Below are 260221 nucleotides of genomic sequence, written 5' to 3'. Positions count from 1 at the left end.
TTTATATATATTTCAAGTATGCTCATCACTGATATTCGAACACAACTCTCCCAGGTTATCCCCACATCCTCAACTTATTAAAAAACATCTTCACTTGATTAGAAAGTAACAGTTTTATAAAGGACCAAATCTAAGGGCTGGTTTACATGAGAACATGGTACCAGTTTAAACAGTGGTACCAATTTAAACAGTGTGAAACCTGATTATAGAGTTGCAAAACCCCTTCATTTTCAGAGTGATTTAACATTTATTTAGTCAATTCCATACTATACTCACTTGAGCTAAATCCAAACAAGCCACTCTTAAACCAAAATATAGCATCTCCACATGACTTTGCACCAACTAGTCTAAAACATCTGTGCCATTAGTTAAACCAGAAAAGTTTGTTTCCAAACAAGGCCTTGTACTTAAAAAGCACTGTGATTCTATCCACAGAGAATTAAATCAGATGTTTCCTGCTGGAAAGCTACAAGTACAAGAACCAAGAAGAAAAGTTCTGAAAATTACTATGTACCACACTTTAGAGAATTTGTAAGAAGCTTAGGCTAAAACTCAATCAGTATTCAGAGAGAAATACCCTCTCTGGAATTAGAAATTGAATCCTTAGTAAATATTCTTTCTTTATCCTCCTACACAGTCAGGTGTATAGGGCAATTACCAGTTTCTGACATTTATTTTGGTCTCATGCTGGATAGTTCAGGTTTCTAGGTTACCTTCTATTTCTCTTCCCAGGTAGTGTCCATATTATTAGTCATGGAAATCATGCTGATGGCATTCTTAAAGCATATCCTAAATGCGTCCATCTTATATTTGATGCTCTTCATTAGTTTACTTAGAGTGTCTGATATTGTGAGAAAATCTTCAGTGGATTCTGAAGATCTTTCACAGACATTTATGAGTACAGTATCCTACTTCAGAATTATTTGATCTTATTTGATGCTCCTACACTTCAGTTAGTCTATAAGGTGCCACAGGACTCCTCGTCACTTTTGCAGATTCAGACTAACACGGCTACCCCTCTGATACTTGATCTTATCAGTTTTTGCTTCACAAAGGACAGCCATAATGACAATGTCGGGGCTGTTCCCCACTCTAGCACGAGTGCAAAAGGTGAGGGCCTGCAAAAGACCTTCAATACCTTGCTTTATAGACTCTGCTTAAAAAAAAAAATTCTCCAGAGTCACAGATGCACTGAGTCTGGAAGATAGGCTGCCACCATCAACTGATTTTAAAGAACCCTGAACAAACCAGGAAGAAACACTTGAATTCCTTCCCATGGGGTACTCCAGGCTCTTTTGCCACAAGAGAGCTTGAAAAAGAAAAAAAAACAGAAAACAAATTGTCTCTGATAGCTGGCCTCCCAGGCTAAGCAGGCACACACATAGACCCCCTGTTACCTTCCAGGACACAAGAATCAAATCATTGCCTTAAAAAAGGTAATTTTATTTAACAAAACAAAAAGGTATACTTGCTAAAGCACACTTGGTTGCTAGGTGTTAGAGAGCAACTAGGAAAAGAACAGATCAAAACACAAAGAAACATAGTCTCTTTGGGCTGTAGCTTAAATATGGTGGGTGGGGGAGGGAAGACATGCATTTTACACAGAGACGTTTAACCGAACACAAAACAAAACAAAAATACCCTAATTGCAACTAAATATACATTTCCACCTTATTTACTCACAATCCCTTCATAGTCCAATCCATTTCCATGCCCCAAATTCCTTGGAGGCATAGTATGTAGCCCTGGAGTTTTGTAACTAGTAAGTCAGTTAGGGTATTCATTATCCTCATTTCACAAGGAGTAACGGTAGTTTGAATTAGGAAGCCTAGTTCGAACTACCTAGTTCGTGCCCCATGTAGCCGCGCTGCACGGGGTTCGAACCAGCGGGATTTTAAAAATGGCGGCTCCCCGCTTATGCAAATGAAGCCCGGGAAATTCAAATCCCGGGCTTCATTTGCAAGTGCGGTATGCCTACATTACCCCACTAGTTTGAACTAGCGGGGTAGTGTAGACATACCCTTAGTTATAATGAATGTATGGTACAGTAAAAGATTTGGATTAAACTTAAATACAAGATGTAGGTCTCAGACAGGCCAGGCAGCTTTGTTAACTTAGTTCCAGCTCTATTTGATGTTAGCATATTGAAGTGAAGAGGCAGAACATTGTAATGCATAGTGATATTAGTGTTAGATAAAGCCTTGTAATAGAGAGAAGGATGTTAGCATGTTGAAGGACCTTGCTAAAGTGACTAGAAGTACCCTTTTCTGTCCCACGCTGCAGTTATGCTAAATGTATTGTTTGGGTGAATGAGAGAAAGAATGTTTGAGAAGAGATAAGAGTGAAGGTTATTGAATGCCCAAATGGTCAGAGAAGGAGCCGGGAATTTAGTCCGGCACCAAATGAGTCGTCAATTAAGCTAAACACTTTGAACACAGAGATTGGACTGGGGCAGATTGACAGACCCTGAATTTAGTGGCAAGCACCCCTTGATAGGGAACTGATAACTTTCACCAAACACCCCCCCCCCTCCCCGAGGGTCATCAATATACGGATATCAAATGACTGTGAGAACAACTTTCTCCTGATAAGAAGATTGATTGTGATGCTGAGTGACTGATTAAGACCTGATAAGGCAAAATACATAGACTTGCATGGAAGGAAAATTCTATAAAGGACGGGGTGTCTTATATGGTTCTTCTGGTTCCTGTCCTGCCAAGTGGAGCATCAGTCCGGACTGACAAGGACCCAGCTCCTTCCTCGCACCTGACCTATCTGGCCAGTAGGTTGGGCTGAGCAACATTCTGGTAACTATTTCATCAGCAGGGCTTGTGTGTGCGTGTGCGTGTAAATACACATGCTACTTTGTTATATTGTCAATAAATGTAGCGTGTTGCCTTATCACCCTGAAAAAGATCACATGTGCCTCTTTTAAGCGTAAACAGGTAGTCCTGTCTAGATTTAAAAAATCACGTCCCCTCAGCTTCTGATTCAAAAAACTCACACAGAGAAATGGCAGCAGGTAAATATTTACTATTTAAATTTTAACACTGTATTCCATTGATTCTTCTGGCCCTCTGACAACATCCTTAACTAACTGAGTTTAATCCTTTAGTCACCGAGTGCTGACAGTGTTAAACAGTCGTGTATGTGTGTGTGTGTGTGTGTGTGTGTGTGTCAGTGCCAGCCAAACAACTTTTTCAAATCTTTTCAGGTTTATGGGTTTTGATATTCATTGCTTAACATCTAGCATTGTGTCACCATCATTGCACTTCTCAAGCAAAATGATCTACTTCTTCTAGAGTTTCTCCATTTACTTTGATGTTTGCTTATGGGACAATAAAAGCCATATATTTTGTCTTCCTCTTTTGATAACTAATCCAACTTGTTTGCTTTGTTGGTTAACTGGGTCTTTTCCTCCACTAAATTATGTATTGAAGTAAGAAGGACAATATCATAAGAAAAAAAACAAGGTCATGCAATTGTGCTTTGTCATTTGTCCATAAAATTCTTTGGTTGCCTTCTGTGATTACTTTCCTTATAACTAGTCAATGACTGGTGCAAACAATAATAGGGACATAATACAATTATCAGTGCTGTATATGGATTAACACCAGGGTGCATGATAATTTTCTAGCCAGAGCCTGCTGAAATCTTATTGTTGACTCAGCCAGAATGGCCTTCAGGAATATGGGGGAGTGAACAACAGAGTAGACAACCTTGAAAGGAAACAACATACATCCTCCACTGTGCCAGCCTAGCTTTTTTGAAGCATGGGACTATGGGTATGGAATGAGAAGTCGCCAGTATCTGTGCACCACATGCTGAATTCAACACCCACTCAAGTGAATGGAGAAATTCCAGTTGACTTCAATGGGTTCAGCAAACACTAAGACAGTGGCTAGTTGGCTAGTTTCCAAGCAAATAAGCATGAGGTGAAATGGCAAGACAGCATATTACTTCCTCCTCCACTTTTTGCCCCCCAAGGCAGACGGAGCTGGAATACAGATGCACAAACCTGTAGTGCCTGTACCAGCATTTGTCTCATCCCAGTGGGTAGTAATTTAAAACAAACCACTTTATGTTGATAGAGAATGGATAGCTGTTCAATGGGTACAGTTCTAATAGGTGTGTTTCATATTCACCAAGTATTCCTGCGACTGCCTCTTTGTGACTCAGCCCTCCAGCCAGGTCAATATTACGTTTTCTCCCTCCACAGCACTAAAGTCTTTCTCCTTAGCTGTTCCATTGGCTGGCAGGGATGTAAATATCATAATGGATAATTTCAAGTGTAGACACACATCTTGGTTGAGAAATGGGGATTGTAGAAGCTTGTGATGAAAAAAGACTACTGACTACTCAGACCATCTCACTCAAGGAATATACCAGACACAGGTCAACACCCATTAACCAAACCCCAGTTCACTGAAACTTAGAATGGCCAACATTTGGTTATGGCACCTAGCACCTGACCTGTGGTTTGGGGCAGGGCAAAGACAGCAAGCAGGAAGTCTGTGAGCACAAGACAGGATGCTGGTAAAGGAAGGTGCCAGCCAGCCAGGCAGGAAGCACAGTGGTGTCTGAACAGGGGTCAGGAGATAAGAGGACTGTGCTGTCTATGAGGCAGCTAAAGTTGCCAGCATCTATGTCTCCACTTGGCTTCACCAAGTCTAGAACAGAGCACCATTTCTTCACGGCCTAGAAGCTTTTCAGTCTGACATAAAAGTTCTTCAGAGCAAAAGCTCTCCAGTGCCTAAGCTCCAGTTATCCAAAGGTTTCAGATGTTCCCTAAGAGCTCTAGATAAGGTTTTACCTTGACTGAAATCATACAATACTTGATCTTAAAAATAAAACAAAATTCAAAACCACTGACTTCCCAATCCATAATTTAAGGACACATGTATTCACACACCAATGACAATCACTCCACCTTTGGGTTTGCAGAGACAGCAGACTACTGGTAACATGCAGGTTTATAGACTCTCTCTCTCAAAAAGCTTTTCCTGCTGGGCGACAGAATGACGTCATCACGCTCCTACACGCTCTGGCTGTGAAAGTAAAAGCAGCTGGGGGGGGAGGGAGGGAGGGAGAAGAGGAGTGTTGGCGAGTGCAGCGAGCAGGGGGCACAGCCCACTAGTTATAATTGAAAAATGGACACATGAAAGGAGTTTACATAATGCAGACAAACAATGTAAAGCCCTAGCTCACACACATTCACGTCACATTCATTGATTTATGCATCAGACCCAAATCTCAAGTAAACTGTTAGCTTGGAGACTATAAGATCCATTTTTCATGCCATGCATTGACTAAGAAGCTAAACTGTCAGCAGATGCAACATCACAGACCGCTCCATTCAGCTGACTTGGTATTCTTAGCATAGTCTCCTGCTGTACAGCTGTTTTGTTTTGAAATGTACAGTGCACTAGAAAGAAAGCACACCTGGGCATTTCTATTACACCGGGCAGAGTCTCTAGATTTACTAGGTTTGGGAAGGAAGCCAGAATGTATCTGAAATAAGGGAATTAGAGTTTCCAGAAATTGAGAAGTTCACATTTTCCTTTTGCTAAAGAGTGCTTGAAACTGGCTAGCTGGTTACCCCCCATGTAAATTATATGGAAGGAGGGGCTTGTGGTTAAGACACTGGAATGGGATTCAGTTCCCAGCTCTGTCACACACTCCCTGTTTGACCCAGGACCAATCAGAATTCTTGTGCTTCCTTTCCCCATCTATAGAATGGGGATGGATAATACTTCCTTTCTCCATCCCTTCACTTGTCTTGGTTATTGACACTATACGTTCTCAAGGGAAGGAACCTCAAGAGGTCATCAAGTCCAGTCACCTGCACTCATGGCAGGACCAAGCACCATCTAGACCAGGGCTACTCAGCTTTGGAATCCCTAGGGGCCACAATGATACTCACAGCACATGCTGAGGGCCACAACTTAAGTGTGGTTGCATATACATGCAAATATATATGCAAATATATGCAAATATATTTTCACAAAATGCCTTGGTGTTCCAGGCACCTCCTCCCTGGCTAGAAACACGACACCCTGTACCCATCTGTTCCAGCCAGCCCGTCCTCTTGTGTCTTTTAAATGCTCACCCCACTTGGGAGATGCCTCGCCATTGTGGAACGTGTTCCCAGTGGAGGCCATGTTCAAAGGATCCCACCCGCAGGCTGCATGTTGAACCATGGGTAAACCCAAACCACACTGTGGACCACAAACAAATGGGCTGCAGGCCACATGCGGGCTACCGACCGCGTGTTGAATAGTCCTGATCGAGACCAATGTTTTTCAAAGTGGGGTGTGGGCCTGCTTTGGGAAAGCTGCTAGCAGGCCCACACTACTTTATTTATCTAAAGCGTCTGTAGCCAGGGAGCCCCTTTCTTAATGTCCAACCATGTTGCAATTTAAGCCAATTGTTTCTTGTTCTGTCATCATAGGTGATGGAGAATAATTTTTCTCCCTTCTCCTTGAAACAACCTTTTAGGTACCTGAAAGCTGTTATGTCTCCTCTCAGTCTTCTCTTTTCTAGACTAAAGAAATCCAATTCCTTCAATCTTCCCTCCTGGGTTATGATTTCATGTTTATCATTTTGTTGCTCTTCTCTGTTTCTCCATTTTCTCCACCTCTTTCCTGAAACATGGTGCCCAGAACTGAATACAATACTTCAACTGAAGCCTAATCAGTGCAGAGTAGAACAAAAGAATCACTTCTCATGTCTTGCTCACATTAACATTCCTGTTAATGCATCCCAGACTTCACAAGCCCTTCCAGGATAAGTAGTACACCAAGATAGGTAAACTGAGGCAGAAAGGCAAGTAACTTACTAAGCACTTTTACTTGGTTTGGAGACAAAAACTGAGCGTGCATTGTCCCAAGAATGAGAACAAGTTCCTTAAAGCACAGAACAAAGCAGGTTGGGAATCTGAGCTGGAAGAGCTTTCTACACAACGGCTGTGTCTACGCTGCACCCCTTTTCCGGAAAAGGGATGCAGATTAGACAAGTCGGAATTGCAAATGCTGCGGGGGATTTAAATATCCCCCGCGGCATTTGCATTTACATGGCTGCCGCTTTTTTCCGGCTCGGGGTTTTGCCGGAGACAAGCGCCAGTCTAGACGCGATTTTTCCGGAAAATAAACCCTTTTCCGGAAGATCCCTTATTCCTACTGCAGTCTAGACTGGCGCTTTTCTCCGGCAAAACCCCGAGCCGGAAAAAAGCGGCAGCCATGTAAATGCAAATGCCGCAGGGATATTTAAATCCCCCGCGGCATTTGCAATTCTGACTTGTCTAATCTGCATCCCTTTTCCGGAAAAGGGGTGCAGTGTAGACACAGCCAACTTGTCTCCTATCCCGATCCCTACACTGGAGATGACTAGCAATAGACAAATATTCCCAGATATTTGTGTAGACCTGCCCCTGGAGTCAATAAAAGCTTCAAATTCCAAGAGCCCTTATATCCTCCCCAGTCCTTCAGGGCTGAGGGTGGAGTGTTGCACGGATGTCCGAGAAGCAAAGAGCTGACTTCACAATTATACTGCATATGCTGCTTGGTGTTAAAGCTAAGAGCGGGAGCCACTCTCTGTAATACTGCCCCCTCATCAGAGCAGCAGCTTTTGTGATTCAGCCACAAGAACAGTTACACCACCACAATCTGAGGAAAAAATGGCTAAGATTTCATCATTAGTCAGACCCCCAAAGGACCTGACTCTCAGACGTTCTGAGCTCACTAATGTGTTTGAGTTTAATAGAAGCTGGAAGTACAAAGCCTTCTTAAAATGTGGGCCCTTTATTTTACCTACGCACACCAAAGTCTGATGAGGTTTCTTTCCTAGGCTCTTCATCCTGAGAAGGATTGGGTGTGTCTCACTATTAGGGTAAGAAACACAGAAACTCTAAGTTCTGTCTCCAAGATGCTGGTGGAAGTTCCCCTTTGAACATAATCTCTTTTTTAGGGCTCAGGAAAGGAATGTGCACAAGTGTAATGAAGCTTATAGAATGAGCACACTTACCATTCATTCATTTTTTTCCCTCTCTTTCAAGTCACTGCAACTATCCCTGCTTGCAGGGTTTTCCTGGTTTTGATTTACACTCATTGCTGTATCAGAAGAGCTCAAGGAGACAATACAGGTTCGTCGGCCCCTACCTCAAAGGTATCTCTGGGACGGACAAATTCCCAACACCTTCTAGCAAAAAGCAGAAGTTAGTTAGTTAGTCTAGGCTCCCCTCTAGTAAACAAGAGCAGGCTTGCTTAGGGTAAGGTGTGTTTTGGTGACGGAGACATAAAAGGGCTAGCACACCCCACAAGGGCTAGCCAGCTACTTCCAGCTCTCAGGAGGGAATGCTAGAGGGTCCACATGTGTGCCTAGCGCTCCAAGTTTGGGTCATGGGTGGACTCCAGATGCTTAAACATACTTAACAGCAGGGGTAAAAGTAATTTAAATGTCCTACAGGAACTGTCCTATCACAACCTGCATCCCTTGTGGTGGGGTACTCAGGGCAGAGTGGGGGATTTGTGATATGACAACACTGGTGAGAAATTTAAGTGTGGGGTGGAGTGCAGGGAGCTCAGAGCAGAGGGTTGGGGTGGGAGGGTGCAGGAGTTAGGGTTGGAGTGTGAGAGGGGCTCAGGGAAAGGGACTGGAGGTATGTGGGGTGGGGTACAGAAGTCGGGGCAGGGAGCTGGTGTGGATGTGGGGTGGAAGGCTCCAGGCTGGGACACTTCACATTGGTGACCCTGACCTGCTCCTATTCCCAGTCAAATGGGAGCTGTGGGGGAAGCACTCATAGGCTCAGGAAGGGAACTAGTGGAGAGCCCTGAGGCCTGCTGCCAGCCTCAGCAGGGAGGGGGGGAGAGGAGGATGACAGAATTGAGGCCCTGCCCGCCACTTTCTCAGCAGGATGAGGGCTTTGACTGGGGGTGTGGGTTCCAGGCTGGGGCTGAGGTTGAGGGGTTTGGGTGCAGAAGGTGGCTCTCACCTGAGGGGTTTGGAGTGTGGGAGGGGCTCCCAGTTGGGGGGCTGGGGTGCAGGAAGGGAATAGGCCCTGGACTGGAAGTGAAGGCTCTGGGATGAGGCCAGGAATGAAAGGGTCAGGACTGGGAGAGGTATGCTGGGCTGTGGCAGAGGGTTTGTATGCAGGACAGAATGTGGGTTTTCGGATGGAGTTTAAGTATGGGTTTTGTGTGGTGCTTATCTCAAGTGGTGCTGGTCTCAGGCAGTTTCCAGGAAGAGGCAACATGTTCCTCCAGCTCTTAGGTGCTGTCCCCAGAGTCAGATGCTGCCCCCGCAGCTTCCATTGGCCACCATTCCAGACCAATGGGAGCTGCAGTGTGAGTGCTCAGAGCAGCACCTGCAGGTGGGGCCAGCACACAGAGCCCTCTGGCCACACCTGTGCCTAGTTGCTGGATATGCCAGCAACTTACCAGAAACAGCACGGAGCCTGCCAGCCCCTCTGCACTGCCAACCGAACTTTTAACAGCTTGGTCAGTGTTGCTGACTGGAATTACCAGGGTCCTTTTTCAACCATGTGTTTTGGTCAAACACCGGTCACCTGGCAACCCTACTCAAAACCAGGCACCCAAAAGCAAAACTCTCTTTGCAATGTTTTGGTCTCTCTCTCTCTCTCTCTCTCTGTGTGTGTGTAGATAGATAGATCTCCATCCTCTTATCACAGATAAGATTTAAATTGTTACTTTAGTATTGCCATTGTTATCTATTGGACTGGCACGAGTGTGCCTATAAGTTTCACTCTGGGGTTAGTGGGCAGGCGATGGCTTACTCATTCTTCCACCTCTCACAGTACTGGGGATGGATGAAAGCTGGGGGACCCAGGCCTACCATCTCCATTGGATCCTAGCCCAGGACTGAAGTGGGAGAGACATGGAACGTCTCTATTACCTCCTCCTGGTGCCCAGACCAGCCTCCCTCAGTCCACTTCTATCTGGCCCACCCTCTCTTTTGTTTGAGGCATGGTCACAGTCAGTGTTCACCATAAAATGAGTGCTTGTGAGTGCAGCCACACAGGAGAAATTCAAATGCCACCCAGATGATTAGCAGAGTGCCCACAGCTGGCAGCAAGATTTTCTACTGGTTGTGCACATCCCCACATGCCTTGGTGCACATAACAGAATTTATTCTGCAAATGGATGATAAAAAATAGAGAGAACATTGGTCACATCCCCCTTCCTCCTCCAGTGGAGAGTTCCCAATCAGTCCCAGTAGCTGCTGGTCAAACAAGCGTTCTCCTGCTCTCTTCCCAGAGTCCAGTTATTTTTCCTCAGCAGGGACAGGCGGATGGGTAAAGGGTCAGGCCCCTTTGTATAGGGTGGGTTTTACCCCTGCTCAAACTCTCTTGTGGATTGCTTTTCCCAGCTATAAACTTTCTCTCTGAGGACGGGACAGGACAAGACGGGGTGTCCTTTATCCCTGCCTAACTTGACTATCAGTGTTGCCTTTTAAGGAGATCTTCCATTTGGAACATGCTTGGCAGCTACTGATGGCTGCCTTAAGGGCTTATTGGCCCAGCCCGTTCTGCTCCTTTCTTTCCTTCATCTCCACGTGAAGGTTGCAACCCACACCACGCTGTCTAGTGTGGAAAAACGCATAAATTCAGAGAAAAAGTTGTTCATGCTTGAAAAGGAGACATTACTTAAAGATGACAAGTAAAAGGAAAACAGATAACTGCAAGTGAATTGCTGGGCAATGTAACAAACACAGAAAAAGGATTGTCTAAAAATGAGACAAAATCCTTTCTTGGTTTATTCTTGTTTTGGAAAAATAAAACAGAGTTCACATTTTGTTAACATTTTAATTTTACCTTTGACTATATAATAATTCAAGATGTAAAAAGGAAGTCAAATTCTATAACCCCAACGGAAATGATTCATGTTTTTAAATAAAAAGACAGTTTGCAATTTCCAGAATTAATTTCATCTCCAAAAGTGGATGAAACAAGAGTGCCATTATTAAAACTCTTTTCATCCTACAACATGCACCGAGGAAAAAAATCAGCTGATGGACAGATAAATCATTTTTGATAAATCAGGTACTGTAGCTTGCTTCTCTGCTTTGCATATGATATGGAAAATCATTTAGTATTTAAATTAGGTTATTATACACACAATCTCGCCATGTATTTTCTACAAAAGAATAATCTTTAATGTTAAAATATTAGTTCCAATCCTCAGAAAATCTGTGTATATATATATATAGAGATATATAATGAGAATAAGAATGTTGGTGATTCTTTTTTTGCTTATGAAATATGTCAGTTTGATACCACTAAAATGAACATCTCTACTTATCAACAGCATATTGTTACAGTCAGTCCACTCAAATTCTACCCCCTACATGAGGCTTTTAAGGGATATGGAGAAGACAGGGTCCTCACACTAAAAACCTTACAATCTAAATGAACGACAAATAGAAAATGAAGTATAATGAAAAAAATATGATTCATCAGGGAAGTTTATTACAGAGGGACCCCCCTGAACAGCTGTTCCTCTGCTCCTGCAGCTGGTTTGCCTACCTCCTAGAGGGACAGCAAAGCTTCTGCAGTGCTTGCTTTGAGTGACCTGCATTCTGGGACACCACAGCAGTTTGTTTCCTGGTTGATTTTTGTGCTTTTAATTTTTATTTTTTTTTGCCATGGAGACAGAGCTGCTCCTGGGCAGCGATGGCCCCACACTGTAATGCTTCAAGTTCTGCTGCATCTACATGAGACCTTCATGATGCTCATGCCAGGTCTGGATTCTGAACCCAGCCAGAGTCCCTTGCTCAGGCTGCAGCAGCACTGTTCTTGCCCTCGAACTTCTTCCAGGAGAGGCGATTTTGGAGGCTGGAGACAAGTTCAGACTGGTGGGATTGGCTCGTCACGGAGCAGTGGGACGACCAGGCTTGGCTTCAAAACTTCAGAATGCATAAGGCCTCCTTCCAGGAGCTGTGTACCTGGCTCACCCCTGCCCTGCAACAACAGGACACCCACCTGCGCCCTGCCATCCCCTTGGAGAAGAGGGTGGCTATCGCCCTCTGGAAGCTGGCCACCCCCGACAGCTACCGCTCCATGGGACACCAATTTGGCATGGGGAGATCTACTGTTGGTGCTGTGTTGATGGATGTAAAAACCTCTCGGGAGACTGTCCATGCGGGATAGGGGGAGTGTAACAGTAAAGGGGGGGGGCAATGGAGTGGGAGTGGGGGAGGGCTCCTGGCCTCTCCCTGTCCTACTGCTGTGAAGGGGCTGCCGAGGGGTCTGACTCCTGGGGTCTTTGGGGGAGAGAGGATGGGGAGGCACCTCCCAAGGTCTCGGGCAACCCCTCTAACTTCCTATTCTGTGTGTTTGTATGTGTCTATTTCTGCAGGTGGTGAGGGCCATCAACTTGGAGCTGCTGAACAGTATTGTCCACCTCGCTGACCCTGATGCAGCACTTAGGGAATAAATTGCCAGCCTCCAGCTTCTGGAAAGGCTGGAGTTTCTGAACACACGGGTGTCATGCATCTTACCCGACCAGCTGACGAAGATGTCCAAAAACTGGCCGTAGTAGTCAACCGGGGCCTGAAGGACCATTGAAAACTCTCTCTTCTGGTTGATGTACTGAGATGCCCAGTGGTTGAGGGCCCAGACGGGGATGTAGGTGCCATCAATATGCTCCCACCCACAGATGGGGTCCACGTCGCCCAGGCAGATGACCCTGTGCAGTAGGAAGGTGTTGATGGCCTTCACCACCTGCAGGAGACAAACAAATAAAAGAGAGAATCAAAGGGGTACCAGAGCCCTTGAGAGGTCTCCGAGTCCCTGCCTTCCTCCCAAATACCCCATGAGCTGCCCCCATGTAGCTCATTCCCCTGGCAGGGCTGTGTGAGGGGGGGACTGGAGAACCACCTGGGGACGGGGGCTTCCTCCGCACCCCCTCCACTCCCAACTCCTCCTTTCCCTAGGGTCTCTCTTTCCAGTACTTCCCCTCCGCTCTCCCTCTCCCCCCGGGGACTACAGCCCAAGAGCGCCATACCTGTATGACAAAGGTGGGCCCCAATGGTCGACTTCTCCATGTTGAACTGACAGATCGGTAACAGTCTGGTGTGGCAAGCTTCCAAATGGCAATTGTGACCCACTTCTCCAGGGGGATGGTGGGTCGCATCTGGGTGTCCTGTCGTGTGAGGGCAGAGACAAGCCACACATAGAGCTCCAGAAATGTGGAGCCATGGATGGTCGTCCCACTGCTCCACCACTAGCTGGTCCTACTAGTCAGAATTGGTGTCCAGCCGCCCAAAGCAGCGCTCCACAGTGGGGTGAATCTGAAAGAGCTGCACTCCCAGACACGTTGAGGATCTCCTCGAACAGTTTGGGGTCATATTCTTGCTGGGCCTGGAGGGAAGCCTGCAGAAACTGCAGCAGAAACTGCAGCATGACAGTCAGGTGCCGTCGCATGCCCAGAGGCAGCTCCAGCTTCATAACAGGGAGTGCTGTGGTGTCCAAACACAGGGCAATGAAAGCATGCAGTGGAAATGCTTTGCTGTCCCTCAGAGAGGTAGGCAAGCAGATGATGAAAAATGGCTATACAAGGGGCGGGGGGGGGGGGGTCCCTTTAAGCACACATCTCAGGTAGCAGCTCCAGGAAGTCACTGCTGAACTAATGCCCTGCCTGAACTGGTTCCAGGTGGCCTTAAATGTGAAATAGCATCGACACTGATTGGATGCTCTATTTCAAAATAGCAAATTGCTATTTCAATGCGTTTTATGTGTAGATGCGTTATTTCAAAATAAACAATTCCAGAAGATATCTTCCGGAATAGCTTATTTCGAAAAAAGCGTGCAGTGTAGATGTTCCCCGTCAACACAGAATGCCAGTGATCCTCACTACCCTGGAAAGTGCAATTTGAGACTAAAGCATTTTTCTCTGGCCATTTGGCCTAATCTGTCTGCTGAATTTAATGGAGAACACAATGGACTCTAACCTATGATCTATTTGTAAAAGGCCTCATCTGTCATTACCAAATATCCTAACTAATCAATCTTTCTTAAATATTTTGTCGGACAAGTAGCTCATTAGGATAGCCTTTCCGATTTGGTGAGGTTCCGATTGGGGGCCATGGAAATAACATCTTTTCACTTTAGTTGAAAAACAAAATTCTCTCTTCTAACCTATAAGTTTTCCTTTTTTGAAATGATAAAGTTGTTTCTTCTCCTTATGAAGTTTTTAGAACAACATTTTTTAGGGAATCCTATAAGGCTTTTAAAACTGGTTAGGGATCAAGATTTAACCTTTTTCCAGTTTTAGTAGTATGATAATAATCTCGGGCCTTGTTAGCTACGTTGTGATGCTGCACAGGCTTGTTGGGAGTGAGGATGTTGAGAGGTAGGTAACTGACTAATCATGTAGTTGATACAATTTGTCCCAACTACAGGATTAGTCAAAGCAGAAGGCGCTCTGTAATTGGCTCGTACGGGGTTCAGGAGCTACCCCCACTGCGGTTCTGCAGTTTAAATGCAGGAGCCAGGTGTGCAGGCAGCCCAGTTCCCACTACATTTTAAACTGCAGAGCTGCAGTGGGGGTAGGTCCCCAACCGGTGTGAACCGGGACAGAGCTGGGCCCCCTTTAGCTCTGCATCTCAAATGTAATAAGATCCACCCAGATCTTACTACATTTAGAATGCAGAGGTGCAGCATCCCCGGACTGGCATGAGACTGGGCCAACTGTGGGTAGAGGCTGTTTTGTGGCAGCCTTCCCTATATCTCCCCTGCCCTCCTCCCCCCCTCCCGCTGCTGCCTCTATCTATCAGAAGCAGCAGCGGGGGGTGAGGGAGGCAGGCATCACCGGAGAGATGAAGCTGGGGGGGAACTGGCTTTTAAGCCGGCTCCTCCCCGAACCAGCTCCTGTCTACCCCCACTCCCTTTGATACAGAGGCAGCAAGTAGGAGAGAAGCAAGTAGTTGACTCTACTCGTTTATAGCCCTAGTTGGGAGCACTGTCTGGGAACTGGAAGTGTTTATATCTTCCCTGTAACATGATTTGACCCCTAGTGTAGATGCAGCCATACATATTACACTTTAAAAAATAACCAGCTAAATCACATTTCAAAATCTAAATATTCCAATCAATTGTACTCATGTGAAAGCACAAATTAGCACAAGTCAATTTCTGGTCCACTCACAATCATGTAAGGAGAAGGCACTTTCATTTTTCTATCTACTAATTTTAAAAAGCACAGTTGGGAGACTACTCATATAGGCAAAATTCCCAACAATTCTAATCGGAGTTTTAAGTATAGAATCAAGCCTATTTCCATAATGTTCATAAGGCAGTGTCCTTTTTTTCATTAATACGTTCTCATGCCCTATCTTAACACTTGCACGTTGTATATGCTAAAATATCAATATGTTTCCAAAGCTATATTCAACATTAAATTTGTAACAGCAGTAAAATCTTATTCTACTTTATGGAACCCTAGAGCATTCACTGTGGAGATGGATGGACCAGGGAGTTTGGGAAGCTATTTGACTTATTCCTACAGACTTCCTGATTAGTTAAGATAGTCCAAGTTTGGGAGGATCGGGAAAGGAAATACATTTGGTAGGTGTAAACACTACATAGAGGAAAGACAGGGCTAAAGACAACTGCGACTCCAAAATATTGATTTAAAGCGATGCATTTGACTAGAAGATACATCTTTTTTTTTTAATTCCAAGTTGTCAAATTCTCCAAGGTTTTTTTTGTTTTAATTAAATCTGCTTTTAAAAGAAATATCTCCCACCACAATTAAAAGTTACTGCTTTTCCTGCAGGGTTCTTCTTTTCATCTTTTTGCTGCCAGTAGATACGTGTATACATTATATTGCACTGTTGCGAACATTCAGTGTATGTCTACACATCATGGCAAAAGTCGAATTAAGCTACACAACTTCAGCTATGTCAGTTGCGTAGCTTCAGTCAAAATAGCTTTACTCGGCTTTTGGCACTGTCTACACAGGAGGAAGTCGAAGGAAGAGCACTCTTCTTGAAATGAGGGTTACCGTGCGTTGGAGTAAGAAATCCTCCAGCTCAGCATTATTTAAAAATAATGGCTTGCAGTGTAGACACGCTCTTTGTTATTTTGGAATAATGTCAGTTGTTCTGAAATAATGCTCCTTTGTAGACATAGCCTCAGGGTGGTCCAAATCCAAGACCCTTTGAAGTTAGCAGTTTTTTCACTTACTTTGGGGGGGGCATCAGGATGTGCCCTGAAAAGTGAGCAGGTGAGTCTCCACTGTTGTAGCAAGCATACAATGGGTTCTCTCTAAACCAATGATTCTTTGCCTGAGGCTTTTAAGCCGTAAGCGACGTTTTAACATGTCTCTGCTGCTCTTTGAAAAGCATATTAACCAATCAGGGTGCTTTTACTGTTATTAATCAATTGTAGTAGATAAAATACTTGGTCAGTCATTTTGCTGTGAAACTATATATGTAAACAAAATAATGAATTCACACTATAGTAGGTCTTCTGGGAAACGCTGATTACTAATTTGGTTCTGGAATCCCTGGAGACTAAGAATCACTGCTCAAGACATTGAATAAGAGACTTATTACTGCCACAAAATGTAATATAATGTAATTAAGCTTGATAAATAAACTCCCCATTAAAGACACCTACATTAAAAACTTGAAGAGGTTACTAATCTCTTGTATATTTGAAGATGAACTTGTATATTTGAAGATGAACTTGCCATGCCATTCCAAACAAAAACTTTCAGCATGTAGCGACTCTATGCTTACTTAAAACAAACCAACAAAACAACGGTTTTGTACAGACATTTATTGTATAAAGAAGAATATGATTTTCATGCTAATTTACAATGGGATATTTGGGTCTGACAGAATATTTACATTCAAGTTTATACATTTATTCAAGTTTCATATTAGATACAGTCAACATATATCATGAACATGTCTTCAAAGCTAAAAAGTCATCTTTATATTATTTTACCAAAGTCTTCAAAGGATTTGCTGGAAATGGATTGTTTCCTTTTCCTGCAGTACCCATCATTTCCCTGTTACAGTATTTGAAAGGAAACCTGACTTGCAGAAGTTAATGTCATAAAAATACTTTAATCGTTTTCTTCAAGTTAGACAGAATTTCCAAATAGCAAAATACAGGGGATTTGATTCTGCCTCCAGATATGCAGGCGACTGTTTCTCTGACTTTGTATCAAATTACAAGATCATGCCCTAAAAATTGGACATCAGTAGTTTAAGACATTATTTTGCAGACTCTTTCCCAGAAAAAAAGCACTGTGCAAATGTTAATAGTGAAATGAACTTAATACCTGAACCAGATATAATAATTTATTTTTATCATAGTTATACACACAACGCAGTGACAATATTCAACATTTAAAATAAAAAAATAAGTTGTACAATAAAAATATGCACTAGTTCACGAACAGTTGAAACACATTTTAGCATGCTGCTAAATTGAGGCGGTCCACTACTGGTGCTTTCTTCCTCTGGAAATCCATGAGCTAATGCTCATCACAGACTTAATTTTAGATTATTGCTTATTTGGTAATTTTTTAAAATCAGTTCGTAATCTCTTACTCATTCAAAAAGGACAACTGATTCCAGTTTCTTGGTCACCTTCCAGTTTTTTAAAAAACGTACTAAGATAAAATTGACGCAAACAAGCAACCAACTCAGATACCGTTTGAGTTATTTTTTCTAGCCATGTCAATCAACTACATAAATAAAAAATACCAAGTTCTGGTTTTATTTCAGGAGTTCCATAGAATTCCTTTAGACCAATGCCTCATCTTCTGTCTAGATTTCATAGGGGCTAGTAATTTAAAAATGGAATTACAGAGTACTTGCCAATAGAATGCTATGCTGGCTATTATATTAAGTCAATACATGAAGTTTACTGATTGCCACTGATTCAGCTGATTGTAATATTCTGAAGAGTTTTTGATTTTTGAAGAGGCAAAGCTAGTCCCACACTGTGCATAGATCTTTTCACTTCTGACGGATCCATTCCATCTCTTCTGGCTTCATGTTGTGACATCTCCTCCAGCACTTGTGGGTTGAGACACAGGAGCAGATGGTTGCACTGGTACCATTTCTAATTCAGATTCACGTACAACAATCACTGCATCCCCACTGACATTTATTAGACACTGCGCCTGCAAGGACACATCATTTTGTAAACACTCAAACAGCCTGGAGCATATTTCTGGAGCATATTTTTAGCCTGTGGACTTTACAATGACAATGTAGACCATTGGTAAGCACCCCTGCTCTTTGATGCTTCACTTTTTTATCAAAATAATTTGATTTATGAACTAATATATATGGCATTTTCCTCTAAGATGGGTTACATATGACACAAGCAGGTTCTTTAATTAGCTGTCAGAAAAACTGTCATTTCAATCACAATTTACCTGATTTTTGTTTGGGTTCTCCATGAAAACACACTGTTTCATTATGTACGAGACAACTGCATTCCCCCCTAATGCCGCAACGTGAGCTCTCACCATTGCAAACACTTCAGCAATGAAAGCATGGAGAAAGCCACTAACACCGCCCTCCTAAAAAGGAAAAATAAAAACAGACACAAAAGGATTTTATGCAACTGTCACTAAATAGCATTGGATCTCTTACTTGTGTTTCTCTTCTTTCTAATGATTCCCTTCTAATATTGCTGATTGATATATACTTTAGAGGTGATATATCTTACTCTATACAAAGTGTCCTGTAAAACTGTACTTCCATGTAAAATATAAAGCCTAAACTTGTTTTGAGAGTTATGCATAGCCGCCTTGTGGCTGAATGAGTATTGATGAAAAACAAATGAAAAAAATCCTGCTCCATGAGTATATAAGAATAAAGCAATTATTTGCCTGTACCTGAAATTCTTTAAAATCATCTCCTGAAAATTTCTGTACAGTCCACATTTTTGCTGGAACTCCCTATACAAGTGGCTGTTTGCGATTGTGGGCATACTCTTCAGGGGACTGAGTTTTTCTAATCTAAAACAATATTGTAGAGCTGCAGGCAAAGCCAGCCCCTCAATTCCTTTCACCAACTCAAATTCCTGAAAAAACAGGAACTAAGGGGAGTCATGTGGATCTGTGTAATCATCTTAAAGAACTCCAGGTCACTAAAACAACTTTCTTCTCATTTTAAAGTGGAGAATACACCCTACATAGTTTCTCCTTAGGATAAATAGGTGGCTTTGCCTTTCAGGGAACTTCTTCCAAAGGAGCCCAGTTTTTGTTACAGTGGTCCAACACCTGCTGATGACAGACTGCTTTTTTGAATCTGTCCTGCATGTGGTGGAAGGAAAACCAGACACAGAAGCTGTGGTTTCTGTTCTGCCTCCAGGATAAATAAGGTCTGAGTTGTGGTCAACAGAGGGAAAGCTGTCACAACAGGACTCTATGTTTTGAAAAGCTTAAGGTTGCTTTTTTCCCCCTCCCTCTTGTTTATCTTCCTGTAATGCACCAACTAAACTGGAAGGAGCGGAGAAGCCATTAAAGTATACCACTCCACATATGGCACCCAACCAGACATCTCCACAGCCACCTCGAAGGAAGATACAAAAAGACTAAGGAAAGAAATGGAGGTCAGTAGTGCTTGAGCCAAAATAGCTGCAATAAGAAAAGAAGATGAAAAGTAGGAACACTGGACTTCTCTTGTGTCTGCCTACTGGCACACAGCAAAAGGGGCACAACTTATATTAGAAACCTGAATGACAAGTTTTTACTGTCCCAGTTACTAAAGAAGGACGTATCACCCACTAGTTCCTGACTGGTGAAGAGTTTAGGAGTGGGAAAACAGGAAAGGTAGATGATTAATTGATAAAAGGCCAAAAATGTTTTTATTTTTCCACATTTCCATACATACAGCCTAAAGAAAGTCAACTGCAGCAAAGAAACCCAAAATATGGACAGTAGTTTATCATCTGCATAAGACATACCCTATCAATCTAAATCTCCATAGATTACTGCATCAGTGCAAAAAGATTGATAAAATAAGGATCCAAGTAAGTGGATATAATAATCTAATATATAAAATCTTTTCCTTCCTCAATGTATCATCTACATGGAGACTGCAATGCCTAAAGACATAGGATAAAACAGAAATACAGCACCTTTCACTTTTTGAAACACAGGATTTTGCAAACACCTTTAAAAGTGTTAAAGGGTCGTTAGACCACTTAATATTACACAAGAGAACTGATAAACCATCATAATTAAGTAGAAAACACTATACATATGCGATTTCAGAACACTTAACTGTACAACTGTGGATATAATTAGCAACCATGTTTAGATATTATGATTGCTAACTGTATTACATTACATTTGAGGGCAATATTGTGTTAGGTACTGTGCAAAGGCTGATCTATGTCCTGAAGAATTCAGGTGGGAAAACTTAAGTACAGAGAAATTAAGACCTTAGGGTGAGGTATGATGTAATTTAATTGATCACTTTGAAAAATAACATTAAGTTTTTAATTAAATTTTAATGATATGTAAATTACAAGGCCAAAATGTGTAAGATTCAAATGTGAAGTATGGCAATCCAAAGCTTCTACATGATAGCTACTGGCAGTAAGCTGCTTCCTCTGCTTATACACAGGGGCAGGCTTTTCAAACATTTAAAGCATTCCTGAAGCATGGCTGGAAAGGTTTGGAATGCTGCTTGTTCAAGTGGCCATATGTAATTTGGGAATCCTTGCAAAGACAAAGTGTGGGTGTTGTGCTGTGTTTGGCCAATACCAGTGATAATGGACCAATGATAAGTTCCCTGACCATGTAATGCTATTTTACTGACTACATGGGTGAGTAACTCTTCTATGTACCAATCTGCAGAATAAACAAATTAGCCCTTTTTATAATGTGAGAGGAATGAAAAAAGAATCACTTTTATGAGACTCCCATTTTCTTAGCACACAGTGTCAGAGTTGTGAAAAGTCAGCTCTCATTCTGTACCAAACAGTTAATTCAGACAGTAAGCTCATTTAGCTTTGTTGTTATCAATACACAAAATAGTGCAAAGCCCTACTACAAAGCTCACCTCACGTAATGAAGTGGTTTCTCGAATAAAAAACATGTTGATTATCCCAAGATATTTGGTTATTTTTGCCCGAGGGATAAAAGAAAGAGGTGTCATCTTAACAACCGAGACAGAAGAATTGGTGCACGATGGAATAGATCGGTGACGCAAGTGTCCTTCAGCCAGCGGACTTGCTTTGTCAAGAGAAGCAGCTAAAAAAAGGTGGAAAAAGAAAAGAAAAGAAAAAGAAAGTAACTATTGAGTATGATTAGTGACTTGTTTTTAAAACAACACAACTCTTCTTTATGGTTTCCAAATAGATTGGTGACTATATTCAGCAGTCTGTGAAGTTCAGCCATGTCATGAAAGAAAGGAAATTATCATGCAATTCATGCAAAAAGAGCCAAAAAGCTGCAATGGAATTTATTTGGAGGAGTGGCATTCCTGCAAAAGAAAACATTGAGGCCAGCAGTTGCACATACAACAATCAGTTATCAGTAAAGGTAAAGGAAAAAAAAAAGGTGCCAACATTTTGAAATAAATATCTGCTGGAGGAACAAATCATTACAGGAAGAGTGTGAAAGTTATCATGTTTCCCCAGTGCAGCATTTTCCATTAAAAAATCTGCAGTGTCAACTTTCAAATAACCTTAATCTTGACTAATTTAAGTTAAATGAAGAGATCTTTGACCAAAGAACTACTGAAGAATAACTCACGACTTGATATTTTAGTGATTATTGGTTTGAACATCATCTAGATTATTGTTACTCATTTCTCACCAAAATTTTTCCATGTTTATACATATATCTACACCCACAGAGTGTACGCATATATGTTATACAAATAACATGCCTATTTATAGCTATATATTTTATTGGTAACTGCTTTTTAGTAAGTGACAACTTGAACAGAAAAACAAGTAACTCATTCCTAGAAAGCATTTGCAGTTTTTGCATTAGGATATATGTTGTGCTTTCGAATTGCAATGCCATTACTGGGTAGGAAACTCCACCCTCCACCACTGGGAAATCAGAGATATGTCTCAGATTATCATAATGTGGTAGAAACATCCGCCTACTTGTCTTAATTGATCCACGCCTTATGGTCTGAGCTTTCAGTTTAATGAGCTCTATCCAGCTGTTGCATCTGTCTGCAAAGGAACTGTAATCAACTGACGTTGCTGAAAACACAGACAGAAAAAAACAAAAGAAAAAACAAAGAAAAAATATGGATGATATCTCTTGCCCACCTCAATGCTCCTTCTGAGAAAGAATGAATATCCCTTCCACATCTGTTTAAAGGAAAAGTTAAAATGTCCAGCCCTACTCTATATTGTCCAAAGCAGTTCACTGGGGATGTCATAACTGTGAACCAACCAACTGGGACTTCATTGCTGGAAAAATGTGTAAATAAAATAGTCACACCTTGTTCTAGCTGCTTCACCTGTTTTAGTTTCTTAGTGTTATTTTAGCTCTGTTTAATCTTAATTTGTATTCCTATTTTTTTCACAAGGAGCTGCTGATCATGAACTTAAAGTTCCTGTGTGTAGCTATCAATCACTTCCCCTGCCCTCTTTCAGCCTGAAAAATATATGGTTTGGGTAAAAATAGAGTCATGAGTTGAAACAACCTCTCTATTTTTAATGTGCAAGTATTTTCATTTTGAAACATTACTTTTCCCCCAAAAAGTCATTTTTACAATAAAAACAGAAGAGCTATTTTTCTGCTGACATTATCTTGTTTTTAGGTTAGTACCCCTGAAACTTGTCCTGAGAACAGTTTGGCAAGCATCTAAGGATGCTTTAATAATGAATTATTAGCACATTACTCTGCAAAAACAAAGGAATACAAATTAACATTAAAATAAGCCAAAATGAATTAAATAAGAAGTTTTCTCTGAGGCACTGCTACTCCGGCTGATATATATCCAGAAAGACTGTTAATTAGTGCAAATAATCTCAACTATCTTTTGTGATTCTTTAAAAAAAAAAACATACTCTGATATCAATAAACCATATCAGAGCATGCATTCCTTGGCCACTGGTAAACACTTACTGGGTGAATGAAGACAAATTCAAAGTGTGGATCAGTGGCGCAAGGCATGTACACCCTGTTCTGACTTATGGCTAAATTAAATAAACTCACCTCTCTGTGCAGCTGGTATACCTGTGTGGGAGCTTGCATTCTCCAGGACCTCTAATAAGACAAAATGAATTCCACTCATGTAACACATGAACGACATTAGCTGCCCAGATATTTTGTACAAAGGATCTTTTTCCTCTATTAATGGATTTTATAGACTGAATTGACAGAAAGAAAAAATTCTACTGTGGTTTTAGGGTTTCATTACAAACATGACTCTGGCAAATACTACACTTTATGTGGATTTCATGAATGCACTTTTGTAGCATAGTACAATCAATCAATTTCACCATTAGCTCTAACACATGCCAATGATACATACTCCTTGGCATTCAGAAGTACTTGGGTATTTTTTAGAGCAACTCACTAATATTAACAAAAAAGGCAAAAGCAAGAGAATGTGCAGATGAGTAAACAAAATTGTAAAAGTATTAGGCTAAGAAGAATATAACAGTCTATGTGTGCAATGGACCAGATTAATGGCTAACCTAGTTGACTAGGTGCATATAAACGCAGAGCATACAGCACATATAAATATAAAGTGACTATTACCTAGAGGAGTGACCAGTAACAACGCAATACTCTAATACAAATTAAGATATTTAAATGTTATTTGACTATGCTCCATTGTTATAACTCTTGATGGAAACTGGTTAAGTCTATGTGTTCCAACACAAAAACCATTATTTTTAAGGTTTTCACATAATAATCACGGAATTTTTCATCCTCAGCAGTCTGAGTTTGAGCAAGATTGCCATTAATTTTCTATTTTGGTTTTTCTTGGAGGGAGGGCATCAGAAGATGGCGTACTGTACATTCTGTGGGCTCAATTGTGGCCTTGCTCCAAGCCACCGGCAGCTCATAACTGCACTATCCCTGAAAAAGGAGCAGAGATTGATGCTCAGAAACAGAGGCTACATCTACACTACAAGTTTGCTCAGCAAAAAATACGCTGAGGGACTCATTTGCATATTTTCTGCGGATCCATTTTTGCACTAGGGGTTTTTGCACAAAAACAAGCAGTGTGGACATTTTCTTTTTGCACAAAACCACCTTTTTCTGCAAGATCTGTATGCCCCAAAAACAGGAGGTATACTGATCTTGCAGAAAAAGGGAGTTTTGTGCAAAAAGAAAACATCCGCACTGCTTGTTTTTGCGCAAAGACCCCAAGTGCAAAAACAGATCAGCAGAAAATATGCAAATGAGATTGCAACTCATGCAAATGAGTCCCTCATTAGCATATTTTTTGCCAAGAAAACTCGTAGTGTAGATGTAGCCACAATGTGCCTTCAGTTTTCTTCTGGCTCATAGGAAGAATTACTCTGCACTGTTTTTATAGTTGACACAGCATCACAGCATGACAACAGCAACCCTCATAGGTATTTTGGGGCAGAATACACTCATCATCCATACAGATGGGCAAGACAGGCTGAAATAAATAACAGCCCTGAGAAAGCTGCTTTTTCCCATGGGGGTACCCATGAACCGGGTAAAAAAAGTTATAATATATGAGGTGCCAAAATTATGAGTTATTGTTATTTAAGAAGTGCCCATCAATGTCTTTATTTAAAAAACCTCAGAATTTAATGTGACAAAACAGACAGTAGTTTGAGGTAGTCTTTTTACAAAATTTTCCAAGGCCTGCTATAAATAACAGAAGCGTAAAAATTTCCCAAAATATGTTGTAAAATTCTTTCATAATGGAAAGAGATGAACCTAAACATAGGGGTAAATCAGTTCCTCCTAAAATATTTTAAATCAAGCTATATTTGGGTTACTATATAAAAAAATAGACGATTTGTCTGAAGAGTGAGAGTCTTAACTTGATTGAATCTCAAATACCTGAGCAATGTTGTTCACATTTTGAAGAAAAAAAAAGTGGTCAAGCCAATATGAGTATTCCTTCCCCCCAAAAGAAAGCAAGAGGGTTACCTAAGGTTCCAATTTTGCAATTCATTGTATGGGAGAAGATTGCAATGCCATGTAGAGTTCTAATGGGGGTTCAGGAGGGCACAGCAGTACTCCCATCTACACTGAACTGCAAAATCAGGATGACGTATCCAACGGTAGCTAAGAAATTTAATCCTACAATCAATTTTTATACCAAGTTGAGGGTTCTTTCTCTGCTTAGAAATGAGATTTGCTTCCAGAGGATCCTATCTTCTTGTCGAACTATTCAAGATTCTTGATAAGAAATACTGAATAGGTTAATATTCTGGCCTCAAATCACCACTGTTCTTGAAGTTATCTTTTCTGGGAAAAATCCAGTCATTGATGGCTCCTCATTAGGCTTTAAAAACCTTTGCCCAACTTATTGCTTTAGTCAACTCTCATTTTATTCAATGAGTATTACAGTAAAAGCTTTTTTATCTGGTATGCTGGGAAAATGTAGAGTGCCAGTAAGTGAAAAATTCCAATGAACTAAGAGGGAAGAAGTTGGGTGTGGAAGGGTGTTCGAGGCAAAAGGCTGGGGAGAGGTTTCAAGGTCTTGGATCTAGGCAGTGCTCACTTTGGGCAGATAGCTGCCCCCGCAGCTCCCATCGGTTCCCAGCAAATGGGAGCCATGGAGCTAGTCCTGAGGGGCATAGCGGGGGCAGCACAAGATGCTACCATGGCTGTTCCTCCACCCAGGAGAAGCAGGGACTGCTTCTGGGGAGTAATGTGTAGATAGGTGGCGAGCCTGCTGGCCCTGTGACAACCAGACTCTCTATGAAGAACAGAAATTCCAGTTTCTAGAGCTATTGGATCTGTAATAATACTGAACAAAAATGACACATTCAAGACATTCATACAACTTGCAAAATTGTTTGGAGGAAGGAATGCTACAAATATTAGGACCATAGTACTCTCTACCCTTCTCCACAGGTTCATATACCTGTTCAGTTTACACTCCATCCTCCATATCAAGATTATTTAGTACTTCCTAACACATTCACCATGGATTTTATAAGGCATTTCCTTATCATGTGACTCATACAAGAGCAACCATTAAACACACCTAAGAAATGAGCAGACTTAGAATTCTGTGTCTATATCCCACATGTGCTTTTTCCATGTGGATCACCTTTGATGAATTTTGCAACAGACCTTGTTGCTCTATGAAATATCTGCTATTCGGGTCTCTCTTTTCTTTCTTATTATGGATGGCCTCTTTCACCTCTAAGATTAGACCATGCTCTCAGTAGTATACTATATAACAATCTTTTATACACAGGCCCTTTGTTTTCAGTTTTTATTTATCCAGTTTTACCCAGGAATTTATCAGTATTTATTACAACAACAAAAACATGAAAATTGGTGCAACCCCCCTAATAATAATAATAATACTGGGTAAATGTCAGGGTTTTTTTGGTGGATAGAAGGATGGAGGAGAGTATTCAGTAGATTAAAGCTTTCATGAAAGGAATTCCACGTGGCTTGTTGCAGAACAGAATTCATAACACAATGGCACCTCTGAGTTTAAGAAAATAATATATCTCTAAGCTCCCAAATAAAATTTGCCATTTAAATAAAGTTTACTGTTGTAGACTAAGAACCATTAGCCTATAAATATTTACACTTAATTAGGCCTCATCATTTGCCACACGTACACTTAACTTCATCTTTTCCCGTTTTTTCTTTTCAAAACTTTCAAATATTTTGTGTTCTGAAATGTAATCTGATACAGATTTTTGTTTTCTTCCCATTTTAGAGTGTCAGATCTTTGAAGAGATAACGGTTCAGAGCTTGAAATGTATACATGGTGGTAGTGATGCATCAGTACACTCCTAAGAGCATATACTTCAGAGTTGAATATACTGTTATGATAACAGTTGTAACTACAACCACCACCTACGGAAGCAATACATTGCATGTTGACAGCTTTAATTGAGATCATATATAAAAGTTTGCAAGCTATTAAGTGAATATAAGTATTTATAGACTTCTGTTACAGATATGATAAAAGAGCTCTTCTTTTGGTTTGTTTCTATATACTGAAAAAGTCGCTGGTAGTACATTAAAGCTAATGAACAATAAGTAAAATATGGGGGATCATCATCATAGTAGCTAATTTACTTCTGAGATAATTATATATTTACATTGAGGCCCTAGTGCCTATATGTAATGCACCAAAAGAAATTAAATAACTAGTTAAAAGGTTCCAAACAGTGTACTGTACCATATGACAAAATGTGAAGAGCCCTGAAAAAGGTGACTTACATAAGAGTAGACTACCCTCTACTGGTCAGTGGCTAGCATGCAAATAAAGAATTCTAATATTTACAAGCTGAAAAGATATTGAAGATTCATTAATACTATAGTGAATTTATAATGAAATTGATATTGAAAGAAGACTCATTTGTGGAAACCAAGAACACACTTCTTATATAGGGATGCCATCATGCTCAGTTGAATGAAAAATTAAGAGAGTCAGTCATAAAAATAATTGAATGTAATCTTTGGAGAACGGTTTACTGCTGCCATGCAAATTATGAAAGTTTCACCTCTCTCCACTGTGATTACAGTTGTAGAAAAGAGGCTTGAAGAAAAAAAAGTGGAGACTGCAATGGCTGGGAATGATAATGACAATGGCCATACTTCTCTTTCCTACTAAACTACTATTCTTGTATAAGTGGCTAAACTGTTAAGCATTCACTCTCAAACACATGAGAGATTGAGGGCACAGATTGATGGATGCCAGAATACGTGGAAGGCTAAATTATACCCAATTCCTTAATAAAACAAAGGAGGACAATTTTAAAATATCCATGTTAAGCTCTGCTTAAACCCATTTAATTGATCACAGAAACATATGGAAGAAATAATATATCAAGACCATCTCTGACAAGTGTGTGTCTAACCTGTTCTAATTCTAATTACAGGAAATCCTCAACCTCTCTAAATGATCCGTTCCAGTGCTTACCTGTCCATCGTGAGGACTGGCCCCTAAGGGAGGAGGTGGTGGTGGTGGTGGTCAGGCATGCAGCTTACCTATTACAGACTTCACAGGACAAAGGACTACCCCAGATCTACCTGGGAAGAGTTAATTGCTTAGGTAGCTGCATGGCAATTAACTGGTTAAAGAATACTTCAGCCTTGTAAACAATTATGATGGCTCAGAAAGAAAGCCAGAGCTCCAAAAACCAACCTCCTAAGAGGAGGGTTTCTTAGGGTGATAACCTTACCAGGAAAGGAAATCTAAAAATGTTACTTGCAGGAACAGGCCCTGAAAAAGAAGATCTGTGAAAGCCAAGCCCTAGCAAAACCTGCTCTCAGCAGGAGGACCTGAACAAGTAACAGCAAGAGCTCCAGATCAAAAAGGAATTATATGTTGTTCCAGATAAGGACTGCTGGGGTGTCAATTCTGAACTCAGATGAAAATCGCTTCCTTAGCAGATACCAACAAGCTGAACCAAAAAGACCCCACTTGCCTGGATGAAGGTGGACTTAAGTCAGGGGTGGGCAATAAGCCAGATGCTATTCACCAAGGTTAGCCCCTGCTGGGCCCGCATCACTTTATTTACTTGCATCTCTGTAGGTACAGCTGCTTGAAACTCCCATTGACCATGGATTGCCATTCCCAGCCAATGAGAGCTGTGGGAAGAGATGTCCTGGTCCACACCACTTCCCACAGCTTCCATAGGCCAGGAACAGCAATTCTTGACCAATGGGAGCTTTAAGCAGCCATACCTATGGCGGTACAGGTAAATAAAGCACTGGCAGCTTGTCAGGGGCTAACCCTGGTGACCTGCATACAGCCCACAGGCCAGTAATTGCCCAATGCTGACTTAAATGGTACTGATGAACTCAGGTTAACTCTGTTGTTTCCCCTAACACCAGTCCCCCAGCTAGGATACAGGGGTAGAGGCAGAAGTGTGCCACTTTTAGATTAAGTAAACTAGACCTCTGAAAGAGCACTTATACAGATACTTTTAAAAATGAAAGCCTCCCTGGAAAAAAGGGAAGGAAACACAGAAAGTTACATAACTATGATTTCACACTCGGTCACCAGAGGGGTGCTCCAGGAGCGAATGCCCACCATTCCCATTTTCCTTAGAAATGTTTTTCCTACTCTCTAATCTGAATCACCCTTGCTGTAAACTAAACCAATTACTTCTTGTTTTACCCTTGGTAGAAACTGATCATCATCCTCTTTATGTCAACCTTTTACACATTCAGAGACAGTGTTCACTTTAACATTTTCTATCCTTAGGCAGGTTGAATTTTCTTATGTACAACACCAATATGGCCCTGCTCACTACTCTCGCCAACCCCCGTCTCTGGGGGTAGGCAGGCCCGGCTCTCCCCCAGGTTGCTGGGGAAAGCCAGGGCTGCTCCAACCTCCTGGCCACTGGAAAGGGGAGGGTTGGCAGCTGCACCAGCCCTGGGCTATTGGCTCCTCCCCACCAGTCTCAGCTAGCCCCAGTCACTCATCTCCCCCTTCATGGCCTCAGCCAGCCCTGGCCTCGTCTCCCCTCGGATACTTGTCTCCTCTCTTCCCCCGCTCCCCTCCCCCGCCCAGCCTGTCCTTCCTCAAGGGAGAGAGCACGCAGTTCCCCCCCACCAATCAGGGCGGAGGCCTCGCGGCTCCAGCCCCCACAGAGGAGGAAGTCCACATGGCTCACGTCCGGGGAGGGAGAAGGCAGGGCAACTGAGGGCGGGGATGTGGGACGTAGAGAGATGTGATGATGTCACTCTGTCATCAAAAGGAAAAGGTTTTTTTTGTTTTTGAGAGAGAGAGAGAGAGAGAGAGAGAGAGAGAGAGAGAGAGAGAGAGAAACAATCCATAGATATGGAAGAATATATATTGAAACAAGGGATAGTTAACAAGGAGCAATGCTTAATATTAAATTAAATAAGAAAATTAACACTATCCTTGGAGTACATGTATCATCATTCTTTTTATCAATTCAAGCTAGTAAACACATAAAAATGCATATTATTCACACATAGCTCAGCTTTAAGATGCTAAACAAATCTATGAGTCAACCACAAATGGTCATACTCTCCTTGCATACTAATATAATATTTTACTGACACTGGAAAGGAGAGTAAAAGACATTCATTCTGGCTTACACAGTTTTTCTGGGGAATGTTTAGGATCCATGCTATACAAGAACAAGTGAATCAGAGACCTGTAAAAACAGATACAAGTTCTCCTGGTTTGTAACTTTCACTTGTGTGTGTCACCAACTCAAAGAGTGGAAACCCCAGAGTAAATTAACACATGGATTCTGGGTTTATAGACAGATCCATGTTTCAAAGAGCTTGCAAATAAGGTTTCATCCTACAAAACAACTAGCATTACACCTAGTACTTGCTACTTCTGACTCATAAGAGTGAGAACTCTACCACAAAGCAAAGATCTGGCCTTAATTCAATACAATATACCATGTATTAATTAGTAACACAGAATTTAAAAAATCATTAAGATCAGAGTTTTAGATATCTGCAATACTCCAAAACTTCTGTTAAAAAAATCTTCTTCCTTTCTTATCTTAACACCTATGTAAGAACTTTGTTTGTGGAAATGTCCTGGGGCGCGCACGCACGCATGCGCTAAATGAAGCCTGCTTTCTTCCCCTCCCTCTAGTCCAGTCAGCCAGAGAGGACGACACCCCAAACTCCCCCTCCTACCTCCATCCCACTGCACAGATATCAGTATCCACCCATCCCTTTACCTTTTCCCCCACCTACCCCTCTGCAGTCTGCAAACAGCCTACAGGCAAACTCACTCTCCACCCCTCCCCCACCTCACCCCAGGACACACAGCACAAACTCCCCCCTGCTTCCGTGTTACCCTAATGCCAACACTCCTTCTTTCCCCCACCTACCCTGTGCAGTCAACTTCCCCCCCACCCTCCTTCCCAGCTCAGGAGGCTTAAGGAAAGTGCTGGGTTTCTGCCTCTACCTCCTGTCCCGGCGCAGACCTGACTCTCCCAACTCCTTTCCCCTCCAATTCCTCCCAGCTTATTCCCTCCTCCTCCTCCTCATATCTCCAAACACACCTACCCCTTACAACTCTCTCCCCAGCCACTTATTCCCTCCTTTCCTGCTCATTTCCCCTCCCTGCCTGCTCTGAGAGCTCCTCCATCTGAAGCATGCAACTTCATTCAAAACTGCTCAGATGGCCCCTTTCCTAGCCAGTCAGCCTACCTCCCTGCCTGCGCGGGAGTTCTGAGCCTCTGCGTGGGGCTCAAATAGCTGTGCAGCCTACAGGGAACTTAGCTCAGAGACTGTCTCCTCCCTATTTTTTCTTCTCTAGACAAAATATGCCAAGTTCTTCCAATCTTTCCTTTTACAGGCTGTAATCAAGTTAAAATGATCACAACAGAAAAGAACCAAACATTAAAAAAAAGTCAAGTGGATACTGCTCTTAATTAACTGTACTAACCTCAGAAAAACAGTGGGACTTCTTTTATAGCACATGTGATGTTATGCAAATGGTAGAGAAGTAGCTCTTTAACCACCCATAAAGAAACGTTCATACCATTTCCTTCATTTATTAAACATTATCCCAAAACAATTTGGGCCAGCCACTGTACATAGTGAAATAAATAGAGCTAATTTACAGGAGCTGTCGATTTGGCCCTTTAACACATTTATACAGGAAACACTTCATCCATGGATGCATCTACACTGCAGGGTTTAACTTGAAATAAGCTACGCAAATCCATTGCGTAGCTTATTTTGAAGTGGGGAGCGTCTACACAGCACTTATTTCAAAATAGAGCACTCCTCATCTGACTTTCCTTATTCCTCGTACAATGAGGGTTACAGGAGTTTGAGTAAGAAGTCCTTTAGCTTGACAGTATTTTGACAATATTTCGAAATAACTGTCTGCTATGTAGATGTGGACTAAGTTATTACGGAATAGCAGTAGTTATTTCAAAATAGTAGACGTGTAGACGTACCCCATGACTGAAATGCAGCTTCCTGTGGGGTAGAATGCATTAGCTGTTTAACAACTGAAAAGACCACAAAACAGCAACAGCCATTTGTTAGGGAACTGTATGTTTCCTTTCACTTGCTCCCTCTTAAGTATTGAGAACTCTTTATGGAAAATTGTAAGCCATTTTGCTCAGTCCAACAGCCACAGTTCACAAGATAAAACTTTCTTTGCCAAAAACAAATTGTATTTTCTTAGCGTTATTCAAATTTCTGAGCCTGGTACGGTGGGCAGTCATTTTACATGTGCTAGTTGCAGAAATACAGCAGCATGGGACAGGGCTTCAAAAGCCCAATAAACTAAATGCTGCAAGAGAATGAAAATTCCACTTATGAAAATTTAAGTACAGTAAATGGAGCAAAAGGTGGAAAATTCTTGGTAAGAAACAAGCGAGAGGACAGAGGGAGGGGAAAGAAGTTTGCTAACCAATCCTTCTGATCTAAGTTTGAGAAATCTGACTGAAGGGCAGAGCATTTCATTCTATCTGAGGTAGCACAGAATGTCAACGCATGGTATTTAGCTGCTTTCAAGAGAATACATTTCACCAGCAATGAGGGAGCGAGTGAGTGGAACACCAAATGATTATTTTTTTCTTCTCATTTAACCAACCTTTAGCAGGTGAGAATGGTTGAGAAACAAGAGGATCAGAGCAAAGTTCCAATGGAAATTGTAGTTGCTCTTCATTGTCTGTAGAAGCTTCAACAAAGAAGAAACATACATACATTAAACAGAGTTAACCAGCTCCACAAATCTTGCCAATATAAACAAGCACTACAGATTTAATTTGATATGGACTGACTAAAACACATTTATTCACTATAAACACATAGTCGTGGACTTTGAGTGCAGATAAGTAATTAGATGTTTGCTAATAAATACAGCTGCAGAACTGCTTGGACAGAATCTGAATTTCACTCAACAGGGCTTGATTTAAGTAGAACTATTTTAGACCAACCAAACTATGTGCTCTAGGTCTGCCTTGCCTAAGTTAACTGTATCCAACAGTTTTTTTTCTTATATGAGAAAAATTCCTTTTTATACCTGGTTCTTCTAACTTTCTCTTTTTAAAAGTGAATTTAGTATTAGTGAAAGAAGCTGGATAAGCCTGGACATTTAAATTCGCTATCCACATAAGAGGAAAGAACACAGGTGCAGAAAAGCTCCCACCCTAGCCAGCCAGTTAATGACTTGAACTCTTTTAACCTTAGCTTTGAAGGGCCATCTCTAGAGGTAAAAAGAGAATTCAAACTTCCAAGCTATTTTTAGAGAGAGAGCACAAAGAGGATAGTAACTGTGACCTGAACTCAACACTTCAGTACCAGGAAACAGACTGAAATTATCAATTTAATTCACATAGGCTACTGCACAGCCATAAAAAGGTAACTATTTTCAGTAACTATTGAACTGACCTAGATTTAAATTCAGTGATCTCAAAGTGTGTTTCTCTCTCTCACATTACCAATCTCCATCATTAATAATTTACTCCATAAATAAAATCGACCTACATTTCTTTAAAACATGTATCCTCTCTTAGTTTAGCATGGGTGCTCCTTTTGGGAACCTTATACATAGATTGCATAAATCTTCTCCCCTTCAAAACATTTTATACTTCACTGAGTTCTAAAAAAGGCAGCCAACGTAATTTTCTAACCATTGTGAATAATTTCCTAGAATCTCGTGAAAAGGGGAAACGATTTTGCAATTTATAAGACAACACACGAGCGTTCCATGATAACCATGTCCTTTTTTCCAAAGCAGTAGCAACAGAAAAATGCATGAGTAGTTAGACCACTCATTCTTTAGAAAGAGCTTTCCAGTGAAGAAGTATATGATTGAATTTATAAACTAAAATCAATATCATCCACTACATACTTAACATCTTTCCAATACAAATGATTAACAAGAATTGATCATTTCACTCCCACCCCTCAAAATGTTTACCCCTTTGCAATGTTTTTTCTGCCGCAGGGACTTTACTGGTTTGTAATGCTTGATTTTTGTCAAATGTTATTGCAACTGCTGTGACTGTGACCTGCAATCATAAAGTACATATTGTTAGTATAAAATCTCTTTTGTACAATCTTCCAAAATCTTTGCCAAAATTAACATTAACATTCCGCTATGGAAAAACCTTACATGATGACCACTGGGAATAGCAATAAGCTGACTATTTTTTTTTAAGCAGAACTTACATTTTTGTTAACTATATTCAGGGCACTGTTTTGTGAGAAGAGATGGCAATGTTCTATGTAAATAGAAATGTTTAAGACTGTTAATCATAGTAATTAGAAGCTAAAAAAATGGGAGTCATTATCAGAATAAAGAAACAGCACATATACAAAATAATCTTCCATTGCAGAGATGGTCTGAGAGCAAATGATGGCTAGAATCTGTTGCCAAAAAAAATCCACTTAATAACGTGAGAGCCAAGTTTTTTAAAAATGTGTGTGAACAGAACCAAAACATAATTAGGACTTTGTATTTTCATCAATTACCATTTATACTCATTCATAAGCTGACTTTTGGGGGGGGGGGGGGGAATCTCGCTGTAAAGATTATGAATGGGCTCTTTCCAAGCAACAATTGCAAGTTGCTAGCATGGAGTCTCTCAGCTGAGAGATTCTTAATTTGTTAACATCATCTGAAGAAGTGGGTTGTGCCCAAGAAAGCTCATACCACCATCTATATGTTTTGTGAGTCTTTAAAGTGCTATTAGACTATTTGTTGTTGAAGTTTTAACTTTAGCGATGAGCTTTTAACACTTCACAGCAGTGTTAATAATGTCTCACTGTACTTTGTGGGATAAGTAAGGAATACAAAGTAACTTTTTCTCTGACCACAGAAATGAAGCCATACCTATGCTGAAAACACAGAAGCTGATTTATAGCTTACACCTATAAAATACACAATGTATTAAAAGTAAGTGAAGAAATATACTATATACTCTTGAAGCTGCCACAAAAATAGGTAGCCAAAATGAAGTCACCAAATTTAGAATTTGAAAAGGATGGTAGCAGCCATGTTGTTACTGTATATGCCATGGGGCCTTTAAAGGCAACTAGTCAGGATCTTCTATTTTATTGGAAAGACAACATTTCCTTAGCACAACAAAATGCTATGCTGCTGTTTCATAAACTCAGAGGGATAATGTAAACTGATGAATGAACATGTCATCTTGTGGGCAGGTAGTTCTTCACTGAAGATCCCCAACACATTAGTGACTCAAGCTAATTAGGTTTATTTTGCAAGACCTAATGTAAACAGAAAACTAAGTGGCATGGCTGCAGACTTTAATAACAACTGAACAAAATTTTACCTGAATTACTTCATCCTCTGGAAGAGCAACTGTAAAATTTACATGACAAAGGCAGCACGGAATCATAGAGCGTAGCTTAAAATATAGACTCTGTTGAATACAAGATTATTTGAATTATTCTTTAAAAAATTGTTAATTCTCTATCTGATTTATTCTGTAAAAACCAAACTATGAATTTCTTTTTTGTAGTACACTAATTCCCCCATTATTTTATCTTAACATTCAGTGATTTCATTATAGTTTTAAAGGTTTATGGTATGTTGTCCGCACCGTGCAATATCTTAATACTGTTATTTTTATAACACACAGTCACAGGTTTTATTCTCATTTGATGCTTCTCAAGAGCCTAAATAGCACCATATCCAGCAATTTAAATATTTCTAAAGCTGCTCAGGAACAGCCAGATGTGACCTAAAACAAGTCTATACATCTCTTAGGTAATCCTAAAGAAAATAAAAACAAATGTTTGCAATATAAACTGAATTCCACATTATCTCTGTTCAAATGAATACATATATCTGGCAACTAGAACTCTTACCTTAAGCAGATTCTCACAGAGATCATTAAAATTCTTGTTAAGTGTTTGATTTGTCAGGTTAATGTTGCTTAATCTGGATACTCTTACAGAGGTGAACATCTGAAGCAGAAACAGAAATGTTTATCTTTATCTTCCTCAGTTTTAAATCTATATATTGCAATAGCAGGAACAAACCAACTGATTAAATACATTAACAGCACTAGTAACTATGGTGATTAGAGAAAAAGAAACAAAATTGACAGCCTATCCTCAGATACTGAAATTTTACAAACTGAAATTTTACAAACAAAAATAAGTGTCCAAGAACAGTCTGTAACCAACTATGTACCAATATATAAAAATGATCTATGATGAAGTAGTGCTGTGGAAAAGGGAGAATGTTGCATTTTTTATTTGCCACACAAGTAAGTGTGTACATATAGATAATCTATCATTAATATTTCATGAGCGCATGTGAGATACAGATAAATCTACACTCTGACAACAGGGTGTCCCTCTCAAAACAATTTTTTAAGCATAAACTTAGGTATTTAACCTCCTCTTGGGCTCTGAAAGCTAGCCTAAGTTCTTACCACATCACAAATCAACAGCAAACCAGGTTCTGTGGGCCAAATGATACCTAGAATTTCACCCATACAACACTTTTCTAAAAAAATTTCTTTCGACTATGCACAATATAGCTCTCACTTTCTTGGAAGAACAGACCCTGCAATGCAACAGGAATATAAAGCAATACAAACTTTTTGTCACTACTCTGCTATATCTGTTAAACAAAAGGAATGGATATGCTGAATAAGAGCATCATTATTAATTCATTTTTCATAATGCAACTGCTCTCAAAATCTATTCTAATGCCGACAGTATATTTACATATAAATTTGGTTTAAAATGGTCCTTTTGTTTTAAAAGTAACTTTACCTGTATATCAGAAGTCCAGTTATTTATGCCAGGCATAATTTCTGTGTTACAACTGTAAAAACCTGTTAAATAAAATATTCACAGGTTTATATAATGTGCTGTGCACTGAAGTAGTGCAGGGTTTTGCAAAAGCTAAATTAAACATCCATAGTACTTTTTTCTAATGATGCTATGCATCAATTTTAAAATATATGGCAGTACTACAGGAACATACTATCATTCTAAACATTAGACATTTCATAATATAGAATAAAGATTAAATATATTTTCCACAAAAACCTATGTAGCAACAAAAATTTGAAGTATTAGTAAATAAACAATATTTTTAACAACCTAGCACTTCATTACTATATTTTTTATATAATTAATCTTTTTTAATTTGCTAAAAAATGACTAACAAACCAAGATTGCCAGGACCAGAAGAGCACACAACCTACAAATGAGGACTGTACACTTACTGGTTAACATCCCTAGTTGCTTTCAAATAAAAGACTATATTGTGTGAACCCTCTACTTAAAAGAAATTTAGGACAAGTTCTGCAACTGTATGTCAAAGTTCATACATGAGTGGATGCTATGGATACCGTGAATGTAAGCAGGTTGCAAGACATGACAAAAGTAGATTAGGTGTAACACAAAGATCACATTTAACATCTATGAAGAAGAGATGTCCTTTTCTACTAGCATATTCTTGAAAGCTAAAAATTGAGTGGGCTGCAACTAGCTGCTTGCTATTAAACTGAGGTTTATAGTGGAGATGAGGCCCAGAGTGCTGAAGTTCCATGAGGAGCAATGTATTTACTGGTTGCTGGACCCCTACAGTAAGGAAATAGGTCTTTAAGAATTCTATTTTAAGATTAAGTATATACAAATGTCAGTATGAAGAAGACAAGGATTAGGGGCTGCTAAAACAAAGATGAAAAAAGAAAACCAATCTGAACTTTGGAAAACAAGTACTGTTTCAAAGAATAAAAGGAAAATGTAAGTTCCTGGAAAAGAAAGATTGAAACAAATGGGGAAAAAAAACGCAAAAAGTTTGTTTACAAGTGAATCAAATGTAGGAATATTTTTTCCAAGAAGAAATTATCATAATATTGTAGTAGTTAGCACATTATGCAATATATACATTATTAAAATAACAATATTGCTATTTAATAGTGATATAGACCACTAACATCTCATTTATTCTAACATCAATTTTGCTACATGATATTCCTATTTCAGAATTGGATTCTGAAAATTCAATTCACTTAGTAGTAAATTCTGATGTTGCTAAATCCTTGAGAGCCTATAAAGTATTTATTAAATGAATACCCTGATACATCCAATTTGCTATTATTTATTACATTGCTGCTTTCTACACAAAATAAGCACAGTGAATTAAAAAAAAACCCACAATGATTGTGGGTGAAATAATTAAGAAACCTGTGTGCTCTTACACTGTTTCCCTTCAAGAAAAATAAGAACACATTAAAAAGCTCAAGTGGAAGACATGAGTAGACTTTCATATGGTAGCAGAATAGAAATGAATACTGCCACATTGAAAGAAAAAATATAAAAGTTATAACTGAACAATATACAAGATCTAATAAGTAATATACCATTTAATTTAAACAACACGCTGGAATAAATCTCCTGACTTCATTTCAGCTGTCCAGAATATAGCAATCTGCAGATACTGAATAATTAATGCAAAACACTAGAATTTTGAAACTTTTCATTCTACAAAGAAATGACTACTATGCCAATTTCCAGTTATGGTACAAAAAGATGATCAACACACAGTGTACTAGGAAGTAATCTTCCTTGCCTCAGGTTTCAATGAGCACATTCTTAAGAGAAACAAAGTATTTTTCCTCTGTGAAATCTGACTCACACTAACAAATTGCATTTCAAGGATTTTTTTTCAATTTTGACCTTGAATGAATGATTTTATTATCCAGCATACTGTGAAAAGAACTACCAGAAGTTAATTCAACTATTAATTTTAACCTCTTAATAAGATAATTTAGTTTACTATACCTGGAGGTGGTGGAACATCTGTCAATAAAGAATGTACATCTTCCATTGCATCTGTATCATCAATCTGAAACAAATCATACTTATAAAACACACTGATCACATCAATAAGACAAAAATACTACAAGGTTATTACAAGATACAAAAGTTGAGTGTTTTTTTAATTGGTGAATTTATTTAGATGCCTATATAAATGACTAATTTGGGAACTGCTAGAAAATTGCACTTTTGAAAATCAGTTCACTTATTTGGGTTCCAAAATGGGGCTTTAGCTCACAGTTTGAAAAAAAAAAAACACCAAAGTTTTTAAATGTTATATTAATTCTGAAAAGATGAGCTGAATCAATAGAGGCCAAATGAACAAAATACAAAACAACTAATCTCAAGATTTTAAAAAAATAAATAAATATTCAATTTCTTCATGTTTTAGTATATTATCATTTGATTAGCACTTTCAAGTTTAAAATTCAAGAATTTTTGATTTAGTACTTTCAAGGAAACAAAAATTAATTTTTATACTTCTCACAGTACCTCAAAATATGTAATTCAATTAAATACACTTCAACTATCGAGTTTAACGTATGTCTTCACCTGACAAAGCACTCTAAGTTCTTCTGTTATCTGAAAGCTATTCAGTCTAATAAAATTTTAGACTCAAAGGATTTTAACTTCTCAGACATAAGAAAAGACAATACAATAGGGCCCCCAAAGAATAAATACGCTGTATTAATAATCACAAAAATAATGGAATTTTGGGCATACAGCACTGAACACTACGCATACAAGCTATTTTAGGCTTGCATCAATGATGACTGCCTCTCTGGCTGAAAAAGAATCTTGAATTTATTTTTTTACTACCATCTAAGTATTGCTTGACCAAGAAGACGACATCTTTTATGACGTGGTTCATATGCAGAGACTGGTTATGCTCAAGAACAACAGACGAGAGGAGCAGAAGGGTATTTCAAATTTCAATTAAGCATTTCTTTTGATACAAAACAATGAGCTGTTCTATAATTCCCGCCACTTTGGAAATAATTCATAAGTCCATCTATTTTCCATGCATTTTTCAAAATGAAAGGTAGAGCATGAGCATCAGAGATACAGATATCACCTCCAAGACAAAAGCATCCTTTTTCCCATGTGAAAGGTCCAGTTCCATAACTTCATCGGAACTTTCTGACTGAGACCTTAGCAGCCTGGATCGCTGTCTAGGTTCTGGAAAGGGAGACCCTATGATTTCCTCTGGTATCTCCTGAAAAAGAGTATTAAAATAAAATACAGATATGTACTTCATGTCTTAAAACTCATTTCAAATTTTAAAGCTATGTGATGGCAAGTTAAGACCCACAACATTCTGAGCATCATTCTACTCAGAAGTAACTTTGCCAACAATAGAAGTAATATTTTCTGATTTTAATTCAATTCTGCCCTTTTATTTTAAAATTTCCTTTATCACTATGAGAGGTGTATGCATGTGGATTTATCTCCCTCATCTCAAGTCATTCCTGTTACTTCTACCACAAACAGGATTACCGCTTCAAGGAAAAGATCAACAATTAGCTCCACAACAGTCAATTGTGTTGACATAAAGAGAACTATATATACAAAAATTTGATTTTTATACTGTGCCCTTAGTAATAACAAACAGTGAAATAGACTCATTTTTAATTTATCACATAGATAATGTACAGTGAATGTAAGAAATATTTCTATTAACAACAATGATAGTCTTCAGGAGTTCATCTAGAACAAAAAAAATATGCTCACAATGTACATTTGTTTGTTATTTTAAAAAAATGTTTTGCCCCATTCAGTTCCCCCTTAGGTTTTAAAAGAAATTACTCACCCTGTGCAGTAATAATGGTTCTTCGAGATGCGTGTCCCGTGGGTGCTCCACTGTAGGTGTCGGGTTTGTCCCGGCACCGCAGATAGGAGAACTTTTCCAGCCATAGTTTGCAGGGCTGCGCATGCGCAAAGTGCAGCTCGTGCCCTTTCGCACCGTTTGAGTGTGCACGGCCCGGCTCTTGCAAGTACCTCCTGATCCTCTTGATCTGAAAGACATAAGTGAGAGTACCGAAGAGGGGAGGAGGGCGGGTCATGGAGCACCCATGGGACACGCATCTCGAAGAACCATCGTTACTGCACAAGGTGAGTAACTTCTTCTTCCTCGAGCAGTGCCCCGTGGGTGCTCCACTGTAAGTGAATTCGCAGCAGTAGCCCCTGAAAGGAGGAGGGTTCGGAGCTATCGTGCTGCAACTGTGGACAGCGTCGCCACCGCCCCATCTTGGAGGTGAAGGTTGGGAATGGCACAATGTCTAGCAAAGGTAAAGTCCGAAGACCACGTAGGAGCCCTGCAAATGTCTTTTAGCGGTACGCCTTTCAAGAAAGCAGTTGATGTGGTGATTGCCTGTGTTGAATGGGCTCTTGGTTTTTGCAATAGTGGTCTATTATGTAGTTCATAGCATTCCTTTATGCAGTTTACTATGCTTGACGAAATGCACTGTGCTGACAACGGATGGCCCATAGAATGCTCAGCTGTAGACACAAAAAGCATATTTGTCTTTCGAAGGGGTCGTGTCCTTTCTATGTAAAAGGCCAAGGTGCGCCTGACATCAAGGGTGTGCAGATGAGGCTGCTCCAGCGAGGCATGGGGTTTTGGGTAAAAGATGGGGAGTACTATTGGTTTGTTGATGTGGAATCGGAAGTTCACTTTTGTAAGGAAAGTTGGTTGAGGGCGGAATGTGACTCCGTGACTGGTGAACACTGTGTATGGAGGTATAACCAATAGGGCAGCCAATTCGCTAACCCTTCTTGCAGAGGTTATAGCAATTAGAAAGGGGACTTTCATCGTAAGGAAGCATAGGTCACACGTGGCAAGCGACTCAAAGGGCCTGTATGTTAGGGTATTGAGAACCAGCTCTAAATTCCACAGTTGGGCTGGTTGCGTGCGGTGTGGAAAAAGGTTGGCCATACCTTTCATGAAATGCCTAGTCATTGCGTGAGAGAAAACGGAACAACCGTCCATCAACTGACGGAAAGCGGTGATTGCAGCAATGTGCACCTTGATTGAAGCACAAGTGAGAGAAGAGTCTTTGAGATGCACAAGATACTCCAGAATCCGGTGCATGGGAGGAGAGTAAGGGTCCAAACACGCATTTGTGCACCATGCAGAAAATGGTGCCCATCTGCAAAGGTAAGTAGATCTTGTGGATAATTTTCTGCTGTGCAGGAGAATGTGTTTGACCTCTTGTGAACAAATCATTTCTGTTCGTTGGAACCAATTAGGAACCAGGCTGTCAATGCCAGAAGATCGATCTGTGGATGGAGCAAGCGCTGGTTGTTCTGTGAAAGAAGGTCATACCTCCTGGGCAGAGGATACGGATGACGTGCCGACATTCTGTGAAGGTAAGGAAGCCACGTTTGTCTTGGCCAAAAAGGAGCTATCAAGATTACCATGGCTCTGTCCATGAGTATCTTTTCAAGCACTTTGGGAATTAGAGGTGTGGGGGGGAACGCATATAACAGATGATGACTCCAATTGTACAGGAAAGCGTCTCCCTTGAACCCCCGCCTTATGCCTGCTCTCGAGCAGTATTGAGGACATTTGGCGTTCGTGCATGTTGCAAACAAGTTACTGTTGGGAAGCCCCAGGATTGGAATATGGTTATGAGGACATCCGGATGGAACTCCCACTTGTGCTTCAAGGTGAAATGCCTGCTCAGTGCATCTGCTGTGGTGTTCTGTTGACCGGGTAAGAACTGTGCAATAAGGGAGACTTTGTGATGGATGCACCAATTCCAGAGAGTTATTGCCTCGGCACAAAGTGACCGAGATAGGGCTCCACGCTGCCTGTTTATATAGTAGACAGTTGTCATGTCGGTAAGAATTCGAATCGTCTGGCCTTGAATCTTTGGAAAGAAATGTCAACATGCATTGCACACCGCCCGCATTTCCAGGAGATTGATATGCATCAACGACTCCACGGGGGACCAAAGCCCCTGAGCCTGACTGTGCTCCAGGTGCGCGCCCCTACCTAGCAGCGACGCATTGGTGGTTAGCTGTAGTGTTGGCTGCTGACGATGGAAGAGGACACCCGACTTTAGGTTTTTGGGGACAGCCCACCAAGTTAGAGAGTTTCTGACCCGGGGGGGTACTGATACATGTCTGTGGACGTCCCGAGCATTTGGAGTGCAAACAGTAGCTATCCAATGTTGGAGGCAACTAAAGTGTTGTCTCGCATGTTCGACAACGTGTGTCGTAGCTGCCATGTGTCCCATGAGCTGAAGACATTGAAGTATAGAAGGCTTGGGACTAATGGTAATGGCTAGTATGAGGTCTTGCATCACTTGAAATCTGCTCATTGGTAAGAAAGCACGTGTCTTGGTGGAGCGAGATGCACGCCTATGAACTGTATTGACTGGTGTGGCGTCATGGATGATTTCGGGATGTTGAGGATCAACCCCAAGGCTTCGAAAACTGTTTTTGTGAGGTGCGTCGCGTGCAGCGCTTCTGCCGCTGAAGGAGCTCTGATTAAACAGTCGTCTAAGTAAGGGAATATCACTATGCCTAGGCGACGCAGATAGGCTATAACTACTGCCAAAGTCTTGGAGAAAACCCTGGGAGCCGATGAGAGACCGAAAGGCAGGACCCTGAATTGGAAATGGTCTGCGCCTAATTGGAAACGTAGAAATCATCTGTGGGCCAGGTGTATCGCCACATGAAAACAGGCATCCTGAAGATCAAGGGACGTGAACCAATCCCCGCTGTGAAGCACTGGAATGATGGTGGCTAGGGTAATCATCCTGAAATGGTACTTTCGCAAATATCGATTTAGTCCTCTGAGGTTAGGAATCGGCCTCCATCCTCCCAATTTTTTCTCTGTCAGAAAATATCGGGAGTAAAACCCCCTGCCCCTGAAGTCGTTTGGGACTGCCTCTATTGCTCCAATGGCAAGGAGGCGATAGATCTCTTGCTGTAAGAGAGGCTCGTGAGATGGGTTCCTGAAAAGGGATGGGGTGGGGGGGTTGGGAGGAGGTAGGTCAATAAACGGGATGGTGTGTCCTAGAGTAACCGTTTGAAGTACCCATCTGTCGGTGGTGATTTGAGAACATCAATGTTGGAAGGGTCTCAGTCGGTGATGGAACAATGGTTTTGTGGGACTGAGATGGTTGCTAAGAGGAATGGCGCACAGTCCCTCGACGGGAGCGTCAAACTTGCTGTTTGGTATTTAGGCGACCAGATGGTTTTGATTGGGGTCTCCGCCTCTGTTGGCGCTGCCGATTGTGTTGTTGGTCCCGCTGTCTGTATTGGGATGATTGAAAGGTGAATGATCTTTGCCTCTGATAGGGAGTATACTTCTTGCGACGGAAGGGAGGCGTATAAATCTCCAAAGTTTTGAGGGTGGTTCTTGACTCTTTTCCCGAATGAAGAAGCTGATCAGTTTTATCGGAGAAAAGGTTGTGCCTATCGAAAGGCAGACCTTGGACTTTGGAGAGCAGGTCTTTGTAGACCGCCGCCTGGTTGGCTAAAAATGCCGAATAATTTGCCATGCAGAGCGTGAGCACAGCAGATGAGTAAATTTTTCGCCCAAAGAGGTCCAACTGTTTCACGTCTTTGTCCGGCACGTTAGGTCGTTGTTGCGGGCCCTTCGTTCTTTGCAACCAGAGAATTTAGTTGGGGATGGGAAAACAAGAACTCCATCCCTTTCGCTGGGACGAAATATTTCTTACCTGCTTTTTTGTTGGTGGCGGAGACAGAAGCCGGCAGTTGCCATATGTCATCAGCAATCTCAAGGATGGCATCATCTAGTGGGAGAGCCACCTTGGCCTGATGTGAGGGCTATAGATTTCTGAGCAAGTGGTGAGATTTCTGCTGGACTTCTGCAATCTGCATGTTTTCTGACTCCGCTACTCTCCTGAAAAGATCTTGGAATTGCCGTAGATCATCTGATGGTGACGTGTCCCTCTGGAATACTGCATCGTCAGGGGACGAAGAGGATTGGTCTGTGGGGGACTGAACCTGAGGCTCATCCTGAGTAAGATTTTGTTGTTGTTGGACTTGTGATTCAGTTGGCTGAGACGGAGGGACACCTGACTGAGTTGGTGGTCTGGTAGCTGGTGGTAAGGATTGATGTTCCCTGCTAGATGACGCTTGAGAACGATGTGGAGAATCAGACCTTGATGTATGTCTGCTAGATGAGTGGGAATAGTGCCTATAGTAGCGGTGCTGATGGGGCAACTTGTGCCCGTGACAGTAGCGATGCGGTCATCTGCTGTAGTAATGGCATCTATGATAGTCATAGTACCCTGAGCTACCTGACCCCGATGGAGATCTGGAAGATCGGGATCGTCCCCTGGATCGTCGTGGTGAAGGCGAGCAGTAGTAGCGGTGTCTTGGCGAGATGTGGGGGGAGCGGGAATGCCTCAGATTGGGCCGAATGCACCGATAAAGGGGAAGGCAGCTCCGGTGAGAACTGACTGCGATCTGAAGAAGGGGATGGTGTGATGATTCTCCTAGCTTTCCAGCGTGTTGCTGTAGTAGGTTGGTCTGGTGAAGCGAATGGGGGAGAAGATCGTATAGACTCTTCCCATTCCCCCCTCGGTGCTGTGCATGGCGCCGAGTCACGCGGGACTAGTGAATGCTGGGAAGGAATATCCTTTATTGGAGGAACGTGTTCCGGCACCAAAATCTCGCTTACCACTCAGTGTCGGTGAGTGGTATAGTGCCCGGGAAATTGTCGGTGCCGGAGGGAGCACCACTGGTGCCGGCAGTCTTGGCGATGGTGCTCGGTGCAGAGAGAACAGAGAGAGCAATCAGTTGTGGAAGTGCATCCAGTGCCGCACTCGGGAGACTGCACTGAGACAGCTCTCGGTGCCGTGTGCAGCAGCGGTGCCAGGGAAGGCTTCGGCGCCGATGGTACTTTGGGCACCGAATGAAGCAAAATCGAGGGATGCAGAGCCCGAGTGCTGCCACTTTGCTTCGCCTTATGCGGGCCACGAATGGCTAACGAGCTGGAGGTGCCTGGTCTGTCCTCCTAACACGCGTTGGGGGAAGAGAGCGAGAAGGAGATGGTCTTTTCCTTGTCTTCTTAGGAGACTGCTTGGCTGAGGGATCTCCCGATGACTCTGCAGCAGCAGTCTCTGGTGGCTGTAATGCCCTGTCAAAGAGGAGCATTCTAAGCCTCATGTCTCGATCTCTCCTTGCTCTCGCGGTGAGCTTGCAGCAGTGGGGACACTTCTGAGGTGTGTGTCCCTCATCGAGGCACCTGATACAAAGAGCATAGCCGTCCGAAGCAGGCATTGCTTCACGGCACTTTTTAAAATTGGGTGAACCCAGCATGATTGCCGTTTTCAAGTTCTTCTACCGCTTTTTTTTTTTTTTTTTAAATGAGGGTAACGAAACTAAAGTAACTATGTACATGAGAGAAATGGTTAAGTTCTGAGAAATTTTTTTCCAGGGACGGTCAGGAGGAACTGGCGGGAGCCAGGCCGTGCACACTCAAACGGCACAAAAAGGCACGAGCCACGCTTCGTGCATGCGCGGCCCGACAGACTACAGCTGGAAACGTTCTCCGATCTGCGGTGCCGGAACAAGCCAGACACCTACAGTGGAGCACCCACGGGACACTGCTCGAAGAAGAACCAAGATGTTGCATATTCTGTACCAAACTGATGGAGGAAAAAAATCATCAACAACACTATTCCTATCAGTGATGAGTAATGTTAACCATTATTCTTCAACAGTTTCTGGACACACTGAGGTTTATATAAAACGTACCATATCCATTTATTTTTTGTTCTGATACAAGGAAATTTCAGAACAAAAAAATTGCTAAGAATCTTCTGAAGATAATCTTCATGAATTTTGAAAAAGAAAGGTGAAGTGATTCCAGTTTATTGGAAAAAAATACGTAGGATGAGTAATACAGAGAGCTTCCTTTAATCAAAGAAGTGACAGGAGCCAAAGACTGCATGACAACTATTAAAGACCTCACTGTGCCTATTTAATTAGCCTAGAAGCCACTCAGGCCTGGTCTACACTTATAAATTAGATCAACAGATACATCACTAAGGGCCAGGAAAAATTAAAACCCTGAACTCTGTAATTAGGTCAATATAACCATCACTATAGATGCTACAAGGCTTAGAGAAGAATTCTTCTGTTGCCCTAGCTACTGCCTCAGAGCTTTGTTTAACCAACTACCTCTTCCGTAGATGCAGGAAATGACTACACTGCAGTGCTGCAACAGCACCACTGTAGCATTTGTAACACACAGCCTTACTTGCTATGGAAAATGGAGTGCATTAAACTCTCAGATAGAGGGAGAGAAAGAACTTTGCATGTTAGAATAATTTTTTTATGGCAGCTGCACATCATGGAAAAATGGGATTTATATTGGAATTGTTGATACAGGCTGAGAGGCCCTATGTGACAGAAAGTAACTTTGATGTTTTCTGCCTCACGGTGATCAATGACAACTTCACACAGTCACAAAGATTATCTATTTCAAAACAGATTAATTTCCCTTTTTGGTAGTGCAGAAGGATTCTACTCTTAGCTCTTGGTAGCATGAGTTCCTCTCTAACTGACAGACAGAGAAGACAGGTTAAGTACCTTCACAGTCCAAAGATTTCAAAGAGTTCCCATACTTCCCTTTCTGGAATCTAGTCCTGTATTGGGACCAATAAATTCCTATGGTTCTAAGAAAGCAGAAGGACAGTCACTGGCCAGCCTACAAGTCATTTTATATAGCAATACCTGTGTGAGGCAGAAGTCTCCCAAAATATTCTTCCCCAAAGCTGTAAATAGAAGGACTAAAGTGGAAAAAGAGTTCGATATATACTCCCAGTTAAAGGATTTTTTTTCTTTAATATGTATATTTTTTAAGTGTGCCAGGACTTGTCCCTTTCCTATTTTAGGCCTAGAGAAAAGGTAGGGTAATAGGAATATCGAAGCAGTTTCTGTTGCTATGCAGTTCTGTGATGGGAATTTTATTTATACTAGTTTTTCTCCCCTTCAACTACTCTTCAATTCTAACATGTAAGAATAGGGGACTTCAGAATGCTCTCTGTGCAGACTAACCTCTCTATTAGGATAGTCTGCTGTGGCGCTTAGCTTGTGAAGCCTGGAAGACTATGCATATTTGCAGCTAGAGTGGACTCTTACCTACAGAACCTTGGTATACCATAATTGTAGATATTTAGCTCCTACACAAACAAATATATTTAAATTATAGCTTGAGCATACTCCTGGTTGCCAGGATATAACTACTTGGAGTTAAAAACTCTAAGCCAAAGGATATATTACCACCAAGTTAAAATGGAGTACATGCAGACTGTTGAAGTAAAAGGTACTTTCTAACCTTCCACAGCTACACTCCAAATGGCTACTGCTTTCAAAACTCTCTAAACCCTGAAATGATGAATGTGATTTGCGCAAATGGGATGGGGAATTCTAAAGACATCAGCTATAGAAAGCAGAGGTGATTATATAAATCTCCACTCTGATTGAGTTCAAGGATTTTCATATTGATGAAACAAACATGCATTCAAATCAAAACTCTTCAACTACGGATCAGTAACCATTCTAGTTTAGTCAACTGCATTGAATGTGGAATATTCTTTTTGAGAGCTGCATAAACTTTACTTACAGGAGGGTTAATGTCATAAAGCTCCTTGTTTTTTGCTATTGTATCATTTATTTTTTTTTGCATGTGAGAAATATGCTGTTCATAGGTGCCATCATTTGGAGTCTTCCCAGCAATCTGAATACCACCAGGGGTCGGTAAAGCTGTCAGATACACACCTGTAGCGGACTTTATTTAAAAAAAAAGTCAGTAAGAAAACAAAGATGTTCAAGAACAAAATATACCCTCTGAAGTTTTATTTTCAGTATTTATTTTTACTTCTACTCATTTAAAATATTTATAGTTTCAGGATTTTAATGAATTCACCAGTACAATATGTATGTTTATGTCATGTCCAGCTACTGTGATAAATTAATCCATCTTTATTGTTTGAAGATTCAAAACAACACACTTTGCAGCACTCTTCTTCCCATTGAGGGAACTCTCTCAAGGAAAATAGTGTTCCTTGACTCAAGAGTTCATTTTAAATATGAATAGAAATCTTTACTCTTTTCTGAAGGTTTCATGTGTATGGTTTCATGTTCAAAAGTAGTTAAATTATAGGAAATTTGTGACAGGAAATCAATAAAACAACTGCTCTAAATATTCATTTACTGAGTTTATCCTCAACTTCAAATAGGAGTTACACTGATGCAGACCTTAGTGTCAACTCATTTTGCATAAATAATTTAAAAAAAAAATCAAAACTTGCCCACTATTAAGGACATACAATTTTTAGTCTTATTTTACCAAAAAAACCAACAACAAAAAAACAAACAAAAACCAAACAAAAACCCCCTCCCCCTCCAAAACCCAACAGAAACAAAACATATGTATGGTTTATGACGGATCAGTATACACATTAGATTACTGAAGCATTTCCTTCACTTGTTATTCAAATTAAAACAGAAAATAGAAGGTTTTATGGCATACAGTTTACCAGAACCTAAGGGGCTCATTAAATAAATCAACTTAAAATAAAAGTCTGAACTTGCATAAGGAATACGTTATTTCAACTATTTTCTTAACAAAATTCAAATTTCTGACAAAACATCTGCCAAGATAGCAGTCTAAGAAAGGCAAACATTTCAGAATACACAATTTCACTTGTTTTACATAATTGTTCTTGACACAACTGGTGCCAATTTCCATCTGTGCTTAATATACTAATGGAAACACAGGTTGAGGACTAAGTCGAGGTTCAACCTTGAATCCTCTGATTCTTGCCTGTCTTCGACTGCTGGCTCAAATAGTTTTGCAACTTCTATCAGCACTTTTATGTACTTAAAAAACTTAGGGTTGGTGAACTCTCTCGGCACCCAAGGGAGCTGACTGACTCATACACATTCAAAAACATGGCTGCTGAAGTCATCCGGGTAAACTTCTCATTGGAAGTGTCAGTCAGGATGGAGAGAGCTGGATAACCCTAGAAGGACCCATATGTACCCTGAGATGTCTTCGCAAAGATAGATTTAAGCTTAATTTCAACCCTACATATTAAAGGCAGAAGTCAGAGGTGCCAGTGATGCAACATTTTATAATTAAGCCTGGCACACATTCAATGTACTAGTCAACACTTCTCTGCCATCAGAAAGCTAACAAAAGGAGGATATGGAATTAAAAAACAAACAAAAAAAAAGTGTTGTGTGTGTGTATATATGCATGCATGTACCCGAGGATGTTCATAAAATGTTAGTGTAAAGTAAGAGAAAGCCTGGTCAGTAAAGCGGATTTAAATTAACAGAAAGGAGCACCAAATTCATTCTATGAAAAACAGTACAGCATAAGCACAGTTGAAAGGGTTAAGTACTGTGTAGAGTTAAGCTAACGCAACATCAGAAAGCATCTCCTTTACAGTTAATAGATGGAGAGTAAAAAAGAGACATAGAGGCCATCAATATCACAGAGGCAAGGGACTGTCATCTTGGGGGTTCCTCTTTCTTATTAGCCGATAACCAAAGACTTGGAAATATTCAGTGAGGGCAAATCCCATCTACTGGGAACATGCAATGCAGTTTAAGGAGTCAAAACAGATCTCAAGAGTAACTGACAGAAGAATTTATGGTCTTCCTTCAGCATATGGCTACTGAGACATTTTAAAAAGATTCTCCTGTACTTATGATATTTTCATCTACTAAATCAATCTATTAAATATGGCACTGGTCACTCAATCATGGATTTAAAAGTAGCCATTCTTCTACCAAGAAATTTCATCACCCAATGACAAAGAGAGACTTCAGAACTGGAATTCATCTACGAATTTGACACCCTTACCTTGGGCTTGTAAAGACATTAACTTGTTAAAGCCAATTTCCTCTGACTTTGATGTATTTTCACATCAAAAGCTTTGAATGGGAAAAATCAAGCCCACTTAGTTAGCTTCATTAACACGGGTCCTACAATTGACAGATACAGGCAGTCCCCGACTTACGCGGATCCGACTTATGTTGGATCCGTAGTTACGAATGGGGCTTTTCTCACCCCAGGGGACGTGGGCGGAGGGACCGCCCAGATGCGCCGCGGTCCCGCTGCCCGCGTCCTCCGGGGCGGGAAAAGCTGCTCCGCGTCTCCCTGGTCTGCTGGGGGAGCCTCCCCCCGCAGACCAGGGAGACACAGAGCAAAGCCTCGGAGGACGCAGGCAGCGGGACCGCCCAGACGCACCGCGGTCCCGCTGCCCGTGTTCTCCGCATCTTTGCTCCGCGTCTCCCTGGTCTGCTGGGGGGGTGCCCCAGCAGACCAAGGAGACGCGGAGCAAAGCCGCGGAGGATGCGGGCAGGACCGCGGCACATCTCGGCGGTCCCACCACCCGTGTCTCCCTGGTCTGCTGGGCGGTGAGGGGGGTGCAGTTAGTGAACCCCCTCGCCCCCCAGCTGACCAGGTTTCTCTCTTGAAGCCTGGGGTAGAGCACCTGGGGCGCTGCCCGGTTGGTCCCGCAGCGCCGCTCCTCGGCACTACTGGATCAACCCGGCAGCACCCCAGCTGCTCTGCCCCAGGCGTCCCCAAGTCAGCCGCTGCTGAAACTGACCAGCAGCTGACTACAGGAAGCCCGAGGCAGAGTTGCTCTGCCCCGGGCTTCCTGGAATCAGCCGCTGATCAGTTTCAGCAGCAGCTGACTTGGGGACACTGGGGTAGAGCAGCTGGGGTGCTGCCGGGTTGGTCCTCGCAGCACTGAGGTGCGGCGCTGTGGGGACCTACCCGGCAGCGCCCCTGCTGCTCTGTCCCAGGCGTCCAGATTCAGCCGCTGTTGAAACTGATCAGCGGCTGATTCCAGGAAGCCCAGGGCAGAGCAACTCTGCCTTGGGCTTCCTATAGTCAGCCGCTGGTCAGTTTCAGCAGCAGCTGAATCTGGACGCCAGTTCCGACTTACATACAAATTCAACTTAAGAACAAACCTACAGTCCCTATCTTGTACGTAACCTGGGGACTGCCTGTACTACTTTTGATATATATATATATATATACACACACACACACACACACACACACACACACACACACACACACACACACACCCCATAGTCTCCTATAGACAACCACCTAACCTCAAAATGATTCTTACCAACAACCATAGGACATACCACACTAATACCAACCCTGGTACCTTCCCTTGCAACAAACCCCGTTGCCAGCTTTGTCCACATATTCACACTGCTGATACCATTATTGGGCCTAACCAAGTGAGTTATAAGATCAGGAATACATATTCCTGCGCATCCAGAAATATAATTTATGCTATCATGTGCTGAAAGTGTCCGTCTGCTATGTAGATTGGACAAACATCTCAGACACTTTGCCAAAGGATCAATGCCCACAAAACAGATATTAGACAGGATCACAAAGAAAAAACAGTTTCTTGCCATTTCAACCAGAAATGACACTGTCTCAGCGACCTAATTACCTGCATCCTAATGCAGAAGACTTTCAAATCTGCACTTGAAAGGGAATCCTCTGAACTGTCATTCATGCTAAAATTCGACAATCTCTGCGGGGGGCTCAACAAAGACTCTAGCTATCTTACCCATTACAAAGATAGCTTCCCCAATTATCACCTCTAATACCATTAGCTCACAGACTTTTACCTTTCCCCACCTCTAATATCATTAACTCACAGACATCTACCTTTCTCCCCCCCCCCCCACCCCGCATCCCCCTTCTGTTCTGAAATGTGATTTGTCCTTTTCATATGTTTTCACTTTTTTTAAAAATTGTATCCTTTGGTATATATGGTTGTGACTATTTTCTTCCACTATCTGATCTGAGGAAGTGGGTCTGGCCCACGAAAGCTCATCATCTAATAAACCATCTTGTTAGTCTTTAAAGTGCTACATAGTCCTGTATTTTGTTTCACACACACACACACACACCCACACCCACACCCACACACCAAAAGTAGTACCTGTCAACTGTATATATATCTTGGATTCTGTTATTTCCACTCCAACTCATCTGATGAAGTGAGTCTTACCATAAAAACTCATTATACTATATTTTCTGTTAGTCTCTAAGGTGCCACAAGACCACTCGTTTTTAAAATTACAGACTAATACTGCTACGCCTCTGAGACTATTCTGATCTGTCAACAAAAAGGTGATAGCTTACTTCCTTTCCATCATCACACTTGTTAAAAAAACTATAATTTTTAAGCAGCTCCATTTCTCTAGAGTTCCACCATCATACAAACTTGGCACAAATTATTTTGTGGAATAAGAAGAACAGAACAAGAGAATCTTAATTTATACATTGAAAGCAACACTTACTGCCAAGCCCATCAGCATATTTTCACCCACAGTAATCTGAATCCTCAGTCCGAATAAAGCATTCATTCCTTTCAATTTAAGTTTATTCATTAGTTGGGTGTGTACTTCATATTCCATAAATGGCAATAGATTACTGATGGATGTTGCATTTGCTTCAGCTTGAGCTTTCTTTTTCAGACGACATAACCTGTTGATGGAAATTGTCCCATATGTAGAATTAGTCTGTCTTAAGCATGTAAGCACTTTCCATTTTTAACTACTGATAAACGGTGTAAGTGATCAAAAGGAAATATGTAGGCTTTTTTATATATTATTAAACCATTTAAGGTTACTTTTATGGAATTTAATGTCAGCATAACATAAATTGACCCTTTTTGGCTTTTATCAAGTTTTCCTGTAAATCTTTACCCTTAAATTTAATATTTTTAATAGGAAAATATCTGTTTAGACTGAAAACTAGACACATTAGAAATAAATAGTCCAGCACTAAATATGCTCCAGTTGATCCCACAAGAACACATACTATCTCCTCTTCTCTTCAATATCTACAAGAAGCCACTGGAAGAGATAGTGGGGTGCCATCATCAGCTTGGAGTTACCAACAACATGCAAATGACACTTAACTACAGCTCTCATTCTCAACGGATTCAACCACCATTACTAAAAAATTATCAGAAAGCATTTAAAAAAAGTCAGCTCTTAGATGAAGAGCAGCTGGCTCAAACTGAATCGCTGCTGATCAGAAAGGGAAATGCTTTCAAAATTTGGTCAAAACATTGACACCAGGTTCCACTGAAGATTTCTAGTCTCTGTTTGTCAATGTAACATGGACCCCGAATGTTCAATTTGACTCCTCAAAATACTTATATGACCAAGTATTTTCCAAAAATGCCTTCTGTCACTTCCAACTTGCCAGGAAGCTTCGCCCCTTCCTCCTGAAGGAGGGACTAGCCATAGCAATCCATTCATCTTTCATCTCCAGACTGAAGAGGAAGTTACTCACCCTGTGCAACAATGACTGTTCGAGATGTGTGTTTCCATGGGTGCTTTACTGTTGGTGACTGGTAGTCTCCAAAGCCACAAATCAGAGTCTTTTAAAGCAGTTATCATTTGGGCCGCGCATGCGCAAAAGGCACTTTGTGTCATTCATGCCTTGGTGCCTTGTACGAGCAGCCCGACCTTCCACCCTTCAGTTCCTCATGTATGCTCAGAAAGCCCAGGCTCTGAGTAGAGGGAAAGAAGAGAGGGTTATGGAGCACCCGCAGGAACACACATCTCGAAGAATAGTCGTTACTGCATAGGGGGAGTAATTTCCTTTCCTTCTTCAAGTGAAGTCCACGTGGGTGCTCCACAGTTGGTTGACTACACAGCAGTACTCAGCGTGGATGGTGGGACTTGGAGTCACTGCTTGGCAGCTGAGGATAACAACACTGTAGCCACTGCTGTATCAGCTGCAAGCTGAGGCATGATGGAATAATGCCTGATGAAGGAGTGATCAGATGACCAAGTGGCTACACCATAAATGTCCCTGGGGAGTGTGCTTTTAGTGGATGTAAAATGTAGTCCAGGACACAGCAAAGTGGAGCAGTGCAGGGATTGACATGTGCCTGCTGACACCAAGAAGAAAACCATTTCAATTTCTGCCAGTAAGTAATTCTGGTAGATGGCCTCCTGCTAAGAAGGAGAATAGATTTTACTTGCTCAGAACATTGGGATTGAGTCTGGTGGAACCAGATAGGAGCCACACATGTAGGTGAAGGGTGTGAGGCTGGGGGTGGAGTTGTTTACCTTGGTTTTGAGAAAGGAAGTTGTGACGGTGAGGAAATGAATATGGTGGTTCTAGCAACATGCGATGGAGGTATGGGAACCAAGTCTGCCTGGACCACAAGGGGGCTATCAAGATAACCTGGGCCCTGTTGGAGTAAATCTTGTGCAGGACCCTGAAAATAACTGGGATTGGTGGAAATGCATAGTGAAGCAGTTTGTTCCAATGCATCAGGAAAGCATCCTCCACATGGGAACAGAAGCAAGGACACTTGGTGGTGGAAAAAAAAAGTCTATGGATAGATAGCTCCATCAACAGAACATGGGCAAGCTCTGATGGATGTAACTCCCACTTGTGGTTGGTGGAGAAACTGCAGCTCAAAGCGTCCGCTGTAACATTGTTCACACCCGGGAGGTTATGAGGCTCTTAAGGGGACACCGCAGTGAATGCACCAATTCCACGGATGGCCTCAGCATAGAAGGATCTGGAACAGGCATCCCCTGCCTGTTTATATAGAACATAGTTGTCATATTGTCTGTAAGTACACAGATGACACAAGCTGGTAATGTTGGGAGCAAAACACATGCATGCATTCTTCACAGACCTGAGCTCGAGACTGATGTGTAGCATGGTTTCATGCGGTAACCACGTGCCCTGGGCTGTGTGCTGTTGAAGGTGTGCACTCCAACCCAGTAGGAAGGCGTCAGTAGTAATTTGCACCATTGGTTCGAGCTGATAGAAAGCAACACCTGCAAGAAGGCCATCAGGTAATGTCCACCATTTGAGAGAGTCCAATAGCTTATTTGGAATGGTAACAGATGTGAAGTAGGTGGTGGGATGGCATGTAGATTGACACCAGCCAATGTTGAAAGGGATGGAAGTGGAGATGCGCGAACTGCACCACTCCAAGTCTTGAGACTTCAAAAGGGCAAGTGCTGAAGCTTGTCTGTGTAACTCCTCTGGTGCTGAGGATACTCAGGTCAGCCCCAAGGAAGTGAGAGAGCCGAAGAGGTGGTGAGGGTAGATGGTCTCGCCACCCTGTGGTACTGGAACTGCCTAGTGTGTCTCTCTTGCTAACTCTGGGAGACGAAGACGGAGGAAGAGACTTTGCGGTAAAAGCTCTCTTCTTTGAGGCTTTATGTGGCCAGGCTGAGGCCAATCTTTTCTTTGATGTCTCCAGTTGAGGTGGAGACTATAACTCAGCTATAGGTTCATAAACTTCTCAAATAAAATCATTTGGAGACTAAGCTCCCTGTTCTTTCTGGCATGGGCTGTCAGGCTACAGCAGTGTTCATGTTTCTGAGGTACACGAGCCTCTCTTAGGCAGCGAATACAGGACTCATGACTATCTGAAACTGGCATGAATTCGTGACATGAGTTGCACTTTTTGAACCCCAGTGATGAACTCGTCTGTGGCTGCCTTTTTCTTTCCTTCTTTTTTCTCTCTTAATTTTGTATTTATTTATAATTTTTTAAGGGAAACAGAACAAAAAGGTGAAGAGGAGGAAAATAAATCACGCGGCCAGTCTTTTCAGTCAGCTCTCCTCTGATGAAACTTTCACTTTTTTTTTTAAACAGATAACGAGAACAATAACAACTGACTAGTCTAAGAAACAACAACAAACTAAGCTAATTAACTGCATGTGGAGAAAAATTCCTGAGGCTCCGTCCATGACTGAGGGCGGGGTTACTAAGGAACGGAAAGGAGGGTAGTTTGGGCCACATACACAAGATGCATGCATGGCTCAACTGATAATTGCTTTAAACAACTCAAATCTGCGGCTCTGATGACTCCCATCAACCAACAGTGGAGTGTCTACGGGGACATCACTTGAATAATTACTACCACTATTTAAAGCTGAATATGAAGATAATGTACAGGCTCCAGCTGATACAGAACATATCTGCCCATCTTTCCCATGATTCAAGCCACTATGACCACTTCCATTTTGTACTCAAGTCCTTCCACTGGCTCCCAGTTAGCTTCCAATGTCAATTCAAGTCCCAGTTACATCAATCTATGAATTACCACAACAGCTCTGCTCCTCTGGGACAACATGGATCTCAAAGCTCAGAACAAAATGTGAGATCTGGGGCAAAAGTATTCACAATCAAGAGGATCCAGCTATGGAATAATCTACCAGAGAACAGAAAAACCCACAGCCTGACCATCTTTAGGAAAAAGTTTCAGAGACTTCCTCTTTAAAAAAGCCTTTCCACGACAAGTGTTACAGTTATAATACAATTTTGACACCATGACATTCTCCATGGATTTTTGTTAATGCTATTGATTTAATGTGGAAGGTATCCAGATACAACAATGATGATCATCCATATAAAACTCTTAAGATGCTATCTTTTATTGCCACATGATGCAAACTATTTAATTTGAACTTAAATCAGATTTTTTTCTAATCTGTCAAAGATGACTATCTTTGAATTGGACAAAAGTAATCAGGAATCTGCTTGGAAGCACATAATAGCTTACAGACACACCCACACTCCAATAGCCAAAAGAAAAAGAAAACAGGCAGGTGATAGTAGTCTTATACAGCAGTCTAAACTGAGCAGTAAAAAAAGGCGTAAGTTTCTTATGCAGTCATACACCAAATGCTCAGAGATGTAAAATAAGAGATATATGTGGTCATTATTTCTATATGGTTCTAGACTTGCAACTCTTAGTCCAACATTTGCCTCAATAAAAACATCTTCCATCTGGCATTATGAAGCTCATAGATCCCAGCACCCATGTATTATAGATTAGTATCAAAAAAGCACAAAACTAAAATTAATGACATCACAACAGGAAAAATACAAGCTTACAGTTAGCTGCCAATTGCTTCATATACTTAAACATAAAATACAAAATAAATAAATAAGAAAAATAAATCCTACCTGGCTTGAATAAGACATCCCTTCCCAATAACCATTGCCTCTGTGGGCAGATCTATAGTGGTGAAAAGAACATCAGGAACCTTTTGTTTTCTGCAGTTGTAACAGTAAGTGAGATGAGCAGGAAATGGCATGTTCAGTTCATCGTATGGTATGTGGCAAAATCCACAACCCAGAGGTGAAGTTTCTTCTGTCCTAGAAGTACATTTTGGAAAAGTATATTTAAAACACCTGTGCACCATCTTAAGAAATATTATGCACATGTGAGTATGAAATGGCCTATACATACAACTACATAAGCTATACATATGCAGCCAAATTCTGTTCTATTACATCTGTGCAACAGGTTAATAGGATTTTATCAATGTAACAGAACAGACAGAGGTGATGTGCTATTCTCTAAACAATAAAAACAGTATCTGTACCAACTGTTATCCAGGGATCAAAAAATGACAGCATAAAATGGCCAGTGGTTATATTAGCCCAAGATATTACTGCAATAGCTTTAAGATCTAACTCTTGCTAGCTGTGGGTGGTCTGCAGTATATCACACCTTTACAAAGGAGTCTGTTGGGTAAATACATATCAAATCTCTTTTACATGAACTATGTTTGAATAACCTATGCAAAATTATCAGCAGAAATTAAATGTCAGTCATCCTACTGGGGCATAGTATAATACAAGTAGTCATTATAAGGGAAAGAACCACTGAGAACTTCCCAAGATACAGTATGGCTACGTCTACACTGGCCCCAAATTCCGGAAAAGTCATGCAAAGCAGGTAAATCAGAATAGGGAAATCCGCGGGGGATTTAAATATCCCCCGCGGATTTAAATAAACATGTCCGCCGCTTTTTTTCTGGAATTTTTTCTTTCGCTTTTCAAGGAATACTTGAAAGTAGGAATAAGAGATCCTCCGGAAAAGGGCTTTATTCCGGAGGATCGCGCCAGTCTAGACGCTTTTTTCCGGCTTTTCCCCAAGCCGGGAAAAAAGCGGCGGACATGTTTATTTAAATCCGCGGGGTATATTTAAATCCCCGGCGGATTTCCCTATTCTGACTTACCTGCTTTGCATGACTTTTCCGGAATTTGGGGCCAGTGTAGACGTAGCCTATGAAAAAAACCTCACTATTCACTTAGTTGAAACAAAATATGTTAGCAGAACAGTTGCAAAAATACATGGAAGACTATAAACAATGCAGTCTTAAAAAAAATATGGTTTTGTAACATGCTATGTAAAAGCATCATTGTAAAATGTTGTCCTGTACAGAACTTTGAGTAAAATTTTAAAAAGAAGCCAAGTGACTTAGGAATTTAAGTCCCATTAATTTTAAAAGAAATTTGGGCACTAAAGAGCTTGTCATTTTTTAAAATGAGACTTAGACTTGTACACATTTCAAATTTGGTTATTTTATCTGCTTTTATTATTGAAAATAAATGTCATTCTCCCTTGAACAACCCATTCATCAAGCTTATAAACTATGTCATGATCAAAAATTTATTTTTTTGTTGTTGTTGTAACATTAAGAACTTGACATTTCTTTAGATGTCAGCAGGGGAAGCGGAGGTTGAGCAGCAATGTATTATATGTTCTGTTGGGACATGAAAAAAGTAAAGTAAGGGATTTTGTATTTGTTTAAAAGGGTCAACAAGTTGTAGTTGCTGGAAAAGGTAATAGTCTCTTCCTAATTAAAAAATCCAAAACTAAATATTGAGATACACTGCATTACAGTGAGGTGATAAAATTTTATCTTTTGCCCTGCACTACCCTTAGGATATATGATTATTTCAGTGAAAATACTGAAAGAGTCCTATTGACACACAACAATTATCTTGTCTGCACTCAATTATCTTGAAAGTCCCTCGCTCTTAAAAAAACAGAGCAAACAAAAAACAGAGGTCAAATAGCCAACAATTTGTGTTAGTTGGCCAATTCAATTTTTTTTCTTTTCCATCAACCTTTATAATTTTGTTTAAAATCTTCAGTTTAAACATATATTTTTAATATTTGTGTTCAATTTTGTTTTATACTCAAAGGTATTTTATTTTCTATACAGCCACTGTATGCAACAAAAACAATGGTGCACAACCACGATTTGGATTATACAAATCATCATATGACTGTCACTTTTTCGAATGTGCTACACAGGTAAGAAAGATATGTGAAGAGTGGCAAAGAAAAAGCTTGAGTTATAATTCTGTGTTAGTAGTCAAACGTGTTACCTTATTCAGGCTGTTAGAAATAAAAACAGAATATCTAATTTGGTGCAGAATTCCATTACTTCTGTTGTTGTTGTTAGTGAAAAAAATCAGTAAAGTGGTTGGTCCCGCATCCTGCACTGTAACACTGTAACCTACCCTAATAGAGAAGAACTATCTTGGTTCTGAGGAAAAAAATCAACCTCTCCCTTCTCTGACCCTATGGAAAAGAAGCCAGGCTGCCATGACAACCTTTGTTCCAAACAGCCTTCCATGGTGCCATCCTGGAGAAACCTAGGGTTCAGTACAGCCGCTGTGCCAGACGCAGATAAAATACAGACCTCTTCACTATAAAAAGAAAAGAATTACAAAGACGTGAATTCCTAATTTCATGTTAAATATGCTTTTTCTTAAAGTAATCAATTTAAAAAGCTTGTTCAAAAGCCACAGTGAATTAAAAATATCTGTTAACCTTTGTGAAATCAAGATAGCAGCAATAACAATACCTAGCAGATTAACTAATTAAACCACACAAATAGCCTTGTGAGATATGTCAATTTTAAATGGAGAAAAAAGAATGCAGATAAATTAAAGAGACATGCCCATAGCTGCAAAGAGACTCAATATAAGAAGTGGAATTTTAAAATAAGAGTTCTTGGCTCCTACTTCTGTTCTTAGCCCACTAGAATTCACCCAGGAAATATAGATTTAAGAAACCAGAGAGTGCCTGGGAATGTTGCAGAAAAGGCGTAGTTGTTTACCAAAGTTAAGGATGGAAGCTGAAAACCCCGTCATCCAACATTCACTGTCAAAATGCAGTTACAAAGCAACACAGACAAGCTGCATCTTAGTAATTCATGGGATAAAAGCAAAAAAAGTAAAATTTTAAAGTCCAAACATCAACTACAGAATTACATCTATGTAATATATTCTATTCTATGTTTAAAAGAGCTAAATCATATCAATGTTAAAACTAAAACAGTAGTGACCATACAACATTTCATGTTTCTACAATTTTATAAATTTTAGATAGGGAACCAAAACTATAAGGGAAAACACCAAATCAAAGCTACTACACTGAAAAACAACACAGATGCCCTTCATCCTTTCTTAGAATGAGAAATTGGTCCTATTTACCTGTAATTTCTAATGTATTACCTCCTCCTGACCCAACCCTCAGATACAGCATGTCTGGCAAGCCAATACTGTAAAAGACTCAAATACTTATTTAAGGCATGGAATCAGTTCAAAATTAAAATCATCAGGGGACCGGACCCATATATTATTATTCCACAATCAGTGAAGAAGTATTTTCAACGCTAACCCCTATCAATACATCAAAATGTAAAGTATACTATTGATTGTCTACATATATTTATGAAAAAGTAGTATGTTCCTGGCCCATACCAAAACAAAAATTAGTATGAAAGAAAAAAGGAACTGAACTACTTATTATTTATGGGAAAAAAGTAATTTATAATCAGGATGAACAGATTCCCATTTTCACTACAAACCCTACTCTACCACAGCATGGAAAACTTTACTCACAAAATGATGAATTTGAAAAAAAGGAAAGCTTGTATAAGTTAAAGACTTTGTTTTTTTCAGCCAGCACATTAGTCCTCATAGTATACAATAAGGCCATAAACCTGGTAGAAACTGTCATGACACTTTCAGATTGTCGATGTCTGGTCATCTTCTACCATGATGCATTTTTTTATTCATCTTCTGAAGATTCTCTTTGGATGTGTTCTTCCTTTTTGTAGCTTACCATTGTCACTGCAAACAGAGACTAATTTTCCATCTTGTTTTGTTCTTTAAGGGAAAAATCTTAACATCACATAGCCCTTCCAGTGGTTGGGATGAGATCAAATGGATAGAATTTCTTCTTGAGATGTATGCATCACCAGCAGGAAAGTCTAAGAACAGCTTTATCCTTATAAATACATAATATAGCTTCTCTGTGAAGGGGATACTTAGTTCTAAGATCACGATAGCTAAGGAAACAGCTATTTGGAAGGCCAACTTAAGAGCCAGGACTTAAAAAGATAGTTCATATAGATTGTTGAGCAGAGTTTGTCACATAATGCAGCAACTCCACATTAAACATGGATAAATAGGAAGGTTATGGAAGCATTGAACCAATCTTCAAAACCTTAAGAGAAAAATGTCAAAACATCACAAATACAGGTTGAACCTCTCTAGTTTGGCACCCTCTGGTCAGGTAACATCTGTGATTCGGCATGATTTTAGTTACCTGGATGTCCATTAATCATGGATGTGGCCAAAATTCCCATGATCCCATAAAGTTTGTTTACAGACACCAGTGTTCTCTGCTGTTATTTAGCTCTAATTTACCCCTAAATGTCTTCTAAGAGCCCAGTAAGCAGTGGAAGTGGTGGTAATGCTGCTAGACATATTGACATACTGTAATTCAGCAAATTCTTCAGTTCAGCACTGGTCAGGTCCTGAGGGTGCCGGACTAGATGTTCAACCTGTATTTTGAAATTACTAGGCCTTGGGCCCATACTGAGACAAACACCAGAACTGTGGTGTTGACTTGATTTCAGGGGAAAAGAAAAACCCCAGTACAAGTGCTCATCTAAAGGAGCTCTTTCCTGTGTGACTTCTAATGAATTGGAGTCACCGAACTGGAAGAACCTTCAAGAGGTCATCAAGTCTTGTCCCCTGCACTCATGGCAGGACGAACCATCTTCTTCACCATCCCTACCATGCGTTTGTCTAACCTGCTCTTAAAAATCTACCATAGAGATTCCACAACCACTCTAGGTAATTTATTCCCATGCTTAACCACTCTGACGGTTCAAATTTTCCTAATGTCCAACCTAAATCTCCTACTATGCTGCAATTTATCTTCATCGCTTCTTGTCCTATTAACCTCTTGATAAGAAGAATAATTTTTCTCCCTCCTGCTTGTAACAAACTTTTAGGTGCTTAAAAGCTGTTATGTCCTCTCTCAATCTTCCCCTTTCCAGACTAAACAAACAAACCCAGTTCTTTCAATCTTCCCTCAGAGGTCATGTTTTCTAGACCTTTACTACATTTTCTTGCTCTTCGGTGGATTTTCTCCAATTTGTCCACATCTTTCCTGAAATGTGTTGCACAGAACTGGACAAAATATAGAAATGCTCCAACTTAGTCTAGCACTGAAAAAAATCTCTTCTCAAATATCCTTATTCTCTGATCTAACAGTTGAACTGAAGTGGAAATCATGACACTGGTGATCTAAATATGTGAAATTTTCAATTCTAGCCATCCCAGCATTCTAGTTATCCAATTGAAAACCTCCACTGCAAGACTACAGCCTTGCTCTGTCACTCAGCTCTTATGTTTAGGATCCCTTTCAAATGTACAACTTTTATTTACATACTCGATTCTGCCACACTGAATAGCATTTCAGCCATCTCCGTGATGCTTTGCTTCTAATCTCATTTCCTTTCCTACCTACCCAATTATACTACTTTAAGTGTGTGTGGAATTACTAATATGTTTATCTTGAACTAGGAAAGCCACCTGAAGCTGAGCCAGACAAGGGAGTCCTTGGTGCTTGAATGTCTAGGGAACATATGTGACCCATCATTTTCTCCCTCTGCTATTATGGAAGTGATGCCAATCATCAGCTCTTTAAGTGTGTCTCTTCTCCTTGCTTCTCCTTTATAACTGATGCTTGCTGAATATCCTTGTTTGGTTCTGGTTGCTTTCTGGAGCTGAAACAAAATATGACCTTCTCTGGACCTGACAAGCTGGAAGTAGATACAAGAATTCCATACACTTATATACAGAAGGTGGGTGAGATATTCTTACCCTTCAAAGCATGGGATAGGTCAGTGCACTTCTGCTTCTTAGCTGGCAGTGTGTTGTTGAGCTGGCACCTTGTATTTCAGTTGGATGGAAAGCAGCCTAGCATAGCTATTGGAGCCACAGCAATTGAACCTAACTGCTCTCTGAGAGACCTACTTGTCTTTATCACTTTAGGGAAAACATTACTGTGGAATGAAGCCACAGCTATGACCATTTTGACATCTTTGTCTGGGAAAGTGATTTGACTATTTCACATGAGTGGAAAATTAAAATCCTTTACATTTTGGTCACAAAGACTATACACATTATTTTCTCCCTGTGGAACTGAAGGCAAAAATCATGGCCAGTATTTCTCAAAGAGAGATCCCGGACAGGAGCATTCAGCCTGCAGTACTCCAGCTCTGGGAGGCAAGATCCTCTTGGTCAGTTTACAGGCAATTCCTAGAGAAAGACCCCCTGCTTCCATGCCTTAAAAACGTCTATTTTACTTCTGAATTATCAGTCATTCCTTGACAATAAAGTGCAACATATTTATGTGAAATGTCCAGACATTATGGCAGATAAATTGAGAATTAAACAAGTTAATATTAACTGACAAAAGAAAATACACAGACTTAAAGTCTAGCAGTAGCAGGATAAGGAATAGTTTTGACAAAGGCTACAGAATTAATTCTGAAAAACATAAGAAGACACAGCTGTTTATCCCAAGTTTGAAACCTATGATGAAAGATATTTTAGTAAACTCTTCAAAACTGGTATGCTACATGATATCAGTATCTGAATTTTATTCTCTATCCCCATTTTTAAACTACAGAAGATAGTACAGAATTATTTTTCTATGGCATTTAGAAAATCAAATCATCATGATTTACCAAATGCTAGTAGATTCACTGTAGCCCACTACAGCATGACAACCCAATGCCTTGGCATGGGATTTTATCTCTTGTCTGATTTCTGCCCACCACGCATCTCGTGTTTCTGGTTCATCTGAAAGACAAAGTATAAATCAGTTAACTATTCTGTAGCACATCAATGTGATTAAACTTTAAGCTGTCTATTAAATGCTGTTTTAATGTGTTATAATACACTTGCCACTTTGAATGTTTTCCCCCTACCTATTTTGTCTTACTCAATAAACACAAGTAGTATTGCTCACTACTTGAGAAAAAAAGGCCAACATGATTCATTTACTTCCTTGTTTCTCACCACTGGAAATAGAATTTGTTGGATTAGCTGTATTTTTATTGCTGTCCCTACAGCAGCAGCAACCAAAACACTGTAGCCTCTGCTCTAAATTTTACCCACTCAAAGATCATATTGTTAATTTGCCAAGAGCCTGAGAGCTGTTAATTTGCATAAACTGATATAGATTTTAAACAGCCACATCTCCATATTAAAGAGTAGGTCACAGGTCAACACAGCTTTGCAGTCCACATCTCACATTTTCGGTACTTGTCACCCAATGTTTTAAACTCTTATTTCTCAAAAACTATTTGTTTAGCATCCATACCTTATTAACCAAAGTAATTTTACTATCTAAATGGTAAGGGCAAAGAATTTTTAAAAATACCATCTACGTTTCCTGAATACTTCTTATATTAAACATTCAAATGCAGTATTAAATGCTACCAAAAAGCTTTTGAGTAACATTCATTTATAAAAATACTTTTTAAACAAAGACTCTAATCCTGCAGATCCTCCAACTGTAGAATCAGTAGTTCTGGTGTGTCTGTTCTTTCAAGAGTACATTCATATATCTGCAGTACTTATATTTAAAAGTTGTTTAAATTTTTGATAAAATATAGTTAATAAATCACTAATACATAGATCTCAGAGAGGTAGACATGTTAAATACTAACACATTTATTACGGTATTAGGGCATGCTGCACAGGGATCTGCCTACATGGATGGACCCTTATGATTTCAGAGTCCCACTGAAAGAGGACTTTGCATAGGCACAAGCACATGCCTGTACAGATTTATTTGGAAAATTAGGGCTCAAAACACCTATTCCAAAATGTGAGTCATACTGGGAACCAGCCATGTAAACATTTTACCACAAGTGCAGCATGATGAATATCAGTATATATAATGTACAGGAGCCACACACAACATATTAATTCCATGACTGGGCTAAATTTCAACAAACTCACAAACTTTAAAAAGCAGCTGCTTGGAAATTTGTGAATTAGATCCAAAATACTACTTGCAAAATATATTTATTTGAAAATACACTTCAGCTTTTGTTTTAAAAGTATTTCTGCATCTCTAAAATAGAAACTAGCAATTATTCCTTCTATCAATCAAAAGCTTACAAGGATATTTGTGGGGAAATACAATGTATTTTACTGAGGTTTTACATTGTGCTCTCTCCAGCTAGTCCTGATCTTTAACTCTTGCATCGATGACATTCTAACAACTCTGCAAGCTTTATTGGAGGAAAGAAATATATTAAACAGCACAAAATTAACTAAAAAACTCAGTGAAATATGCATGTGTATATATTTTAATTATACACACACGTCACTCTTCATAGGAATTCACTACAGTGAGAATTGCAATTCACACTCTAAAGGAATTTGTTACTTGCACTAACTTAACCATAAAACAACTGCCATGTTAGCCAGTTTACACTGGCTGCATCTAGACTGGCAAGTTTTTCCACAAGAGGACCAGTGTAAACAACATGGTATTGTTTTGCGCAAAAAAGCCCCGATCGCGAAAATGGCAATCGGGGCTTTCTTGCGCAAAACCGCGTCTAGACTGGCACGGACGCTTTTCCGCAAAAAGTGCTTTTGCGGAAAAGCGTCCGTGCCAATCTAGACGCTCTTTTCTGCAAATGCTTTTAACGGAAAAACTTTTCCGTTAAAAGCATTTGCGGAAAATCATGCCAGTCTAGACGTAGCACCATGTTTAGTAATAAAAACCCATGCACTGTGTATGATTTGTGTATTTCTCTTAACTGCAGAAGTGAATAAATTGGTTATACATTTAAAGCAACATTAATGTAAGCTTTTTATGCTTTCATTAATGGGAGCATTAGGTCATTAAAAGCTATTTTGACTACATACTTGAACACAGGAAACCCAGCCCGCACTGAGAATCTGCACTCAAACCCTCATTCAGGTCCCATGCTTTTCACCTGCTAGAAACTGGGAACACTACAGAGGTAGTCCTTTCAAATTCTAGGGAGAAAACTACAAATGCCAGCCAAAGGGGAGGCAGATGTAGAAGAAAGAGCGGCAAGGATATTCTGAAGTGTGTCATCCCTAACTCTCTCTGAGCTGTGGGATATTCTCAGTGAGGCAGGTCCAGAAAGTAAAATCTCAGGAGGGACTCCTCTACCTAAACCCAATCAAGATAAATAATTCAAACATTAATGTGTATGTCTATTACATAACTAAGTTTGCTAATGCTGTTATGTGTAACAAGAGAAGTGGCATTTACATTAGCTACTCAGCATACTTCCTAATTAGTTAGAATGGGCAACAGGTATCTATCTAGACTCATTTGTTGAAACAGTCCTCTACTACATTATGGCTTCGTGCAGAGAAACATTTGCAACAACAAAAAGGGACTAGAATCTCATTATCTTAGTATGCTCCTTTTTTGCAGCTGTGCATAAAGAGCTTGATACAAAAGGATCTACTACAATGCTTATCAGTTTCCCACTGCAAGATTAATTATGGAAAGTGTTACAGTTGGGCAACAGTTGCTGCTGCTGGTTCACAGACCAAAAAAAGTGCAACAAAAAGGGGGAAGGGAGTGAGAAAATATTGAACTGTTAGGAGAAAAACAAACAGGGAAAGAAAAAGGTGAGAGAAGAAAGAGCAATACAAATGCAACCAGAAATGCAACTCAAACAAGGATAGGGAGGTAGTAAAACAAAGAGAAACAAGTGGACAGAGAAAAACAGCAGAACCAACAATGGTTCCCCACAATGGTACCACATATTTCCCCCCACTGAGATTTTGGGTATGAGGACTACAAACTCTAGGAGTGAGCTTCCTAAAAAATTAGAAAACCATTTTACAACTCACTTCACACTAAAACAATGTATATTATATGAGGGAGGGTGTAGTCATAGCACCTAAGAGACTCACTGCTATTTCTTTTAGCCGTAGGCTGCTCAGACAACACTTTACCCCTCATTCTTTCCTCATATTTTGGCCAATATATCAGGAATAGTAAAATGAAAAGTAAAAGCATTATTAATCCACAGTAATATTATGGGCCTGATCCCACTCCCATTAAAGTAAAAAACTGTTTTCCCCATTACAATGGGAAACAGGACTAGGCCCAATACCACTGATAAATGGTCAACCAATTGTCATTACACAAGATTAAAAAGAAATCCCACAGGAGCCATATTTGCCAATAAATGCATAGGAGTGAAGAGACCTTCTTATGTCTTTTAAAAGCAGGGCTATTTTTTCCCAAATGTGGTAAAATATTGTGAATCAAGATAATTTATATATATGTGAATATATAAAACTCTACATTAACATAGAACACTGTGCATTAGCATTTAGTACACACAAACTTACCTTTGCATATTAAAATTCAAAATGATTTTATACAGTTAAAGTCAGACACCACAACATCAGAATAGTAATTGATACAAAACACTGAATGCAGTGCAATGTGTAGGCATTCATATTTTTGGACAAATATATTCACCACAAGCAGCCTTTTATTTTGACACATGAGCCACACAATTCCACATGGGGATGCCATTATAGCATTTACAAGTTTAGTAAAGCTAAGGATTTACATAAACATTAAAGGAGTTAGGGGAAGCAGGATGGCATGTGTCCAGTACACTCCAAAAGGGTGTCTGTTTTGTTTTTGGCTAAAGCAAAAGCTTAAAGAACTAAGGGTTCGCAAAGCAGTTCAGCAGACAGTAGCCAGAAACGGTGGGTTTTTTGGCGCATGCTTGGATCAGGTGACAGTACAGACTGAAAACTATGGCAGCTCACTGAAATGGTTACAGAAAGTAATGGCCCTGAATTCTAGGTGAAAGCAAAGGCAAGCATACATAGCACTCAATCACAAGCTTTTCTAGCAAACCTATTAAATAGTTTAGTAAGGGTTTTCTAAAACTTTAAGCAAAAGGTTTGCAAAATTTCTATTCCTGTTAATTGCTCTTTATTGTTAACCAGATTTGTGAATATTTAATTAAAGAACATGTCTGTATTAATGTTTCAACATCAGCATGATGCCTCCATCAAAGTGAAAATATTAGCATATTTTTTCTAGAGCTGAAAGATTTGACAAATTATGTAAATGAGAAGGTATTCTTCAGAGATACAGTGCAAACTAAATCCTGCTCCAACTGAAAAGTCTAAAACTTACTGTTTATTGAACAGTTTTGGAAAATGCAAACAAATGCATCACAACTGTGTTCTAAAGCTATTTTCTTGAACCCCAAATATTCTTTCTAATCAGTTCCAATTGCAGTCAGTTTTTATTGTGTGTGTGGTTTTTTTTTTAAGAATGCAAGTTTGTTCTCTATTAGTCTGTATATAGCCACAGGACAAAATCCTATCTATCTCCCATCTCTCTGGATGGTGACTCCTAGAAAGAGCAGAACTTATATAGTTATACTGTTCTGGGTGGCAAGGGGGAATATATTTCCAGAGTCTAGATTCTCAGCATCTTCTCTGCATGGAACTTGTATTTTTTTCCAATGGTAAATTAGGCCAACTTTCAGGGGCTCAGTGAGTCAGAACTATTTTCTGAGAACTCTCATCTTGCACAGGAGAATTTAAACTTATTTTTTTAAGAGTCTGTAAATCCATAAATTACAAGTATAGCCATCAAAATATCAACTGAATGTAAACTGATGCAGATAATGTAAACTGCCAGTGTCTGCAGATCATCTGAAATAACAGCTCTGTGAAATATGAACTGCTACAGTTGATTTCAATTGTGTGTTAACACTGAAATCTAATTATGAAAATTTAGAACGTCGGCATTAAGAAAGGAGAAAGACATTTGTGAAGGATTTTCACAATATACTGAGTGTGGCATTTCTTGTTGATGTCTCAGAGTGGAGTTTAGGATTGGGAGAGTATCTATATATTTCAAATTCAAACTTTGGATCTTTCATTGTATAGAACCATCACCATATACTGTACTTTGTGAAGCAGGGACTGAAGAACAGTACAGCAGGGCTATTGTAACCCCAAAATTAATGGAGCGGACAGATTGACTCCCTTCTACTCTATAACTTGAACTCCCTTACCTCCACCTCTCAGAACTCTTTTTTTGTCAAATATTCTTAACTACACTTGAAAAATGAAGAGTAGAGGTTTGGGGAAAGAGATCCTACATTTCGGCTGCATCTAGACTGGCATGATTTTGTGGAAATACTTTTAACGGAAAAGTTTTTTCGTGAAAAGTATTTCCGCAAAAGAGCATCTAGATTTGCGAAAAGGCACTTGCCAAAGATTTGCTTTTGCACAAAAGCATCTGTGCCCAGTATAGACGCGGTTTTGCGCAAGAAAGCTCCAGCGGCCATTTTCGCCATTGGGGCTTTCTTATGCAAAAAATTCCTGTGCCTGTCTCCACTGGCCCTCTTGCGCAAGAACACTTGCGCAAGAGGGCTTTTTCCCGAGCAGGAGCATCAGAGTTCTTGCGCAAGAACACTGACAATCTTACATTAGATCGTCGGTGTTCTTGCGCAAATTCTCGTGGCCAGTTTAGACAGCTGGAAAGATTTTGCCAGTCTAGATACACCCCTCAGAGTATGGTCCAGATTAAACCTTGATCACTCTTTTTTCCACTGATGAGAGAAATTAGCTCACCTGTTGCTCTGGTACTGGAAAGAATTTCCAATACAACGTAATAGTATATTTTGCAGTGTGCATTTTCAGGAAAAAAATCTGTTTTGTTGACAGGAACTCTGCTGCTCTCAAGCCCAAGAACAGATCTTATGATCTTTTCTGACCCTCGGATACCCTATGTACAACAAGGACTGTCTACTGTAAATCTAAAAATGTTTAATTACTAGCCACTCTCCAGATGTTGATAGGGCCCAAAACTCCCGGCCCTACCCATCTACATACACAGAGGGTAAACATGAACTGAACCTACTATAGAATAAGAGGAATCTAATCTTTAGAGACAGACTTTTTAATCCTCCTCTGGTTTGAAAATTTCATTCTATCACCAAAGCAAAATGTGTGGGGATGAAAACATTGCTTCTCATGATAAAATTACTTTATCCAATTTCTGTAACTGAAAGACCCAAACAACCTGTAATAGGCTAAAATTGCAAAACCAGTGTAAGCATATCAGCAAATGAAAAAAAACGAGAAAATTTAAAAAACTCATTTAAAAAGCTTACACACAAAAGACAAAATATTCTGCTCTGAACTCATGGTTTTGTGGTAGTGCTCTGCATCATCATAGGAGATCAGGCTGGATTCCTAAGCCTCAAGTGCTACTTAAACAAGAAATTCAACTTTCTTTAGAGAGGAGTTTTACAGAACAGCAACTTCAACCAATTAAAAAGCAGCTTTAAGAATATCTGGTAAGATCACTTAGTCTAGTCTAAAATTCTGATGGATGCAACACTTCAGGATGTGAAAACAATGAAAAAAAGTTGGAGAGGAAGACTATTCAAGGGTCTCACACAGATACAGTAGATGTCTAAAACAGAAAGAAGCAAAACATAGCAACTCCCCTACCAACACAGACAACACACTGACAAATTAGCTTATTAAATTCTAGACTTCTTGACTATCCATAACACACTACAGTAAAACTCCAATTGTCCGGCATCCAGTGGTCCGGCACTCCCAATAGTCCGGCACCAACTGGAATCTGGAAGTGCTCCGGCCAGCTGGGCAATTGGAGCTGCTTCGCACTGCTTCCCAAGTCCGCTGCTGCCGCTGCTGAAACTGACCAGTGGCAGACTTGGGGAAGAGGCACAGAGCAGAGCAGCTGAGGTTCTGCCGGGTTGGTCCCGCAGCGCTGCCCCTCAACCCCCTGCTTGGCGCCCGGCAGAACCCCAGCTGCTCTGCTCCATGCCACTATTGAAACTGACGAGCAGCAGACTTGGGGAAGCTGTGGAGCAGAGCAGCTGGGGTGCTGCCGGGCACCGAGCAGGGGAGTGAGGGGCGGCGCTGCAGGACCAACCGGGCAGCACCCCAGCTGCTCTGCCCGCCATTTCCCCAAGTCCGCCGCTCACCAGTTTCAGCAGGGGAGGACTTGGGGAAGCCGTGGGGCAGAGCAGCTGGGGTGCTGCGGGACCAACGTGGCAGCACCCCAGCTACTCTGCCCCGCCGCTTCCCCAAGTCGCCGCTGCCACTTGGAGCCCCAGCTGGCCTGTTGCCAGCGGCTGCACAGGGCTTCCCCCGCCTCTCTGCATAACGGCAGAGGGTTCGCCTCACGCCGCGCCGTTCCCTTCCAACCCACTCACAGCCCCCCCTTCCAGAGTACCTCCTGATACTCCAGCATATCCGATAATCCAGCACCCCCTGGGTCCCAAAGGTGCCTGATTATTGGAAGTTTACTGTACTTCTCTATAGGTGCTAACTTCCTATATTTGTAACCTGGTTAGAAGACAAACAGGAACTGTTAAAAATAATTATGGATATAGTGCACCCTAGGCATCTTCTCTACTTGTTTTGGCCTCACAGATTAGCATAGTATAAAGACGGCCTACAACAACTGAAGCAAGAGGGAAGAAAACTACAGTGCCAATGATGGAAATCTCAGGTTGAACTGTAATGACTGCAAAAAAGATTATTTACAAAACTCTTATGCTGTGATGGTTAGGAAGAAACTGTACTTTGGATCTATCAAGGTGTCTGAAAAATTCTAACCAGAAAATTTGTATAGATGGTGGGCAGATGATTAGAATACCTTCCCCTCATTTGGCCAATGAAACCCAAACTTTCTATATTCATAAGAGCAGAGTCCATAAGGGAAGGAAAACCAATTTTTCTCCATTTGAGCATTCATCCAGGTTTATTCACAAGAATAAACAGGAAAGTGTTGGAAATACTTTGGTCATCAAATTGTGCTTGAAGCCCATGTCCAGAACTCCATTGATAAGAGTTTTCCAACATCTTTATGAGGGAAAATAGGCTGGCTGCTTCCTATGTTTAAGCTATCACGTGCCATAAAAATATTGGCTAGTGACTGGCCTGTATCAAATGTTGCCATTTTTGGTTGACAGGTTAAGATTATTCAGAAGGCCAGACCAGACAGTACAGGTCTTGAGGGTGCCAGATTACAGAGTTTTAAACCTGTAGATGGTAAATATGGTCCCACATTATTTTAGTTAGCTGGATGTCCACTCATGGGTATGTCTAAGCTTCCTACGATCCCATAAAGTTTGTTTACAGCCATCAGTTCTGGCTCTCAATGTTCTGTGCTGTTATTTAACTTTAATTTACCACTAAATGTCTTCTAAGAGCCCAGTAAACAGTGGAAGTATTGACCACCTGTGGTCTGGCAAATTTTCTGGTTGCCAGACCAGAGTGTGCTGGACTAGAAAGGTTCAACCTGTACTATAAACTTGCAAGAGTTTGTTTGTGAGCAACCAAGTCTGTCTATTTGTTCAAGAATGCCTCCTAAATGGTAAGAGCTAAGACCAGCACATTTAATATGCAACTTCCTCTTATCATAACTTAAAGCAAAGCCAGGGTTTGGTTGTGTGAGAGGGGAAGAAGTGTGTCTTCCCCAGCAGTGTTCCGGGACGTACAAAACTATACAGAAAAGAGACAGAATCACCAGGTTGGTGAAAGGGGCTATCTGGAAGCATTCCTCCTTGCCCCCCTTTCTAGGGCAGCCTCCAACTCCCTAGGTGCCCTGTAAGGGGGTGGAGGGGCTGCAGCTCCCACTGTCCCTGATTTGTACATGGAATACTGCTGCCTGCTCTCCATCAGAGAGTGAGGGGAAATTGAACAGTTTGCTCCATTCCTCACTCTGGCTGGGGAGGGCAGACGAATCTGGACCTGCCCCAGTTGGGGGGACATGCACTCCTTTCTCAGCTGCACTGGCCATTGAGAGGTGCTCCAAGCTGTTATGGTGAGAGAAAGCTGGGCAAGTCCTCTCTCCCCAGGGCAGCCTGCTTACTGAATCCCTCATCCCCAATACACTAATGCAGTGCAAAGCAGCCAGAATCAAACAGCCATTTACAGAGGGTTTACTTTTACTTTGCATTACCAGGGTAACACAAAGCAGTGAAAGCACACTGGTGAATACGGCCTTGAAATTCACATATCGGTTTAAAGAAATGGGTTACTGTTACAGTTGCCATATGATGATGGAGCAGGAAATGCTCAGTTTCAGAGTCTCATGCTTTATGGGAACCACTATGCTCTTAGCTCAAACACTTCAGTAGTGTTGTCTAGGGATGTAATAATGTATCCAGTCAAACGATTAACTGATAAACGGATGCTTATCAGTTAATGCTACTGGCTACATGCAAAACATACTCCCTCCTCCCGAGTAAATTTTTTAGCGGGTTGGTCGGCAGGCTGACTGGTTCAGTCCCGGCTCCTGCTGGGTCCCTCAGCTACTCCCCGCTGCAGCTTTGAGCCTCTAAAATTTTGGCAACTTTTAATAGGGATTAGGGATGTAAGCGACAAGTCAACTATCCGATAAAAGCTTCTCGGATAGTCAACTAGTCCCTCAACTAATTGCTTCCCTCCCTTTCTCCGCCAGAGGCATCAAGGGCAAGGAGCAGGAGCCGGTGCTTGGGGGAGCCAGCTTAAAAGCTGGATCCTTCCAGCACCATCTCTGCAGCGAGAAGGGGAGTAGTGGGGACCAGGTACGAGCAAGGAATCAGCGGATTCCTGGCTCATGGCCAGTCACAGACGCTGCGCCTCTGCTTTTTAAATGTATTAAGAGCTTGGCTCGTGCTGGTCCCGTTCCCCCTGCTGCACCAGCCTTTTTAATGGATTAAGTGTTGGCTCTTAATACATTTAAAAGGCTGGTGCACAGAGGGGTGGGACCCTGCGCAAGCTGGGAATCAGCTGTCCCGGCTAGTGCTGGGTATCTCCTGCTGCACTTTAGCCTTTTAAACGTATTAAGAGCCAATAGGACCATGAACTAACCCCACTGCAGCTCTTCCGCTTCTCGACTAATCAACTAGTTGATGGAAAATCCATCAACTAGTAGATTAGTTGAGTTGATATACACAAGACCGAACTCAATAGGCAAGTATTCCCTTAAGGAGTTCTAGAACCAATAAGAGATGCTGTAAGAATCATATCCTGAAATAAAATATAATCTTTAAATTCAAAATTTAGCCAGGGTTCAGCCCTGATTGGGCTGCCTAATAGTGCATCCTCTTCTCCAGCTTTATACTTAAAAAATGGTTTCTATTATTGCCTTACCCTACCTTTACATTTTGATAGCTCCTACTGCACCTGCTCTTCATCTTCATCTCAGATAAATGCCACTTAAGCAGCTTTTAACTGGACACTTTGGTATCTAAGTGATCGGCATCTTCTAAATCAGGAGTGGGCAATCATTTCTGCTGGGGGGGGGGGGGGGGGGGGAGGAGCCACTCCAAGATTTTGGAAAGTGGTCGAGGACTACACTCTTCCATGGTATTAATGGAGGGGGTGAGGAGTCTGCGATGGAGGCTGGGTGCAGAAGGGAGCTTGGGGTGAGGGATTGGGGTACAGGAGAGAGGATGAAGTCTGGAAGGGAGTTTGAGTGAAGGAGGCAGTTGTGACCTAGGACAAGGGACTGGGGTGCAGGGTTTTCAGATGTGACCTATAGTAGGAAGGGATTGTGATCTCAGCAGGAGATTGGGGTGCCAGATGTGGGAGGGGGAAAAAGGTGAATGAGGAGTAGCAGGGCAGAAGTGGGGGGCAGAAGGTTGGGGAAGGGAAGGGCTGGGGTTAGGAGAGCAAGCGCTGGCCAGGAGTCTTACCAGCCAGCAGCCAAACCAGCCTGCCTGCCGAGCTAAAGGCTTGTACAGCTTAAAATGTATCTACCTGCTAGGACCATGTGCTTGCGTGAGTAACTGAGCAGGAGAGGAGGGGGGCTTTGCTTCATGGCTGCCTCTTATTCAAACAGGCAGCACCCACTGGCCAGTTTCTGGCCAGAAACCACCAATGGGATTGTGCTGGGGCAGGAGTAATGTCTGAATCTCCCCCCCTTCCCTCTGGACTCAAAGAGAAAGCGCCCTGCAGCATTTCTGAATGGTGTGCGGGGCTAGCAGGGAAGCCTTACTGGGGCTCCCCACTGCCTCCGCAGGCCGGATCCAGCCCATGGGCCATACTTTGCCCAGACCCGTTCTAAATACTTAAAACAGATGGTGGCTGTTACTGATATAACATGCTAGCTGTGAACTAAAAGACATTAATTTTAGAATTCTAATCAAAATGTTCTAAATATCAATGGGAAGACAACAGTTTGACTGCTAATGAAGAAAAACATTACCCTAAGGCTAACAGTTTATACATCAGCAACACACTACAAATTACAAAAGATATTCTAGGAATAACCTGGCCAGAATAAAGTACAACTCAGTCTGTTTGGAAATCATAAGCAATGCAAATAAAATGTAAAGATTGGCAACAGTTCAAATAAATAATCAGTTTACACACACTACCAGCTCTAACGAAGGCAAGCAGTCTGCTAGTAAAATAATCCTACATTATCTACATGTTAAGGGTTTAGTGCTAACCAGCATTAGCTAGAACAAACCACTTACTTTTTCCTATTTTAAAACAATCTAGTCACAGTAATCCCAGCAATGCACACACATATAGATAGTCTGCTCATTCAGAGTTCAAGGAGACTGCTACACAGTGTGACTGCGACAGTACAGAAGGTACAGATCCTTACCAATATAAACAACTAGCAGTTTTAAAAAGAACACTGAAAATGTTTCATATTTAAACAGGTTTAAAATTAAACTTTCTGCTGATTATAATAGTCCTTACAAGTTGAAGACAAGAATGTTACAATGTTTTATTATTTACAGAATTGAATGTAAACATGGTCATGATAATTTCATGGTTAGCATGTAATTTTCAAATTTCCAAATGTGAAGATGACAAAAAACACTTGTTTTCAGTGAACCTGGTCTGAATGAAATGTCAAACTTAAATATTTAGCTCCTTCTAATTTTTCTAGGCTTTAATTTGTTACATTATACTTCTGAAGGCAGTGCATTATACTGCTGAAGGCACCACAACTGTGCATTAGTATCCTATAGTACAAACCTCTGAGCCCTGCAAATCTATATAAACATCCACTTTATATCTGTGGATATCTGCATCCAGGGATGTGGATGTATACTGTTCATTTTTGCAGATACGGATGCAGATGCGAATACCAATTTTTTTTATCTAGAACTCTGGAAATTAGTGGATATCTGCTTCATACGCATAGATATCTGTATCCGAAGATCAAATTTTGTATCTGCACAGGGCTCTACAAATCTCGACAATGCATTCATTGGCACTCTAGAGGAGCACACGAGTAGTGGATCCCAGTACAGTAAAAGAGAGTTTGCAACTGTTGCTTTGGAGCACTAGTTATTAAAGAAAAATGCCTAATTTATCATATACAGGCAGTCCCCGGGTTACGTACAAGATAAGGACTGTAGGTTTGTCCTTAAGTTGAATCTGTATGTAAGTCGAAACTGGCGTCCAGATTCAGCCGCTGCTGAAACTAATCAGTTTCAACAGCGGCTGAATCTGGACGCCAGTTCTGACTTACATACAGATTCAACTGAAGAACCCCAGGCATCCCCAAGTCAACTGCTGCTGAAACTGATCAGCAGCTGATTCCAGGAAGCCCGGGGCAGTGGCTTCCTGTAGTCAGCCACTGGTCAGTTTCAGCAGCGGCTGACTTGGGGACGCCTGGGGCAGAGCAGCCAGGGTGCTGCTGGGTTGGTCCAGTAGCGCCGCCGCTCCTCGGCGCTACTGGACCAACCCAGCAGCACCCCAGCTGCTCTGCCCCAGGCGTCCTGATTCAGCCGCTGCTGAAACTGACCAGCAGTGGCTGAATCAGGACGCCTGGGGCAGAGCAGCTGGGGTGCTGCCGGGTTGGTCCAGTAGTGCCCAGAGCGGCGCTACGGGACCAACCGGCAGCGCCCCAGCTGCTGTACCACAGGCGTCCGGAGCAAAGCCGCGGAGCACGAGGGCAGCGAGACAGCCCAGACGCGCCATGGCTGTCCTGTTGCCCTCGGGCTCCGCGGCTTTGCTCTGCTTTGCTCCCCTTCTCCCTGGCCTGCAGGCCAGAGAGAAGGGGAGCAAAGCAGAGCAAAGCCGTGGAGCACGCGGGCAGCGGACAGCCCAGACGCGTCTGGGCTGTCCGCTGCCCGCGTGCTCCGCCGCTTTGCTTCCTCTCCCTGGTCTGCTGGAGACCAGGGAGACGGGCCACGTTCGTAACTGTGGATCCAACGTAAGTCGGATCCGCGTAACTCGGGGACTGCCTGTACTTGTTGCTTTACCAGGCACAGTGAATAGTATAATTCTAAAACACCTTCAACTGACAGCGCTATGTTAAAATAAGAAGCTAAAGACTGTCTTCTACTCTCCATATTACTTAATGTATTTAGTAATATGCACCATACAGCAACACCAACTGCAGGTTGTGCCTCCCTGGTCAAGCACCCTCATGACCTGACCGGTCCTGAACCAAGGAATTTGCCAGACCAGAGAAGGTCAATGCAATGGGGAGGCTTCACTTTACGCCTAGTCTCCCAGGGGCTCCAGGGAAGGTCAATGCAGTAGGGAGTCTCTACTTTTCCCCAGGCAGTTCCACTGCCACCCAGGGCTCTGCTCTCCCCACAGCGCCAGGGAGAGAGCGCTCTACTTTTCCCCTGTAACTTAGCTGTCACACAGCGTGTAAAGTCAATATAAATGTAAATGTAAAGTCACTTTACACACAAATTTGAATAAAGACACTAATTATCTTACCCATTACAAAGAGAGCTTCCCCAATTATCACCTCTAATATCATTAGCTCACAGACATTTACCTCTCCCTCTTCTCCCCCTCCATCCCCCTTCTGTTCTGAAATTTGATTTGTCCTTTTCATATGTGTTCATTTTTTTAATTGTATCCTTTGGTATATATAGTTGTGACAATTTTCTTCCACTATTTGATCTGAGGAAGTGGGTCTCGCCCACGAAAGCTCATCACCTAATAAACCATCTTGTTAGCCTTTAAAGTGCTACACAGTCCTGTTTTTTGTTTCAGCTGCACCAGACTAACACGGCTACATTTCTACCATAGAAATGTAGGATTGGAAGGGACCACAACAGATCTTCTAATCCAGTCCTCTATATTGAGGCAGGATTAACTATTAACAACCATCCCAGACAAACATTTATATAACCTATTCTTAAAATCTCTAATGATGGACATTGCACGGCCTCCTTAGGTAATTTGTTCCAGTACTTATCTATCCTTACAGTTAGGAAGTTTTTCCTTAAATCTAACCTACATTTCTAAGACTGGAAATTAAGCTAATTATTACTTGTCCTCAGTGGATAAGGAGAACAATTTACCATCCTCCTTTTTATAACTTTTTACATTCTCGAAGATTTATGTCCACTCTCCATCTTCTCCAGATTAAACAAACCCAATTTTTTCAATCTCTTCTCATAGGACATGATTTCTAGACTTATTTTTGTTGCTCTCCTCTGAACTTTCTCCAGTTTGTCCACATCTTTTCCAAATGGACACAGTATTCCAGTTGAGGTCCTATCCATGCTGAAAAATGTGGAATAATTATTTCTCATCTTGATTGAAAAACTCCTGCCTATACACTTTAGAATGTTTACTTTCTTTGCAACAGTACTACACTTTTGATTTACATGTAGTTTGTGATCCACTAGTCTATAACCCTCTGATCCTTTTCTGCAGTACTCCTTCTTAGGCTAATCATTTTCCAATTTTTATTTGTGCAACTGATTACTTTCCCTACAGGGAAGTATAGTGCTTTGCATTTATCCTCATTGCATATCATCCTATTTATTTCAAAACAATTCTCCAGTGTGTCAAGATCATACAATATACCCTTTCAGTTTGACTGTGAATTAGGGATGTAAATAATGAGTAAAAAACAACGATGTAACTGATCAAAGTTTTACTGTTTAAACAAACTTTTAACTGTGGAATTATTGGTGTGTGTGGAGGTGCCGATCAGAATACCCCGGATACCGAACCCATATGCCCACGAACTCCGGCTGTCAGCCCCACTGTCTCAGCATCCTAGTGTGCCCAGGGTTCCAGCTGCTGGCCGTGCAGCCAGGACTCTGGCCGTACAGCGGCCCACCAAAAGGACCCCAGGCAGAGTTTAATTGTTAACAGAAACCGATAAGCATTAAGCTTATTGGTTCACCTGTTACACTTTTACAACCCTATTGTGAATCACTGGTAAATATTAAGTATGTTTTTCCAACAAGATATTCACCCATAGTTTAGATAAATCTACAATAATATTTCCCTAGTTTGCTTATGAAGTCACATGAGTCAGTATCAAAACCTTGCTTAAGTCAAGATCAAGCTAATCTACTGCTTTCCCCTCCATTCACAGGTTGTTACCCTGTTGGCTTGACATGACATAAATGTGTTTGGGAAAGGAATCAGAAACATGAAATCCTAAAACTATTCCAATACAACTAGACATAGAATTGCACACACAGAGAGACTCAACTTCTCTTACTCACATCAATACAGAATAGAAACTCAAATCTTACCTAGAAAGAGCATTATACACAAGTAGTCAGCATGCAAGAGGCAACTTATATCAGCACACAGAAATAATAGGGATTTATTCAGAGATGTATGTTACCTCTACACTGCCTGTGCTGGTTTAAGATACCTGATGCTTTTAAACTTTGTGTTCACAAAGCCTTCACAATCATGACTGTGGTTCCAAAGTATGCTCTTTGGAAAACAAAGGCAAGGATCCCTATTCTAAATGCCTAGATAGAATACCCAGTGAATTTAATGGACAGAGCTCAGTGCCGATACAAAATTTTGTAACCACATCTGTATCCACAAAAATGAGCCATGAATATCTTCATCCACATCTGCAAATGCAGACACCCGTGTCTATAAAGTGGATATCCACAAATCTGTAGGGTTCTAGATACAAAATTTGTATACGTATCTGCACAAATGAGCTACAGATATAAAGTGGATATCCACATATTGGAATGGAGTTGGATCAGGCCTTGAGTGAGTGCATATTAACAAGCTATTTTTTGCAGTTCTTCAACAATACTGAATAAAGTCAGAGTTACATTATTCAGTGGAGTCTTAATCACAAATATATCAAGAGACAAGAAATACAACCCGTATCTCTAGAAAAATTAAAATTTGGAATGAAAATGACCTTGCACAATGCATTATAAATATATTTGCTTTAAAAGAAAATACAGATGAAGCAGAAAACAGCAGATAAATAGATAAAATGTGGAAGGAAAGTATGTTCTATCTAATAGATTGGAAAAATTATTCAAGGATCATTAATATTTACATAGAGTCATTTCTGTAACACTGCCAAGGTCAATTAGACCTTGGGTTATCTACCATCTCGATTCTATCTGTATAAGGTAACTGCCTGTGGGTAGTTTTTATTACACATTTAGCTACACTTTCCTGGAAGTTTTCTAATGTTTGTATTCAATTATTTCTCTTGGGCCCATTCTAGTTGTTTTATAATTGCCATTTTGAAGTTTGCACATATTTACACAATTGCCCCTTCACCCCCTATCATCTTAGATCCGATCCAAAACCCAGTGAAGTCAATGAGGGAATATACATGAACTTAAGTAGGTTTCGATAGGGCCCCAATTTCCCAACCTAAAAAATCTGTTTGTATGAATAGTGATTTCATGCAATAATAGGACAACAGTGATCTGCCACTTTTCCATTTAATTATGTAAACACAAACCATAATTTCGTTATAGTGATGCACTACACTGACTTTAGAGTTTGTTAGGGCACTGAAAAGTGAATAAGTCTCCAAAAGAATTTATGCAAAGCTTTAATTTGAGAGTTTTAAAATCAGTGTACTTATAAGAGATTCACTTTAAGTAGAGATTAAAACTATGTAAGCATTCTCTTTTTTAAGACACTGTTTATTGAATTCTAAATTTTGAATGTAAACATACAACAAAATGAAAGAAATGCCTAGCATCTGCCAGAAAATCTAGCTAAAGGAACACATGAACTCATTAATTTCAGAGTTCATCTTATGTACAAATAAACATTCAAACAATACTGTCATCAATAGAGATGTAAAGAGCAGATTAAAAAAGTAACCGTGTAATTGATTACACAGTAACTAGGAAGCCCATGTTTTTTGCGGGGGCCTGGCTGCCACAACCAGGACTCTACTGCCAGCCCTCACCATGACCAGGGTAGCAACAAGGTTCTGGGCTCTAGCTAGCAACAGAGTTTAATCATTAACAATTAACCAAAATGGATAAGATTTATTTTTTATTGGTTAATTAGCTAAATGTTTACATCCCTAGTCATTAACCATACAAATGAAAGGAAATATCCAACACTCCAAAATATGTCTGTAGAAAATTATTAAAAAGTTTAAAAGCTGCAAAGTTTACTAATTTACTATGGATAGCCAAAGGTCCATTTAAGTATAGAAAAGATTTTTATCATTCACTCCAGCTACATAACCCTCTGACAGCTGCCTTAACTCTGAATAGCCACACCAGCATACACAAATATCACAGCTCAAATTTGAGATTTTAAAGGAAAACAAGTGCTCACACTTAAAATCTTACTATGCCTATATGTTCTGATGTATCACTGTATTAGACAGTTATGAACATGTTAAGCTATTATCTGTTGTACTGAATTTTCCATTGACATTTTTGAACACCAGATGGCAATATCATATGCAATTCATAGGTATACTACAATTAAATCTGATTTCTGTGAAATAAAGTCCTCTATTTGTTTAATGAGGATCAAAATCTAGTCAAGACATCCTTCACATCAACTCAAAATTTTTTAAAAAAACTAGACTTCTAGAGGACATTCAAATATCAAAAGTAAATTTGTAAAGCGGTGTTTTGCAGTTATGAGGATAAGAGGAAGGTCAGAGGGGTTCCCAGGTTATTTCTAACACTATTTTCTCCTTTTGTCTGTCTTTCAGGTAACAGATTTAAGGAGATTCTGTTGGAGCAGTTCCCTGAAGGGGAAGATGAAATGTGTTAAAGTGTGTTAAACAAAAACAACATAAAGAGCAAATTAAAAGCATATATAATTTAGTACATGGTAAGTGGTCTCCAATCAACAATTTCCTTTTACAGTTGACTTCTGATAATCCGGCACCTTTGGGATCTAGGTGGTGCCGGACTATCAGATATGCAGGTGTATCGGGAGGTCCTGGTACAGCTGCACGGCTTATCAGCTGGCCAGGACACAATCTCCCTCCCTCTACTCTCCCCTTTCCTCTTCGCTTCTCCTCCGTGCTGTAATCTGATTCTCTTCCCCTCTCCTTTCCCCTTCGCTGAAGAAAAACGTTCTTCTCCATACTGTAACTTGATCTCACTCTTCCCCCCCCCCCCCCCCCAACCTTATGCGCGGTCCGGGTACAGACAGCACGTGTGCTGAGCGGCAGGCTTTTTAATCAGCTGGACAGGAGCGCTTGACATTTTGATGCTGGAGTAACGGGAGTGCTGAACAATTGGACGCTGGACTATCGGCATTTTACTGTACTTGAAAATGACTCTTCTCCCTCCTCATTTGTCTCAGTGCTGCCTTTTACATAATAGCTCAACCCAGCTTACTGGATCTACATAAGTGTGTTAGACTCCCTCCTGTCATACTTCTCCTTCTAATCTGTTTTTCTTCCGTTATCTGGTAGTACTTCTTTTACTATTAAGTTCTTCCTCTTCTTCTATGGCAGTGTTTCTTAAACTATGTTCTGCGGAACGCTGGTGTTCGGTGAACAACTTGCAGGTGTGCCATGACCTTTTCTTTATTTTTGTTACTTCTTTGGTCTGAATTTTTTTTAAGAAAATTTTCATAAGTGTTCTTCATAAAAAAATATTATTGTTTGGTGTTATGTGGTCTCAAAAAGTTTAAGAAACACTGTTCTACGGAGCCACTCAAAGCTGATTCATTATTTTGAAAATATTACAAGTCCACTGACATCTATAGGCAAGACTATATTATTTAGGCATAGCCCATAATAAAGCATGGCATGAAACCGCACTGCCCTACGTGTAGCAACAGGAAGTAAAAAGTTTCCCTCAAGGTCCCAGATCCTCGTGATCTCCTGCTCACCACCGCATGCTTTTACATGGCCCATTCTATAACCACAGCAGCTGGAAAGTTCTGCTGGCCACTGTGTGAGATGGAAAAGCTAAATCTTGCCCTCTCTATAGCATCTTATGCCTCCGTAACAATATGAAGGGAGTAGTCCCTGAACTTCCCCTAGCACAGGGATTGGTATTGTACCTGGCCCTTATGAAGGCTGCTCTTCTTCCCACTAGGCACCCAAATACAGACCTAGCAGAATCTGGGCCTACAGTCACAAACAATTAAGACATTTTATTTCGGTTTTATTAAAAGTTCAAACAATTGGCATCAGGAATGCCAGTTTGAAGTATTTATAAAACAAGTCTTATGAGCCAACACATTGGATTGCTCCCTACCCTTTAATTTTTAAGTAGTAAATTTGTTCTCAAGGTCTCTTCTTTTACATCCCCCGAGCACACATACTCATACAGTATCTTACATCTTTGGCAGTTTCATCTTTGTAAGAAGTGCTAGATTAGCCTAGAAGTAGTTGGGTGGACAATAATCCACTGCCCTCCCAAAAAGCCGTTGTTTATAATTTGATTACTACTGTGACATTAAAATTAAAAGCCGCTAAAATCAACTGAACAACAACTTTTCAGGTTATTAAATAATTCTATCAGTACTATTTTAAAGATTTTTTGTATTTTGACAGTATATGGAAAACCTTTTTAAGACTATTATGACAATTAGACATTGATTTATTTGATGGCTAAACAGATTTAAATTTGAAATATTAACCTAATTAATTGTCCAAAATATTTCTAAAAACTTCACTGAGCTGCCATAATTTCTGTCAGCATATGTAGTACTGAATGACTAATAAAATACCTGAATTGAAACTATTCCAGTCTAGCAGTTTGTATGATCTTGTGTTACCCATAATTCCGACAAAGGCTGAGTTCAAAACAGCAAATTAGTAGATCAGTTATAGGAGCAGAATAGTGAAAAAAACCCACTACCAACAAGAACACAATTGACAACACCACTCCACAGGAACTGGAAAGACACAGACAGCAGAGTTAATAAGAGGTTGAAATAGAAAGGGAAGAAAGTAAGGAGCATGCTATAGCACTTAGCATGATTAAATGTACATTATACAGCAATCCCCGGATTTTTGTTTGTTTGTTTGTTTCTATTTTGTTTTCAAACAGCCCCTTTCAAAATTATTTCCTTTTTCAACATTTTCCTGTTTATTTCCTTGGCAGTTTATATGTTTCTTTTGAGAGTATAGTGTTTGACATAAAATATTATTTGATTCAAAACCTGGGCTAAGATAGTTCCCACACAAGTTACTGATGTTTCTGAATTTTCTCTCTCTCTCTCTCTCTCTCTCTCAAATTTGAGAGAGCATGGATCCTACATTCACTTGTCAGAAGCAATCAAAGCTCTTCAACAGATGCTGCTAGAGCCATTTGAGTGTGCAAAGATGCACCATTTAATAAGCATATGCATCTGTATCTACCATCAGTTTTTATTCTGCTTTCATACAGTCTGTTATCTCATGTTAGTCAATTAAAAATAAATGTGCATAGTGCAGGAAGTTATTTCAGAAAATATCAGAATATAGTTATCTCCCCCATTCCTTCTAAAAATGCTTTTTGCTCTGATGCAGCCTTATAAATAACAGACACAAGTCTTTATAAGAGAATATAACACTGATTATTTATTATACTGTAAAATAGTCAAAGATTTATTAGTTTCACTTTTAAGGTAAGTGTGTAAAACTGCAAGCTAACTAAAAGCCAGGGGAGTTGAGGCCATATATAAACTGAGTATATTTATCCTCCAACGCATTAAGATATTTCTTTTCATCGTCTATCTATTGCATACATAGGAATAAAACAAAACCTTAAAAGACTGCACATTTTCTTTTTCCTGCCTGTATATTCAGTCACTTCAAATAACCCTTACAAATAGTTTTCTTACATTTATGTGACTCTTAGATTTTGTTTCAAATCATTGTCACATTTTATTGAATCTTAAACCAGTAACTTCAAGTTATCTAAACCCATTCAGACAAATCAGAGGTAGTATGGGAAAGCAATTAGAGGGAAAAGATTAAAAAAAATAAGACTGATGAGTGAAAAAAGATGCATTTGCAAAAATTTTAAAAGCTTATTATTCCTGGCTAGTGAATGCAAAACCATAGTAGAATCTATTTTTCTTAAATCTGCCTCCATTTCAAAGGGACTGAACAACTCAAATCTTTTATTTTTGACCTTATTTTCTATTTGATTCAGTGAATAATACCAAGATTAAATACTAAATTCCACCAGAATTAAAGCATGCAAATGCATTAGCATTGAGTTTCCAAGGGAAAATTATCTACCAAAAAAGTGGCTTTGATTTTTTTTTTTAAACTTGAAGGAAAATAAAAGTCTCCATTTTATATCACGTAAGAGTCAGAATCAATAGCTGAGCTAATCTGTGGCCAATTCTTAAACATCTGAAAAACTGCTGTGAATTAACGAAGTTTAAAGTAATCATGAAGTATTTTGACTATTTTAGTTTCACTTTAGAATTGCAAAGTTAATTTTTGACCAAGGTTTAATATTAACCACAACTTCAAAAAGGCATTAATTCTGGTTCTACATTATTAGGTTCATAGTCATACTGCTTTATTACACCACAAACATTAAGAAATTGTTGAAATTTCTGTCTAAAAACTTTTTTTTCTGCCTTAGTATTTTCAACTACTCTTTCTTATCCGAACAAACTACAAAGTTTACTATATTAAAAAAAAACCCACAAATCCAAGCTCACAATGAGACATAACTGTGGAAAGATTTATCTAGTTAACATACCAGGATTGTGAATGCGGTCCAAAAGCTTCACAGAGCGTGCACTGACAACACCACCAACATGGACAAGGAAACCAGGTGGAAAGGCAGTCAAGGTAAAAAAGGGAAATTCCTGTTAGAATTAAAAATATAAACAGCATGTGACCATCTGTAAAAAACTGCTGTCTTCCAATCAACATGCAATAATTGATTATGACCCATGAAATACAAAATATTAACACTAGGCAAAACACTTAAATCTATTATGAAAAATATCACTTGTATGCCATTCAACTATCCAAAACAACATGGTTTTAGCAAAAGTATTCTGAGCAATAAAATTACTTTTCTCCCATAGATTTGCATTTGGATATAAATATTAACAACCCAAATTTATCTTATAAAAAAATTGACTTTACAAAGCCTACATTAGGCTTTCTTTCTGTTAAAAGGACACAAAGAATAAAATTAAGTAAGTTATTTAATGTTTGAAGTGATGAGGCTTAATATATAATTTACTTATATCCCTCTGCACTTTCTAATGCTGGTTGCTACAACTGAAGGTAGTAGATATCCAAATTCTGACAAACTGATTTTTGCTCCTGAAAGCATGAGGAGTGCCTTATTATATAAAGTGTATCTAAAATACATTCCAAGAAAGACTGACCTGTCAGCACCAATGGCTGTAGATACAATAGAAGTTATTCATATCTTTAGAATAAAACTGATAAAAGATTTTGAAGTACATTAATTAGACCATTCTTTGTTAGATTAAGAAACAGACACTATCGCCAATCATTATAAAATTCTTTTCTGTAGACACTTTTTTTTTTTTACACTATCGGTAGCAAAAATACTCCCTCTATGTCCACACCACCTCCTCAAGAGAGTCATCTCTGAGAAACAAAGCTAAGGGCTTAACATAGTTTTTCACAACATATGGGCTATACAATAAATTTCTCACATTCAAATAAGATGGTCCCAGAGATGGACAGATTTAATTTTATAATTAGATGCATACATACATACAGAAATATAGCATAATTATGGAGAAAAAGAGATGGGTTTCCATCTGCCAATTCTATGCACAGAGAGGCAAAAAAATAAATGAGTCATGCATAAATGGTTATTTTATACAATTTTTATGGCTGATTAAGTGTAAAAAAGAATACTGTAATTTCATGAGATTCCCCTTTCCACACATTTTAAAGCAATTGCCTAAATTAAACATTCCACTCAGATTCTAGTCAACTGAAAAGATCCAGCTTAAACAGAAAGTATCCCATCTCCTAAACCAATGAGTCACATTATAAAAAAATATTGTCCAACAGAAGCTAAATGTAAACTTTAAACCCCAGTAGATGAGAACTTTTATAATCCTCCTTTTATAATGACAAATTCAGAGGTTTCAGTCTTTCATTTTACGTCAATGGGCTTCCAATCAGTTCCTTTGAAGAATAAGACTCAAACCAAGGAGTCACCTCGGGCAGTGCTGAAGACCAAAAATACTGCATTGTCGTCATGTGGAAGCATCAGAAAGCAAAGAGGTTATGAAGAGTGACTCTGAAGCCATATATTGTGGACATGACAGAGGACCAGTCAGAGTACAGCAGGAGTGGGCAATAATTTTTAATGGAGAACCACTCCAAAAATTTGGTAAGTGGTCAAGGACTGCACTTCTATGGAGGAGGCACAGGGTCTGGGATGGCGGGGGGAGGGGGGGTGTAGAAGGGAGCTTCAAAGGGATTAAGATTCAGGAAGGAATGTAGGGTCTGAGAGGGAGTTTAGGTGAAAAAGAGGATTATGATCTGGGACACGGGCTTGGGGTGCAGTGTCCTGGAGAGGTTATGAGTGCAGGAGAGGATTCTGGCCTGGAGGATGGATGTAGAAGGCAGTACAAAGTCTGGGAGGGAGTTGAGACCTGGGAGAAGGGGGAAAAGGAGTGCAGAGGGTTTGGGTGGTGACGTGGGGCAGGAGAATGGGGTGCAGGGTCAGGGAGTGGTATGTGTGTAGGAAAGGATTCTAGCCTGGGAGAGAGGTATAGGAAAGGATGCAGACTCTGAGAGGGAATTGTGACCTGGAGGAGATGGCGAGAGGAGATACAGAGAGCTCAGATGGTGACCTGGGGCAGGTAGTTGGGGGGAAGAAGAGGGGTTGGGGTGCCAGAGACAGACTGTGGCTGGAAGGTGCTTACCGAGGCAGCTCCCACCGAGCAGTTCTGCAGGAACCGGAAACAGGCTCTATTCCTGTGTGTTGGTTGGGCTGCTCCACATGGCTCTGATACAGCACAGTGAGGAAGGAAGGAAGGAAGGAAGGAAGGAAGGAAGGGGAAGGGGAAGGGGCAGAGTGAGGAGGCTTCATTTACTGCCCCTGCCTTGGGCAAAATTTCTCAGCTCCTACTGGCTGGAAACTGGCCAATGGGAGCTGAAGGAGCGTGCGACCTTTTCTCCTCCGTGCCCAGATAGCTTAGTACAGTGTTTCCCAATTGGTGCTCCGGGGAACCCTGGGGTTCCGCAGAGCAAAACTAGGGGTTCCGCGAGGAGCTGGCACTTCCCCGCCCTCTCTGAAAAAGAGAGAGAGAGCCGGCTAGCCAGCAGAGGCATGGGCAGTGAGTCATGTTGCCTGTCTACACAGGGCTTATTCCTGAGCGGGACCATCGTAATTCTTGCGCAAGAAGCCCTGATTTCATACATGAGACCGACAGTGTACTTGCGCAAGAACACACGGCCAGTGTAGACAGGCAGCAAATTTTTGCGCAAGAGCGGCCGCTTTGGCGCAAGATCGTGCCAGTGTAGACACAGCCAAAGGGAGGGAGGAAGGCAGAGGCAGGGAATCAGCACTAGCTCAGCATGTCTGCATGGTTTGGGGGAAGGTGCAGGGAAATTGAGCTCAGCTGGGTTGCAGATTGGGGAGGTCCGGGAGCTGGGCTGTGTTGGGCTGGGCTGTGGGGTGGGAGATGTGTGTGGAACTCAGAGCTCAGTTTGGCTGCGGGAGGAGGGAGGTACTGGAAACCAGGGCTAGACTCAAGGGGAGTGAGGGGCAGGGAATCGGCTCTTGGCTCAGCAGTTTTGCAGGGCTTGGAGGAAGTGCAGGGAAATGGGGCTCAGCTGGGCTGAGGTGGTTGGGGGAGGGCATACAGAACAGACGGGCAGCTCAGCTGGGCTGTGAGGGGCCGCAGGGAACTGGTGCTGCACTCCCTTGGATTGTGGGGGATGGTTTGGGGGAGGTACAGGGAACCAACAGGTGTGGGCAGCTCAGTTGGGTTGCAGGCGATAGAGATGCAAAGAAGCCTAGTGGGGATGGGGGGGACGGGACCAGGAGCCCTGAAATGACCTCCCCTGGACCAAAAATTCCTTATCTGGGACCAGTCAGGCCCAGAGGGTGCCAGATCAGGGAGGTCCAACTGCTACCCAAGTCCCCTCCTTGCACTCTCCCTCGCAGCCAGACACCCTATCCCCAATCTGCTCCTGCTCCCTCCCCCTGGCAAGATACCCTACATCCAGCCTGCTTCTGCACCCTATCTACCACCCAGACCTTGCCCCCTTCCGCCCCCCACCTCCTTCCCAGATCCTGCACCCCATCCCTATCCCACTCCTTGGCAGCCCTGCCATCCACCCTAGCACCGCCCTGGCCCCAGCACCTTGCCTCACACCCCAAGACTCAGCACCACCCTGGCCCTGGCCCCAGCACCCTGCCATCCACACTAGCACCCAGCAGCACCCTGTTCCTTGTCCCAGCACCCTGCCAGTCACCCTAGTGCCCCCCTCCTTTTTTTTTTTTTGCTTGAGAAACCTAGGGGTTCCTTGAAATTCTGAAAAGCTGAAAAGGGTTCCTCGGCCAAATAAAATTGGGAAACACTGGCTTAGTAAGTAACAGCCTGCTGTTTAAAGCAGTAACAGCTACTCTGTAGTAAGGGTGTCAGCGAGACAGCCACGGGCTGGATCTGGCTGCATGGTCATGCCTCAGTCCGGCCCGCTAGCCACCTCTTGCCCATCCCTCATTTAGAACCTGCCAAGATCTAGTGGGTTACAATAGTTTGTAGAGAGAGGAGCCAGACAGCCCCTTCTACAATACATTCTGTGCAGATGCTCCATGGAGAGTCCCCTAGGCTGGCAGGAAGAAGATTCCAGGCCATATGTTTTCCAGTGCCCTCACTAATCTTTTTCACTCTGGCTTTACACAAAGACTAGAATGTCAAGCTTCGAGAAGTATATTGATATTTATTTCCTCAGACAATATATAGATTGATATGGAATTATCATCTCCTCATAACTTTCTGTGATAACTGACAGAGTTTTACTCAGTTAAACTTTACCAGTTTTAAATACTAACAACGATAAATAACTAAACTGGCAATAGAGCTTTTCTACTGAAAAAATTAAAACCATTCCTATTGCATATACAATTTAAAAGGTTTTTAAATTAAATTTAGCCCATAATGTGATTAGGTTATATTAAACACAGTATACTATAAACACCAAAAGAGATTATGCTTGTCCACCACTGAAGAACAAGGAGACCTTAACTGTTATACTTTTATCCATCCAGAAATGTATACATTATTATTTATGTTGATCAAGCACCAATGGATGTGATTCCCCTACTTATACACACATACTCATGCTAACTCAATGAAAGCTAGCCTAGGTACAGTGTAGCTGTGGTAGCGTGGGCAGCAGTAAATCCACCTGAAACCAGCAGGCACCTATTTTGCCTAGTACAGCATAGATACTAGAGGAGAATGGTATTGGGAAGCATGGGAGGAAATCCCCAAACCTCATTTCACTAGTAGTAATGTAGCTAGTATTAACCATTTACTTGTAGTTGTTAGTCCACAAATCTATGCATTCTTGTGCTCATTGTTACACCTTTGGCAACTCAAGAGTAAATGAGAGGTGGGGACTCAAACTCACAATTTATATTGACTACTGACCATCTCCAGAAAAGTCAGTAACAAAGTTCATGAGCCTCATTTTGACAGGAAGTTATTTTTTTGTCCAAAAATTTAGAACCATTTTAATCACTGGAGTACTGTTCTTTTTAATAAGGCTCCTTTACACTACTCGGGCAACATAAAGGAATCTTAAATATTTTATACTTCTGGGGAGGTACTTTAAGAACAATGGAAACAATTCACTAAGCAGGCAGGGTTCTACATTCTGCTCTGCCAGAGGGGAAAGAGTCTGCCCCACTTGTACCTAAGAAGAAACACCCCAAAGCTCTGCCCCTTCCATACCAAGTGTGCTACAAGCACAGAGTGCCTGTCTCTCTTTCACACATGCACACACTTGCCTACCCTCCCTCCCAGCAGTGATTTTATGTCTTTACCATCTACTCTGGGTGCCTAAACTGATCTGCCTGCACTGCTGGGAAAGAGCTTCTGACTCCTTTTGTGGCTTCCCTTTACTTCCCCCATGAAAAGTTATTTTTCTGCAAGGAAGCAAAGAAACTGGAGGCAACCATGAATTTTGCACATACTCTGGGACACAAACTTCCCCCAGGAGTAGGGGATAAATCAGGGGTGGGCAATCATTTTTGCCCGGGGGCCACTTCAAAAATGTCTGAAGTGGCCCCGGGTCAGGCTGGAAGGGGCGGGGCCTAATCTGTAAGGGGCAGGGCTATAGTGCTTCTGGGCTTCCCCACCCCCAGATCATAATTGGTCTGGGGGTGGGGAAGCCCCTTTGCCCACCCTTCTCACTAAGCACCCACGCCCCTGGCAGGGCGGGAAGAGCAGATTAGCCTGGGGGCAGAAAGGGGGAGGGGAAAGTGCACGAAGCCTCCTCCCGCCCTACCTCTGCCCTGAGAGGAGCACGTGGCACTTCAAAGTGCCATGTGCTGCTCGCAGGGCAGGAGGAGGTGTCATGCGCTCCCCCGCACCCAAGTCCTGATTGCCCTGGGGACGAGGAAGCTGCATGAAGCTTCCTTCACCCTGTCCCCACCCTGTGCGAGCATACGGCACTTTGAAGTGCCGTGCGCTCCTTGCAGGGCTGGAGGGGAGGATAGAGGAAACTTTGCATGCTTCTCCTGCCCCCAGGCCAATCAGGACTTGGGGGCAGAGGAGTGCATGACATTTCCTCCACCCTGTGAGTAGCACACAGCGCTTCAAAGCGCTGCATGCTGCTCAAAGGGCGGGAGGAAGCTTCAGGCGCTCTCCTGCCCCCAGACCCTAATTGGCTTGGGGAGCTGCAGGGCCTCCATGGGACGGATCAACCTGCTTGGCAGGCCGGATCCAGTCAACAGAGGCCCTTTTGCCCACCCCTGGGATAGAGGGTTACAAGAAGTGATCCACAGAATGAAAAAATGGGATAACCATAGCACTGGCCTCAGCTATCATCATTAGGGTTGCACAAGTGTAAAGAAGAGCAGCATTCAGTTATCTTTTTAAGAAATATAGGCTTAATCTTGCACCATTAAAATCATCTGGAGTTTGTCCACTGAGAAGGATGGCAAGATGGCCAAGTCTTATATACAAAAAGACACAGATATTGTTTAAAAATATATATAAAGTATATACATTTGTACAAACACATATTAATGAAGCTATGTTACAGTTGCCATTACAGTGAATATACATCCTGTCACTAAAAACATAGTAATATAATATTAATATTTATGTTTTTAGACAGGATAATACAAGACACCTGTATATATCCACAGCAGAATTGCTATCAAGATCATTGCTCCACCAAAATGTTTGTTTTAAAATTAAGATTACTTGAGTAAAATATCCAACAATATTTTAGTCCCTAAAATAACTCTGGAAATCTCTAGATTAGAGTTACTACATGTCCAGGTTTTCACGAACATGACTGCTCTTTTTTGACCCACTGATCTCCATCTTGGCAAATTTTTAAAATAAAAAGAAACGTCCTGCATTTTTCCTTGAGAAACATATGTTGATACTCGGAAAAAGCTACCTCTACGCCCCAATTGGTCCCTCCCCTGAATCTGCCAGATACTGTCCACCCCTTCCTGACCGGTCAGGTAAGCAGAGCTACCAAGCACCTTTTGCCTTGGTTACCTGCTCCGCCACAGGTACTCAGGGCTTGTATGGGAGGGTGACATGGGTAGGCCCCAACTCCTTGTCTTAGGAGGAGAAGAGGTCCACAATGAAACAATGATTGATGTGCTGGGGCCACATCCTGGGCCTGCACTTGCCACCCTCTTACCGAGACAAAGAGCACGACACTGCTCCTCACTTTGAATGTGAGGCCAGAGATAGCTCCTCCAGCACCCTCACAAATATGCACTCTCAGCACACCCCTAATAGCTCTGTAGCTCTCTCCAACTGTATCCCCTTTATGTTCCTCCCAGCAGTATCCACTATTTGATCATCTGAAATAGGGCAACCCTAGTCCAGAAAGGGGGACTTTCATTAAAATGCCTTAATACGGACACATTATACCAATTAAATTGCACTAAGATTTTTCAGTACTTACAACATATAAAAAAAATGTACACAGGAAATTTCCTCTGATTTTTTTTTCCAGATGTAAAACATCAATGTCATCTTAAGGAACAATGAGTACTATTTAAGTGCACTAATTAGATACAAATGTAGAACAATTTATAAGATCCTGAAACACTACAACCGCTTCTCTACCTACGCTTAGGCATTTTTGATGCTGCAGAAAGATGGGAAATGTGTAGCTAAAGCAGGGATAGGTAATTTTGCAGCCGGCCACTTCACAAATTGTTATGTGGTTGTGGGCTGCTCTACACCTATCTCCCTTCCTCCCCTCCCAAAGAAGCGGGGCTTCGCTAAAGAAGTGCACTAAAGAGAGAGACAAAGAGAGAGAGAGAGAGAGAAAGTGGGTGTGCATGTGTGAGAGAGACTTTGTGACACAAATTTAGAGTGCGTACAGCAGTAGGTGTATAGCACAGACTAGGTATGTATGACAGTGGTACAGAGAGTTTGTGTGCAGGCCAAGTTTTCGAGACAAGCTGTGCTGTCTTTTTAAGGCAAATCTGTCCTGCTCTCTTGTCTCCTCCCATCCCTGTTCTATACACCTCTGAATCACGTTTCAAATTGAAGCAGCTCTGTGTGTTTCCATCTACCACCCTGCTCTGAAAAGATGGGGTGCAGGAGTAGGGGGTCACCCTGATTTCAGCACTCCCCTCTCTCGTCAGCCCCACATCCATGCTCTGCTAATCAGCTGGGAGGGCTAGAGAGAAACTTGGTGAGCCAGATTTGGCCCCTGTGCCTGTGTTTGCCCACTCCTGAGCTAAAGGCAACTCAAGCACAAAGCTCTTAGCAGAAGACTACTATCACAGTGAATAATACTAATATTCCACATGATTTGCTCAATCTCTGAAGACAGTCTTATGCAACCTCTTTGTATAACATAATTCTTCCTTGCTAGCATTTATAAAGCTATTTGTTATTAATTATTATCTGTAATATTTGAGAGTGTTTCTGTGTCTGTCCATCCATTCAAGAACTCCTCCTAAATGGTAAGAGGTAGGACCACCAAATTTGATATGCAGCTTGTTCTTATCATAACTTAAAGTAAGGTAAGGGTTTGGTTGCATCAGGACAATGGGATGTGTCTGGAATGCAACTATTTCTCATAAAATGGAAAAGGGAGGACTCTGTTAGCAGGGATAGTTATACTGTATAAGACCACAGGGAGTAGTAGAGGAGCCACAGATGGGGACCAGGACAACTATAACCGCTCTGGAACAGCGAGGGTGGAGAAAGACAACTATGTATTATATAGTTGAGAAAGTTGGTATGTCCTCCAGCTACGGGGGACGAGAGGGAGAGACATTCACCTCTCCCCTGTTTGTGCCTATTGGAGCTGCAGCAGCCATAGGCAAGCACTTCTCACCTGGACCCAAGCTGCTGTAGTGACAGAGGGCTCAGGTTGTTCTCTGTCCCTGGAACAACCTGCATACTGAACACCCTTCATCCCCAGCCTCATCCCAGAGCAATGATTTAAATGAAAAAATATATATTTCAGTTAAGGACTTGAGAAATGCTGGATAAATCCTCTAATATATAAAAACAAACTCTCACCCTGAAATGCTACAGATGCCTGTCATTTTCTTGACCTTTTAAAAATCTTATTTTTAAGATTTTTTTATTGAAATGATAGATCTAAAGCCACAAAATCATCTCATATGTTAGCATAAACAAGGGCATACAATAAAAGCTTTTTAACTGTGTTAGTTTATTTTCAAACTGAAGCATTACAAGCAAAAGCTATGTACGTGTATTAACATAAATGAAAATTTTAAGTGAAATGCTCAATCATGCCAAATATTAGTTAAGCGGAAGTAAGTTGATTTGCTAAATGCTCTGAAATTTAAAAAAAAATTGAAACCCCACATGAACAAGATCACAAAGAAATCTAGCAAAACCTTACAAAAAAGAAAACGCATTTTAAAATGATTGTTCAAAATCAGAAAAGTTTTCAATACAAGAATAAAAAGAGCTCAAAGAAAAAAAAAAGTCACACAATATTTTGAAACATACCCGCCTTCTACAGAACCTATGAGGCGATCCTCCCTTAGCAACAGGCAACAAAAAATGAAAAGACAATCATCCACTTACTCATATAAGCAGCTAATAATTTAAAAAGTATGTTTCACTGATGTAAATAATTTGTTTTTTATGGACATATATTTGTCTTCCAGTAAGTAATTCAGCTAGGCCAAAGCCTTTCTGAAATGAAAACTGGTCTCCTTTCTCTATTCCTTCAGGGACTAATGTTGCCTACAGTAGAACTTATTTTGATATAATTTATGTTGCTCGGGATGTGAATAATGTACACCCCTGAGCAACATAACCTAAGTTTCAGTATAAACAATACCATAGCTACTGACTCTCATGGGAGATTCAGTAGTTAAGTTGACAGGAAAGTTTACTCATCAGTTTAGCATCTTCACCAGAAGTGGTGCAGCTATGGTAGCACTTCAAGTGTATATGTAACTAGTGTTAAAATTATAAAATATGTTTCAAGAATTACAATATAATACATATAAAACTGCAAAGAGCCATTTTGACAAAGTTAAAACCACACCCGTTTACCATGATGCATTTCTACAATTTTCAGAATAAAAAAAAAAAATTGGTTACTAAAGCTTTCGGAACTGTTGTTCTTTGAAACAGGTTGCTCGTGACCATTCTAGTTTTGGTGTGTGCTTACCCCAAGCACTGCCACCAGAAAGTTTGACGACCAGCATCCATAAGGTCAATACTGGTGCCCATCAACTCACATGCTCATAGCACCAGTAATAAAGGGTCCCGCTAACCCACAGTCCCCTCACTTCTTTCCTGCCTCCAAGAGAGAGGAAAGTAGGGGGCATTTTGGAATGGACATGAGCAACACCTATCAAAGAACAACAGTTATGGAAGATTAGTAACCAATTTTTCTTCCAGTACTTGCTCATGTCCATTCCAATATAGGTGACTCCCAAGCAGTTATGGAGCTGGAGAGGGTTCAGAGTTTATTGGCATGCCAACTATAGTATCGTCTCTCCTATCTGGGGTCATACATGGAAGGAGGGGCTGGGAACAGGAGGATCTACTGATGCTGGGCACTGGCTCCTGCAAGTGGCAGCACTACAGTCTTCTCATTTGGCCACTACTGTTCTTGGGAAGAGAGCCCTGTGGATCACTGGATACCAATTTCTATCCATGGATATCTGCATCTACAGACAGAAATGTGTATCCCACAGGACTCTAAAGATGTAGTGCTTTCTACATAGAAGGCTAGTGCACATCTGATGTCGAAAGAGCACAGTTTCTGTTTGTCTGTTGGCACATGGTTTCAGATAGAAAACCAGAAGGAAGATACCCTTTATTATGGAATAGAAACCATCTTTGATAAGAAAGCCCAATGTTGATGCAATTGGACCTTGTCCTTGACAAATATTTTGTAAATTAGTTCTGAAATGAGCACCCAGATCTCTGGGATTCTCTTCAAGATGTAATGGCTACCAAAAAGGTCACATTCCAGAACAGGTAGAGCAGAGGAGGCTCAAAAGCAGGTGATACCAAAATCATGATAATACCAGGCTGAGATGACAGGAAGAAATATTATCTTGATGCTCTTAAGAAACTGACTACTGGTAGAGTTTGAGAACATAGAATAGCCATACACCCATGGGTGAAAGGTCAGGAATGAAGCCAAATGGACTCTAGTGTCGTGGAGCAGGTCCTATTGACCATAGCCTCGCGCATATCGCCCATACTGCCACACTAAGGCCCCTCACGAGAAAAACATAGGCCGCTGAAGCGGATCCAGAGACAGAACTTAAAGTCCCTTGGGTGCTCAGCACAGCTCTCAGCAAACAGAACTTAACTTGGCAAGCACCTGGGCCAGGAAGATAAGAGTAGGGAAACGAGCTGTCACCTACACAAAATTAACGAGCACTAAAAACAGGACAAGATAGGAACAGGGAAATGAGCTGTCATATACACCATTTGACAAGCACCAGGAACAGGGAAAGAAAAAACATAGCTAGCTCTCACGTGTGCCAGTCATGTCTGCATCAGGCACTGACCACAAGGCCCTGAGGCAGACGTCATGTCAAAAGGAAGGAACCCTAATATGGTATCAGATATCTAAATTATAGTATAAAGCACCCCGAGCCCTAAGCTCGGGGAGGTTCCGTAACCAGGTAGAAGGTATCTATCATCCAGCCTGACTGAGAGGCTGATCACCCAAGATTGCCTCCCACCCAGCGAATCAAGAAAAGGGCTGTACGAATCTTAAGCATGCTACACATTGCCTTTTGTCTTTGCATCGTGGTCGTATCTGGCCTTGTAAGTATTACTTACTTAACTTCTAAATATGAAATGGTGAATACAGTAAAGTATAAGTAGGCTAATGACTAACTTCACTGGCTTTTCGAAGATAACCATAGAAGGATTGACTATAGGAGTAGTTTTTATTGTTGCTATACTGGCTTTATTTGTTGTATTTTTTGTTTGCATGCTACGTTGTTTAAGACGAATCAGAGACATCAATTTAATGTACAGGCAGTCCCCGAGTTACGCAGATCCGACTTATGTCGGATCCGCACTTACGAACGGGGCTTTCTCGCCCCGGAGCTCGCTGGCAGCGGGACCGCCCAGAGCGCAGCGGTCCAGCCACCTCGACCTCCGGGGCGAGAAAAGCTACTCCGGGTGCCCCTGGTCTGCTGGGGACTGTCTCCAGCAGACCAGGGATACCTGGAGCAAAGCCGGGGAGGTGGAGGGGTCTCGCGCCTCTGAGGCTTTGCTCTGGCAAAGCCTCAGAGGCGCGGGACTCCGCCGCCGCTGCGGCTTTGCTCCCGGTGTCCCTGGTCTGCTGGAGACAGTCCCCAGCAGACCAGGGGCACCCGGAGCAAAGCAGCAGCAGAGTCCCGTGCCTCTGAGGCTTTGCCAGAGCAAAGCCTCAGAGGCACGGCACCCCGCCGCCGCTGCCACTTTGCTCCCGGTGCCTCTGGTCTGCTGGGGACCGTCTCCAGCAGACCAGGGACACCTGGAACAAAGCCGGGAGGCGGAGGGGTCCCGCGCCTCTGAGGCTTTGCCAGAGCAAAGCCTCAGAGGCGCGGCACCCCGCCGCCGCTGCGGCTTTGCTCCCTGTTTCCCTGGTCTGCTGGGGGGGGGGGGGGGGGCGCAGCTAGTCCCCCCCCCCCCCCAGCAGACCAGAGAGACGTGAAGCAAAGCCCCGGGCCTGTGGTAGAGCAGGTGGGGCGCTGCTGGTAGGTCCCGCAGCACCGCTCCTTGGCGCTACTGGACCAACCCGGCAGCACCCCAGCTGTTCTGCCCCAGGCGTCCCCAAGTCAGCCGCTGCTGAAACTGACCAGTGGCTGACTACAGGAAGCCCCTGCCCCGGGCTTCCTGGAATCAGCCGCTGATCAGTTTCAGCAGCAGCTGACTTGGGGATACCTGGGGTTCTTAAGTTGAATCTGTAAGTAAGTCAGAACTGGCATCCAGATTCAGCCGCTGTTGAAACTGATCAGTTTCAGCAGCGGCTGACGCCAGTTCCGACTTACCTACAGATTCAACTTAAGAACAAACCTACAGTCCCTATCTTGTACGTAACCCGGGGACTGCCTGTAATCAAACTGTAGGCAATAAAGTTGGGAACTGCTTACGTGCATTTAAGTGCGGGCTTTCCTCCTTTGCAGCCTCAGTCCCTCGCCACATACGCCACCCCTAGACAATCTTTCGAGCCTCTGGTTCATCACCTAGTAAATGAGCCAGTAAGCCCTTGTTCAGGTGGGGTAAGTAGTTTAGCATGAATGGTACTGCTGATTGTGTAGGTGAGAGACAACCTTCTGTGTAAACCAGATCAATAACCTTCTACATTTTTTTCAAGTATATGGCTCTAGTGGGCCTCTGCTTTCTAGAAATATCTCTCATTAGCCCCAAGCACACTAGCTCTCAAAAGTTCAGCCATGTAGCTTCTAGGCTAAGAGATGGAGGGACTCGAGGTTTGGGTGAGGCAGTCAGCAATAGTCCTAGGTCTGGAAACAGAGTAGATGGATTGATGTTTCTCCTGAGAGGTCTAGGAGAATGATAAACCAATGCTGGCAGGACCAAGCAGCGACTATCTGGATGATATGCTCTTTGTCCCTTCTGATCCTCATCAAGACTTTGTGTATGAAATGAATGGGAGGAAATGTGTAGAAGATATGACCCATCCAAAGGAGAAGGAAGGCATCTGCAAGAGACCTGGCTATGAAACAATAAGGGGCTGATTGGAGATTCTTCTTGTAGTGTTTCATCTCAATCAGATCTATCTGAAGAGTTCTCCACTTCTGGAAAATGGCTTTCGCAACATCTGGATGAATGGACCACATGTGGTTGGAGAAGAATCTGCTGAACTGGACAGCAAACTTGTTCTGCAATCCTAGCAGATAGGAGGCCTGGGGGTGGATTGAGTGAGCTACGCAAATCTCCACAAGTGAAATGCTTCCTGGCCCAGATGAAAAGAATGTACTCCTCCCTTTCTGCTGATATAAAACATAGCTCGTGTGTTATCTGTGCAAACTGACATGTGCTTGCCCACCACATGAGGCTGGAAGCCAGGTGAACAGTCCTGAACTCCCAAATTTAGGAGTGTAGTGAGAGCTCTTCTAGAGACCAAAGGCCCTGAGCTTTGAGGGACCCCGAGTGAGCACCGCAGCCCAAAACTGAAGTGCCTGTGATGAGAGACATGGATAGTAAGGGCCTTGAGACTGGGACTTCTGCATGCACCACCAGCAGGTCTAGCTACCAATGGGAGGAGGCAATTAAGGACAGGAGAACTGCAATGACTATATCTGAATGGTTTCAGCTTGGGCGTACACAAATGCCAGCCAGGCCTGGAGAGAGTTGATCTAAAGTCTCACATGCTACATCATACAGGTACACGATACCACCTGGCCCAGGAGTTTCAAGCAGTTTCTTGCTGTGGTGGCATGGTAATTTCTTAGGCATCCCTACCTGGAACAATGCTTTTAGGTAGCAAGCTCTGGCTTGAACCAACTCAAGGATCAAGCCAATAAACTATATCCTTTGAGCTGAGAAGAGAGTAGATTTCTGCACATGTATTAGCAGATCTAAGTCCTGGAATGTTTACTAGAGATACAAAAAAAATAGTAATGATGTAACTGATAACTAAATTGGTCAAATGGTTAAACAAGACTGGCGAGCCTTTGGCGCTGCCGGCTCCCAGCTCCAATAGCCCTGCGGGCTCCGAGCACCATAGGCGTTTAACTGTTAGCTGAAACCAATACATATCAGCTTATCAGTTAACCTCTTGCATCCCTAAGGCTGACTGTATTAAATTTACATTGGACTCCACCTGGATCTTACTATAATCTCTGAGAGGCCAGTCATTGTGATAAGAGTAGATTTGGATCCCCTTTCTTCTTAGGAAAGCTGTAACATCTTTCATGCACTTTGTGAACAGCAGAGGTGCTGCTGGTAGGCCAAACAACAGCACTGAAAATTTGTAGTGCACATGATTCACAGTGAACATGAACAGGGCTCGACAAATCAGTGAATCTACTCGCCCGTGGCAAGTAGATTTCAGCTGGTCGCCCCCTTCACTGGCAGCACGCGCATGCACAATGTGGGTCTTGTGCAAGCGCAGTGCGGGGCTGGCGAGTAGATTTCGCCACAGTTTTTCAAGCCCTGAACATGAAGAACCTTTTGTGTCCCTGAAAGAGTGAGATATGAAAATAAGTGTTTTTCAAATCCAGGGCTGTGTAACAGTCCCCTGGATCCAAGGAGGGAATGATGAAGCCAAGAAGATCATGCGCAAGTATCTTCTTTGTGAATTGCAGGTCCAGAATTGGTGAAAGACTGCCACTTGCTTTCAGACTTAGGAAATAACAGTAGAACCCTCAGTCTCTTAATTCTGGTGGAACCTCCTCCACTACTACCATCCTTAGACACATCTGCAGTTCTTTGGCTAGAATTTCCTTGAAAGAAGGGTCCATGAAGAGTAAGAGGAGGGGAGAGAGACAACTAAACTGAAGAGCGTATCCCAGTGCTAATGTGCTTAGCACCTACCAGTTACATGTAATACACAACCAACTCCAACAGAAATGGGTAAATAGCCCATTAAAACTGGGGAAGACCAAAAAGTCTGCTTAGATCCAGCAAAGTATCCAGGGCATCAGATGCAGACAAGAATTGGGGAAGTGGTCTCCTCCTAAAGCTACTGCTCTTCCTCCTAGGCTGTGTCTAGACTGGCCAGATTTTCCGGAAAATCAGCCACTTTTCCGGAAAAACTTGCCAGCTATCTACACTGGCCGCTTGAATTTCCGCAAAAGCACTGACGATCTCATGTAAGATTGTCAGTGTTCTTGCGGAAATACTATGCTGCTCCCATTCGGGCAAAAGTCCTTTTGCACAAAAGGGCCAGTGTAGACAGCTCAGATTTGTTTTCCGCAAAAAAGCCCCGATCGCGAAAATGGCGATCGGGGCTTTTTTGCGGAAAAGCGCGTCTAGATTGGCACGGACGCTTTTCCACAAAAAGTGCTTTTGCGGAAAACGTCCGTGCCAATCTAGATGCTCTTTTCCAAAAATGCTTTTAACAGAAAACTTTTCCGTTAAATGCATTTCCGGAAAATCATGCCAGTCTAGACATAGCCCTATTGTACTCTTATGGGGCAGGCAATGGGAAGAATCGACTGGCAAGCTGAGGCTTCTAATGTTTCCTCAAGGGTTGCTGGTGTATAAAGCACCAGGAACTTCTGAATGGCTATAGGGTCCTTTAGGCAATGCAGGTTGGAATCTATCTGATCAGAAAAGAGTGACATGTCTTCGAAAGAAAGATCCTACAAGGCCTGTTGAACTAGGGATGTTAAATATTGGTTAATTGAATAGTCGATTAACCTCATGAATTCTTATTGCTTACTTGACTATTCTATAGTCCGCATGGGCAGCAGCTAATATGCTCTGAGCCCCACACTCGAAGAGCCCCCTGTCACTCCACGCTGCTGCCTCTGTATCAGGGGCAGCAGTGTGGGGTAACAGGCAGGAGCTGGTCCGCAAGGGGAGCCAGTTTAAAAGCCAGCTGCCCTTGCAGACTGAATGCCTGTTGCCCTGTGCCGCTGCCTCTTATACAGAGGCAGCAGCACAGGGTGATAGCAACCCCTGTCTGGGGGGAATCTGAGCTCCCAGATCCGGCACAAGCCGGAACCCTGCTGTGGCTTTGCATTTAAAGTGTAAGTCCCAGCCCTGGTGCAAGCCAGGACTGAACCAGCCTGCTAAAAAATTTACTGGCTGTCAGGCACTTGGGGCACTCTGCTAGAAATCAACCGCAATCCTGACATCGAGCCGTTGATTACTACCCACTGGGCCTGCCCTTCTAGCCAGCTTTCTATCCATCTTACTGTCCATTTATCCAATCCATATTCTCTTAACTTGCTGACAAGAATATTGTGGGAGACCGTATCAAAAGCCTTGCTAAAGTCAAGATATATCACATCCACTGACTTTCCCATGTCTACAGTGCTAGTTACCTCATCATAGAAGCTAATCAGATTGGTCAGGCACAACTTGCCCTTTGTGAATACATGCCGACCTTGTCCATGAATACAGAGGCAAAGAAAGCACTGAGTACTTCAGCTTTCCCCACATCATCTGTCACTAGGTTACCTCCTTCATTCAGTAGGGGCCCCACACCCTCTCTGATCACTTTCTTGTTAACATGCCTGTAGAAACCTTCCTTGTTATCCTTCACATCCTTTGCCAGTCGCAATTCCAATTGCGCTTTCACCTTCCTGATAACCCCCTGGCATTCTCGAGCTATACATTTAAACTCCTCCCTGGTCATTTGTCCAAGTTTCCACTTTTTGTAAGCTTCCTTTTTGTGCTTAAGTTCACTAAGGAAGCCAATCCGGTCTCCTACCATGTTTGCCTCTCTTGCTACACATCAGGATGGTATCTTTCTGTGCCTTCAATAAGGCTTCTATAAAATACTGCCAGCTGTCCTGGACTCCTTTCCCCTTCATGTTAGCATCCCAGGGGATTCTACCTATCAGGTCTCTGAGGGAGTCAAAATCTGCTTTTCTGAAGTCCAAGGTGTGTATTTTACTACTCTCTTTTCTTCCTTTGGTCAGGATCCTGAAATCTACAGTCTCATGATCACTGCTTCCCAGGTTGTCACCCACCTCTACTTCCCCTATTAGTTCCTTCCTGTTTGTGAGCAGAAGGTCAAGCTGCACATGGCCCCTAGTCAGATCCTTCAGAACTTGTACCAAGAAGTTATCCCCAATATTCTCCAAAAACTTCCTGGATTGCCTGTGTACTGCCGTACTGGTTTCCCAAAAGATGTCAGGGTGATTAAGGTCCTCCATGAGATAAGCCCAGGGACTGAAGCCAAGAGCTTCTATCCATTGCTACTGCCATAGATAGTGCTGCAGAGTCTGCTGCATCCAAGGCTGCCTTTGCTACAGATATGCTTTTGTCCACAAGAGCTGCAAACTCTCACTTGGACTCCTGGAATAGTCATTCAAATTTCAGCATGGAGTTCAGGAATAAAAATTGTACCTGCTTAGAAGCATTTGATTTGTAATCCTGAACTGAAGGGCACCTATTGAATAGACATTTCTGCCAAAAAAAATCATATTTTTTGTGTGTCCTTGACCGTGGAGGTTGACCCCTACTGACCCTGTCATTTCCACTCCTTAGCTGCTGGTACAAGAGCCCAGTGGTGGGTATGTATAAAGGAATTAATATCCATTAGGTGAGACAAAGTATTTCTTTTCAGTTTTCTTTGCCATCAACTGAAGAGACACTGGGGTCTGTCACAATACCTTAATGGGATCCATAACAACATCATTCAAAAGAAATGCCACTCTTGAATGAACAATGCTGCTAGCGTGTCTAACAGGGCACAGGAGGGCTTCCTGATCTCCTCTATTTGGAGTCCAAGGTTTTGAGCCACTCTTTTGAGGAGCTCCTGATGCGTCTTGTCCTAGGAGGGCATTATGTCTGCTCCAAAAATAGTCTCATGTGGAGAGGAGGACAATGCCTGCGTACAACTAGAGGGCACGAGACATGTCTCAAGGTGCCAAGTCTAAATATTTGGCACTATAAGTACTAGGCCTTTTTCAATAACAAAATTGCAAGGTTTGAGGCCTTTTTCTGTAGCCATATTAGGAGAGGAGCAGCCATGAACCTAGCCAAGACTACACTAGAAGAGGAGGTTGAATCAAGATATGTAACTCCAGCTATGTTAATTACGTAGCTGGAGTCGACATCCCTTGTTTCAAGTTTCCCCTCACTGAGGTGGTTACAGGAGCAAATGCTCCCATAGGTTTCCTTTACTCCTCAAAGAAGCAGGAATACTGGCTTCTGATGGAGTCACCCTCTGTAGCCAGACATGAACCCCCATCCCCCCCAGAGTGCAAGAGAAAGGCAGTCAGCCTTTGATGCCCTGGGAATGCAGGTGTGCTGCCTGTCCCTGACTCTACCATAAACAGAAACTATACAGTAAATGGGCTAGCTGACGACTGGGGGGCCTCCCGTCGCCCTGATGGCTAGTACCAGCAATTGACACACCCGCACTGTCCCAGGAGAGGAATCTTCGCCCATCACATACTAGAAGTGCCCATTGTCTGCATTTTCCCAGGTGTGAATTTTGCTTTGCACCCTTCATGGGAAACTTGGTGTTCAAAGCCATTTTTCCTAATTGGCCACTTGAGACCAGGAAGAAGCCTACGTGACCCAAGGGGTATAAACAGGGGTTTTGTAGCCCACCCCATTTGAGCTCCAATCACCTACACCTGCTGGCAAGTATTGATTGTCTCCCAAGGCCCGTGGGATGCCCAACCTCGCCCTACTTCTTCCCAAGGGATTGAGAGAAAGACACTGGCCACGCCAAGTCTGGAACGCAGGGGTGAGAATTGTACCTGCAATGTGTTTCTTTATGTGTACACTTTAATTGTTATTATGTTATAAGTTTAGTTACTTTATTATAGTTTCTTAAGTCAAACTGCTTCATTTCTAATGTAAAACTGCCTTTGGTAAGGTGATTTAGCTATAAACTGCAGAACCCAATTAACTTGTCAATCAAACCACAGGGAGTCTTTGTATCTACCTGTAAACTGCAATAAACACTTAACTTCTATTAGAACAGCTGTTCACTTCTATGTAAACTCCGGTATCTTGTTAGGCTGTCAATCACAGTTAAGAAAACTTTCTCCTTCATTGAAGCACTCCGAGTGGTCATTTTGTTTCATTGGAGACCTGCGGTCAGCAATTATCCAATCAGACCACAGAAAAATCATTAGCTTGTCAATCAAAGGTACAGCAGCCATTCTGCTTCATTCATAAATTGGGTGGCCATTTTTAAAGCCCTGAGAAATCATTCTCCTGTCAATCAAATAGTCACGGTTTGCTTTTGGACCACTGCCTAAATTATAGTAAAAAAAAATAAGTGTGGTGCCCTCATTCACTTTATATATTGAACCAAGTTTTCTTTCCTTTTCTTTCTCTTTCTTTCTCCTACAAATAAGCCAGTGTGTGTCAAGTTTCTGACTTGAACCCGTGCTGCTGTACCCAAACCGAACACAAACAAAAGAACTCCAGCTGGTCATAAGGGACAGATATAGGCATTTGGACTATGTTGCCTCCAGGGGACAGATCCATGGGGCATCTCTCAACTTTCCCTAGGCTGCCCGCTGCGACGGGACCTTGTGTCCTAGCAGTTAAAGTCTGAGGTGTAATAAGCTCTCCCTGTAAACTTTTGAGGCGTCTGTCAGCCTGTTGGCTGCCCGCCGCGCAGGGACCCCAGTCCTGGCGGTCAAAGACACGGACGTAAAACTTCTTGGGGCGCCCGTCAACCTTCTCCAGGTTGCCCGCTGTGAAGGGACCCCGGTCCCAGCAGTTGACGTCTCGGGTGTATAACACACACACACACACACACACACACACACACACACACACCACTCACTGCCCTGACCACCGGCTGACACCCTCTGAGTTCAATTTAGCAAGTCTTCGCTAGACCTACTCAATCAAACTCTGGAAGATCATTTGCAGCAGTGTCGATCTTCCATTTAGGGATGACATGGCCATAGAAACAGAACTTCACTTCCTTGTTCTATCTAAATTACATTGCAATAAAATAATATCAGTCTGTTAAGACAAGAACCCTGTCCTAAGAATACCCACCATCACTAAATAAAGCAACAAATCTTAAAATGATTAAAGAAAACTTTGTTGAATGGTAATCTGGCTGGAAAGAAATCACTTAGCAGTTGTGGTTGTAAAATCCCTATTCCATTCTTGTTTTGTCTTTATGGTCCCTGCTTCTCTATTGCATATCTGTTTGATCTCTGTCTGGTTCTTTGATTGTTTCTGTCACTTGCATAATTAACTTTGCTAGGTGTGAAACAATTATAATAATGGGCATGACTGATTAAAGCAGGGGTGTCAAACTCAATTTACCTGAGGATCAGTGCCAGTCCTCAAATCCTCCAGATGATTTAAACATCACCCTTCTCCTCCCATGGGACCTCTGGTGCCACCACTAGCAGCATAGCAGGGCCAGAGCAGCTTCCTGCTGTTAGTGCTGCACCACTGCAGCCAGGTCCCTATGGGCCCATAGGATGGTTCGGAGCAGCCGCCACAAGCCCCACACTTTGGGGGGACCTGTGGCAGCTGCCCCAACCATACTATGGATGGAATGGTCCCCCATTCTCAGGTTAGCTCACGGAGTCTTGGGTGGGCTGGGGCCAACAGCAAGTCTCCTCCCCACCCCGCATTCACCATGTCAGTGGGAGGCATGGGAAAATGGAGCTTCGTAACAGCCTGCTTCGTAACAGCCTGCTCCACTCCACTGCCATATCCCAGGCCAGCCCACAATGAAGCGGAGCAAATGGGCTGTCAAGAGCTGAGAGGAAGCAGAGTGTAGTGACACAGCAGCCTCTGCTACTGCCATCTCCAGCTCCGCTGCATGGTAATCCCTAAGGCCATGTTCCTCGGGGGTAGGTATCTTGAAGGAAGGGGAGTAATGGAGGGAGGAGGTGTGTGGGAATGAAACAGGGGCTGGATGTGTACGTACACGTACACCCCTCAGAGCCGCAGAAATTCACATGCCAGCTGCCATGCACAGGCTGGGTTATGGAACTACTCAGGCCACAGGTGGTCCATGGGCTGTGAGTTTGAGAGCCCATAGTTAAAGAATTGTTTTACAGTATGTTAGGATTGATTAGAAAAATGTTTAGTAATATTTTAGTCAAATGATTGGTAAAGGTACACCTCAGCAAGATATCACTGAGGGAATAGCTTCTAGTGGAGGTGCTTAGAAATGGCCATGAGCAAACACTCAGAGAAGAAACATAAATGTAATTTAATGCACAGTACTGTCAAACACTGCAGAAGGTTATTTTTTAATCCAGTACTTCCTTAATAGTGATTTTAATGGCAATCCTTTAGAGTTTGAGATTTATTACAAAAGATTATAAAATAAAATATAAAAAACTCATTCATATAATGCAGTACTGATTAATGCTACCAGTTCTCTTTTTTTATCTATACATTCAGTAAGCTTAATCTTGAGCTTGTTTAAAACTGGTCCAATATTTCTGAATAAATCAATTCTGTCTTCTGCCAAAATTAAATTAAGTATAAAGCTATTACAGCAATCAAATGACAGCTGCATCGACAATCTGTGGAAGTCATTTAAACAAACACTCAATTCTCTTTTGTTACTGCTGTTTCTTATAACAATAACTATAGCATTTCATTACTGGGCAGATCAGACTTATTTGTTTCCATTTTTTCATATTAACCACTGTATAATTTGTCTAGTGAAAAGGGCTTGTAAACAATGTGTTTAACAAAGGTTTATTAAGTTAGGCAAGTGCAAAATAAGAACAACATATTTACAAAATAATTCTGTCAAAAGAAAATATTCACCTTTATTAAAAGTTAAATCTATACTAGGGTTAAGTGAGAAATATAAGTATAAAATATGATCATCATGTACTCCTTACCCTTTGCTCCAGAGCTGTCTGTGTCTGCTGTCTTAATAGAGCTTTAAATGGTCCCCCTTCTTTTCCAGCACTTCCACTGCCCATTCCTAAAGAATATCAGCACATAAACAACATCCAGAGAAACCAGTTCCAGAATATATTTATCTTACATTTTTAAGACTATGATTCAAATTATAGTTAGAGTCTTCTGAAAGTTTCTTTACTAGCTAGATACACCAAAGACTAAGGATCGTATTCACATTTATTCTATATTTCCCTTTACATCCGTTTACATCAATTGCCAGTGTAAAGGCCATTAGGGTGAACATAAATTACACTTTAAGGCTCATTTATACAATCAGAGTGGTATAAGATCTTAGTGTAAATACAGGATATTAGTGTAAATGAGAATAAGGTTCTAGGGGCTTGAACTTGCAGCTTAGTTGTATAAAGCTCAACCTTTTTTCCCTCACTGATGTCGAAAGGAGTTTTTGCTATTAATTTCAATATGCACTGAATCAGATCCAAAGTGCTTATTTTCACAAGCAGTTCGGGTATAGTCAAGTTCCAATTCACATCAGTGAGGAATACAGGATCAGTCTCATTTCAAAACTGATCAATTAGAAGTAAACTAACTAGTGCAATTGGCCAAGATTTCTGCTATAAAGCTAAGTATGGACCTAGTGTCCCAGAATTATTTACAGTAGCAGTTGAAAAAGATTCCATGTAGTGAGGTTCATATAGTTTCAGAATAGCAGAATCACTTTTCCTCATGAGTTGGGACTCAAGCCTCCCGTTTTCCATGAGCAGGAATTGTGTACACAAGTCACTAAGATTTGGCCCAAAGAGAAAACTGTAAGGGCAAGCATATAAAAAAATATATGTCTTTTAATTTAAATTTTAACTCTGAAAAAATACTGTAACTTAGAATTGAAGGACAATCTAATTTACATTTATGTAGTGTACATTCACTCATCTGAATCATTCAGATCAGCCATGGACTACTGCTGAGCATTCCAAACTGCCCAATGTATCTGTAATTTGCTTGCTAAAAGACATTTGTTGCTTCGCAGTTATTAAATTCAGGAAGAAAACACACACAAAGTTCATGTTTTTCTAAGAATCACAATTTTGGTGAATCAGATTTACGTGGTAGCATTTCATACTTAAGAACATACTCCACGGATATTTCTTGTAGTCAGATCTGTCCACATGCCTCAGAGCTAAATCAATATTTATTTCATTTCAGAATATCAACAGTCATACCTTTCATTACTCTGAGAGATATTAATGAAAACACTAAATGGAGGACAAAGAACTCAAAAAAAAAAAAGATCAGGAACAAGGTGAATGCATTTATGATTAAAGGAAATATTTTTCAAGTTATCTTAACTGCTATTTTAAAAACAGACAATATATTGCTACTTTCCCTGCCCTTCGTCTGCTCAAAAATCAAGTAACAATAAAAGGAAGAAAGATATTTTCCATGCAAATGGAAATGTGGTCTTTTTTGTTTCAAACAAACTCAGGGACTGTTGTTGACACTTCGTGTACCCACCATTTAAAAACAGACAAATGCTCTCAGAAGATCTAAAATGTTATTTATATACAGGAAATGAAATATTTTTAGCTGTTCTTGGATAAGGAAACAAAGATTAGCATCTGTATAGTCCCATTAATAAAATTAAATTATTTTATGTTATTTTGCATTAGGTCTAAATAGCATTTTCAAGGGACTATACAATACTAACCAGACTGACATGAAATGAAGAATATTTGTGAGATGAAACAAACACAAAATAATCAAAACACTATCTGTAGAAATGAAGCAGTGATTTCAAATATTTAGCTAAACAGGACAATCTAATAATCTATGTCAATGAAATGTAAAAACGAGGTAATACAAATACAAAATGTGTGTACAGTGAAAATAAAAAAACAATTTAAACAGTACAATAAATGAATATGGTTGCTAGCCACATGATGGTCAGATTTCAGTAGAAGAATATGAATGAGTTGGTAAGGAAGATGGAGTGCTTTTTCCATCTAAAATACAGGAAAATTATAATGAAAAAAAATGAAGAGTATCACTATTCAACAGTTGCCTAATGATATTCCAATTAGCAGTATTTAGTGGAGACTGTTTTGGAAAAGGAAAATGTTCTGCAATAAAAAGTAGGCTATTTGTTTCAAATATTGGTCAATTTAAGGAAGAGGCTCAAGAACTTACTGCAAGCCTCCAGGGGGGAAAAGATATCCTGTCATACTCATGTAGCCATCAGTTTTCAGAGGCTGTTTTAGAAAAAAAGTTATAGAAGGCTACGTATTAAATGCCCCCAACTGACTAACAACAACATTCTATTTATTTCTTAAAAGGCAATTTTAAAAAGGCTATTATACAATGATCCTACCAGAAGCAGCCAGTAGCAGCTCTTCAGTGAAAGAAACACTTTTCCTCAAAACAACTGGGCTGACATGGCTAGAGTGAAGAGGGTTAAGGCTAGGCCCCGGGAAGAGGAGACAGGACTTATTAAGATGTGGGGAACCACAAGACAGAGTAGGGGAACTGGGAAACAGGAAAATCCTAGGCCCCTGTGGGGAAGATGCTGTGGAGGAAAGGAGTAGAGAGAAAAGATGTAGATTCAGAAGATGACTAAAAGAAATAGGAAAAGGAAAGCAAAATGAAGAAAAAACAAAACATTTTTTCAAATGAACAAATACGTACTGCTAGCATATGAAAAAGCTATAATCAGCATACAAAGAAATGAAATGACAATGTAGCACCAGCATGAATGAGAAGCGAGTTACCAAAAAAATCTGAGTATGAACTTGTTAACTTTGTTTTAAAATGTATTTTATTAAAAAGCCAAAAATAATGGAACATTTCAAAATTTCAATTATATTTTACACAAAAATTTAAGTGAATACTTCTCAGTAAAAATCTAGTCAAAACAGCTCTTCCAATCTACCCAAAAAAGAAATTTAGACTATTTAGATATAATAGAGTCTCTTCTCCAAAAGTTATAGGAATTTAAGTTGATTATCAAGAAAATTAAAACTTTAATTTTAAAGTCTTAAATCTTATAATGGTGTGTGTATATACATATTTATTTCCCACATAAAAAAAGAAGTGTCCATTTCTCAATTTCCTCCACATGTATATTAGCTCTTCTACCCCAAACTTATTAAAATATATAACTATTGTTGTCAGTTAGATACTTGTTAGTTTACGTAAGTGACAGAAAAAGTAACTCTACTCCCAGCACAAAGTCTCCAATTCCAAACCAGAATTAACTTTCAGTGAATGTTGAAATTATTCCTCTTACTACAGAGAATTAGCTTGACATAGTCCATTTTACTCTGTACCATCATATCCTACTTTATAAAAGAAATGGGGGTAATAATCTTGCTTCCAATAATTCCAAAGCAGAAGACTAAAGCAAATCCAAGTTTGGGGTTGGATGTAAAAGAGTAGTCGATTAGTCGACTACCCGATAAGCATAGGCTTATCAGGTAGTCGAGTTGACTACTGGCATTTCCCCCCTCCTTCCTGCCTTTATATCATAGGCAGCAAGGGGGAGAGCAGGAGCTGATGCTGGGGGGAGCCATCTTAAAAGCCAGTTCCCCCCAGCTCCATCTCTGTGGTGCGGAGAGTGAGAGAGGAGGCAGATGGGCAGCGGTCAGGGACCCGGCACAAGCCAAGACTACTGAATCCTGGTCCACGCCACCTGCCGGACCTACCCACACTGCAGCTCTGCCTTTTAAACGTAATAAGAGGTGGGACTGATGAGTCCTAGCTTGCACAGGGTCTGGAACCTACCTCCCTTCCCTTTCCCTCCTCCCCCGCAGCTCTGCAGTTTAAATGCAGGAGGAGCCAGGCTGCCTGTACTCCCGGCTCCTACTACATTTAAACTGAAAACTGCAGTGGGGCCCCTTAACTAGTCAATTACCTGCTTCTTAACATCTTTAGTCAACATATTGACATTGCTTCCTTGGTCATACTCTATTCCTCTTCCTTGCTCAGACACCTTAAAAAAAATCTTAATTTTCACCTCTTCAGATAGTTTGAGTAGTTTGCAACCTGAATTTCAGATCTTTTTATGTGTGCCAAACCATTAATTACATCATCATTGTGCACTAGAACAAATGGCTTTAACACCAAGTTATGCCTTGCTAAGCAAAACTCCCCAAAATGGAGACATATGGCCAAACATAACTTTACTGAAATAATCTGTAAGAACATTTTTTGTTAAGTAAAAACTAAAAATCACATCCTATATGTACATCATATTGCTATACTATCTTTCCTTAAACAATGATCAAGCTTATATTATAAAGCAGTAATAGACAAACTAAAACAAATTAGAAAAATGGACCTTGTGTGCCTAAATTTGGTCTAAACTCCTAGGGTGTGTCTAGACTACATGCCTCCTTCGACGGAGGCATGTAGATTAGCCAGATCGGAAGAGGGAAATGAAGCCGCGATTAAAATAATCGCGGCTTCATTTAAATTTAAATGGCTGCCCCGATCTGCCGATCAGCTGTTTGTCGGCAGATCGGGGCAGTCTAGACGCGATGCGCCGACAAAGAAGCCTTTCTTGATCGACACAGGTATGCCTCGTGAAACCAGGTTTACCTGTGTCGATCAAGAAAGGCTTCTTTGTCGGCGCATCGCGTCCAGACTGCCCCGATCTGCCGACAAACAGCTGATCGGCAGATCGGGGCAGCCATTTAAATTTAAATGAAGCCGCGATTATTTTAATCGCGGCTTCATTTCCCTCTTCCGATCTGGCTAATCTACATGCCTCCGTCGACGGAGGCATGTAGTCTAGACACACCCCTAGTGACTCAAGGAGTAAGTCATTTTTTTAAACGCTATCCTTTACAGCGGGGCTACTCAACACGCGGCCTGTTTGTTTGCGGCTCTCGGTACAGTTTGGGTTTTTGCGGGGTTCAACATGTGGCCTACAGGTGGGAATCCTTTGAACATGGCCTCCACTGGGAACATGCTCCACAATGGCAAGACATCTCCCAGGAGGGGTGAACACTGAAAGATGCAAGCAGACGGTCTGGCTGAAAGAGAGGGGTACTGGGTGACTGTACTAGCCCCTAGGGAGGAGATTCCGGGAGCACCGGGGAATTGTGGGAAGAGCTTTGTATTCATGTCCGTCAGTGTGAAAGAAGCTATTTGCATATGCAACCACACTTAAATTGCAGCTCTCAACATGTGCTATGAGTATCACTGTGGTCCCCGGGGCTTCCAAAGTTAAGTAGCCCTGCTTTATAGGGACACAGTTTTTATCAGGGGTCGATGACTGAAGAATCCTAGCAGAGTTGATGTCCTAAGAATGGATGTATTCCATTGTTAATTTAGATTATAGAACCTTGAGAAAATGCTGGTGTCATCCTTGAAAAAAGTGCTTTTTTAAAAACACCATCACAAATTTGTTTGGTAAAGTATGTTTAAAACTGCCATCAGCATGAAGAAAATATTTAACACAAACTATATCATAGAATAATCTTCTCAATCTTCTGTTGAAAATTAAAGATATTTAAAATGAAATAGGACTCTGAAAGATACTATATACTATGTTGCTAAGTAATTACTTTTTCAAAATTCAATGTCATGTCTAAAAATAATGCACACACAAGCAAGCCTTATGATTGACACACAATTTGGCAGAGACCTGAACATAGTGCCAAAAGATAGCAGCTACATGATGCTGCCCTAGCAAATAAAAGAATGAGTGCTATTTAGCTTAAATTTAGAAACCAAAAACTATAGCTGATGCAGACGGCTTTTTCTATATACAAGAAAATACCTCACCATAAAACCCTATCTTGAACACAAATGCATTCCTGTGTCCACACAGAAGCCATTGTTCTCAACGGGGCTCAGTGTAGGTGCAACAGTCCATCCAGTTAGATCATGTTACCGGACCACAGTCTAATTTAGCTACTGAAGCAACTTTGCAATTTCACTGCAGACTACTACCACACTGTGCTTCTAGAATGTCTATCTACTAAGATGTTCACCTATCCAGGTAAAATTATGTTTTCAAACAATCACCAGGAATTTAATAATAAAAATGTATGAATAAATATTAGTCTTTTTAAAAAAAAATACACTTGCTCTCAGTTTCTTTGAAATGTAATTGCTCACCCTAGGTTGTCTACAAGACATAACAGTTATTTACACAAAAGACAAGGAAGACAGAAAATGGCAAAAAAAAAAAAAGGATAAAAAGAAATGAAGAGGGAGAATTATAATTTAATAGAAAGTTGCTTATTTGTCAATTTTGGATTAAGTTTGAAAACATCTTCATATTCTATTGAGAACATATTCAGTTTATAACCTATTTCAATATGTATATCTTGACTGTGATGTGTTCCTGTAACAGTCAAGTAATAACTAAATCAAAAACTGTAACATACCTTAAAACTGTCATAATTAGGAAGGTGGGAACATTCTCAGATTCAAATACTATTTTTAAACATCATATTTAGAAACACTTAAAACAACAGCCACACTTTTATACATGGGCCTACAGTATTTTTGTTCTGTTGTAGAAGAGCAAGACAATTAATAAATTAATGAAAAAGAGTTCAAAACTCCCAGGACTGTACTGAAATAATGACTAATAAAGAGAAGGCAGATAATGGGGCAGAGCCATATTTGTTGTGCTTCTTAAGAAATTGAGGAGATGGGAGGAGGAATCAACATTCAATGAAACTGAAAAGCCAGCTGAGAAATAGGTTTTAAGCTTTTAAAAGGTGTTCTAAATAGCCTTTAGAACTACTTTTTAAAATATTCAAACGTGTATATTTCCACCATAGCCATTTCCATGATTCTGAAAAAGTTTAGTAGACATTAACAATTGCATTTCTAAAGTCAGTTTGCAAACAGACAAGTGGAATCTACACAACAATATGGATACATTTTCAATTAAGATTGGGCTTAGAAAAATCACATAATGTTAGTGAGACTTGATAAATTATGGTGAAAATTTACCCCCAGAATTTATAATATGAAGTGGAGGAAATTAAAAGAAAAAGACAATTCCTTAGGACTCTTTTTATAACATTCTGAAGTGCTTCAAATGGTAGTATTACATATGCTACTCTTAGGCTACGTCTAGACTGGCCCCTTCTCCGGAAGAGGCATGCAAAGCAGGCAAGTCAGCATAGGGAAATCCGCGAGGGATTTAAATATCCCCCGCGGGATTTAAATAAACATGGCCGCCGCTTTTTTCCCGGCTTGGGGAAAAGCCGGAAAAGAGCGTCTAGACTGGCGCGATCCTCCGGAATAAAGCCGTTTTCCGGTGGATCTCTTATTCCTACTTGCAACAGTCCATTGCAAGTAGGAATAAGAGATCCTCCGGAAAAGGGCTTTATTCCAGAGGATCGCGCCAGTCTAGACGCTCTTTTCCGGCTTTTCCCCAAGCCGGAAAAAAAGCGGCGGCCATGTTTATTTAAATCCCATGGGGGATATTTAAATCCCCCGCGGATTTCCCTATTCTGACTAGCCTGCTTTGCATGCCTCTTCCGGAGAAGGGGCCAATCTAGACGTAGCCTTAAAGTGTCTATATGGTATGGTTATCAAATTTTGATAAACAAAGTACAGTAAATCAGTTTGATACAAAAATCTTTTTATGCTTTAATTGCACTGTTTGAAATATCCAATTTCCACATCATTTTGATAACTTATATGCCAAAAAAGGAGAAAGGGTTTGAATGAAAAGATAAAACAGAAATACAAATTAACACAAAAATAAGAGTGGGTGGAAGCGCCTTACCAGTTTTGGGTGTCAAACTCAAATCTGTGTCAGAAGAAGAGGACTGTCGACTGTAGGACTTGGAAGGTGAAAAAGAATAGGTTTGGTTTTTCAGAGGGGTGGAGGGTCCTGATGAATGAGTATTGGGATTGGGATCTTCATTGAAAGGAATCCTGCCAGAAGAAGGTGGAAACATATTCAGTAATCCTGTGCCAAAGGACCTGGCTGACAGCAGCATGATCCGAACACCAGGATGGGACTGGGGAAGGGCCAGCAGTTATTCCTTAAGTGTGTTGCTGGGTAGGAGGCCAAAGGCAAAGAAATGAGGTTTACCCACTCAGCATTCTACAGATAGATGCTGATTATCTGCACTGAAACAGTTAAGCCAAATAAGAGGCATGAAATGTCAGACCAAGAAAAAAAAAAAAAAAGTAAATATGCAAAAGAAAACAAAACTCAAAACAATGCATGGCTTTAAAAAAAATTCAGCTACACAATGCTTGTTGAATTAGTTTAAAGTAAAATGACCACAAACAACTATATTTGTGTGTGTGTGTGTGTGTGTGTGTGTGTGTGTGTGTGTGTGTGTGTATATATACACACACACACACACACACACACACACACGCGCGTGCACACACACATTCATGTATACAACATATATTTTAAGAAAAAAAAAAAGTTTCCTTATCCTATAGCATCAGCAGTGTGCCACAGCTAAAAACAAAGTAAAGAGGAAAACCTTAAGGAATACAAAGCGTACTGACAGACATGTCAGATATGTGCAGATTGTCTTACCTGTTCTTCAGTACTGTCTCTTCCACAAAGCAACACAAACCTTTCCTAAGGCTTTAAACACTCAGGTAACATTATACTTATAAGATTATACTTGCAAGAAATTTAAAGGCCAATCATGGTTTCTATCAAGACTACTAAAAAAGACTTGTAAACTGTACCTGGTGAATGTTACTAGACTCAGATTTTTTGAAGGTAAATCTCAAGTTAAAGGAAGTGAAGAGTATAGCTCTGTGGAAGAGACTTCAGGAAACACACTCTCTTCCAAGTAACTACTGAGTTTGTTTCAGCAGTTGAACATAGCAGTAGTTCTCCATTGAAAGCAGAAGGACTCCCAGTGAGAAAAAGAGGGAGAAAAGATGGGTGGTACCTGCCTACACTGCCTGCCTGCCTGCACTTTGCGACCACTGTGCCTGTGGCCTGCCTCTCCCCAGCTCTTGAGTCTGAGTAGTCTCGTACCAGTGTAGATGAGAGTGGGAACAGACAGAGAGAAGTTCTGGGTAAGTCGTGAGCCAGAAGCAGTGTGAATTGGGCTGTTGTGAGTCGAGCGGCATCCATGGCTTGGCGGATGAACCAGCGGAGACCTGAGAGAATTTGCAGCCAAGGTGGAAGAAAAGAAAACAATACATACAACAGATTGCAAAGTTATGTTAAAAATGATTTCAGGGAGTGCTAGTTAGTGGAGATGTCTTATTCTTTAAGCAGACTCTAAGAGTTATAATTCCTAGCATGCAAGAGTCAAGATGAAATAAAAAAGAGCAGGGGAACAGCTAAGTACTAACTTGTTAACATATTATTGAATCTTTGGCATTAAAGGCTCAGGTTAATAAAGATAAGACGACACGAGTAGAACCTGCTGATCTTGAAACCCACTCACACTTCTGGGCAGGACCATATAGATTGTTTTAATCAATCTCAGCAAAAATCTAGCACACAAGTTGATAAACAACCTTGCACATACATATGTTCAGATTTTTTTTTGTCTTCTGTTCAAGATTGAATGCTATTGATTTATGGGTAGTATTTAAAGTGTTAGCTACTGCAGCAAGTATTTAGTTTTTAATTGATTATGGTTTTATGTTGTAATTCACCCAGAAGCTCTGTGATGATGGATGCATGTTTCACAAATCAATACATATTAAATTAATAATTCTAAATAAGGATCAATAATTGGGTTCCACTGCTGGGGAAATTTTACAGTGGTATTGATGCTGCCTCATGCAAAGTGCTCTGATTACTTTATAATAATTACAAGATACAATAACTAAGATAACTGTAATCACTAAAACAAAATGACCTAATTCAAATAATATCTATCTGGACAGGTTACATAGGAAGTATACTCTTACGTATTCTATTATTCTTATACTAATTGTGTAAAAATATAACACAAGATGTCATAAATAAATTGATGTATTCAGAGTGGCAACTGAGAAATGTAAATGCTTCCCACCTCAGAATAAATTGATACTGAAATTTTCCTAATTTTATTTGATTTGTTCCGGTTCAAAATTTTAATTCAAACTGTATTGTATTGACTTAGCCATAGTGAACAATTAGAATTAGGTCTCTTCCTCATCATGAAACCTTTTTCAGGCAGTGTATGATATAGCCTAATTTGTTTTGCTTTTAAAGAAAAAACAAAAGATTAAAATGATTTTAAAATGTCAAAGATGTCTACATCTCCTGAGCCACTTAACTACCTGAACTCAAATACACTTATCTTTTCTGACATGAATGCACAAGGACACTCAAACTGAGAGTGCTAAAAAATAGAAATCCCTTAAGAGAAACAGATTGTGAAAGATCCCCCATGAACAAAAAGTCCCCCATGAACAAAAAGTGTGTAATTTACATGTGCAAACTAATTATCACCTAAAGGCTGGTGGATAACACCATAAAAATGTGCAATGCTATGATTGCATAAATTTAACAGATATGGAATGAACAGAAAAACATCTCTCTTGCCAGGATTTACTGCTGCAACATCTAATAAACCAGTTCACCTTCTCAAAACTGTAGAACATAAACCAACTTACAGACAAGAAAAAACAGTAAAGGAGAAATAAATGCTGGGAAAACACACTGGATATGTAAAACTGAATGACTATGACAAAAAATGAAATTCACTGCATTACAATCTATTAATTCATACTTACTCCTTCATTTCTTTGGATGGGGAATTACATGCAGGTAAGAATGCAGTGTTACTTATTTTATCCAAGGTACAGGCTGTTCCTATGGCTCGTACTACTAATCCAGATTCTCCCTCCAAATCAAAACACTGCAAGTAACCAACAACTGCATTCCCTCTCATTTCAAGTACCTTCAAGCCAATTTTCCTTTGAAGTTCACCTATACAAAAATAAATGCAAGTTAAATGATATCTCACTTAGAAATAAAGTAAGCATGTTAAAGACGGTGATGCTTAGTAGTTACGGTTAACTGGTGGGGCCCTGCAAGCAAGGGCTGCTCCAGCGTCTGTCCATTGGGAGTGCAGGGCTAGGAGCTGTTCCAGCCCAGATCCCCCTTAGTTGGTTAACTGGTTAAATGTTAGGCTGAGCTAATATTTAACTGGTCAACTCAGGGGTGGGGGACTGTTTTTGGGTTAAGGTCTGCTGATCCCCTCCTCCCCCCCCAAAAAAAAGTTAAAAGTCAGGGGCCACACACAAGTAAGAAGCAAAGTGAGATGCTCCTGACAGAGAGAGACAGACACTCCTCACATTCTTCTTGCACATCAGAGCCTGGGGGGGGCCCAGGCTAGTAGATTTTATATGCTCCAGCCCTGTGGGTGGATGGCAGGGGGGGCTAGAGCATCAGCACAGGCTCCCCAATGCTGAGCATCAGGGTATGGATCCAGGCAAGCCAGGGGCCGCACTTGGCCCCTGTGCCAGAGATTCCCCACCCCTGGGTTAACCAATTAACCAAGATTTTACATCTCAATATGAGACTTCAAATTTCTTTGAAATTCAGACCAACAAATGGATGGACAGACATCTTTACTCACCTTTTTGGTTTTGCAAATTTCCAAAACATATAAAAGCATATATCAATCTAATGTTATAGGTTTTATTCCTTTTTAATTTCTACCTTAGTTTATTTATATTATATACACAGATGCCACACAAAGCAAAATGTATCTTTCTTCTGTTTCTTTGGTATTAAAATGAAGACTCTTTACTGTTCACAAGTCAAGAAAACAAGTTGAGTTTGCTGTAGGAACCTGATTCTGCAAGACTGCATTACCAAAAATGACCATACCATCTTGAAAATGTTTATAACTGGCAAATAATATAGAACAATGGAACAAAATTGCACTTTTTTGCTTACTTCACCAAGTAGGTCAATATTTTGAATGCAACTTTCAGTAGAACTTTAGGTATATGTTTTAATTTCTAGTACTGTATATACGGTGTCTGAACAAATTGGTAGACAACTGCATTTAACACTATGACAAAAATGCAGTTCATGGGAACATTTTATCAATTGACATTTTACTTAAATAAAACTGTATCCCTAAAGTAATTTACTTATTTATTAGTGGTCTCAATCCAGTTCTTCATACACAGAAGTCAGCTTCACAAGATGCACTACTACAGTTAGTATCCTTGTTAACCACAGCGGAGATGACAGGATCAAAGAGCATGAAGAATGAATCTTCTGATTTGTCCCACTGGTCAGTTAAGTTAAAAAATCAGGTAAGGACAGCATAAAAAAAGCTTGCAATTTCTATACTGTAGGGCTGTGTCTACACTGGCGGGATCTTGTGCAAAAGCGGCTGCTCTTGCGCAAAAACTTGCTGCCTGTCTACACTGGCCGCGTGTTCCTGCGCAAGTAAACTGACGTTCTAATGTATGAAATCAGGGCTTCTTGCGCCAGAACTCTGACGCTCCCACTCAAGAAGAAGCCCTTTTGCGCAACTGTTCTTGCGCAAGAGGCCAGTGTAGACAAGCAACATGAATTTCTTGCGCAAGAAAACCCTATGGTTAAAATGGCCATCAGAGCTTTCTTGTGCAATAGTGCGTCTACACTGGCACGGATGCTCTTGCGCAAAAGCACATCTCTTGCGCAGAAACACATGCCAGTACAGAGGCTCTCTTCTGGAAGAGTTTTTGCAGAAGAACTCTTCTACAAAAGAGTTTTTGCGTGAGAACGCGCAAGTGTAGACGTAGCCTAGTTGTTCTGTGGCTATGGGAAGTACTTCAATCTCCAAGGCTATCTTCCAAACAAAAAAATTTAAAAGGAAAAATGTAAGCTAGGTATTAGTATTAGGGATGTTAAAATGTGTTTAAGTAAACGTGTAACCACTGAAAATTTCAGCGGTTATATGAGAGGTTGCAGTAGGCTCTTTGGAAGCCAGTGCGCACAGGGAATTGGCTTTTAAGTGCATTGGCTCCCACCTCTCCCCACCCCATGCAGTTGCATGCCGGGGGGGGAGGGGGCAGGTGACTCCCTGGGAGATGGTGTATGTGGGAAATCAGCAAGTAACCAAGAAGGTTAACCAATGAGCCCATGCTCATTGATTAACTGCGTACAGGATTACACTTTCACATTCCTAATTAGTATGTAGTGGTTAGTAGATCATTTTATTTAAATTTTTCTCAATACTGTTAAGAGAATACAATAAAAGTCTACTGAATGAGAGCACATTGAAAAAAGATGCAACTAAAATGTTAAGCGCATTACATCTTTAATGCGTCAGAAAATTGTACAAAAAGTGTCTCTTATAAATAAACGAACTACACGCTGTACAGTTAACACCACATCCTAGTGATGACATTATGGAACATTACATTATGCAATACAGAATGCTACCATTATAGGCTGTTTACACCACAGCTATGGCATACACTAAGGCTATGTCTACACTGCAGGCTTTTTGTGCAGTGACAACCTCTGAGGTCAGAACTATGCTTCAGTGCCAAGAGATGAGACCTTGGTGCTGACAGCAGTGCCAGGGACGTGGTTAACTCCTCCAATCCAGAATCAGGAGGTATGGCCAGGGATTCTATTGATATTACCAATGTCAGTGTTGGTACCAACATTGTTTGGTTCTTAATATTTTCTGGTTATTACTGTATTGGAAGAAAGGAATCAGAAGCCATGATTTTTCACAATGGTCAAACCTCCCATTGCCTGGAGATGATAGCAGCAGACTTTGGTGCCATGTTTGTAGCCAGTCCCAAGATGGCCTTTGGTCAATCTTTGTCTGATGATGTCAGGCTCATCTGTTAATAACAAACTTGGAAGGTGAGTGCCAGAGAACAGGGCACAAGTGGAGACAAGCTCCTCAGGGTCAGATCTTCTAGGAATAGGGTTCTCTCTCTTTGGTGTCTTAAGCTTCCCTCATGGATTTTTCAAGGTGGTAAAATAGGTGTTCCTGGGACTTTCCTTTCCTCACTGAAAATTACTAACAAACTGAGCAACAGTCTGGCACATGACTCTCACCAAGGTGAACAAACAATGGGCATGGCCATCCATGACTGTCCCTGATACAGGTCATTAAAGTACAACAAAAATAAAACTTAAATATACACATCCTCTCCCTTTATAATTAATGAATAACTACAGACTTTTAAAATAGCAGTAAATAAATATAACAGGTTGAATGTATGTATTAATACCTGACATTAGTGAAATAAGTCTCTGTCTAGCCTCATTTGATGCCCTTGGTGTACGGATTCGGTCTATCCATTGGTATTCAGGGTCTTCATTAACAACCAACTCTTCCACAAATCCATGAATTACTACAGCTCTATAACACTTTGGAATAGATGTGGCTGTTGAAAAAGATATATAAGTATGTAAAATACAAGTCTATACAATAGTGATTCCTTTCCCAACAGATTTTAGGGAACTCCTAAACAGTTTTACTGCAAACAGTAATCTCACTGGTGCCTGCTGGAATTACTGCCTGAGGTTGTACCTTTGTTTCAGCTAACACATTCAGGAGGCTTTTGCACTAGTATACCACTTCCATAAAATAGGCACACACAGTAACTTACATGCACATATTCACACACAGGCTTTGCTGTTCATGCCTGCATCATAATATACCAAAAAATTAATAGAATACATTAAATTTGAAATACGTTTTTTTTTAAGCAGCTCCTTTAAAGTATCTGCTGCAGATGCTCTACCATAAGCAAACAGTAATGCAATACAAAATTCAAATCAGACTTTTTTTGCCACTGGCTTTAGTGCCATCTGAACTGGACCTTTAAGGAGGGTTGAGGAATGGTGAAAGGGAACAGAAACTAGAATAGAAAATCAACCTTGAAAAGAACATTTTTTCATAACTTTACTACAAATACAGCATGAATTGTGTCACTACTGTGACTAAACATTTTATGGAAGAAAAAATATCGTTTTCTGACTAATGGAAGGAAAAATATGCATTTTGAATTTCCTCTTATGAAATGTTACCTCCAAAGAAGATTTAAACAACAGAGTACAAGACTCGATTAACAACGATGAATCCATATAATTAACTAGAAGAGACACTTGCTTTAATTTGGGAATATTTAATTTCTCAGGTATCCAGTTTTTTTATATTTAAAAATAATCCCCCCAAAAATAGCATTGCCACACAAAAGAACAATTTATTTTAGTTATTTACTCACTGCAAAAAAACTTGACTCCACAGGATGATTGCCTAAAACGATTTAAATCATTGAAGAGGTCTACTTTCACTACAACATTGATCTCCCCACGGATACCTGTCCATTTAAAAAAAAAGGGGGTGTGTGAAAGGTGAAATTTGTATCAGAAAGAACCAGAAACAATACAATCTACTCAACTATTTGTTTGACATTTTAATTATTACTGTTAAAGTTAGGCAAACTCCATAACCAATCAGAATATCAATATTTTTGCCAAAAAACATAAAGCTAAATATTACTGTTATGATCTTTTCAAATCCCATATTAGAATTGCTCTCAAAATGATCTCAAGACTAGGGATGTAATAGAATAGTCGATTAGCATTAACCTATAAGTTTGAGCTTATCTGTTAATTGGGTATAAACTACAGGCATTTCCCCCTGGAACCTCTTGCTAGTACATTTTTTAGAAGGCTGGCCAGCAGCCCGGCTTAGTTCCAGCTCGCGATGGGTCAGGGAGCTCAGTCCCCCCTGGACAGGGGCTGCAGCCACCCTGCAATGCTGCTGGCACCATCCCTGGGACTATAGAATAGTCAACTAATGGATAAGAATTTATGAGGTTAATCGACTATTCAGTTAACCAATATTTCACATCCGTACTCAAGTCCATAACAAAATTACTCTCCAGAGTCCATTCTATTCAAGCTATCCAGTATCTAATTCAGAATTATAATACATACTCACAAGTATACAACAAAATAGCTATTGTTTTTGCATCACTTGAATATGAAAAACTATATAACCACAAGGTATTATTTTGGCTATTTATTTTTCCAAACGTTTCTTGTTTATCCATACTTTAAAAACTTTTTAATAAAGCTACATTAATAAAAAGCTTTTTAATAAAGCTACATTTCAGTGAGAAACCACAAGCTTTGATATCTTGTCTCTTCCTACCTACAGTACTAACTTAACAATCTTGAGCTGTTCCCGATTCTTAATTTCTTTCTTGACTAAACAAAATCTTTTTGTGTTTTACCACTTCATATCACTATAACTTCCATGTGCCAAATACATTACAATGCCAAAATGTGAACAAAACACTAGATGTAAGTGACTGAACAGGATCTTCTTGATTGGATCTCCTGACTCAATCCTCTCAGAAGATACCAAGTATATCTTCACCACAATTAAACATCCATGTCTGACCTATGATAGCTGACTCAAACTCATCATGCTCAGGCTCCAAAACCGTAAAACCATAAGGGGGAAGATACCAGAGCCCAGGTTTCAGCCCGAGTTAAAACGTTTACACTGCAATTTTACAGCCTCACAGCTCAAGTCCCAAAAAAACTGAGTGAACTGCCAAGAGCCAACTACAACATACACATTCACAATCAGATATTTTTCATTGCCTCGTATGGCAATTGGATCAGGTCCATATGCTCTCAAACAAACGTGATAAGCCAACAGAACACATTACCACTCCCATCTTGTTCCTCTACATGTTCCTGGAATCAACATGACTGCAACCCCTCTATAACCAATCACCTCCCTGATAAGTCAGGGTGGATCCACACATGTATAGGCTTTTCATTATCATAATTTCATAATAAAATCATTCACAATTCAGAATAGGTACAGAGGTCACCCAATTCATCACAATAGCATCTTCATACATTTTTCTTCATGTTCACAATGACCACAAATCCAGACATCTGTACATACACATCACAGATATAATCAACTCAGCCTTTGGTTTAGTTTCCAACGTAAAGTTAGTGATATACCGTGAATCAGACTTTCACATCAGTAATCTCCAAAAACAGTTTTTTTCATGTAAAGCATGTAAACCATTTTGAAGCACTTGGAAGAGGGGAAAGTAATCAGGAATAGTCAACATGGATTCACAAAGGGCAAGTCGTGCCTGACCAATCTGATTAGCTTCTATGATGAGGTAACTGGCTCTGTGGATATGGGAAAGTCAGTGGATGTGACATACCTTGACTTTAGCAAAGCTTTTGATACAGTCTCCCACAATATTCTTGACAGCAAGTTAAGGGAATGTGGATTGGATAAATGGACAGTAAGATGGATAGAAAGATGGCTAGAAGGCCAGGCCCAGCGGGTAGTGATCAACGACTTGCTGTCAGTTTGGAGGTCAGTTTCTAGCAGAGTACCCCAAGGATATGTTCTAGGACCGGTTTTGCTCAACATCTTTATTAATGACCTGGATGAGGGGATGGATTGCACCCTCAGCAAGTTTGCGGATGACACTAAACTAGGAGGAAAGGTAGATATGCTTAAGGGCAGAGATAGGGTCCAGAGTGACTTAGACAAATTGGAGGATTGGACCACAAGAAATCTGATGAGGTTCAAGAAGGACAAGTGCAAAGCCCTGCACTTGGGACAGAAGAATCCCAAGCATTGTTACAGGCTGGAGACCAACCAGCTAAGCAGCAGTTCTGCAGAAAATGACCTGGGGGTTACAGTGGATGAGAAGCTGGATATGAGTCAACAGTGTGCCCTTGTAGCCAAGAAGGCTAATGGCATATTAGGTTGCATTAAGAGGAGCATTGCCAGCAGATCCAGAGATGTCATTATTCCCCTTTATTTGGCTCTGGTGAGGCCACATCTGAAGTATTGGGTCCAGTTCTGGGCCCCCCACTACAAAAAGGATGTGGACGCATTGGAGAGGGTCCAGCAGAGGGCAACCAAAATGATTAGGGGGTTGGAGCATATGACCTATGAGGAGAGGCTGAGGGAGTTGGGTCTGTTTAGTCTGCAGAAGCAAAGAGTGAGGGGGGATTTTAGCAGCCTTCAACTTCCTGAAGAGAGCGTCCAAAGAGTATAGAGAAAGGCTGTTCTCAGTAGTGACAGATGGCAGAACAAGGAGCAATGGTCTCAAGTTGAGGTGGGAAAGGTCCAGGTTGGATATTAGGAAAACTATTTCACTAGGAGGGTAGTGAAGCACTGGAATGGGTTACCTAGGGAAGTAGTGGAGTCTCCATCCCTAGAGGTGTTTAAGTCTCAGCTTGACAAAGCCCTGGCCGGGTTGATTTAGTTGGGATTGGTCCTGCCTAGAGCAGGGGGCTGGACTTGATGACCTTCTGAGGTCTCTTCCAGCTCTATGATTCTATGAACTAAGTTTTATAGAACAATAATTAGCTGCAAATTCATCCTGTACTTTCTGATGAAAATCTGACACTTCCTCTTCCTTCATCCAGGGATGAAAGTAACTTAAACTTCTTCCTGTCTTATCACAACCCTCCCCTCTGAGGGGAGAAGCTCAGGGCACGAGAGGTGAGGGTTGAGATACGACAGTACCTGTAAGAAATGTAAGTGTGGGGTGGAGTGTGGGTGGCTCATGGCAGAGGGTTGGGGTGTGTTAAAGGATGCAGGAATCAAGATTGGATGAGAGAAGCCACAGGCAGGAGACTGGTGTGGAAGGATATGGTGCAGGAGTCAAGGCAAGGGCCCAGGAGTGTTGCGGGGTGGCTCAGGGCAGTGGGGGGGAGCGGGGATGGAGAGGTGCAGGAGTCAGGGCAGTGGGTTGGGAATAGGAGGGAAGGCTCAGTGCAGGAGGCTGAGACAATCCTGTGTGTGTAGGGAGAAGCTGTTGGGAGAAGTGGAGGGAGAGAGGGATGAGGCAGTCCAAGTCACTGCTGGGTTACCTCTATCTTACTGATGGAGGATCCCTGTCTTGCTGCTTCTGTTCACAGTGTTACCACAAGGGAGCTTTGGAGACACTGCTGGAGGGCAGCCTGCAGCAGTCCAAGAGACCCACCCTGGCTTTCTGCTCCCTTCTCCTGGCTTCTTCCCAAGGGCTGCCAGAAGCAGTGCATGCCAGACACTGCACATAATTTATTCTTGCTTTTAAATCACACATTTATTTACCAGACTGTAAAGACTTAACAGGAGCTGTCTCAATATATGTCAGGCATCAATGGTAGGGTATTACAAACTTGCTGAAGACATCCTTAAAAAGGAGATATTCCACTTTTCAAAGAAACTATGTCTAAAACTATTTTTTTAAAGTCAGTAAGGCTTACCATGTATGGTATCATAAATTGGAAACCATCCAGAGATAACTGTAGCTGCCTCACTATACAGCAGAGGATCAATATCAATATACACTTTGCCAATGGCGTCATTAGCACTGTAGGTATCATGATCAAGAACTGTGATCTGCAGGGGTTCATCTTGTAGGTCCTCATCATCTACCTAGAAATACATATTAACATAAAACTTCAGAACTTAAGCAATACAAGGAAACTACAGGAAAACAACTGAGAAAAATAAAAAGTGAGAGTGTAGTTACATACAATAATATGCTTACACATGAAATTTGTAATCCTTGTCTGGTATGCAAACAATGCACTCATAGATCTTGATGTGGATATCCGAAAGCTCATTGTTTGCTGATATGGATGCAGATACCAATTTTGTATCTGCTCAGGACTCATAATGGGACTCTTGAGTACAGTGAAGGTGGTTCGGACTCAGCATGGGCGATGGGAATCAGTGTGAGGTCCAGATGCTGGGGGAATGGGTCTCAGTGGGGTATGGATCCAGGTGCAACGGAAGTGGGGATCATGTGGTAGGTGAGGCTCACGGGAGTGTCTGTGAATGAGGAGGTCTGGATGCAGGTGAGTTAAGCAGATGGGGGAGCAGTTCCCTATACAGGGATCTCTCCCTCTGCAACTGAGGAAGCTGGGAGACAAGAAGCTGAAGTTGAGAGAGAAATCAGGGGGTAGGTCTGACCCAGCCCCAGTTGCCATGCAGAGGATGAGCAAGTCCCATCCTCACTAGCCCAGTCAGGACTAGCAGCTGAGCCCAGTGCTAACACCATCAGAATGAGTCTGAAGAGGGATTAGGAATGGCTCATCTGTTACCATACGTCATTTTCAACTTTAAGTATACAGGCAGTCCCCGACTTACGCGGATCCGACTTACGTCGGATCCGCACTTACGAACGGAGCTTTCTCGCCCCGGAAGTCGGGGCGAGAAAGCCCCGTTCGTAAGCTGCTCCGGTGCCCCTGGTCTGCTGGAGACCGTCTCCAGCAGACCAGGGGCACCGGGCGGGTTCCCGCGCTTCTGAGGCTTTGCCAGAGCAAAGCCTCAGAAGCGCGGGAACCGCTGCTGCTGCCCCTTGAGACCCGGTGCCTGTGGTCTGCTGGGGACGGTCCCCAGCAGACCACAGGCACCCGGACTGAAGCCGCAGCCGCGGGGGGGTCCCGCGCCTCTGAGGCTTTGCCAGAGCAAAGCCTCAGAGGCGCGGGGAACCGCCGCTGCTGCCGCTTTGACTGAAGCGGCAGCAGCGGCGGTTCCCCGCGCCTCTGAGGCTTTGCTCTGGCAAAGCCTCAGAGGCGCGGGACCCCCCCGCGGCTGCGGCTTCAGTCCGGGTGCCTGTGGTCTGCTGGGGACGGTCCCCAGCAGACCACAGGCACCCAGACTGGAGCGGCAGCAGCGGCGGTTCTCCGCGCCTCTGAGGCTTTGCTCTGGCAAAGCCTCAGAGGCGCGGGACCCCCCGCGGCTGCGGCTTCAGTCCGGGTGCCTGTGGTCTGCTGGGGACCGTCCCCAGCAGTCCACAGGCACCCAGACTGAAGCCGCAGCCGTGGCGGGGTCCCTCGCCTCTGAGGCTTTGCCAGAGCAAAGCCTCAGAGGCGCGGCACCCCGCTGCCGCTGCGGCTCTGCTCCCCGTGTCCCTGGTCTGCTGGGGGGGGGGGCAGCTAGTGTGCTCCCCCCCCCCCCAGCAGACCAGGCTTTTGTTTTGGACTCTGGGGCAGAGCAGCTGGGGCGCTGCCGATTGGTCCTGCAGCGCCCGTGGGCACTACTGGACCAACCCGGCAGCACCCCAGCTGCTCTGCCCCAGGTCCTGATTCAGCCGCTGCTGGTCAGTTTCAGCAGCGGCTGAATCAGGACGTCTGGGGCAGAGCAGATGGGGTGCTGCTGGGTTGGTCCAGTAGCACCCCAGCTGCTCTGCCCCAGGCATCCCCAAGTCAGCTTCTGCTGAAACTGACCAGCGCTGACTACAGGAAGCCCCAGGCAGAGTTGCTCTGCCCCGGGTTTCCTGGAATCAGCTGCTGATCAGTTTCAGCAGCAGCTGACTTGGGGACGCCTGGGGTTCTTAAGTTGATTCTGTATGTAAGTCAGAACTGGCGGTCAGTTTCAGCAGTGTCTGAATCTGGACGCCAGTTCCGACTTACATACAGATTCAACTTAAGAACAAACCTACAGTCCCTATCTTGTACGTAACCCGGGGACTGCCTGTATTCATTTTCTTATCCACATCCTCCTTGAATGCATTAGCTAGGATGTAACACTCCCACATCTGTACTCCTAGTATCTGTTTCTTTTTCATTCCCTTCATGCATCTGATGAAGTGAGTTGCAACTCACGAAAGCTTGTCATAATAAAAGTGTTAGTCTTTAAGGAGCCATTGGACTCCTTGTTGTGATTTATTCAGACCTAATGTCAAAAACCAATTATAATGGGGCTATATTCAGTTAAAAAAAAAATCAAATGATATGGCTCTGTAAGTTAATGAAAACCTACTGAAAAATATTGAATTCTGATAGCAACTTTTGAAGACAACGGGAGCTAACGGTGGTTGGTACACAGTAGAAGAAACACAGTGCTTTATGCACCAGGCCCCAAAATTACAACGTTTTATAATTTTGTAACTTTAAAATGTGATGCCTGATAGAGAAATAATACAGAAGCTGGACAATTGCCTGCTTCTTTCACTATAGTATATGTACATTTATCATATTCCACAAGGAAACACAATTTTCCTATTTATTACATTTTTAACTATGTGGGTTTTGAAAAAAAATGCCTATTTAATTAGCATCTGACAATTTGTTTTCCTATTTCAACTTCTCCCATTTCTAGAACTACAATGCCAACTGCCTAAGAGTTTGGTTCAACCAGTTAAAATTCATGGAGCCAATCCTGTATTTAAAACTAAGGATGCTAATAGCTAGCCAGCTAGCTGGTTAACCAATAAGCAACTGCTTATCGGTTAATGGTCCCAGTTAACCGCGACATCCCTCACCCCACATACTTTGCATTTGAAACTCAGACTGGCAGGCTGACTGCAGACTCCCAGCCTGCTGGTCTCAGCTTTAAATGAAGAGCACGCAGGGGAACTGCCTGCCACCCCGCTCTGCTGCCTCTGTATTAGAGTATGCGGCCTGGGGCGGCAGGAGGGAACTCGCCCCAGTCCGTGTGGGGAGCCGGTTTAAAATCCAGGCACCTAGTGCCCCATGCTTCTGCCTTTGTATCAGAGGCAGCAGCTCCTGACAAGAGGGTGGGGATAGCTCCCTGTAAACAGAAGCTTCCCCATGAGATGCCAGATCAGCCATTGTCCACAAGGAGCTTGGTTCCTCCACGGACAGGGGCTGCTGCCGCCCTGGGCTGCTGCCGCCCTGGGCTGCTGCCTCTGATACAAAGGCAGCAGTGTGGGGCAGCAGGCAGGAGCCAGTCAGCATAGGGAGCCAATTTTTAAACTAGTGCCCCTCATGGACTGGCTCCGTCTTCCACCCTGGGGCTGGGAACCGGAAATGACTGTTGGTCCTGCCCCTGGGGGGGGGAGCCTTTTACTAAGCGTGTAACTGCTACAAATCGTTGCAGCTACACGATTACTAAAATAAACTACAGGCAGTCCCCGGGTTACGTACAAGATAGGGACTGTAGGTTTGTTCTTAAGTTGAATCTGTATGTAAGTCGGAACTGGCGTCCAGATTCAGCCGCTGCTGAAACTGATCAGTTTCAACAGTGGCTGAATCTGGACGCCAGTTCTGACTTACATACAGATTCAACTTAAGAACCCCAGGCATCCCCAAGTCAGCTGCTGCTGAAACTGATCAGCGGCTGATTCCAGGAAGCCCGGGGCAGGGGCTTCCTGTAGTCAGCCACTGGTCATTTTCAGCAGCTGCTGACTTGGGGACACCTGGGGCAGAGCAGCTGGGGTGCTGCTGGGTTGGTCCAGCTGCTGTACCACAGGCGTCCGGAGCAAAGCCGCGGAGCACAGGGGCAGCGGGACAGCCCAGACGCGCCGTGGCTATACTGCTGCCCTCGGGCTCCGTGGCTCTGCTCTGCTTTGCTCCCCGTCCCCCTGATCTGCAGACCAGGGGGACGGGGAGCAAAGCGGCGGAACACGCGGGCAGCGGGACAGCCCAGATGCGCCGTGGCTATCCTGCTGCCCTCGGGCTCCGCGGCTTTGCTCTGCTCTGCTCCCCCCCCCCCCCCCCCCGGTCTGCAGATCAGGGGGAGGGGGAGGGGGAGGGGGAGCAGAGCGGAGCACAGCAGAGCGGTGGAACGCACGTCTGGGCTGTCAGCTGGCCGCGCGTTCCGCCGCTTTGCTTCCTCTCCCTGGTCTGCTGGAGACCAGGGAGAGGAAGTGCCCGTTCGTAACTGCGGATCCGACATAAGTCGGATCCGCGTAACTCGGGGACTGCCTGTATATCTAACATCCTTAATTTAAACAACTCTCAAGGAAGTCAATGGGACAGTTCCTACAAGTGAAAAGTACCTTTAGATGCACTTGCAGATGTTTCTATATCATTAATTTTACAATACTTTCACTCGCAAACCCACATTTTATTTTAAAACCAGAATTTAAAACCAAATATCCATATGCACGTACACACACGACATTTTATAAAAGTACCTACCTCAAATTTAAACCATTCTGAGTTCCACTGAGGATTGAGGGATTTGGGGTACACATCCGTCTTAAACGTGGTATTTCCAAATTTTACCTAATAATACAAACATGCAATGACAAATACAAGATTATCATTTATTAGTTGTTTGTAATTTATTCGCAATTATTCCGCTATTTAGCTACTGTCATGGATCCACAGGATTGTTCCATATGCCAGCTTTTAAACAGTCAAGGAACCACCAAGGCATCTCACTCTTCCTTCAGGATAGGCCATGCAACCTCTCTGCCTCCGAGACTGAACCTCTGGTCTCCTGCACTACTGCTTCACAGCACAAACTCTTTCCAGCTAGTCCAGTTTAGACAGACTCACAGTGCAAGACTTGTACACTCTTCAAAGACTAACATATCTCAGAAGTATTCACAATGACACCATACAGCATTTTCCAAGCAGAAAAAGCTGCATTACTTAACTGGAACACAACACTGGAAGTCCTTATGCTAATAGAGATAAACAAAGTTTAAAAATATAGTGCATCTTCACAAGCCACGACTATCCACCAGCCAAGGTGCAGAGAGGATTTCATTTTAGGCTGTTAACTAACAGGTAACGTCAGCCAGCTTCTTCGGGAAGCCAACACTTTACCCATTGACACATCCTGTGCTCCTGAGTTGGGGTCTTTGGTTAGTGGGGAAAGAGTGGGAATCTCCATCCTTTCAGTCCTTGGTTGGGAGAAGTGAATGAGCTAGTCACTGGGGCTTTCCACTGTCTCTTCTGCACTGGCAAGGATCACTTTCAGCAGGTCCCAGTCAGTTCCTTCTATCAGTGGTTCTCAATCAGAGGTCCTGTACACAGAGGTTTTCTAGGGAATACATTTACTGATCTAGATATCTGCCTAGTTTTACAACAGGCTACCCAAAAAGAAGTCATAAATTAAAATGTCATACAACTTGTTTATAGTACTCTAAGCTAAGTACAATATTTATATTCCAACTGATTTTATAATTATATGATAAAAATGAGAAAGTAAGCAATTTTTCGTTAATAGTGCGCTGTGACACTTGGATTTTTATGTCTGACTGTATAAATAAGTAGCTTTTAAAATAAGGTAAAACTTGGGGGTTCACAAGAGAAATCAGATTCCTGAATGGGGTACAATAGTCAAGAAAGGCTGAGAACCACTGCCTTAAATGTCTCCTTCACCATGGCCCAGACAGCAAAAGTCACATCTATACCTCATTTCCTGTGCTGGCCTTCAACAGAATCAATCAATCAGTCTCTGTCTCTCTCTTTCATATACAGGCAGTCCCCGGGTTACGTACAAGATAGGGACAGTAGGTTTGTTCTTAAGTTGAATTTGTATGTAAGTCGGAACTGGTACATATTGTAGGGGAAACTCTAGCCAAACATTTTTTTTAGTTTTGGATAGCATAGGGAAAGGTTAACTCCCCTCTAATGTTTGTTTTGCTGTCTGTTCCCCAGTTCAGAAGATTTCACATCTATTTCTGTCCCTGTGACAAACTCAGGACTAAAGGAGTAACTCATCAAATACCAAACAGCTCTGCACCATACTTTGAGCTAATAGCTTTATTTCCACACACCACCCAGGGTTCTAGGAGGAGGGTCCTTTTTTTGCTAACACAATGAGGCCAGCACTTTGTTTGTTTTGGTGGAGTCTTTGTTTGCCCAGGGAGCCCAGCATGTTTAGGGGGAGGAGGGGCGGAGAGGCTGCTTTTGTCTGCTGTTCGGCAGCCTGTTGCTCAGGGGAGGGGGCAGCCTGTTGCTGGCAGGGGGGGAGGGGGGAGGCGTGCAGGATGTGAGGCGGGGGGGGGGGGGGGGGGGGGGCAGCGGGCGTGGGGAGGCACTTTTCCTCTGCCCGGCAGCTCTGCGGGATCCCTGTCCCTGTGGCCAGCTGCTGCAGGCAGAGGCCAGTTGGAGCCGGCCGAAGAGGAGGAGGTGGATTCTAGGACCCAGGTGAGCGAGCCCCGGGGACGCTGCTGCGCTCCGGGAGCCCGGCATGTATAGAGGGGAGGAGGGGCGGAGAGGCTGCTTTTGTCTCTTTGGCAGCCTGTTGCTCAGGGGAGGGGGCAGCCTGTTGCTGGCAGAGGGGTGGGGGGGGCAGCGGGCATGGGGAGGCACTTTTCCTCTGCCCGGCAGCTCGCGGGACCCCAGTCGGAGCTGGCCCGAGGAGGAGGAGGATCCTAGGACCCAGGTGAGCGAGCCCCGGGAATGCTGCTGCGCATGTGCGGGAGTTGCCTCACCCCGTTCGTATCTAGGGATCCGACGTAAGTCGGATCCACGTAAGTCGGGGACTGCCTGTATACAAATGCAAAGTACAGTGGGAAACTGAGGACTAGGTAAAAAAACAATATTATGAAAAATCTCCATTTCACCACATTTATATTAAATGTAAGTAAACTGTATGCAACTTGTTTCAGTGATATGCTTCAGAATCACAGAATCTTTTCCTACTCAGTTTAGATAGTTCCATCATTCAATTAATGTTAGTCAGCAAGTGACTTGTTTATATATCCCCATGACCACACTTCTAATAAACTTCTTTCCATCTCTACAGTAACAGCTGATGTTTCTTTTCTCCTCCTCCACTCCATGTGTTCTCTTTCGGACCACTTTATAATTCAATGTAAGCTACCACTTTAATGAGGCAAGTGCTCCTTTAAATGAAACCAGGCTCAGCATGCATCTTCCAGTCTTGGAGTGCACCCTATTTGGTGTAATGAGGAGGGTAGGGCAGTTCCAGGGTGTGATAAAAGAGACACAGACCCAAGGTGAGGGCGAGTTCAGAATCCAGAGAATAAAGAACTCAGAAGACTGGAATTTCAAGAAGGGAATATCCCAGATGGAGGAATCAGTAAGAGTTCCCTAGTGAGCAGCAGACCCAGATAAGGTTGGTGAAAGCAGAAGGCAGTCAGAGAATCACCTACAATCTTTCTTAAACCACAAAGCCTTTGCTAGAGAGGGCTGACGGGTATGAGAAACAGAGAGAGATGCCTGCTGGCTCTCTGAGGGTACATCTAGGCTACATGTCTCTGGCGACAAAGGCATGTAGATTAGGCTACTCGGCATAGGAAAATGCCTCCTGGGATGAGGTTTACCTGGGAGGTCAACAAATACATTTGATGTCGAACGCGGAGCGTCCAGACTACCGCGCTGAGCCGACAAACAGCTGATCGGCTCAGAGCGGCAGCCATTTAAATTTAAATGAAGCGGCGATTATTTAAATCGGCGCTTCATTTTCCTATGCCGGGTAGCCTAATCTACATGCCTCTGTTGCCAGAGGTATGTGGTCTAGACCAGTGGTCCCCAACGTGGTGCCCGCGGGAGCCATGGTGCCCGCGGGAGCCATGGTGCCCGCGGGAGCCATGGTGCCTGCTGGGCCATTTCTGTGCGCCCGCCGAGTGATCGGGGCCGACCCCGCCCCTGGGCGCGCGGCACATGGGCACTGCCGGCTCCTGGGCACGCGACATATGGGCATCCCCACCCCTGGACATGCGGCAAAGAAGCAGCGCCAGCCCTGAGAGTGCAGCGCATGGGTGGCACTGGCACCAGACACGTGGCGTATGGATGGCTCCACCCCCAGGCACATGCACAACCCCGCCCCCAGGCACGTGTGCGGCCCCGTCCCTTGGCGCCCGGCAGCCCCAAAAGGTTGGGGACCACTGGTCTAGATGTACCCATAGTCAGAGAGCTGAGGCCAGAGCAAATAGGACTGAATGCCAGGGAATGATGAGAGGAGCAAATCCACTGAGGTGTCCCAGGAGGAGTTAAAACCATATTTGGGAAGAAAACAGGGCTGAGAGCTGAAAAGAACCCCACCTAGAGGAGCTAAGGCAAAGTGTAGAGAGAGTCAAAGAACATGAGAGCAGTGAGAAACACTAGAGTTGTACTTGGGGACTAGAAGGATTTGAAAGACTGAACTTACAATTTGCAGCGTTCTGGGGAATTCTGAACTATGGCTGTGGGACTTTTGTAATAAATAAATAGCCTTTGCCGGGGTTAATATCCTGAAAGGGTGTGAAGTTACTGAGGACTCCAAAAGAGGGAAAACGGAGGCAGATCCACAGACTGCACCATGTCCTGACACAGAGAAGAGTCTTAAGAGCCACCAATGACATACAGTGGAGAATGCAGACAGTAAATATATTGCTTCTACAGATCTATGTTCCAAAATAATTAAAAATGATTACTTAGGAATTGTACTTCTTAGACAATCACTATCAAACCCAAAAGTCACAGCAGTAAGATCTCACACCTTTTTTTTTTCAGGCAGCATTCCCCAGTTCGTAAAACTAATTAGCACAACAAACAGGGAGAAAGGGTACCATGAATACATGGGTGCATTATAGCTGTAAAATACTTGTCACTGGAATGTAAACTAATATTCTCCATACTTCCATTGATTATTGGAGCTTCCCTTTACTAATATTGTGGTTTAAAAGCAAAGTGCCAATTTTTTCAGGAGTTTATAAGTTAACTGTTTTAAGTCACATTGAACTGAATCTTGGATACAAGTTGGCCCGCTAATTATTATTATTCCAAACAGCTGTGTTTGATTAAGTATATTTTGTTATTTTAAAATAATATCTTCTCTGGTGATTTTAGTCACCATTTTTTCCATTGCTACATCTTACACCCTGCTAATTAGGGATATGAACGGGTAAACACCACCCCTCCTCAGTTAAACTAAGGTTTAACCAGCTAACTGATTACCATGATTTCACATCCCTACTGATCAGAGCTTCTTCCACTGGGTTCACTCTGACATTTTTGTCCCAGCTATCCATACATTCAAATTAAACCTGACAAAGACAGAATCTATCTCCTCCAAAGCCCTTATCCACTCCTTTTTCCATCACAGTATAAAACCCTTGTTAAATAGGAGAGCATCCACCTCACTGCCATCTTCAATTCCTTTCTCTCCCTCCTCCTGCCTTTCAAGACTATTGCTAAATCTTCATTTTTTCTTATATAAATTCTCTCTCAACTGCCAAAACCATCATTCATGTCTTGGTAATTTCCTGCCTGAACTACTGCAACTTCCTATTCCTTAGTTTACATGACTCTCATTTGACATGTGTCTATCCAATAGGCAATGGTTAAACTCATCTATCTCTTCCACTACTCTGTCACTTTCAATTCAGCCCCTCAACAATTTGGCAATGCCATCTACAACTAAATCAAACTCCTTATCTTCAATATGAAGGCTCTAAAACAGTTCTTCCTATAGCTGTGTGAAACATATGTATGAAATCAATAAGACACACTTATTTTGGTTATCACATTTTCTATGTGGCTACTCAAAATAAGCTTCATGATAGCACAATAGTTGTAAAAAAAAAAAAAAAAAAAAAAAAAAAAAGATGCAGTATTGCAACAATTGGGTCTTGTTCCCACAATCAGCTCTATGGAATCAAACCCATATGCCTGTTGATAGGGTTTCATAAGGGTACAGAGTTTTCCAATTCAAAGCTCTCAAGAAGATCAGACATATCTAAAACTTAGAGAATGATCTGGGCTGTTTTATGTCTGAAAACAGTAAATACTTTAAAACACGTTTATAAATAATTAAAGATATGGTTCTAAGGAAATGGAAAACTAAGCAACCTAACTAGTGAAACTTGAAATCAATTTTCTATCAATGAAAATGGATGTATGAATCTATGTACTACAAGTTAATTGCACAGCTCTGTAGTAACACATTTACAAGCTCATCTGTTGAAGAAAACATGCTAAACAGTCCCAGATTAAATTCTTTACAAGTTCTGCTCATAAAGGCTAAGTAATTTTTAAACTGAACACAAGAACTAGCAATAGCTCCAGGTTTTTCCTCTTTGTTAATTCATAATCCTAGAGAAATTAAAAGCAAAAGACTACCAACAGCTGTACACTGACATCATAAAACCAAGCACTAAACCATAAATTTATTTCAAAGAAAAGCAGACTTTAAGCATCATTATTAAATTGGGCAAGTTCAATATATGTAGTATTTTCTATTCCTGCCATCCTTGTTGAAAATCTAGTTTAATGAAATTATTTATTACTAGGGAATATATAAAACATATAAGCTTGTCCACTAAGTGAAATAGAAACCACAACAGCCCAGAGTTATTTAATGTAAACTTGTCCCAGAGTTTGGTAAAAACAAGCTTGTACAAAACCACCGTTTCACAAAATTGTTTTATAATCCAATGGAAATAGTTGTTTAAATTAATCATACTGGGGCAATGTTTGAAACAAACATTACAGCACTGAAAACCAGAAAGCAAAACTGACAAATTATAAAAGCAAAGGCATGTTTATGGATTTAAATGAGTTAAATAATATTACTGAATAACTAAAGACCATTATGACAAAATAAACAGGATTTTTTCCCCCTCCAGTTTGTTAATTTAAGGCCCTGATTATATAAGATACTAAAACAAGTGTCTATATTAAAGCATATTTTAGCACTGTATTCAATCAGGACTTACAGCTCAAAGATCGTAAAGGCAAACTTCTTACTCAGTAGAGTTCAGTTCCAGCACAAGGGTCTTTCCATCGGAATATTATTCTGAGATCAGGGCCTAAATTACCATTCTGTGTCCACTTACTAAGGATGTTAAAAAGAAGGTAACTGACTAACCATGTAGTTGATAGAGTTTGTATTGACTACACAATTAGTTGATAAGCGGAAGCAGGTTCCAGAAGCTACCCCCACTACAGCTCTACAATTTAAATGTAGTAGGAGCCAGAACCAAAGTGGGGGTAGGTCCAGGAGCTGGCGCAAACTGGGACCTGAGAAGCCCTGGATCCCAGACTGCTGTGCCTCTACCATTTAAAAGGCAGAGGCACAGCAGTTCAGGATCTGCAAGGCTATGTCTACACTGGCGTGACCTTGTGCAAGAACTCTTTTGCGGAAGAGTTCTTGTGCAAAAACTCTTCCAGAAGAGAGCATCTACACTGGCATGTGCATTTGCTCAAGAGATGTGCTTTTGCGCAACAGCATCCATGCCAATGTAGACGCTCTCTTGCGCAAGAAATCTCCAATGGCCATTTTAGCCATTGGGCTTTCTTGCGCAAAAGGGCTTATTCCTGAGCGGGAGCATCATAGTTCTTGCACAAGAAGCACTGATTTCTTACATTAGAATGTCAGTGTTCTTGCGCAAGAACTCACGGCCAGTGTAGACAGGCAGCAAGTTCTGGCACAAAAGCAGCTGCTTTTGCACAAAATCTTGCCAATGTAGACACAGCGGCAACTGTCTGGGGCTGCTCAGGCCCTGCGCCTCAGCCTCACCGCACTGTGGAGACGGTGCTGAATGGAAACCAGCTTTTAAGGTGGCTTCCCCCAGCACCTGCTCTCCCCCTTGTTCCATCTGATAGAGAGGCAGCAAAGGGTGAGGGGAGCAAGTAGTGACTCAACTATCCGATCAGCCTAAGCTGATGGGGTAGTAAACTACTCACTTATATCCCTACTATTTAGCACCCATAATTTTTGTGTTGGAAAAAAGTCTCTTTAGTTTTTGAAATGTCTAAATTCAATCTTAGGCTTTTGGTATTTTATTATAAATTATTAGCTCAACGTGTTTAATCATAAGAGAAGAATCATGTTATTTATACTAAAAAAATGTACCATTGTTTAAGCATGAAACTAATTTTCCTTGTGTTTACAAGTATCATTTTCCACAAAAACTAAATATCTTGTCACTCCAAAAGATTAAGTGCATACAGTTCAAGGTAAGTGTTCTGATTTCTTCCTCACTAAAAATGAAATTAAATTTCTAAAGACTAGTACAGTGCCACCCTTAAAATGTAGTTCTGCTCTGAAATGCCTATACACAATTGGCATGTTCTTACTCAATCTGGTTTGTATGCATATTTAGAGTAACAGAGGGTTAAAACCTAGTTTTACTACTCTCTCTTGCTTGCGTAGCAGATCCAAAATAGGTACTGGATAGTGAATCAGATTCAGTTCTGGCTTATGCATCAACTAAATTGTTCATCAAGTTCCAATCCAAAATCTTTATGATGGCGCTGTATAAGTAAGGCCGCCAGTCTGTGGTAGAGATTGCAGCAATCATGGATTCCGAGACTTTCAGCAACCTCCTCTATGACTTCAGCAGCTACAGGGATCAATGTAGCTGACCCCAGGGCCTGTCATTCGGCCGGCCTGAGGGCTGGCAACTCCGGCTGCTACCGGAGTGGTCCCAGAGCCAGCTACTCAGAGCTGGCACAGCAGAAACAGCCCTGGAGACCACTGGAGCAGCAGCAGTCCCGGGAAGCCTGAAATGTGGGTTGGTGATCATAGGGAGTGGATGAAGCAGCAGTTCAGGTGGTAGCCCCATGATGTCAGAAACTGTTCTCCCAGGGACTCAGAGCAGCAGGAGCCAGTCTGTCACTGTTCCCAGAGCAGAGGCCAGCCACCCCTTCCCCCCACACACACTCAGGGTTCTCCAGAGCAGCAGCACCCTAGAAGTAGCTAGAAAGTAGACAGGTATATTTATAGTACAAGTCATGGACAGGACAGGGGCCATGAGTATTTATTGCCCATAACCTCTCAATGACTTTTACTTAAAAACACCTGCAACTCAAGCTTAGCCTTAAGCAGGAGCCGGAAAGCATCCACAGCTTGCCTTTCAGATTGCATTTGATAAGGCTAAAACCACAAATCCTCTTACTAACCTAGAAACAGGGGAGAAGACAAGAAGCCTACCACCCTACAGAGCCATGTCTACAGCCAGAGTTCAGATCAGCACCACGCTAACGCCAAAAGGCTGGGCAGAGATGCCAGTCCAGTCCATCTAGTCAGCCGGTGGGATTTTTGTTTTTGAAAGGGGCAGCAAAAAGCTGTCAGGTGCAAAGCACTGGCGGTGGGACCGGGGCGCGCCGCTTCTCCACAGCAGCTGACACAGCGAGGAGCGGGAGCATCGCCACACCCCGCAGCGGGACACAGCGTGGGCCAGGCGGGAGGGGGTTGCGACCGACACGCTTTGCCAAGCGGCTGCTCGGGAGCTGGGACCGGGCTGGCGGCAGCGCCTGGGCACGCGGCAGCAGAAGCTTGTGGAGCACCAGGCGCGCGCGGCCTTGGGGCGGCGGAAAGGGGGGGGGGGGGGAGGGGTTGAACGAGACACAAACCGCCGCCCCCACCTCCCACGGGATCAACAACCACCCGGCGCCCCGACCTCCCCCCCACGCACACCTCCACGAAGGCATCAGTCAGGTCACTGGCTCGGTCCATCACTGGCAAATGGCGTCCGGCCACGATCTTGACCTTCAGCTTCCCCGGCATCTTCCTGCCCCCAGCTGCAAGGAGACAACAACAACAGGGGCGTGTGTCCCATGGAAAGGTACAGGGGGCGCCGTGCGCGCGCGCATGCGCAACCCTGGGCAACGGTCTGCAAAAGTTTCACTCCGCCTCGTCCCCCGCCCTCCACTCGCAGCGCTCGTGCGCAAGATCGCTCCAAGACGCCGGGAAGGGACTAGCCCCGCAACCGCGCGCATGCGCAAAAGTTCCCTGCAGCCCGATTGGGAGGAAAAAAAAACTATTCCGGGCGCTTGCGCCGGCCTGGCAAGGCGCCCTTAAAAGCGCATCTGTGATTCACGCCCAACTGTTTTCGAAGCTTAGTGCTTCGCAACGGTCTCTCTTTGCTGGTGCGTTCCGCAGAAGGCAGAGCGGGGGGAGGGGTAATCGTCCCTTTTCTGAGCTAAAATGGCGGCCCGCGCGCGAGCTTAGATCTGGCTAGCAGACCATGGTGTCAAGTACCGAATCGTCGATGGGCCCATGGGCTGGGCTCGGGCTAACGCTGCTGGGTATAACGGCCGTGTGCCGAACACCGCGTCTTCGGGTCAGCCTGGCACGGTAACGCGAGCCGCTCCGGCCAGGCAAGGGGGGGGGGGGGGGCGATGTCGTGTTCCCTTCTCCGAGCTCGATGACGGAAAGTCGGAGCTAGCCTGTTAGTGCCGTGGGGTGTCCTGATCAGTTTCAGCAGCGGCTGGGGGACCAACCCGGCAGCACCCCAGCTGCTCTGCCCCAGGCCTCCCTGATTCAGCCGCTGCTGAAATTGATCAGCAGCGGCTGAATCAGGGATGCCTGGGGCAGAGCCGGACTATCGGAAGGGGGGGCTATGAGGGGTCTGGTGTGGCATCCCCCCCACCCCAGACCCCTCACAGCTCCCCCTTCCCATAGTCTGGCATATTTGATAATCCGGCACCCCTGGGTCCTAAAAGTGCCGGATTATCAGAAGTTTACTAGTTTTCCATTGGTATTTATTGTTGAAGCCTTTCTGAATGTGCTTCTGAGTTCTCGGTGGGTATGTCAGCACTACAGAGTTTTGTCGGAAAAACAGCTTTTTTTTTTTTTCAACAAAACCTGACTTAGGTCCACACTGCAATAGCGTTCTTCCAAAAGTAAATTGAAAGAACAGAGGGGTTTTCCAGCTCTGGTAGTCCTCTTTCTACAAGGACTCTTGTAGAAAGAGCTCTTTCGCAAAAAGGCATGTGTGGATGGGGAAGAGGGAGTTCTTTTGAAAGAAGAGGAAGGAGGAAAAATCACAGGTGCCCTGGTGGCCATTCTGCCCATAGTAATAATATCTTAATTGCGAGATGGTGTCCATACTGAATGGACGCTATCTTTTGAAAAAGCAGATTGTTTTTTCGATTCGCTTTTGTGTGTGGATGCTCTCTTTTGGAAGAAGTTTTTTCAAAAGATCTCTTCCCAAAAAAAAGGTTCTTCCAAAAAAGCCTGCAGTCTAGATATAGCCTGTGTGAAATTATTTGTTCTACGAATCAACTCAGTTTTCAAGCTGGCCAGCCTTCTCCTTGCATTCATTTCAACCTTTAATTTAAATGCAGGTTCATCTGGGCACACAATTAGATTCAAATGTTGGCTGTTCAGCAGCAAAAAAAATTGTTAAATATAGTGGTGTATATAAAAATTTCTTCTCAAAGAGTGTTTTGGTTTTTTGTTGTCTTGTTTTTTTGCAGCTGGTTATGGCCATTCTAAACAACAAAATGCAGCATGCAAGCACACATTTGAAGAAAACATTTTTTTTCCTGTTTTTGCAAATTTAAATCAATCTTTAACAGTTTAACACTTCCAGAGATACTGAATTTTAAAATTTAGAGTACATTTTGGCCTCCCCAACAATATTGCTTATTTCTGCTTTGTGCTGAAATGGAATAATCTTTTTTTTTTCTATAATTGCCTCCATGGATCAATTCGTTATTGGAAAATGAAATTCTAAAGCAGGTAAAAGCATTAGTACTGAGTCAAACTGCTGAAAACAAAGCAGCAGCAGAAACTGAACCAAAGAAAAAGACAGATTGGAAAGACATCACATGTAAATTTCAAGGGAAATGGGAATTAGAATATGCCAGCTATTAAGCAGTGTGCATACTTGCTGGCAGCAGAAAGCCATTCTCAGATGGAGAAATGGTGAAGGAAATTATTCTCTCTGTCATGGAAACCTTGCTTGAAAATAATAACATGTGAAATAACATCTTGCAGAGCATTCAAAATTTGCAGCTGAGTTACCAAACAGTTGCAGGTAGGTTGAAAGATTTGTCTATTGAGCTCAAAACCCAATTGCGTGCTGAACTTGATCAGGGTTTGGCCTGCTCATTGGCACTGGATGACTCGTGACATCAGTGATATTGCTCAGCTCATCTTCTGGATTTGTTTTGCAACAGATTTCCAGATTCATGAACTATCAGTCTGTAGGTTGAGAGATCTTACCCATAGATCCAATATATTAAATGCTTTCAAAAGTGTCTCAAATGATTTCGACTTGAATTTAGTAAAATTGGCTTCTGTTACAACTGACGGTGTACCAGCTATGATGGGAAAAATTCTGGATTTGTCTCTCTTCTGAAAGAGCACCCGCAATCTTATAAAATGGACAGCAAATTGCTTTCCTACTGCTGTATTTTGCATCAAGAAAATGTGTACTCAGTTGTCCACAACAGATACTGTGAAAGACTTGATGGATATGTGATCAAAATCATGAATTTCATTTGCAACAGTGCTCTGAACTATTGCCAATTTGTGGAATTTTTTAAAGAAATTGAATCTGAGCATTCTGAAATCATCTATTTTGCCAGTGTGTGATGGCTGAGTTGCGAAAAGGTGCTTGAACAGTTCCTTGCACCGCTTGCTCCAGCGGAGACTTTCTTGTCAAGAAAGGAAAGCTGGACGTTTTTTCTGCTCTTGAAGATAAGCAATGGCAATTTGATTTGTAGTTCCTGACTGACATCACTTGTCATTTGAATAAACTCAATCTGAAACTTCAGGGAAAGGGGAAGTTGATTTCTGATATAGCCCAGCACACTTGGGAGTTCACTTCTAAGCTACAGCTATTCATCTATCAAATGAAGGCAAGAGAATTCACCCACTTTCCAAATTTGCAGAAAATTGATGGAGAAAGTGAATTTGAGTGTGATGACCTTAATTGTCAGCATTATGTGATATGGCTTGAAAACCTGGCAATAAAATTCAGCCAGGCTTTGTCTACGCTATGGCTTTTGCCAGAAAAGGCAATGCAAATGAAGCGCAGATTAGCATTTTTCTCACACTTCCTTTGCATAATCACTTCCGATCTGTTTTTGCACAAGGGTTTTTGTGCAAAAACAAACAGTGTGGACAGGTTTGTGCAAAACAGACCCATCCACAATGTTTGTTTTTGCGCAAAAACGCCTTGCGCAAAAACGGATCGGAAGCAATTATGCAAATGAAGCATGAGAAAATGCTAATCTGCACTTCATTTGCATTGCCTCTTCTAGCAAAATTCATAGAAATTGTCAATTTGCTTGGCCTGGATAAACATTTGTTTGAAGAAGATATGCTCACACTTCAAAGCCAGCTTGATCAGTCAAAAATCAATCAGTTTTGACTTCAGTTGGCAAGCTTTTTTCTGTGTTTGGTTCAACATGGTTTTATAAAGTGTCATTTTTTTGTCATGATATCAAGTCTAAATATTGGCCACAATTACTGGATGAAAATATGGAGGCTGAGTTGAGGTGTGCAGCCAATGAAAATTTTTTGCCTGATTTCAGAGGTTTAGCAATGAAACAAAATTTTCAAGTGTCCCATTGGTTGAATTTTTGTGAAATGTGATGATTTCTGATGATTAAAACCAATGTTGAAGCATTCTGTTCACATTAAAAGACAAAATTTGGTCTGTTCAGAGTCTTACAAAATGTACTTACATTTTCAGAGTAATGTGACTTGCTCACAATAGCAGCAACAACTATAATGGCTATTGCTTCAGAACTGATTGGACACCATGGCATTAGTATATTCTTCCCCTCCTCACTGTGCACGCTCATGGTTCAGGTAGCAAAAGTGCCTGGCGCCTCCTAAGGTGATAAAATAATAACACTTGGTCAGTCATTTTGCACTGAAAATATTTGCATAGTGTTTAGAGAGAGAAAATGAAATAGTAAATTCACAGTACTGTGGTTCTTTTGGGTAAGGATGTTAGCGATTAATTGAATAGTCATGTAACTACATCAAAATTTAACAGTTACATGATTATTCAATACTTCCTGGCAGCAGGGCTGGCAGCCAGTTCACTCCTGGCCCCACTCCCAGGGAGCCCCCTGCCATCCTGTGCTGCTGCCTTTTTATCAGAGCTTGGGCAAGCTTGGGTCTGCTGTGGACAGAGGCTGCTCTACGGCAGCCTTCCCTGTCCCTCTTCCCCCGTGCCTTTAATCCAGCTCTCCTCAAGCACCAGTTTCTCCCTGCCCCTCCTCACTACCTCTGTGGGACGCAGCGGTAGGAGGGAGGGGGGGAGGCACGCGGCCTTGTGGAGCCAGCTTAAGAGCTGCCACTGGCTCCCACCTGCCCATCCCCTCCCTGCACTGCTGCCTCTGATAGAGAGGCAGCAGTGAGGGGGCGGGGGGAGCAAGTGGCTCATGTGAGCTGATACACATGGGGAGCTGGTTTCCCACGTGTACTGACTCCCACCTGCCCCCCTCAACCTCCATGCTGCTGCCTCTATCACAGGCAGCAGCACGGGGGAGGGGAAAAGAGGCTCCATGGGATCCAGTGCTTGTGAGGAGCTGTTTTAAAATTTCCTCCCCATGAGTACCAGCTCCTGCCTCTCCCCCTTGCTATCTCTGATACAGAAGCAGCAAACCGAGGAAGGGGAAATGTGTGTAGTCAATACGATTAACTGATAAGCCTAGGTGTATCAGTTAATCGTGTAACTGACTGCACGTGAGCATCCCTGAATTTGGGTGATATTCGGTATCACTAAATTGGCTCCTGAACTACTGAGGTCTGAATATTAGGGATGTTAAAATGTGTTTTTTTGGGGAGCAGGGTGGATGGTAAACACGTAACTGCTGAAATTTTCAGTAGTTACATGATTACACTGGGGGGGGGGGGGAGTGACGTAATTATCCATACACCCAGTTGCGAAACTCACCTGGAAAAGGTGGAAGTAGTGTTGGCAGGCTGGTGAGACTAAATACCTTGGCTATTGTAGGAAGGGGAATAGTTAAACCCCAAGGCCACGTCTACATTGGCAAGATTTTGCGCAAATACTTTTAATGCAAGAGTTTTTGCGTTAAAGTATTTGCACAAGAGAGCGTCTACACTGGCATGTGCTTTTGCGCAAAAGCATCCGTTCCAGTGTAGATGCTCTCTTGCACAAGAAAGCTCCGATGGCCATTTTAGCCATCGGGCTTTCTTGCGCAAGAAATTCATGTTGCCTGTCTACACTGGCCTCTTGCGCAAGAACAGTTGCGCAAGAGGGCTTGTTCCTGAGCGGGAGCATCCTAGTTCTTGCGCAAGAAGTACTGATTTCACACATTAGAACGTCAGTGTTCTTGTGCAAGAACTCCCCACCAGTGTAGACAGGCAGCATGTTTTTGTGCAAAAGTGGGTCCTTTTGCGCAAAATCATGCCAATGTAGACACAGCCCAAGGGTATGTCTAGATTATATGTCTCTGACCCGACATAGTCAAAGAAGCGGGGATTTAAATATCCCCTGCTTCATTAAAATAAAAATGGCCACCGTGCTGTGCCGGCTCAGCTGATCGTCAGCACAGCGCGCAAGTCAAGACACGGATCGGTCGACAAGGGAAGCCTTTGTTGACCGCTTCCTTATGCCTCGTGAAACAAGGTTCACAGGAGCAGTCGACAAAGGCTTCCCATGTCGACCAATCCGCATCTTGACTCGCATGCTGTGCCGACGATCAACTGAGCCAGCACCACGTGGTGGCCATTTTTATTTTAATGAAGCCGAGGATATTTAAATCCCCACTTCATTGACTATGTCGGGTAGCCTATTTTACATGCCTCTGTCGGCAGAGACATGTAGTCTAGACATACCCCAAGTGAACAAGCTGGAGGCCATTCAAAATTGTCCCAAGCTAAACAGGGAAAAAAAAGTTCAAGCATTCCTTGTTGTTATAGGGTACAATAGACAGTTCATCCCCCAGTTCGCTACCAGAGCAAGTTCCCTGACAGGCCTGATAAAATTCTGAGGTCCCAACATGATGAAGTGGATCAATGCAGTGGACAAAGCATTCATGGATCAATGTACATCCCTCTGCAGTAATCCTGTACTTATAGCTCCAGACTTTAACAAAGAATTCATTCTGCTGACAGACGCCTTTGAGGCGGGATTGGGAGTTGTCCTATCACGCATGGTAAGAAACAAAGAACACCCAGTCCTCTATCTCAGTGGAAAACTCCTCCCAAGAGAGGAGAAATATGGTACAGTTGAGATGGAATGCCTTGCCATAAAGTGGGCTATATAGAGGCTCCGATACACCCATTGGGCTGACGATTTACCCTCGTGACTGACCATGCACCCCTATAGTGGATGCAGCACAACAACAACAAAAAATGACAGAAACCTGATGGTCAGAAACCTGATGGTTTCTGTCCATGCAACCCTTCCAGTTCACCATACAACACTGAGCTAGAAGCCATAATGGCAATGTGGATGGTCTGTCATGAGTACATTTCATGATAGCACAAGTTGCCCAATACCATGGTGTTGAGCGAAGAGGGGAGGGATATGTGACAGGTTCAGGCCAGAAGGGTACAGGAGAGTAATAGAAGGAAAGTATATTAGCCCTAGATTGAGAAAGTCTCTGTACCCCGGGTGAACTAATAAGGGCTAACCCAGAACCAGAAGGAACCTTCTGGAATCAGGACAATTGAAGTATCTGGAGACAATTGGAATGCTACTAGAGTCAACTGGGTAGGATTAATAAGAGCTACTATGGAATCTGCCCGTGAGAGAGGAGACTAGGACTATGTAGAGTTTACACCCTATATTATGGACAAGCCTGTGATGAGAAAGTCTCAGTAGGCTGTGACACTTACCTCTAAGAAAGCACAGGGGGTGTGTGGAGGCTCACAGCAAGCCTCTAAGGCAAACACTGTGTGCCAGAAGCCCGGGACCTATGCGGCATGGTCAGAATTTTTCTATACTCAAAATCTTGAAATTAAGATGTATCTGATAATATGTAACACAGTCTTAAATGTACATAACACCTTTTATCCCAAAAGATTCCAAGGTACTTAAGGTATATTGTTGTAAAATACCACTGCTGTGCAACTGTGTCTCTACACAGCAGATGAACAGTGTAAATCCCAGCCTAGTTAGACATACATGTGCTAGCTCCCATCAAGTTAGCATGCTAAATATAGTGTGGTTGTAGTTTGGGCTAGCCACCTGAGTACATCTTCAGGTGGAATTAAACTTGGGTGGCTAGAGTTGAAAAGCCACTTTCTATGCTACCACAACCACATCACTACAGGATGTACCTCTGAAAACCGGCATTCTCTGTTCTGGCAACATCGGCCCATGGATGCTTCTGGACCAGAGAGCCCAGAAGCCTAAAAGTAGGAGGGCCAGCTGGGGCTGGGAAAAACAAGGTGGGCAACTCAGTTGGAGACAGCACAAGATTAGGGCCAGAGCCCCCTTCCCCTAACTGCAGCATCCTGCAGCTGTGTGGAGCCAGAGTCCCCTGGCAGCCTGTGTCAGTATGGGACTGGAGCCCCGAGGCAGCCCCTGGGAATGTGGGTCTACAGTCAGAGCCCTGTTGCAGCCTCACAATAGCTTTGGGCCAGAGCCGGAGTCCCATGGAGGCCCAGGAGTCCCACAGCAGCCCCAGGAGCATGAGGTCAGAGTCCCGCATCAGCCCCTGGAAGCATGGGGCAGGAGTCCTACAGCAGGAGTTGGAGCCTGAGACACCCAGGGAGCTGGCAGCAGCTGGGCAAGCAGCCCAGCCAGGTTGGGGTGGGGGGAGAGCAAGACAGGATGCCTGCTGGGGAAAAGCAGCCTGCCAATGTAGATGCTCCTTTTCCGGAAAAACTGAAAACGGAATAGTATTCCGTTTTAAGCAGTTCCGGAAATTCATGCCAGTGTAGACACAGCCCTGGAGTGTGTTAGTCTGTGTGCTGGAATTTACACCTTTCTGTTGCTATGTAGATATTCACTGTCAAGTCATACATACTGTTACAGCATGAATATTTTCTTTAATTATATGACAGTTGATTTTTATAAATCCTGTCCTTATACAACATACAATCTATGGCATTTTAAAAGTTAATAAGGTTTTGTGGAAATTAAGTAGTTTTATAAAAATATAGGAAATCTCTGAAATGTAATTTAAAAACTCTGTTAAAAGATTATTTTTTCTGTCATCTAGAATTTAGTTGAAAGTTTTATCCCTGCTAAAAGAATCCTACAGGAAAGCTTCAAATTTCTATAGGAAGGCTGATCTCTACTAAATAAGACATTTCCATACAGAATATTGGGCCTGTTGATTCCCTATCTATTTTGTTTTGTGTTTCTTTCAAGAAAAGACCAATTTTTATATAAAGACATAGCTTCTAAACCACTGAACAAACCATTTCAGTGATTTGTCTTTTTTAAATTTTTTAATAGGTCACGAAAAAACTGGAGGCAGTATTAGCCAAGGGAATTAGTTTGCACTATAATGGTATTTTTGCCAGACCCCCCCAAAAAGTGTTTCAATTATGTTGGCTCTCTCAAGTTGAAATGCCCTCTTAAGTCTCTTCAGAATGCAAACTTGAAGTGGTGGTAAACTTTATTAACAGGTCATGGTGTAGCCCAGGTTACCCTCAGTCTGCAGCATGGCTTCTGATATGTTAAACTGCATGGGTGCATCTAGACTGGCAAGATTTTGTGCAAAAGCGGCTGCTTTTATGCAAAAACGTGCCAGCTCTCTACACTGGCCGCTTGAATTTGCGCAAGAGCACTGACTTTGTAATGTACAAAATCAGTGCTTCTTGCACAGATACTTTCACGCGCCCGCTCGGGAAAAAGCCCTCTCGCGCAAGAATACTTGCACAAGAGGGCCAGTGTAGACAGGGAAGAACTGTTTTGCGCAAAAAAACCCGATGGCTAAAATGGCGATCGGAGCTTTCTTGCACAAAATTGCGTGTAGACTGGCCACAGATGCTTTTGCGCAAAAGCATCCGTGCCAATCTAGATGCTCTTTTGCGGAAATACTTTTAACGGAAAAACTTTTCCTTGAAAAGTATTTCCACAAAATCATGCCAGTCTAGACGCAGCCCATTTGAATAAGTGGCAAGAAGGATTTTCAGTCATGTCACCATAAGCTAAAAATAGTGATGAATATTCTTTTTGCTCATCCACAAAAGACCTGAGACTTTCAAAGCAGATATCGTCCCAATATTTGTCTAAAAAGAAGTTTTACTCCTGGAGGAATTCTGTGCCAAACAATTCAATATTCTGTCCATAATGTTATAAAATTCTATATATTTTATTTATCAAAATAACACAATGTCAGTTTCTTTTTCTTTTTTTTTTCTGGTAATTTATTTCAAAATATGTCAGCAACTATGTCAAATTATAGTTCAAGATATTCAAGATATGTTTTTGACAAATAGCCTTTCAAGGTATATTAATACAGAACTCTTGAGTAATAGTTCATTTAAACTACAATACAGAAATGTATTTCCTGCACCCCTCAGGAGCAGTGCAAAGGCTTGTTGGAGTCAGGTGTAATGGAGGAGCTGAGGCAGAGGGAAGTAATTGCTGGGAAGGAGCTGGAGAGTGAACCTGAAAGGTTGTTAACTGTGGGTGGGAGGTTTATGGAAGAGAAGTTTATCTGGAGGGGGATATTGTTAGAGAGTTGGGGAGCCTCCACTGTGCAGATCCTGGCTTACCTCTTGCTTCTTCCATTCAGTTATGCACATCTGCCTCTGTCCTTATGTGTTTCTGCGCTGCCCCCGCTCAGCCACCCCCCTCCCTGCATCCCCATGTGTCTTTGCACCTCCACTTAGTCACCCCCTTCCCCTCAGTCCCATGTGTTCCTGCACCCCTCTTTCCATCCCCATCTGACCTTGCACTACCACTGCCATTCAGTCCCTGGCTCAGTGTTTTCACTGTACTAGTTCCTGTGCCTCTACTCCAGTCTGCCTCCCTCCACCTCCCCCCGCCCTTCTGAAGCCCAATCTATGTGACCTCCCAGCAGTCCTGTGTACCCTGCTCTGTCTGTCTCTCTCTCTCCTCCTCCCCCCCCATCCTGTGTCTTTTCACTTGTCCCTGAAGTCAGGGTGCTGTGAGGTACACAGCCTCACCTCTTCCCTGGCCATGTCTGCCCTCTATTCTGGCACCACAGCAGGCTCTGGTGGGCAATAGTTGTCCCTGCAGTGGCTCTCCAGCAGAGAGTATTTTCTGCAGAAGAGAAAAAAATGGACGTGCAGAATTATCCCAGGAGCAAAATGTGGTTATTAACATTCATAGGATCTTGACTTAGTTTCTAGTTTTATCATACTAAACAGTCTGTTGGTTAGCAACACGCTGAGACTTGCAATATTTAAATCAAGATTGGATGTTTTTCCAAGAGAAATGCTGAAATGTAATCAAATGTTATTGGTCTTGGGGCAGCAATTTAGTGGGTGAAAAATCAATGGCCTTTTTACATACAAGGTCAAGCTAGATGACTAGAAAGACCTTTCCTGGCCTTAAATCTTTATGGGATCAAAGGACAGGTTATAAAATACCATTATACACAGTGATTTTAGGGATGTTAAATAGTGTTTAATTGAAAGGTTGTGTAACATCATAAAATGTTAATGGTTCCATGGCTATTCAATAGGTCTTGGAGGCCAGGGAGCCCCCTGCCATCCCACATTGCTGCCTCTGTATCAGAACTCTCTGTGGACTAAGGCTGTGCCAGCACCCCACGGAGCAACCTCCGTCCATGGCGAGCATGGGCCTGCTTCAGACAGAGGCTGCTCTGCGGCAGCCTCCTTTGCCCCCCCCTTCCCTTCCACTGCTGTTTCTTAAAAGCTGGCTTCCCCCAAGAACCAGCTCCTGCCTCCTCCCCGCCTCTGTGGGAGGCAGCAGGGGGGGGGAGAGGAGGGCAGACAGCTCCGCAGAGTTGTCACATGCAAAGAGATGGCTTAAAAGCTGGCTCCCCATGTGAATTGGCTCCACCTGCCCCGCCTTTACCCTCTGTGCTGCTGCCTCTCTATCAGAGGTATCAACACGGGGCGAGGAGGGAGGGTGGTAAGCAACTCATAGGGACCTGATGCTCCTGGGGTGCTGGCTTGAAAGTTGGCTCTCGCCTCCGCCAACCCCTCCGTGCCTCTGGTACAGAAGCATCAAGGGGAGGAAATGTGTGTAGTCAACAGGATTAACTGATAATACCAGGCTTATCAGTTAATCATGTAGTCGTCTACATGTTGACATCCCTAACTAATTTATTTGTCAAATCAATTCTAATCAATTTCCAAATTGATGGAACTGAGAAAATTGTTAACTTTCATATAAAATCAAATGTTCTCAAATCAAAAGCTCTACTTTATGGAAGAACAAAATACAGAATTGTTTCACAATTTCCTTTTTAGAGTTCTGAAACAGTATCATGAATTCAAGTATCTGGAGATTTCTGAAATCTCCAAAAGTTGAATATTGAACCAATGATACAATAGATAAAGGCTAGTCTAGAGAACTTAGCAAATGTCCCTGAGCAAATGTCCCTTAGGAAGTGAGCTGATCTAATACCAATAAAGACTTTTCTTTGGCTCCTAAATGTCTGGGAATATTTACTTGGTACTGTGACGGGGCGGCGACCAGCACAGCCGCACCCAGCACTCACGCTAGCCCTGGGACCTGGGAGGGGGAATGCGCCGCGGGGCCGGACAGAGCCAGCAAAGGCCCGTCAAAGACTCGCAGCCGGAATGTGGCTGGGAGAAACGGCCGGGGGCAGGGCCGGCTCGAACCAGCGCCGGCGGATGATGTCACCGGCGTCCCCCCGCAAGGGGCGGAGGCACGACTCCCGGGGGACGCCGGCAAGGAGCGGAGCATGGGCGCGGCAGCGGGAGATTCAAAAGGGGGCCAGGAAGGCTCCCAGGAAATGAAGGTAACCGGAGGTCGTGGCCTGGAAGAGGGGAACGAACCCGATAAGGCCGGTCCTGTCCCAGAGGACAGGGAATAGACGAGGCGCTTGGGGGAAGAAGCAGCCCAGGGCGGGGCCGCAGAACCCTAGAGCGGAGGGTTTGGGGGCAACGACCCCCTCCGCTGAGCGAGGGTAGACGACCTCGCCTTAGGACCCTGGGCTGGGGTTCAGAGCGAGGGTGGGGCCGGACCTCCTTCCCCCTACCGGAAGCCAAACCTCACACCCGCCGAGCAATATAGGGGTGGGGGAACGCCGGTCCCGCATGGGGCCGCAGATAGTGGACTAAAGCCCAGTCCCCGAGGAAAGGCACCTGAGGGGGAGGCGACTCGGGATAACTTGTGACAGGTACACTAACAAGTTTTGTTGCAGAAACTAATGTCAACATGCAGAAATTGCTAAAGTGTGTTTACACTTACTTCCTCTATCTACAGATTATCCAAATCTGTAGATCCCCTATCAATAATGAGAGGTCTTCAATGAAGCACCAGAGCATTGGTTCACTTCACACTCCTTAAAATAGGCTTATCTCAGTTCTTCAGCCTTCACTCTGCACTGCACTGTATCCCACTCACACTCCTTTTCACATTAGGCTTGAGAAATGTACCCATACATGTCCCAGTTCCTATAGGTCATTCACAGTGGGGACTGAACAGACATCTCTCCCCATATATTGATCAGATCCAATAGCTCTGTGGTAGTCCACATGGAGCAGTGTTCAGTGTGATGGTCACGTCTGGCACGTGAGAAGACACCAGGGGACGACTGCATGATGAGCCAGTAAATGGTAAGAAGGAGTTCAGGTGCTAAGGCAGCAGGAAATGGGATTTTAATTTCACTAGGCTTGCAGCAGAGCTGGGCAGGTAACTGCAAAATATTACTCACACACACCCGTATACACACCTGCTCTCTGTGTCTCTCTCTGTAATTGGACCTCAAAGTCTACACCTATGTAAAATAAATAGGTCACCTTAATAAATCAATATTTATTTATGGAACAAGATACACTTTTTCACATAACACAGAGAAGTTTGAAGATAAATAGATTTCAGTACTACAGTATTTTGAAAAACAAAACAGTTGATTTCTATTTGCTCTTTCATGTTGAAGCTGAACAGGAGTTGAACTAGTTCTGTATTCTTGTATCTGTGAATGAGGCAAACAGTAATATTGTATGGACTTAATCATTTGTTTTTCACTGTATTTATGAATGATTGAATTGGAACAGTGATACAAAAGGCTGGAGAGATTACTTATTTTCTCAACAGGGGAAATTAGTTCAGACTTGTCTACATGCACCAGTATGCACAGTTTAATAATACACTTTAATAATAGCCATTATACAGCACTTCATATTTCCAAAGTCCTCAGTAAACACCTATAATAATTCCATCATAACTATGTTAACAGTATTTATATGCAAAGACATTATTATTACAGGAAACTCCTGCCATTTATACTGGATGCGTTCCTTGGCACTACCGCAAACGGCAAATTTGTGAATACTGGGAGCTGTGGCTCCTGGACACAGCGGTGAGATTCTCATGGCTCCCGAACTCACCCCGAGACTAGGAGCCACATGGGCTGGAAGATGCATGAGTTCCCCATAGCTCTAGGCCCCTGCAACTCCCTGCCCTGCAGGCTGGGACAGGAGACCCCTGCAAATATGCGGAACTGCGAATAGCGATTCTGCAAATCATGAGGGTCTCCTGTAATTGTTTGGTGAACCTTTAACATTGTTGCCCTTGCAACTTCTCAGGATTCATTTCTAAAAATTAGGGCTGTCAATTAACTGCAGCTAACTCTATGATTAGCTCAAAAAAATCATAATTTTAAAAATTAATTGCAATTAATCCCACTGTTAAACATTAGAATACAAATTGAAATCTATTAAATATTTGTTAATGTTTTTCTGCATTGTCAAATATATTGATTTCTATTACAACAGAATACAAAGTATACGGTGCTAACTTAATATTATTTTATTACAAATATTTGCACTATAAAAATGATGAGAAATAGTATTTTTCCATTCACCTCATATAAGTACTACTGTGCAAACTTTTCATCATGAAAACACAACTTACAAATGTAGATTTTTTTTTTATTACATAACTGCACTCAAAAAGAAAAGAATGTAAAACAGTGGTCCCCAACGCGGTGCCCACGGGTGCCATAGCGCTCGCCAGGCCATTTATGTGTGCCATCTGGACTGGCCCCACCCCCGGGCGTGCAGCAGGTGCCAGTCCCGGGCGCATGGGCGGCCCCTGCCCTGGGGTCGCGACGCATGCCGGTGCCGACCCCGTGCATGCAGCGCCTGGGCGGCCCCTGCCCGGGGTCGGGGCACATGCCGGTGCCAGCCCTGGCCCCGGGTGTGCGGCACATGCCGGTGCCAACTCCAGGGCGCATAGCACCTGGGCAGCCCCTGCCTGGGGTCGCGGCACATGCCGGTGCTGGCCCCGGGCGCGCGGCGCATGCTTGGCCCCGCCCCCATACACACCGCGTGTGAGCGGCCCCGCCCCGCCCCACCCACCCCCACTCCCACTCCCCCAGGCGCCTGGCAGCCCCAAAACATTGGGGACCACTGATGTAAAACTTGAGAGTATACAAATCCATTCAGTCCTCCTTGTTCATTCAGTTGCTAAGACAAACAAATTTGTTTACATTTACAGGAGATAGCGCTGCCCACGTCTTTTTATAATATCACCTAAAAGTGAGAACAGGTGTTCGTATGACATTTAGTAGCCAGTGTTGCAAGGTATTTAGGTGCCAGATATGCTAAACATTTGTATGCTCCTTCATGCATCAGCCACCATTCCAGAAGACATGCTTCCATGTTGACGATGCTTGTTAAAATAAATATGTTAATTAATTTGTGACTGAACTCCTTGGGCAGGGTGTAAATTGTATGTCTCTTGTTCTGCCCCCTCTTCTGCGTTCTGCCATGTATTTCATGTTATAGCAGTCTCAGATGATGACCCGAACCACCAAAGAAAATCAGCCTGCTGGTGGCATCTGACTCAGATGATGAAAATGAATATACATCAGTTTGCTTTGCTTATCGAGTAGAATCCATAATCAAAATAGACACATATCCTCTGATTGAAGCACAAAGGGGCATATTAAACTTTAGTGCAGGGGTGGGAAACCTAAGGCTTGGAGGCTGGATGCAGCCCCCGGCTTGCCTCGATCCAGCCCCTGAGGCTCAGGGCTCCCCCTGCGTTGGCACTCCAGCCCCCCTGTTACCTCACTGTGGGATTAGAGCACACAAAATCTACTAGGCTGGGCCCCCCAGGCTCTAGCATGCAAGGGGAATATAGGGAGCCTCTTTCTCTTCAGTCGGGGCCATGTCTGTGAGAGTTTGTTTGGGTTTTTTTGCTTCTCACTGTGTGGCCCCCAACTGATTTTCTGTGGGTCAGTGGCCCCTGTCCCAAAAAAAGTTCCCCACCTCTGCTTTAGTGAATCTAGATGGTAAAAATCTTGTGCCACCAGCTACAACAGTACCATGTGAAAGCCATTTCTGACTTTCATTTGACACTGAAAACAAAAAGAGTGCAGCATTATCTCTTGCAAATTGTAATCAAACTTGTTTGTTTTGGTGATTGTCTGAACAGTAAGAAGGACTGAGTGGACTTTAGGTTATTTTTGTACATCATTCCACATTTCTAAGTTCAACTTTCATGATAAAGAGATTTCACTACTGTATTTATATAAGATGAATTGACAAAAATGTTTTAACAGTACAAATATTTGTAATATAAATATAAAATGAGCACTTGTACACTTTGAATTTTGTGTTGTAACTGAAATCAATATATTTGAAATTGTAGAAAGCATCCAAAATATTTAAATAAATGGTATTCTATTGTTTAATCACATGATCATTACAGTTAATTTTTAATAGCATGACAGCCTTACTAGAAATTAACCCTTCTGTGAGTATTAAACTAAAACAACTATTCTATATTTGTTATAGAATACAATTGCTTTACTGGCTTCAGCATTGTTAGCATTTTATGCTTTACTATTTCTGTACTATTCTTTTGAAAATGAATGCTTTCTTCTCCCTTCCCCCCAAAAAGAAAATTGTGGGGTACTACTAGCCCTGAAATTTTATGTTTTTAATGTGTTGTCAGGGTCAAAGATGATGGTACCCCAGCTTCAAAATAATGTAATGCTGATGAAAGGCAGACATCTAGCTCACAGATATAGCATGGACAGTGTGACGGGGCGGACAGGCCCCGCACTAACGAGCAGGAGATAGCCCAGGCCCAGCTGGCAAAGAAGGCCCCGCCCCTCCGACCCTGCTGGGCATGCTCCCAACAGCGGCCGGGTATAAAGGCAGGAGGAGCTCAGCAGGCAGGAAGGCCCCAGGGAGAAGGAGGAGACCAGGCCGGACCGGAGTTCTTGCAATCGCTGGGTCCAGAGTCGTGGCCCACGCTGAACCGGGACACGGAGAAAGCAACCGCCGGCCCAGAGTGGCAGGAGCGTGCCCTCAACCCCGACAGGTACTGCCTGAGAGGCGAAGGGGCCCGGGGGGAACCGGGGCGTGGTAGGAAGCAGCCCAGGGCAAGGGATACAAAGTTTGGCTCGGCGTGTATCGGCCGGATCCCCCGCCGAGCCGGCAGGAGCCATAGATCCTGCCTAAAGGGCCCTGGGCTGGGACCCGGTGGAGAGGGAGGGCCCGGGTCCCCCTACCACCTGTTTTCCCCTTCCCTGGACAAACAAACCCCGGGCCAGGGGAGGCTTCTCAGAGCGACTAGGCCTTTGCTACCGTACATACCCTAATAGAAGGGCCGGGACCTTGGCCTAGGGACTCTGGAGTACTGTATAGGCCCGGTCGGAGGGGGCTGAGCCCCTGGACGGGGGCGTACCCCTTGACAGACAGTGAGAGTACAAACTTACTCCCCTCTCCCACACCAACCACTTTTGCTTTTTCCGTCAGAGGGAGGTTATTTTCAGTAGAGAACTTATACATACATTTTCAATTGTAGAGTAGTCTGGATGGCTCTTATAGGATATGCAAGTTATTTCTTAGACCATTAAAGAAATTTAGCTGGCTCATAAGTTAAATAGCTGTATTCTAAGACTTACCATGAATGCTCTTCTTAAGACCCATATGATGACTGTACTTCTTGTGTTCCTCTGGAATAGCTAAGAGTTGTCAAGCTACTATGTTTTTAAAAACATTCATGAAGAAACTCATTGAGGTTTCACTTTCAGACATTAGATATGACTCTCTGGTTTGCAATGTCTTGTCTTCTTCAGCCAGCCACAGCTGTTCACCCAAGGCTTGTGTCTACACTGGAATCTTCAATTGTGTTTGACAGCAAGTTATACACATTCTGTATCCCACCTCAATCTAGAGTTAAATTTGTATGTCCTGCTGCTGCAGAAAGGATCAAGAAAGTGTAACAGCTACTTTATCCAAGTGTTAACACCTCATTATGCTTTGAAAAACCTATCCCAGAAGCTTTGATTTGGGGGAGTGAGCAAATCAGAGAAATTGGCACCTTCATGCTCTCAAAGCCCTGGTGGAACAGAGAGAGAGAGTGTGATGTCCTCTTGTAAACACTCATAGGGACAAAAAGGGCAGTGAGGGTTGTATGCCCTATTAGTCACTGGTTGGCTAGAGAGCAACATAGCTGCTACTGCTGGACTGAGCAGGCTCTGAATCAGAACTCTAGGCTGGGGAGCTGACCCAGCTGACATCCTGGGCATGTAAGTGAGGTTCAGCTGGAGCCCAAAGAGAAAGGGGATGTCTCTGACCCATGACTGATACTGATCAACCTGACAACAGTTGATAAAGCTGAGTGTTTGTTACTGATAATGGTACTGGTGATATCTGGGTGAAATCCTGCCTCCCCAGGATGATAATAGATAGTACATCCATGCTCAAGCCAGGAGTGGGAGTTTGGAACTCCCACCACTACCACTATATCTCTTTTTCATTGCAGAAAATTTGAAGGAGTTACACCTTTAAATAATATTCAATACACAGTAGAAAAGAGAGGAAGAGATGGGTGATTTAACTTGTTGGCACATGTTCAGCTATTGTGAATTAATCTAGACTGCACTCCTGACTATTATCTACCCAATAGCTAGCTTCAAACTGCTATTGTAAATGCTCCTTGGCATTTATGTAATATTTACATCTTAACTGCATACTATTGTACAATAGAAACTTGTTACTGGGCAGATTAAGGCAGGATCCCTGGTCTCGTTGCTCCTTCCTGGGTCCTGGATAACATCCTCTCCTGTTTAGTCATAATTCATCCTTTGCACAGTTATGGTCATTGATACACATTGTTGCACAGGGAACGCTGCAATTTTTAATTTCAACCTGATTAAGACTAAACTAGGCTCACTCTGACTAATAAGCTATTAAATGTCCCTGGATTCAGAAGTGAGGAACGCCTGATAAATCCATATCGATCATCAGTGATTCCTTTTTCCAATAACAAACAGGCAGACACCAAGTTTAGGGCCTGTGATGGGGCGGACAGGCCCCGCACTGATGAGCAGGGGATAGCCCTGGCCCAGCTGGCAGAGAAAACCCCGCCCCTTCGACCCTGCTGGGCATGCTCCCAACAGCGGCCGGGTATAAAGGCAGAAGGAGCCCGGCAGTCAAGGAGGCCCCAGGGCGAAGAAGGAGACCAGGCCGGGCCAGTGTTCCTGCAACAGCGGGGACCAGAGTCTCCGCCCGCACCTGACCCAGACATGGGGAAAGCAGCCGCCCCCCCAGGACAACAGGAACGGGCCCACAACCCTGGCAGGTACGGCCTCAGAGACGAAGGGGCTCCTGGGGAACTGGGGCATGGTAGGAAGCAGCCCAGGGCAAAGGTTCTAAAGTTTGGCTCGGCGTGTATCGGCCGGATTCCCCGCCGAGCTGGCAGGAGCCACAAACCCTGCCTAAAGGGCCCTGGGCTGGGACCCGGTGGAGAGGGAGGGCCCGGGTCCCCCTACCACGCAGGCCCCCCCGGGATAACCAAAGCTGGGGCCAGGAGAGGCTTTCCCGGAGAACTAGGCCTCTAATACCGTATATGCCCTGGTAGAAGGGCCGGGACTTGGCATTGAGACTTTGGGTACCGTATATGCCCTGGTAGAAGGGCCGGGACTTGGCATTGAGACTTTGGGTACCGTATATACCCCTGATAGAAGGGCCGGGACTTTGCATTGAGACTTGGGGTACTGTATATACCCTGATAGAGGGGTCGGGACTTTGCATTGAGACTTGGGGTACCGTATATGTCCTGATAGAGGGGCCTGGACTTATACATTGGGACTTTGGGGTACAGGGTAGGCCCATTAGGAGGGGGCTGAAACCCCGGACGGGGGCGTACCCCGTGACAACATGGTGGAGAATGTGGGCCAACCACCCCTGAACCTAGGGGAGGAACGGTGGGGTGAACGCCCCAACAGGGGAGAGAGCAAAACGGAGGCAGTGAGATTGTTAGAAGAGATGGCCAAGAGGCAGAGGGGGCAGCTCCTGCAGCTGAGCCGGACGTTGCAGCAGTGGACAGCGCAACAACTGGAGCAACAAGGGCAGCTGCTCCAGAAGCTGAAGGAAGGGTTACTAGCCCACCAGGCGCAAAGGCTGCAGTCAGGGACAACAGAGGACAGTGGATATGCCCAGGTACTGACTGTGGGGTACAGGGCTCGGGAAAGTGGACCGGCAAAGGCCGTAGTGGAGGTACGGGTAGAAGGGACTCTGGTCAGAGCCCTAATAGACTCTGGGTGTAGCCAGACCATGGTACAGGAGAGCCTGGTAAAGAGCCCCGAACCCACAGAGGGTCCAGTCCTGCTACAGTGTGTGCACGGAGATATAAAGGCCTACCCAACGGCCTGGGTGAGGGTCGCAGATGCGAGGAGAGGATTTGGCATACCCCGTGACAGGGCCAAACCATATGTTGTCAAAATTTAGAAACAGCATACACAGAAAATGACAACCAGAAATACAAACGCACCCTAGCCTTAGAAGAAAGAAGACAGAAAATCCCTCAAACAAATAGAAATATACATTACAAAATGGTTGATCTGCAGCCATTTCTCACGACCTACTACACCGCGGCTAGTTTCAAGCTATGGCGGAGGATAGGTGAGGAGATCCCTCGAAACTGGTATCCAGGCCTTTCCGACACAGAATACAGGACTATGTAGCACTTTAAAGACTAACAAGATGGTTTATTAGATGATGAGCTTTCGTGGGCCAGACCCACTTCCTCAGATCAAATAATGGAAGAAAATAGTCACAACCATATATACCAAAGGATACAATTTAAAAAAAATGAACACACATGAAAAGGACAAATCACATTACAGAACAGAAGGGGGATGTGGGGGGGGGGGGGGAAGGAAGGTGAATGCCAGTGAGTTAATGATATTAGAGGTGGGGAAGGGGAAATGTCTGTGAGTTAATAGTATTAGAGGTGATAATTGGGGAAGCTATCTTTGTAATGGGTGAGATAATTGGAGTCTTTGTTAATTCCCCTGCGGAGAGTGTCGAATTTTAGCATGAATGCTAGTTCAGAGGATTCCCTTTCAAGTGCAGATTTGAATGTCTTCTGAAGTAGGATGCAGGTTAGCAGGTCATTCAGACAGTGTCCTTTCTGGTTGAAATGACAAGCAACTGTTTTTTCTTTGTGATCCTGTCTAATGTCTGTTTTGTGGGCATTGATTCTTTGGCGAAGTGTCTGAGACGTTTGTCCAATGTACATAGCAGACGGACACTTTCGGCCATCTTGGAATCCTCGACCTCTTGGACTGTAGCTCTCCACTGGATTCAGGGGAGAATGACCCTTTGGGACATCCACATGATCCAAAAGGATGGTGATGGTGATGACACAAAGTCCAACTCTCACTATTCCTGGCCTCAACTCTCAAATGTGGGACTTCTCCACAGGCAGATGGCCCACAAGATAGCTATACAGCCGACCCCACACGACTACATTCACAATGATGATATAACTCAACCAACCTCACTCACTCATATGTACATAGATGGAGACAAGACAGAGTAGATGAACCAGACAGGTACACATACACGACAGAACCAAATGAACAAAAAACAGACCAACAATGAATGAACCAAACAGAACCCGAACAGAACTGAACAGAGGGGTTTTATTAACATTTGGGTGGGAAAAAATCGGTGAGTGTTGGGTGCATAACTTCATGACGTATGCAAAGATTCTACAGAGTGTGCATTTATGAAGGGTTATGTGCAATCTTTAGGTGGTGTGCATTTTCTAGGGGGCCATGCGCACAATGTTTGAGCGGGGTGCAAAGCTGAGGAATGAGTGCAACACTGGCTTTGGCAGGAAAACTCCCCTCCCTGCTTCTTATGGTCACACAAAATGGAACCCATCAGAGACTCCATTTTATAATCTCCCTGACTATAACACTCATAAATTTACCCGGTGTAACAACATGTCAATGTTAACAGAAATTTATGGAGCACTTTGAAATATGAGACTAGTGTCCCCCAAACTGCTTTCACATGCACATTCATTAGTTCTCATCTGTCCTTCCTTTGCTTTTCTGTACAGGAAAATTATGGGTATGATCTTGGATTATCTAACCATTTGACAGCGGTGTTAGTAAACAATTACTTGGACTTTTATTTGGAAAGATTGCTATGCTTCAAAAACCTAAAGAAAAATTTGATGTAATTACATCATTTAATACCTCTTAAGGTGACGATTGAGTATTACTGAAGTGGCCTACAACAAACATGCAAAATATTAAAACCAAAACTAAAGGCAAAAAGGCCACCAGCCAGACCAAAAGATCAAGCTGATGGATACATCCATCATGATTACTTGAAAGCTTCTACTAACCTGAAAGATAATTCCTAATTAATGCATAAAATAAAAAAGATTACCAAGTTTAAAAAATAGAACAAAGGATTGAACCCTAAGGTAGGCTAGGGTAAGGACCCCAAGTGTGCCCCTAAGAGTTCCATACTATAATCAAGGACCTTGAACTGAGAAAATTTTGTCCTCTATGTGGTCGTAAATGAATTTTAGGGATTGACAGCTGACCTGCTATTCTTACAGTCTTCTTCCTGCTTACTTCATGAGGGACAATCTGTGCTTATCAGAGCCCAGTAGCGCTTCCTCTCATTATAGGAACCAAAAGTGGGGGAGGGGGGAGAGAGAGGGGTCCTTTTCTGATGATCCTTCTTTTTTTCCCGCTCAAGTTCATTACATATGAAGAAGTGGGTTTTGCCCACTAGAGCTCATGATTATGTATATAATCTAAGGGTGAATCTAGACTACAGGGTTTTTTCGAAAAGTGGCCTTTCTTCAAAAAACTTCCCCTGCATCTAGACTGCTGCTGCGTTCTTTCGAAAATAAATTGAAAGAACGTGACAGTTTTTTCGATGGCAGAAAACCTCATTTTATGAGGAAGAACACCTTTTTTCGAAAGTGCTCTTTTGAAAAAAGGCGCTATATAATGCAAACTGTGCTTTTTTGAAAGAGAGCATCCAGACTGCCTGGGTGTTCTCTTTCGAAAAAGTGACTTGCTTTTTCGAATGTACTGGTTGTAGTCTAGACGTTCTTTTTCAAAAGAGGCTTTCAGTCTAGATGTAGCCTAAGATGCCACAGGACTTCTCATTTTTAGGACAAGAAAAGCTAGAGATATGTAACTAAAGCTGCTCCTCTTGGTCTCAACTGCAAAATTAGTGGTGACAGCTGTGGTGATGAGAAGGGCTTCATGGCTCCATCTCTCCAGCTTCCCTGAAGAGGTGCAATCCACTATTCAAGACTTGCCATTCAAGGGACTCAAGCTGTTTGCCAAGAAGACAGAGGACTTTCAGCTCACCCAAGTGACACTACAATCCCTGGGAATCTATTCAGCTAAACTCAAGAAAAAACAGAGGAATTATTATTTTACCTCATTGTTACTGCCAAACTATGTATTCACAACAGTAACAATGACAATTTGAGTGAACATAAGAACAGCCATACAGGGTCAGACCAAAGGTCTATCTAGCCCAGTATCCTGTCTGTTGACAGTGGCCAATACCAGATGCCCCAGAGGCAGGGAACTCAACAGGTAATCATCATGTGATCCTTCTCCTGTCATCCATCTCCAGACAAACAGAGGCTAGCGACATCATTCCTACCCATCCTGGCTAATAGATTAATGGAGTTAGGTCCATCAATGGCTATCTAGCTCTTTTCTGAATCCTGTTAAAGTCCTAGTCTTCACAACATCTTCTGGTAAGGAGTTCCACAGGTTGACTGTGTGCTGAGTGAAGAAAAACTTCCTTTTGTTTGTTTTTTAAACCTGCTGCCTATTAATTTCATTTGGTGACCCCTAGTTCTTATATTGTAGGAATAAGCAAATAACTTTTCTTTATTCACTTTTTCTACCGCAGTCATGATTTTATAGACCTCTATCATATGCCCCCTTAGTCTCCTCTTTCCTTGAGGTCGGGGGGCTGGACTCGATGACCTCTTGAGGTCCCTTCCAGTCCTATTATTCTATGATTATTCTATGATTCTAATGATGGGGTAACAAACAGAGGTCCCCTAAGGGACAACAATCTGCTTCAGTAGCTGCATCTCAGCCATCAGCCTCTAGACAACAAATCTGAAGTCTTGGTCATGAGCCCAAGAATCCCAGGTCTATGTGTGCTTGAGACACCCTCTCGCTCCCAACCATTCAGAGACTGCCTAGTTCCATTTTATCCAAATTGCAAGACCATCACATCGACAATGGGTGCTAAAGATCATACATACTGATTACTCCATTCTCTCTTTCTATACCCCTTACTCATCGTGTCTCCCCATCCCTTTTCAGAGACACTTTTCATGAGTATCTACCATGCCAGGAAATAAGGCACCTCTTCCATCTAAGAGCAGTAGAACCCATGCCAACAAAATGCAGAGGGAATGGATTTTATTCCCTCTATTTTCTCACAAAGTAAAAATCTTGGGGTGAAGACAAAGGGTACGTCTAGACTACATGCCTCAGTCGCCAGAGGCATGTAGATTAGGCTACCAGACATAGGAAAATGAAGCGGCGATTTAAATAATCACCGCTTCATTTAAATTTACATGGCTGCCGCGCTGAGCTGACAAACAGCTGATTAGCTGTTTGTCGGCTCAGCGCAGTAGTCTGGACGCGCGGGTGGCGACATCAAAGGTATTTGTCGACCACCCAGGTATGCCTCCTGGGATGAGGTTTACCTGGGTGGTCGACAAATACCTTTGATGTCGACACCCGCGCGTCCAGACTATTACACTGAGCCGACAAACAGTTGATCAGCTCTTTGTTGGCTCAGCGTGGCAGCCATGTAAATTTAAATGAAGCGGCGATTATTTAAATCACCGCTTCATTTTCCTATGTCTGGTAGCCTAATCTACATGCCTCTGGTGACAGAGGCATGTAGTCTAGACGTACCCTAATACTTGATCTCCCGCAGCTCAACAAGTTTGTCAAGACACAATGATTACAGATGATCACCCTAGGCACTAAAGTTCCAGCAATAAGAAGAGAGGAATAATTCTTGGCCCTTGACCTGCCTTTTCATATAACTGCCAAAAAACTGTTGAAACAACAGGCAACTATGTCCCCAACTCAGAAATTGGTCAAGAAGACTAATGAATACATCCTTCACGTCGCAGACTTCTTTGATTTACTATCAAACAACATCATTTCTAATACAACGTCCTTCCTTTTAGCCTATCCACTGCCCCTCAGGTTTTCTTGGAAGTATTGGCAGTGTTTGGAGCCTAACTCTAAAGAAATGCAATTATCATATATCTGTACTTGGATGACTGCCTGTTGAAAGTACCAACCCAGCAGACAGCAGAACAAGCCACCAAATTGACTGTGAAACTTTTCACAAGATTAGGCCTTAAAATAAATGTTGAAAAGTTCACCTTAACATTGATACAGGAGTTGGAGTTTATTGAGGCCCATCTCAATTCCACTCAGGCCATAGACTCTCTACCAAGACAATGCTTTCTCACACTAAACAGTCTCGTATCCACAACTCAAAGCAATCCATGGGTACTGACCAAAATGTGCGTACAAGTGGTTGGTCATGTGGCAGCCATGATCTTTGTCCCAGACAGATACAACATATTATTATTTCCCAGACAGATATAACATAAATAAATGGCCTATGATACCTCACAGAATAAAGGATTCCCGTCTAGAGGATACACCCAGACAATGTCTGCATGGGAGTTCCCTTCCTCCAGGAGACACCTACAATAACCACCACCATAGGTACTTCACTCTTGGGATGGGGGCAGGCACCTGTGTCCACAGTCCCCTTTAAGGCTGCAGATCTCCTGCTGAATCCCTCCTCCATTTAAACTTATTAAAACTATGAGCCATCTGCAACACCTGTTCATACTTACTGCCCATCATCAAAGACAAAATCATTCAGATACTTACAGATAATCTAGCCTGAATGTTTTATGTAAGCAGACAAAGGGGCACACAAACACACTCTCTATGTGTGAGAGCCATAACGACTCTGGAAATGGTGCATCAAACACACCATCCACATTTCCGCATCATGCCTACTGGAAGCCAGAACACCACAACGGATGTCTTAAGCAAGCATTTTTCTCAGGCTCTTGAGTAGAAGCTCTACAACAGTGTGCTCATACACATATTCCATAAGTGGGAATTCCTGATGATAGACCTTTTTGCCACTGCACAAAATACCAAATGCCCATCTTTTTGCTCCAGGTCAGGTCTTGGCATGCACTCCATGTGCAACACATTCCACCTTGAGTGGAACATTCCATTCTACTATGTCTTCCGTCCAATCCTTTTCCTGAACCAAATGATCCACAAGATCAAACAAGACATAGTACTGATAGCCCCTGCATGGTCTCGTGACACCTGATATTTTAATCTTCTCAGAATGATGGTGCAATGATCAATCGTGCTTTGACTTCTGTCTCATCTCTTGTCCCAGGACTCAAGACAATGTGGACCTGCAAAGATTTCATCTCAAAGCATGTTTCCTCTATGATTCCAGAAATCTGAGGACCTGTTCAAAAGATAAACAACATATTTTATTAAATAGCTATAGAGAAACTTACCTATCACATGTGTATATATGCAAGTTGCAACAATTTGAGGTATGGTGCCATCAAAAAAAGTTGACATCCACCTCAGTCTCCTTAACTTCAGTATTAGATTGCCTACTAGATCTTAAAAGTCAGGCCTCTCACCAAGTTCAAGAAGAGTGCACCTCTCCATTATAACAGCCTTTCACCCCACGATGAATCAACACATAGTATTTACTCACTTGCTAACCAAGTGTTTCCTCATAGGCCTCACCATCATCCACCAGAGCAATGCAAGCGTACAATACCATGGAACCTCATCCTGGTCTTCTGGTCCTCACTGGCTCCCCATTTGAACCCATGGTGACATAATCACTACTACACCTTTCCATGAAAATAGCATTTCTCGTGGCCATTACATCTGCCCGACCTGCAGTAGACCTGGGTGCTATCCTGTCAGAGTGCTTTAAACTTTATCTTTGAAAAAGGCGGTGTCTCTTAGACTACACAAGTATTTACCAAAGGTCTGCTTGGCTTTTCACCTTAACTAACCTATTTACCTACTGACATTCTACTCCAAACCGCACATAGATGCTCAGCAGTCCACACTCCATCCTCTCTACTGGGCACAGATCTTTTAAGACAATTTCACCAAACACTCCAAAGGGAATGCTGTAACCAAACAAAGGTCCTCCAAGTGGATCTCCAATTGCATGAGACTATGCTATCATTGAAGTGGCCAGCATCCCCTCCATGGGGTTTTGCACACACTGCATAAGAACCCTACCAACCTCCAATGCTTTCCTTAACATCCTACCCATCACAGACGCATGTAAGACTGCTACCTACGTCTCAGCACATACCTTTACATAACATTATGCATTCGAGCAACAGGTCACCTCTAATGCCTTTTTTGGACTTACTGCACTGTTTTCTACTATGACTTCAACTCCAAGCCCCCTCAAGGGAGGACACTGCTCTGAAGTCCCATAAAATGGAGCACTTCTAGGGACAGCACTCAAAAAGAAGAAAAGGTGCTCCACTAGCCTACCTCCTCCCCTCTGCTTTGGAGTTTTTTGCTTAGGCTCCACAGGAGAAAAAGAACAGGACAGTGTTGGTCACATACTGTCAGTTAACAGTCTGAAGTGGCACAATGCATGTGCAACCTGAGGGGGAAATCTCGCTCCCCTGGGGTACAGAGCCCCCAGAAGGGTTCGAGGCCGGAAGTCAAATCAGTGAGGCAGGAAAGAAACTTAGAAGAGAAAACTTTATGATGCATGCATGCAGGCTGTCACTTCCAAGAGTGAAGCAGCAGCCCTGACAGACAGATTCAGGTATCCTTTATACAGAATGCTTAGACAGCTCAGTTGTGGATTGTTCTTCTTTAACATATCAAAGTCTCAGCAGAAGTACTTTGAGACTTCTGTTCACCCCAGGAGTGCTAGAAGTAAGTTTTTACAGTACACAAAGCCACATGAGAACTTGAGTGGAGGAGTCTACAAGGCAAACTGTGACAAAGATAAGGGTTTACATGACAAATTGTGACAGACTAGGAGTATCCATGAATTTGAGATAGTCATTTGTAAGGGTCTTTGATTAGAGCTAATTTGATTTCTCTCTGTTACAGGGAGAGAGGCCTGGAAAACTTTTTAACCCTTACAGCAGTTTTCTTTTAGAAAGTTATGATTTCTGCACAGTCTCCCCTTAGACACAATTGGAGTTATTTGATTTTTCTCCCACAAACCCAAACAGGCACTGCTACCAACAGTCTCCGAGTATGAATGCAGGAGCACCAGAATACCTAACATTGAACATGAACAGGGACACACATCTTGAATAACCTATGTTACTTCATGCCAATTAGAGTTCTGCTTTACTTAACCAAAGCAGAGAAGGATGTCTGACAAAACTGAGCACTTCCATGAAATAGGAATACAATCTATTGTAACCTTTTTGTTGACTGAGATCAAGCAATAAAAATGGGCCTTCTTTGTGTGTGTGTGTGTGTGTGTGTGTGAGAGTGAGAGAGTGAGAGAGTGAGAGAGCTAGCTCTCTCTCTCTCTCTCTCTCTCTCAGTACAAGCATTAGTCCGGGTGCAGTTGTGCCCATATAAACATGAATTCTACTAGTGTTGGCTGTTACCATTCCCATTCAGGAATAAATAGATTGCTATAAAGCAAGAATAGGCAAAAAGATGGAGACAGTAGGCCAGGGTTAGCCCCTTCTGGGCCACTGAAACTTTATTTACCTGCACCTCTGCAGATACAGGTGTTTACCTCTCCAGTTGGCCGCAGATCATCATTTCCAGCCAATGGGAGCTGTGAGAAGCAACACAGACTGGGACACCGCTTCCCAGAGCTATCAACAGCTGGGAACAGTCATCTGTGTCTGCAAGTACCCATACCTGTGGAGGTGCAGGTAAACACAGCAGCAGCGGCCTGCCAGAGGCTAACCCTTGCAAACTGCATCTGGCCCTCAGGCTGGTTATTAACACCGCTGCTATAAAGCATCTTTATATGTGTAGAGCTGCATTTTCACTGAGCCATTTGTATTGCTTTAACTATATTAGAGCAAAACTTCACTATAACCAAAGTGAAACTCCCCTCAAAACACAAGCAATTTTGGACTTCCTTGCTGGTTCAGTAAAGCAGAGCTTATTGGTTCAGTTTCCTCAAGCCTTATTTGTAGTTTTACTGCACATTTGTCAAACTTACCTACATTAATTTTTGTGGTTGGCATATCATCCAAACTCCTGTATTTGGACAGAAAAGTAGTCCGAGGTTTAAATGATCTCATATCCCAAAACCTCATTCACTTGACAGTCATCCACTTCAACTGAAATTGTGCCACAATTATTTTTCCCTAGCTGCATTTCTCACAGCAGTGCGAGAATGCCTGCTACATAATAGCATTTGGAGAATTTCAGTGAATGCTGTGGTGATTTATAACTATACAGTTGTGCCTGCTTAGCTGGTTTAATCAGGACTAGTCATTATCCCAGTTGTATTTATACGGGCATACTTTCAATGCTGTTACAATTTCTCCAAAATTTTACATGCCTAAAGACTGAAACAATCCAATGTTTTCCTATGATTAACAGAGTCATCTCTTGGGAATCCAAATTGTTTTCTTGGGATTTGTCATCTTTCCACATTTAAAGCGCAAGGGAAGTAGCTAACATCACTGGACCTTGTTCACACTGGCGCTTTACAGCGCTATAACTTGTTCCACTCAGGCAGAGAGCAAGAGGTGTTTTTTCGGATCCCTGAGCAAGAAAGTTACAGCATAGTAACTTGCCAGTGTAGACAAGCCCTTGTTTTCTTTTGTGTTACCTCTTCAACTCCCACAACTCATCTGTTTTCAGCTTGAAGTTTGCTTTGTATCCATCTGTTATATAATGATCATGCCAATTCACTTTTGGAATATGATCTGAAGAAATGGGTCTGCTGCACGAAAACTCATCACCTAATAAACCATCTTGTTAGTCTTTAAAGTGCTACATAACTGCTTTTTTTTGTTTTACCAAGATCAGACTAACATGGCTACCTCTCTATTACTTTTTAGCCCCACTTTGGATACCAGCGGGGGAGACAGGAAACATTTTGCATATAGGGCCATATTTTCAGTTACCATGCACCATGTGTATGTAGTCAGTTACACCAGAACAAAGTGAACATAAAATACTGCCTGTCTGCTTTTGGGAACAGTGGTGTGAGTGGTGTTTACCAAAATGCTCAGAATTTCTTCTGACTTGTTCCATTGGAGGTAGAGGCTGGTTCCCAGCCTCACAGACGAAGGCTATGTCTACACTGCACTGCTCTTCTGGAAAAAACTACGCAAATTGCAAACCACAATTCACGTAGCTTTTTCCGCTTCTTTTTTTGGAAGAGGCTTTTCTGACATTTGGCCCATCTACACTGGGCCAAATGTAGGGAAGAAACCCTTTTTCGGAACAAAGTTTACAGGAATGCCAAAAAAGCGCGTCTGCGCTTCCGAAAAAAAATTCAGAAGAGTAGACGCGTTCCCTGGACACTGTAGAGTTTTCCCAGAAAAACTCTGCAGTACAGACATAGACTAAGAGAGGAGAGGCACTGCATTGTTTCCCTTATCCTTTAGCCTCTGAAACAGGATGATATCCTCTAGCAATGCTGCAGGTGCTTCCTGTTAGCCACTGCCACCAAATTTCCCTTTGGGCAAGAAAATGTTTTGTTCTGCAAAGGGAGACACTGCATAATGTGGACGGGGTATAAGGGTTGTGGCATATGGAGAGATCAGAGAAATCCAGATTTACTGTACCCTAGGGTTGTGCTTTAACCACTACATTTTTCTTCTTTCCTATGTATGGCCATTTTTTAAAGTTAAACTTCAAGGAATAAGAGCCTTTTTTATATTTTGAAATAATCAACCTGAGACAAAATTCATGACTTTGTTGAAAAAAAATTCATGATCTTATTATAGAAAATTATTGTGATTAATACAAAATTCATCCTTATAGATTCAGTTTTTTGCACAGAGTGTATCTGAGTGGGTAGTGAGGATGGAGCATATTTTACAAATCTGAAAATAAATGAAATGTGTGACCGTAGTGCAATTGGAACTCAGTTGCAGAGACCTCATATATAAACCATTCCACACTGCTTTATAGAGATCACAACAACAGCTTAAATACTATGTTGAGGTACCTAGAGGTAAACATGCAGACATCAAAGATTGGATTTAAATATTCAATAATGAAATGCTGCTATGAATAGAGGATCAGCCTCCAACAGTTTTAACGCATAGATGCTTTAGAACCCTGTAGACAGTTTTTTAAGCTGTAAGTTTTCCTCTGTTGCCTAGGTTTTTTTAATCATGTGAACAAGACATTCTTTAATCATCAGGTAGTATTGTGTAAACATATTCATTTAAGCCACCTTTGTGCTTTCTCAAAACTGGGCTGCTGCAGGGCTGCATAAATTAAGAGAGCTTCTCTCCAGCTGATTGTGGAAGACAATGCCACTCAGAATCCCTGCAGCACCGTGCTGTGTGGCTCTGCCCCTTGCCATTCCAACAAGGCCCTGCCATCTTTACCTCTGCCCCGACAAGCTTATGCCAAGTCAATCAGAGGTCTGCATAAGGCCTTGCACAAAACATGTGCTCATCAGAAATCTCCCCTAACTGGATCTGAAGCTCTAACATCTCTTACATGCTGCCACAGTGGCACGAAAGAAGTGAGAACCCTTTCTGTTGCATAGACATAGCTTTCGCTAGCCAGAGGAGATAGTGGGTGATGCATCAGCCTACCCCGGATCCAAATCTCCACAAGGACAGGCTGTTTTTCCAGAAAATTCTGCAAGTAGTGGACAAAGCAGGAGGCCAAATGATTTTATAAGGGAGCATTGAACAACTTTAAATGTACAGGTACTCCAGGGCTGTGTCTACAGTGGTGCGATCTTGCGCAAAAGCAACTGCTTTTGCGCGAAAACTTGATGCCAGTCTACACTGGACATGAGTTCTTGCACAAGTACACTGACGTTCTAATGTATGAAATCAGGGCTTCTTGCGCAAGAACTCTGATGCTCCCGCTCAGGAATAAGCCCTCTTGTGCAACTGTTCTTGCGCAAGAGGCCAGTGTAGACAGGCAATATGAATTTCTTGTGCAAGAAAGCCCGATGGTTAAAATGGCCATCAGAGCTTTCTTGCGCAAGAGAACGTCTACACTGGCATGGATGCTCTTGCGCAAAAGCACATCTCTTGCACAAAAGCACATGCCAGTACAGAAGCTCTCTTCTGGAAGAGTTTTTGCACAAGATCATGCCAGTGTAGACGTAGCCCAACAGATAAGCAAAGTAACTACGAAACGTTAACTGGGATAACAGTAAGTGAGGAGTTACTGTAACTCCTCACTGCTAGCTACTTGCTTAATTAAAATTAATTAGCAGCTCACAGGGTGATTTTTGTTGACTCATTCTCCTTAGCAGAGTGACAGGCAGGCTGATCCCCAGCTCCTCTGAAAGGGCAAGCTCCCATGACAAGAGGCTTTAAAAAAATAATGAGGAGTCTTCTGTAGATAGAATTTGGCTAGTACATGGCCTCTAAGTAAAACTGCACAAAAGGAAACTTTATGGCCTCTAGTGAAAAAAAAAATAATAAAAAAAAACCCAACAGCCTTCAGTAGAGACATCCCAGAATCTAAATGACTGTAGAGGAATGTTAAAAGCTTCTAGGAGGTTAAAAAGAGTTTGTTTAGACTCCCCAATATGAAAATATTACAGCTATGAAGTTTAAAAGCTGATTCTCAAACACTTGTGTGAAATTGTTTTCTCTCATAACATTTTTACATTAAATGTAAAGATAGAAGCTAAGGTTGAAGCATTAAAGGTATGTGGACACATGCACTTGATCAACAAAACTTTGTTCGTGGCTGCTTAACCTTTCTTCCCTTCCCCCCCATCCCAACAACAACAAAGCTTTACTAGGGCAAGTGAAAGTGTGAACTCTGTCAACACTGGCACTCTTCTGCCAAGAAAGTGAAACCTCCTCATTGGGGGTGAAGGTATTTTATGTTATGTTTCTTTCCAAGAACTTAGATGACCTCAATCACCACAATAGTGTAGCACTTCCCAAGTATTTCCTATGAGGAGGAAGTAGTATTGTTCACATGTTGTGGACAAGGAATGGAGGCATAGAGAGATTAAATTACTTTCTTAAGGTAACACAAGAAATCCTGACTCCCAGTTAAGTACCTTAGCCACAGACCATCCTTCATATGATCTTTTATCTTTCACACTGAAGAAGTGAGCTGTACCCATAAAAGCTCATGATACCAAATACATGTTTTGTTAGTCTTTAAAGTGCTACCAGATTATTTGTTGTTTTTTTTAAGTTTATTCCTTTCCTGGTGATTTTCCATTTGAGATCAGGATGATTTCTAAATACCACATGGCCTTCAGTGTCTCCCTAAACAGAATAAACCAAGAATAGAGTTTCAGCCTTCACTTGGACATTTCTGTTTTTGTAGATTTTGAACAAAACTTACATGGTGTTAACCTTGGTATTGGGTATGTGTGTGTGTGAGAGAGAGAAACATGACAGCATTGATTTGCAAGTTTAAAAGGGCATGGACTTCTGCAGATAACATCCTAAACATTTTTCTTGTGGTATCATCTATGTTAAGGGTCCCAGTTAATGAAAACACAATATGCAGTCAAGGATTTGTTCTGCTCTGTTTTGTTTTTTAAATAAGCCTTTTGAAATATTAACTAGAACTTTACTATTTGTGGATTAAAAAGGGGGTAGTTATATAATATGTGATATGTTATAATTAATCTGTGGCAACTAACAGGTGTGATCTTCTATTGGAATTAATTTGTGGACTTCACCATTGTTACTCTGCACACACAACTTTATACATATGTTAGTTATTTCATTACCATATATGCGGATGTGTCTTCATCTTTATTGCAGCTGACCTAGAAGGTGTTCTTGAGATTCCAAGCCAATCTTTGAGAGAAACTGGAATGTGGATGAAAGATAGTTGGCTGAAGCTTCAGCCACATAAAAGAGTTAAGTGATACTAGCAGGTTGGTGGAAGCAATGGGAAGTTATGGTAACTCACTTTCATAATCTGGTGGTGTGTTGGATGATCAAAGAGCAGGACTTCCAGGAATATATATATATTTTTTTTTACCATTTGCACTTGGCAAGAATATGGTGACTGTTTTGTTCAAATGCAGACTTTGTAATGCTATCCTGTTACTTTTGCACCCAAGATTAAAATGCTGTAATGAACTTTACATAGGATACATTCTAAATCCATCTGGAAGTTTAAGATGGTGAAATATCCAGGTGTCCCACTTGGCGCTTTCTGAGTAGAGCACATACCAGCACTGACTGCCCATTAATGTCTAGAATTAACTTAAATTATTTATTTTAATCAATAGATACTTAAGGGTGTGTCTAGACTACAGGGTTTTGTCGACAAAAGTGGACTTTTGTCGACAAAACTAAACCTGCGTCTACACTACCACTGAGTTCTGTCGACATAACGTCGACAGAACTCAGCAGTTTTGTCGATGCTGGTAAACCTCATTTTATGAGGAATAACGCCTTTTGTCGACAGAGTTCTGTCGACAGAAGGTGTTATGCCTCGTAAAATGAGGTATACCAGCGTCGACAAAACTGCTGAGTTCTGTCGACGTTATGTCGACAGAACTCAGCGGTAGTGTAGACGCTGGTATAGTTTTGTCAACAAAAGTCCACTTTTGTCGACAAAACTAGGTAGTCTAGACACACCCTAAACTGTCCTTTGCGCCTACACTGCCATGTCGACAAAGCAGCTTACTTTGTCGATAGAACTGAATGTAGTCTAGATGCTCTTTGTCGACAGAAGCTTTGTCGACAGTATCTGTCGACAAAACTTCTGTCGACAAAAGCCTGTAGTCTAGACGTACCCTAAGTGACATGGTACCTTCCTTCTTGAGAGACCACCTCTCTCCTATTCCATACTGTTAGAAATGCAATCAGCAGAGGCACTACCTACTGGGAGCTTTTAGAGGCAGTTCTTCTCCTCTTGCAAGCCTGAGGATATAAATAGTTTGTTTAATAAAAGTAGCCTAGCATTAATCTAAGAAAACAGGACATGCAGTATCCTTAAATGAAGAAAAACCCATGATCAAGCCACACTCTCCAGAGTCTGCTAAACGGCTTCCTTTGCTTCAAATTCCTGAGTCCAACACCCCTACTCATATGGTGTGCCTTTCCCCACTCACAGTTTGTGTCTGATGATCAGTACAGACCCAGAGTTCACAGGTATAGATGTATGCGTGAAGTCTTCCCTCATTGCAAAGGGGGGCAGGCAATACCACCATGCCCACTTCTCCTGCCAGCCACTCTGTCAGCCAGCCACTCACTTACTGCTCCTGCTGCCCATCTACTCGCTTATTGCTCCCATTAGCCGTTTGCTCACTGCCCTCGTCTAGTAACCCCCCTTATTTCAAAATAGTAAGTGGACCATCCACACTATCAAGCTCGTTATGACAAAATAACGAGCTGGTTATTTCTAAATCTGCACTCCTGCTTTCCTTGGGGAATAATGCTAATTTTGAAATCATTATTTCAAAATAGCATCCACTCCTCTGCTGCTATTTTGAAATAACTACTCCCCAGAGTAATTTGAAGTAATTACTCCCCAGTGCTTCCTGAGGCTTTAAGTCAAGGTAGCGGGTCCACAATAATGGAGCCTGCCTTGGACTAATTTCAAGGCTTCCCCATAGTGTGGACACGCTATTTCGATTTTGTTATTTCGGGAGTTATTAAATCAATTGTAATGGTTTCAAAATAGTTGAAATGTTGAATAGTTTCAAAATGGTTTCCCAACAGCTGCCCACTCAACTACCTCAATGCTGGCCACTCGTGCACTCACTCGCTGCTCCCATTAATCATCCCGGTGGCTGCTCATTCACTGCTCCTGATGACTGCCCTGCTAGCTATTTGCTTGTAGCGGATTTAGTTCAGGATCCAGTCCTGCCGTGAGTGATTTCAGCTCTATGTGATTTCAGCTCTTGACCCAAAACACAGTCCAGCCATAAGAAATTTCAGCATTCACTGAAGAAAATCCATTTATATATTTTAGAAACATGCACTTTTCTTTCCACCTGTGAGTCCATTTGTTCAAGAACTCTTCTTAAACGGTAAGCTCTAGGGCCATCAAATTTGGTATGCAGTTTTCTCGTCTTCTAATTTAAAGCAAAGTTGGTGTTGGGTTGTGCCAAGAAAACTGGATTTGCCTGGAATTGGACTATCTTCCATAACATGAAAAGGGAGGGGGCTGATTCGAGGAAAGCAATATGCAGAATGACCACTGGGGTCATAGAGCATAGGGGACAGCTATATTTCAGTGACCACTAGGGGTAGTTGCATCACCAAGAAAGGGGCCAACTGGAGACAGGGCTCCACATGGCTGGCCACTGGACCAGGTAAATGGCTTCCATACCCCAAATCCTTCCCCCCTCCCTTGGCTGCAGTTATGGGGGGAGGAAGAATAAAGCCCCCACAAACCCTTGGGCTGCTCTTGAACAAGTCAGAGGGGGGAATGGAGAAAACCCTGTAAGCCCCAGGACCACCCCTGGACAAGCCAGCATCTACCTCCTGCCCTGAGCCCCTCCTCAACCACCCACCTTGATTCTTGCATCCCCCACACACCCAGCTTCCTGCTCTGAGCCCCCCACATCCTCAAAGCTCTGCCATGACTCCTGCAACCCCCATACCATCTGCCCCCTCTCCTGAAGGACCTCGGCAATGCTGAGTAAGTCTTCTAATTTAAAATAATAAAAGAGATTCCTTATGGAGCCTATTTTAGCTCTACTCTTGAGGGGAGCGGGGGGGGGGGGAGTAATACGTTGAACCAATCTCACAGCCAACACCTTGAGGGCATGTAATCTGCATTCCTGCCCTCCCCTCTTAACAACACAGAATTCTGACAGTGGCGCCCCTGTCCATCCAAGGTTCTTTAAACTGACAGTGTCTCCTCCCTTTGAGGTATGTTAAGCAATGTCTGTCTTTTCTGTATTCCCACAGTAATTGCAAGCATTGGTGACAATATTTCACAATTCCTCGTTTAGTATTAAAATAATTTGTGATCCCATGGCAGCCAATTTGATTACAATAAGCAAAACACCACTGCATCCGTTGAATATCTAGCAAATTTAAGCAAAACAGGAACGAACTGTATTTACATGCACTCATCCAGAGTCTCGTTCTTCAAACTGACAGTATCTTACTCCTTGGAGACAGGTTAAACACGGTATTTCTTTTCTGTAGTCCCACAATAATTATAGACATTGCAATTAGTATTAACACGATTTGTGACCCAACACCAGCCAAATTGGTTACAGTGAGAAAAACACAACTCCATCAGCTGTATATCTAATAAATCTAAGCAAAGCAGGAGCAAGCTATATTTACATATGTAACCCACACACCTAGTGGATGTTGTTCACTATCCCATGTAGTGGCACTTAGACCACTTACAGAGACAGGGCATGAGTATGCTCTACATCTATGGTGTCCAACCAGTTCTGAAGCAGTAGTGCTATAGTGAACTAGCCACACTTAACCAGCCAAATAGCCACATGTGGCTAGCGTGTTGGACCCCATGGCTCTACAGCCTTAGCTGAGAGCCAGCTGGCTTTATAGCTCAAGCTGTAGAGGCTCATGGTCTAGGCTGTAGAGGTCCCAGATTCAGTTCTGCCTGTCGGTATTACACGTAGACACACCCAGGGTCTCTGCCCCCTTCTAGCTAGCTATAAGGGAAGCATTCCCTTCAGAACCTGCTTGCATCTAGATTAGAATAGATGTATATAGGTGTATTTCAGTAGCAGCCTCATTTTAGCCTTATCAAGTATCAAGCAAACCTGTGACGGGGGAAGGATGGGAAGAGGTATTATGTTACTTGTAATTTAATCATGCCTGCAGGCCTTTTTGAAGATATTGTTATGAGCTGGATAACTTATAAATGAAGTTAAAACCCCACTGAGCTAAGAATGTTAAAGAGTGGTTATCTGGCTAATCACGTAGTCGATTTAAATTGTATCGACCACTCTATTAGTCAATAAGGGCTGCTCTGCACAGCCACTATGGGAGTAGCTCCCGAAGCTAGCTCAAGCTGGGACTGAGCAGTCCCAGCTTGCACCAGCTCTAAACTGTTGCAACTCTGCATTTTAAATGTTGTAAGAGCCCAGTAGTGTGAGCCGGGACTACTCTGTGCCGGCTAGCACCAGGTCCAGCAGCCCCTGTTCGCGATGGCTGCCATGAACAGAAGCAGCCCCTCTCCATGGAGAACCCCAGCTCCCCACTGGGACCCCACAGACAGGAGCTGCTGCCTGAGCAGTCTTCCCTACTCCCCCTCCCCACTGTAGCCTCTGACAGTGAGTGGTGGGGAGGCAGTACCATGGAGCCAGTGCTTGGGGGGAACTGGCTTTTATATGATAGCTGAAGGAAATGTTCAGACTGTAAGAGAAAAGGCGACGAGATTTCTAGCTTCAATTCTCAGCTATGCAACTAAAGATGTCACAACCAAATCTGTTAGCCTTCTCTTATGTTGTTTCTGTGGATTTTTCTTCTCTTCCGTATGTCAGGTATGTGTGCAAAAAGCAATGAAATGTATAAAAATGAAACTAAATTGTAATGTTGGGACAATAAGATCACTGCCAACTTAAATCTTCACCCAAAATTCAAACAAAACAAAACCTTTGAGGTGTCAAACTTGTTTAAGTGTTTACTTCCACCCGATACAGTTCTCATTTTCAATGAAAACTGCAACTGGAAATGCTAACATATCATTAGAGGGTCTTTTTATTATTATTTCATAATAAGCAAGAAGCAAACTGTACTGGCAACCTTGCAAGAAAGAATGATAAGATATCCAGCCCAGACAAGTTCAGACAAAGTTCAAATGCTTGATTAACTTTTTGGATTCCCGTCCAAAACAAATTCTCCCATCTTCTGAGGTTTATGCATGACTAATCTAAAATGGCAAAATGTCTCTCTTTTGATCAGCCTAGTGTTTGATTAATCCATTCTAGACACAGTATAACAAAAAAAGTAGAACTTTAGCTTTCACTACATTTTGATTAAGTCAATTGAGTTACTCCAGATTTAGAGAGGTAAAAGAATAGAATCTTTCCCTTTCCCTTTAACAATATTGAACTCAAATGAAAAAATCTGTTACTATATTGACATTTTCCACTACACACATTTCATTCAAGGGAAATAAAGAAAGGAAAGGATCCCATTCCCCGCCAAAAGGAAATGGGTTACTAGGTGTTTCCTCTTTTCAAAATGCTATTGCTCCTAAGAGCCAAAATTTAAATGTAAAACAAAGGGAGTTTGGTATGAATATAATGTCCAGGACTGATCCTTTATACAGTATCTTTCATTCCAGGATTCCAAACTACTAAGAAATTCATCAAATAGTCTGGTAGCACTTTAAAGACTAATAAAGCATGCAGATGGTATCATGAGCTTTCGTGATAGCGCCGGTCATCTGAAGTAGGCTGTGCCCATGAAAGCTCATGATATCAACTACATGTTTTGTGAGGGTATGTCTACATTTTCACCCTCTTTCGATAGAGATGCAAATGAAGACATTTGAAATTGCAAACGAAGCCAGGATTTAAATATCCCATGCTCCATTTGCATAATCATGTTATGGCGCTATTTCGAAATAGCGCTATTTTGAAATAAAACACACTGTAGATGTGTTATTTCGAAAGAAAACCCTTCTCTCGAAATAACTCTTATTCCTCATAAAATAAGGTTTAACAGTTATTTCAGAAGAAGAGTGTTCTTCTATACCACGTTTGTTATTTCGAAATAGCACTATTTTGAAATAGCACCATAACGCGATTATGCAAATGTAGCGCGAGATATGGAAATCCCAGCTTCATTTGCAATTTTGAATGTCTTCATTTGCTTCCCTCTCTTGAAAGAGGGTGCAAGTATAGACATATCCTAAAGTGCTACCAGACCATTTGTTGTTTAAGTTTATCCCATACAGACTAACTCGGCTACCCCCTGAAGTTACAGTATATCAGTTCTTCTATTTTCAAAATGTGCTAAATCTTTAAGGAAAGAGGAAAGAATAACTAGATTATAATCTTACCCCTTTTGAGTCATGTGGTTATTCAGGATCTGTTAGGAGAAGTTTATTTACAAAGAATTTACACAAAGTCCTGTTTCCTTGAACATAAGAGGAATCAAAGAGCAGGAGGTATTTTCTTGACTGACATTTCCAAGGTTCTTTCCAGCCAGCTCTCTACCCCCAAAGCTTCCTCTCTCACTTGGCTTCTTCTCAGGGACACATGGCCTGTGCTTCTCTTGCTGTCTGCTTTTGCCCACAGACATATACACCTCCATCAACAAATAGCCCGTCCCCCAGGTTTGTATTCAATTGCCCACAGAAACTCCTTTTCCCCACACAGCGCATCTTCTGACCAGCCTTGCATGTGGCCTGTGTTTTTGGCAGAGGCTCTTACAGTTTCAGCTTCTTACACCAAAAAGGATACAACTGATATTTGCATTTATCTTTAATAAAGGGCAGCTATCAGGCCCACCAGTTTCAATGGGTCTACACAATTTGCACCATAACAATAACATGTTTTGTTGAAATAGGAGGTGGGAAATTGTATCTGTAACATTTTATCTCTGTTTCAGAAACCATCATTGCAGTGCTACAGTGCTTTTTTTTATTTCTTCTTCCAGAAATTGGTAGAATAATTGGTTCTGGAATTAAAATCTTTAGGGAAGTGATAGCATTTTAATATGCATCATCATCTATCAAGTGGCTACATGAAGATACCTGCACATTATGTATAATTACTTACTGTTACCTACTTTATACAAAATTGGTGTAACCCGGGCATTGGTTTTCTGATTTCTATCAGGGTGGCTGACAAGTTCACAGTCATAACATATTCTAGGTTAATGCAACATGTAACACAAGCAATATACTTTATTTCATGCAAGGAGGAAAAACAATTATGGATACAGAATTCCTGAAGGTCATTGTAATACAGGTGGCTACCAACCTAATGGCCCTTTATGACCAGAGATCACTCTACAGCATCCTGCTTTGTTTTCTTCCTTTTCCGGCTTTTTTTAAAACTCACAGCCTACAGATAGTTCAAATTTCCTCCTGGAGTTGACTTTATTGTGTCCTCTGGTCACTCTGGACCTCTAGGCCTCAATCCCATTGCTATTAACCCAATAGCAGCATAAAGGCTAATTCACTCACTCTCTCCCTTGGTTCTTCCCTAGTAACTCAGGATCCTTCTTGTTCCCTTCAGCTTCTATAGACATCACTCCTAACACCTAGCTTTTCCCCATTCCCTACACCTTCCCAAGCAAGCAAACCACTCTGTAATGGTCACATCTAGAGACTGCGGTTACATTTTTAAGGTATATGTAACTTTTATCCAGACAAAGGTATATAACAAATTAAAGGTTAAATAGCAAAGAGATTATACAGAAATATGATTAGGAAAAGGAAGAGTAGGAAATGAAAGCTACTATGTACTGCATGCGTTATCATAAAAAACAATTGGAATGGAGTGCAGAATGACACTGGGAACTAGACAACTCCCTGATGGTTAGGATTTCCTCAGCTAGCACATGAAAGGCTAGCAAGAACATTGTGAAGAAACTGCAAAGTTACATCAGGGCAGGTCTACACTATGGGTCGAACTGATGGGGCAGTGATTGATTCAGTGGGGTCAATTTATCACATCTAGTAGCAGAAATTATTGGGAAAAATATATACTCAAAGGGTATGTCTAGATTACATGCCTCTGTCAACAGAGACATGTAAAATAGGCTACCCGACATAGTCAATGAAGCGGGGATTTAAATAACCTTGGCTTCATTGAAATAAAAATGGCTGCCACGCTGTGCCATCTCACCTGATCATCTGCACAGCATGCGAGTCAAGACGCGGATCAGTCAACAGGGAACGCCTTTGTTGACCGCTCCCTTATGCCTCGTGAAACGAGGTTTACAGGAGCGGTCGACAAAGGTGTTCCCTGTCGACCGATCCGTGTCTTGACTCGCGCACCGTGCCGACGATCAGCTGAGCCGGCACAGTGCGGCAGCCATTTTTATTTTAATGAAGCCAGGGATATTTAAATCCCCACTTCATTGACTATGTTGGGTTGCCTCTTTTACATGCCTCTGTTGGCAGAGGCATGTAATCTAGACGTACCCAAAGTGTAAATTTACAGCAGGTCTCAGATGAAGATGCATTTGAAAACAGTTTCTAAATTTGTTAGCTTTTTTTATTTTTATATTGTTGTTCCCTTGTCTAATTCCCTGTGTGCTTTACTAGGTTTCTTATAATCTTATTTTTAAGGTAGGTCATTATGAAACTACAAGACTGATGTATGCAGAAATTTTGTAAGTAAGGTACCAGAGGTTGCGAAGTATTGTGCTGTTAACCTTTAATATCTAAAGACTTGTTTAGTCTTTAATATTTCTCTTACTTTGCTCAGAGAGAGAATAAAATAACAAGCATGAATAATATGAATTAATATTTTTTCTGTAATAACTTTTGTATTTATTTTGTTCATATGTATTGCATAGTCATTTGTAAACAAACAAACAAAAAACAAGTGAGAATAATCTACACCAAATAATTGTAATCTGGTTCCATGCTACTGGTAGTTAATGTATATGGTTAAAAATTGTAAAGTTTCTGCTATACTTTTAATTCCTGTTTTAAACAAAATGCTATAAATGAGAGAGAGAGAGAGAGAGAATGAGCAAAAGATGTATTTAAATGCCAAACATTGTCAGGTGTGTGTTTATATATATACTTTATAGTAGAGAGGTATACAATCAGCTGGTACTATAAGGTAAATACCATGAGCTTTGTACTTCTCTTATATATACCATTGTAAATCAGGTGTAATGCCATTAAAATTACAATAGTTTCCCTGGATTTTTAAAAATTTTGTATTTAAATAAATGTCTGGTACAGGACCTATTTTAGTTCCTACAACTTCAGAACAGGTCTGCATTGCTTGTAGCAAGGCTGGATTTGGCCTTCCTTGAGCAAGTAGTGTAGGGTACCTCTACATAGCAGGGCTAAAGTCGAATTAAGCTACACAACTTCAGCTATGTCAATTGTGTAGCTTAAGGCCAAATAGTTTAACTCAGCTTTTGGCACTGTCTACACAACAGGAAGTTGAAGGAAGAACACTTTCCCTTCAACTTCCCTTATTCCTCTTGAAATTAGGGTTACCATGAATCAGAGTAAGAAGTCCTCCAGCTTCAACATTATGTTGAAATTAATGCTTGGAGTGTAGACACACACTATGTTATTTTGGAAAAATGTCAGTTATTCTGAAATAACACTGCTGTGTAGATGTAACCCTTACTTCAGGAAGCCAAAATAAAATATCATTCTGAGTCTAGCAACATACAAAGATGGATTAGTTGCTGGCAGAGACAAAATTAACAAAGGTTCTGGGGGCTTGTTGGGTTTCCACTAAAAAGACCAAAATACCAGTTCCCTCACATTTATTCTCTTGCCACCAGCAGTGCTCCAGGACCAGGTGCTTCAAACGAAAGTGAGAAATCTATAATGAACCCTAAGCAAATGTGCACTGCTGCACATAACTAATTGGGAGGAAAAAGTTCCCACCTGATTTCCGTGGAGATTAGTTTATGTCCTGAAAGAATGGGATGTAATTATCCTTATCTTGGCAAGTTCAGTGTACAGTAACTACAGATGTTATTATTGGCCATAAAATTATCCAGCTACAGAATTTAACTAACCACCCGGGGCAGTGTATTCTACTGTGCTGTGAGAGGTGAAAAATGTTTTCCTTTCATTTATTCTAAGTTTACTGGACATTAGTTTTACTGGAGAAAGTTCTCTGCTGTCCCATTAAGAGATGCAAAAGGAATGGCATCTTTTCAAACTAGCCTTCATGACCATTGGACAGAAACGAGGCATGGTTAGCATTCTCTCCTTAAGGAAAGGAGTGCAATAAATATCAAGAGCTTGGAAAAGGTACAGAATCTCTGCAAGCAGCAGTCTGCAAACCCAAACTTGAGAAACAGGAGGCTATGTCAATAAAACAATATACATTAATTCCTATTCAAGGGGTTAACTTAGCGACAGAGAGAAATGGATTAGGCTCTTTAATGCTCTACTGGATTAGGTTTCAAGTGCAGGCAGGATCCCTACTTACGAATGGGGCTTTTCTCGCCGCAGAGGACGCGGGCAGTGGGACCGCCGAGACGCGCCACGATCCTGCCGCCCACGTCCTCCGTGGCGAGAAAAGCTGCTCCGCGTCTCCCTGGTTTGCTGGGGGAGGCCCCCCCAGCAGACCAGGGAGACGCGGAGCAAAGCCGTGGAGGACGTGGGCAGCGGGACCGCGGCGCGTCTCAGCGGTCCCGCCACCCACGTCTCCCTGGTCTGCTGGGGGGGGGGGGCACAGCTAGTGCAACCCCCCCCTCCCCAGCAGACCAGGATTTTCTCGCCACAGAGGACGCCGGCGGCGGGACTGCCAAGACGTGCTGCGGTCCCGCCGCCCGTGTCCTCCGTGGCGAGAAAAGCCGCTCCGCGTCTCCCTGGTCTGCTGGGGTGGGGGGCACAGCTAGTGCACCCACCCCCCCAGCAAACCAGGCTTTTCTCGCCGACGCCTGGGGTAGAGCAGCTGGGGGGCTGCTGGGTTGGTCCCACAGCACCGAGGTGCGGCGCTACTGGACCAACCCAGCAGCACCCCAGCTGCTCTGCCCCAGGCATCCCCAAGAGCAGCTGGGGTGCTGCCGGGTTGGTCCTGCCGCGCCAAGGGTCGGCACTACCAGACCAACCCAGCAGCACTCCAGCTGCTCTGCCCCAGGTGTGTCCGATTCAGCTGCTGCTGATCAGTTTCAACAGCAGCTGAATCTGGACACCTGGGACAGAGCAGTTGGGGCGCTGCTGGGTAGGTCCCCGCAGCACCGTACCTCGGCGCTGCGGGGACCAACCTGGCAGCACCTCAGCTGCTCTACCCCAGGTGTCCCCAAGTCAGCTGCTGCTGAAACTGATCAGCGGCTGATTCCAGGAATTCCTGTAGTCAGCCGCTGGTCAGTTTCAGCAGCGGCTGAATCGGGGACACCTGGGGTACCCGACTTACGTACAAATTCAACTTAAGAACAAACCTACAGTCCCTATCTTGTACGTAACCCGGGGACTGCCTGTACAAGCACTTTATAAGCATGTAGGTAAGTCCCATTGAAATCAGGTTGCTGCAGCTTTTAAAACACACAAGCTTAAGTTCTTCTCTAATTTGCACAGATTCACCTCACTTTGGAGGTATATTTATATACCTGGGAGCAAAATCTGGCCAACTGTGTTGCAAGTGTATTTGTCCTTCCTCAGGCCAAATTCCCATTGACTTCATGGAGAGCTTTGCCATAAAGGGAACTGAAGAATGAGATGTCTACATTACAACTGCTACTGTGGCATGGCAGCAGCACTGTAGCAGACATTTACTACAAAGATGGAAGTAGTTTCTCCATCACCATAGTAAGCTCATCTCTTAAAGAGGTGGCAGTTAGGTCAACAGAAGAATTCTGTGTTAAGCTAGCTGCATCTACCGTGGCCGTTAAGACAACCTATTTTGCAAAATGGCTGCAATTTTTCTGAGCCTTGAATGGTGCAGCTAGGTCAACTCAAAAAAGTGTGTATGTTTCATCCACTGATTATATGGCCAACTGTTCCCCAAACTATAATCCATGGACAGAGCTCCCTTAAAGTTAAAATCAAAATTTTTTCAATAAAATCAAAACTTACAAGGGAACTAGTATAAAGATCGCAGAACTTAATATGTTGCAATTACAACGTGTCTGTTCACAGATTTGTTGCTCTGCTTTAGTTTAGATGAATTGCAGTCTGGGTAGATTATAGAAAGGCAAACATTTAAAGAAGTGCATAAACCCAGTATGTGACAGGGAGTAAATAGTGCTGCCCTCTTCTCACCTTGCCTGCTTTGTAGAGAAGGGGCAGGAACAAATGTCCACCCCCTACCACATGTTGAACAGTTGCAAACTCAGAGTAAAAAACTGGATTTTGCAGCTCAGCCAGATTCACCTGTCCATAATGGAAGCATACTTCAACTTTCCATGTAATTGAATAAGGAAGGATCATGTAAATCTATGCAGTCAGCATAATACAGCTCCATGAGGAACTATAGACAGCAGGTTTGAAGTCAAGAAAGCTTAGGGAAACTATTGCCAAGCTATAAGCCAACTAAATGTCATGCCTGCTCAAGGCCATGCACAAAACTCCATGTCATTTTTTATAATGATCAAAAGGTTCTGCGAATCTGACTGAAAATCATGGGGGCAGGGATTGTTCTTCTGCATATTTGCAATACCCAGTATTAAAAAAAATAAAACAGTTGTAAAATGTACATTTTTGCTACAACAACTGGGAAGGCAACATAGTCCAGAGGATAGGGGAGTGGTGCAGGAGTCAGAAAATCGGGGTTCTACCACTGGCTCTGCCACTATTTTACTATGTAACCTTCCGCAAGTTACTTCACATCTTCATACTTCTATTTTCCCTCCTATATATCTTATGACTAACATATTTAGATTGTATGCAGTATGGACAGACTGTCTCTCCCTGAATGCTTACACGGTGCTTGGCACAATGGGTTTCCAAGTTCGTATTTGTAATAGGAAGGCTAACGAGAGAGCATAAAGTTGGTTATAAATAACCTGTAGAGTGTTTTTTTTTAATTAAAAAAAGCTTAGAAACTTGAAGAGGAGACATATAATTGCTACTAAAGCTGATTCTACTTGCCAATATCAGAGAAGAAAATAGAAGTTCTACTTTGAGTGATTACACCTTTGATGTGCATACACCCACATAGTTGCCAGAAATGTTTTCTATCAGTAGTATCTGACAGGGTGGCACATGTGTCCTCTGCTGCTGCACCCCTCTGGCACCGGTATGAAGGGCCCAGCTGATCCTGAGCCCCCTAATTTCGTTTTTGCCACCTGTCAAGTCACTGGCAAATGCAGGAAGGGAAGTTCAGTTTCTCTCAGTGGATGGTGTTATTTTTTTATTGTAAATAATTAGTATTTAGTTAGATTTTTTAAGTCAGATCAGGGCTTTACTTGATTCCCATTTCCTGAAATAAGGACTATGGACAATCTATACTCAAGCTGCTTGAAGTGCCTCAGGGAAGCTCACGTTGCAGTGTTGCCAATTTTTTGTAGGGACTTCTAAGCCTTGCACAAATTGAGACTATGAAGCCAGGCTAAAGTTCTACTAATGGAGGCAGCCTTGAGACCTCCATCTGACCCCAGTCAGTCAGACTTGTCACAAAGTGCCTCTGCATGGATAAGGAGCATGCCACTTACTGTTCCTGTTCCCAACCCAGTACCTGAGTTCAGCAACTCTAGTGCCCAAGAAGACGCACAAGAAGCAGAATGCTAGAATGGGGAGATCCCCAGTATCAAAGTTGCTAGGTCTGGGGATAAGAGAAGAATGTGGTCTAAGCCCAAGCATTCCTCTGCTTCACTATTGCAGAAGATGGCACCATTGACTTAGTGCCTAGGCAGATTCTGTTGAGTCAGTCATTGATTCTCTGCACATCTGCAGCACCATACTGTACCAGCTATTTGCAGGGTGTCAGGGACCTCCTAGCATTCTACATACAGGACCAAACCATTTCAGCTGTCCACCCAACTGTTTGTGGTCATAGTGTGAAGCACAAAAGTCTTCCCAATCTCTTCCTCACAGAGAATTCCATCCTGGGTAACCTCTTTTATCTGCATGTCTTATGATCTTGCAGGCATCTCTCATCCAAGGAAGCTCACTGCTCACACCACAAGGTTTGAGCATACTCAATGCTACTCCTAACACAAGTCCCTATCCTGAACATTTGAAAAACAGTAACCTGGATATCAGTGCATACTTTCTTTCCCCATTATGTCATCATTCAGTGTTCAAGAGATGATACCAAATGTGGTCAAGCTACACTGTGTACATGAACTCCAATCCCTAATCTCTCCACCTGTTTAACTGCTTGGGAGTCACTGAGTGGAATGCAGACGTGTAATCACTTGAAGAAGAATCACAGAGAGGTAGCAGGTAGCGTGTTAGTCTGATCTTAGTAAATCAAAAAAGCAGTCATGTAGCACTTTAAAGACTAACAAAATAGTTTATTAGGTGATGAGCTTTCATGGGGCAGACCTACTTCTTCAGATCATATTCTGAAAGTGAATAGGCATGACCATTTTATAACAGATGGATGCAATGAAAGAAGGTAAAAAAAATTACATAGAACAGAAGATGGAGGTGTGGGGGAGAAGTGACAAGGAAGGAGGTCCCGCCCGGGTCCTCTGCGGCTTTGCTCCGCATCTCCCTGGTCTGCAGACCAGGGAGACGCGGAGCAAAGCTGCAGAGGACCTGAGCGGCGGGACTGCAGCACGTCTGGGCAGTCCGTGTCTCCCTGGTCTGCTGGGGCCCTCCCCCCAGCAGACCAGGGAGACGCGGAGCAAAGCCGTGGAAGACCCAGGCGGCAGGACCGCACCGCGTCTGGGCGGTCCCGCCGCCCGGGTCCTCCGCGGCTTTGCTCCACATCTTCCTGGTCTGCTGGGGGCCCGCCCCCCCAGCAGACCAGGGAGACACGGAGCAGCTTTTCTTGCCCCGGAGGACGTGGGCGGCGGGACCGCGGTGCGTCTGGGCGGTCCTGCCGCCGGCGTCCTCCGGGGCGAGAAAAGCCCCGTTCGTAAGTACGGATCCGACCTAAGTCAGATCCGCGTAACTCGGGGATTGCCTGTATTGAAAAATTGTTCTACCTACCAAAGCAGGTACAAAAAGAGTCTTCTGTTTTCTTATGGATAGAGCATAAAACACATCCCTCAGCAAGCACAGAAAAGATTCCAGATTAAAATGGTTCAACACGTACTTTTGATCTGTTAAGCCTCTAGGTTTCTTTAAAAAAAAATATTTGCTGCCAGATTTGTCATCAGCACAAAGGGCTGGGTTGAAATATCTAGTTCCTTTTGCAAACTGAACTGACACCACCAGCTCAAGCCCTGCCCAAAATATGGAAAGTAAATACACCCTTGATAGGCATCTCTCTTGCAAATACTAAATCCACTGTAAAACTTTACTGGGGGAGAAGGGGACAGATAGGAGATGAACAAACATGGGAAAGAGGGCAATAATAAAACTCTGACCTCCAGGGTTTCTTGGCAGTATAGTCCTACATACAGTCCTTCATTGACAATGTGAGCATACACTATGGCAGTGTTTCCCAATTTTATTTGGCCGAGGAACCCTTTTCAGCTTTTCAGAATTTCAAGGAACCCATAGGTTTGTCAAGCAAAGAAAAAACAATCCCAAATGAGCTGCCCACCCCCGCTGGTTCCCTGCACCTCCCCCAAAACCATCCCTCACAATCCAAGGGAGTGCAGCACCAGTTCCCTGCAACCACCACAGCCCAGCTGAGCTACCCGTCTGTTCCGTATGCCCTCCCTCATCCACCTCAGCCCAGCTGAGCCCCGCACTGGTTTCCTGCATGCCTCCCCCACAGCACAGCTGAGCCCCGTTTCCCTGCACCTCCCCCAAAACCCGGCAAAACTGCTGAGCCAAGCGTCAATTCCCTGCCCCTCCCTCCCCTTGAGTCTCTCCCCAGTTCCTGGCACCTCCTTCCTCCTGCAGCCAAACTGAGCTCTGAGCTCCACACACACACCCCCACCCCGCAGCCCAGCCCAGCTCCCCGGATCTCCCCACTCTGCAACCCAGCTGAGCTCAATTTCCCTGCACCTTCCCCCAAACCATGCAGACATGCTGAGCCAGCTCTGATTCCCTGCCCCTGCCTCCCTCCCTCCCTCCCCTTGGCTGTGTCTACACTGGCACGATCTTGTGCCAAAGTGGCCGCTCTTGCGCAAAAACTTGCTTCCTGTCTACACTGGCCTTGTATTCTTGCGCAAGTACACTGACGTATGAAATCAGGGCTTCTTGCACAAGAACTATGATGCTTCTGCTCAGGAATAAGCCCTTTTGCGCAACTGTTCTTGCTCAAGAAGCCAGTGTAGACAGGCAACATGAATTTCTTGTGCAAGAAAGCCCTATGGCTAAAATGGCCATTGGCACTTTCTTGGGCAAGAGAGCATCCACACTGCCATAGATTCTCTTGTGCAAAAGCACAGCTTGCACATGGCAGTGTGGATGTGTTCTTGCGCAGGATGTTCTTGCACGAGAAACCGCCAGTGTAGACACAGCCTAAGAGTGTCCTCGCATGAGCAAAATGAATTTTGTGTTGTGCACCAGTACTGAGTTCATGTTGCTTGTTTGGATGTGCCACTGTGGCACCCAAGTTATTAAGAAATATTTTTAAACCTTTACCTTTTCCCTCTGGTGCCATGTCTCCTCCCCTTGTTCCATCAGCTCCCCTGGTGCCTGCTGCCTCCCAACTCCTCACCTTCCTCTGCTGTCCTGACTCCTGCCCTTCTCGCTGCCCTCAGCCCTCCTGCAACCTGCCCCCGTCCACCAGCCCTTCTCTCCTCCCTGTGCCCACTCCTCCAGTAGCCCCACTCTGATCATGTGAACTACCCCTCCTCATCCCCTCTTCTAACACCTTCCTCTACACACCTGCCCTGCCTCTCTCCTCTGGTGGTGGTCCCTCCCCTGCAGGTGTCTGCCCTTCTGCTTCACCCCCAGAGTGCCCTGGCACTTGCACCTTCTCTTACTCCTGCACCCTCCTGTTGCCTCCCTCTTCCCTCACTGCCCCTACCCCCTTTGCCCTCTTTTTCCCTGATGCCCACCCTCTCACCACCCTCTGCCCCCATTCCCCTCATGCCCCTGTGTCCTCACACATGACTTGCTCCATCCTGGCCTTCCTCATGCCCACCCCTTCTTTCAAGCCTTCTCCCAGCACCTCCCCTCCTGCCTTTTTCCTCATTGTCTGCACTTGGCCCCCCTGGCATTTGTCTCTCCTCTACCCTGTCCTTTTGGTGCCTTCCCCTTTCTTCCCCCTCTCCCCTCCTCCTCCTCACAAGTCCCTTCTTCTCACAGCCCTTCCCCTTCCCCTTCCCCTTCCCTTCCGCACAGGCCCCTTCCTCTCCCAGCCCTTCTGCCTTTCACTTTTTGGGGCTGGAGTCTGCGCTCCATCCCTGGACTCTGAACCCGCAATTCAGCCGTGTGGCACAACACAGCATCCAGGAGTTTTAAAATCCTGGGCTGTGATGTTATGTCACGCCCGGGCATCTCCCGCCCACCCGTTTGAGCATGCTACGCATGGCAGCAGCAGCCAGCAAGGGGGAGCTCAGTGAAGGTTGCGCATGGCAGGGATAGGATGGGTCCAGAGACGGGGGGAGAGACGCTCTGGGACCGGGGTAGGAGGACGCACGGGGGGAGGGAGGCCGGGGCCCGCTCCAGCTCCAAATATTGGTGGAGCATGGGCACCACGAGCCCATACAACTTGCCGCCCATGCCTCTGCTGGCTAGCCAGCTCTCTCTCTCTTTCTCTCTCTCTTTCAGAGGGGGCGGGGGAGTGCCAGCTCCTCGCAGAACCCCTAGTTTTGCTTCGCGGAACCCCAGGGTTCCCCGGAGCACCAATTGGGAAACACTGCATTATGGTAATGTGTTCCTTGTCCAGGATTGACAGAGTCTAGAGTCTGGGCAGGTCCATCTCCAGTCTCTAAGGAAAGCACTGTCTGCTCTGTTCTAAGTGCTCTACTAACTAATACAGCTGTAACGATTGTGGATCCTGGACATTGACCAAAGTTCAACACCTCAGGTTGGTTAGCTTAAAGCAGAGGTGGGCAAAAGCCTCTTAGCGAGCTGGATCCAGCCTGCCTTGGGCTTTGATCTGGCCCTCAAGGCAATTCCAGGCCCTGCCCCTTAATGGGCACGCGCCGCAGGGGAAGGAGCTCAGACTTGACCCTCCTCCCCCAGTGCAGCCGCTAGAGAGGGGGCAGCGCTGGGGCTATGGCTCCTCATGTGGGCCAGCCCCAGAGGTGCCACTACTGTGGCCTAGGGCTGGCCCTGAAGGCGCTGCTACTGCGGCCACGTGGTCTGGGGCTGGCTCCAGAGGCTGGAGGCGCCGCTGCCACGTCACCTCCAGAGCTAGTCTGAGGCTGTGTGGTTGTGGTAGCAGTGCCTCCAGGGCTGGACCTAAGCCATGTGGCCATGGCAGCAGAATCTCCGGCCTCTGCGGTGGCCTGTGGCTGCAGTGTCTCGGGGCCAGCCCCAGACTGCAGCAGCGGTGTCTCCGGCCTTCAGAACCGTGTGGCCGCAGCAGCCGTTCTGGGGTGGCCGGGTCATCGTGGTTGCAGCCGTTGCTGCAAGAGGGCATGAAATCAGGTAAGGTTCCCCCTCATGCCCTGACCCCACCCTCACCCTAATCCCATTACTTCCCTCCCCCTGCAAGACCTGGCAGCCCCAGCTTGCTCTGTCACCCTCCCTTGTTTTTGCACCCTCTCTCCTGGCCACACACTGCACCCTCCCTTGTTCCTGCTCCCTCCACCTGGTCAGATACCTTACTCCAAGCCTGCTTCTGCACCCCAGCTCCCCCCCCAGATCCTGCATCACATCCCTATTCTACTTGCTGGCAGCCCTCTCTCAGACACTGTACCCCTCATTTTTGTCCCTACCCCAGAGCCTAAGGAGGTCCATAAAATCCACTAACTCCAGAACCTCAGAAAAGTAAATTTGGCCTATAGGAAGCCCTGAACCTCAGTTCCCTCCCTTCTCTTCCCCTCACCCTGTGAAGCTGGGGCACCAGCGTGAGGTGTCTCAGTTGGGGCCACATCAGTGAGCATTGGGGGGGTTTGGAGGAGGTTTTTTGCTTCTCATTTGTGTGGTCCCCAACTGATTTTTTTTGATAATTTTTTTCTGCACCCCAGACTCAAAAAGGTTCACTAGCCCTCCCATAAATAAAGAAAACATTGAAACCTTTTGTTTTGGACATAATATTTTACTTTATTTAGAATGAAATTTGATAAGCTAATATGAGAAAGTTAAAACGCTTAATCTGTTTCATAATTTAAATTAAGTAGTTCTTACTAGCTGCAGCTGGTTCAGAAAATAAGATCACCATACCCAGCTGGGTAGTTCTCAATCCCAAGAAGGAAGCCCTAAGGTTAGGGAGAGTACTTAAAGAAAGGCAGCATCTTAGTCCCCGCAGAAGCAAGTGGAGAAGCTGGTAATTATTATTTAGTGTGTGCATAGTCACCTAGCCAAGTGCTGGCATCTTCAGTAGTGTAATGCAGTTCTTGTAGACCAGACATTTTCAAAGTTGGGACATGGGCCTGCCTGGATAAGCCTCTGGGAGACTCTGAGAACCTTTGTTTATCTAAGCCTCACAGCTCCGATTGGCTGCGGTTTGCCATTTCCTGGCCAGGAGAGCTGTGGGAAACAGAGTGGGCTGTGCCCACTTTGAAACACATTCTAGACCACTGCTGTACCTAGTGAGTGTGCATTCATCAACAATGTGTATCGTCGTCTGTGTTGTGCTGCAGCTGCACAAAGGCTCCAGAAATATTAGTTGGCTGCATGGAGACCTAGCCCAGTCTGGAAACTGTTCAACAGGGACCACTGGCAACAGGACAGGTCAAGCAATAGGCTTAAACTGCAGCAAGGGAGGTTTAGGTTGGAAATTAGGAAAAACTTCCTAACTATCAGGGTGGTTAAACACTGGAATAAATTGCCTAGGGGGGTTGTGGAATCGCCATCATTGGAGATATTTAAGAGCAGGTTAAACAGACATCTGTCAGGGATGATATATACCATGCACGGTCCTGCCATGAGGGCAGGGACTGGACTTAATGATCTCTTGAGGTCCCTTCCAGTCCTAGTATTCTGTGATTCTATTCTACGAAAGCCAGGAGGGCAGATTGTGGGGTCGGCGACGAAGGACTGGTTGGGAATGATAATAGATATCCATTGTTCTTGCCAGAGTGTTTCCGCTCTAACATCCTGGCATAGCAGATGAGACCGTAATGGGCAATGTGATAGCGAATGTGCAGCTGGCTGTTTAAAAATGTCATTGTGCAGTGGCAGGCTTTTGTTGTCATATACTTTCTTCAGTAACTTGCCACTGGTAACTTCTCAGCTGATATGAGGAGGAGCAATATTTATCAGAACTGGGAGCCAGGAGAGCGGAGTCAGATGCAGAGTGCCGGAGATGATGCGCATTGTGGCATGTGATGATCGACTCCTTATGGTGAGCAATACCCTACCACTGAACACGAGGAACTGACATATGCACAAATACTCCATGATGAAACTGCCAGTTTGCTAAGAAGATTGTTGCACATCTTAACTTTAGCTGCTCTCTTCTTCAGGTGAGCATGGTAACCCAGTGTGTGTGGTCTAAAGTCACACCTAGATAAACAGGTTCTACTTCATGCTTCGCCTTCTGAGGTTCAGATAAACATTTAGTTCTCAGGTTGCACTGGCATCATGAAGACAGAACAAACCAAAGATTGTTTTTATGACACTTGGCCAGATGCAGCAAGTCCTGCAGCAGTCAACTAACTTTACCATGCCCCAATTTAAGGTGGCACCAAGCTTGAGAAATGTCCAGGCCTGGGTACTGCAATAGATGATGTCTGCATAAATGAATGAATGATTACTGATTGGTGGTAACCTATGCCTGTTTGTTGTGGCTTTGTGTCCCTCTGTAGTGGTGTAGAGGCACTTAGTCCACCTACAGCCTTGGCTAAGAGACATTCCTCTTTTGGCTTATGCAGGCGCATGTATTAAGCCTCAGAGGCTCCAAGTTTGTTGGTGGCTGTTGATGGCTACATCTGTCAGTATTACAAGCAGTGGCTCATATGGGATGTCAACTGGGAAATCTCTGAAACTGAGGATGTGCTTCCTCAGCTAGCAGAAGTATATGACTTACACCTGCTTAGTGTGGCACTTTGCCTACCTCCACTGGCAGCTAGACCAGCTAGAGATTGATGGGTCTACTACAGTTTTGGCTAAAAGAGTGTGTTGTTTGATTCACATGTTATGCTCCAGAGGTCCTATGTTTGATCCTGGCCACTAATGACCAGGACCTATGTTATACAGAAATAATATTTAATAAAGCATGATGGTTGTAAGATGAACTGGTAGATAGACACCAAGGCTTTTACTGGGCCACCCATGACATTGCTTCTCCCTATATACTATTTTGTGGATACCTATAATTTCATAACCCTATTGAAACACTTTTGGGTTCAAAATTTCTCTTGACATGTGTTTAACTCACCCTGGAGTCCAGAATTCCTGCTCTGCTGAAGAATTTATTCACTGAAGCCTCTACTACTATTATAGTTTGTTTCTTACGGGGTAAGTATTGGGCCATTTTCTGAAATAGTCCATAACTACTAGCAAATACTAATTAAAGCCTCTGTCTCAGGCAAAGGCCCAAGCATTCCAGCAGTGATGCTCCTTATTATTATCCTTCCACCTCCCCCACATTTGATGGGGTTTTCCCAGTTTTAGGGGGATCCCTTCTTTGCAATAAGCACCACACTTCCTGCACCACTGTCTGCATTTTACCTAACAGATTTTTTTTTTAAACCTTGGCTAAGTTTTTTGCAACCTCAAAATCTCTAGCAGTTTTAAAACCATGACATAGCTTGAGAATCTCCTTTTTTTATTTCCTGTGTATCTGGCAGAATCAGCTGGTGCCTGTGTCAGCCAACGGTCAGGGCTCCCTATATCTGTCCCTTTATGACCGGCTGAAGTTCTTTTAAATTGTGCTTGGTTCTATTACAGCAACTGAAGGAGTCAGGTTAAAACTTAAACAGTTACAGGTTTATTTGAGGAAGCTTATAAATCATATGGTTGCAATGGCTATTGTTCTATTTCTTAACTGCTAGCAAAATATAGATCTTAAAAATGGTTACAAAGAAGATAAAGATAGAAAAATAGAAATAATGGTACCAAGTAACAGCTTACTCTTTCTATGTGTACACTTAAGACAGAGGACCACATCCAGGTACAATTTTTACCCCCTTCTGTGCCTCTCGACTCCAGCATGTCAGGCCAGGGCCGGTCCCTCAATTCCTAGGAAAGACGAAAATACGAGGTGGGCATCCCCATAGAACCTCGGGAGGTCAAACACCTAACCCGACCAGCAGGTAGAGGGTAGAATGACACTCAAAGTGAGTGTGTGCTGGACCCATCTTTTATACCCATGGGGTCACGTATTTCTCTTTCTTGTCTGTCATGCCAAATGGGGCTGGTCTGTCTTTTGTGAGACCAGTTCTTACAAGGGAGTTGTGAACTTAATTTACACTTGTAAGAGAGAATTGAGATGATTAAATTGGAAGTACTGGACATTCTTTTCTCAGTGGGAAATTCCTCTCCCAGGGACTGTGTGTGTGTTCGAATCAACATGGGTGCCAGCCGGGGGCAGTTCTCACAGCCTCGAGGCCAGCTTATTGACTTAATCGCTCTCTCTCCACATATCTGTTTTTCCAGCTTCTCAGGATCAGATGAGCCAGCATAGACTATGCTGATTTTACTGCTCCTTCTCTGCCCTGTATGCTTCAGAGAGGCAAATAAGATGGATGAGATGGGAGGGGGGGGGCTGTCTGGCTACAGCCTGCAACCATGACCTGCAGATTATTTTGCAATTGCTGTACAAAATTTCACCTTTACACTCAAAGCTTTCCCACTCTGACCAAAAATCTCTTACTGTGGTATTATACGGGGATACTAGAGTCCAACATGGCCATATTTGCGAATTGATTTTTCCAGACATATGCTATTCTGAATTCAGGGGCGGCCCGTGAGCCTAAGCAGACTAGGCAGTTGCCTAGGGCGCTGCTGGCCCAGGAAGCCTGATGATGATGTCACAGGGTGCCTGGGTGCCTGGTGATGACGTCACGGCCATTGACAGTCGTGCAGGCAGGGGCGCCGATCACGCCTTCCGCCTGGGGTGCCAGCTGCCGCAGCCGGCCTCGGGCCGCTCCTGATTCTGATCGATGGTTCCTCTTTAGTAAGCTTTTAGTGGCTCTGGACTCCATCACAGTCAAATATCCATTCAAGAACATGGGCAGTTCTGCAAATTATGGGAAGAGAAGGGACAGCCATCTCTTCCTAAACACATGGAATATTGGATTTATAATGTCATGTTTCCAGTGTCTCACGGTAAAGTCACATAATGCAGAGTCTAGTATTACATTTAGAAAATGAGATAGATGGGTGGGATTTTCAAAAGTGGTCCTCACTAGAGGCTGCTTCCAGTTCTTGTCACTGCTTAAAGGAAACATTCAAGCACCATGGGAGATTCCACAGGCTCTCAAGAGTTTTACCACTGACCGCAGTGGGAGTAGAATTAGGCCTATGCTGAGTGATCACTTTTGAAAATCCCACCCATCCATTTCATTTTCTAAATAAGCTCAGTTTCCACATCTGTAAAAAGAAAGAATAATTCGTTACCTATAACTGACAGAAGTGTTGTGAGGCTTAATTTGTTAGTGTGTGTGGAACATTTTGAGGTCCTTGGATATGCAAACTATTATAGTAAGTAATTGGGGCTAGAAAGGTTAAATTCACTTACATCTACAATCAAATCTTGTCTAAAGGGCTATCTTTAAAGCAATTTCTTCCTTCTTGAATGCTGGAAACCAGCCAGGAGAACTGAGTCTGGAAGGTTTAAGCCAGTTCTGTGCCTCTCTTTAAAAGAAAACAAAAAACAGCAGTTTATTGGTGGTGGGGCATTATATAATCTCAAAGCAGGAAAAGTGAAGAGCAGATAGAGGTAGCAGCAGGCATAAGTACTTTCATAGGTTCTTTCTGAATCATTGGAGAGGGAGAAAGGAGAGTGGCAAGGTGATTACCCAAAACTAGTCACATAATTACCATACATAGGCCCACTGGTGGGAAGGGAAAGGGGGCAATTGTCTCAGGCCCCTTTTAACTGCTGCCAGAGCACCACTCCACTCTGAGGGCTGGTGGGGAGGGTTGCGCCATGGTACGAGTGATGCTGAGGGCTGGCTGCCCCTTCCCCCCCGTTTTGCCCAAAGTCCCACCTATTCTGGGGGTGTGAAGCACACACACACACACACACACACCTTGCCTCAGGGCCCCCCAGCCCAAAAAAGGTTCCCCACCTCCCAATGAAGTTCTGTAAAGTGCCATTTCTTTTCTCCTCAAATATCCATATTTACAGATTTCACAGGTTGGTGAGTATAATCGTGGCCATTGGGATTAGGCCAAGAAATAACAGAAATTGTTCTTGGAAGCTTTAAGACAGACACCCCAATTCCGTGGCAAACATTTTCTTTAAGCTGACTTAGACATGCAGAGAATATATATACACAGCTTTTATTTACCTGATTTAATGCTGGGCAGTACCCCAATCACACCCAAGCAAAAGTCAGGTATAGTGTAAAGGACATGGCTTTATGCCATAACCACAAAGAAACCCTTCACCTTATGTTAGCAAGCACCATGCCCAGTTTGAAAACCAGACCCCTGATTTAGAATGAATTCTTTTGTTGAAATTAACTTGTGTAAGCAAGCTGGTGCATTTTGCCTTTGATATTAACTCTCTTTATGGGAATATCATGCTGCTCTTGAGCCCTGCAACCATTTTATTTTTTTCACCTTGCCAAACTGCTTGAGCAGAGTAAGGCCTTCTCTATACTACCAAGTTTTGTCCCCTAAAACTTGCCTCTTGGCAACAATACAATGAGAGCATACACACCGCAATGTGACTTATGTTGGGAAAAAAGCCCAGTTTTGGTGACATAAACCTTCCACCCCAGAGACTTTTTTTCCCCTTTCCCCCTCCGTTTATTGCGAACAAAGAGCCAGTGTACATACTGCTGTTTGTTTTGTCAACAGAACTGGCTTCTGCCAGTATCTCACAAAGCCTGTCCTGATCATTCTGCTCAGTGTTTTGAACTGTGCTGCTCTGCAGGCAGGCATGCCTCCCCTTTCAAAGCTCCAGGAAGTATCTAACAGCTGAGTGTGCATCTCCTTTTAGGAAACAACGAGCAAATCATGTGCTCCTGGAGTGCAAACAGCTGATCACCACTGGTAGGGCAAGAGGTGCTGGGAGGAGGAGTAGATCAGAAGGGCTGTTGGCAGGCAAGAGGTGTTGAGAGGAGTGAAAATGGAGGAGGTTGGCTGATGGTAGATGCTAAGCACCCACTTCTTTTTTTCCTGTGGGTGTTCCAGGCCTGGAGTCAGCTCCTCTTTATAATAAAACTAGGAAGGAGTATATGGTATTCTTTCAAGTGATGGGCTGAAGCCTACAGCAAGAACAGACTGGGGTGTAAACACACAGATCTTGACTTACACCAGGGTTGTGTTTTTATACATGAACAGGAAGCTGAGCAACCACTTACAAAGACTGCAGTGGTTTCCGGGTAGTAACTGACTCAGAGATATTGTTCTGTGAACTTCAAGTCTAAGGGGTCCTTCAGTGAGGATCTTACAACCTGTGTGTTGCCATTGCACCTGTCCAGAAATCTTACTAAAATAGAACAGGTCATGTTGTTACATGTTGGCTTCTCCTTGCGCTGAGCTGTTACAGTGAATCTACTGCTGCCTCAGTTGGGGAAAGCTGTGTGGGGCTACCCGACATTGGAATAGTCCATGTTTTTTACTATAGAAACAACTGGGAAACAGATCAATTCCAATGCACATTTCCTAAATCATTAGATTTGAAAATATCATGCAGACTGTTGTTTATGGTAAACTTCACAGGATAACATCAGAGTCCAGGGCTGTATTAACTCTTCTCAGGGTTTGGGACTAGTAGATTTTGTGGGGCCTCCATAGGATGTGGGGTGGAGCCAAAATTGGGATTCAATTTGCGGGAGGGGGCTGCCAGAAAGTAAGGGGTGTGTGGGGGTGCAAGATCTGGATGAGAGTACAGTGCAGGAGCAGAGTCAGGGTGCAGGACTGGAAGAGTGTGGGAGGGGGCAGGGGTTTGGGGTGATTATCTGGTGCAGCTCCCATTTGGCAGGGGGTACAGGTGATTGAGCCACCCCGTGCCTGCAGGCACCAGCCCCCGCTGCTCACATTGTCCATGAGAGGGGTGGGGGAGAAGGCTGCAGGCAAGCGCAAGGACAGAGAACTTCCCTGTGTTCACAGGGACAATGCTGCAGCCCAGGAAGGAAGGGGGAATGGCAGTATGCAGACCACCTTCCCTCCTCACCAGGCAGAGCCAGCCAGCCAGCCAGGAATGCAGCACACAGGGGCATTAGTGACTGTATCTCAGGCCCTCTTAGTCCAGGGTTGCAGCCCCTACAGCCCCTTTGATAATCTGGCCCTGTCAATTAGTTGGAAAACAGAATTACCGGTTCCAAAAGCATTTTTTTCTAACCTGGGAAAGTATCGAGTTGTTTGGCTTTGATAATGTGCACTCCAACCCCCAAAGGCATGGAATGAACTCAAACTGCCTTGTAAACCTCAAAGAAAGAACAGTTCACATTGCATAACTTCTCCATGCTACTTAAGGAAGGATGATTATTATGGGGGATGTTTAAATGTGGGTAAATACTCCGGAAGAGGCTTTCAGGGTCGGCTCAGATAGTAAGGCCCAGATCCTCAAAAGTATGTATGCTCCTAACTTCCACTGAATCCAATGGAAGCTAGGAGCTTACAAAACAATGAGGATCTAGGCCTAAATCTGTAAGTGGTATTGCACATGGCTACAGTTGAAACTAAAGAAAGGACAAGAAAATGAATGGAGAAAAGCTGGTTAGGAAGATAAACGTCCAGGGAAAAATAGTTTTAAAAATGGCACACATTTCAGACAAAAATGAACACAATGTAAAGGGACAACAGCAAAGTAAACTAAGGTGTTTCAACTGTCCCTCCTTTAACACATATTTGCAGATACAGTGTTCTCAGGTCTGTTGTAATTTACCTAGTATTAAACACACCTGAATTAAGAGGGGTAATTTTTTTTCATGTATATAGTACCTGATTTTTCCATAAGATAATGAGCTACTTTCATTAACATAAGGTAATGAACTACTTTTATTAATCATTTCCTTGGATGCTTTGTATTTTGGGCTCACAATCAGATATAGGCAGATAAAAAGGATATTTTGTAGATGGATTACTCATTAAAGAACAGCATAAAATATTTCCCTGGGGGCAGCTGGGAGTAAATGCAGGCAAAAAGATGAGGGAGAGGGAAAAGAAAAATGCAGCCAGCAACACAGGGAGTGGGGCAGGGAAACTGCAGCCAGGAAGATTGGGAGGAGGGGTGTGTGTGAGGGAAAGTAGAGCAGGGAAGATGCAGCTGGGGATGTGGGAGGACAGGGAGTGGGTCAGGGAAGACAGAATGGGGGGGATGGTGAAATGGGGGAGAGAAGGGACAAGAATAGGGGAGGGGGGCAGGGGAGATGCAGCTGGGAAGGGGCAGACGGCAGAGTGGAGCAGGAGGGGGTTAGGGGAGCCATGGAGGGGGTTAGGGGAGTGGAGCAGGGGAGATGTAGCTGGGGAGGGAAAGGTGGGGAAGGGGAAAAGTGGGGTTGGGGAGTAGGGGAAGATGCAGCAAGGGAGAGGAGAGGGGGCAGGAGAGTTGCAGATGGAGGAGTGGGGCAGGGGGGGATGCAGCCAAGGAAGGGGGAGGGAGGATGGGGGAGGCAGCTGGGGGGACGGAGGAGCGGGCAGGGGAGTTGCAGTTGGGGAGGGGGGATGGAGGAGCAGAGGGAAGGCAGCCTGGTTGCTGGGGGAGGGGGGGGCGGCCGGCAGTGGCTCGGGGCGGGGGACGCTGCAGCGCGAGGAACCGGCCCCGCCCGCCGCTTTCCCAGGCTGCCCCGCGCCGCAGCCGGAGCCGGGGGCGGAGCTGCTGGAGCGGGGGCCGAAGTGGAAATTTCCCCAGCAGCGCCACTTGCCGCTCCCGCCGCTCCCGAGACGCCGCCGCCGCCGCCGCCGCCCCGCCATGGCCAACTACATCCACGTGCCGCCCGGCGCCCCCGAGGTGCCCAAGCTGGACATCGCCGTGAGCGACGTGGAGGGGCCCGGCTGCCGCCAGGGAGCCCTGAAGCTGCTGCGCTGCCTGCGGCCCCACTGGCGCCCCGAGGAGGTGACGCTGCAGGTAGCGACGGGGGATGGGCAGGGAAAGCGCGCCCCCCCCCCCCCCATTACCGGCTGTGGGCTGAGCCCCGGGGCCCGGCGTGTGCAGCGTCCCGGCCCCTTCCCCTCGAGAATCAGCCCCCCCCCCCCCGGCCCGTTTCCCGTTTCCGGCCCGTGGGTTTTTCTCTCTCTACCCCCCCCCCCCGGCTGCGCATCCAGGCGCCGCGTTGCGAAGGCCCGTTGGTTGCGCGCGGCGCCGTGGCGCGAGGAGAGGAGGGGCCCGGCCCGGCTCGTTCCGTGCAGAGCGGCCGCCGCCCCCCGGCTCCGCTTGTCCTGCCAGCCAGAGGCGCGGGGGGAGCCGCTTCTCGGCTTATCAGCCACGACCCACAGCAGCCTCTCGCCGGGCCGAGCGCGGGCAGGATGCAGCGATCGCCACCATTTGCCAAGTATTTCAACCCCCCGCTCGCTTTCAGTTTCACTCCGCTTTAAAATAAAGCGCTGCTGGTGACTTCACCCTTTTGCCAAGTGGACAAATCCCCTCCCTGTTGGACTTAATTGAAACTCAGGCGCTTGTCTGAGGCTACCCGCTCGTCATCTAGAATTAAAAAAAAAACATTCAGTTAGATTCTCGTACGTATGACGAGTCTCATATTTAGGGCCAGCTAATCTTACTAATCTTAATGCTTGTAGAATCTACTTAATCCAGCCTCAGGAGTCTGCTAAAGATGTGTTTTAACTCTCTCTGCCTCTGTGCGTCCTGTTTGCAGCCTGAATGTATTACATCATTTATTATACACATTTTTCAAATCGTGGTTACCTAGTGGCATTAACGTGTGGAAATTTCTTTCTTAATTTTAGTGACACCCGCCAAGAAAAATAGATACAAAAATAAAACTCAGTAAAAGCTGGCTGCTTTGTCATCATTTATCTTAACGTGACTGAAATAATTTTAAATTTACCAACATGACAATACATTTGGCAAATATGCATAATATCCGCTATTAATCTTCAACTTACATCTGATACTGTATAACATACATGTTTGTTGAAAATAGTGGTAATGGATGTGTAGGAAATTTCTAAGTTTAGATTTTGCTTAAAGGACATTAAATAGCAATAGTGATTCTTCCATATTGTTTCATGAGATAAATGCACTCCTAACAAGCAACAACATGGCATAATTATTCCAGGAGTGGAGTCCACCTGGGCAATTTTAAAGGAAGTTTAAACAAACATTTTGTTTCATTGAATCCTTGTGCAGTACAACATATTTTGGCCATTTGTTGTTTTTTAAATATTTGGCCAGTTATATAAAGAACAGCTCTCGGATTTTTAAGAATGGAAAAGAAAATTGTTACACTTTTGTATTATTTTGCTTTCATTACTTTTGGGTTGAATCTTAAGAAAAAATATTCTGTTGAGGATATTTTTGTTCTTGCCCAGTATCATTGTAGCTTGTTCCAAAACTACAGCCAGGCTCTGATGATCTCACTTATCTCAAATGCTTATCTTCAGGAGTACAGGATGTAGTTGATCCGGGCAGAGTATCAGGCAGTGTTCAAGTGTTTTTTCCAAGGTTGTCCACATTCTCATTTGTGGCAGTTCTTCAGCTTCCATTTTGTCATATTGTGACCTATCTGCCACGCCAGCACTCACTTGATTTAGAGTACACCAGTCTGTTCCTACAAGGTCAGTGCCTAGGGAGTAGTGGGGGAGTTTTAAAGGAACCAAATTCTCCAAGATCATCAGTGTTATCCTCTGGTTTGTTGCTTTTTAACGTTCCACAGTGGTATTTTAGGGTATGGGATTTTCAGAGGCAATGATCTTTCTGGATTTCAGCCTCTTAGGTGGTAGAATGTATCCATACAGTGGATGTCTGAGATAGGGGTTCTCAACCTTTTTCTTTCTGAGGCCTTCCTTCCTCTCCCACAGTATGCTATAAAACTCTCTCAGTTCACCAGTGCAACATTAACTGGTTTTCTGTATATACAAGCCAGGGCCAGCATTAAGGGACGATCCCTAGGATCCTATGCCACAGGGGTCCCCTGCAAAGCTCCAGGCTTCAGCCTCATGCAGTGGGGCTTCAGCTTTTTGCTTCAGGTCCAAGCAAGTTTGACATTGGCCCTGCTTGGTGGCCCCCTTGAAACTTGCTAATGGGTCCCCTCCAAAGAGCCATGGACCCTGATTGAGAACCACTGTCTTAGATCATGAACCTGTTTTTGTCTCCTCTTTTTACTGAAGCAAAATGCAGGACTATGTAGCACTTTAAAGACTAACAAGATGGTTTATTAGATGATGAGCTTTTGTGGGTCAGACCCACTTCCTCAGATCAAAAATCAAAAAAAGGGTCTGGCCCACGAAAGCTCATCATCTAATAAACCATCTTGTTAAGTCTTTAAAGTGCTACATAGTCCTGCATTTTGCTTCAGCTACACCAGACTAACACGGCTACATTTCTATTACTTTTTACTGAAGGCATTCTGCCTTGCTGATGATAGTGCAGTCCCTCCAAGGCGGCATAGCCACTGTGTGGTAATTGGTTTCAAAGTCACTTTGAGAGTCCTACAGGATCAATTGAGTGCAGTATCAGTTTTGTGTGTGTGTAGCTGGAGTATGACCATAGTGGGGCATAGTATTCTGCAGTTGAATAACACAGGGTAAGACTGGTTGTTCAGACATTTTGGGGAACAGCTCCCTTTTTTTATTGACTAGCTTATGGAATCCTAGAATACTAGAACTGGAAGGGATCTCGAGAAGTCATCTGCTCTTTTGAGTGTCAGTACTTAGATTTATGGGATCCCAAGTTACACCAGATACTCATAGTGCTCATGGACTGCTCCATTCCATCATGTCTAAAGCTTTTGCATGGCCTGAGAGTGTTTAATGTGGAAGATGCATGTATGGGTCTGGTGTTCAGGAACCATGTGCAATAATGTTTTTAAGTACACTTGGAGAGCCAACTAGAATGTGCTCAGTGTCGTCACATCTCTCAGACTGGGAGGTAATAGAAAGATCTGTATAAATGAATCTGTGTGTGTTGGAGGAATTCTGTTTGAACAGCAAGGGTGATAGAACCTTGGGGGAATCCATTCTGGTGAGCGTGCCATTGACTTTTCTGATCATTCACCTCAACAAAAAAGTCCATTCTCAAGCAGGGAAGAGATGACGTGGAACGTCTTGCTATCTTTTAGAGTTCTTGCCAGTTTCAATAGCAGTGCACCATAGTTCACTGTTTTGTCAGTATGGGCAGATCAAAAGAATCTAAGATACTGTAGAGATGACTAACGTTTTCAACTTTACCATAGCATGAACATCTTAGGCAGAAACCATCTTGACTATTTGTTAGCTCCCTTCCACTCTTGGTGCTGTTCTACCTATTACCACCCTCTCATATGGCTTCTAGGTTGAGCAGTGTGAGTACATTGGGTGATAGATCTTTCCAGAGGTAAGAATGTGATTTTTAAGTAGTGTAGCTATTTTGGTCGGCTCCACTGCCTGGCTATCCTCATTGTCTCCATGCAAGAATTAAAGAAGACAAGCAGCAACATCTATATTCTTGTCCTACAATAATAATAATTAGATACACCATTGCGTGAGATGCCTTTCCACATACAAGTTTCATTTATTTGTTTTCTTGCACAGGAAAACAAGTAAATGAAACTGAAACTTTTATTGCTTAAGGGCTGACCCTTTTTCTTGGTTACATTTTAGAGCTGCCTATAGCAGGGGAACATCTCATTCATAACTCTCTGTTCAAAGAAGTGAGTTCACAAAATGAAAGACTACGGCTTGGTTCTTTTGAACATGGTCATGCTATAACTGAGATCATAAATGTATATTTAGATAATACTGCTCTAAGAAACTAATGGAAATGATTTTTTAGCCAAGTAGAAAAGTCTTGATCTTTATTAAAAAAAAAAAAAAAAAAAAAAAACAGATTTTTTTTTTTTCATTTTGTTCTTCAGTGAGCAACTGAGGAACTTTGTATTCATAGTGAGATTCCTTGTCAGCATTTTTTTGCTGTCTAGCATATTTTTAAAAGGCTGCACACAAGTAAGAGTAGAAGTGAGACTGTGCATACACATGCCTGTGTTTCAAATACGAGTGGAGTGCTAAAACAGCAGAGTTTGAGAGAAAAGTCTGCATTGGCTTTACTGGAAAAAGAAGAGAGGAATGGACTACATATCTAGTGAAGAAAGAAAAGCTGGACATAGATATTCAGTGGAATACAGGTTTGATTAGTCTGGATTGTAGTAGGACTGTGGCAGAGTAGCCAAGGAACTTGTTCAGGAGTGAACAGAGCTATTCAGTAGTGTGGATTTTCTCATAATTGAATTCTACATCTAGCCACCTTTGCTCTTTATAGACATATTGTCAGCATAGTATGTCGGAAGGTTAAAGTCGAAAGTTTAACTTAGTACATTTACTAACTTGCAGGAATGTAGTGTGACGTTAGCAAAACCATTCCAAGTTAATTAGTGTGTCTTCCAGTTGCCTGGTATTTTTGATTAGCCTGTTGCAGCTTAATCATTTTCCTTCCTTTAAAATTTGTAAAATCCCATTTAATTAGTTAACGAGTTAAATATTATATTTGACTGATTTAAATGGGGGCAGGTGGGAGTGCCCCCTCTCCTCAGCAAGAGGAAGGGGGGCTGCTCCAGCCCCTGACATTTAACCGTAACTGGTAAGTATCAGCCAGTTAATCATTCACATCCCTAATTTGTAATTAGTTGTATTTATAAATAAATATTATACTTATAATTTTTTCCCTAAATTTAATTATTAGCTTAACATTTGGGCAAAGGAGAATAAAATCCTTTAATCATTTGTATGCATTTATTGTAATGCTTCAAGATGATTGCTTAACTACATTGGAAAGTCTAGTGCAGCAAAGTACAGAGTAGGTCCGATAATAATCATTCTGTATTGCTTCTCTGTGTCCATAATCTACTCACAGGGAAAATTCCAAAGTAAATGATCAAACTAAACTACCTCTTTTTGCCAGCAGTTGGGTGGAAAGACAAAATCCTCTTCTACCTAAAGATTTTTCTTCATGTAGTTGTGTATAAATCTGAGAAGTGGCACCTGAGAAAAACCTAGGAGCAATATAGAACTAATTTTTTTCTGTTTTTATCTCCAGATACTTAAGAATGCTCTTCCTCTTGTTTCATTGGCCTTGGTTACAATAATCCAAAACAGTGTAATCAGAATGTGTGCTGCTTGAGCTAAATTCTCTTCTGTTCTGGTGTAAGCAAATTTTGATTCTCCTTGTTTCATTCAGAAGTTGGCCACAGTCAGTATGTACAATGGATGAAACAAACTTTAAGTTCTTATGAAATAATTATGAAATTATTACTTTTTTAAGAAAAGTCTACAGTTTAACTGGTCTAGTATAATTAATTTTTCACCAGTCATTGCAATCATGTATGTGAGTAAGTTGAAGCTTGCCACTTTCCTTTTCAGTTCCTTAATGTCTTCAGCTGTTTGTTCATTCCCTTGTTAGAAAAGATAAAACATTAATCATGAGTTTTGATGGCCTGTGTATCATAAAGATAGTCATCTCATCAACTTTACAAGTGTCCCATCAAAAATGGAATCCTTGTGACCAGTCTTAACAAAGGCCAAGGACAGAATAAATACAGCAGAGTCATCTATTTCTTAGCTCAGGGTGGCTCCTAGGTCTGTTCCAATAGGGAAATTCTGCTGGTCCTTCTAACAAATGTCAACTCAAAATTCCCATATAACACCTCATCATACACATGTATCTCAAGTACTGGATTGTGCCACAAGTACTGGATTGTTTCAAAACAGGGTGCCTTAAAAGAATATTTTATCTTTGTTACCACCACTCAGTTTTAACATTCTGGGGCAGGGAGAAGTTCTCCTGTATCTATCTGCCATTTCTGTATTTCAGAGCAGTATGCCCGGTGTCTCTACTGGTGAGAATATCAGTGAAAGCCTCATCTTTTGTACCCTGTAAGAACAAGCATATTAATTAATGTCACTTTGATTTACATTTGTACCCACTTTCTTTAGATTTACGTGCTACCTGATAGACCTATCCAAGGCACTAAGTACAGGCAGTCCCTGGGTTACGTACAAGATAGGGACTGTAGGTTTGTTCTTAAGTTGAATCTGTATGTAAGTTGGAACTGGCGTCCAGATTCAGCCGCTGCTGATACTGACCAGCGGCTGACTACAGGAAGCCCGAGGCAGAGTTGCTCTGCCCCGGGCTTCCTGGAATCAGCCGCTGATCAGTTTCAACAGGCTGAATCTGGACGCCAGTTCCGACCTACATACGGATTCAACTTAAGAACCCCAGGCGTCCCCAAGTCAGCTGCCGCTGAAACTGATCAGCGGCTGATTCCAGGAAGCCCGGGGCAGAGCAACTCGCGCCGCGGCTGTCCCGCTGCCGGCGTCCTCCGAGGCTTTGCTCCCTTGTCTGCTGGGGGGGGAAGTCACGGGGGGGGGGGGGGGGAAGACCAGGGAGACGCGGAGCACGCGGGCAGCGGGACAGCCCAGACACGCCGCGGCTGTTCCGCTGCCGGTGTCCTCCGAGGCTTTGCTACCCGTCTCCCTGGCGCAGACCAGGATCTGATGTAAGTCGGATCCGCGTAACTCGGGGACTGCCTGTACTTGTATCATAAAGTCTTCTGCACTTTCCTCTAGATCTTCTTGAAACCAAATGTCTTAGATCTCTTCAAGATTTCTAGGGACGCAAAATCACATTTTATTGGTTTACTGGTTAAATGTAATGTTTAACCAGTTTACTAATTAAAGGGGGAAAAATAGGGGGTGCTCCCCCTGACTGTTGGCTCCCCTCCCCTGTCTGCTGCCACTAGGCTAGGCAACCCCCCCAGCAGTCGCTTCAACCCCCACCAGTTAACCGGAGCCAGTAAGCATCACCAATTAAGGTGGTGTCAGAATAATCTCTAAATAGATTTTTTTTTTTCCCCCATGAAGCACTAATGGCTGAAGATGTGCTCTAAATTAGTGTTTATTAACCTTTTTTTATAAGGTACCCCCTTTTAAAAAATTTATAAGTACCCCCATTACCTACAGTTTTCAGATATACATTTTTTTTCTACCATTGCAACACATTTGTTTAAACAACTTAATCGTAGCAGGGTGGGTGATAAAACTTTTCGGGTGTAAAAAGTACAAAAATAATGAAGCGCTGTAAAACTTAAAACAAAACTTCAGTTTTCTCCAAATTTCAGTTTTTGATGTAACCCCCCCCCTCCATCCCCAGTCTTCTCTCAAGTACCCCTAAGAGTACTTGAACCACTGGTTGAGAAACACTGCTCTAAATGAGATACCCATGATGGCATCTTGTTTATGCAACAGATGTCTTGCAGGCTGAGTTAGGTGATGAGAAAGTTCTTGCTGACAATGCTTGTATACCTTAATTGCCTACAGTTGAAAAGCCTGCATAATATGAGCAGATGGAGCAACAACTGTACACATGCCTTGCAGTGTCAGTTAAGCAAACAACCACCTCAGGGTGTGCATTCCTAGACCGTTGCTGTGTATCTTAGGCATGTGTTTTACAAGGACTTTGGCTCGATGCACTGATGGCTCACTCACACATGGCTTAGTACAGGATTTATAAAAATTACAAAACGTGGTTTGTTGCACTGTAGCTTAAATTCACTTAGTATCTTTTTCTATCATTCTATCATCAGGAAAAATTTCTAGAAACATTGGCATCTTTAATATTTTAAGTTTTTTGAGCTGTGCTTTAATGGTTAGTCTATCCCTTATCATACAACATAAGAATTTGAGGTCTCAGCTGTAACTCGGGATAAAGGAAAGAAAAGTGTCTGCAGCAATTGGGGAACGTGAAGAGTAGCTAAAATGATGTTTCACCACGTTCACTAATCTGGTTTAGGAAACTGATTATTCAAAAAGATGGTTGTTTCTTTCAATTCATTGCTGGGTGTGAACATTTTAGGTTTGGTCTTTAAGCAAGGTGGTATAGTCTACATAAGAAGACTTTAGCTAATTCCTACCACAGAAATACAAATGCATTTTAGAAAGTAGGGATATAAAGGGTTAGCAGCTTCATCGGTTACTTGGTAAGCTTGTGCTTTACTGGCATGCTTACCAGGTTAACTGGTGGGGGGGCTGCTGGGCCTGGCCCAGCTGGAGTAGCCTGTGGTAGGCTCTGTCCAGCCCAGTTGGAGTGGCCCCCACCCACTCCTCGGCCTGGCCCAAGTGGAGCAGTCCGTGGGATGGTGAGCTTGGCCCAGGGTTCAGGTATTAATTAATTTTATTAACGCAAACAGACAAGTCCTAGGAACACTAAAAGTAGAGTTCTTAAAACTTCTACAACTAGCTCTCATCTTCCCCACTCTGTGTTTTGATGCAGATCTGATTTCTATTTACCAAAAAAGCAAAGACTGACTGTGCTTAGAATGCACTTAATGTTGGAGTAAGTCCCATTGAAAACAAGTATAGGTGTGGTTTATTTGGGGAAGCTGAGTTATGTTGAAGTAAAATAGGGAATAAACTCATGGCGTCACCATTATGGTCTGTGACCCTAATGTTGCAAAATATGAGGCATGTATTGTATAACAAAGTAAAAAAATGGCACTCAGTGGCAACTGTCAACTCTAGATTTCTCTTATTGCAGCTTTCTGTGCTGTGTATACTTGGGTGATAGATTCTAAACCTAGTTAGCTAATCTTTATGGCTTGGAAAAAAAGTTTAGCTTAATTGCTTCCAAAGTTTCATTCTTGCAGCTAGGGCCTACATCACCATCTTGCACTGCTGACACTTGACATGTTTCCCCTTTTTCCCCAGGGAACAAATTTCTTCAAAACATTCCCAGAGAAGGTCTCTTACACCCAGAAGCTGAGACAGTTTTTCTGTGGCAGAAGTGTAAGGGAATATAAAGAGCTTTGTGTGTGATCAATGTCTTCGCTTTTTCTTTCCATTCCACATCAGAGTTCCTTTCTATGCTGTGCCCATCCTTTCCTTTGAATATTGTCTTTGCTTTTAAATGATGTCTTGACTAACTGACGTGCTTGGCCCAGGTTCACCACCACGTAAGCAAAGAATAAAAACAACTTGTGCCTGTCCATGCACGTTTCTCAGCAGACTTAACAGAAATTGAAAATTCTGGGCTTCCACGAAGCAAGAGTTGGTTGTTAGGCTGGCCAGGCTAGAACCATTAATTCATTGTTATGAGACTGCAAGTGTAGCACATTTGTGATACAATTTAATTGTTACTGTTATTTTTAAATGAGAAATTTAATACTTTAGTGATTTTTTATTTTATTTTAAATCATTGATTTTTTTTAATTAAACCTGATAGCTCTTGTGTGTATCGTGAGCCCACTTGTTACTATTTCAGAAAACATTTATCTTGGATTGGCCTTCTTCAGCTGAAATGGTTTTCTCATAATGATTAAAATACTTCCATGGATCCAGAATCTTTCTGACAAACTATCTGCTACAGGCACTAGAACTGCATTTCATCAACTTTGTCTCCTATACGGGCTTTCCTATTTCAAAATTTACTTTTGGAACTTCCTTCCTGGTATTGAGAACATTCTGGGAAGTTGTTCATACTTGTCCCACATTAGTCCATGTTTTGTCGTCTTCACTTTGGGTACGTCTAAACTACATTCCTCTTTCGAAAGAGGAATGTAAGTGAAGCAAATATAAAGTGCAAATAAAGCGTGGATTTAAATATCCCACGCTTCATTTGCATATTTGCGTCCGAGCACTTTTTCAAAAAAGTGCTCGGACGCAAATATGCAAATGAAGCGTGGGATATTTAAATCCACGCTTTATTTGCACTTTAGATTTGCTTTATTTACATTCTTCTTTCAAAAGGAATGTAGTCGAGAGAGAGCCTGTGTATTGCTATGAAGACCTCTGTTTCTTTCACATCTCTCCTTTGTCAGAAACTACTCTCTTCATTTGTGGTGCCCATCTCTTGCTTTTCTTTGCCATGGTTTATAATCATTGCATCTCACTTTAAAGTCTTTCCTTTGCTTTAAAATGAAAGAGATACTTAATACTGTTAGAGACAGTAAATTAAACTATATATAAAATGCTTTTTGTCTACATGCAGTTAATTTTTTTGTGAATTAGTTTTGTAGCTTTTTAATTTTGACTCATTTCATGATGCAAAATGAAAAGTATTGTTCAGATGGACAAGAAAATGACCTCTTAAATTGTCAAATGAGCTCATGAGGAATGCCTATTAAAATGCAGTATAATCTAGAAGACTCCTGGTTGCAAATAATTATTTATAGCAGCATGTTACAAATAGATGCTAATTTAGATATTCTACTCAAGGTCCTTATTATCAGGTCATAAGATCTAATTTCCTTGATGTATGTAGTTTCCATTAACATTAATGAGACTTGCTCTGAGAGTGGAATACACAAGAGGTACAAAATAATTCATGAGAAAACTATATAGTGGTTCTGTCTATAGTTTTCTGCACTACGAAGATGCTGTGGCTTGTCAGTTACCTTTATGGTCAGTCTGTCTTTCTATGTGAATAGTAACAGTTGCCTCTCGTATCGTGGATTTTGAGGACAATAATGTGATTAAATATGACTTTTGAATATAATTAAAATAGCATAATATGATGTAATTTTTTAAGATAAGTTGATAGACTTTGTTGCATTCCAGCTAATGCAAACTTAGTCTCTTGCTGTGTTCTCGTTCTAATTTATCCTGAATTTATTTGTGTAATACACACACACACACACACACACACACACACACACACGCATAAATTCTGTTTGTTAGAGCTGATAGCTAACTAATACTGTGCTCTTTATCTTCTCTGATATCCTCATGAGCTTGATTTGTGTATTGAATCCATATTATGTAATGAAGAAAGCCTTGTTTAAAGAGTGATAGAAAGCCTTGTTTAAAGAGCACCTTTTATAAAACATAAAGGTAACAGAAGTTCCTGTGATTAGGAGGATGATCTCACTGTTCTGTGCACAAATATAATGGAGTCCCTTTCAAGGTGGATTGATTTTAAATAATCAATTTTCATCAACTTTTCCATTTCTATTTCAGTTTTACTGTAAAGAGTATTCTCATTGGTTGATATAAAGATTAAAATATTGATTTACAATTAAATTGAGTATTTTTACTAAGTTTGTACATCTTTTTGCTACCTGTGGAGCTACAACACTATAAATTATAAATACAGGCAGTCCCCGGGTTACATGGGATTCCTACTTACAAACGGGGTGAGGCAACCCCGCACTAGCTGCTTCTCCCCAGCAGACCAGGGAGATGCGAAGCTAGCAACCCCCCCCCCAGCAGACCAGGGAGACGCAGAGCGGCTTTTCTCAGCAGACACCTCAGCTTGAGAATAAAGGACTGAGGGAAGTGAGGTGTGGGAGAATAAAACTGAGCTCTGGAGAGATGTTTGGCTAGAGTTTCCCCTACAATATGTACCAGTTCCAACTTACATACAAATTAAACTTAAGAACAAACCTACAGTCCCTATCTTGTACGTAACCCGGGGACTGCCTGTATTTATCTAAGCCAGCAGTTCTTAATCTGTGAGTTGGGACCCACTTTGAATGGGGTTGCCAGGGCTGTCATAGACTTGCTGGGACCAATGCCCAAGCCCCAATACCCAAGCCCTAATACCCAGGGCTTAAGCCAGAGCCTGAGGGTTTCAGCTCGGGGTGGTAGGTTTCAGGTTTCAGGCTCCCTGCCTGGGGCTATAGCCCTTGAGCTTCAGCTTTGGCCCCATTGCCAAGAGTGGTGAGAGACTGAGTTTGCCTCCCCCCACCCCCCAGTGGCGCTCAGGTGGGTTCAGGCTTTGGTCCTCCCCTTTTAGGGTCCTGAAGTAATTTTTGTTGTCAGAAGGGGGGGTCATAGTGTAATGAAGTTTGAGAAGCACTAAATTTTAAGCAATTATCTATCTTAATATTTTCAAATTCTTATTAGTTAGTCATTTTGGTGTTATTTTCATTAAATTGATTTTAGTAATATTTTTAAAATGTAAATTCAATTAAATATATTTTTTATTCATCCCTACAAACTCCTATCATTTGCTATGTTTTAACAAAAGAGTTATAGTCAATTAGGTTTCCAATAATAGTGTCTTCTATTTTCATACCGTAAGCATTGATTTAGCTATGCCAATACAGAGTAGTACTCCAAATTTCTCCATTTTTATCTCTCTCTCCCTCGCCCCCCCCCCCCCCCCGGTAAGATTTGAGAGCAATCCTATACCAGGTTCACCCTGTTTTTCTGGCTTCTCTTCATTCAGTCTTTCCAGCATTCACCCAGTTGTGTCAATTTTGAGGACTATACTTGATTTGGTGGGACAATACGCCTGACTGGAGTATTGATACAGAACAGTACAGCTTTCTCACGAAAAGCAGGGGAAAAAGGAAGGAGCTATTACCTTGTATATTAAAAATGTATACAGTTGGACTGAAATTGAGATGGAAATAGGAGACAGACTTGTTGGAAGTCTCTGGGTGTGGGCAAAAGGGGTAAAATCAAGATTAGTGTCATGGTAGTAGACTCCTATCTATGCAAGAAGAAAAGATGAATGGGCTTTTATTCCCCAACACAATCATCCAAAGCACAGGATTTGGCTGTGACTTCAACTATCCAAACATCTGTTAGGAAAATAACACAGCAGGTCACAGATTATTCAACAAGTTCTTGGAATGTATTGGGCACAATTTTTTTAGTCTAGAACAGTTGTCTCCAACCTTTTTACACCCAAGACACTTTTTAAATGTCAGAACAAGCCAAGACCTCACCCCTTCCATAAAGCCCCGCCCTCTCTGTTCTTCTTCTCTCCATCACTTATTATCCCCAGCCCCTGCACATTCTCAGGGTAAGGCTACACTGCCGCTTTTTTCTGATTCTTCTGGAGGAGGAGGTTTTCCCAATATTTGGCCTGTCTAGATTGGAAGCCCCCTTATTCCTTGTGAAACGAGAAAGACAGGGGTTGACGAAAGCATGTTTGCTCTTCCACTAAAAAAAGCGGAAGAACAAACGCGTCCCTGGATGTGGAAGAGTTTTTCTGGGATACCTCTGGAATCCCGGGAAAAACTCCTGCAGTCTAGTCTGTCTCACTGGGTTGAAACAGGAGGTGTGGGCTTTGGGGTGGGAATGCGGGATTTAGGTGTGGGAAAGGGTGAGAGGTGCAAGCTCTGGGAGGAATTTGGGTGCAGGAGGAGGTGGAGAAGAGATACTGGCTTGGGGAGGAGGCTCCAGGCTGTTGGATTCAGATGGAGGGTTGGGGTGCGGAGCAAGCCTCAGGCTTGTGGATGTGAGGGTGCAGGAGTTTGGGTTGGAGTGTGTGAGGGGCTCAAGGCAGGGATGTTGGGAGTATGATGAGCTCAGGACACAGTTTTGTAGTGTGTGGAGGATGCAGAAGTGTTATGGCAGAAGACTGAGGATGTGGGGGTGCAGGAATTTGGGGATGTGAGAGGTTCAGGACAGGGAGTATAATAGGCTCAAAAACCCCCCCCAAGCCTCACTAATGTGGCCCCAACTGTGCTGGTGGGAGCAGGGGACGTGCTACTGGCGAAGGGTGTTAGTGAGTGTTGGGGCGAGGTCAGGGTGCCAGTGGGCGCTGTGGCAGGGAACATGGGACAGGGTGCTGGGGTGGGAACAGGGTGTCAGTGGGGGCAGGAGATAGGGTGCCAGTAGGGACACTATTCTCCCCCCTCCCCGCGCAGAGGAAGGAAGCCCTGGCGCGCGCCTCCTCTAGGGACTCTTCCTGCCGCCGCCCCCCCCCCCCCCCCCCCCCGCCTGGGACACAGGAAGTCCACGGCTTGCGCACTCCTCCAGGGACCCTACAGAGGAGGGAAGCCCAGGCGCATGCCTCCTCTGGGGACTCCTACCCCCACTCCCCCTGCAGGAAGTCTCCGGAGCGCGACTCCTTCCCTCTTCCTCTTTCCCCTCCCCCTCGCAGAGGAGGGAAGCCGCAGTGCGCGCCTCCTCCGGGGACTCCTAACTCCACGTGGAACGAGGAGTAACGGTAGTTCGGAATGGGAAGCCTAATCCGAACTACCTAGTCCGTGCCGCGTGTAGCCGTGGGGCACGGAGTCCACACTAGCGGACATTTAAAAATGGCGGCGCCCGGCAATATGCAAATGAAGCCCGGGAAATTCAAATCCCGGGCTTCATTTGCAACTCCGGTTGCCTACATTACCACCCTAGTTCGAACTAGGGTGGTGGTGTAGACATACTCGCACTCTGCTACACCTCTGAATACTATGGCATAGCCTGTTCTAGATTTGATTTTGACAACTAGGAAGAAACTTGTTAAGAATTTGAAAGTGGAAGGTGGCTTGGGTGAAAGGAGGTAGGAGGGAGAACAGAAAAATAAAAACCATGTATTTCAAGAAGGCAGGTTTTAACAAACTCAGGGAGTTTATAGGTAAGATCCCATGGGAAGCAAGTCTGAGGGTATGTCTAGACTGCATCCCTCTGCCGACAGAGGGATGCAGTCTAGACATACCCGGAGATGAAAAAGAATTGAAGACAGTTGGCAGTTTTTCAGAGAGACATTATTAAGGGCCCAAGAACAAACTATTCCACTCTGTAGAAAAAATAGGAAACATGGTAAGAAAGCACCCTGGTTTAACTAGGAGATATTGAATGATCTAAAAATGAAACATTAAGTTTAACCGGTTAACTTATTAAACGTGGGCAGGTAGGAGCTGCTGGCAGCAGAATCCTGGGGGAGGCCTGCTCCTGAATAACAATTAACCAGTTACCCAATTGCACCCCTATTTGGTGCTCACGTTATTGTTGGCTGCATAGGGGCATTCTTGGTGATCAATAAATTCTGCAAACTTCCATTCTAAAAATATGTTCATTCCAAGAAAGCCATCAAATTAAAGAGGCAATTGCTAGGTTTGGCTTCGAATATCCTCATTTTTTATCTTGTTCAGCTTATGAAGATGGTGAGAGTCAAATACATCAGTCCAGTATTCTTCAGCCTTCAGACCCATATTTCACTTGTGTAAGTGTGGAGCTATAGATCTGCAGCTTTGTGATAAGCTTGCTCTCACAGCATCATCGCAGATGCTGTAGCTTTGTGATAAGCTTGCTCTCACAGCATCCTCACAGATGCTGCTGAAACATGACAGTGACTGTTATGCATGCAGCTATGTCTTCAGCACATCATCCAGTGCTGTCTATGATACTGCCCTGTCCTGTAATTTGGTAGCTACGGTATCAGTAGTCTATATGACTGTGGGAGATAGCTGAAGTTGTGTAACTTAGAGCAATGTGAATAATGTACACGCAGTCCCCGGGTTATGTACAAAATAGGGACCGCCATAGGTTTGTTCTTAAGTTGAATTTGTATGTAAGTCGGAACTGGCGTCCAGATTCAGCCGCTGTTGAAACTGACCAGCAGTGGCTGAATCGGACACGCCTGGGGCAGAGCAGCTGGGGTGCTGCTGGATTGGTCCCGCAGCGCCGCTCCTCGGCGCTACTGGACCAACCCGGCAGCTCCCCAGCGGCTCTGCCCCAGGTGTTCCCAAGTCAGCTGCTGCTGAAACTGACCAGCGGCTGACTACAGGAAGCCCGAGGCAGAGCTGCTCTGCCCCGGGCTTCCTGGAATCAGCTGCTGATCAGTTTCAGCAGCGGCTGACTTGGGGATGCCTGGGGCAGAGCCGCTGGGGTGCTGCTGGGTTGGTCCAGTAGCGCCGCACCTCAGTGCTGTGGGACCAACCCGGCAGCCCCTGAGCTGCTCTGCCCCAGGTGTCGGTGAGAAAAGCCTGGTCTGCTGGGCGGGGGAGGAGGGGGGGCGCACTAGCTGCGCCCTCCCCCCAGCAAACCAGGGAGACGGGGGGTGGGGGGGTTTCACCGCGGAGGACTCAGGCAGCGGGACCATAGCGCGTCTTGGCGGTCCTGCCGCCCACGTCCTCCGCGGCGAGAAAAGCTGCTCTGCGTCTCCTTGGTCTGCTGGGAGGGGGGGGGGGCGCTAGCTCTGCGTCTCCCTGGACTGCTGGGGGGAAGCGCCCTCCACGCTGCAGGAGGCGGCGACAGTGGGGGAGGCACCCCGCATTAGCGGGACCCCCCCCACCCCCGGTTCGTAACTAGGGGTCCGACTTAAGTCGGACTGACGTAACCTGGGGACTGCTTGTACTTGAAATCAACATGCTTGGATCTACTTACTGTGGTGTCTTCCTACCTTGTGTCGACTGGAGAAACTCTCCCATCAGTTCCCCTTATGCTTCTCCTTGAGGTGGAGTACTGGAGTCAACAGGAGAACTATCAGTGGTTAATTTATCATGTCTAGAGTAGGTATGATAAATAGATCCCCGCTGAATCATTACTGCCCCGTTGATCCAGCCCGTTGTGAAGACATGCCCTGTGTCTGTAATAATAAGGAAATGAGTTAGAAGAAAGCAGTCTAGGCTATGGTTCTTTTTTCCTTGTTCCAACTAACATTGAAAAGCTATGTGGAGCCTGGGATCAGCTGGGGAGTCCCCAGCTGACTTCGGGGTCTACTGCCCCTTTGAAACACACGGAAGCAATGTTTCTAAAGGGCAGCCACCGCACAGCTGATCCCCGGCTCAGCTGTAATGCGCTGCTCCTTTGAAACGCTGTTTCTGTGCTTTTCAAGGGGGCAGTGGAGCCCGGGGTCAGCTGGGGAGTCCTGGGCTCTGCGTTGCACTGCCCCTCTGACACGCCACAGATGACCGGTCATCTGAAGAAGTGAGCTGTGCCCACAAAAGCTCATGATACCATCTACGTGTTTTGTTAGTCAATGTGCTACCAGACCATTTATTGGTTTTTTTAGGTTCATGTTTGAAAATGAAACTTTCTCCTACATCAGATGGGCATTGTAGCACTCACCAGAGCTTTGAAAATCTGGGTCAGAATGCCCAACTCTGGTAGGTCTGTGGTTGCACAAAGGTGTTTTAATTGGAAAATTTGATTTGCCCTTCCTATTGTTTTTTTTTTTTTTTTTTTCAATTTGAAAAATCAATACAAGGATTTAGCCTCTAAAACATACAAAGAATGGTTCTGTTTTAGTTACTTTGAAAAGTGCATGATAGGGATGTTAGCCACTAGTCAATTATCCAATTAGCATAAGCTTAACCCATAGCTGAATAGTGATAGGATTATTTGCTGTGCCCTGCCCCATCCCTCTTTCCCCTCCCCCCTCCACTGCCTCTATCAGAGAGAGGCAGCAAGGGTGGGAAGCAGGAGCTTGTGCTGGAGGGAGTTGGCTTAAAAGCCATCGTTATCTCCATGAGGGCAGAGGAGGTAGAGGCACAGTGGGAAACGGGCATAAGTGGGCATAAGTGGGGAATGAAGCCGTCTCCACTCATGCTGCTTCTGCTGCGATTCTGCTTTTGAAACTTACAAGAGCCCCAGTGAGGCTCTTGTACATTTCAAAAAGAAGCCCCGTAGGGACAGCAGGGGAGTCCACCTCTGAACCTGCAGGGCCTGCGTGGGGGTGTCCCCCGGTGGACCCGTACTCTCTGTGAGGCTTCTTTGTGGGGAAATTCCATTGACTATTTGATCAGTTAATCTAAATTTAACATCCCTAAGGCATGGAATTGAAGCTATTCATTTTGAAAGCTGTAAAATCTTAATCAACACTTTATTGTAGTGTTCTGGAGATACTGTATTGATGTTTGAAGAGGGCACTTGCATTATAAATCATACTTTCTTCTAGCACTTGGATCATCTTGAGAGAATTATTCATTGGCCTCGAACTTTTGAGCTTAGCAGAGTGCTAAGTATGCATACCAGCATGTACATGTTAAGCACCACAGGTGTGCAGGGAAAGTAGCATGAAGACAGAGGAATGCAGCTGCATTCCTCTGAATGTGACTCAGTATGAGTGTATCCACTAAAAGGCTTTTTAAAATGAAATTGTAAGGAGAACACTGTCAGATTACTGTTTTAAAGCAGTTGTCAGCTGTTGCAAATAACACCTAAACACTTAGTTTTGATTAGTGTATATTACTTGTGCTGTCTTTTTTTACTCTTTTTTTGTATTTTGTTCATCTTAGAAAATGAAATAACTTAGCAATCAGTTTTCTTGTAACTTTCTTATGCATTTACACAACAGTATAATAGGTGACTTGCAAAAATTACAGGGTAACCCAGGCAAATGTTTTCATTTTCAAAATTCATGAAAGTCTTTCTGGCCCACGAAAGCTCATCATCTAATAAACCATCTTGTTAGTCTTTAAAGTGCTACATTGTCCTGCATTTTTCTATCACTGATTATTGTAGTAATCTTAACTGAGGTAAACCAAGGTTTTATGGAGGGAGGCATAAATGGCAATGCAAAATTATCTATAAATACAAATTATGGTTTCTGTGATGCCATAACATCAAATTTCTTGACTCTCTTTTTTGTTTTGTTTAAAATTGCAGTAACTTTACACTATGTTCTTGGTGTCCTATTTCCAATTATTTCTTCATTGTACACGTTTTTTCCTGTGTTTTAAAAAGAAAAAAAAGTCCTGGCACCTGATTATTTAAAAGATTTACTTGTAGAAATTTCATTGGAAGCTGGATCAAATGAGGCAAGCCTTATTGAAATCTTGTCTACATTTACCGGGAGATTGACGCTGCAGAGAGTGATTTTCCTTTTCCGCCGCCTCCCCCATTCCCCCCAGGGCTCAATTTAGCAGGTCTACTGAGAATGTGCTAAATTAACTGCTGATCATACTGTCATCTCTGGTACTCCACTGGATCGTGAGGAGTTTTTCCCATTGACCCCCCCCCTCCCCCCGCAGTGGGGATACTGTGGTAAATAGAACTAAGTTACATTGACTCCAGCTATGCTATTATCGTAGCTAGAGTTGCATACCTTTGTTTGACTTGGCTCTCTCGTGTAGACCTGGCCTTAAAGAGCCAATCAACTTTCAAGAAAACATACTGTCAGAATTTGCTAATTTATCATATGAAGCATTCCACAAGCATTCCTTGATTGATTTTTTTTTTTTTTTTTTTTTAAGTGAACATGGCACATTTCCATGGAAACCTGTCTGCACGGTTTCTGGCCAGCTCATCCAAAGCCGCTCCTGCCTGGTGTGTTGCTTCAGAGCCAGGCCAGCCGGTCAGGCAGATTACTCTGGCACTGCTCATCCTAATACTGGGAGAAATGAGAAAATATGTGGTGGTTCTTAAAGTGCATATCCATGTATATTCCAGTGTTGGCGCACTTTGTTTATTGTATGGCATCCATGTCTGTTGAGGTTGCATATATATCTTGAGTGTCCTCATGCCTCTCACTTTGAGCCTTCAGTTTTATGTTCTCTATTGCATCTATTGATCAAAATTGCCTTTTTGGTATCAATTATATCTGCTGGGAGGAGGTTGGGGTACTCTTAGTACGACCTCCGTGGACTGAATTTCAGAAAATCAAGGGTGATCTTGATGTATCATCCAGAGTTCTTGCCAGATGTAATTCGTCTTCTATCACAGTCAGGAAAATGTGTGCCTGTTCCATGAGCTTTGCTACCTTCCCTGCTGTTAGAGAGCCTTAAGGCGCATGCTTTCTGCGCTCAAGTTGGAGGCATGAAGACACAAGGCACAGGCACGGCCCCAATAGAGGGATTGCTGACCAAAACTGAACTGGGGCACCTGCAGTGGAATGTATATGGACAACTCCTTATAAGTAACTTTGGTCCTTTTAGATGTAACACTTTCTTTTTGTGCCGGAATAGAACAAAACCACATTTTGAAATCTTAAAATCCTCTTCAAAATGGAATTACTGTTCTCTTCCTAGTTTTTTTGGAAAACTCAGTAAAATGTCTGAAATCCATTTTTTCCCCCTAGGGGTTAGTATTGCTGAACAGATTTCAAAGTAGTTGCTTATCTTACAACTCGTATTAGAGATCTACTTTGATGTATGTACTTAGTTTTCTATAGGTGTGGTTTTTTAAAAAGATTGTTTAAAATATACAGACTAGTAAATGTCTCAGTTATAACTTGTTTCTGTTCAACCCGAGTCAAATAATTCCCTGAACATTCACACGGATTAAAGGTGATCCACCAAATGGAAAATTTCCAACCATCCTTCCCATTTTAAGGACATACTTAATGGTTCTACACTTGCCAATTTGTATCTTATGTATTTTTACATTGCAGCTGTTTACAGATGGAATCACCAACAAGCTTATTGGTTGCTATGTGGGTGACGCAATGGATGATGTGGTTTTAGTTAGAATCTATGGAAACAAGACTGAGCTGTTAGTAGATCGAGATGAGGAAGTGAAAAGTTTCCGGGTGTTGCAGGCCCATGGTTGTGCACCACAACTCTACTGTACATTCAGTAATGGTCTATGCTACGAGTTCATGCAGGGAGAAGCACTGGATCCAGAGCATGTCTGCAACCCAGATATATTCAGGTAAACATCTTCAAAAATATTAAAACTTTAAAGTGCATTTTGAGAAACTAATGTCCTGTGCTTGGAAAAGTTTAGTGTAGAGCATGCTATTGGTAACCATACACACAACTCATGGAGATGGCTTACTGGGCACACATTTTAGTATCCGCATGCTTTTTTGCATTTAGTCTGCAAGATGGATGTTAAGAGGCAGGTAATTGGGTAACCATGTAGTCGATTTGTATCCACGGCACAATTAGTCAGTAAGGGAAGGATCTCAGAAGGAGCTACCCCTGCTGCAATACTGTAGTTTTAATATAGTAAGAGCTGGGCGTGCTAGTAACCGGACTCCTACCACATTTCATCTGCAGAGCTGAGCTTGCTCAGTCCCAGCTCATGACGGGTCCAACTGCCTCTGTTCATGGGAATCCCAGCAAAGAGTTGGGACCCCCCCCAGACAGGGGCTGCTCCTGGAGCAGCCTCCTACCCCCCTCCACTTCCCCTCTACTGCTGCCTTAGAGGAGACAGTATGGGGGATGGGAATAACCAGCTTTTAAGCTGTCTTCCCCAAGCACCAGCTCCTGCTCTTTCCCTCCCCCCACTGCCTCTTATTTAGGGGCAGCAAGTAGTCGACTTGACTGCCTGATAAGCCTAGGCTTATCAGGTAGTTGACTAATCGACTATTCTTTTACATCCCTAGTCTGAAACAACTAAGTGTTCTTCCTCCACATTGGCTCACTGTTTCCCATCTAGTTTGAAAAGATTGCACATGGTTCTTGTAGTTAGTCTGCTCCTTCTTCCCTCAGCAGTCCACAGGTAACCATTGTAGGAGTAAGGAAGTGCTGATGAGCTTTGTCTGTCAGTGCTTAATTCTTTCTAGCCAGTTTTCCTGCCTCCCACATTACCTTGCTTCTCCGTTATTAAGCATATATGTATACAGGCAATAAACTTTTTGAAAGAAGGTGTCAGACTTAAATATTCCCTGATACGTTTCAAGTAAAAAGTCACCAATAAGATACATATTTTTTTAAAAAATATGTAAATGTCAAGAAATCAACATTTAATGGCAAACACTTTTTTGTCAATCTGTTTGTAACCAGCTCAAAAGTAAGAATGCAGTGTTACAGTTTAAATTTTACATCTTACAGACTCATAGCCAGGCAGCTTGCTAAAATCCATGCTATCCATGCACACAATGGATGGATCCCCAAATCTAACTTGTGGCTGAAGATGGGGAAATATTTCTCACTCATACCTACAGAATTTACAGATGAGGAAGTAAATAATAGGTAAGTATTATTTTATTAAATATTTGATTACTTTTTAAAATAATTAATTTAATAATCTGTTTTGTCACATACCATATTAACCAGCTGAAGGGGAAAATATAACTGGAGTGGTTTTTAGGCACCCTATTCTCTCCTCCCCTCCCCTCCCCCCCTCCCCACACACTTTCCTTGTAAATGCTACTAAGAAGCAGAATAAAATGATGGATTTGCCCATCCTTTCTATGTTTTTGGCCACATTCTTCCTCTAAATCAGCTGTGTCCTTTCCACTTTGAAAAGAACATGTGTTACTACGGGATGGGCAAGAGGCGGCTAGAGGGCCAGATCTGGCTTCTCAAGCTGCTGGATCTGGCCCATCAAGCTGCCTTGCCTGCACCCTTACTACAGAGCATCTGCAGCCACTTTAAACAGCAAGCTGCTAATTACTGTGCACACTGGGCAGGGAGGAGGAAGCTTTGTGTGCTGTCCCCACCTCCTAGTAAAATCCATCAGTTTCCGTTGGCTAGTTTCCGTCCAGTAGGAGCTGAGATGCTTTGCTGAAAGCAGGGGCAGTGAGCAAAGCCTCCTCTCTCCCAGTGCTGGAGTAGAGCCACATGGGGCAGGTAGCCCAGCAGACAGGCATGGAGCCTGTCTCAGGTTCTTGCTGGGCTGCTGTCTGGAAGCCACTTAGATAAGCACCTCCCAGCCAGAGCCTCTGGCACCCTGCCCCAGATCACCACCCATACCCTCTATATCTACTCTCTCCTTCTCTTCCTCCTCCTCCTCCAGGTCACAATTCCTTCCCAGACTCTGCACCCCCTCCTATGCCCCTCCTCCATGCCAGAATACTTTCCTGTTCACATACCGCATCCCTGACCCTGCACCCCATTTCCCTACCCCATGTCCCCACCCAAACCATCTGCACTCCCTTCTCCCCTCTTCTAGGTCATAACTCTCTTAAACTCTGCACCCCTTCCTATACCCCAACCCCAGGCCAGAATCTTTTCTTGTACCCATAACTTCTCCTGGACCCTGCATCCCAATCCCTTGCCCCAGATCACAACCCCCCCTTCCCTCTGATATCACCCCCTCTCCTGCATCCCACTCCTCTACACCAAGCTCTCTTCTATACCCCACCAGCCATCCTAGATCCCCCTCTCCCTCCACAAAAGTGCAGCCCTTGACCACTTACCAAAATCTTGGAGTAGTTCCCCATTAAAAATTATGCCCACCACTGCATTACTAGTCTTGTGTTTTCCTCATGTCTGAGATCCAAGTGGTAGTTCTTAAAGAAGTCACCTTTGGAAAAAAAAATAGTAGGAATTCTTGCCTTCTTCCCATCTTATGGTGTTGTGACTTCACTGTGACAGTAAGCAGAGACATTTGGACTGAGGACTTAATCACTTATGTGTTGTAATAAGGGGAATACAGAAAATACTGAACAAGTATATACATTTCTGTATAAGTCCTTTATTATGAACTCTGCTCAGAAGAGAAACTCCTTTCAATTTTTTTGAACCCCAAAAGGTTCTTAAGTGATGTCCCAAGTCCTCAAATCCTTCAGGAGGAGATGGCATGGATGAAGGAGAGACTGTCAAATCTAGGATCCCCAGTGGTGCTTTGTCACAATGACCTGTTGTGTAAGAATATTATCTACAACGAGAAACGAGGTAGGTATTGAACACAGCAGTAAGTAGTGTTTCGTTCCATATCTGTGTTGTGTTTTATATTCTGTGGTAGTTGTCTTAGGGTGGGTGTAGAATTTTAATAAAAAATAATTAAATCTTTTATGACTTTTTATGAACAGTAGTAAGTGAAGTAAATTTGCTGCTTGAAATCATTGTTCAATATAATGGTAGCTGTATCTGTATAAATATATGAACTGTCTTAGTAGCTATAACCATAATTTTTAATTCTAAAATATTTTTTAGCATGTGGAGAAAAGTTTTTTTTTTTTTTAAAATTCTTAATTTCACTGTAATGATTCAGTCTGTAATAGATTTCAGAACTTTTTAAAAATCTTTTTGTCTTTGTAATTTAACAGCAATCTCATAAATGTTTAGAAAATATTGTCAGTCATTCATTGAACAAATTTAGGAGCTAATGTCTCCAGGTTAGTTTGTATTATCAATGTATTGTTCTGATTTGTCAGATACATTGGTGCCAAGGACGAGTTCCCCATTGAAGTATCATAATGATACTTAAGCTACTTTCAATGGCTCAGTTTATATCCTGCACATGAGGTACATAGGCATCTTAATGTTGAAGATATTTTGTAAATAATATTTTTTAACTGAGAGGTAGGATGTAAGTTTATCTTTGGAAATGGCAAATCAAATTTTTGTTCATTTTCAGATGTAAATATTTGAATTCTTGAAATAAATCCTTGTATTTAAAAACTAAACATTAGAAACTATCGAAAGTTCTTACAGAAAACCTTAATTCCTTCTAAGATTTGGTTGTTTATTGGTTTGAGGTTCGGTTACTAAATGATATATTCAACAGGCAAATGTGGTGAACCAACAGTAAATTGGAACATTGAAAACAGAGTGCAGAAAAATGGCTTTAATGAGATTAGTACCTCATATCCCCTCCCAAATCCCCAGAAGTCTGTGAGCTGAACTGAAAGTAACAAGTTAATTTTGTAGAAGCATGTTGGTAGTTGTAGGGAAGCTTACAATTGAGATAGTGAAGACTTTCTCTTTAAAGAGTGCTATTTAATTTCAGATTTGTCTGAGTAAAAATCTTGTAATTTTATCACTTGATTGAAAATTAGCTTGGCACTAAAGCCAGCATATTTGTTTGAAGTCATTAAAATGAATATGAACAAGCTGTTCTCCATCAGACATTCAAGTAATTGAGGCATCATATCTTAGTTTGTGCCTTGTGACTTGCATAAAATTTGATACGAAAGAAACATTGAAGTTAGTTCTGATTTGAAAAGTGGCTATGTACATCATTTCTACATCAACTTCTCTTTCATAATCTACAAGTAAAAAGAAATCTTTGAGCTGCAATCAATATATATGCAACCTCTCTGAGTTAGGTTTTTACTTCTTGCCTATAAATACTAGTGAGATATGTCCTGCAGCAAAAGTAATCATCATCTATGCCTTTGTAGCACCATTATCTTCCAAATTATGCTCTTGTGTACCTGTGCAATACTATTAATTTTAATTTCACTATTGAATAAAAATGACTAAGCAATTCTGTTGAAGTTTTCTCATTTCAAAGACCATTCAGTTGTTCATTCTGTAATGCTAATATAAATTAAAAAGGAGATAACATTTATTTGTGTTGTTAAAGTCAGTAGATCTGGTTCTGAATACACAGATCAGACATATTGAGAGAGGGTGCTATTTTTAGTCACTTTTCATAATAGAACCATGCTTTAGTGTAAAGTGCTTAAACAAAAAAAATTAAATGTTCACTATCACGGTTGATAAGCTTAACATTCCCACTTTTTTAAAACAAATGCTATATGCTTTTTTTTTGTAAACAGAGTGGAGGAAAAAAACAATACCAGCAGTGCATCACTTATGAGCAAACCTACAATAACCAGTGTGTGAGTGTATAGTGTTTGGGGGGATAAGGTGGGGAGGAGGGAGGAATCTCAATGTAAAGCACTTAGGTTTGGAGCTGGTTATAAATAACTGAATGGGAAAAGATTTGAAAGTATATGCAATAGCTAGACTGTGTCCATTAAAGCTTACATGCTTGAATATTGCAGCACGTCATGTACGCTGTTGTAAGAACTCTGCAATACCGAGATACAACAGGTACTATTCTTATAGTAACCAAACCTCAATGCCATCTGCAAAATGAGTATATATTGTCAAAACTGTGTATTTTGTAGTTGTACACGATTACATGCAAAACTATTAAACCCATGTTATGTAGTACAGTCTTAGAAAGAGGAGCTTCATCTTTATTTTTGAAGTGGAAACTCAGCTTTAACTTTAACTGCAAATAACATGAATCATATCAAGTCTGCTCAAGCAAACAAAGATTGTTAAAAAAATTCTAAAAATTAAGTAGCAGCATGCAATGAATTCTTCTTTGAAGCTGTTTTTATAAGAGCGCAAAGAACAATCTTAAAGATGCAGTTCACTTTCTGAAGATGTTACTGGTCTAAATATAGGAACCTAGCTAAAAGTTCTGATTATGCAGCAGAATTCATATCAGTTCTTTGTCTTACCGTGATCTGCTCTCTAAAGAAGCTGGATTTAAATCAGCACAAACAGAATCAATATTTCACCATTGGTGTTAGCAGAACTTTCATCATGTTGTCTAGTCATGGCTAGGCTTTGTGTGATCCACATACTATTAAAAAGCTGCACATGGTCAGTTTACACTAGTGCTCTCAGTAGATAGGCCCACCATTGTTTATCCCAACTCTTTAACACCACTCTTTCTAAGACTCTCCTTAATTTCCAGTTTAGCAAGTTTTCATACTCTGTGTAGACATTTGAAAAAAGTGACATGTATCTATATCTCTGTATATCTGGGGAGAATGGGGGGGAGAGACTTGATCTCAGATGGCATTAAGAATTCTTAAATCTGACCATCTCACCCTCTTTCAAAGAAGAACTCAAAAAGTTGAACCTGAGCATGGTTAAATGGGGAGTGTGTCACTCATCTGATAAGTTGAAATTGCTCACCCTGTGCCTCTTGCTGCTTTGTTAATATGTGTTTTAATCGCTCCGGATATGAATCCTCTCAATAGTGTTACCTTACATAACAGATTTATAATTGCCTACAAGACTTGTTCTCAGAAAGAAATAGCTCACAGTTTCACTTCATTTCTTGTCCTTGAATATATCTTGATGTGTGAACTATGGTTTTAAATTTAAGTAACTGACAGTTGGACGGCATTTATTTATAGCCCACTAGTCATGCTTTTGACTTTTTTTTTCTTTACCTTGATCAGGAGTTTCCAGAGTCTTTTCTGGACTCTCCCAGTGTACTTAAATACCTAATTACTAATTTTTATCTGCATCAGATTTCTTTCCAGCACTTCCAGAATATTTTCTGTTACTCCTCACTTTTTTAGTTATGGCAAATATTTTAAAAATAAGTTAAAAATCAGGCACCTACATAAGTGGCCTGACTTTTGAGAAGTGCTGAATACTTAACAGATTCCATTGACTGACTGTTGTTACTCAGCACTTCTGGAAATCAGGTCAACGTAACTAGGTGCCCAAGTTAACTGTTCTACTTTTTTAAACTTTGGGTGAACATATTTTAGTGTGCATCTTGGAGCTGGTGTCTTCACTGTGGTGAGGATTTTGTAGTGCCACTGTCATCACAGGAAAGTGATGCCCCCTTCTACATTAAGAGATTTTCTTGCAGGACCCATCCATTCACATTTATTATCACATCATCTTCTTGCCTGTTCATGATTACACAATATTCATATAGCAGCGTCTTATGTCAGGGACTACTAAAGTTTGTTAAACTATCTAGAGTACAATGAAGAGAAGCTAGAAACAGGAGCCTCTCTTGACTGTTAGCTCCCTGAACACTGTCAGCAAATCCCTTGTGGATCCCCCATCTTTGAATTCAGTTATTAAACACAATTTCCGATGCATCAAACACAAAATAAGAAGCACATTGCAGGGTGTACACTCATTTTTATATGAAGAGTGAAATAGTGTGTAGCCTTAAACATTAAAGCTTTGATTTAATACATATAATTGCCTTGCAGAGACAGTGCTGGAGAATTTGAGAGCTTAAATACCGAGCTTCAGTTTGAAATCTCTTTTCTCTCTAGACATACTCTTCTGTGGACAATAGTACAGAATTAAACTGAAGTAGTACAGTTCATAAATGTACTTCATATATTAGAGTTCTCTTTAAGCAAGTTTTTAGTAGTAGTCACTATTGGCCTACCTTTTCTTGTTGAAGTTAATTTTAAAAATCTGTCTAAAAAAACTAGTAAAGGACTTGTAGTTCAGAGTTCATCATAATATAAACTAGTTGCTCTTCTGCATGAATTCATCTTTGTTAATTCTTCGCGTGTATTCCTAAAACCTTAAACATAAATTAAGCTAAAGAATACAATGATAACATTACACAAGATAATTTTCATTATACTATTTTGTTGTAAAATAAGGCAGCTGATAAAATGAAAGCAAAGTAAATGACTCTGCCCATACTTTGACACAGAGGATTGAAGGGAACTATGCATCTTTAACCTTAACATTTGTTGCAAAAAGTAAATTTAAGGTTGAGTTCCACTGTTGAATGGGTCTGAAAAAGGAGAGCAGTAAAATGCAGAGCTTTTCTTTTTTTAAGTTTTATGTCATTTCAAATGTGTGTGTGTGTGCCAAATTTTCTTCATCTGCTACAGATTAGTATGCCATTGTTGCTGCCATGTGGCGGCGTGCACACGCCGTGCTACTTAAACGCACTGACTGGAGGTTTATCGCATCAATTGTTCACGTGCACCTCCCCCATAGGAGAGCACAGAGCCTGGTAACAGCCTCATCTGTATCTTGTTAGCTTCATGTTCTTATTTTATAAAACATTAACTATAACTGGCAATAACATTTTTAAATAAAAGCTAGCTATCATAAACTAATGGCACTGCAGTGTGAGATAAAATGTTGATTAAAAACACTTTTTAAAGTATGTCTTAAGTTTATACTTTGCAAGCAGACTTTTTACCTGCTATCTTTATTTGCCTTTATATGCAAAATCTTGAATAAAAGAAACTTTTTAAGTGTTTGGACTAGCCAGTAGAAAATCCAATCTTATGACAAAACGAATATTAACCAGGGTTGGGCTGTGTATTTGTATTGGTATATATTTAAAAGATGAGCTTTAGAAGTTGTGTGTGCTTAAATCTACAGCAATATTAAGGAATCAGCAAGAAACATGTTATCTGTTTCATGGACTTGCCACTCGGATAACTGCAGTTAAGCTGCAGTTTTGCTTAAGATCTTTCTGTAAGACCATTTCCAGTGCTTTTCAATATTTTAACAACTTTTAAGTCATGGGAACCTCATATGTACTGCTGGCTGGATGTACTTTGTGAGGGGTGCTCTGCTTTAGACACTTCCCTGCATTGGTCTGACAGAGAACATATTTGTTAACCTTTCAGGCAGGTTGCAAAGCCCATTCTCCTGCCCCCCTTTCCTGTGGAGGGAAACATGAGGTGAGGGTTGAGGGTCTTGTAAATATTTAAATTATTTTATATTTATTGTCTGTTAAATTTATGGGGGAGTTGCCTAGACTATAGGATGGGTCTTTTGACACATTGTATACATTTGAATACATATATTTGTGGCATGGTGGCGACATGTAATGGCACTGATTGAAATCTTAAATACTTGCTGCTGCATGCTGTTTCTGAAAAAAATGACTATAGTACTCTGTGCAGAAGGAAACTCGGGAGATGCATGCTCATGGATACTTATAACACATTTTAACTTGTCCTTAATGTCCAGTTTTAAACTTCAGTCTTTTAAGGAAGTAACACCTGCAATGTAGGAGGGGTTAAAATATATCCCCATAAAAATTAAAAGATTTCTCATTCAAATCCAATTTAAAATGTTTTTGTAATTTAAGTTTAGTGTTAAATTTGCTCAAGAATTTGACTTTTGTCCACAAGAGAGAATAATCAGTATTAGTAATTGTAAGGTTTGCTTCATTATGGCTTAATATGTAATAAAATCACTTCTTTAGAGCTTCTGAAATTTGTGGCAGAAACTTTAGCAAGGTTAAAGCTGTAGAAAAACATCACAACTAGATTCCTAATAATCATGCAACTTGCAAGGAGTTTAATAGTTATAACATTTCAGGAATAGCGTTTAATTTTGAATGACTATCAGTTATTAAAGTTCAATATAGGGAAATAGAAAATTTAAATCTGAATTTGAGGTGGGTATTGAGTAATCTGAAATATATACCACTCCCCTCAGGCAACTGGTCATGTACTCTTTTTCTGAGACTCCAAGAGCAGTACGAATTCTGTCTAGTTCATATTGAAACCTGACTTCCAAATGTCCATTTGAATGTTACTGTGGAATGGATTTACCAGAGGCGAATCAAAGGCCGTACAACAGGGGTCGGCAACCGTTTCAAACCAAAGAGCCAAACTATATCAAAATTCAGAACCAGTAGCCAACGAAGAGTGATATAAGGATGCCCATTTGCATGACTGAACATTTACAACTTAATATTATTTGACATATGATTAATAATAGCATAAATGAAACCTTGTACTACTCACAGATTTTATTTAATGGGACTTCTGCTGCTGCATCTTTTCACACATTTCTTTGAAATTTACATATAACTGGTCAAATCCAGCTTCAGGCATGCATTTAGGCTGTCTGCTGTCAATCTTAAGACGGGGCTGGAGATGTAGGCTGCAGGAATCAGGGTTGGCATGCATGAGGGGCTCAGGCAGAGGATTGTGGTATGTGGGGGGTGCAGGCGTCAGGGTTGGAGGTCTATGAGGGGCTTGGGGCACACACGGTTGGGGTGTGTGGGAGGTGCAGGAAGGCAGGGCAGGGTGGTGGGGGTAGGAAGTAGAGTATTTGGGGGAGAGGGGGTTGGCTCTGGGTTACCTTATCTGGCTGGGGCTGGGCTGCTGCAGCTGGTTCATGGCCTTCCCTCTTACCTGCGCCAGAGCAGGAGGGGACTGCCATCAGCCCTTTCAGTGGCCATACATAGGTTGGACCGTGGGGCCTGTCCCAGGATTGGGGCCAGGGATAGGATGCTGCAGCCAGATGGGGGCTGAGCCCCAATGGGGCCTTTTTGCCAGGCAGCCCCTGGGGGCAGCCGCACCACAACTCCAGCCTTGGGGAAGGGCTAAAGCTAAGGCTGGGGCTGCAGTGAAGCTGCTCCTGGGAATGCATTGCAGCCCTAGCCTCAGGAGCAGCCACACCATGGTCCAGCTCCTGCAGACGAGGCAGTGGTTCGACACGGCTCTACCAAGCCGTGTGACGGCTGCTGGAGCTGGAACCTGGGCCACGGTGCAGTTGTCCCAGTAGAGACAGCTGCAGCCTGGCTCCAACAGCCAGGGCAGCCAGATATGGCCAAAAGAGCCATATTTCATGCCCTACTAGCCATAGGTTGCCGACCCTTGTCATACTATCTGGATGTGATGCACTTCCCGCAACTGCCGTCCTAGTTGTCCAGGCAAACCTGATGTCAACAGCCATTAAGCAACAAGGAAGCATTTGGGGTAGTGCTACATCTTTTGTCCATGGTGCTTACTGCTGTTAGACTTCTTTTACTTAATATCTGCAGGCAATTTATTTTTGAGACTGGTATTCAAACATGACATGCCATTTCTTGAAATAGTACTAAATTCATAACATCATCAAAACTAGAAGATTGTTGAATAATTGGGGAAATGCTATCTTGTAAAAAATGATTCTGTGCGTGCTACAACCTACGTTCTGAAGTCAGATTGCACTACTTGATTGTCAAGAAAGTAGTTTGGATTACTTATCTATAAATCGGCTATCTTAAGAGAGAGACAAGTAATATGTATTTCTAGCTAACTATAGGTTGAATCTCTCTAGTCCAGCATTCTCTAGTCCAGCATCATCCATTGTCTGACATGATTTTAGTTACCTGGATGTCCACTTATCATGGGTTTAGCCAAGTTTTCCGTGGTCCCATAAAGTGTGTTTACAGCCACCTGTCCTGGCTCTCCGTGATCTGTGCTGTTGGTTAGCTTTAATTGACCCCCTAATGTCTTCTAAGAGCCCAGTCAGCAGCGGATGTGTTGGCAAGACTGCTAGACAATGTTGATTTCACATGGTTTGGCAAATTCTCTGGCTCGATACTGGTTAGGTCTCTAGGTGCTGGACTAGAGAGATTCAACCTGTATAGGGTTTTTAAAAATGTATTTCTCATTAGAACTGAATCTGTGTTCCTAAGGTAACCAGTGCCCTCTTGTGGTAGATATTGACTGAAATAGCCATTATGCAAATTTAGGAAGTAAGCTGTTGTTCAGAGTGTACATCTCTGTCAAGTGAAGCTCAGACCATAAAATTCACAGCCTTACCCTGGAGTGTCTCAAAAGTGCATGCAATTGGGCACAAACAATGACACTGAAATGTTGGCAAATGTCTAAGAACAGCACTGATTTAGGGCATAGGTTGGTTTGTTATGAACTCTTACGTTTTCATGTTTGTGTCTCATATAGGTGATGTGCAGTTCATTGACTATGAGTACTCTGGATACAACTACCTGGCTTATGATATTGGAAATCATTTCAATGAGTTTGCAGGTAAAAATTGAATTGCCAACATTTAGAAAGTTTATTGGTAATAAAACAATGAGTCTTTTGATCATTCTATATAGTGCTTTTTGCCTGAAGCTTTTCGAAACCCCGACTCTAATAAACCACTCAGTGCCAGCGGTTACTACGTGTAACACATTTTTATAGCACTTATCCCTAAATAGCATTATGTAGGATCTCAAATGAAAGTCAGGATCGTGCTGGTCACATAGAATGTAAATGTATGTACTGATATTTTATAAGTTACTTTGTCATATTGAAAATGTGCTCTTACAGATTGTCAGGGTTATTACTCCCCAAGAGAAGTGGAAAACTAGCTTTTTGTCATGCCAGAGATTTTATCCATCCGTCTTTTGAAATATCAATTGAGTATTGTCTTATCCACAATCACCAGTCTGAGCTAAATACAGATGGAGATTTGTGAGATTTAAGAAAAATAGAGGAACAACACAAGGAGAAGAATCTTTGTCTAGGACAGACTTTAAAAGTTTATTGGAGTATGTTGGGATAGAAACACCATCCTGTTATGCTGAACTTGAGGAAGTCATTGAGCAGAGCAATTACATTCATGAAAACAGGATCCCAACTTGTCCTGGTTGGAATTCCTGCAAGATCGCTTTTGGGTGACTTAGGAATGCTTTTAGATGTGCCAGGTGATTAGCCTGTTACAGTTTAATCTAGTAAGAAGTATGTTCTATTTTGTGTGTAACCATTTATGTTTCTGCTTATTATCCTTATCCTTTAAATATTAATCTTGGGTAACAAACTTACGATTGTTTCACTATATGTCTCAGTTCTATGATGATATAACAAATCTGATTTTGAATTGTACCAGTCAGCCTGTATGTACATTGATCCTTTGGAGAAATCTTAGCTGGTAATTGCTGAGAGTGTCCTGGATAATGGCTGTATACAACAGAGGGACTCTTTCCGTGGAGCTTGGGAGCTAGGATACACCTACTGGTAACTACAAGGCGAAAGTAAGGGCTGGCATAGCCTAAGGAAATTATTTGGGTTGCCAACAGACAGGTGAGGTTAAAGAGCACAAGCAAATCCTTGCTCTCACTGGTGGCAAGAGGATAACAAGGTGACTTTCAGTCCTGGGTGCCCTAAGAAAATGTCACAAAAATGTATTAAGGTAATCGATTAATTTAACTTAAAATCTCTGTTGGAGCTAATTATGTGCCCACTTTGCAATAGTGGGAATTAAGATGTTGGAAGCCTGTGATTTGGACAGAGCCATACAAGAAGTATGGCAGAGCCAAAAATAGACTTCCCTACTTCCTGATCTCTGCTTTAATAGTGAGATCATCCTTTGCTCTGTGTTATTAAAAAACCAATAAGGGCTCTAGTGCTCTTTCCCTCCCAGTACAGGTATGATGGTGTAATTCATATATAATAACTTCTACCACCAAACAGCAATCTTGTGATTCCTTGCACAACTTCTTGCAGTTGAGACTTTGGCTTTGACTTGATTTTTGATAAATTGAATAGAATAGAACAAGAGTTAAGGCTAATGTGCAGATGTGTGAGAAAGGGAGAAGTTAAGGTTTAGGAAGATAGGAAAAACTATACTCATTCAACAAGCGGCTTATCTAGTCAAGTTTAGTTCTTTACTCTTGACTTGGAAAGTTTAAATAACAGTGGCTGACTTACCTTCTGTATGCCATTTTCTTTGGCAACAGGGTTAGAGTGGAAATGCCACTGTATGCCACCATAATGATTATAGTACAGCACTGTAAATACAGTACAGAAGAAAGTTTTAAGTAATCCTAATCTATTTTGTCAGTGTTTTCCAAGTTGTGTAGTTCTAAACTGGTCATGGTAAATCACATTCAGAATTTAATTCATTGACAGCACAGCTTGCTCTTTGAAACCTATTTGTTCAATTTGTTTTGTAGAGCATTTTATACAATTTGTCTCTCAGAAATTTAAGAATTAATCTTGGTCAGTGTTCTTCTTGCAGAGGGATAGATCTCTTTTAATGGTTAGAGCCCTGAGCGGATACATAATTGTATCTGCAAAAATGAGCCACAGATACCTGCATCTGTGGATATAAAGCAGACATCTGCACATCCGCAGGGCTCTACACATGGTAGAAAATGCAGAGACCCACTTTCCACCACCAGTGATTAAATATGGCAGAAGACCATGTTTAATCCTATATCTGTTGGGGGAGCAGAGATTGGCAAAAGGTGAGGAACTTCACAGGGAGCAAATCCACGATTTTTAAAAGGTTAGAACTAGATCAAGGGTGATGACAAGGTTAAACCATGAAGACACATGAAGCTTACAGCTCCAAATAGTAGGAAGGAAAGGGAATAGGGTTGTGGTTGAAAGGATTCCTTTTGTGTAAGAAATACACATCTGTCTGAAACATTACCTTGGTTTTTGATGACACAAGTGTACCTGAATGTCTCATGTTTTGTAACAAGGATTCAGATTGCGTACAGATTTCTTCTTTCAAAAAGGGCTGTAAGTTCTAGTGAATTTCCCTGGGAACATTCTGAGGACAGAAGCTTTATTTTCATGGGACTTTCCCCATACAGTTGTAACTTGCTAATGTTCAGATGATACCAGCCCACAAATACATGCGTATGTTAGCAATGAGTAAGTATTAAGGCACTAAATTTTTCATAATGTGAGTGTCCTATTTGTCTTTATTTGTAGAAGGGTATGCATTGATGTGAGTATCTGAATCTGTTCATACTTAGTTATCTGTAGTAGACATTTGCAAAGTTTCTAAAAAGTATATGTCACTTATTGTGAAATCAAACAAATATCAATAAATGTTTTTTTGTTTTGTTTTTTCTTTTGTTGGAAGGAGTGAGTGAGGTAGACTACAGCCTTTATCCAGATAGAGAATTACAAGATCAGTGGCTGAGATCTTACCTTGAGGCCTATAAGGAATATAAGGGTTTCGGTACAGATGTTACTGAGAAGGAGGTAGAAATACTGTATGTGCAAGTCAATCAGTTTGCATTGGTAAGTTACTCAATGTTGTTATTAATATGTATGCAACAACCCAGGTATGTGTACCGCTTTATAGCCCAGTAAAACTATTTGTACCAAGAAACTTACAGTCTTAAGATTATGCAATACCTGCAGGAAATCTTTAATACAATATTTTTTAAGTGTTAGTTTTTCTTACTATTACTGACAACATTACATAATGAATATTGTTCAATTTCAATTTGTTTGTGTTAGTTTAAATCTATGTGTAGATCTTTGGGAAGTAAATGGATTCACTGCTAAGCCCTTACTATCTGGATAGCTTTAGTGGCTTTATTCCCTCGCACAGGGTCTTTCTGGCAAGGTAAAGTCAACTAGAATCCATCATCTAGAACAGTGGTTCTCAAACTTTTTGGCCCGTGGACAACCTGGCTCAATGTAAGTTGCGAATGGAAACTTACCATTAATTACATAATTATGTCTGAGCTATTTTGGTAGTGCTGCAGCTAGAGAGACTGGTTTAATTTAAATTATTAAACAGATTAAGCACTTTAATAAACTAATATGAGAAAGTTAAACTTTATTTTATTTAAAATATTATTTTATGTCCACCACAAAAGGTTTCAATGTTTTCTTGATTTATAGTAGGTGTAGGAAACCTTTTTTGTGTCAGAGGCCACTGACTCACTGAAAACTCAGTTGGGGACCCCATAAGTGAGAAGCAAACAAACTCCTTCAAAAACCCCCAAGGCTCACTAAAGTGACCCCCAATTAAGACACCTCATTTCTCTGGTGCTTCACCCCCACAGGGCAAGGGGAAGGGAAGAGACAAGGAGGACTGAGGTTCAGGGCTTCCCATAGGCCTGATTTACTTTTCTGGGGTTCTGGAGTTAGTGGATTTTATGGATCCCCTTTAGGCTCTGGGGTAGGGACAAAAATGAGGGGTTCAGTGTGTGGGACGAGGCTACCAGTGATTGGGATAGGGATGTGGTGCAGGATCTGGGGGGGAGGTGGGGTGCAGGAGGGAGTGAGGGTGCAAGGTCTGGGTAGGAGGTAGGGTGAAGAAGCAGGCTGGGAGTAGGGTTTCTGTCCAGGGGGAGTGAGCAGGAGTAAGGGAAGGTGCAAGAAGCAACTGTGGATGCAGGAGCAGGGTGGTGGTAAGTCTCTGATCATGGGGGAGGGTGCAGGAGCAGACTGCAGGTAGGGTGTCTGGCCTGGGTCAGGGAGATGAGGATAGGGAGTGCCTGGGGTTAATGCTGGAGGGAAGAGTGGTTGAAGGGGTTCAGGGCGATGGCAAGGGCAGTGTGGCAGGGAATAGGCCTGGGGCAAGGTGTTTAGGGAATGTGGTTCAGGGAAATGGAGGAGCAGGGAGGCTGGGCTGTGGTGCAGCAAGGTCAGGGTAGTCAGGTAGGTGACCCGGGGGGGGGAGGGGTCCAGTTCTGCAGAGGATAGGGTACCACTGAGGTCCAGTCCATCGTGTCCTTGGGGGCTGAGATGCTGCTTGGCCCCTCCCCCAAGACCGAGCCCCCATGGATGCAGGGTCCTAAGCCCTCTCCTGCATATACAGGGTCCTCAGTCCCAGCATTGCCTCCTCTCACTGCTGCTAGGCATGGTGCAGCCCAACCTGCTGCTAGGGAAGTGGGGGTTTGCACTGCCTGCTCACACACCACGAGATCCTGCCCCGCCCTGCCTAACTCTGCACAGCCCAACCTGCTGCCTGCCCCCATGGGACCAACCAAGGAACGCACCGCTCTTATCATGGTGGCGGCGCTCCTTCATGTGTAAGCTCCACGGCCCACGCACAGTGGAGGGGAGTTTGCCTCTTTCACCTCCCTGCCTGCCAGCTGGAGCTAATGCTGCAGCCTCACAGCTGTGCAGGCTTCCCACTGCATGGGGGAGGAAGGAAGGTGAGCTCCTGCCGAAAACCACTAGTGGCCCATGGACTGCACTTTGAGAACCACTGATCTAGAAGTACCATGTTTAAGTTGACTGCATATTTTTCTTTCGTTCCTCTGTTTAAGTATCTTATGTGAAGAAGGACCTGTTGTTCTTGGGATATAGCTTCCCCCAAACAATAGTGCCAGAGTCAATTTGATTGTGAGATTTCTCCATCTTAAGGAAAAACCTAAGTCATGGAGGGATTTTTCATGTTGACCAGCAAAGATGGGCTAGCATGATACATTCTAAACACACCCCAAAGTCCTGCTGGCTTGAATAGGAATCCTGATTTGAACTGATCGCCTACATAGTGAAATGAGCCTTGTCAAGCCTTACTCCAGATTATTTTTAAGAACCAAAGTATTGCGTGTTGAACTATGTAACGTATCTGGAGCAATAAGTGTGTGTCTTCCATAGAATTTGCCTGCATCTCATTGAGGTTTAACTTGATAGTCTAAAATCAGTCACCTGGTGCTGATCAACAAATCATCAGTTTTGAAGTCTCTCCACACCAGAGCGCTAAATTTATAATTATTGAGTTGAGGAAAGTTAATGTGACTTTGCCTTAAGAGATTGGTGGTGTGTGTGGTGTTGTCTGTAGCTTAAATGTGTGTAAATTGGACCTTAAAGTACATAAAATTTGGCAAAGACTAAAATTCTGTGTTGGAAAAATAAAAAGAATTGTAACTTGGATCAAATGTAGTTTGATGACTTTACATAGAACACTCATGTCTTGTTTTATAGCAAAAAGCTGAAGGCTGCACTCTCTAGTCCTAGATGCTTTTTCATCCTTTCTCTGCTTCCGCAGATCTGTCTCTGAATAGCTATGTCTGCTATCATAGTGCTAGAGTATTGCTTGGGACTGACTTCCCAACACCACTTAAATCTCTAAAATTGTATCTAGTCCATTCTAAGTACTGTCAAGGCTTGTTCATGCTGTGTATAGATCATAGTATGATGTGTCATAGCAGCAGTGCCTCTTGCCCTTCATTTACTTAGGCTAAAATAAAGTCTTTAAAACTGTAGCAATAATTCATGGTATTCCAGTAGGAATGAAACTCTGGGCAGCTAATATGGCCTTATGGTTCCAAGTACTCTTTTTTTTTTTTAACTTTTTTGGCCCATGTATATCTGATACGTGAGATGCATAATCATAAGTGACTTCTCCAGTTTTCTGGTTACAGTGAAGAATTTTGGTTGGCTTTCCAAGAGGATGATCCACTAGACAAGTCTGTATTAGAAAATATTGCAGTTCTTACTGCTCATTTGTTTAGTGCTGTTAGTACCAGCTGTGGAAATTATATTATATTCAGCTGTCCCACTTACTAAATTAGTAAAGCTAGATTTGCACTATGCAAGTCTGTTTCAGAATATGTAGCATTGTTTCATGAGCTCTAAACTTTGTTCATATTAATGCTTAAGGGGAAGGATTGAATTTGTTTACTAAACAGATTAAGGCCTATCTGTAGACCACACATGTTGTACAAATGCTATAAAATTAGAGTTCCTTTAATGTTGACTAAACATCATTAATGTGTAGGGTCATGTTAAAAAGTGAAGCATATTGGTGCCAAATATTAAATATCTGAAAATAAATATGTATGTATACATTGCTGCAAATATTTTATCAGAGAAGCATAGGTGATTTGTGAACACTGTTGAACAAGAACTTTTCTAGAAAGAGATGTTCATGTTTGGGTGTTTGGCATATTTGACAGTTTTCAGATTTATATCACTTGTTGGTATCTGGTTTCAGAAACATTACATTTTATAACAATCTTTAATTCTGAAATAACACTTTAGGCTTTGTTGGGGGTAATTGTAGAATAGTCCATCAGACACGCCAATTTGTTCATTCTTTTTAACACATACTTGCTTTATAGAACATTAAGCTAATAATCTTTTAATTATTTTCTCCTTAGGCTTCTCATTTCTTTTGGGGATTGTGGGCTCTGATTCAAGCCAAATATTCCACCATTGATTTCGATTTTCTAGGGTAAGTGACTATCTATAATAAAGATGTTAAATTGCGTTTAATCAGCTAATCAGGTAGCTGATGCAATTTCCATTGACTACTCAATTAGGTGATGGGGGGGAAACTGCGGAGCCTCAGGGTGGTTAGCTCTTGGCCCTGGATGCTAACCCCACTGTGACTCTGTCTTTTAAACTTAGTAAAAGCCACCAGGCTCCTAATGCATTTAAAAAGCAGAACCGCAGCAAACCCCCTTATCAACTAATCAAGTAGTCGATGGAAATTCCATCGACCACTCGATTAGCTTACTAACTGCTAGTTAACATCCCTAGAATGGACTTCAGATCAAAGAAGCAGATCTATTCCTATTTTAAAAAAAAAATCCTTCCAAATAGCAAAGGACATTATTCTAAAAAATTTTAAATATTTTTCTTTTTTTAGTGTCCTTTCTTGAGATACTAGCTAATGTTAATGTGCGACTTCATCAAAAGAAAAAATGTTTAAACTCCTAATGAATGCACCTTGCAGTATGAAGAGAAAAACCTGTTACCAAAAGACTGCACATTTTTCTGGAATTTTGTTCAGCCCTTAGCTGAAATGCTAGTTTAGGTCATACTTAAGTAACTCATACTTAAGACTGAGTCATATTGTGCCTGGCTAATTAAATACTATGTTGAGATCATGCTTGGTTCACCTGAAACTCACTAGACTAGTAAATCAGTCAAAAGATTGTAAAAGATAGTAACCAGTAGATGGCACAATAAACTAAAGTATCACATGATACTGCACAAAAGCATGTTGCTGTTGTGAAATTTTACAATATGATTTCAAGACTCTTGCCATACACATAATCAGACTCTTAAAGAATTCTCGGCTCTTTAATTTTGTTTCAATTCTTTTTTTTAATAGGTATGCAATTGTTCGTTTTAACCAGTACTTCAAAATGAAGCCAGAGGTCACAGCATTAAAACTTCCTGAGTAATGAAGAGGAACCTCAATTATCCTCAAGTGGATAAGTGATCCTTAAGAACCCTTTCTGAGAACAGATACTGAAAAAGCTAAACATTTGTTTAAATTCTGTAATGTTCACTTGGTTGTTTTGCTTTACAAATGATGCCTCTAATCAAGCTGTAGTGTGAAATCTAATAAGAGCATACCTACTGTTGATATAAAATGGATTAGAAACTTGCTAAATCTATACAGTGGTAGAGATGGCAATTTAATCCTTACTTAAGTAATTTAACATATGTTGTATGTGAATTATTTATTATAAGTTTAACATGATTCCATTGCTGCTTTCATCAATTTCTGTAAAGGTTGAGTGGAGGCAGTGAAACTATTCCAAAGGATTTGCTTTTTCACAACTTACTTTAAGAAAGTGACTAACTTATATAAAGACTGTAAATGGTCAGTAGTGAACCTTAATCTTTTAACTGTATACACAGAAAAGAACCCATGAATAGTGGTAATTTACTCTTGAAATGCCAATCACTGGTACCAACTATTTGAGGGAAGGGAGATGAGGATAAAAAGCAGTTTTCCCCATCACTGTACTTTTCATTTTATAGCAAGACCTCTGTAGGGATATTAGGGTTAAATATCAACATTTTGACTCTCCTTCTGCTAGTACTACATAATAGAAATCTGAAGGGCAGGTTTTTTTTTTGTTTTGTTTTTGTTTTGTTTTGGCCACCTGATTATTTAGGAACGTGTATAGTATCTGACAGGAAATTCTTGTTTGCTAAATTTTTCCATTTTTTAAAAGATCACTATTTGATCTTGGGATCAAAACAGTATTACATCAGTTAAAGAATACATAGATTTTAAAACCTTTTTCTTTCTTTCCTCATCTTTCAAGCATGGATTCTTGTCTTTAAATACGTAGGTTCAGTAGTTATAGATTCTTTTGCAATTTATGGCTATCTTGCTTATACTGATGGAAAAATTTTGGTAGCTCAAAGTCTCAAGTTCAAAGGATGTCCTTCAAATATGTGAGGTTTTGAACTGTGGGTCTTTGATCATCCTCTTTTTTGTTTTGTTTTGTTGACGCTATTATACCAAGAATGATTTGAAGTACAAAATGTGAATTGAAAAGAAAATGTTTACTTTTGACTGTGTATGTTGAGAGGTTGGGGATGATGCTTTAAATCTTGAAAATTGCTGTGGAGTTGAGCAGTCAGTCAATTCTGATTATTACTCTGAAAAAAACTTTGTACTTTGGTCACTGAAGTGCCCACATGTACAAAGTCTGTTTGTATGCACATACAATATGTGCAAACATAAACTCACCTTAGGATTTTAGATTTTATGGAGATTCTGTTGCAGTTTCAGCAGTGGGATTTATTCAAAATCGTTTGATAGCATATTGTCAAATGCCGATTGGCTTTACAAAAGCATAGCTTGTTTCAGGATACTTAAAGCAATTGAATGAAAAACTTTCACATTCTACACCATTTTGAATGGTGTTCTGCTATTTTACAAAAGTAAGTTTTATTCCTTAAAGCTAGTTGGTATTCATCAACTGGTGGTTCCAATCATGGGTTTCTTGCAATCACATTCCTAAAGTTTTAATATAAATGGATAAACTTTTCATTTGAAGGAAACAAAACCTTGAAAGCCAGTCTTATTTAGCACTTACTAAACAAGTTTATTAAATTGGTCAGGTTCTGTTCCTAGTCTAAATAAATTGCATTTCCTTCTGTAGCATTATCAAGGATGTTGTTGCTAGAGCTCATGAAAGTGACAGACAGCGAACAGCTTTTTAATTTTTGTATCTGACAAAATTCTCTCCTTGCTAGGAGTACTACTCTGCCACATTTACTTATGTTAAGCAATAGCTTGGTTGGTGAGATGTACCTTTTTAATTTCAGCAAGACTTCACAGAGTAAGATACTACTCAGTGTAACAGTGTTGGATCTGAAAAAACTTATTTTAATATTTAAAAAAAAAAACCACTTTCCTGATAAAGTGAAAAGTTCTTTTCTAGTATTGGTAACACATATACAGATATTTGGGAGAGAGAATATAAGAGTTAGCTTTTAAACTTGGTTTTAACCTGGAAAATTGGAACACTTACCAGACCCTCCCCCCTTTCTAACTCCAAGTACTGTGTTAAAATGTATACAGTGATGTGTGTTTGTTCTGAAGTACAGTACAGCTCTTATTAGCCCTCATTGTTTTCAAACTCTTTGGCTATTCATGAGTGGTGTCCCATACTCCGAGACCACAAGGCCCAAAGAGGTAGTTTGACATCTCCCCTCTTTCCCCCCCTCCCCCCAAACAGCTGAATGAGAGCATTTTTTAGAAGAATGCTAGCTGAAAGGGGCTTGTTACTTTGATTTCTACTGTAGAAAGCAGGACTTTACAAATAATGTACAAATATACAGGTTATCATCAAAGAAATAACCTGATTCCACAATCAATTTCTTATATAGTCCCGCTAGAACTTGGAAATTGGCTAACCATTCAAGTCAAAATAAAGTAATTCTGGGGATCATTCCTTCTGCAAGAGGGCAAGATCAAAGCTAGGTGTCTCCTGGGCAGTTTATACGTTCCATTTTCTTTCTGCTGTAGTAGCTCTTCCTTAAGATGTTGGTACTGTTCAGGATTGAAGTTGTACTGTAGTTCTTTATAAACAAACATGTTTATATTGCAGGTAACAATCTTTGAGCAGGCAAATTTTATCTTTTGTGATTGGTCCTGGGCCTCAGCCTCAGTCATGTTGAGTTGCTAAATTCCACTGAACTCCTTTCATAGGCCTCAAATACTTTGGGGCAAAGATATTTTAAACACGGTAATCTTTGCCTGAGACATTTTTAAGAAGCGTGAGACTTTATCGCAGAATTATAATAAGAGACTTTGCAGTATAATAGAGGGGTGCATTTTCACATTATGTATTGAAATCCATATTAGAAAACATGGCAGCAATAGTTTCTATTCAAAACTAGAATATAAAACAAACTCTGAATTCCTAGATCAAGTTGAGAGACCTAATTAGGACATAGTTACTCTTCCCAAAATTAAATGCCAGTCACGTGGGGTCTCGCACCTCATCAGTTTTGTCCAGTACTGTTCAGAATTCGCTCTGCTATGGAGGCTGTCCTGCAAACATGTTCCAGTGGAAACTTGGGATGGCACTGCAGGGTGCAAACTTGTAACTGCAAAAACTTTTCTGTCTGAACATGGGTGAATTAACAGAACACCAGATTTATTAAAATTCATTTCCTTTTTCTTAATAACTTGAGGCTATTTTAAAAGGAAAATGTCTCAGAGCTCTAGAAATATCCATCCTGGCTTTGTGTTGCCAAGAAGATACTCTGTTGCCTTCTGTTAAGCTAAAAACTTGAATGCCAAAATTAATAACTCCTACTGTATAGTTAAATCTATATTGTAAATATAAAGAAGGTTGTTAGTGATGGCATTCATGCATGAGCAGCATCCGTCAGTAGACCATAGTGGCCTGGTTGCTTTTGTAAAGCAGAGTTGTGTGAATTTTTTTCTTCTGAACCTTTTCTACAATCAGACCAGGTTAATCCATGTCTGATGTAATAAGACACGTAAGCATCAGAGCTTTTTAAACAATTACAAGTCTCATGTAACTTTTAAACTCATTCATCTAGCATTCTTCTGCATTTTAAAAAATAATTGTCAAACTGATTCACATTAACTGGGTCTGACTGGATATGTATATACAACACTGTAAATAACCATTTGTAAATTAGTGTGAATTGTACCGTATCTTGCATTTATGGACTTGTGTATTACATTGTACTCTTGCTCTTATTTTGTAGAAATTTTGATGTAAAGAAAAAATCCAACTGTGTGCTGACTTTTTTTTTTGTTAAATTGACCATATTCAAGGCATCTGCGTTTGTGTGATAATCACATACATTACCTTTTAAATGGAACATACTTGTTTTATGTTAATAAGGTATCCATTATAGCCTCCTTGCTGCCATTGGTTGCTTTCCATGTGTTTTTTAGGTTCCTTTGCTTTGGGGGATAAATGAATAGTAATATGTTTAGGTGGAGGTAAGAGCTATTCTAGTAACAAGGCAAATTAAAAATGCTAATCAGAAGTAAACGTATTGCCTTTGAACATAGGGAAACTTAAACCTGATACTGGCATCTTAAATATTGTCATGCCCCATATGCATCATTGGCAGTCAGTAGTTTCTGCTGAACATGCATGTGGAAGTACCCTTAAATACCATTCTTTAAAACTTATTGGTGTTCCAGTGGTGGCAGAAGTTTAAGGGAATACGCAGAAAAATTCCTACGCTAGAAGTGTCCAGTGTACATAAGCTGTGTAATAACGGGGGAATTAATTACTGTTGTGCAACTGTGTTTGATATACTAAAACCAAATACGCTCCTACTTATCAATTTTCAGAATGTTGCAGTAGCTAAGGTAGTAACAACTAACTAGTAGCCCACTCATATTTATGAAAACTGATGTGTACATTCTTCCACCAAATCCTCTCCAAGTCTATATAGAAAATACAGGACTAATACAAATGTTCCTCTCAAAAGGTAAAAACAACTTTCCTTGGACTTTCAGTAAAATTAAATGAACCAGTTTACTGATGTGAATTGAACAAAAGCAGTAATTTGAACTTTGAAGGGAAGTTATGGCAACCTATAGGTATATTCGTTCCCTTTAGTTATTGTAACAAATTAACTGAATTCTTTTTTTCTTGATACAATACCCTTTCATTATTTGGAAGTCAGAACTATTCCCATCAAGCTTAACCTTATTCAGATAATTAATGGCTGCTGTCATTTAAAAAAATGACTTAGCACCACAGTTTCTGATTTAGGAAATCCCCTGGTGATGAGGGAATTAACTTCAGAAGTGAAGTGTTAAGTATTGTACACAAGCTTCTCTGAACTCTTGCTGTATACAATAAAGGCCTTTTAAATGCCAAAAGGTCAATGGGTGGGGGAATAAATACAGGATAAAGAGAGGTAAGAGGAAAATAATCCACTTGAATCACGTTTAGACTTATGTTTTTGACTGCCTTATATTCAGGCAGTTTACGGATTGGATCAGATTATAAAGGAAAGGGAGTTCATTTTAGCATGAGGAAGCCTGGATTTCTTTAAAAAAAGGCTGTTGGCAATTAAGAGACTTCAAAGTATATCCTTATTTCCCTCCCACCAAAACATTTTTTAAATGGACGTAATCATGAACTAGTCCAAAAATTTCCTGATAAAACCTTCATCCTTTGTCCAAGATGGAATAGAATTCCTTTTGTTGGGGATGCTTGCTTTGATGTCTATCAGGAGGATTTGCTACTAGACTGTAAATTTGGGTTGGCTGGCTTGTTCAGTGGGGTTTAATGTTTTGCATTTTGATTGATTGATTGATTTTAGTTGCCTTTTGAAAAAATTCCCCTTAAAAATATGTACAAGTACTAAACTGGTCAAATTAGCACCTAACCCTATGCCATCTCTCACACCATGCAGGATGTAATTACAGTTGTTGAACAGTAGCAATCAAGTCATATTTCCAGAGATTCTAGTACTGGTGTGTTTTATACACTTTCTACTGTGGATTTAATGCTATTTGACACTTGGTTATGAAGGATATGGCTGACTGTTTTTTGTGCCATGTTGGTGTTCCATTTGCTAACTGCACAGTTAGAAAGAGGGAGATTCTTTGAGGTGGTTAAATTGCACGTGTCCAGAGCGTACATGATTAGCTTTGTGGCCTACAGGCAGATCCCTGGAATGGAAAAGAAAATGTGTAAATTGTTTGCACATGCCAGTTGTGTGGTGCAACTTTAGTGAAGTGGCGAGACTCTGGAAGTTTCATTATTTTGACTTCAGGTAGCTTTACCAATGAGATGTTTTGTGTAGTTAGTCAATATCCTAGTTAACTAACAGAGGGAATCTTCTAAAACTGCATTGTGCTGTATTTTAGTCTGCACAATTGGCTAGTTTGCATAGCATGCAGTAGTTTGATTCTTTAAAATGCTGAATAGTCTTGAAGATACTCTTGCTTCATATGCTTTAACTATAGCTTTTTCATTCAGCAGCAAGAGAGGTTGATTTGAAACAGTGCTGTAGTGTCAGATAAATGATCTCATCACAGGACTGAGAGCCAAGAATACCAGCTAATTCAGAACTTGATACTAATTCCCTTTGTGGCCTTTGAAAGCTGTGTAGCTTCCCTGCCTCAGTGTCCTCAGCTTGTAAATAATTCTCCATTTCAATATGTCTCCCATGGATGCTGTGAGCATTAAGTTAGTGTTTGCAAAGTGACAGTTCTAGTTTCATGTAATGCCACTATCCGTTTAAAAATTATTTGTCTTTGTGTGTGTATTTTTTTCACACAACTGAGAGAAATGCACACAAAACATAATGTGAAGCTGGCATATGGGGGAAATGGTGTACCCAACCAGTCACAATGATCAAATTTACACAAAATAACATAAAAACAAAAAAATTAATCAGTTACAATGTTGATGTTTACTTCTCATAATAGCTGTGAAATCTTCAGTCAAGAGTGTGTGTGTATGGGGGGGGGGGGTGGTTGTTGTTGTTGTTACAATGACCCTTCTTTCATTTGTGTATCTCCAATACAGTTTGTGGTAGTGTAATGCAGTGTTGTACATAAGAGCTTTGATTAGTCTCAGCACTGAGAATGTATCTGTATCTTAAACAAATATAACTTGAAGTAGATTTATTCGTCCACAAATTTGTATTAGCCAGCTATCCCAAGCCCTGGAACACTTGTGAAGATAGATAGGTTATGGGATAATAAAGAATACTTTCCAATGTCACTTCATTGTTCCACAACATTTTTTTCCAGTGTTTTCTCATTTTTATGTTTGTTAATTCATATGGTCCTGTGAATAAAATGGCTCCAATCTTCAAAAATGTTTTTGTCATGGAGTTAACATGCATTCTGTTTATTCATCAGCTATCACAGGAGTGAACTGTTTCTTTTGAACTAAACATTGTTGGAGCTATGTTATAATAAAGGCCTTCAACCACTGATTAAATGAAGGAATGTATCTTTCATAGATTTATATTGTGTAAATACTTTAAAACTGGTTGTAACAATAAAGCTGGTTTCTGACTGCATTACGTTTTTATTTTTTTCACTTGAGCTACTGCATGCTGTTATGTTTATTGTCAAGGCTACATATTTCTATTATGAATACAGATTTCCAGGAGTTCATGACTCACGTGGAAATAAAAAATCATTGGGGCTAGTACTTGACTTAGAAACATTAATAGGCTTATAGTTTTTGTTTCTTACAAATTGAACATTGCTATGGCAATTAACCAGTCCATGTTTTAAAAGAGGCAGAGAGTACAGAAGATATGAATGAATCACATAACTCCTGCTGCTGCTAATATTCAAGCATCTGACTAGTGTGTACACACTCTCTCGCTCTCTCTGTGTTATGGTAAGTAGAAATTCCCTTTGATATCTATAGGAATTAGTACCCAAACTGATGACACAATCTTGGCCTTTTGTGTGGCTCTAATAATGGTTGACATGTTAAAATGCTGTTTGATGACATCTTATTGGACAGAGGCACCCCTCACACGTGCAGTAACATCCTGTCATTGTTCCAGCCGGAAAATAGGGCATGATTTTTGAAGTTGTGACCAAATTATTTATACCAAATTGTCAGCAGTGAGCATATGGGGTGGAAATATTCCTTGAGCTAAATTCTGCTTTCCATGTTGAGCGTGCAATACCAACTGCTGTTGGTGGGATTTCTATTCAGAATAATATAGACGAGGTTAGTATTTTGCCCTCAGATTCCATGGATAGGTTTGAAGTAATGTCTGCTTGAAATACTTCCTATGTATGGCCAATAGGGGGAAAGAGGAAAAAAGTAAGTCTAAAAAACCCATGCAAATTTAAAGTCCAATGTTTGGGCCTTATGCAGTTGTGACCCTACAATGAACACTAAGGCTGTGTCTAGACTACAGGGTTTTGTCGACAAAACTATACCTGTGTCTACACTACCTCTGAGTTCTGTCGACATAACGTCGACAGAACTAGGCAGTTTTGTCAACGACGGTAAACCACATTCTACGAAGAATAACGCCTTTTGTCGACAGAGTTCTGTCAACAGAAGGCATTATTGCATCTACACTGTCCTTTGCATCTACGTTCTCACGTCAACAAAGTGGCTTGCTTTGTCGACAACTGGATGTAGCCTAGATGCTCTTTGTCGACAGAAGCTTTGTTGACAGTATCTGTTGACAGAGCCTCTGTCGACAAAAACCCTGTAGTTTAGACGTACCCTAAATGTAAGTATGTGTTCTGTTATATTCCTATTGCACTTCTCTCATATTAGAATAGAACTCACATTTCTTTGAACTAGGAAAGTAGTAATAGAATTGCCTACTTTCTAATGGCACAAATCTGAACACTTACCTCTGTGCTGAGGCTCTGCCCCCTCTCAATCCCCTCTGTCACTCAGTCTCAGGCTTGGAGTACAGGACAGGGTGAGGCCCGAGATGAATTTGAGATGCAGCAAGGAGTGGGGTGCAGGTTGTGGGAGGGAGTTATAGTTTAGGAGGGGATTCCTATCTGGAGCAGGCTCCAGCTGGGTGGCACTTACCTCAGGTGGCTCCCGCGTGGTGGTGCAAAGAGGCTAAGGCAGGCTCCTTGCCTGCCCTGGTTTGCATGGCTCCTGGAAGCAATAGCAAGTGCCTGCTCCAGCTCCTAGGTAGAGGGACCCAGAAGCTCTGCATGCTGTCCATGCCTGCAGATGTTGTCCCTGTAACTCCCATTGGCCATGATTCTTGGCCAACATGAGCTGTGGAGCCAGCTCTCGGCAGGGCTTGCTCACCGAGTTTCTCTGGCTGATTCTGTATAGGAACCTCAGGGACATGCGGACCACTTCTGGGAGCTGCTTGGAGTCAGGGCGGGCCGGGATCCTCCCTTAGCCTTGCTATGCTGCTGAGTGGACTTTAAGACTATGTCTAAGCTGCACGCTTATTTTGAAATAACTCACGTTATTTCAGAAGAACAAAGTGCGTGTCTATACAGCAAGCCCGTTACTGAGCTTCTTACTCTGACTTCTGTAACCCTCATTTCTCGAGGAGTAAGGAAAGTTGGAGGAAGTGTGTTCTTCCTTTAGCTTCCTGCTATGTAGACAGCACCAAAACCCAAGTTAAGGTACTTCAAGTTCAGCTACACAATTAATGTAGCTGAAGTTGTGTATCTTAACTCCACTTTACTTGCAATATAGATGTACCCAAAGTGACCTGATCAGGAGTACAGATGATCCAGCAAGGTCCCATTTTTCCTGGGCTTTCCAGTCAAAAACCAGATGCCTGACAGCCCTAATGTTCACACTGGTCTAGTGAATACTATCATTGAAATTGTACCCATTTTAGAGTGGGCTTAACTGAAGCACAGAGAATTGTGCAACATACTGGAATTTGCTATATAAATCAGTGACCATCAGAAATTTAACACAAGACTACTACTGATATCACGTGATCCTGCCTTTTGATGATACTGAATTTTCCCTCATCTTTTACAATAATTATGATGCTCATGGTAATGCTTAGAGTACAGGCCTCCCTCAACTTGGCTTGTCTCAAGTGGGTGGTACCTTGAGAGTAGCTCAGTAGAGTTTGCTGTGACCTGTGTGATAAGAGGAAATGACTAGGGCACAACATTAAAAGATTTATGTAAGAATAAAGAATTTCCTTGAGTTAGTGAAACTTGGGTTTTTGTTTTATTTTTGAGGGGGAGAACAGAAGAATTATATAGATTTGATATTCAAATACAGTATTTTGTAAGGGTGTAATAAATATTAGAAAACCACCTCATTTGCTGTTTGGCAGAATTGCTCCATAATAGTGTTCAGGATCACTTACTCAAGTGACAAAATGATATACTGTATAATTCTTGTTAGCACAGCAGAACCAGTGCAGCTATGGCAAAATGAGTTGGAATCTGGCTTTTGTATCAGTAGACTTAAGATGTCGTTTCAGAATCAATATCTATTACTGGGGATGACTATAGGTGCCCTTAAAAAATTCCCTGCAGCTTGGCTTTGTTGCACTGACATTTAGGGAGAGAAATCTTTAGTGTTAAACTGACACACGGGTAGTAAGCATGGACCCCCATTTTCTGCGCAGCTTTTTTGTAGGTCTTTTGGATGAGACCATAATTGTCTATACCTTTATTCTGGATATGAAAACTTGAGCTTTTAAAAAAAGAAAAGGATTAATTACACTGAGGGTTTTTTTACCACCAGGATGACGCTTACCTGGTTCCCAAGTCTGTTGCATTCTCCATCTGCCTGTCCTTTGTCCCAGCAGAAGCTTTCTGTGGTGCTGTGCGAATAAAGATGGTCTGTTTTAGGATCCATCAGCTGAAAATTGCCACATGCTTATATTTGCTCAAAGCCCTGTGTTGGGTAACCCCATAATATTTGTCTTTTCTCTCTGAAATGGAAGCCAATGGCAAAGTCCAGCAGTAACCTGCAGGTGCCAATGGAGCTGCACTAATTGTGCCTCGTTGTTCCAGTTGCTTTCCAACCCGGCATATTTGTGTCCTACATCGAGTTAACGGGAAAAGGTATTCTTTTATCTTTCAACAAGTTGCTGCCAAGATATGTAATTGCCTTGCTCTTAATGTTGCGTAACTGTTAGCAAGACCCGCGCCAAGCATTAATGAATTTCACCAGAACTTCATTTTTTAATGAGCATCATTAATCGTTAGTCATGCATGCTGCAACCTACACTTTTTCTAAAGTGAGGGTTTGCCAATTGTGTAGCACTATAAAAACAGCAGCAATAGTGTCTCAATAAAACAACAAAAAGACTATATAAAGAGAGAAACAAAAAAACCAGTTACTTGACCTTTTAAATACTTGAGATTCTTTTCTGAAAGTTGGTCCAATGCCTCATTCTTCTAGCAGCTGCTCTGTTTTCCCTTTGGACTGTATCTATAGTACAGTTGAGTGAGCTGGTCTGCAGTAAAACTCTGCCTAATAACACACTGTTTACAGTTGCTCCAAGGCAGGGTTTGGGGTCAGCCAATTAGAGAGGAGCCGTTCCGCTCACCTGATCTCCATCCTAAGTCTTCATGCAGTTTTAAAATGGCACCTTTTTCAGGTTCTAAAATGGTTGAATAATTTTATTTTTGTAAATCATTTTTACTCATCTTTGCATTTTAGGGCTCTGAAGTTAGAGGTGTCAAAATGCAGAAGGGTGTTCTCCACCACATTATTCACCCCCTAGGCCATTCAGAAAAGCCTCCATGCTCATGTATGTAACAGACCATCTGAGATTCTCCTCAGCTACCCTGTAACCTACTGAAAGTCTATATGAATGTTAACTTTGTGGTGTGGGTTTGACTGTCAGTGCTAGTTAAGACCTTTGTTCTAGAAGTTGCTTGCTTTCCCATGATGTACCCACTTACCCAGCGATCATAAGAACAGCCATACTAGGTCAGACCAAAGGTTCCTCTACCTCAGTTTCCTGATTTCTGACAGTGGCCAATGCCAAGTGCCCTAGAGGGAATGAAAAGAACAGATAATTATCAAGTGATTCATCCCCTATTGCCCATTCCCAGCTTCTGATGAACAGCAGCTGGGGACACCATTCTTACCTGTCCTGGCTAATAGCCATTGATGGACCTAATCTCCATGAATTTATCAAGCTCTTTTTTGAACCCTATTAGAGTCTTGTACTTCACAACATCCTCTGGCAAGGAGTTCCACAGGTTGACTGTGTTGTGTGAAGAAAAGGCTTCCTTTGATTATTTTAAACCTGCTACCTATTAATTTATCTTTGGTGACCACTAGTTCTTATATTAAGGGAAGAAGTAAATAACTTTTCCTTCCTTCCTTACTTTTGTCACACCAGTCATGATTTCATAGTCCTATAGCATATCCCCCCTTAGTCTCCTCTTTTCTAAGCTGAAAAGTCCCAGTTTTATTAATCTCTCCTCATGTGGCAGCAGTTCCAAACCCCTTATCATTTTTGTTGCCCCTTTCTGAATTGTTTTTCCAATGCCAAGTTATCTTTCTTGAAATGAAGCAACCACATCTGATGCAGTATTCAAGATGTGGATATTCTGTGGATGTATATAGGGGCAATAAGATATTCTCTATCTTATTCACTATCCCTTTTTAAATGATTCCTAACATTCTGTTCTTTTTTTAACTGCTGCTGCACATTGAGTGGATATTTTCAGAGAACTGTCCACAATGACTTCAAAATCTTTCTCTCTTGAGTGGTAACAGCTAATTTAGTCCCCATCATTTTGTGGTCCAATCACCTAATTTTGTGAGATTTTTTAGAAGCTCTTCAGAGTTTACTTTGGACTTAGCTATCTTGAACAGTTTTCTATCATCTGCAAATTTTGTCACTTCACTGTTTATCTCTTTCTCCAGATCATTTATGAATATGTTGAACAGGATTGGTCCTGGTACAGACTCTTGGAGGACACCACTAGTTACCTCTCTCCATTCTGAAAACTGACCATTTATTCATACCTTTTGTTTCAACCAGTTATCAATTTATGAGAGGACTTCCCTCTTATCCCATGACATCTTATTTTGCTTAAGAGCCTTTGGAGACAGACCTTGTCAAAGGCTTTTTGGAAATCTAAGTACACTATATCCACTGGCTCCCCCTTGTCCGCATGTTTGTTGACCCCTTCAAAGAATTCGAGAAGATCAGTGAGGCATAATTAGACCAGCAGCATGGGAATTAATCTGGTCAATTTAGCAGGCTTAGTAGGGACTAGCTAAATCAACCACTTATTGTGCTCTGATTGACTCCAGTAGAGCAAAAAGAGTAAGGGGAGTTGATTTGAGAGTTTCCCTGGTTTGCCCCCTGTAGTGGAAACACTGTGGTAACTCAAACCTACAGTATATCAACTCCAGCTATGATATTCATATAGCTGGATTTGTGTATCTTAGTTTGACATTGCCCCCTACATGGGGCAGCCTTGGATAGTGTAAACCAGGCCATAGTGGCTGGTTCCCATGATTTCAGAAGGTTAAAACAAATACCGCTAACCATAATGCACCTATCTCACTTTCAATGCCGCACAATGATAGGGGAAAAAAAACCTTCCCTTCTGACTTTCTGCAGCTTATATGCTGAATCAAGAGATTTTCATTCCCTTCATTTTAGCCTGTGGTAAGTACAAATGTTGGTCAACTGGTTTATCTGCTGGTTTAGAGAGGGAGGACACTGAAGAAAGGAGCTTGACTTCCTCTCCTGGACAGGAACGTGCCCCCGGCCAAGAAAAAGGAAGAGTGAACCTTTTGTGAAGAATGGATGCTGCTCTCTGATGAGGAATGAAGACTTCAGGAGAGCATAGTGAGATGTGAATAGTTGGAAATGACAAAGAAATTTGTACAAAGAATAAGGCTGAGCCAGAGAAAAAAGGGAAAGGGGGAAATAGTCCATGAACTATTTTTTCTATTTAACATAACTTAATGTCCTGGTGGTTCCCTGGCTTACATTCTCAGAAGTGACTAATATTCTATCTGAATGTTAATGGGTCTCTAATTGGACACCCAAAATAGTTGCCACTTGGGAAAATGGGATCCTTGTTATACTAACACTTCTGGCTACCCAGGAGTCTGTAGCTTAGGCTATTTTCTCATTTTTCCTTCAAATTCTTGAAGTTCCCACTAGAATGTGCCTTCACCTTCTGCAGGATAATTCCAGGTTTAGTGAAAGAACTCACTGAATAAAAAACAAGCACTGGTATTTATGCCCTGCAATAAATAGGTAGGAGCCTGAAGATTTCCATAAGCCTCCATAACAGCGCACTACTTATTTAAACTTAGTGATATTTGGAGGGAGAGGAAGAAAGACATCAAACAAATAAACATCAGCAAGAGCCACCTTAAAAATCTGAAAGCAAACCAAGAGTATCTTGGGCAAGGCCCATCAAAGTCAGCAGGAGGCATATCACTGACTTCAATGGATTGTGGATCAATATGGTAGGCAGTGACAGGAATATTTACTGTCCTGCCATTCCATGTCACTGAGTCCTTGAAGAGGGAAGTGGGAGAAGGGAACTGGGGAAGGAGGCTAAGTAATTCAGATTAAAAGAAAAATAAATGAAATGCATCACTAAATTGAGATCAAGGCCAGTGTACTGATTTTTCATGTCAAGCTTTCTGTAAGTTGTGTCTTACAGTAGCCTGATTTATGGCTACTTCACTTTAAAAGTCATATGCTTGTGTTAGGAGGTTGCAAATTGAAAAGTACTTTAAGTGCCAGAAATATGCAATACATTAAATTTTACTTGAGTGATTTCATTTTAGTTCTCAGTGGAGAAATATTCATATATTTTTCTTGACATTGACAGACTGGGGGATATTTTTGTTGATTCACACACACCTCTGCACTATTAACAAATATGTATGTATGCCAGGTTGTCTGCATAAAATAGCTGGCATACACATTTGTTTACTCAGAGAAGCAAAGCGTGTTCTTGTGGGTCTCAATCCCAGGGGAGTGTGTTATCCTACCAGATTACTGGAGTTTTCTGGGATCTCTCTCAAATTTTTTCCAAAGTTCTTAAGTTTTTTGTTCTGCACCAAAATGAAACAGATTTTGAAACCTGGAATTTTTTACAAATAGATCTGTTTTTCTTTGGCCAGTCACACTCAGATGTCCCGAGTCCCCCTGTGGTACCATAACCACAAGCATTCATACTAATTATCATTTGGGTATAAAGTTGTTGAGTCAGATTTCATGGACACTTACACATGAATATTTGCTGATCATTGTACTAACCCCTTTTTGCAAGAGCATCACATGGATTGCTGATGTTCAGTTGCTGGTCCACTATGACCCTTCAATCCTTTTTTAGAGTCACTGCTTTCCAGGATACGGTTCCTCATTCTGTCGATATGGTTCACATTCTTTGTTCCTATTTGTACATCCTAGCACTTGACATATGTTTTTTGAGTAGGCCTACTTACCAAGCAATCCAGATAACTTTGTATGACTGCCTTGCCCTCATAATTATTTGCCACTCTGCCAATGTTGCTGTCATCTTCAAATTTCATTAGCACCAATTCTATATTTACCTCCAGATCTTAAAAAATTGGTGAAAATTCTGTACGGCAATCAGGCCTTGAACTGACAACACTGCAATCACTGCCCTTTGATTCCCCAGTAACACGTACTCCTGAGAGTTGTTACTTAGCCAGTTACTAATGAGGTCCAGCCTAAAAATAGTGATGCAACCATATTTCATTGAAAAATGCAGGGCTTTTGTTTTTACAAGGCTGTGTTGATTTTTATAATAATAATGAAATCATTGTAATAAAAAAATTAAAATCAAGGGCCTCATCCTTAGCTGATGAGCCAGTGAAATGGCTGGAAATATGCTGATTTTTTACACTATGTGAGGGTCTGATTCCAAAATTTTACTGCTATCATTTTGGCCTTTATTGACTCCCTAAGGTACTAGGGCTAGTGCATAAGAATCTAAATGAAACTGAATAAAAGAAGCAAAAATATGGATCTGAACAGGTCACTGAATCCAATTGCAAAATGGCTTTATAGAATAAGGCCACATAATGGTCTGTTCCAAGCAGCACACCAGAGTCTTAGAAACAGGGTTTCAACCATAACTCTGTCTTCTTGCATTTTCTGGCTAAAGTCTCGGTTCAAGCTTTCTCTCTCTTTCCCCCAACCCCTCACTTCCTTGTACAGGGTGATTGTGCACATGCTGAAGCAAATAATTCCCTTGTTCAGTCAGCATAAGATAGTGGCATTCCAAACCCATCACTGCACAGCTGGTGCTGGCAGTCTTCCTACATGTGGTCAGCACTAAAGGCACGACAGCCTTCTCTTTTCCTACTCCTACAGAATGGTTCAAGCAACCACTAGCATGTCAGGCTCCAGCCACACCAAAAGAGCTGGTCAGAAATTGTACATCCGACTATTTTTCATAACAGAAAAGGGCTTTTTGGTCAACATAGAAATTTCGGTGGGAAGTGTCTGTTTTCAAGCCAATTTATCAGAACCTCCCCCCTCCTCAAAAAAAAGCACAACTCAAAAGAAGGGAAAATATTGTGGTTTTCATCAACCAAAAACGGAAAACCAAAAACGTTGGGCTTTTTTGGTTTGAATCTTCAGATGTCAACATCTTTTAAATTTTTGATACCCTCCCTCCCCCCTTTTGAAAAGAAAAGAACATTTTGTTTCTTTTTTTACTCAACATTTTTCACACTGCTCCACTATAA

The 260221-nt window shown here is 42.4% G+C and overlaps 2 protein-coding genes and 2 long non-coding RNA genes across 13 annotated transcripts; 3 read left to right on the top strand and 1 right to left on the bottom strand.

The window, feature by feature from the left end:
• Positions 1-16778: 16778 nt before the first annotated feature.
• On the bottom strand, positions 16779-143058 carry C2CD5 (C2 calcium dependent domain containing 5). Of its 10 annotated transcripts, XM_025183726.3 has the most exons (28): positions 143040-143058; positions 142476-142579; positions 133289-133375; positions 128660-128831; positions 124630-124725; positions 123631-123786; positions 120166-120361; positions 117233-117384; positions 111848-112042; positions 109458-109543; positions 87042-87150; positions 64833-64947; positions 60298-60486; positions 57943-58134; positions 53283-53469; positions 48550-48714; positions 40012-40152; positions 38901-38964; positions 36879-36940; positions 35961-36059; positions 35423-35512; positions 34048-34138; positions 32716-32802; positions 23181-23231; positions 22115-22216; positions 21058-21248; positions 18417-18563; positions 16779-18158 (listed from the first exon to the last, which is right to left on the bottom strand). In XM_025183726.3, the coding sequence occupies exons 2-28, from the start codon at positions 142563-142565 to the stop codon at positions 18027-18029; spliced, it is 3444 nt and encodes a 1147-aa protein (XP_025039511.2). In that variant the 5' UTR covers positions 142566-142579; positions 143040-143058; the 3' UTR covers positions 16779-18026. The 10 variants fall into 10 exon arrangements, with proteins under 10 accessions (XP_025039511.2, XP_025039513.2, XP_006121327.2 ...); XM_025183728.3 differs by lacking the exon at positions 143040-143058 and having other exon boundaries at positions 60391-60486; positions 142476-142711; XM_006121265.5 differs by lacking the exons at positions 111848-112042; positions 117233-117384; positions 143040-143058 and adding an exon at positions 118466-118590 and having other exon boundaries at positions 60391-60486; positions 142476-142711.
• Positions 54835-83198, top strand: LOC142818490 (uncharacterized). Its single transcript, XR_012895980.1, has 3 exons — positions 54835-54928; positions 59997-60088; positions 83084-83198. It is a non-coding gene; the product is annotated as an uncharacterized LOC142818490 (long non-coding RNA).
• LOC149525624 (uncharacterized) lies at positions 142955-145546 on the top strand. The gene is made up of 2 exons (XR_016347046.1): positions 142955-143135; positions 144260-145546. It is a non-coding gene; the product is annotated as an uncharacterized LOC149525624 (long non-coding RNA).
• Positions 145547-203964: 58418 nt separating this feature from the next.
• ETNK1 (ethanolamine kinase 1) lies at positions 203965-251090 on the top strand. The gene is made up of 8 exons (XM_075898229.2): positions 203965-204293; positions 224370-224629; positions 225757-225897; positions 227402-227544; positions 236043-236126; positions 238963-239123; positions 242951-243024; positions 243910-251090. The coding sequence occupies exons 1-8, from the start codon at positions 204138-204140 to the stop codon at positions 243980-243982; spliced, it is 1092 nt and encodes a 363-aa protein (XP_075754344.1). The 5' UTR covers positions 203965-204137; the 3' UTR covers positions 243983-251090.
• The last annotated feature ends 9131 nt before the right edge of the window (positions 251091-260221 follow it).

The sequence above is a fragment of the Pelodiscus sinensis genome, chromosome 1 (genome assembly GCF_052426305.1).
Source record: "Pelodiscus sinensis isolate ZL-2025 chromosome 1, ASM5242630v1, whole genome shotgun sequence".
In the NCBI taxonomy this organism is placed as follows: Eukaryota; Metazoa; Chordata; order Testudines; family Trionychidae; genus Pelodiscus; species Pelodiscus sinensis.
Note: the sequence above shows the minus strand (reverse complement) of the source record. Positions and strands in the feature narration are given on the sequence as shown.

Bases quoted from the DNA above. Each gene is read 5' to 3' on its own strand.
- C2CD5 (XM_025183726.3), bottom strand. From the start codon at position 142,565: ATGCCGGGGAAGCTGAAGGTCAAGATCGTGGCCGGACGCCATTTGCCA. The intron at 117,385-120,165 runs GTAAGTATGAAT...TTCTTCTGGCAG, and splicing joins CCATCCAAAGAAATGAAGGA to GATTCCTTTCAATGAAGATC. The intron at 18,564-21,057 runs GTGAGCTTTGTA...TTTCCTTTTTAG, and splicing joins AAACCACTTCATTACGTGAG to GAGGGCGGTGTTAGTGGCTT.
- ETNK1 (XM_075898229.2), top strand. From the start codon at position 204,138: ATGGCCAACTACATCCACGTGCCGCCCGGCGCCCCCGAGGTGCCCAAG. The intron at 204,294-224,369 runs GTAGCGACGGGG...TTTACATTGCAG, and splicing joins CCGAGGAGGTGACGCTGCAG to CTGTTTACAGATGGAATCAC. The intron at 239,124-242,950 runs GTAAGTTACTCA...TTTTCTCCTTAG, and splicing joins AAGTCAATCAGTTTGCATTG to GCTTCTCATTTCTTTTGGGG.